This window comes from Coloeus monedula, assembly GCF_965178545.1.
Source record: "Coloeus monedula genome assembly, chromosome: 1".
NCBI classification, from domain to species: domain Eukaryota; kingdom Metazoa; phylum Chordata; class Aves; order Passeriformes; family Corvidae; genus Coloeus; species Coloeus monedula.
This window is the reverse complement of record NC_138781.1, coordinates 49,330,420-49,618,777: the sequence shown is the minus strand read 5'-3', so window position 1 is coordinate 49,618,777 and position 288,358 is coordinate 49,330,420. Positions and strand designations below refer to the sequence as shown.

At 39.9% G+C, this 288,358-nt stretch overlaps 1 protein-coding gene across 17 annotated transcripts; it reads left to right on the top strand.

Moving 5' to 3' along the window:
• Positions 1–57,761: 57,761 nt before the first annotated feature.
• On the top strand, positions 57,762–255,275 carry ARPP21 (cAMP regulated phosphoprotein 21). Of its 17 annotated transcripts, none has more exons than XR_014226886.1 (23): positions 57,762–57,909; positions 113,251–113,412; positions 150,846–151,014; positions 152,660–152,859; positions 153,257–153,298; positions 153,701–153,736; positions 154,641–154,730; positions 158,791–158,935; positions 160,184–160,262; positions 161,596–161,655; positions 162,556–162,696; positions 178,106–178,214; positions 180,019–180,120; positions 186,478–186,515; positions 188,583–188,642; positions 191,153–191,385; positions 202,134–202,364; positions 206,680–206,849; positions 208,360–208,464; positions 210,866–211,129; positions 218,699–218,825; positions 253,522–254,198; positions 254,831–254,966. XR_014226886.1 is itself a non-coding variant. In XM_082292467.1 (23 exons), exons 4-23 carry the CDS (start codon positions 152,698–152,700, stop codon positions 255,086–255,088), a joined length of 2,604 nt encoding a protein of 867 aa, XP_082148593.1. In that variant the 5' UTR covers positions 57,762–57,909; positions 113,251–113,412; positions 150,846–151,014; position 152,697; the 3' UTR covers positions 255,089–255,275. The 17 variants fall into 17 exon arrangements, 16 of the variants coding, with proteins under 16 accessions (XP_082148593.1, XP_082148598.1, XP_082148597.1 ...); XM_082292467.1 differs by having other exon boundaries at positions 152,697–152,859; positions 253,522–253,673; positions 254,831–255,275; XM_082292472.1 differs by having other exon boundaries at positions 188,586–188,642; positions 191,153–191,382; positions 253,522–253,673; positions 254,831–255,275.
• Positions 255,276–288,358: the final 33,083 nt, after the last annotated feature.

Genomic DNA, 288,358 nt, shown 5'->3' with positions numbered 1-288,358 from the left:
GGAAATAATACCATCTTCGGTGATGGAAACAAGAAATGTAACAGGTGCAGGGTCCTGTATGTTGACTGATGTCCAAATTTCTTTATCAATCATCATTCAAAAGAATACATCTACTCAGGTTGTGCTGCTGAAAGTATTTGTTACCCAAGGATACCCAATATAATTTATCCCTTTATGAGTAAGTGCTGCCTTCTTTTCTCTACTTGTTTCAAACTATTTATTTGAAAAAAATTATTTCAGGCTTTTATTATAGGAAGATGGTGTACAGCAAAGGAGAGAGACATGAGCTAGGATGCAGGAGAACTGGTGTTTATGTTAAGATCTCCCACTGATCTGGTGACCTCTGCCAAGTCAGGTGTCCTTTTTTCATCTTTTTTTACTGTTTCCAAGTTGGTGATAATGATACTGGACTCCTTCAATAAAGTGCCTTGAAATTTACTTGCTGAAGATATGAGTTATGTGAAAGTCATGCATTTCAGCAATGAATTCAAGGCGGAGGGTTTGCTCCTGCTGTATTCAATCCCTACTCCCTCTCACTTACAAAGTTAGATAAAAATAAGTGACAGTAGCAGATAACCAGTTGCCTTCTTCATGCATAGATACATATGCATGAGATGTGAACAAGGAACCAGATGGGAACAAGGAACAGATGTTCTCTAAACATATGTGCAAACAAAAAATTACAAGTTTGAATGTTCATGAGCAATGAATAAAAGAGGAGAAAGGAACAAAGTATGATTTCAGGACTCAAACAAGTATTTGTGAGGCCCGATCTGGGAATTTTCAGCTAGCTCTAGAAACAGCACATTTAAGAAAATGAAGGATTTAGGGATATTTATTCTTTTTGACTCTGAGACATGAAGACATTCATCTAAGTGTCTTCAGTCTTTTCTGAACAAGAACATGATGGCTAACTGGATGTTGTGCCAGGACATACATCTGTTTGCATTTAGGCTTCTCTCCACATGGTTGGATTTGTAATGTAGACAAAGAATTACCTTTCCATTCCAGATTCTTTCTGTGCTTAAGCTAATTTTCTCGTGATTCTGTTTCAGTCACCTTACAACGTCCCAGGACTTCTGTTTTTGTCAAAGTGAACATTAAAATGACTTACTGAAAACTGAATTGTTCTACTACTGCTGTAGACGTATTACATATTACATCTACAACATATTACAGAAGAAAGTTAAGTTGAAGTCAAGCCTCTAATTGTAAAGATATTTTTCCACTACCTGACAGGCAACTCATTAGAAATATTACAAATACGAGATAAGTTGTTAAGTCTAGATTAAATATCTTAAATCACTACATGCTACCTCCCTTTGTCATTGAGGGGGATGAAAAAAAACCTGTGAGCTTCCCTAAGATGCAAAGAAGATACGATGCAAAATACACAATAAAGTTAATTTTTTTTTTTTTTTCCTGTAAGCATAGTTATATTTTCAGTGTTAGGATGTTGATCTTGTTCAAGCTTTTGGAATTTTAGAGATATTATTGTGGGTTTTTTTTCTAGAAATGCAAAAGTAAATATGAAATATGTTGTTTTTTCTCAGTATATACACTTATAAAATGTCATGCAAATATGACTCTTCTTGAAAGCTTTTGGGGGTATGGGTGAGAAGTGTGTTAAAATACATGTAGTTCTTCAAACCTTTTCACACAATTATATATTTTTCCATTTGGTTGTAGAAGTCCCAGATTCCATGCCAAACGGGAAGATTTACATGTGTTTTTCTTTGATGTACGCTGTTTTAAAATATATTTCACCCTTGAGGAAATACCCATATGATGAATTTTTTACACCATTGGCAGCAAATTCATTTTAGTGAAGATTATTGTCTCTGCTTAGGAATCTTCACATTTACAGATGAAAGCTACTTCATAAGGTCAAAGACATGAGTTCTCTTTTTCACACTAACTTGAGCAAAGCAAAGGTGAAAGCTATAAAATATCTTCAAGCTCGCTTGGCACCTGATCAGCTCTGATTTACAAGGATGTTCTTATTGCTGTTATTGAATTAATATATTTGCACCAGCCTGCTTTAATTTAGATGTGTTCCAGACCAGTTAACTGGAAGAAGTAAATAGGTGTTTAGCCTTTAATAGATATGATTATCATTTTTATTTAACTTATTAGTAAAGCTGGGTAGAAAATGGTTGCCTCAGCCTCTGAAGTTTTTGGAATTTAAGAAGAGTGTTCCTGTGCCACACAAGGAAAATATTATATATTCCCTTGGAGTTGTTGTGTCTGTGTGTGTGTCTGTGCACACATACAGATCTTGTAAGAAAAGATGGTGGCAAAATTCTTGCTGTGTAGCCTGCTGGTGAGGGTATTTAATGAGAAATATAAGCCTAGAGCAAATGAGCTGAGCTTAAAGTAATTTTTATGTCTGCAGTACTAAGCTGTGTGCAATGTGAGTCTTTCTCCTGTCTGCTCAGGAGGTCTGCACTGTGCCTGTGGGCCTCTACCTGAGAAATGATTAGAGACAGTCTGCTGTGAAAGGTTTCATTTCTGTGAATCAGTGAATCACAGAGAATGCATTTAGTTGAAAAATTCCCTGTCTTTCTGTTTGGTCATTTTGGTGTTTTCTTCTTCTGTCTTCCATTCTTTATCCCCTCTCTTTTCAGAGCATATTTTTCAAAAACGGTTCCTTTCCGATAAATCTGTTGAAATTTTAACAACAGCGATTCTTCAGACATCTGTTTTTTCTGCTAGCTCTGTTAGTACGTAACATATGAGAAAACTGGAAAGGAGACCTCTTAGAGAAGGTGAGTACACAGCTCTCAAAGATGTAAAGTGTGGTGGGCAAGCAGGGCCTGGGCTATTGGATCCTGCCTCTGCCTCTTCAGCAGCACAGTTTTCTGCCCTTGCTTGGCTTTCCTCCTGCTGTCTTGTTCCAGCTGCTTTTTCCTGTCTCCACAACTGCAGCTGGCTCTTGTGCATATATTCAGATGCTTCTTCAACACTGAGTTGCCTCTGATTCCTTAAAGTGGCTTCAGGCTTCTGTTTCTCTGTGTTTTCTTCCAGCTTCTCATGCTGTGCAGCTACAGGATACAGGCAGGAAGGTCCAGGTTGCCAGATGTGCCCAAAGCAGATTTTGTCCCAACAGACATTTTTTTTTCTGGTCAAGCTGAACTAGCTATACTTTTTCTTCCAGCCACATCAGCTCTTCTGGCTAGGCTGGGTTTTGCATGGTGTTCTTTAATGAACTCACTGAAAGCTTCAGACTGGTTCATGATATCTAATTTAGCTAACTTTGCAGTCATTACTCTGCAGTAGACAGTGCTATGCTGTCCTAAACTGATGATGGCTGCTTTTCTAATCTAAACAGTCAAAACTACATGGATAGACCAAGCAAAATTAATTTCTAAATATCGTTGTTCTGATTTTGTCTTCCAAATAAGGCACATGATTAGCTGAAAGAATACTGTTCATAATTTCTGCAACTTGGTTTCTTTGTCTGAAATAATCACAAGAATTTCCAATATGTTTTCAAAGTTTTTGTGGGTAAATTCAGAAATGGAGTATGAGTTTGGTGAGGAGGCAAAGAACAGCACAAATAGAGCAAACTGCATCTCTCTCACAAACCTGAGTGTTGGCCCTTCAGGTCCCATGCACACTCTTCTTCCTAACTTAACCAAGCCCTGAACCTTACATAGCCAACAAATGTTACCCAGAGACACTGGCATACAGCTTGTGCATTAGCAGCTTGTGCATCTTAATGGAGGAACACACTTTTGTGTGTTCATTTTTTGCACTAATGTACACTGGTTATATCTTGAGAGAGGTATTTGGATGCTGAGCACCAAGTTTTATCTTAGTTTTACAGACCACGCTACTGTAGAAGCCAAAGTCCATTCTGTCAACTAGCTACCTTGAAACCACTCCTAAATCACATTACGGCAAAGCTGGTACAAGTTTGTACTTAGTGGGTAAAATAGGCCCCAAAGTTACTGAGGTTTATAAAGTTACAAGATGTTCAAGTAGTTAGGTTTTTTGTTAGTTTTTGTTTGTTTGTTTTTGCCTTTTTTTTAAGAGCTCTAACATTTCATTCCACACTAACTGACAAAACATTAGATGTTTACAAGCTCCCCATCAAGGTTTTATTCTTAAGAACCTTTACTACCTTCATGAGAGAGGTATTTGAGCTGGGGACACAGTCGCTTGTTTCTGATCTTCTTAATTGTTACCCTCTCTCCTTTATTTGGAAAGCTAAAGGTAAAACAAGGACAATCATGTTGTGCACTTAGTTAAACTATTAATGAGCAGTACCTTAGGGATAAAGCAGCCTTGTCCACCTGGTGAAGCAAGGAGCAAGTCCCAGTGAGGAGCCTCTCCATACCCTGGATTTTATATTTCACATGAGGGAACTGATAGTCAGCTTCTGCACATATGTACAAGGCTAACCCATGGTACTGTGACATTTGCCATTTGACAAATTTGTTGAAAAACAGAGTCACGCATCCTCCATTACACATCAGAAGGGCAAAATTATGAAGTTTTCTGTGCAGATCTTTATAAAAATATATTTTTGACAACATCTCAACTGTGGTGCCCACAAAAAACTTTGTTAGTTGTTCGGCACTGGTGTCTTTTGGCCTCTGATTATTCCTATATCCATTGCTCCCTTGTGTTTTCCCTATCTGGTTGCCTGTGAACTGTTAGGCTTAATGCTGGTATTGAGGAGATGGCAACATTTTCACTGCTCTTTTTGGAATAGTTCATAGCCATATCAGGATTCTAGGTGCTAACCCAGAAGTATGTAGGGACATATGACACTGCAAATCTGGACAAAGATCCCATGTGTTCTGTTATGTTCCAGCTCTCTCCTGGATGCCATCTACACTGGAATCGGTGATTTAAAGTTTTAAGATTGCAATGCTTTTTAGACACCCCACCCACCCACCCCCAACAGCCCCATGTCCCATATTTTTTTTTAAGCCATTTGGTCTCAGCAACTCTGTCATCACTCAGTGGAGTTACAGTGTGTAGATTAAACACATTAACACAGATTAACATAACATTTTCTGCCTGTAGCTGACACATCTTGCTGCCCTGGGATGGATTGCAGTGTGTGTGACTGGTATTTATCACTGAATGGATAGGAGGAGAGAAGGGGATGAATGGAGAGAAAATCATGAGCTGCCCAGATCTCAAAACCAGAGATTTTTAAATCAGTAGTTCTGTTGCCTTCTTCTGTCTTCTAAAATGCTTACAGACAACAGCAGTGGAAAGAGTATATAGAGACTTGCCGTTGTTAATAAAATTACACTACTGCATGTTTTATGAAGGTAAAGGAGCTGCCTTAGTTAACATAGCAAAAGTGTGATTAAATGCAGCTCTCTCTTGACCTCTTGTAGTTCCTTTACCTCTGTGTTTTAAATACCTGAGGACCTATCTGTATTGCACATTGTACTTTACAAAGAAGTTAGTTTTGTGTTGGGCTGTCAAGCCAACTGCTGGTGCCAAGTCCTCTTTGTTAGGCCTCACAAGGCTTGTCTTTCCCCTCCTTGGAAAGATCAGAGATGATCTGCAGTATCTCTTTTGGGAGCAATGCCTTGCCCACCCGCTCTACCACCACTCTTTGGCGTCACCCCCAGCTGCAGTGTGCTAGCTTTGCCCTGGGGCTTAGGAGAAGGCTGGAACCATCTTCAACCGAACACTGCCTGGGGCTGGGCCCTTCTCCTGCCTTGTGGCTCCTGTGTTTGGTGCTGTCAGTGGTATCAGCATGTGCACCTCACATGTGCACCCCTTGGTCATGGGTGTAACCTCCTCCTCCATGATCTGCCTCACTGATGCAAGCCCCCTTGCTTCATGCCTCAGAGCCTGCAATCCCCATACCTGATACTCATTCCTAAGTAGTATTGACTAGGAAAAATCACGGACTCCACAGCTGACCCTCCATGCACTGTTTTCAGGGTCTTTCAGAAAAAAATAACAGGCAGAATGTTGCCTGTTGCTACTGTTGCTCTTTTAGCCATGTATTCCTTTAGTGCCCTCTAATAGTAATCAATAAGTGCTAGCTATTCCTAAGAGAGAAGCAGCATGAAGAAAGGGGTGAAAATACCATTGTTTGCTAGCACAGAATTGCTCATCACTGGAACTGTAAACATAGATTGATTATTTCTCTTTTTGTTGAATGTGAGGCTACTTCAGGTTTTTTAGAAAATAGGTTGCATTTCCTTTCCTCTTGGCTGCATACAGTGTGTGCTGGTCTTAAGCATCCTTAAGAAAAACTTACTTTTGTTTAGCTTATTGCATCTATCTCATGAGGATATAGTCACCATGCATGTATTGCCAGTTAAAAGGGATACCCAGAGAAATCCCCGAAAGCTTAGGTATCTCATATCTTTACCCATTTCCACGAATGTTCTTCTCAGATCATTTGTGTGATAAGTTTTCTAAAAATAGAATAATAATTTAAAAAATTAAATATTTTATGGAGAAAATCCAGTATATGACAACTTCTGTTGTAGAGGGACCTGGTCCTAATGATGAATTCATCAGAATCAGTAGAAATGACTAATGGATTTGGTCACATTTTTCTCTTGTCTGGCAAAGTCACCTTAGGACTAAAGTTGTGCTGAAACACTCTCCCAGACTGGAGCTGCAATCAGTGACCCTGCAATTAACCTGTGCTTTGGCCACTCACTGCCATCCTGTTGGAGGTTCCGCAAGTCTGAAGAGGAGAAGCTGAGGTGACTGTAAAGGATAAACAGCAGCAAAGAGCAGAATGAGGTGAGGAGAGAAAGTGACGTGTCAGATCAAGATGTTGGAGGTAGACACTTTCACACCCAGCTCTAGAGGGATCTTCAGGCAACTAAACTTCAGCCAGTGTCTAAAAGCTCTGCCAAAATGTTTTCAAATCAGGTTAAGCCAGACTGAAGCACTTCCATACATGTTAATTAGAACTGTGGTGAAGAGTCCTCTTGTAATGACTCCAATTCACATGACACACAAAGAGGCAAGTCAGTTTCCATATTATGATTATATATTTTTAAAGCCCATTTATTGAGTCCCACATTTGCAGCCGTAAGGACTGCCCATGCTGAATTAGAGACTTTCTGCCTTAAAAGCCCATGTATTGAACAAATCAGGTAGGAAACAGTATGCACATGCTGTGTTCTGTGCTCCTGACAGAAACCAGAGAGTATGTCTTCAAAGTGTAATTAGTACAACATGTACACTCTGCCTCTTGTGGACCATTAAATATTGTGCCAGACCAAACTTATATGCATGCATATATACACTATTGTTTTCACAGTAAAGCTGCTATTTGTATGGATGTGCTGAAGAAATTCAAATGTTAGGCATTATTAGTGCTGGGTTTATCCATTTTTTCCTTTTAGTAGGATTGTCCTTTGCTGCTCATATGGCATTTTCTATTCAAATCTGTGGAGAACATCAGACCAGATAGTCCCCTAAATTGTGCTTCCCTGGAGTATTTCAACTTCTGCCTAATGTTGCATTTCATTTCTCACTGACAGCATAACATATATTAACAAAGCATAGCACTATATGTGTGAAAAATTGGTTCTTATTTTAATTAGGAATTCCTCTGGACATGTAGAAGGGCTCTTAACAGAGGCTGTGTCTTCTGGGGCCTTTGATATCAAGTCCATTCTTTCATGCTATTTTCACCTATGGAGAGGAAATCATCCTGGTTCAAACATTGCCAGTATGTCAGAGGTATTTCCAGGGAAACATTTTGAGAAAGTCAGATCTGTTGGAAAGAAATCTAAAGAAAATGGGTAACAAAACAGAAGAAAATAAGTTGAAAGGAACAGAGTCTAAAAATGAACTAGGAGTAGGATAAAAGGCCATTTGGAAGATGGCTGAAATACTTTGAAAGATTGAAGAAAAAAATGAACGAAAATGTTGTGGGGAAACAATGCAAAGCATTCAGCAATAAAGAAAAATGAGCAAAATTTAAAAGAAAATAAAAGCATTAAAAGTAGAAAAGAGCAAAGAATTAAAGGTATGAGAGAAAGCATATGATTGGATTGACAGCAAAGGAAAAGATGAAAACAAGAAGTGCATAGATATGTAAATTTATTTGGAGAGAGATTATGTCCTTTAACATTATCATGTGGGCATTATGTGAGTTTTACTGACACCTTCAAAGTGAGAAAGGGGGAAAAAATGGAAGACAGGTTCTATACTTTGGACATCAAAGATGTATGAATATTCATGAACCATAAACAATAGGTAAACCTGGGTGGTTCAGAACTGACAACGTCAGGTTTTGGAAATGGGCTTGTGAGATACTGTTTGTATCAAGTGGAAAACATATATTGTGACCAGTGCCAGAGCCTGGTTTTTTGTTTTGGTGGAGAGAATCCATATTTTCTGCTGCTCTAGTGAATCAATGGTTACAGTTATAGTCTGGCCTTTCTTGAATAAATTCTATAAAGGGAATGAGGTTCAAAATCAGTATTGTTTTTGAGTTTTAGAAGACTTATATTTCTTCAAAGGTGTACTTCAAGTAATCCTGGCCCTACCCAGATTCATTGAACCCTAAAAACTAAGCTGGAAAAATTCTTTGAAGGCTGAGATCACTTAGTATAAAATGCCCTGGGCAATATTAGGGTAGCAAATCTGATATGCAAGATCAGTATTACGCAATATCTCATGGTGCTTGCATCTTCCATACCATTCCTCAGCTGATCTGAACGCCAGTTTGAATTGGCCTTATGTGTGAACTTCTTTTCACCACAGGACCGTCATTTTTTTATCCAGAAAGTTCTGGCACAGCTCTAACAGTGAGTGTAACAAAGATATGCTGCTACTTGGAAAAGGATGTTCTTTCTTGAGGAAGGAAACACTGATATTTTAGACATCAGAGCTCAGTGTTAAACTTTGGAAGGTGTCTTAAATTAGAAGTGCTTAGTTACTCCTACATGACTCAGCTTATTTTACCTGTTTTAATATATGTCTAATATCTGAATTTTGGTCTTCTGCAGTTAAAAATTTAGGCCAAAATTTATCTCAGGTCTCCATACTTCTAAAAGTCTATATAAAATCATGTGAAAAACTTAGCATTTCTTGTTTTTACACAGTGTATGATATAAACAAACCATGCTTGTCTAGTGAACAGGAACCATTATGCCCTTTTAGAAAAGTCAGATTTGAGGTTCTTCTGGTTGCTGGAGAACAAAAGATGCAAAAAATCCTATTTTCCTAAACCCACAAGGAATGGAATAGGGCATATTTCATTTCCAACACCTTTTAGATTTAGATATAATTCTGTCCAGATGGTTCTCTTTCTAGGCTATTCTTCAGAGCTGCACTCCTTTTTCAGTCCATTACCTTCACTTTATCTCTAGTTTGTGTTTGCCTGTGGCTTCTGCTGCTCACATAAGCTTCTCTTCTAAAAATATTTGTTCTAGAACCTTTTTGTATATGTGCCTGGTATGCACTTTGTTGTGGGCCAGAACCTCATGTTTTAGAAGCTGCAAATTTTTCCCATCCTTTTGCACCATAAAAGAATTTCTTATGTTTGTTCCTTTCCAAATGAAGAACACTTGCTCTTTCAATAGGATTTTACCAAACTGTGCCAGTACAGGGAAGATCGCTGTTATGGGTTTCTTGGTCATTTTGAAATGAGTTCTCTACAAACATTTGTTGCCAGTTTTCCAATAGCTTCTCTCAACTCTTTCTAGTGAAAGAATGAGAAAGAAAAGACTGAGCTTTACATGGAAGTTGTGAGTTAGCACTGGATAAAGCACTGGTCTGATGGCAAGTAGCATCAGATCAACAATCAGGTCTCTAAGCAAGTTGCTGAATTCTTTCATGCTTTATCTCACAAGATAAAAATGCAATCGTTTTCTCCTGTTATTTACATTGGCCTTTTAAAGAGTTTGCTCTGTCCCATAAATATTTGGGCAAGGTAAACCCTGGTATATCTTTGGTTATCTTTTGCCCATATCTGAAAGCAAACTTATCACACACATTTCAAGGCCATTCTCCTTGTGCTGCAGTGTAACAATGCAGTATAAAGTTTGGAAGCTACTGAAGTAGAGTGAAGCACAGAGAAGTTCAGGAACACAGATGAGTCTCCTAAGAATATCTTACCTACCTGCAGTTTACTTAGGAACAGGCTCCCTCATGAGGTAATCTCTCCTGCTAGAGACCTAGGTGGAAATGCCCCAAAACCAGTCTCTGATGTGTGAAGATTTCAGTTATTCATGCAGGTTGGGATTCACTGGGAATGTTTAAATGCAATATACCAGTAAAAGAAAGAAATCATTTGTGTAACTCAATTCAGTGTTCTACTCTCTGCCTACCTTAGAATAGGGTTAATATTTTTACAGTCAATACATTGCAATTAATATTGGGAATATTTGTGCAGTGAATGTGTGCTCCATGGCCACCTAAGCTTTAATGCTTTTATGCTTTTATTTCTATTACAGAGTCACTGTTCTCGTTGAGAAGTGGAAAAGAGCTCTGTAATGTATCTGTGCAAAGTACTTAGCTCATAAGGACTTCAAAATTGTTTTCTCTAAATTTCTACAGCTTTTTGAAGGCTTCTACATGCTGCTCTAGAGGCAAAGTACATTTTTTTTCTTTAAACAGACCTTAACATTTCATCATGCTTTTGAATAACAAGTGGCTGATCATGTACCTTAATTACAAGAGCAAATTGAAGGCACTTGTCCTATTCATCAAAATAAATCACATATTAGTTAACTAATGAAAAAGTCAACAGACAGAAGAACAATACCCCAGCAATGTTAGCAAACATGAGGGCAAAATCCTTAGCTGGTATAAATCAGCATGGCCCTAATCTCTTCAACTGGGTTGTGCCAGAAACTACCAGGTAATGATCTGACCTTTTTTGGGTAAACGTGTGAAGAATTATGTGCACTTATTTTCCTTTGAGAAATTAGGGGGCAATATTAATTGGTGTCAGATCTTTAGATGTTGCTTGGTATCTGTCCTTTTAGATAACACAATCATGTTGCTCCTATAATGGGAAACTTTGACTACTCTACCAGAGAATGTGATTTGCAATTCTCATTTTCCAAGCCAGCTTGGTATGCTTACACACAGAGATTAAATATCTGGGATCAGGAAGTTCAATCATTAAGTGAAGTAAAGAGCTGTGATGCCACAGATATAGCATTTTGAGATCTAGATTAAAGACTAAAGTTACTCACTGTGTAAGAGGAAACACATTTCACACATGATGGTAAAGATTTTCTTTTAGAGAAGGAGTGAAATAGCTGTTGAAGATGCAGTGCTGGCTCACAGAAACCAGAATGTTTTCTCTAAACATTACTAAGGTCTCTTGTTTTAATTGTGGAGATTTTGTTGCTGAGAATCTCTCCTCAGCTGTAGGTGATTTCCAGATGTACAAAGTTCCCATCCCTCCAAATACCATCAATAAAGAGGGGTAAGAGGGAGGAAGTAACAACATGGATTTTCTATTTGAATCAATACATTTTCTTATAAAGGCAGCAGGGCAGAAAAATTATTTTGAAACAGGGAAAAAGAACAGGGGAAGCTTCGAGACAGATTAGTAAGGGCCACCTGATGCAAAGAGGGACTGCAGAAGGGTGTGACAAGGTGACTTTTTGGGTTTGTGACGAAAGGGCAGGAAGAGTTCAAAAACGGGGCAGAACAGGGGTAATAGGAAGGGCAAGCCTCGTGCTGAAGGGCAGTAGCCACATGTCTTTAAGAAGACCTTCAATGCATTTGACTATAAGAATATTATACCAGCACTTGCTATGAGACCATTACTTGGAGGGGGAAAAAAAGGCTAAGTGATGATTGGGAAATGCCAGATTTCTGGGAGCTGTTTTGCTTTGAGTTTTCTGTGCTGCCATGCTGGCCATAGTATAATGTAAAGGCCCTGTAAAAAGGGGTGGGGGGGAATAATGTGTGGTACTAAAGTAAAGGAAGTGAAAGAGAAATACCCTAAATCACCATTATAGAGAGAACACAGAGTGAACAAAAAGAATTACTTTATAGGTCATGCTAAGGGTTTGTCTGACCCAGAACTTTATGCATACTAATGTACAGAATACTCCCTTCCCCTGCATATTCTTTCATTTTCTATAAATCTGCTTGATAAAATGGGCTTTAGATGATTTTCCTTTTTTTACAGAAGACCTACACAAGTGTAGCAACTTTTTAAGGGTTAAGAAGAGGGAAGACTGAGGAAGAACAGGCTGAAGTACCTTCCATTTAGCATTCAGATCCCCTATGCAAGATCTTGAGTTTAAGCAATGGACTTCACAAAAGATATACTTGGCTGCTCTGACCACTTTTTCTCAAGAGCTTCTGGTTTCAATGCATGCTGCTGTCAGTGACTAGCTGTCAGTACCTGGTGAACAATACCAGTATCAACTTGTTTATAAAGGAAATTACCTACAAAAGGACATGAATTTAAGGTAGCTTAGCTTATCAGCTCTGCAAAACCACTGACCAAGTCTTAAAGACATTTCCTCTGAAGACTTCCTACATGACAAATTATTTTTATGTATTTGCAAATGACTGTCAAATAATTTCACAGATTCTTCCTGGGTGAGTGCCACATAATTGTGAAAATTTGTATAGGGTAGAAGTAGCAGGCTTTTTTAATTATCCTTTTCCCTTTGCTTTGTATGTCAGAAGCCTTGGCTTTGTTTATATATCACTTTTTCTTTTGCAGAAAGGGGAAATATTTTAGATGCTGGTAAAAACTGATGTTTGTGTGAAGAACAGCCTTTACGGTGTTTGGCTATCTTGAAATCTCCTTTTGGTTGTAGAACTTCTCCACTCCTGGAGTAGAAACAATACCCTGAGACTCAGACAATCAATCACACAGCATGAATAATGAGCAATCTCTCAAAGCAACAGTCCCATTTGCATAAACCATTCATTCAGTTTATTTGAATAGCCACCAAATTAATGAAAATCAAAAGGAATCCATGGATCATTTACAACCAGGAAGGAGGGCTGAAACCATTGAATAGATGACTTGCTGAAATAAATGTTCATGGCTCTGTCTTTCTAGAACAAAAAAGAGGAGGCAGGTTGGAGCAAAACTACCAGGAAATGAACTGCTTCTTGCCCGCCCCAACAGGGTTTCTTTCCATATAGGTCCTCTGCATCACTCTATTTCTTTCTCTGGTTGTTGTTTTCAAGAAGGTTTGGAGGGGGAGAGAGGAAATCTGGGAACCCCAGTTTGCAACAATGTGGGTAAAAGTAATTGAAAACTTGGGTTTAATTGATTTTTTGCAAGAGGAGAACCAGAGGTAAACATTTTCAATAACTATTAGTTGCCAGAGATGCCTGCACTAATAATTTTTGTTTATAGTACACTATATGCCTGGGAAAATCAGTTACAGGAGGGTCTCTTTATATCCATTCAAAACAGGACACTTTTGAAAGAAACTCAGAAAAATGTGTACTTGAATTCTGTTTGTTCCATTTCTCTTATATTTCTCCTCCTAGTTGTAGAAGGTGCCGACAATCCTCTGCTGCGAATCTGTGCTCAATTTCAAGAGAATAAACTTTTCCAGCTGTTGTACCTAAGGATGAAACCTAAAATCAACAAATAGCTTACCAGGCGGCGCTTTTCACTTCTCCGCTCCTGCCACTGGTCGGCATTCCCGTATCTTGGGAACCTGTTTTTCAGAAAAGATTAAAAAAACCCCAAAACATATGCATCATTCAAATGTGGATGCAATTAATTTCATTAGGAAATTCTGTAATCCTGATGTAAGAACAATTCCATATTGGATAGAAGATTAAATAATGTGTGTCTTTCAATATTTAAATTAAAGAAGCATGTCTCTGTCTAGTTACTGATTATTGTGCTCTATTTTACAACAAAAAGCTTCCACCTGTTCTTCATACTTTGGCAATATGATATCAACAGAGATTTCATGCATGCTAAAATAATTACCTAAATTAAAATGTACATATTTATTGCTTTGGTAACTCCCATGGGTAAGGAGAGCGCACAGTGTACTTCAGATAAGTCAATCCCTATCAGACATGGCTCTACCAGACAGGCTGGTGGTCTATGTCTCTGTGCAGTTCTTCAGCCTGGGCTCTTTCGAAATGTCAGTATTTGACACTCACCATTGCTTAAACCACATGCTGATACTCCTGCCAGATGATTCCCTTCTTGCAGGACAGGAATGATCAGTGGGCTGTTCAGAGTCTCTGAGAGAGACCTTTTAACTTAAGGCCTGTGTCAGCAGGTTAAACAGATGGTTCTGTTTAACAGCCAACATCCTGCACAACAGTCCCTGTGAAGACACTAAGCCTAACAGCTGAGAAAATCTGGGGAGCTGCCAGTTCCACTGGGAATCCCATTTTGGGGGAGACAGGAAGGAAGAACCTCATTCAGGAAGCAGCTCACTCACTCCTAGAGCAATCCAACCTTTTTAGGTCTTCTTCAGAGCCTTTAGAGTTCTTCTGGAAGCTGTTTTGTTGGGTGGATTTTTTAAGGATTATGGATGGAAATACAACATACCTGCTTCTCACAGAGCTTATCCTACAGGGTTTGGAATAGGGGTGCAGTGTCAGTTGAATGAAATGAGTCTGTCCCGTTGCATACTCACAGAAGGGACCTTGTTGAGAGCTGTCATTACTCTCCCTGACTTGTTTGCTTACTATTCTTTCTATACCTAAATCCTGGCAGAGTAAGCCCCTGAAATCATGAACTCCTCTTTCCAGGAAAAAAACCCCAAACCAACACCTTTACATATCTATTTTGTATATTATTTTAACAATAACCATCTGATGCAATGTCCAGTTCCAGGAACTCAGAAAGGAAATAGCATAAAATGTACAGATTTCTGATTTTCAACTTGAAGAGCACAGACCACTTTTCCTTTCTCTGAAGGCAAATCAAAGGCCCAATGATCTAACTGTAATTTTTCTTGTCTTATTTCATTATATTTGGAGAGGAAAAACTGTGCCATCCAAATACCAAATACTTACAATTACTTTTTCGGGAAAAGTGTGTGTAAAATTAGTCCCCATGAAAATCAATTGAATAATATTTTAAAAGTAACACAGTCGTATAAAACAAACTGTTCATAGATAGAAAGCAGGTGAGTTTCCTGACTTAAGTTGCTAGAGACATAGTTACTGGCATCTGGAAACTTCATTGTTATTATGCTTTCTATTTGTTAAACTAGATCACAAATGAGCTATTTATTTATATTTCTTTGCTGTTTATTCTGCAAAAAACCTGCTGAGATACATACCAGATGTCTGTCTCTGTTCTGTACGACTTTATTTCTCATACCTGCATTTGTCATGGCCTATTGCGTGCCTGACTGCTACTTCCTGTTGATTTATTGTGTAGTTTTACACAATAAATTTTTGTCATATTCTTTGTTCTCCCAGCTGTTTCTCAGTCATCTCAAAGGATATGACTTCTAAGTGGTTTCTCTCTTAATGTTCGTGCCTCCTATAGCAGAAAGACAGAGAGGCTTTGCCCACCATTTGCAGATATGCATGCATGTCCAAAGCTGTAAGTCACCATAAGCGAACTTTCATTTTCATGTGTATTTCTTCTTCTGAAGTAGGGGTCTCATCAGTGCATCTTCTTTTGTCCTCCCAGAACTCACAAGTGTTTAAATCAGCAAAGCACAAACGAGAACATTATGGTTGAAATCAACAGGAGATCAAGGAGTACCAGTAAAACAAAGAAATGTAAATGAGTCTCCAGGGGAATGGCAGCTCCGGGGAAGATTCAGGTTACCTGGGGCCATACCCACTTTGTCCTCACAAAGCCTCCCTGCTGCAGAAGACTGGATTCACAGCTTTGCTCTGTCTTCTCTCCGCCAGCTCAGTATAGGTGTTCATGGCCTCCTGACCTCTCTCCTCGTATTTCTGATGGCTATTCAATAGACCTTAATTAATGCTGCCTTTCTCGCCTGCTTTTTAAACTGCAAGCCCCCTGCTGTCTTTACCTTTTAGGAGCCAGAACTTTACTGTCAAAATTTGTTTTCTTTTCCTAATATATCCATCCTCTGTGCTTTTTGTTTTGCCAGCGTATTATGCCCTGACACCCTAGTGCTTGTGAGCAGATCAGTTGGCTTTGGTGGAGATGCCCCACCCATTTCTCAGTGTTTTTAGCTGCTTCTGAAGGTCAGGCAAACTCAGCCTCCAATTTCCATATCAAACCTATCAGTCAGCTTTTAGTGGGAATCCTTCAACACTGATAACTTGCCTGATTTAACCTTATCAGATTCAATATTCATGCTAAAAGAAATAAAATGCTTCTGGTTTTAAAGCTAAAGCATTACAGAGTAATGTACATAGTAAAAGGCATTGCTACATCAACTATAGTCTTCAACTTTTAGCTTCCCAGGTGCTTGCCACATTTTAAATGAAGTCTTAAAGCTATATGTTGCTCTGAGAAAGTTAGGTGTCTGCATGAAAATTCAAAGAACCCATACTGGTGATAAAGCTCTGAATAGCATATAGAACCAAAGCCCTTAGGGGTATCACCAGTATCTAGAAAATAAGTCAGAATTATGTGAAGAATTTTTCAGAAATCCAGAATAATGTGAGGAATTTCAACTGATCTTGAGGTTGCTTTCACACAGACCTGCTCCACACCATGCCTGCCCTTATTCCAACCTTCCAGCTACTTTTTTTAACCACTTCAGTGCATTTCTCTGTATTCTTGGAAGCTGTATAGATGATAAAATCACCCAGCTGTATTTGCTCTCTCCCTAGCTAGGTACTTATCTGAATCTTTTACAACCATCTGCTACTTTCTCAGACAGGTAATGGAGCAGAACATCAGCAAAAAACCAAAACAAAACACTCCCACCAACAACTAAAAACCCCAAAACACCACAAAAACAAATAAACAAACAAACAAAAACCAACCAAATAAAAAAAGTGCCTAACTTAGAGATTTTAGTTTTATCCTAAGCTTAATGAATAGTTTTATAATCCATTATTTTTTAGGTTTAGCACCATGAGAGCTGAAGGGCATGCTATCATGGAGATTTCTCTCCCCTGCTGAAAGTGGTAGTACTTCTAAATATTCATGACATCATTCTACAGTTTATCAAATCCAAAGCTTTTAATTTAGAGCACATCTCAGTCATGTATCACTTGTAGCCAGAAGTGGTTTTTATTTCTTTTAACATTTGAATCCAAAGTATGCAGAATGGATAGACTGTGAATTTTAAGCTCTTCTCTCCTCAGATTCTTTCATTTGCACTATTTTGTTTTGATTTCTTAAACAGGTTTTGCTTTTGAGCAACCAATCAATGCAATTCAACAGGATATAATAGGAAAGCAGTTCCTGACTGTTACTTTCCATTTTTCACATCTGTAGTGTAATTCATCAGAATAAAATCTCCAGGCCTAAATAATAGTCTCTTTAGGGCATGAGATAGGTACTCACCAATGAAAACTCAACCTAGTTTAATCAAGAAAAGCAGTTGTTTGCTTCAGCTAGACTACCGCAAGGAGAAAGTGAAACTTAGCCAAAACCAAAGAGAAAAATACCTTAGAGTTTACTGGCATCCAAATTATTACCTGTTCTTGCCACTTGCCATCAGTCCAGATTCAGAGATGGGATCTATGGCTGCTTCTCTTCTTGAATGCATTTCTTTTTTATTTCCAAGATGGTATGGTTACATTGGGTGTTTGGTATAGGTGGGCAGCAGCTGCTGAATGTTATTATATGAATATAGGCAACCATAGGAACCCCATGACTGTTTTTCCTGGAACCACAACAGCAAAGCTGTTATAAGAATCTAAGGGATAGGAATACATTTTTTGTGTCCTGTGGACTCTATCTATCTTTGTCTCAGTTTATTTTGGGCTGAATAACCTGGGAATGTGAAAAGTAAGGACTTTCTAAGAAGAAGAAATTGATGCAGCAAGTTGAAGGAGAGTATAATGATCTTGAAAGGTGTAATAATCTTGAGGTTTATTCTCTATTTCACTTTGGGGCATAACAGGAACTCCACTTGGCAGCTGTGCTTTGGTAAGAGAGAATGATTAAGAGCAGTGTTTAGAGGACATGTATGGTTATGCTGTTATTTGTCTGCTTGCCTAATTTTACATCGTTATCACTTGAATGCCTTCATCTGAAATCAGATGCATAAATAAAGGGATGTCCACTGTCCATTTGTCTAAATGGCATTAGAAAAGATACATCCATATTACAGATAAAGAATTAAAGCACAGAAGTTGTTGAATTGTGTTGACAAAAGGCCAGACATGGCTTCCAACTACTGAGAAGCAGAAGCCAAGACAGACATTGTGTGTCAAACAAAAAAGGGGGTAGCAGCTTATAACAGAATTGCTGACAAAGACTAAAATTCCTGTAACACTACCATGTCACAAACATCAAATAAGAGTGTAAAATCAGCCAAACTGGGCCCATTGGAAAGAGCAAAAGACACCGACTGTTTATTAGGAAGGGGATGAAGGTGGCAAGGGAGAAGAGCTTGGGAGGGAACAAAGGTGTAAAAAGAGAATATAAGGGGTAGCAAATCATATGATCAGGTCTGACTGGGAGACAATTTTAAGAATTTTAGTGCTATGGGTATTAGATGTTTGTGATTAGATTAGAGTTTGATGCAATTGGTCACTAACCCTTTGTTTCTGTGACAACTGTGTCTGTTCTGCAAATACAGACAAGTCTGCATTGCATCAGATCACCAGCATCATGTCAGGTCATCAGCACTGCCTCAGTCTGCTTTTTTTGCCTGGAGAAAGTTTATTTCTGAATCCTCTAGGATCTTCTTAAAAAATGTTAAGTTGTAGCATATGGATCTCCATATTATTGTTGAGGGCTGTTACTTTCTGTAGGTCTGACTTTAGGAATTGCAATGCTTTTTGTACGGCAGAGTAGTGACAAATATTCTTCCAGATGCCTTGTCCAGTTAGAGAGAGAATGATCTGTCCTAATACCTCATGTATTCTTGCTGTTGAGTGTGACCTTTCTTTGGCACAGACACTTTGTCTCCACTCTTTAAAGACGATTGCCTGCTCTTTTGGAAGTGGCTGCCATGCAGCACAAAGACCTCTGAAGTCCCTTTGCAATCCATTAAGAGATTGGTTTATCTACTGTCTGCTATTGATTATTACTTAATCTTAGACTTCTTCCCTCAAGGAAAAGAAAATAATCTTTGTGCAGTTTCTGGTTTGTTCTGTGGCTAGAGAGAAGAAAAAGCTCTGATGCAGCTGACTGAAGAGGCTGCTCAGCTTTGGATCAGAGTGCATTTGTTTTCATTTTCTAGCCAAGTTTCTAGCCAAAAGATTTATTGTGAGCTTAAGTGTAGTGAAAATTGCCAGGTTGTTGATGTCCCTAGAGAAAAATTTCTCTGTTTACTTGTAGGGCAGATGCAACCAAGGCAGCTCTGGCACATGATGTTCCCTAGATCTGTTTCCCTGCTTGTAAAGAAGACTTGAGCCCCCAACAGGGAATTAGGACTAACCACGTTGTTGAGTGCCCTCCACTAAAGCCATCTCTGTGACTCCCAGACTGCTATTTTTTGAACACTTTGGGTTGGTGCCTGTGGTAGGGTTGGTGTAAGCAACATGAAAGCAACGTGCAGAAGCAAACATTTTATTTTGTCCCACTGTGCTGAACAGCCAGTGAGTGGCACAGATGTACACCAGCCCCACAGCGGGCTAAACCTGCACCACTGACTTAGAAAGGAATGAGAACCCTCAGACAGGACAGAAGATTCTTTTTAAGCAGCAGGAGAAACCTCCTGAACAACAGTCAGGTTAGTTCCTGAGGAGCAAAATTGGGAATGCCAACTTTTCTGTGCTTTTACACACTAATCCCAGTGCTCCTACCCACCGCACAGGTTCCTCACAGGCTTCTCATGGCTCTGCTCTCTTTTGGCTCATTCTCATGTCCCCTGACCACCCACTGAGCAAGAAAAGCTGTAGGTACAGGGATCAGAGCTGAGAGGTGCATATGCTGACAAGTCACTTAGTAAATAAACTGCTGCATGGATATTGGCAGGTCACACGCAACAGATGATGGTTCAGCTCATGCTGAAGCCCTTTTCCTCCTGGGAAGAACTCGCTTGGCTCTCTTCTCAATCCATCCAGACATCAATTTGTATGAAATTTTCAGGAACATAATTATTGTTATGGTTTCTACTGCTTTGTCAAATTTGCATCTAGTTAGCAAAGAGGTCCAAAGTTTCAGAAGAAGAAAATGGACTGATGAGCAGACGGAGATTGGTGAAGTTTTTGTTTCTTTACAAACAGGCTTTCAAAAAGAAAAAAAAAGATTAGAGGGGAAACTGGGAAACTAAAAGTACCGGTTTAATTAACAATCATTTTTTTTACCAAAATTAATTTTTAGCTGTGCTTTGTAATTAATTATGACAAAGAATCTGAGAAAAGAATTTTCAATATTTCCTGCAGATTTTGTGCAAAGTTTGTGATCAAACCATATATTCTGTGTCCTGAGAAAGACAAAAGCTTGATGCAGTATTTTAATCTCATAAATATGAAAACCAAATCATTACCCATAATAATGAAGTACAATAAAGAATAACAAATATTTCTATTTCTATAGTTGGGGTTTTGTTTTTCATTATTTTGTGTGTTGTGGTGGTTTTTTTTTTGGTTTGTTTTTTTTTGGGGTTTTTTTTTTTTTTTTTTTTTTTTTTTAGATAAATGATGGTTCTAAAGGGCTTTTAATTACGTACTTTTAATGTACACTAAAAAAGAGCTCCCTTGCGTCTCGCATCCTGCCACATATAACTGCAGTTTTAAAGGAGCTTTTCTTTCCTTCCCTGGTCTTTAAGAGCCAAAGACCCTCTGTCTGACATTTCTGGAGCCCAAAATTCTTTATTTCCTGACAGAGGGGTCAATCCTCTCATCCCTTCCTGTCTCCATGCCCTCTCCTGGGCAGTTGAGAATAGCAGAAGTGCTTAGCACTGTCCCAGCCCTGCTCCCTCCAACAGCTAAGAAGAGTTGCTGATGCCAAAGGCTGTAGCTGAACTGGACCATCTAAAACCCATCCCTTATCGTCAGCCCTGTATTACCTGTATGTGTATAGAAGGAAGCAGTGAAATTCTTCTGGCCAGAAGCTCTAAGAATATACTATAGCATGTGGATAGAGTTCCGAATATTTCCCTAATCCTGACTAAGACTTTAACCTTTCCTAGTTTTATTTCAGTTTTAAATCCTTGAGGTCATAGGATTTCTTCCAGTGGAAATTAGAAGGAACTGGCCCTGTAGCTCTCACTGTGGGAGTGATTTGTTGATCAAGACATATGAGCAGCAAATATACCCATTTCCCCTTTAAACCACTTACTTATTAATACTTGATTCTCTTTCAGTATTGAATATTAATAAGCAAAAAGCTGCAAGACATTTGCCTAGGAAAATTCCTCCAACCCCCCAAATCCACTTTTCTCTGCAAGTTATTAAACATAACTTTCAGCAAAAGATTGATAGTGATTCTTTTGGGCAGAATCTACAATCCCTCTCTATTATCCTGGTGCATTGCCTTTAGAGGGGTGCTGTGCCTGCCTGGAACCAGCAGGGCTCTTCTGACATAGCCAGTGAAACCTTCTGCAACATCATGAATTAAGTGCACATCTGTGAGTTAGGAGTGTATTTACTACAGTGGAACAAGGACCTGAAGACAACTCTTTCCAGTCAGTGTTTTCTGCTGGAGTACATGAACTCCAGATGATGTGCTAGAAAAGGAACCACCTGGCTGCTCAACCCACTTCCATCTCCCCCTTTTCTCTCACTACCCACAGCACCTGTGCTTCCAGCTGTGCAAGTGAGAAATTGTGCCAGCCAGTCCAGCGAGGATTCTGGTCAGCATTTCATGTGTTGGTATTGCATTGCTCTCTCCTTTTTTCCTTTCCCTCCTTTTTTTTTTTGTGGGCGAGGGGGTAGAAGGACTATTTCTTGTGTACTTGCTTTACAAGTCCTCACCTTCCTTGCAGCAGAGACGTTTCCAAGCAGATCTTTCTAACCCAAATAATTTCACTCATTAGTTTTGCAAGACATTTTCACAGCCATCTCTTCAGCTATGGTACCATTTAATTTTGAATGTGTCTGAACTCTCCAAGCCCCTCATGTTTAATGTGAACATTCCCAGGCTGTGGCTGTGACCAAGCACTGATTTGGGATGTCCTGCCAGGTTGCAGAATCATAGGGAGCTTGATGTGGGAGGCAGCCCCTGAGTGAATAACAAGTTAAAGCTGGTCCCACAACACAGCTGGAACTATGTGTGCACAGGCGATCTTCTACAAGAAAGGGAGAGCTGGAGGACAACTTTCCTTGACTTAAAGCCAGGAAACCCTGCAGGATTGTGAACACCTCCTCTCTGAACCTGGCAGCCAGGTAAATCCCAGGCAAAGATGATGTACTGTAGCTTATTAATACATGAATATAGAGCTTAAAGCCTGATTAAGCTATTTGTTTCTGTTCTTCCTTGTACTTACTCACCTTTTTTTTTTGGGGGGGGGGGGGGTGGGGGATGGTACTACTTAACATATGCAGTTTATGTGGTTTGAATATTATTCTTAGATATCTAATTCACTATGTGTAGTGAGCAAGGAGGTGGGAGAGAATGAAAATCAAGAGTGTAAATGTAGGTGGCCTCATGGACTATCTTAAGCTACTTTAAGTAATAGCATTATTTTAGGTATCTTGCCTAGTACAGGTCACCTTTTATATATACTAACTACATATGGATGCCTCTCAAGCTTAGGGATGTCTAAAATGATGGTAGATTCTTAAATATAGACATATGGATGCCACTGTGGAAGTTTGTATCTCTGTTCTAGATTTTGCTTTAGTGGTCTAAAGTCTAACTTCCTGTGGGATTGGTGAGCAACTCTGCATGCCTTTCTTGGATAGAGCCTTTAGTGGTAAGTATTACTGCTGCTAATAAGGATAGAATATCCCTCAAGTTCATCTGGTATACTCTAGAGAAGCCCTTGTTGCTAGGAGTGATGATGTTTCTCATTTAATAAAAATATCCAACTAACAGCCAAGAAAAAAAATCTGATTTAAATGTCCTGCACTAGTGCCTCCAGCAGCTACTTGTTTTATGATCTCATTTACATATCTAACCAACTCTCCCTATTAGAACTATTTTTGTCATGAGTTCCTTGGAGAAGAAAGGTGGTTTGGGTTTTCCCCCACCCCATGGGAATCCCTGACCCAAGAGGGCCTGCTGAGTTAGGAAGAAGAATTTCTAAAAACCACCCTGAGAAGCACAATGACTAAGGAAGTAAAAATGCTCAACATGCTAGAGAAAGCAAATAGAGTTCAGGCAAACTTCAAACTCAATAAAAAATTGGGGGATGTGATTAACTTTTATGGGTTTTTTTACTCTCCTATGTGACAGTGTGATTTATTCAAAATTCATTTCCTCAAAAAGTTTTTTTTAAGGGTGTGTGAATAACAAGTGAATTAGTGATGTTCAAGGAAATGTTTGTAAAGCTGCTTTATTGTGTAAATACTGCTGCATCTAAGCATTACTTTCCAATTTTATTTTAGTATAAATTAACTAATCTGCTTTCATCTGCCTTTAAAACTAATAATCCTAAAGAATTAAGATTAGAAAGTAATGCTATCAGTGACAAAGCTCATTAATGGCTTTTTATCACTGCAAACTGGTGAACTATATCCAAGATAATTGGAGTAAATGGAATATACCTATTCTTCAGCCAGGTATCCTTTACTCTACTTTACATTAATTAATTCAAGGCTTTGTTCTGGTCAAATAAAATTTGAGTGGCTTGTCTGCTTCTTTTCTGAAAGGCTGAGCAAATATCAGGTGTACTGCTTTGAGAAGTCAGAAAGGGTAAATCTGCAGCAGTACAGATAAGGACAGGCAGAGAAGGTAAATACAGAGATCCAACAGCTGGCACTGATGATCATTTTCAGGTGTTTCTAGGGAGATTCAGGCAGGATATTCCCAAAGAAAGGGGGACTTTGCTTTCTGGAAGGAAAAGATGCTTATTTTGAAAATTATGCTCGTTTTTTACTAGTGGATAGCTCAGGTTTGCTGAGGGAGTATAGAGTTGTTTTTATTTATTTATTTTTTAATTTTTGTAGGAAGTCTGTTACGATTTTAAAGTTGTTTTAAAGTCCAGTGAGGGCTGGTCTGCCCCAGGCTTCTCTGAGAACACACCTGCACAAATGCTATTTTGATTATGGACCTTAATAGTCCTTTCTAGAGAGACAGCCTTCCTTAGTAATTCCACCTTCAGAAATTAAAGTGTAACATGTATCAACATGTACTCTTATAATAGTACCCTTATTAAAGCCCTTAAGAGCCTCTCTAGTGCTGTAAGCACTAGATAAAGTCCCCTGGCCTAGAGAAAAAGGAGTATTCATTCAAGTAGGAAATCTGTCTGTCTCTGCTGGGAAATACTGGTTTGCAGCCCAAAGATAGAAGCAGATTTCTGGACTGCACCCCCTGTTTTCCTGCCAGCTTTTGCTCCGTTATAGCTCAGAGTGCAGCAAACTTGCATCCTGTAACAGCTGCTGCAATGTCTTTCCTTATATTATGCATCTTCATGAGGTACAAAGAGCTCATCCCTTTTCTCCAATTAGTTGAAATGTTTGTTGTTATCTGGAAAACAGGATTGCATTCAGAAGAGAGCAAATCAAAGTGTTAGGGCAACCTGTTGTTCTCTCTTCTGCCTCTCCAGTCTGGATTAGTTTAGGTAAGGAAAACTATTCCTACATGATTTTGTGCCAGACAGGACAAGCAGGAAGAGTGCTGCGGGGTTTAGGTTTTGAAGGCATCAGAATAAATGTACTACTGCTCTATGGTAAAAAGTAGGAGAAAGGAAATTTAAACAGTTTGAGAGACTGGTACAATACACGTTGGTTTTTTTCCTTCCTTTTGATCCAATCAAAATAAAAGAAAAAAATAAGCTGTGTGAGACAGATGGGGAAGTTCTGACAAAAGTCTTCTGGAACTGAGCACAAACTTTTACTCTCTTCTTCTTTTCTTCCACAGTTTATTTAGGAAAACAAAATGTTTGCAGTGGTCGTGGCATAGTACATTGATCCAAGTTCAGCCAGCTTTTACTTTGCATTCTTACGGCATTTCTGGTGGGAAGTAACTCAAAGGGTCTATTTCTTCCCTGTCCCACACCTCATTTACTGAGCAGATCCTGCATCTGGCAGACAAATCAGTTGTAAACCAACAGATTTTAGGGAGGTTTTGTGCCGTGATCTATGCATTTTTCAGAAATTCAAATGGAATTAGTTCTTTTACCCATCCTAAAAGTTTGCTGCGTTAGTGCAGAACCTCAGCCAGTACTCAGGACCTGTGCAACTAAATGGAGTGAAACAGGTACTTGAAGATTCACATAATGTATTAACCATTTTTGTAACTTAATTCAGGGCATGATATATACAGGTGACATCAAAAGCCTTTCATAGCTGTTCTTTAATTTCAGTTTCAGTAATGAATATAGATCCAATTAGAAGGGAGCTGATACATGTTGAAAAGAATTAACAATACCCCTAATTTCCATGTTGAAGTAATGACTGCTATTATAGACTTCTTGATTTTAATCAGATATTCTCAAAAATGACAGTGGGTTTGGATTCATAATGCTCAGCTGATGCTACAAGTCACACTCTCTCATGTTCTCTCTCTTTCTCTGTATTTAAAGAAAAATAAATTAAATCTTAGAAGTATAGAACAAAAGCTGATTTGATGTGCTATGTATCTTTTTTGGCACATTAATGCTTACCCAAGGCAGATCACAAACAGCATGTCAGTGGTTGTGGAGGTTTAGAGTAGCTGACCCTGAGCACCAGCTATGTGAGACAAAAGTTAAAGCAGGCTTATTGTGAGTTTAATATGGTTTTGAGGGCTGTGTGGCACTATCTTCAGATCAGAGCAGGGGCTCTTGGTTCAAAACATTTTGTCTTCATGGTATAGAAAGGAATGTTGGAGCAGCTGTCACAACTTAATGTCATGATGATTTATCCAGTTTTATGTCACAATCTACACAGACTGAGGGAAAAATGCCCCTGTGAGTGGTCTCTTTCAGAAATACATTGTGAGCTAAACTGGATGAGAGCCTGCCAGTGATACAAGCACACTTTGTGTACTCTGTGTGAAGCTTTGTGTTAGAAACAGCTCTGTCTTCAGGATTGCTCTAATTTCTATGGCTTGGGCCATTTTAAGAGGGAAGAAAGAAATTTGTGTACATGCAATACACAGGGAATGAATCTATTTATGCAGATTTTAATCTCATCCATCTACCCTCATGGTAAGGTCTGAGTATGCTTCTGATAATGCCTGTACTGACTGTGCTTTGCCTGTGCCTTTCTATAACCATTAGGATTTGGTACTGCAGGGAAGCCACACGAGCAGTTGCACGTGCACCTTTTTCATATGGGCAACTTGTCAGGCAATGATGTGAGGTCTCTTCAGTTTGACTTGCTTTCCTGATGTTTTTCAGTTGGTCTGTGCATCAGGCTTCAGTACACGTGGGAGCAGGTGGGTTATGCAGTACCTTGTGCAGAGGCACTGGAGAATAGTATATTTTCTGAAGCAATAAAGTCACAGAGTTTAACCGGGCAAATAAACCTATTTAGAGAAATTGAAAGTGCACTGGTTTGTTGTCACTGAAGAAAAATTCCCCAAACAGTCTCACCTTTTAATAAGAACTTGAATGACGCACAAGCTCAAAATGGGAGCTATTGCTAGTGTCTGGCAACAACATCTATAATATAGGATACATCTATCCAAATCTGCTTTGAGGGATACCTTGCATGCAGCTGAGCTGCTAATCTAAGCATGTATTAGTCACAGAATTTTAATCAAGTAGCTTGAATTGGAAAATTTCATCATCAGGGATGCAATCCCTAAATTGAAAGAGAAATTGCATGCTGCTGAATGGATGTATTTTTTGTGTTCAGATTTGGCTCCATTTGCAAATAGCTTTAGGATATGCTGTGTTTATTCCAGTTATGAAGCATATTGGGGTTCTTTCTGGAATGTGCCTCCTTCCTCTCAGCAGGTGTTGTACCTTATAATTAATGCTGCCTAGCCTAGTGTTAGTATTCTTGCTTCCTTCTGTTTCTATGTTGTTGCTGGAGAAACTAAGATAAAGGAGCCTGTGTTTATTATCTGAGGTGGTGGAGAGATGTGGCATGTGTCTTTGTCCAGAGCCAACCCTGAAACTATATCACATGTAGAACAGAGGGTAGTGGAGGCATGTGGATGTAGTGTCAGAAAACAAAATTGGGAAGTGGCAGCTACGTTCTGAGGGAGTGTTAGGAGAGGAAGTATTGAAACTATATTTTTGTTTAATAATACTAATGCATGATCCTACATCTCAGGTATTTAGCAGCAATGACACTTCTCTGTGTAATATATTTGCTGTGCTAGACTTACGTAACTTGATCATAGCTACTGTTGCCCGAGATACATATGGGAGAGAAAATATTGAGATAAGTATTTTTGAAGCAGGGTTTGGTTGGTTTTTTTTGTTGTTGGTTTTTTTTTTTTTCCATGCCAAGCAGTGTGAATATGCTTGAAAGCAAAATTTCTGAAGGAAGATAAATCCTTGATATGTGCCTGTAATGGAAACACTTAATTCCTTAATATGCTTCCTTCCTCTCAGTCCCTTATTTCATGCTGCATTGTGCACAGCATCAATTCAACTGTGTGTCAGTAAATTTCTACTTAACCACTTCTCAGTTGTTATGAATTCTAAACTTTTTCTGTGTTTCCCGCTGTTCTCCAGTTCAAAACTGCTTTGTTGTTACTTAAAACATCTGCCTAGAATATATTAAAATTAAATCTAGGTTGTTGGGGTTTTTTTGTCCCCAAATTCTTTGAAGAAAGAATGTTTGAGTATTAATATCTTTGAGGGGTTTATTTGGCTTGCCTGAAAATTCTTTTAATTTGTTTTTGCTACTTATTTAAAAATGTAAAAATCAGCACCGGCTTGAAGATGATAAACAAATATTTGGAAACAGTTAATAAATATGAATTCATGTTTAGATGCATGAAAATTTAATTAATTGTTGCTGTTAAAGGTTTGCATCTCAGGTCTTGTTTTATAACATGATTTATAAATGTATGTTTACATTGTGTGTTGGTGATCTGTCCCTCCTGATATTGAGGCTGTAACGTGTGGGCAGGTCACCTATTACAACTTTACCAACTATTTAAAAACTTGTCTTCTGTATAAGGAGAAAACTCCTTAGCCATCAAGTTTTAGTAATTGTTCCTGTTCAGTACTGGTCCTTCCTTATCCTCACCATAATAATTTATTCAGTAACCCAAGACTGCAGGAGAAAAAAATGGGTGGTGGATGAAAACTCCAAGATTACAGATAGAAAAGCAACATTAAATCTTAGCTTAGCCAGGAAGGCTGGGAGGACTGAGAAGCCTGGCTATGGAACTACCAAACTGGTTTATGCATAGAACTTAAAAACATTAATATCTGTTGCTGCTCCATTTTATACCTAAACCTCTGGCCATTCCTTTCTCAGGCACCTCTGATAGTGTTGGGCTATGATAGGCATTTCCTGTGCATTCCTTTTCATAGTCACTGTATCTCTTGAAATGATAGCACATCCAAAGTGAGGGGCAGAGCTTGTGGCCATTTCCATAATTCCCCCTGTAGATGCTGTCTCTGAGATAGTGGCTGGGTCACAGACCACTACAAGCAGACTTGCCAAGACCCCAGTCCAAGACCCAGGCTTCCCAGCTGAGCCCAAGTGTCATATCACCTGAAGCACCAGCAAGTGCACAGGGTGCATGGACAGAAGGATTATATACAGCCTGCTCTATAAGTTCATGTGGGGCAAATCCTTACTTGAAAAAATATGCAGAAGGAAACTTCTCTCAAAAAAACTGCCAAAAACTCAAAAAACCCCAAACCCAGATTTGGAGTAGATCTAAGCAATAAGAAATGTAAATGCGGACTTAAATATTTCTACTGGAAACCAGGCTTTAGAAGCTGCAAGTAGCCATTGTATGCACACAAATGCTGTGGTTCAGGTTAATTTGAGCGGTTCACCTTCAGGACTCATGTAGGAAGGCTCATTGTCCTGTCTCCCTCAAAAGAAAGTGAACTGAGACAAAACAGGATGAGTCTGGACCTCTCAGTTCTATTAGGTCAATCTATCCTGATCTTTTCAGCTTGAAAATGTTGTGATCACTGGACTGTTAATATTTGTGCATTTTTTGTGGTGATAATGTCTTCTTTTCTCCTCAGCAGAGAGGAAAAACAAGACCTTTGTCAGAGTTTTCTGCATTTTTTTTTTCTTCTTTTCTCTCCTTTGCTCAGAAAATAGAGTGGAGACTGTAGATGGTATTTGTTTCAGATGTGTGCTTTCAAAATGATGATACATAGTTTAATTTTACTATTATGCAGCCTCATGGAATCCTGAAGAAATTACTCATGGTAGGGAAATGCAGGCCAATAAATGCTTGCAGGATCAGAGGCCTGTCTCTGTTCTTTAGTCTGAAGTGTCGTCATTACATTGTGTGCTGCTGATAACTGGTCTGCCTCAAAAGTATTTTTATTTTGCTTTTAATATATCAAACTTTTATACAAGATCTATTGCTGTGCTTTTCTGTCCTAATGCATGGGAGTCCAGAACATTAAGCTGTGCTGTATTAAACGCTCTAACCAAGCAAGTCTTCATTCTGATGGTGCTGCACAACAAACAATTGAGCTTTGCTGCTGGGCCCAAGCAGGCAGTTCAATTCAAACTTAGCAGGTTTTGTGGTTTCCTGGATCAAGGGCTCCCTGCGAATGCTCTGGTGCAATCTCTCCTCTACCTGCTGGACTAACTATATTATATTATTTATTAACCACTCTCAGCAGCTTCCTTGGTATTTGGCATGTATGGTTTATCTACACATCCTGTCTCTCTCAGGCAGCATCACACAAAGTGTCTTTCAGATGGAAGGAGAATGTTTTTCCCAAGTGGAAACCTCTCTGCTCCCTTCTCAATGAAGAGAAAGGAGGGTTGGCTTAAAAGATGAGTATTAAAATGTACTTTCTCTGACTTAGTGCTGTCTCTAAAGGCAATGAAGAAAGATACGATTGGATGGTTTCTAAAGAGGGGAAATGCTGAAACTGCCAGCAGGCAAATGATGTCAAATGATGATAAGCAGCAGGCTGGGAGGTAAAAAGACCGATTTCTTTTAGCCATAGTAATATTAGCTACTATGGCAGCAATAAGATTTTAATTTTTTTTCATCAAGTAATCTTAGTCTGAAATTCATCCCCTCTCTAAATCAGCTGTGTCTAGCTGCAGATTTACTGCTTCAACACAGATTATAATAATGAGAATGTAGATATACTGTTCTTTGTTTATTTCGGTGTACTTCTAAGGGGTAAAATAATTCAGGCAAAAACCAGTTGAGAGCTCTTGGATTTGGATGACCTCATGGTTGGTTGGTTTGGGGTTTTTTGAGTAGACTAGCTTTGGAATACGCTTCCCTTACTATTAGTGGTACTGTAAGTAACAGATATATGGTACAATTATTGAAGTGTCCTATAGATAAAACAGAATAATTTCACAGAGCCTGGAAAGCAGTAATTGTTTATGCAGACAAATTGCCAGCTAAGAATTTCTTATGAGTATTTTCAATTTTTAATGTCATGTAAATTATTCCTACACTAACATAAACAGGAAAGCAAGCTATGATTTTCAGAGCCTTTTGAGTAACATTTGTTCACATTTCTTTCATTCATTCTGCATTTTTATTGTACCACCCAATAACGGCTTCCCTCCCTTTCCCACCCTATTCATCCTTTAATGTTCAGATAATGACCTCACTGTGTTTCTGAGAAATACACTTATCCCTGGGATTCATTATTCTGTCATGACAAGGCTATTTTTAGCCCAGACTCCAGCTGGCAACTGAGAAGAAACATAGGAAGGGAAATTGCCTCAGGTGCTATTAGTATTATCTAGTTGCCTGTAGTGTCTACAGTTTAATGTGAAGTGTCCTGGAGTGCATGGTTCAAAAATTAATTTTTTGTTATTTCTTTTGCCTGAGAAGCAATATTCCAGTCTGTGGGCAAAGAAAGAAAGAAAAAAAAAAAAAAGATAAAATATAAAAATCTAAATGAATACATTTCAGTTGAGGGGGAGTACTTAAAAAGTAGTACTTCTACCTGATCAATAAGGTCAGTTAGAAAAATACAGAGCAGCCAGAGTTAAGATGAAATTTGTTCCTTTTGCATCATTCACCTAGAGCCTTAGCTGTGCTGGGCAGAAGCTCACGTCATGTTGGCATGTCTAGAAAGCTGGGGATATTAATCTAGAAACTTGTGCTTGGGAGTAGCAGATAATTAACATATTTTTGCTTTTGCACAGCACAAAATTTTTTGGGGTTTAAGGACTTACCTGAAGAACACCAGACTTCTGGAGGTTTTCCTGATGTTTTCACTGAGTTGCCAGTAATTTTAATGTGCTGTCCCATCTGTGGAAAAGAATTAGTGGAAAATTTCCAACTTGTCCTCCCCGTCTCTCTAGATGTAAGGTTTCAAATGGGCCCATTGAATGTACTATTTCCCTAGCATTTCAAGAGGTACTAACTCTTGGAGTAGAAAACTTGAGAAGAGAGTGAAACTTGCAGTTCTATGCCTGGCAGCCTTGCCTTGGGGAATGGAAGTTTAAGGCAACAGTCCAGCTCACAGTGCATAAATTTATGCATCAAAATTTACCAGTTTTGATAGAGAAGCTAAAGGAGTGTGAAACATGAGCTACACTGGAGAGATCTCCCTTGGATTTAAGCAGATATTTTGGAGTGCGGACAGTCTTTCATTGCTCCAGCATCTAACCTGGCTCACCATTATCCAGGACACCTTCTCCTGTGGGAACAGACTTGTGTATTTAAGGTTTTTATTCTGATTCTATACATTGTTAAAAAGATTGATAAAATTGATTTTGAGACAAATTCAAGTCTCCATTAGAATAAGTACCTTATTTTCCACACGTTATTCTGTGGTGCATAGTGTCTCTGTAAATACTAATGAAAAATCATTATTTTACTACAGTCCAAATACCCTTTATGAAAGCATGCTTTAAGTGGAAAATATATGTGTTGGGAACCTTTATGGAAAGACTGTGCATATAAAAATAATTCCCCTTTTAGCCTCACTAGAGCTTGAGGTGTAACAACCCCACCCTGATCTTCCTTGAAACCAGAGTGAGATGGTGAGAGCGCCTCTTGAAAACCCATAAAACTGCAGTAAGTCTTCATGGAAATTAGCTGTTTGATTCCAGATGAAATTCACCTCTAGATCTTTTTATTTAGCATAAACAGCTATCGTGCCTCTGTGATCCACATGACTAACTCGATAGATGCAGCTACAGCCTGTGATGGGAGTTACATGCCTCTGGGAACTTTGTGCTAACATGAAATGATTTCAAGGCATGCTGTTTAATAAAGGAGGAAGATAAGCTCTTACAAAGTGCAACTTTATGCTGCTGAGAGGCATGGCACCCAAGAAATTAAAAAGTGTAGCTACTGGGGGAAAGGGCAGGAGAAGGGACCAGCAAGTTATTTCTGAAAACTGGGATAGCAGTGGCGTCCAACTTTAATGGCCATTGCCAACACTTTTACGTTTAGCTGAGGTAAACAGAACTCCATGCTTGGCCTCAGGCATCATTACTTCCAAATGACTCTAAAATGACTGTAATATTCTCCATTATATCCTTAATTAAGCATCACAGGACAAAGAAGCTTTGCAAACAAAGCGAATTGTTGTGAGGAGGGAATTGTGCATGGCATTTCCTCATTGTTCTGGTAAAGCACGACGGAAAAAACCCTTTTGTTATTTTTGTAATATGTTTAATCAAATTATGTGTTATGAACCTGTGACTGGATAATGGCTTTACAGTGACTGTTGAATGCTAAGGCGGTAATGAAAATAAGTTTGAGGAGATAAATATAAAGCAAGTAATGTATGTATAAATCTATAATCTTTGTTCCAGGAATACTAAATAATTGGATTTAAACAATAGACAGTAAAGTCTTGCTGAAACAACAGCCCTTTTCTGGATTTTAAAGCTACTAGAAATCTCATTTAGCAGCAGTTGAAGTGGGGGACAAGTGAGTTTTAAAATTTAGAAACATTTAGGAATCACAAGATATTAACTCAGCAAAGAAAACATGAATTAATGTGATGAATAGAAATATTCTGACTGGCTTGGAAAATAATCCTTTTCTTACAGACTCTTGGAAACTAGCATTTTCATTTAACAAAAAATTCCAATTAAATTAAGCTAAAAATATGTTGGTTTCCAAGTAGCTGAAATGCCACCGTATTCTCTGTGCCCTTAAAAAGCTCTCCTCCAAATGATAGTGCCTGCACTTCTGCATCCATGTGCCTTTGGGTGGTGTCCATGCCAGTAACACCTAGAAATGCCAGCTGAGTTGATTCCTTGGTATCAGGCAGGAGGCTCATGCCCAAAATGTGAGGCAGCCTGTGCTGAAGGGCTTGTGGAGTAATGGGGCAGGAGAGGCAAAGGACTGAGAAACGTTTATGAATGTATGAGAAAGCACAAAGGAAAAGAGGAAATAACAGCACTTCCTGAGCCTGGAATGGATGAAACTCCTCTGAAAAAGGAAAAAAAAAAAAATCTAACTATGCAGCTGTGATCAGGTTGTCCAAAGGACTCCTGACATGGGATGTTTCTGGAGTGACTCAGGAGCTAGCTAAAGAAATAGAGGCAGCTAAAAACCAGTGGAAATTTGGCAAACCCCACAGCAATTCCCCCTTCATTTAGAGTTCAAATATTTTTTTAAGACTTAAATAGGAGGGAGAAAAACAGCTGCACAGTGCTTCAGGGATTAAATGCTAGTCATTAAGAAAAAATTCAGTGGCCTTTGCTAATTCAGAGCTGAGTTTTATTATTGAAAAAATGTGACAACCACCCCCACAGTTGCAGCTAATAAACAGTTACATCTAACTAGTAGATTTCTACTAGATGAGTGCATTATTACTGATGAAAACCCAACACTTCCAAGTGGTTTGTTTTTCTCAAAGAGGGTTAGAGCTGCTTTACACTATTTCTTTGGTTTAAAGCAGGTGAATGGAGGTATTTGAAGACTGTATGCATGTAAACACTTGAGGTGAAGACTATGTGGCCTTGGGGAACAGCTGGTGAGAGAGCTGTGGTGCAGGGTACTTGTATTCATCCCAGGCTGCAGAACAAAGTCCAGGCTCTTCTAAGACCTTGTATGGAAGGAAAAAAAAGCCAGTTTAATTAATGAAAACTGTGGAACAGCTTAAGCTATATGTATGTATGTCTGTCCAGCCTTGTTGCAGATACTGAGATGAAATTAATGATACAAGATCAATTTTCACTGATTATATCTTCCTGTTTTGATCCAAGAATTAGACTAGAAATGGCTGTAGGTCACTGACAGTTTTCTAGCTCATTTTTGCATGGTTTTCCAATTAAGTCCATTTTTTTTCCTGAAATTCTTTTTAACTTCCACTATCTTTTAATAAACATAAGGGTGTCTCAAAAACATAGTTTCCTATGTATTGAGTGAAACTTGATGCCAAGAAAACAGAAAAGGTTTTATTAGTGCCTAATAAAAGGGAAAAAAACCCAAAACCATTATGCCTGCCACATACAAGCCAAGTCTGAATCTGGTCATAACATTATATATTGAAGCATAATCATCAGCTGAGTGATGTAGGATGGATCTGGGGAACAACACAGGGTTTAGAGGACACAGAGGAGGGAAAGGAGGAATGTATAGCTATGGAGCAGGAGACATGGAAGACAGGCTTCAAGTGTTAAGGCAAGTATGGAACAGCATATCAAATGTATGGCACAAACCTGTAAGAAGATGAGCATCCTTAATTCTGAGGTGTGTGGAACAGCTTGTTCTGCATCACATTTCCAGTGTTAGCAGCCGGTGTCTTTATGGCAGAGGAGGTCTTTCACACTGCAATGATCTGCAATTTATGTTATGTTGGTTGCCTCTGACTGGACTTATGCGTCATGTGTTGTTTTTTCTGTCTCAAAACAGATGAAAATAACTCAGTTTGTGAGCTTGTCCCAGAATGAGCTTCCTGTGGTGCCTGCTTAAATGCATCCCAATCGAGTTTTCTCCAGTGTTGGCTTAAAATGATTAGCAAGCAGGTTTTAAGAATTAATATATTTTCTGGCATCACTGAGAAAAATGAATGCAACATGCAGCTTGAATAAACTGCCTCTCTTACATCAGTGACTGCTCTGTGCATACATGTTTTTTCCAAATATTCAGGGTGCATAATGTAGCTATTGTGGTTGTTTAATTTCATCATCTAGCAGTTTATACAATATGGTAATATTTCAGGAAACCAGTAACTCGTGTCACAAAGAATAAATGTATTTCTTTTTCCCCCCTCCATTTTTAATTTTCCTCCAGTTGATTGAAAACATCCTGTCTGTGAATCTCCCTGGTTCTTCCTCATCACAGTAAACATCAAATGGGCAAATAATTGTCTGCTTTTCTTTCCTGGCATTTCTAGCATTTCCTTTCTTTTCTCTGTTCTGAATGATATTTCAAGGTGTTATAACTGAATTTTTAATATCTAATAATTTCCTTCGGAAAGCTCTCCACAGCAACCTATATTGATTTTTGGAATATATTTAGGCCCTTATATTTGAGGGCAGGCTAGGATTCAGGGGTCAGAGTGGAGCAAAAGTCATTCTGCAGACAGATCTGCTAATTTCAAATAATTTCCAGTATACTTTGGTGTGGTTTAGAAGTCTTCTCCCCTTAATAAACCTTAGGCTTTTTTTTTTTTTTTTTCATTCTACCATTGCATTTCAAATTTGCCTGAATTGAAATGCTGATGCAACATTTACTGAAGGGGTGGGACTTTTTTTTGCTTTGGGCTTGTGTTTTTTTGGTTTTCTTTAATCAGGGTTATAATATTTGAAAGTTTGGCTTTTTCTTTAATGCGAAAAATAAAATAATTTTAAAAGGAAAGAAAGAAAATGCATATACTTGTAATATTAAATTTTGCAAATTTTAGTGATAAGTAAGGTGACTTATTGTTGTATGTGACTGTGGGATGAGGAGAACTGTCATATCAGTGCCTAATGTACTGAATAATGGGCCTTCTGCATAAAGTGCATTTGCTTTGTTCCTATAGTGACAGATGCAAGGAATTAATTGCTCTTAGCAAGAAATGTTCATTGAAGATAAGGCCTGAAATGAACACTGACACACAACTGTGAAACGCCCTGAAACTGTTTCCTGGTGACAAATTACTGCTGAGGTATATAGACCCTTCCACAAAAGTGACACCTATTGAATTTATTAGACAGATTATATAGAGAAGACTGAATCATTTTTTGTCCTGTTTATAGGGCTGACATTTACCAGCTTCTTCTAATGAATTGGATATAGGCTACTGAAAACAAAAGTCGGATGGTTATGAAATCTCTTGCACTCACTGCCATGGATCATGCAGCCACAGACAGTGTCCATGCAGTAGCATTTTTTGTGTGGAGGTGGACAGACCCTGACTTTCAGGCTTAGGTAATTCTTCTTTTCCTGGAAAATTGTGTAAGAGTTGCAGTTGGAGCTGTGAAGGCTCAGTGAACACAGCGAGGCATGCAAACAATTTGTACATTGCACAAGCTAAGATTGGATGTGATGACCAGCTTGCAATAAAGGAGGAACCCGAAGGGGTTGTATGCAGCAGACCTAGTGTCAAAAATCAAATTTCCTAAGTGAAGGAGCTAGTGCAGTCAGTGAGGTGTAAGCAAGCATTTAAAAGTCAGCTTTTTGTAGGGGAATATAAGCTGCAGTAAATTTATTTTGTGGATGTTTATCTTTGGAGACTTTTGTTAAAATACTGTATGTGGTCACCAGTCAGCCTGACTGTGGGCTAATCTTAAATTCTGTCTCTTATTTACATGTAGCCAGAGAAGATTTTACAGGGCATTTCTTATCAGTATTTTGCAAAACAAATTAATATCATGAACTCCATTTTACAGAGAGTGAAGCAGAGATGCAGGAAAGTGACTGAGTTGGTAATTGCCCTCACTCCCCAACCTGTTGACAGAATCTGCAACAAAAGCAAATCTGTTAATCACAATCCTGTGTTGCTTTCTACAGTCCAGTTTATATAGCTACAAGTCATTTTAGTCCCCTAATTTTGTTATTTTGGGTTTTGAGTCCAGTTTGCTGTAACATGGGGAACAAAGGCTTTATCTCCTGTATTGGCAGGTCACCAGTCACTCAAGAATCCAGGAGTGTGGTAGTCCATGGAGCTCAGTGTGCAAAGGCACCAGTTCACTGAGTTGGTGTGCACTTAATCCTGTACTTAAAATTCAAGTGAGCAAGCTTGTAATTAAAGGCTCCTTTATAATTTGTAAGAGCAGAACCATAAAGAATTTCCCTGTTGCACCTCCATCTAAATTATTATCAATGATCTCCTAAGAGCTAAACAGAGAAGAAATCCTTCCTCAAGGTATTTTGAAGGAGAGGAGAATAAAGTATTCTTCAGCAGCTTAGGATCAAAGCATCCGTGAGACACCTTCTCAAAAATAGGCTGTGCTACTGAACATTTACAACAGGTGAGCACCACGTGACATGGCTCATGGTGGTTGTTTCACAAGGGTTAGATCTACCCTTGCCCAAAATGCTGTATAAACCCAATGCTCTGCTTTGATCCTGCTCTGCTCCCTGGTTTGCTGGATGCCGATACATGGTTGACTTTGCCCTAACACAACAGACAAAAATACAGTGAAGAAAACATTACAAAGAAGTATAAACCAGCACTTTCTTTTCTTTTACTCACTACAGGGGTAAAAGAACACCTCTGCAAATAAATAATCTGCTGACTTTAGTTCAGCTTTCAAGCATAGCAAGTTTTACCTCACTTTCAGGCTTCTTAATGAGTTCTCCACAAATATGTAAGTGGAGCAAATATATCTGAACAGCACTTCCCGGCTCTGTTTGGCCTGACGTGAGGACAACTCCAGGCTATCCTGTTTCTGTAGTGAAATGTTAAAATAAATTCTCCACTGTATTATCTGGAAAAAAAAAAAAAAAAAGACAAAAAGCAAAACAGCTCTTATCCTTGTTTTATTCCCTTCAATCCTCCCTTCTCTAGTATCAGGGCTCAGCTAGACATTTGACTCTCTGCCAGTCCTTCTTTCTTTTTGCCTGCTCCAAAATATCACCTGCATCAGGGAGTGGCAGAAATCTTTCTCTGTACAACTTTAAAGCTTTCTGAACCCCAGACCTCTCTGTCTCAGAGGAGCTATAGGCCTGCTCTAGTCAATGAATTCTGCACCATTGCGCTTGAGCAAGATTGTGCACGTACAGTGTGATGTGAAAAAGGAAATTTCAGCCTAGCAATGACAGCCCATAAGTGCTTTGGATCTTGGGAAAGATTGTTTTGATATTCTGCTCTATGTGTAATTTTAGTATTTTTTTTTTCTCCCCAGTGATTTAAATTAATTTGAATCAAATCATTAGGCCCCAGACTGGTATTGAACATAATGACTCATCCCTAAATTAATATTGTCTATCCTGAACAACTCCTGTCTAAATGACTGGAAGATTCATGCTCCTCACAAAGTCAGCTACATTCAAATGAGTTCTGCAACAGTTCATTAGATAATGGAGTAATTTATAGGTCTGGGTCAGCAAGTGTTTTTCTGCTTTGACTTAAAATGGACGAAGTGCAAGTAACTAAACAGGTGTTCTGCAAATTCTTTTATTTCTCTGAGTAGGGAAAAAGAGGGGTAAAAAAAAAAGAATAGCAGGAAGTGCCTGAATCAGGACAAAATGCAGCGTACAGTACTGCAGGTATTTCCAGTTCCAGCCTCACTTCTTCCTGGTACAGAGTAGCATTATAAAATAAACCTGCCTGCCTTTCAGCAAATTCTGTCTTAAATGATGTGCTTGACACCAATACTTGAAAGGTTCAATGCTAAAGGGATCTGTTAGTATGAAGAATAAATGCACATAATTAGTCTGAGTTCAGTGGTAGGTGAAACCTCTGTATGGCTGAAGTCAGTCATTCCAGATGCTTGCTGTATGTTGGGCCTCCTGCCTCCCTGCATCTCTGTGCCAAGTGCTGTATTTCAATCACAGGAGGAGAGACTAGCAACAGCACAGCAAGAGCCTCCTACAAATGCTTTTCTGTGGCTATAGAGCCAGCACCCTAAATGGTCTGCAAGCTATGCATAAGGTAATTTATCTTCTGAAGGACTTAAATAGCATAGCCTCAATGAAACAAACGGAGAATTATCATTAACTTTTTATCAGCTGAGCACCAAACCTTGGTTGTTGGTTTTGGGGGCTTTTTTTAAACTGATTATCAACTTTAGACAGTGACTATTTTTACGTATTACCCAGCCTGCCAGTAAATGAGCTTCTCTCCTGTACACCTGTGTTGACAGGGTATGGCACTTCAGATTTAAGTAATCCTGGCCTCCTTAGGAGAAGAATCTGTCAGTTGTTCTCTGTAATGAGTGATGGGTTTATGGCATGAGGCACTGCCTGTAGTATTAGCAGCAAAGAGAGCATGGCTGTCCTAAATTGTACAGTGCTGGTTTCTGGTTATGGTAGCTGCAGTAATGAATGACTAAATGGTATAAGTTGACAACTGCTCTGCTTTATAAAACATAACGCTATTTTTGCTTAATTTCTGTGCTACTGTGAACAGCAAGAAATTCCTATCTTTCTCCCACAAATAAGGGAGAAGAAGTGGTGATAGAAAATGAAATAATTATTTCATTCTCTCTTCCCTTGGCCAGCACAAGGTGATTATCTAGCTATTGAATCCTTTAGCAAGAGTCTCTTTCAAAGCAATCTTGTGGTGAATTTATATGACTGACCTTGCTGGCGTCAGTTACTTTTGTAACCTGAATACACTGGATGCAGCACATTTATTTCATTGTGTTGTTGGGCTCAGAGGAAGTGAAGGAATAATGGTAAAAATGAGTGACCAAGCTGACGGAAATGACATTTGAGACGGCAGTTTGAAGGGGCTCGGAATAATTCAAGTATAATGGGTGTGAATCATACCCATATCAGCAGATTTGATATCTGGAAGCCAGTTTTCCAAACTCTTTATTGAGTTGTGTCTCTGTAGCTTCTGGGTTGTTGGTGATTGCTCAGTCCCCAGGGTGTCTGGGGACGGGCTTACAGACCACTTTTCATCTGGCTGCTCTCCTCTAACTGTTCACCATCAGTCCTATCTTGCTGACATCCTTTTCAGGGAACTGAAGCATAGAAATTTCTCACCATACCATGGTACAGTCCAGGGGCTATTAGTAACAGTCATTTTTATAATAGATGGAATCTGTAAGGATCCCAAATCCTTCACAACTATTCAAAGTAGTAGTATTCAAATTTACACTTTTGGTTCTACTTTTTGCTCAGGTTCCTCGATTTCCTCCTTGTGTTTGATCTTGTGTTGGTTTTGGTTTTTTTTTTCCCAGAATAAACGTATTATAAATATGCAGCAAAATGATCAGGAAAAAATTTAAAAAACATATTAAAATATGCAGTAAAATGTTGCTTTGTGTACTAGGCCTAGAAAGGGAACAGTTACTTTTTTTGATTTGTTTTTAACAGGAATTGCTAGACTATGTGTGGTTGGACAAATTGTTGGGTATATCACAATAAAGTCAACAATTAAATTTTTAAACAAGACACTGAACAAATTAATTAGTGAAATATTTAACTTTGATTCTATAAAAGCTGTTCTTCAATCGTGTAATTTTCTCCTTTGGCAGATTTTCAAAGTTTTCAAAATATCGATTGTTCTGTAATTTTAGTCCCCACAGCTGTGGCATAGAGTTAATTTCCTTACTAGAGAAGCCAATCTGCATAATCATGATCTGAAACAATGGTATGTTTTCTGCTTTTCCTGCTGAGTGTTTGCCTAAAGTAATTCTTGTCCTATCATAAACTGCTTTCAGGAGTATAGAGCATAATGTGTAACACAGAAGTTTCACATAAAAATAATGTAGTGAATGATTTAAAGTTCCTGAAAACTGATTGTATGCATAAATGTATGTACTTCTAGTGCTACTGGAAGAGTAGTTTCTGGCCTTCCCACTTCCTGGAGCACTGTTCTTTACATGTACATTTCTCTTCTTGCAAACCCATGCACCCTTCATTTCCCACAGATGGCCCAAGGAAGACTCCCATTTTCCCAGAGGTGTGGAAAGAATTATATTTATCCAGATGCCCACATAAAGTCTCTCCTAGAATATGTCAAAACAATGACAGGTTAGAGAGCTGACAGGTGCATGCTGCAGTGAGCCTCTGAGAGGTCTCACACACTTCAGCTGATGAAAGCAAAGTAGTAACCGAGCAAGAAAAAGCAGGGACAATAAAAAAACTTGGATAACAAATATTCCTGCACATGTGAGTTGCTGTGCAACATCAATGAGGACTAGAAAGATAAAGGGCTGAAAAATGAGACTGAGTCTCTGCAGTGCTGCTGATTGCTGGGCAGTCTCTTGCAACATAGGTCCAGGCTACTCCTGGTTAAATCAGTGAGTTTTGCCAATTTAAACATTTCATGCTGAACCTGTCGTTCTGTTGCAGGGACCCACTCAGCTCCATCCAAGGAGATCACCACCAGTTCAGTGTAGGTCCCTTCCCAGGGTAAAGAGAGAGGATACTGTGCAGATGGACCTTTTGTCCACCACTTACCTCGTGGCTGAAATTGAGATCTGTGCCTGTGAGAGGCATGGAGCTTAGGAACATTTTAAGACATCTCTCATGCCTTAATAAATAGACGACTAGGCTTTGCCTGGTCTACATGTCTGTCTAGCATCGCACACCCAATGACATCTGCAAGGGTGACAGGAGGGACTCAGCTCTGTTCTCAACCACCACTTTAAACAACTTCCTTCTTCTGTCTTTAAATACCAGAGAGCATTACAAGTTGTGATAAGGCATGCTGCAGATCTGCATTTTGATTCCTCAACAAGTTACAGCAGTCAAAGCACTGTCTTAAGGGCAGTTTGCTCCTCTAGACCACAGCTTTGAATTCGCACCACATTTGGAAAGCTAAATCTTCAGAGCAGAAGAGGACCAAAGTGCTGGTACTTACAAGGAAAAGTCACTGGCTCTTTCAGTGAGAAGAAAAAAATTACTTGAAAAATAATAATGATCTCTGTTCATGAAATAGGAGTTGGAGGGAGCTTGTACACTGGTTATCAGAGCAGGGGATACTTGAAAACTGAATGGGATCTCGCACTGGTCTTTCAGAGCCCAGTGCTGTACTTTTCCACATGCCAAAGCTTCCACTTTGGATAGCAGAAGCTATTTGAGTTTAGAAAGTGCTGAGCTTAACTTTAAAATACACACTCATAAGCCTGAACACTTTACAGAATGAAACCTCTATCTTTCCTACTGTTCAGCTGGGGAAACTGAGTCACAGTGAATATGTCCTATTTAAGGTCTGATGGAGAGTCTGTGATAGAACCAAGAGCAGAATTCAGTTCCTGCCTTATCATGATGTAGGGTCTGTAGCACAAGTCTGATGAGACACAGGTGAGTGAGCTGGGGTTGATTATCTGGGAAAAAAGGAAGCTGAAGGGGGACCTTATTGATCTCTGCAGCTTCCTAAAAGGAGGTTGTAGTGAGGTGGGGGTTGATCTCTTCTCCCAGGTAACAAGTGACAGGATGAGAGGAAACAGTCTCACGTTGTTTCAGGGAAGGTTTAGATTAGATATTAGGAAAAATTTCCCTGCTGAAAGAGTGGTCAAGCATTGGAACAAGCTGCCCAGGGAAGTAGTGGAATAGCAATTCCAAGTTTGAAGTGTTCAAAAGGTGTGTGAATGTAGCACTGGGGATATGGTTTAGTGGTGAACACGGTGCTGCTGGGTGAAGGGTTGGACTCAGTGATCTTGGAGGTCTTTTCCAATGTTCACGATTCTGTTTCTGTGATGCTTCACACTGGATTATTGCTTCTTCCCAAAATGCATCTGGTTCACAGTCACCCTGACACACAAGCCAAGGGTTTTTATTGTGAATTGTTAAATTATTTTAACTAGAGGACAGCTGCATTTTAATTTGGCTTTTCTTTCACAAAGACATGTTTATTTAATTTAAGAAACCAAGCAAAACAGCCTTCTAGCTATAGTTACCTTTTAAAATAGGTGTTAAATCCAAGGATCTCTTTTCAGATTTTAATTGTTTGTTTCCCTTAGTTTAACTTTACTACTGAATGTTCTATTTACTTTTATCAAAGTTTAGGCTTTTGCTTGATGAAGGTATGAAGCTGTGCTACTTGCCTTTCAAGTTATTTTAATCTATTATTTTAATTTTCCTAAACAATTGAACTCTTTTGCACACAGAAATACCATTTAATTGGTTAATTTCTGTGCAGATTTTGGGAAAAATTTCTATGATAACTAAGATGCAGATAAAACAGTGTTAGTTACAGACAATAAAAGTCTGTCTCTTCTTTCCAAGCCTAATGTGGCTGAAGCATTACTCATTGATTTCAGATTTCTGATGAATTTAAATATTGAGTGTCATGATTTTATCCATGTCTCTTGCTGCTCTCTGCTGTCTCACTTCTTAAGCAACAGGGATCAGATAGTGCCACTATCTTCAGGGACAAAATGTGTTTCACTCAGTGAGACACCTTAGCTGTTCCTGTGAACAAACAAGAAAACTAATGTAGCTAAAGGACTTGGGAATGACTTTGCCCTCCAGGAGAACATTCTCTATCCTGCTTACACTATTTTTTCCAAGGCTGTAACTCTAAATGGTCTTTCAAGGTTCTTTTATCACTGCTTTGTGATTATATGGACTGTACTTGTCATTCACAGGCAACTCTAAATTTGCTTTAGCCTCTTAGCATCTCCTGAGGGCCAGCAAACCTTCTGGAGGCTTTTCTCCTCACGGAGAGTTGATGTCAAAAAAAAAAAAAAAAATACAGTGCTTGGAAAAGAAAGCAGGTCACATTTTGTTGTAAGACCACTGCTGTCCACACTTTTTTGGTAAGGAATGCTATTTGATGAGTTCAGGTCAGGATTCCTGCCTGCTGTGCCAACCCTCTGACACAGGCACTAAGTCACATGACACTGTCTTTACCTCATCCTCAGACTATGCCTTCACTGAATGTCTGTATATCTCCTTGTCTTTAGATGTGGTTTCTCAGCTTGGGCGTGCATGAGGGAAGGCTAATGATATATACAGGCATATTACATTAATACTTAAGGGTGGATTTTTTGAAGCCTGAGTGTGTGTGTAAGTGTGTAAGACTGTGAGGATGGGGGTTGATGTCGCTGGGAAGTTTTGGCATTGGAAAAGGGCACGAGGAAAGGAGGTGAACAGTGGTGGGACGCATTGAGTCAACCCCAAAAACTGAGCTGAGCTGTGATTCTTAAACTGATATCCATGAGTTTTAGATGCTAAACATATTTGCTGCTGCACAGGGCATCGCTGATTTAAAAGAAGAGTATGACAAAGCTTCAGATGTATCCAGCTAGAAGTTGAGATGAAGCATTGCTTCTTGGCTTTTTGGAAGTGAGGGGCTCCAGATATCACTGGTGATTTTGCACATCTAAGAAGGAGAGTGCACCTGAGTTGGACATCTGCCCTGTCAGCCCTGCAGCAGGGTTTAACCTTTGAGTATAATGTCAGAAACTGTGAAGGATCTGGGGCTACAGAAATGGGTACAAAAACCTGTTAAATGGGCATTGTACTTGGTTGTGGTGCCGTGTTCAGATCTCTAAACTTGAGTCCCTGCATGCAGTTTCACAGCTCAGGAGCTTGTGTTCTTGTTCCTTGTGGAAGAGCCTGCCTTTGGGCTCGTGAAGTCACAGAACCTCCTCCTGCAGCTCCTCCTGGCCCTGCCCACACTGGCCATCCAGGCACCAGGAGGAGGCAGCCTGGGAGAGAGACACCAAGCACGACGAGCCCTGCTTTCACTTCCTCCTCATTCCCTGTCCCAGGCACAGCGCTGCTGGTCAGGGTCCACCAGCTCCCTGAAGATGAGCACGGGACATACCAGGGTGCTCTCCCCACCATCATCCAGATGGGTCCTTTCCATTTTTCAACACAAGATTCTTTCTCTTTCCTCATTAGTTCTTTAGTTGCTATTTTTGTTGTACCTTTTCTTGTTCCATGAGGGCTTAGGGGTTGGTTAGAAGGGATTAAGACCCTTGAAGGGACGTGGTAAAGAATCTGTGCAGTTTGCCAGTATAAAGCATTTGGTCTCATTAAAATCACAGCTAAATCACAGGTATGCTTTTCGTGAGAGAATGAATTTTCTTTCTTTTCCCTTTCCCTGCCTGTGACAAAGGATGCACTACTCCTGCTTTTCAGTGCCACTTTAGGACTTTTTTCTGATTCATAACATTCCCCCTACCTCATTCCACACATCCCAGGGAGCGTCAGACCACTGCCACACCACTGCAGCTTCGAGTCATGCTGTTTCCTTCATCCTCCGCTGCCTGCCTGGCTGTGAAGGCATCCTAACAACTCCCACAGCCTCCGAGTGCAGCAGGACGGGCAGAGCTACTGGCAGAGTGTGCTTTCAGCTCTCAGTGCTGAAGCAGTTGACAGATGTTCGGAGGATTTCTTGTCTCTGGACCAGCACTTCATCTGTTCCAAGTTGTTCAAAACACAAACAGTGGGTTGGCAGGAGTGAAATATGTTCAGAACCAGGATGTCAAAACAGAAATATATTTTTAAAAGACAAGTGTCAAAAAAAAAAAAGAAAAAAAGGAAGGTGTTCATGCAGTTTATAGGAAGATGTACTTAAATAGTTGAGATTTTCTTCTTTTAACCCCTGGGGCTCCCATCTGACATACTCTTCCGCTATGTCTATAGTGGTTTTCTTGCTTAAATGTTCACAAGGGCATTTTGGGTCCTGGGTCCCTGATCTGCTGCTGGATGGATTTGCCACATTTACAAGGTGTTTGGACTACTAGCTAGCAACATAATTTGGGACTATCCTGTCAAGTGTACTGTTGTAAAATTGTAGTGAGGTCCTGTGAATGCATTGAGTGGTACTGTTGAACAGAGTGGTGGAGGAGACATTTAGTGAGAAAGAAAATTATTCTAAAAAGTAGAGAGGAGTAAGGCAGACATAGGGAGGAAAGCATGGCAGAAGTAAAAGATGGCTCAAGTTTAGAGGAGAAGAGAGGCAGCTCTGCTTATTTTCATTTGTAGTCAGTATAGAAAGAGTTTCAGGGTCCTGTAGCAGATACAGCTTTCCTGCAGCCTCCTTTGGCTGCATGTGCATAGCAAGGTAAGGGCGGTAGCTGACAGCAAAATGAATCAGCACCAGAGCCCTTTGAAAAGGGCTGTGCTGCTCTGGCAGTGTTACTGCCAACAGTGTTAGTAACTCCAGTTGCAGGTAGAAAAGGATTCCTCTGCAAAGCAATTCTAATAAAATTTGAGAGAAAGATAGGAAGCAAGTGGTTAAATAGGCAATGGAAACAAAGTCCAAAAACAGAAGGCAAAAGTGGAATTATTTCAATTATGCTTTCTCTTATTTAGTGTGATGATTACTTCAGCAATAGAGAGAGAGAAAAAAAAAAAGTAATATAAAAAACCAACAGTCCAAGAATGTTGAAAGTTGTCATGTCCTATCAAAATGCTTTTTTGTCAGCATAAGAGCTGTCATGATTACAATAAGGGTGTCATAGGATAAGGATATAATCCCATTATTGCTCTGCACTAATAAATCAGCAAATGCTGCTTTACTGGCTTTCCCCAGTTGCAGAAATAATTATTTCTTCAGATGATGCTGTTCATGTGGGTATCATCCACACAATTTTCTGTTCTGGTTATAACCCTTGTCATCAGGACAGAGTCACATAGTAACATTACCCAATCTAATGATAATCTTTGACCTGCAAATTAATCTGTTGCTATGCTTTATTTTGAGAACACTTTTGATGACGGTGGATTCTTGCTGTCTTATTGCTGCTTATTGTTGTGACAATGTGCTTGGTAGGAATACTTCAGGGTTTTTAGAATTCTGCTCTCATGGGAAATAATACTGATGCTCTGGCATTCTCCATTTTTGTTGAGATTTGATGTGAAACTGAAAGCTCCAAATGTACATGCATGGTGGATTTATGAATTCTAGTTTTGAGCTTGCAGCACTTTTATTACCTTTATAACAGTCTGGACTGTGACTTAGTGCCCATTCCTTTTTCTTTCCAGTAGATAGATGGCTGTGTGACCAGCTAAAAGTGAAGGGACTGCTTTTATTTTTATATTTGTGTAATTCTGCTCACTTCAGCCCAGCTGAACCTGACTGATATTAATGCTAATGAAGAATTGAGCAAAATCTGCCTGATTTCAGTGGAGGTTTTACACATTTTTTCTACGTCCTCTTTTTTTTGTTTTATGTTAATGTAAGCAGATTTTGTGAGTTCTTATTTATGAAGACAGCACGTAGCCAGGGAAGGTACTGCATTTGTGTCTGAAATGAAAATGATGATATTTACCCATGTTAGATTCATAATGAATGTTAGTTTTGATCTGCTTCTGTGCATTTGTGGGTGGACGATACTTAAACATCCACACTTAAAGCATTAAAACACTTTGCAAACTATTGTAGCCAAGGGCAATGCTACACCTACCTATCTTGTGGAAGAATCATTGAGTGGGTGTGGAGAGGAAAGGACAGAAAAAGATAAAAAAGCCATCCTGGGAGATCTATATTTCACATAATTGAATCCAAACAATGATATGCCTTTATGCTCTCTAACCCCTGTGCTTAAGGTGTAATTGCTTTCTGTCATTGGAGGCATTTTGGCTTGGTGTGTTGTAAATCTGAGGGAGAGATGATCTGTGGCTAGCTATGCTGCCTGTCTGCTGGGTGATCCTAGAAGCACCCTGCTGCCTCCAGCTGTTCCTGCTTGTGTTGCTGGACAATTTTTGAGGCAGACCCAGCAGGCTGAAGCCTTGATCTGAGTCCAAGTATGGAATATGAACCCATAATGCTGGGCACGGACTTTTGATGTGGGAAGTTAGAAGACATGTTTACTGTGCAAGGACTCTTAGGAGAGCCCAGATACAAAACCCCTGCTCTGCCATAGACTGGAAACTGGGGGTGTTTTTAATTTGTCTTGATGGCCAGTAGAAAACAGCTGAAATGTCACAGCCTACACTTTAAAAGCATTCTGATTTGGGGTTTTTTTTTTGTTCCCTCTTCATTCATCTTTGTTTTAGGAAGACTTTATTTTAAATTGATTTTGTTATTAGTGGATCTGCTCAGAGGCAGTGCACCTGTTACATATATTGAGAACCTGACTCCTGACTTTAGCTGGTGCAAGTGACAATGTTTTAAATTAAGCTGTCCTCCCTGCAACTATCTTTCTTTTCTTTATCTCCCCACCCAGACATAAATAACTAGGAAGCAGAAGGCAGGTAGTGTTATAAATTGTCAGGCTACACAATTGCCTCATGTTTTGCATTCTGTTCTCTTCCCCCATTATCATCCATTTTGAACTAAAAGTTAATCCATTTGTGGTTCTGCCATGAGAGGATGTCAAATAAATTGATATTGTAGTGTTTAAAAATTATTAAAGAATACAAATATATATCAATACATTGATAATATGCAGCAACCAAAACTGTAGTGCTTTATTACTGACATTTAAAGACTAAGGGGAGTAAAGTCTAATATAGGGAAGAGTGATTATCACTCACAGTGTCTAATTTAAAAGTTGAGTGCTGGTTTTGCTCTCCAGTAGGCCCATGATCTATTAGTCCTCTATTTCCCTTATACAGTAGGTGTTCCTCTAATAAAGAGTTTGCTATTTGCTCCTAAAATGTCAGCATATCATCCAGCCCAGGTCTTCACGGTGGTTCTGCTAAACAGTTGCTGTCAGGAATTGTAATGAGATATGGCCCTCTTGCTTTCCTAAATGCTCAGCCAGGAACACAAGGCACAGTGTTGGCCAGGCAGTCGAGGCATTTGGCAGGGGCAGCATCCTCAGAGAGCCTGGCTTACCCCTCTGGTTTTCTTTTGTTCATGGCATTTCAGGCTGCCTCACTCTATTCCACTCCCCTCTGGCTGGTGCTTTGCTGTATTTCTAAGGCAGTGTAACAAGTGTAACCTGGTTTGTGTTGCAGTTACCTTCTTAAACACGGCTCCACTCCTGTGCAGTGCATGTGGATGGGTTTGAGTTGCAGAAACGCGTTTACATCGTACCTAGAGCTTGTTCCCTCCACTGGGGCTATGAGGCAGGTGTGGTCTCTCAGGGGCACTACCCCCACACTGCTCCAGGCTGCCACGTGCATGCAAAAAAGACTATTCCAATTCCTCAGGTCAGCCCTAAGTTTTGTTTTTATTTATTAAAACATGTGAGGGCATGCTTCAGTTTAGCTCACAGAATTCTTGAAAGAAAGAGGCAGAGCAATATCTATTCCTGTCCAGACTATGACTGGCACGTTTCATTCGTCAGACAAAAAGGGGGGGTCAGGACATGCTGTTGGCCTTAAAGGGCCCCTTTCCCTGACACATCAAACACACCCGTGTTCCAGTTTGTAGGGGAAGGAGACTCTGGGGGAGATGGTGGGTAGAGTATTTTGTTTTGTTTTTATTGGGGTTTTTTGCTGTTTTGGGGTGGGTTTTTTTGTTTTGGGGTTTTTTTTTTTCTTTTCTTTAATCACTGGCAGTTTCTGAAATTTCTAGTCATTCAGTAGGAAATAAAACCTTATCTGTGCTGCCAGTTTCCTCACAGATTTGTCTGTATATTTCCCATTTCGTATAACCTTCAGATACAGAGGACCCCACAGGCTGTGTCCTGCTGTCACTCTTAGAGCTGAACTCCCCTCCCATTGCCACTGAAATTTAGATGGGGGATTGGGGGTGTTGCATAAAAATCTATGACACAATATGGTCCACAATTTTGTTTTAACAAATCAGGCTGACTTGCCAGATGGGTTTCTACTTTTGAGAGCAGACAATGCAACACTTGTGTCTGGTTTTTGGAATTCTGGGGATAGAGACCAAAAGTGCTGTGATTGAAAGTACTTTGGCACTGGTCAACCTTCCTTCCCTTTTCACTCTTCTGAAAATCTTTAGAACTGTGTTTTTGACAGTCAGTATAAAAAAATAAATTTAAAAAATTGGCATCTACATACTTGAGCTAATATTTTGGGATATTCTTTTGTGCAGTGCCAATCTCAAAAAATGATACAGAGCTGTTGAGAAACCTCAGAAGGTCTAGAAACTAATAACATCTGAGAGAGAGCATGGACGGTTGTATAGTAAGACACTTCATGTTTCTCCTTATCCTTGTGATTTCAGTGGTTAAATCATCAGATGGAATTTTCACAGAAATAGTCACTAAGAAAACCAGCTTCAGCAGGAGGATGACAATAAACTTTATAATATTTGTGCTGTCAGCTTCCAGGAGAATACAGGACTATTAAAATAGATGCTCTGATTCCATGTAAGGAATCACTAGCTGTGAGATATGAATACCAAAGTGACAGCAGTGATGTATTCCAGGCTGGAGACTAATCAGGAGAATAGTATGTGTTTGTCCAGTTTAGTGTTAGTCTTGCAAGTTAAGCTGATTAGTGACAGATATAGATAGGGATAGGGCAATGATTTGTTATCCACTATAACAAATCAATCTAAAAATAAACATATGACAGAATAAACACCATGAATTGAGGAAACTGATTTTTTCAGAGAGATAAGGATGCCTTATTTTATCTGAAACTGGAGGCAGTCATGATAATGAGTGGGAGATGATTGTGATATATCAGAAACAGCAATTGGAGTTAGTACTAATCTTTCTTTGCTCTGGTTTTTGCTTGCAAGTAGGAAGCTTTCTAAGAGGGGAACTCAGTGGTAAAATGTGAGTTGGCCTCGGTAAGTGATACTAAGGATGGAATTGGCAACAAAATGGGATGAGCCTCACATAATTTGGGGGTGGAAGGGGGATCTTGAGTGAGTGAAATATAATTATGGCTTTCCTGGCTGGTAATGCTGCCTTGAAGTTGCTCTCCTCCCTGTATTGTGAAGACATTTTCGGTGCAGCTGGAAATGTGTTGCTAATCAACACACAAATGTGAACACTACAAATATAAAACCACTGACATTTTTAAAGAGAAAATATAAAGGCTTTTCATCTGGAGGATATTTGTACTTGCTAATAGCTTTTGACAGTGAAAAACTTGTGGGCAATGTCATTTCACAAATGAGAGGTTAAAATACTGAAGGATTTCTCCGAACATGAACCCAGGGTCTTTTTAAGGTTCCTGGCAGTGAAAAAGTCTAGCCCAGTCTGCCTTGCCATCCAAAGATGAACTTGTTTGTTTCATTGCAGATCTTCCTTTTCTGTTGGTTAAGAATGAGGATTAAAAAAAAAAAAAAAAGAAAAGCAGACTATTTCAGGAAAATACCTGTTTCTTATAAAGAGAGGAATTGCTGTACTAGCCATAATGATGCATCTAGTCAAGCATCTTTAATAAGCTCCTGATGCTCTGCTTCATTTGTTCCAGCCAGCAGTTCAAGGCAGGCATTGGAAATTAAAGTTGTCTTTCAGACCTGTACCTCTGAGCCAGAGATGGATGCCATCTCACCTGCATGTTCTGCCAAATGATCCATGATGTGCAGGGGCACCATCTCTGCAGTGGAACCATCTTTTTTGCTACCCTGCTAGTCTTCAGTGTCACCGCGCCCCTCATGAGTTACAGAAACTCATGCTGTGATACCAAAACTGGAGGCTATTGCAGTATGTGGATGCCTGAAGAGAAATTGGAGATATATGTATTCATTTTTTGGGGGTTGTTTTCCAGTCCATGTTCTTTTAAAGTGAGACAGAAAAGTCTCAACATTCCCAAATCACCTTTGAAACCACCCAAACATGTTTTTCCAAGAGATGGAGAATTAACTAGGATTTAACTAGGCTTGGCTTGAAGTATTTTTTAGCTCAGTCAGAATAGCTCTTTTTGCATGTTCCCTTGTGTCAAGAATACATATAAGTAAAAGCAAAAAAGAAAAAGACAGATAAGCATACTCAGATAATGATGACACAATCTTGTTTCCTACCAGGCATGTTTCAGATGTACCTTTTCTAGTTAATCTCTAATCATTAGTGTCCATTTGACAATCTGGCTTTGCTAGCAGCTTGTATCGGTCAAGTGTTGAGGCCAGCAGCTTGCACTGAACTTGTTCTCTCTGCTCCCTCTGCTCATCGCTGCTTCCTCTTCTCTTCAGATGGTGCAACTCAGCACACTTCTTCCTCCTTCTGGTAGGGCTGCAGCACTCACTAAATCCAGGTCCAAATGGCAATCTGGGATAGCCTCCCAGTGCCTGTAGTGAGTTAAACCAAGTGGTCTTTCCCAAAACCTCTGCCACAGCAGCCTGCCTGCCTGTTTGCTGGGTGAGCTGCTTTGTGAATGGGTTGGTGCAGAGCAGGCAGGCTGGATGCGGGCGGGGTGTGTGTGTGTGCACGGGAACATCCACTTAGGCACCTGCAAGGGGGCTTGTGTATCCTGATCTCTGCTCATTAGGAATTTTTAATTCTGCTTCTTGCTTCAGCTAGGCTCTTGCATCATCCAGGGGCATTTTTGGGTACCTGTTTAATGCCAAGCTGCCATCTGATTTTTTTTAAACAATTTTTAATCTTTTCTGTTTGGGGGAAAAACAAGCTGTGTTCGAGCACTACTTCACATCTCTAAAAATAAAAGTTGCCTTTCTAAGTGCAGAGCATACTCCCTCTCTTTCTGCCTCTCCATCTCCCCCCTTTTCCCTTGCCCTGCTTCTTTCTGCTAGAGAGACTGGGAGGGGGTCATTCTTGGCAGCCACTGAAGATGGATTCTAAGTGGTGCACAAGCGCACACATAGCAATTTGGCACACAGCAGGGGCTGGGGGCGGGAGGCATTTTGGATTTGTCAGCTCATCGGCACAGCTAGGTTCTTGTCAAACAGCAGAAGTTGCACAAGTCCCTGGTGGCTGAGATGCAATTGGTGAAGCTGTGTTGGTCTGGAAAAGCAAAGATGTGAGGTCACAGGATCATTTTCCCCCTCATGTTGCAGCACAGTTGACAAATCAGCTCATAATCCAGCATTACCTCCTCGACTCCCATTCCCTTTCCTGTCTTGTGTGGCCCAAATTTTATGTCAGTTCTGAAATCTATTCTTTGCCTGTGTGTCTTCATTTCCCTGTTTTTATGTATCAGCAATTTTGTTAATTTGGATTCTGTGGTATGAATAGCTAGGAAATTTTAGAGACTTTATTGTAGTCAGCACAAGCTCGTGCCCAGGAAAGATTTTGTCAAACACAGGGATTTCTAAAAGGTGATACACGTACCGAGGGAGTTACACAAGCTGCTGCAAAGCAGTACCCAATTCAGGGCTGAACCAGGGGTTGGCTTTGCCAATATTGCTGCTGCCACTGATGTGCTATTGATGACCTGTCAAGAAGTATATAAAAATTGAAAGAGTATTATGTTCCTGGTCTAGGAGCTGAATATAGTCTGCATAGCATGACACAGATTTCCTTTGATGAGATGCCTCACACTTTCCCAAACTCATTTTCTGAGTTAAATTATTTTTTTCCACTGTATTTTTGCATGACTCAGAGATGCCTTTTCTATTTGTGCTTGCAAGCAAAAAGCATTGGAGCTTTTTACATCTATGCTGTTTGGGAGACATACTTTCATCTGCAGGTGAATATACAGTGTAGTTTTGGATATGCTTGACTTCCTTCCATGACTCCCACGACTTCCATTGACTTCCATGTCAGTTGCTTCAATTCACGGTATCAGAATTTCTTTAAGATATCTCAGTGGCAGGTTGTGTAACTGTGTGGATTAGATTCCTGCCTTGACCTCTACTTCTGTAGAAGATGTTGAGTCCTAACAAAGGGAGTAGGAGGATGCTGACATATCCCTGCTTTTGTGTGTTCACAGTCCTACTACCCCTGGTGCAGCACTGCACCCTGATATGGTGAGGCACTGCTTCTCTGTGAGTAGGTGCAACAAAGTCCTCAGAAGTTATTTTAGAAAACATTAAGCCAATCTGTCACATAAGGTTTGGCCTGGAATTAATCTTGGACTAACCTGATGATCAATCCACCCTTCCCCAGTGTGGTAGAGACTGCATAATTACAGACTTCTGTAGGAATGGAGCTAGGATTTCTGGAAATCTTACTTCAGGAACAGTTCAGAGGAGCTTCTGCTCAGCCTTATCTCCCACAACAGAGCCCTGCACATCACACACACTGTTCTGCACACTGGATGTGCATTGCTATTTTTCAGATGAACTGATATATTTAAAAAACTGAAACGGAACGAAAATTTAAAGATTATTAGTAACCAAAGATAAGAGTAGATCCAGATCCATGTGCATCAAAACATTCAAATTTTTGTTTGGGTAATTAAAGGGTTGACAAAGTTCAAAAATAAGCCTCTAGTCTAGTAATCAAGGCATTCTGCCAAGTTAAAAGTCCTGTTGCAAAAATATGTGAATATTCCCTTGTATATACAGACTAGCTGGAAACTTGCAAATTGCTTTTGCCTTATAAGAATTTATTATACCTATTCTACTGAAATAGCAACAGTTTTAAATTGCAGACGTCTCACTCAGAGTGCTTTGTAGCTTTAGCTGGGTGGGTAGGGCCTTTTCTTGGGTTCAGTTTCTTGTAGACAGGGAAAGGGACATAACTTATTTTTTTTTCATATACCCTGTCACAGCTCTAACCACCAAGTGTTTTGGAAAAGAAAAAAAAGCTCTGACTTAGGCCTAATCTCAATATAAGCTACAGACTCAGCTCTTTAGTTCTGCTGTGACTAAGTACAAATGAGTAAACTCAATAGCAGATATTTGGAACAGTTGTATTGAGAACTAGAGGCATCTCCACAACAAGGCAGAAGCCAAGTGTTTCTTTTGAGCATCCAGCTCTTGTGGATCTGATAGTATCTATTTTTGTCCTCTCATATCTTTGGGAGTACATTTAAAATTACAGGGGTTGGAGGGGCTGGACTAAAAAAATGCTTTTCTTCTCATTGTTGTAATTTTGATTCTTCTGATAATGCAAGCAAAGCTACATCAACAACATCATGGGAGACCATACACTCACTAGAAGTGCTATGATACCATAAAAACCAAAATCAATGTATACTCGATAGTAGGGTAAAATCTCTGGTGGGAATTGCATGCAGGCACATCCAGGTCCAACACTGGCCTCCTGCCAGCACCTGAGCAGCTTGTTTTGTGTTGTAAGGGCTTTCGCAATATTGAGTGATGACACCAGCTGTGCTCAGGTTCTCGAATTACAGCTTGAAGGATGGTGGCCATCAGGGGACACACCAGGCCTGCAGGAATGGCTGGCTTGTTGCTGGACTGAAAAGCAGAGGGTTGGGAGCTGAGGCTGAGAAAGAAATAAGTAGTTTCCTGAGTCTCTCTGGTTTTTGTTATAACTCTCTTGGAGAATATGGCTTTGCATGTCGAATTTTTGTTCTGATATGCTTACCCTCTAGTGGCATGTGCTGGCTTGGTTGTCCCATATGTAACAGAAGCTTGAAGGAGACAGTTACATCCCAATACATTCAGAGCTGAGACAGTCTGCTACCTGCACTTAAGCTTTGCAGCTAGATTTGGTTTTCATTTAGCTTGAATTATTTGTGATGAGAATTCTAGCTGAGGACACACATTTCCTGAAATGGATATACAACACATGCCTCAGCCACAAAATCCCTCACTAAACCGATGTCTGGTGCCTTCCTCTTTTAAGGAAAGCTGTAATTTTCTTCCATAGTAAGCCTAATGCCTTTGACAGAGACTGAACAAAGAAAAGACTGATTTAAGTAATTTGTTTATATAGGTGGCTGCACATAGTCACTTAACAGATTGTGTCAGATAAAGACAAAGCAGACTTCCCATGTTCCAGTTTGGCATGCATTATAAGGACTGGAAGAAGTGGATCTGAACCCACATTCCTTAAGAGAAATGTTCCTTTCTCTAGCAGGCTGGATTATGTAGCTTTCATCACCTGACATCTTTTCTCTGAAAGGCTGTAAAATACCAAGAAAAATTTCCAAACCTAGTAATAATGCTATTTGAAAGATGTAAATGTAAATTTTATTTTATTTTTTTAAGATTTAGTTTAAAGATAGATTTTCTGCTTAAATTGAAATATTTTTAAACTGAACAACTTGAATAATTAGTCAGGGAATGAGTAGACATTATTTGGCTACTGCAGTCTGGCAAGCTCATCTTGATTTGGTCAGATAGCAAGGAACAATACAGCTAGCAGGGAAGGAGGAACCTGCCCAGATATTAGCCAGGTTTATATATTACTATCAAAAGAGAGACTTGGCTGTGGAAATTAATCAAGTTTCTTTTCTCCAGGGATCAAAGAGGTTACTCAGAGGATGCAGGGGAAATGTAGGGATTCAGCTGTGTCACATTTTCTCTCTAATTGAGCTGTCTAGGGAACCTCCCACGTTTTGCAGAAGTGGAAACATGGAGTTTCATTTTATCTTTCTCAGACTGCAGCAGCTCTCTTCTTTGGAAGCCAAGGTCACACTACGTTTACTTTTGGTGTTTGTCCCTTTAATTCTCCTACAGTTTAACAAACGCTTCTGATGTATTTTTAAATTTTAGCTTATAATCACTTTTTTTTTTTCTTAAAGGATCCATCTGGTCCCTGACATGGTTTAAAATAACAATCTAGCAGGCTCACAAACCAGCAGCAAGACTTTACACCTTTCACAACCCAGTAGGAGAGCTTCCCCACCCATATTTCTCCATCACTGTCGCCATCAGGTCCCGTTCCCTCCAGACAGGTCCTGCAGAAAGCAGGGTCTTGCATCTCTTGTTTTCCATCCATTTCATCTCAAACACAGTCATTTTATGGAAAAAAAATGGATGCACTAGAAAAGCTTACAGCTAGGAATGTGGGAGGTCTGCTGTAAACAGCTCAGTCAGAGAATTTGTAGTTGGAGCTCACGTTTGCATTTAAGCTGCCCTCTGGTGCTTACCACTTCTGCAGTGCATGCCTTCATCATGTCCCCTGGTGCCTGGAGACATCTGCAATATCCAGGGAGAAGAGGGAATCAAGCATTGCAAAAATTCCTCTAAAAAAAAGTGGCCCCATTCTGTGGGTGTTTTATTTGCAGCAGAACAGTAACATGCTCTGTTATCATTGCAGGTTATGCTGGGCAGGAAGGTTTTCTTGATTTTGATTTTTATGAGTCACTTACAGCATAGTTTATTTTATCTTTAGCTGCATGCAAGGGCACTGTCTGTCATGGTGCCTTCCCAGTAGCCACAAATTAAAGCATGCCACTGAGCAGAGTGATTGTGTGGCTGTCGCCCTCAGCACAGCTGGGGCTCAGCCTGGTGCTTCTCTTCTGGCTGTTGGAGAACCTGGGGTTATCAGTGCCAAGGTAGCAGAGACAAGAAATACAAACGTACCCTTTCCTACCTACAGCCAGAAATTTTGAAAGGACCTAAACCACAGACAAAAACAGGCTAATGTGATGAATGGGAAAGGACTGTGAACGGCTCTGGGACTTCTTCGTAGGTTATCTGTCTGGCGGGATAGCCACTGGTCTTTTTGGTTTGTTTTCCTATTAACCAAAGGCAAAGCTGAATAATTATTTCCCTACAAGTTTCTCTGTGCCTGAATCATGCTGCTGTCCCCGCTGCACTGCCCTGGTGCTGGCAGCGTGGGTGGTTAATATTAGCCACACAGCTGATTGTCCCGGCTGGTGCCCTGCGACAGGTGGGGGCCGGCCGCTGTGCTGGAATCCCGCCCGGACCGATGCCGGTGCTGGCACAAGCCTTCCCATTATATCAAGAAGGGCCACGTCCCGTCGCCAAGATGCCCCGGCACCCCAGGCTGGCCCCAGCTGTCTGCGGGACGTGGAGCAGGGTGACAAGCAGCCAGGGAGCCTGCTGTGGGGAGAAGCGAACCGTGACTCCTCTGGAGCAGGAAGCCGGGAGGTTCCTGGATGGGACTTACAGCTGTGTGCATGGGGTAAGGAGAAGGTCTCGGCAGAGCCCCAGGCCCGTGGTTTTGCAGCATTGCTCTTAGAGGAGGGAAACACACACAAACAAGTACTAAAAATCGAGTATCAGCACTCTGAAATGAGCAAATATGGGTTGCATTTGCTCATCATGTTGGCCGTAGTTTCTTTACAGCGCAGTACTTTGGGTTTGCATTAATTTTAATTGGCACTCTCTAATTTTAGAATGCTCCTGTGAAAAGTTACTTTCAATTCCAGTGGTGATTAGATGGTGATGACGTGTTTTAATAATAAACATGGGAGAGATACTGAAAAAGAAATCAAATGTGCTGGCTGCACTTCTGGGGAGGGGAAGAAGTGCTATTGCTCTGCTCTAAAATTATCTGATCTGTCTGCTCTGGTGTGATATCTTAAGGTCTCCCATCTCTTTTTTGTATACATTTTTTTCTTTCTTTCTTACCCCCGCTGCCCCCCCTTTTTTTTATTTTATTTTCTTAAACCATAAAAGCATCTGTTGGTAAGAACAACAAAATATCTAGGTGGTGTTTACGTAGCCTAAATGTTGGAGAGAGGAAGGGCGAGCCGAAAGACTGGTAAGGTTTCACAGGATCCCTTCTAGTGTCCTGTTCCCTTAATACAACCCCTCTCCACTGACTGTGAAGAAAGGCAGGGCTGTCAGGCAGGTCAGAAGGGATCTGTGTGCCACAGTGTGACTCTTGTGTGTGCTGGTGCTGTGCATGCTCAGGGACAGAGCCAGGCAGGCTCGCATGGGGACTCAAGCAGGCTCTGGCTGCAGTGTGGCAGTCTGCTGTGTGCTGGAAAACAGATACTGCTGCTGCTGCTGCTTCTAAATTAAGGAAAAAAGCAAAAATAAAAGAGAGGCTCATATCTAAATTCAGTGATTTCTGCTATGAATTGGTCCACAACCGATGGCAGTAGGTCAGGCTGAAGTAATGCTCCTGGAGAGTTAGATTGATGCAAGGGACTGAAATCAGTGGGAATCTCTCCCTTGACTATGGTAGATTTTGGTCAGCACAGTCCTCGCTATTTCTATTTTTATCTATGTGTAGCTGTGAAACAACTTTTTTGGGAGTTGTGGAATAAATAAGCGCTATCTGGGCCAAATAAGTACAATAGCAAACTCATGAGAAAGGTCCAACTTTGTAAGTGTCAGGTGTCTCTATACATAGTCGAGGTTAAAGCTCCTTCCAGGAGAGGTTTTTGATTAAAGCCATTAAAATTTTGACATGTTTTTGACACGAAAGAGAGAAAATGCCTTTTCTCACTACTACTTGTGACTAATGCATGTGGGATGGTGCCTCAAAGCAGAGGTTCTTTGCTGTGGGAACTGTAATGTCTTAGGGGATTGCGAGATCCTTCCTGAGCCAGTGCCTCTGGCTAAGGACACTGCTACTGTAACACTACTACTGCCCTGCTGCTCCTGACCTCTCCACAGGCAGCACTGCACTGGGGGTTTGACGTGGCTGTTTGGCAATGGGGACACTATGTAAACTATGACAATCCTGTACATCTCACAGTGCCTTGACTCATGCTTCCAGTGAAACCTTTCTCCAGCTCCCTGTTTCCCACCGTCCACCCACACTGGTTTCTATTCCTCCTATTTTGATACGTGAAGCAGAATTGCTGCACCTCCAACTAGTGCTTCAGCCATGCCTGAGCAGGAGCTCCCACACGGGCATGGGCCAGTGCTGAGGGTTGGTGTTTTGCTGAAGGGACACGTGCCAAGGCACAGGGAAGATACATGACTATCTCTCTTTGAAAGTCATTGATTTGTGACTTTGAAAGTGCCTCCATAACCTGCTCACAGAGAAGCCATTTGCAAATTTGATGCCAGTTTTTAAATGCAAGATGAAAGTGGTTTTGCTGCCACTAAAATCGGCAGATCTGAGTCCCTCAGGAGAGGTGCAGCAGTCCGTGTCACTGGAGAGCCAGATCTGTCGCCTCACAAAAGATCTTCTATCCAGGTAGGAAAGCATAAACAAGCATCTGGCTCTCCAGCAGTGCTGGGTACAGACCAGCATATTACTAAAAATGATATTTGTTTTTTAACTATTATGATAAAATGCTCAGAGTTACAGAAGTTTGGGAAGAACAAAATGTTTATCCCACTTTGTACACAAATTGGTGAGAGAGAAGTTAGAGGGCATATCCAAATAAGTTTTACAATTAACCTTTTATAACCAAGCAGGTCATGCAGTCATTACTGTATCTAGAAAATTTTAATGTATTTTTTATTAAAATTATGTATAATTTTCATAGGAAACTGACATTATGTGTTTATGGGCTCCTGTGTTACATTATTAGTGCATCATTATCATAACTTACTCTCCCATCATTCTAGTAATTTCTTGGACATTTAGCTTGTAATTTCACTACAATATATGACAAATACAGTTACATTTAGAAGCATCATGGGAACCCTCTCTGTCACTGTAAACACATTACCTGGCCAGATTTATTTTAATTTGCTGTTAAGGAAATAGAAGAATATACTCTAATAACATACACTTCTAGGTAGTGAGAAAAATAATCCCTTTTACTTTTTCAACTATTACAAACATCTGACTTTTCTTATGCCATAGGAGTATGTACACATGTATGCATTTGAGAATATAATTTCTAGAATATAAAAAACATGGGCTAACTACTCAAAATTGACCCTGTTAGGATCCTTACAGCACTCCTGGTGAACCTGATGATAGCCAAGCATGCAAGCAAGGTATCCCTTGGTCGTACACTGGCAATCTTGTACTTCCGTGAATTTATAAAGGAACCCTTCCTTCTTCTGGCACAGAAAATGTGATGATGGCCTGCTTCCTCCTCACCAAGGTCTAGAGACAAAGAGTGAGGGAGAAAGGCTGTTTGGCAGAAAGACTTGGAAGAGAAGACTGGCACATTTTCTACCAGATGCTCTCCAGAGCAAAGGCAATATGCAGATAGGTCTACAGCTATGATTGTGTATTATTGAGAAAATTTCACCTCCTAAAAATTAAAAGAGAGAAGGGAAATTACTGGAAATACAGAAAAAGGATGCATGAACAATCTTACTGGAGGCTGCAGAGGTACATCAGTGGAACTACATGACCATTCCCTTGGCAAGGTCTGAGGAGGACATACCCCCGTGGAGCTGAGTCTGTTGCTGTCCTGTTCTTGCCTCACTTGTTATTGACAAACTTCACTAGAAAACTAGGGTAATGTTAACATGTTCTCACTACACATTATTACATTTAGATGTCTTTGTCTTGAATCTAAATCTCTCTCAGATCTATCTAATTATGGTTTTCCCTTGTTAATTTCCTGGCAAGTTCAGCCACTTCTCTCTTGCTGCTATGATGGCAACTGCACCCTTATTTACACCTTCATCTCTTCCCTGCAGCAATTAAGAAAGGTTAGGTAAAAATCTGTGTATCCCTAGGCTAAAGACATCCATATGTGTGCATGCAGGAGAGAGCAGGCAGGCACCACAATTATTCACAGGGAATGAAACCCCCATCCATTTCTCCTTCAAAGAAGGAGGAGGTGAGTTGTTCATGCAGCGTGCAGCCAGGTTGGCTTCTCCTATATTAAGAGGATGTTATAGGAAAGGCTCATAAAGAAGGTGCCCACTCAATCTTTAGAAACATGCTGGCTGCTCCAGGCAGGTCAAGTGTTAATGGAAGAATGACGAAATGGAAAACAGCAGCAGCCCAGGCTCCTGGCCCCTACAATGGTGGATCCCTGTGCAGTGCAAAGGCCCAGAGTGGGAGCAGGGTAGGTGACTACCAGTGATGAATGATGTTGAGACCTCATAGAGAAATGATATAATAAATGGTTGGTCTGACACAGTAGGAAATGTTTGCATAGTGAAGTGACGGGTAATAAATAAGATTATGTTGCTATGGGTCCTTCAGGCAATGCTGGAGCGAAAACACGTTCTGATTTTCTTTCTCTAAGGAAAAAAGGTACAGAGACAAGGACTCCTATTTGTAATAGCCAGGCATGAATAAAACTGTGCTTGCTGCATACAGTCAGTGTAATCTAAGGCTGAGGCAGATCCAAGCCAAGTATTGCTGTAGCTGTTGGTTCTCAGTTGTCATAGCTAAGGTTACAAAACAATTTCCCTCGCAGCTTGTCTAATGTCACTGTCTGGAGTTGAGGCCCCACCACTGTATCCATGGTTAAAAGATTGTCTTTTCTTGCACTTGTTATCAGGGCTGCCACTAAGATTGGGACAATCTGACAATTTGCCCTAGGCATTGACTCATTATATGTGATATACGATAATACATAGGGGGATGCAGACCCATCTTCTCCCCTGAAATTTCCAGGTGTTCCATTTAATCATCTGCAACAGGTTTTTTTTGGGGGAAGGTTGTTGTTTGGCTTTGTTTGCTTGGTTGGCATGTTTTTTTGGTATGAATTTTCCTCTCTTGTTCATTTTTATTGGAATAACAAAAATAGAGCTCTATTGCTGCTGCTGCAGTCGTCAGTTAGGTAAGCTCTCCAAGCTAGTTTTTGCTAGGTAGATAAATACTATGTTGGTGCAGCATTGCCAATTAATAAAGACTTTGATTATGAAATCTATTAATTGCTTTAGCTGTCTGGAAGGGATTATTCAAGAAACATCTCTTATTTAAAAAAAAAAAAAAGGAGGGGGGAGTACACTGGGTATATTTTTAACATTTTGAGCTAGCTTCAAAAGTCTTGCCCTCAATTCCCTGAAACCAGTGAAACATAATCCACTCTCTTTTATTTTTCTTACAAACACCTAAGGAATGCATGAGAAATTTAATGTTGTATTTTTTTTTTAGTATGTATCTGAGGGTTAGTGAGGAGCAAGGGAAAGAGAGTACTTAAATTATCTGCCTAGCTTCAAGGTTTAAGGTCTTGTATAATGCATTTCAGAATACTTTCTGTGGGGAATTTTTAGTGGCTTTCTCCCCCTCAAGAATCCTACTTCATGCAATGGCAGCTATCGTGCTATCCATGTTTAAAGGACAACCATCCTGTAGGAAAAAATAAACTCACTAAAAATTCCATTTTACACCACTGAGTTCTAGTTTCCAAAGATTACCCTGCTGAAAATATGAGGTTTTGTGGGCCACTAGTAATTAGGATGAGGGGGTGTTAGTGAATAAGGACCAGAAGAGCATTTGAGGTCCCTCCCAGATGTGGTGCTGGCATCTACAGTGGGACTTCTAGGACTGTTCAAGAGGGTAAGCATTTATAAAATCAGCACTGAAGTTAAATTACATAGTATGTGTGGTTTTTTCATACATTTGTAATTTTAGAAGCTTTGTCATTTCAATGACTTCCTGTGCACCTGACTGCATATCTCCTGTTTTTCTCATCCATGATAAGGGTTTCTGGGACTTAGGACTTGGCAGGGAGGGAGGACTATTTTGGAATAGGCACGTAGTGACCTATGATTTGACTTACAGTATTAGGCAAAGACCCAACAGTTGCTGTATCGACCTAGTGAGCACCAGCATTTGGAAAGTGAGATCTGCAAAACAAAACAAAGCATTTTTTCCTGAATCTATCCCTTAGCTATGGTAACTCAAAGTGACTGGATAGATTCTTGCTCTTTCCTGTGCTTCTGCAGTACACTAAGCCAGAGCTAACTGGATTTTAGGATTACTTGCTGTTCAGTACAGCATTGACACCACAGGATTATAAGGTAGGACTTTCCAGCCCCTGTAGTATATAATATTAAATCCTGCAATATAGTTTCCATAGTATCGCATTACATTCTCTTCTCATTAATCCAGTGTTCCCTAAACCCTGTATTTTTAATGAACAAATAATTGTTCTATTACAGATAACTCTAATAGGGTTAAACCTATTTGATAAAAAAGACTACACAGTTTTACAAAGGTGAAAAATAGGGGTGGAGGAAATACGCATGTGGGGAGTTGGTAATTATATACAACACAGATTGGTTCCAACATCATATTTATCTTAATTATAAAAATATGTTTGAGAGATAAAGTTTCCCTAGAAGACAGCCAACTAACAACAGTGGTTTTATCTGGTTTGCTACTGCTCATTTTATCTGTAGATTTCATATGCTTTACAGAATAGTTGTCAATAGGGTTATCCCCACTTTATAGACGAGGTATCCAGTTTCTTGAAAATGAGAAAAAGTTGGAGAGCAGCACCAGCAGCCAGCCTTGCTATGTCCTCTTTGACTTTCCAAAGAACGTTTTTACTGCCACCCATAACACCGCTGCCCATTGCAGGCTCCAAACAGCACATACATGTCTGGGGGTTGGATTTCAGACCCACTGCTCTCCTTTTGCTGACAATGCAGTAACAAGCTGAAACAATTATTCCCAGGGCTGTGTGGACATTGCTAATGCCAATGATTAAATAAAACTTATTTTTTGTGACAAGGTGATACTTGTGTATTATGCCAGATCTTAGGCTGTTAAACAAGAAAATCTCTACTGATTCTCATTTCACATAGGAAATGAATACTGAAGAGGAAAAAAAGAATCAATATTTTCAAACTGGGAATGTATGTTTATCAGGTTTCCGAGAGGGACTCTGGAAAAAATACAAAGCCTCACATAATAATTAAGTTTGAGGAATATTTCCTTGAAATTAGAATCCATTTCCCTTTTCACACTTCCAGACATTGGGAATATAAAAGCAATGCCACGTCAGTTTCAGAAGGGCAGAGAGCTGAGCTGGTCATTGCCTTCCCAACTGTTTTTCAAGCCCTCAACAACGCCCTGAGTTTTAAGCCCCAGTGATTGTGTGAGAAGACAACATGGAGGGGCAAGAAGCTTTGCTTTGGTTGGTGTTGGTTGGTTGTGATGGTGGTGTTGGCAGGAGACAAAGACAAGAGTTTCAGGCCCCCATCTTGCTGAGATGAGCAACCAGACATGAACACCATCACTGGCTTCAATGTGACCCAGGCAAATATAACCATAGTCCTGGTAAGCCAGACTGCCAAAAGGTGAGAAGCCTAGCTGAAATGACATTTTTAGAGAAGGCTGTGTCTCAGTAAGCTTACACGAGAAGTCTGTTAGGAAAGCTCAGGAGTCTTCTGTGGAGATTTGAGCTGTGTTTGATTACAGGAGAGAGAGGAGGTCTTGACGTGGACCCTTCTTTCCCTCTGTAAGCCCAGGAGATGAGGAAGGGCCCTGAGAAACTGCAATATCTCAACCATATGCTGTTAGAGCTGAACTGAAATCCCAGGATCCCACAGTATATTTGGATTATTATATATTATATATTTCTATTACTATTTTTACTATTATAACTACTATTATATATATATATATATATATTATACTTCGATTACTATTTTTACTTTTGTAGCAGTATTTTTACTTTTTGTAGCATTATTTACACCATATTCTTGGCAAATTGCAGAAGAGATTGGTTTGCCTGTTTTACAGGATGGGTAAACAGCTGCCTTAGGCAGGCTGACCACAGAGGCTTTAATCTGACTCTTCCTCATAAAACCTTCTGCATTGCAAGGAGGCTTCAGTGAACATCTGAGCTGAGACAAGGATGGTTTCGAGTAGCAGATTATGGGGCAAAATCTTCGAGCCAGAGCTTTCATGAACAGCATGAGCCAAAGTAGACATCTCCAGATCCTAGCCCCCGGAAAGGGTGATAAAGAAGTCTTAAATGAGCAGTTTTATTGACAAATACCTCAGTCTGTGATGTGTGAAAGGATTTGGTGCTTTTCACTGAGTGAAAACTGATCTGTGCCATAGTAGCTAGATGACTCGCCACACAGGAATCAAAAAATGCCTTGTGACAAATGGTCAAATGCAGCACAGGGTTGATTCCATTGGTGTCCTGGGTATTCTTCTCAAGATGAATAACTGAGGTCAGAGGCATCTCTGCACTGCTCAGACTCTGAACCACCAGCTCCACAGCTCATCTCAATTTTTCTGTTTGTTATGCAGAGGAGGTGGGAGACTATATGTTCATCTATCTTGGGATCCTTTGGAACAGCAGGGACCAAACCCTCCTTTTCCCTTCTACAGCTCTTTGCCTTCAGGCGTTGAGAAGCTTAGGAGGGACTTCCTGAATGGTGTGGCATCCCAACCATCCTGTTTTCTAGACATGTCCCTTATGAATTTGTCTAGTCCCCGCACAGGCTTCTTTTATACTTTATGGCCTCTGCAGTATCCTGTGGCAGTGAGTCACAACTTAATTACACCTTGTGTGAATAGGTTCAATGCCGCACTGGAACCAGCAATTAGTACTTGCAAAGAGACATTTTCTGTGTGAAATGTACTTTTCATCAGTGCTACCCCATGAGAGGAGCTGCCTGTTGAAGCTCGCAGGAGATAACAGTTTCAGGGGGAGAAGGGGCCAGTGCCAGCCATCACATCATGGATGAGCCAGAGGAGATAGTCAGGTACTGTCAGCGTGGTGTCACACACCTCACACTACCCAGCACTGGAACAATTAAAAAACCCGCATTACTCGCTGAACCCCAACTGCTTATTTGTTTCACCGTGGCCATGGAAACATCTGACCTATTTACACCTTCAGCAGAGTGAGTGCTGGCTGATGGAAGAGAGGTGAGAAAAGCAGAATGCTTTGAATTTGGATTTCAGAGACTGTTAATTAAGATAGTGTACGTGAATGCATGTGTGCTCACAAGGGAGAGTCAGAGGAACGTGGCCTGAGCAGGCCAGCGGTTCCTGTTCCAGTGCCGCTGTGGCATCGGGCCCTCCTTGAGCAAACATGATTTACCCAGAGCCTCTGCTTTGCATACGTAAAATAACACGCACCGTTTCCAAAGGTCTCATGGAAATTCCTTCTTCTGTCACTTTGCCAGCAAAGTACTTCACATTGTCTCTGCAGCATTCTTTCCTGAAAAGGCCCCAGTAGATGGGAAGCAGCTTGTTCTACCAAGGAAGGAAGGGAGATGAGTCTCATTCTGCAGAAGGCTTGCCCATGCACCTCAAAACACTGGTCTGCTCTTTGCCCGTCTCCCAGTACGGATGGGAAGATGGGGAAGAGCATCGGAAAGTCATTTGGGCACATCGAACAGAGCAGGAGATTTCACTTAATTGCAGCTGGGGCATTTACCTAGACTGCACATTTCCATGACAGGGTAATGCCATGTAAGTTACCAGACCAAGGACACAGCACTGAGCTTCCAAATCCTATTCTTCTGAGGGCATGTATTAATATAAATGGGCACATTAGGTTTTAGCAGTTACCTGAAATGGACCCTAGGTAAAAGGAGATCTGCTGGAGAGGGGAAAATACTAAACTCTAGGTGTAAAGAAGACTTCTGCAGATACAACATAATCACAGTGAGTATTAAGAATGAAAGGCATTTCAAGTTTTTAAAGATCTGTTGGGAAATCTTGAGGAAGAAAGGACGTTCACTTTTGATATTAGTGAGAGAGAATGTCTTTAATATCCCCAAAGCATCCGATTGATAACCATAGCAAATTTGGTAGCTCTTTAAGATAAAAGCTCCCCCTCCACATGCTTTTTATTTTTTTATTTCACATTTCAAAACCATTCATATTCTGGCAGGTAACAGTTTTTTATCCTGAAAGTAAGGGTTGACTGAGGAACAAACTGTGCAAATTCTGTTCTTAAACACCAAAATTAGAGAGAAAATACCATCTGTTTCCTCTACAGCCTACTTTACCCGGTTCCAGCAATATCTTCTAGTGGAAAAACAGTCATGAAGCTACCAACAGGACACACAGCAATGCAACATAATGCAATGGTTTGTGTGTGTGGGGACACCATTGTTCCTCCCTAGAGGAGGCAGCTGGAAGCCCTGTTCCCAGCTGGATGGGGAAGATGTTCATATTGCCCTGTGCTGCTGGGCCCCTGCCTGGGCTTGGTGGGATTCCTCTTCCACAGCAAAGGCTTTCAGGTGGCATTCCTAAGAGTTTTCTCCTCGACCTGCTACAGCAAATTGATGGAGCTTTGACAGCAGCTGTGACTCATTTCAGGAAGAAATCCACTTGAGTGCTCATTATCACTTCAGCATCATTTACATTTTTCCCAGTTGGGGTGAATATTTTGTAGTGACAGGGCACAGGCTGTTTCCTTTGCCCTGGGAAGCCCACACAAACAGACTTTCTATGTGTAAGTTCCTGCCAGAAGCTTTGCAGCTGGATGTCTTTTGTTTCTGACTTCATTTTTTTTCCCCCTCCTCCTTGTCCTTTGTAGACGAGTTACACAACACTGTTTTTTCCTCCTCTAGAATCGCTGAGCAAATTGCAAGGCCGTGGAGGAGGGGGAGGAGAGACTGATGCACCGAGCCACCTTTGCCCATCCACTTGTGACTGGGGTATAATAGGTGCAGTTGATTTGAGACTGCCAAGAGTTTGCTGCCAAATTGAATTTTTCATAAACTGATTACTGTAAAGTGCTCTTGGCAGAGGAAAGTTAACACCTTTCTAACAAGCTCAGCTCAGCACAGCTCATAAGAGGGATACTGTAATAATAATCCTCTTCTGGATCCTTGGCCAGGATTTTGGATTTTCCGAGAAACTGTTTCCACCCCCATTCCCTCACCCATGAATAAATCCACTTAAGGCTTTTTTTCATAGCTGTTGGTGAAGGCATAGGAAGACTTCTCTGCTGGTGTAAAGCAGCCAATCTCCATTGATGGCAGTGCTCTGAGTTACTTTAGTACTGTGGGGGTGATAGTATGATTCAGACATGGTTGATAAAGTTAATGGTAATCTACCCTTAATAACTTAATCTTAGCATTTTTCTCTAAAGAGGGCTATGTAGCCAGGGAAAGGCACTGCCTGAACTACTCAAACAATTTATCTGACAATTTCTGCCTTGCATTTTCTGCTTGCAAAACACTCACCCAGAAAGTTTTTGGTTCATAAGGGATTTTATTCTTCATTTTGTGTCAGTGGGTTATAAAATAGGGAGGTAAATTTAATTCTTCAAGTTGCAATGTTGTCCTTGTTGCCTGTCACCCTACAAGCGGAGAGAGGCAACGTGCAAGGAGGAAGGACAACCTCCTACCTGTAGGCAAGAGTACCTTTGCTCATTCAGAGACATGAGCTAAGTGGACAGAGTTCCCCAGAATTTATTTAACTTTCATGAGCATTCACGAAAAGAAAAACAGGAAACAGATTGTAGGTGAATCAAAGCTGCTATTTGCAGTTAGCCCAAATCACAGTCAGAGATCAAAAAATACACAACAAGAGTATTATTTTGGACAGACTTGCATCCCTTTAGTTTAGCTATTGGAGGCTGTGCCCACTCAGTCACCTGGTTTGTGGTGGTGCCTTGATGTGAACTCCAGTCAGATATTCCAGTGGGTGGGCAGGGATCCCACAGTGTGAAACATCTGCTTGGCAAAACAGATGCTGGGTGTAAGCAATGCTTTAAAATAATATTAAAAATCATCATTTCAAATCTCCCACCCCTCAGATGACCTAACTTAAAATAAAAAGTGCTTTAGCAATGGCAACAGGGATAGAGCATGTCCTTATTTATTATCCTTTTTGCTACGCTGTTCCTCCATATTTACACCATTAGCACATGGCAGGGTTTCACACGTGCCACTGACATAGATGAAACAGAAAGCTTTTACTACTCCAAAGGGGGCACATTCGTGGAAGCGCTAAGGACAAGACAACAAAGGCCCAATGTGCTGCTAGGTCCATCACCAGCAAGAGCTTCTGTGGAATAATCCGTGCGGTGTATGGGACACACATGGAACATGTGCTTACGATTTAAAACCATGCCATCTGTTTAGGAGATCTGAATGGTTTTGATCTGCTTTGAAACAAACAAACAAACAAAAGAAGTAGGGGTACTGGGACTTTGATTCTCTTTGGTGGTGCAAACAGGCAAGATATTTCCAAGCATCCCAGCATATCCTCTTCTGCTTGGCAAGAGGGGTGGCTGTGCTGGCCCACAGAGCAGGCAGGGGAAATGGGGTCATGTTTATAAAAATTACATACTCTCAATTTACAAAAATTGAGAGTTAATTAAGGTACTGTAGATATGTTAATGTTTATAATTAAAATTTTTTCCACCATAGTTTTTTTTTTCAAATATTGCATCACTGGCATAATTTTGTGGACCAAAAATCTACAAAAGCTAGACGTGGGAGGGGGAAGAACCCTGTGTGAAGTCAAATAAGGGATTCTTGTTTTCATTTTTCTCCAGGAAAATTTCTTTTTGCTCCCTGTTAGCATCCCTTTTTAAATTAGAAGTCATTTTAATTTGAAAAATGAACCTTTGAAATTAAAAGTGAATTTCAGTTAGACATTTTAAATTATGTTGAATGTTCACTGAAAATTGCCTAAACCAATGCCAAATCCTCTCAGAAAATGCTTCATTGTGTGGCTTGAGCCAGTGTGTGCCAGCTCTTCTCAGCACAGACACATTATCTATAGCAGTAGGAGTTCTGGTGTTAAAACAGAAAGGGCATATCATGAAAAACTGCCATTTCAGCCATATAATTCATAAAAATTAAAGAAAATTGTTTGACATGATAAATGATACTGAAAATCACTATGTGATAGGAGAGAAAAAAATGGCAGCTGTGATTGTGCTATAGTTAAGTGTCAAAAGAGTTTGGTGATAAAAAATCATGTATTTGTTGTTTTTAATAAGAAAACCTATGTTTTATTGTGGTTTCAACATTTCAGAATTGAATAGCATGCCAGTAAGGAAGAGTTTTAAATAAACAAGAAAGTCAAAATTTTTTTTTTCTGATTTTTCTCTTTTAATCAACCAAGGAGTTGAGGGAAAGACAAGCTGCAGTTTCAGAGTTCAGTAGCTTCGTTAAAAAAATAATGTGAAAAATTCTTTCGTTTCTTCAAAAAACATAAACTACTCCTAAAGAGGAGTATATGAAGCTGACCCACAAAGACCAACCCTTCTCTTTCTTCTTGGCAAAACCACTTGTATCTACAACATAGCTTAGTGAGATGTGTCTGTCCATCTGCCTCTGAGTCAGGAGTCTGTTTCTTTTGGTGAGTGCTGAGCCAGGAAGATTATGGCATGTTTTTCTCATTGTCACAGCTCCTTCCTAACTCTTGCATGATTATAAATATACTAAATACATTTTGATTCAGCCTCCAGAAGGAGGGTGGCTTTTAATACGGCAGTGTCAGGATCTGCCCCGCCTGGTATGTACATGTCATTCAGTTCTTGCATTGAGGGAGAGACTGATGCCAAAGACTCAGATACTCCTTTTCTTCATCCACAAACCTCCATGCAGTGGGGGCATTGCCAGAGCAGGGGATACCAGCTTTGTGAAAGGGAGAGCACCTGCAGTGATTTCTGTGTAAACTGTTACTCATCCTCACTGCTGTCTCCCAGTAAGCCTGTTCCCTCACCATGCCCTGCAGGACTGGGGATGCAGTGCCTCTCAATGCCCAAGTACAGGTCAGGTGGAGCAAGGACCATAACCTTTTGGGTTTTCCCACTCTGCCTCCACTAGGCAGAAGAGAAGACAGTGATTTGTTTATTCGGGTTCATTCTAGTCCTTTCTCCTTTGTTAACACAGATACCAGATTTGGGAGGGGAAACAGTTCTACATTTATTTTAGAGAAAAAGCTGAAGTGTTGTTTTGATTCTGAACTGGGAGCTAAAATGCTCTTGACTTTCTCAAGGCACAGAATTCTAAAAATTCACTTAACGTCCTATTTTACTGGCTTTTCAGTTCTGAATTTATTTTCTGTCTTTTCCTGTGGTATGTCAATAGCGCACAGTGCTGGTTTTCATCTTTCATTTGGTTTTTTTGCAATAGCTGAAATACTTATTTTAATTGATTCTTTTTTTAAACGTTAAGAGCAGCTGCTACTCGGTGTTGACTAGCACATCTTAACATTACTTGTAGATCACAGGGTTTCTTTTTCAAATTGTAGTTGAAAGTGTTTTTCACTTGGCTTAATCTTTTTTATAGGTATCTAGATGCCATACTTTTGATTTATTTTTAAAAAAAATAAAACAGACTTTTTTTTTTTAATTTGCATGGCACTGTTACGTTAGACCATATAATACAGCATCAAACATTTATTTAGACACATGCCTTGCCTAGTTTCATTCAACTTGGAGGCATCAGGCAGAACCCTTGAGCATTTCGTTTCCAGTCGAGAGATATTAATGTTTCTGTGTGATAAAGTGTTGTTTTCTTCAGTTTCATCTTTCTGTGGCATTAACACTGTTAAGGCAACAAGTGTTGGTAAACAAGGTGCTCAAAGAGCCAAACAGCAGACCTACACCAGTGAAAGCAGCGTGACACGAATTAGAGGCAAGAGCCATCTTTTGATCCACTAATATGTACTTTGTGTGCACATCTAGGTTGCTGTACAGTGCTGTCATTTACTACTGGCTACATGACAAATGAGGTACCCTTGTCATCTCTGACCTGTGCCTAAGGAAAATGAGTTTTTAAAGCTATGTGTAAATATCCGGCCCAGTTTGCTGCCAGAGAATGTTGCATATATGTATGGTATCATCATCTGGTAAACAAATTGTATTTACAGTTTGGTCAGCATCATTACTTAATTAGACCTTGTCTGTTTAGGCACCTGGAACAAGCAGTGGGAATTTAAATTCTTCTGATAAAAGGATTTATTTATAATGAGTCTCACCCCATAATGAGTTCCAGCCAGGGGAGACTGACCATTAGCAGATGACTCACAGCATTACCATAAAGATCAGAGTCACACATTCAATTTTATACGGCTTACATACACTCATCTAGAGCACAGATTCTAAAAACAAGTCTTTTGGCTCCAGTTTTTCAGTCACGTTAAATTTGATACAGTCCTGCTATGCCTGAGAGTAAACAGGCAGGATACAGCAGAGTATTTATTTTATTTCATTTTTTTTTTATTGCTCTTCCTCTCTACAGTTTCAAGTGGAAAAGAAGCTGAGTTTTTAATATTGTGAGAATGCTCAGCCCTTTTCAGCTGGGAGATGTCAGAAGCAGCTGCAGACCTAAATGAAGGGAGCTCATCTCTGAAAATTTGCTATGCTGTAATAAATGCAGGGTTCTGCTGGTGAGCTGATGGCCCTTTAATGTCTTTAGCAGTACTCCAAGGCACTGCTGTTCCTCCCGCTCCCTTCTCCTCCCTCTTTGCCCACCCAGGCTCAGGATTTCATCCTGTGAAGGCAAAGATTTCACTGCAACACTCAAGGGCTATGCTGAGTTTGAAGAAAGGGGTCGTGCCTGGTTTTATCATTCAGCCAGCAGCTTCCCTTCAACCCAGACTGATATTTTTTACTGGCATATTAGCTTTAAACATTTGGCTCCCTGAGTCATGTTCATATAATGGGAGTTGTTGGTATGCAGCAATATGGGGGCTGTTATCTATTTATTTTATCTAAGTAACATATGCTATGCAAGGAAAAATGTGTTTTTCCAGCATCCTTGTGACATATTTTCATGATTAGTTACAAAGCACAGTCAAATGAAATCCAAGAACTACCTTCCAGCCTCCAGGTCTCTGCTCCTCTCTCATTAATCTGTGATCATGGGCATCTGCCAGTCTGGAGACTGGAAAAGTGTTAAGAACATGACAGATTCCCAAAAAACGCTTTTACAGCTGGGAAGTGAGCATAGCATATGTGGATCTTGGTAAAAGGATCTCAGAGTTTGAAGAAGACTCTGGGAAACCATTTGGACGCAGTGTAACATGCAGTTTAGAAAACTTAGAAAGCCTTTTCTCCCTGAAGTTTGAGAGATGCTGAGTCTAGTCATGATGTCCTTGATTATGGGGTGTGTGAGGCACAGTATTTTAGGCTGGCGGGTGCAATCCCGGGGAAAGGGGGAAAGCGTGACTGATGGGCAAACCAAACACTGCCTGGAGCAGCTCTGGGTAATGTGGAAGAGCTACTAGATACTTGTAATGGTCAAGAGAATCACTTTGAGGCAAATGGGCATATGCAGACAGATGATAAAACCACAGGATAGTTTGGATTATTTGGATATTATCACATCTGAAGGGCAAGAGTACTTTCACTGCTGGGTAGAAATAGGACTAAACTCTGCATAAAACCCAAAACCTCTCTGACAGAGAAGGAAAGAGGCCAACAGTTGGGATCTTTCTCAGCCTGACAGGGACATTTCTAGGCATTGATAAACACATGGTTTGAAAAAGAGCCGTATGGGGTTTATGAGACTGTAGCGAATGTGGTGCTTGGAGCCCTGCTGGAGGCACTGAAGCTGGCAGGACTGCGGTCATGAGCTCTCACCATAGTCACTAAAGCTCCATGGCTAAAGGCAGCAGTCCCCACTGCAGCAGGAGGCTGGATGTTTGAAAAAGCCATGGTTTCCAGAACAGCAAAGGATATGCTGGCAAAAGCAATTGACGGTTTATAGCAGTCTCCATCATGTATCCTGACTCAAGAGGGCATGAGTGAGAACATGCATGGTGAGAGAGTCCCACATGAAAGAATGCCAGCTACAGTAAAAAGGAAGCATCAGATGACCCAATGGTGATAAACCCCATTTCCTTCAGGCAGGTAATGCTCTGGGTAACCCCCTCACCCTGCAATTCAGCCCATGCCAGTATGTCAGACCACGCAACAACCACTGAAGTCAGAAGTGATCTCTGGAGGAAAGGACATCAGTGGTGAGAAGACCACCCATGTCCCCATGGCCAAGTGTAAAGTTGTCTCTACCTTATGGAAAAAGATCCGCTGGTAAAAAGCTCATTTTGTTTTATAAGCTTAGAGTCCTAACCTGAGCTTACCAAGCACTCAGCTGGCAGGTGTAGTGCTATAAAGAAAAGAATCAGCAATCATCATTATAATGAAACATCAGTTTTCCCATGGCTTGGGATATTGCAGTAAAATACCACTAGAAAGCAAGTTGCTCTGAGTGACATAAGTATTAACATCGGGAAATAATTTTTTTTGTCTTAAATTTCCCTCGCATTTTTTATTTCAGATGATGCTTTTACATTAGTTGGAATTTTTTTCAGACATAAATAGTCCATTATACAAGACTTTAGCCATCCCTTTTCTTCTAAAATTGCTCATTTGTTCTTCTATTGTTCTTGGCTAGGATATGCCAAGAAAATGAAATGGTCCTTTTGCTCCTTTTTCCCAGCATGCTACCCAGCTGTCCCAAAGTCTCTCTGCTCTGTAATACTGAATACTTCAAGGGGGAGGGAGATAAATAGAAAGAAACCAAAAGTACCTTTTCATGGGGCAGTTTGCCATTTGGCAAGAGCCTGCCTGAGTCAGAGTTTAATTGCATTTGCTGATCATAGTTTTGGACTGTATACTTTAAACTAGATCTTATCTACTGAAAAAAAAAAAAAAAGGAGAGGGTGAAAGAGAGGAAAATTCACACTTTAAGGTGTCTGTATGCTTTTAATTTTTTTTTTTTCCTTTTTAAAACAGCCTAGGAAGCTGAGAACATGCACATTATATTAAATGGAAGTAGAGACTTTGGAGTTCCAGTTTACAAAATATGTGCAAAATCCAGTATAATTAATCTCTGATGTTGCAGCCAGGATGAATTTATTCCGAGATCTATATAGAAACCTTTAATTCCCTGGTTTGACAAAGACCAACCATGTTATATTAGATATTCGAAGCATTGAGGCTGTGGTTACTTTTTTGCCTGAAGTGGCCCCAGTGTCCTCATTGTTGTCAAGTGCTTTAAATGGCATTGCATGCATGAGCAGCCAACATAGTTTGTTCAGCCTAAAATACCACAGCCATTAGCTAATGGTGACAAGTTTGAGGGGTGTTTTTCAGTTTGTTCTGGGGGAGGGGGGATTGTACTCCCTTATCTGGCGAACCTACAATTTAAAATTCCTCTGCTAAGCATATTGTGGGAATAAGTCTGTACATTGGAAGATGAGCTATTGAAAAAAAGAAATGTTTCAGGGGTGTCCCTTTCTCTATATAGTTTCTTAAAGGAGGAAAGCAGCATTAGTCAATCTGTATAGGAAGCATCCTGTGAACCGCAGTGGAGTGAAGGAAGGGCAGGTGTGGAGGCTGATGCTCCCACCTCCACACTGCCTGGGGAGCAGGTACAACTCTCTCAAAAGTTTGGCAGGTGGAGTGGGACTCCCAGAAGCCTAAAGCTTCTTACTGGCATAGTTCTTCTCTTCCGTCAGGGGTCCCATGCAGGTGTATCACACTTGATCAGAACAAGAATTCAGCTCTCTGCAGCTAAGCTGTTTCCAGGTGCAGGCAACAAACTTCACATTTGGCTCCTCATGTTCCACCTTCACCAGAGCAGCCTGTAGCAGCTGTCAAAAAATATCAGCTAAAAAAAATACTGCCCATTTTCACAGCTCATTTTCTTTTAGAATTAATGACCATTGGAAAAAAAAAAACTTAGAAAATGCCCCCCAAAAAACCAACTGTGACCACCACTGGGAATTTGGGGTGGAGTTTGCCATGGTTGTGGACTGGGATGGGGGCAGAACATCAAGACCTATGTGTTGTGTGTGTATTTACCATGATAGCTTTTCCCTCTGAAAGTGATTCTTATTTTCAAACTTAGCTTCCAAAGAAAGTGCGAGAAATGGAATAGAGCATGTATAAAGTGCCGAGGTGGTGTGTTGCTGATTTAGGTCTTTCATCCTTAAAGTGTGAAGAACGTTGTGAGTTTCATAAAACCTGAAGGATACATCTGTGTTCCTCCGGCAGTGCAATAATAAAATCAGTGAAGGCTGATGCTCCTGCGCAGCTCCATCACTCACAATAAATATTTGAAAGGCATTACAGCTCTACAGCAAATGAGGCTGTCAAAGAAGGCCACTTCCAACAGATCATACTAAATTATGGCATGTGAAAAGTACTGCAGATTAGCAGCTCTTCATTCATTCAGCGCTTAATGGCCAGGCTTGAATGGCAAGCAAGAAGAGGGAAGCTGGTGGTATTATCTATGTAAATACAGGGGCAATGTCTTGAACCCAGTTCTGCTGCCTGCCCTGAACCTTTCAAATGCCAGGGAGCTTCAGCATCTCCAAGGAGGTTGGCACCCAGTGCTTGGAGCAGACTCCTGTGGCAGCTGCATGTTGTGCTACCCACTGCACTCCCTGTTTGTGGAGCATTTTCCTCTTCCCTGATGTCACTGAAGCCATTCAGCCTGAAAATGTGTTTTGCTCTCTGTGTATCTGCAGTACAACCATCATCAATGTGTCCTTACTCTTAATGACTAGGAATAACCCCTCCTTGCCTGCCCTGCCTGCCTCTGCCCCCTCCCCACTTTGCCACCAGCTCTCCTTGCAGTCTTGGTTAAATCAGCTCCCTCTCTCTGCTTGCAGCAAGTACCAAATGGTACTCCCAATGCTTGTTTCCGTTTTTGTGTGGATTAGATGGATGAAAAGCTCAATACAAGGGAATTATTAGTAATTGTAGAGTGAGTATTTTATTTTTATTAGTATTTATTGTGCCTCTGGCAAAATCTGCCTTTTTAAAGGAAGTGCCAATAATTAGTTGTGGTGTTTTAATTAAAGAGAACAATCTATAATTAAAGAAAGGGATGCTGTAGTTTATATCTGACTTTTATTATTTTTATTAATAAGCAGTACTTCACAGATGTTATATTTTGAATTGTTTGTACTGCTCTTTTGCATATTTTTTTCCCACTTCAAGGTGGACTAATTGAGTCAGATATTTTCCTCAGGCTTTAAGACACAGTCACCCTGACAGGGAGACTGTTAATGTCATACTGCTGCTTGTGTCAGTGTTGTACTAGTTACTCCAGACACTCTTCAGAAAACGTAAATTCACATTCTTGTGCCTTAAGTTTCGATGCTTTGCTTCTTCTGTGGTATAAGTCACCTGCTGAACTTAAAGCATACAGGTTATTTAGAAACTTAGTTTATTACCCAGCTTCTTCTCTTCACATTAGTAGTCATTTCTATTAACTGAGTGGTTAGGCATCACTCTGCAGTATTTAGATAAAAATAACTTGTATCATTGCCCATAGAAAAAAATACTTTTTAGTTCTTCTTTTTATTTCTAAAATTTAGCTATGTGGTGAACTCACATATTCTTCATGTCAGCAAGCAGTACATCCCAAATGGCCAGTTTGACTGTGAAATATATTTTGTTCTAGTAAATGGTTGTTCTTCATGTGGTTTTATCTTAGTCTGGATAGCTGAAATTGGTATTAAAACCTGGTAAAGACCCAGGGATGATATCTGAGCAACTTCCAAAGAGCTCGTATTTTTCTATATTTTGCTTTGGAGACGTATGCATTCAGTTGAAAGAGTCTAGCTGAGAATGACCATGGATAATCATTTTCTAAAAAATGTGTATGACCATTCATCAGTTTGGGTGTTCTTTAGAGACATCAAGAGGCTCAGTCTCCAGGATTGTATGCTCCTTAGATAGGTTGTTGTGCCGCAAAAGCTGGCAGAAAAATTCCTGAACAGCTTCTCACTACTGGCATTAGCAGTTAACACCTTTCTTGTGTATGACAGGCCATGTGAAAGAGGTGTATGGTCACCTAAGCTCACTGTGAAAAGCAAAGTAAAATGGTTCAGAGCTGTCAGTACTACAAGATTTATATTCATTCCTTGCTGTTGTATCCTGCATGCACTGTGCAACCTCTAAGCTGATAGCTCCTGGATTTTAATTTTCAGGTTAAGTCCCTTGACACTTTTGTGGTCCTCACAGCTTTGGTGGCAGAGCCATTCCTGCAAGGTGTAGCCTGATCGAGGGATTGTAACTGCAGATTTAGTCTGAATGTTAATGGATGTAGAACTGAAGTAGGTGGGGAGGGGGAGGAAGGCATTTTTTTTTCCAAACAGAGATGCCTGTAGCCAGGTGAAATTGTCTGATCCCACCAGTCTTCTGCTTAAAAGGCTCCTGCTGGGGCTGGCAGAAACAGTGACATGACCTTGGAGCGAGGGACATGTGTACATGTGTGTATTCAGCCAGGCTTTGCAGTGGGGGCAAAAAGACTTTAGCTTTTCTCCTCCGGTCTCTCCCTCCTCTTGCATCTTTCCTCCCTCCTGCAACTCTAGATCTAGAGGTAATTGCTATTGTTTGTTTTGAAATCATTTGGGAAACTTAAGGAGAAAAAGAAACTTAGCATACTGCTATCTTGTATCAGACTTATGTTTCTTATTTATCCTTAAAGATATCTTTCAGAAAGAGTAGCCAGGATTTAGGATGCCCAAATGGACTATACACTGAATCTTCTCAGATATCCTAGTCACCTTTCCTCCTAGCTTCTCTCTTAACTAGTGATTCAAAATAAGAGAGACCTTCCTTGAGGGGAGAGCTTACCTGTGCTTAATTAGAGATTTAACTGTAGCCTTAAATGCTTTTCCAAACAGGAATCATCAAGTGAATCACAGACTTGTAAAAATCCCTGGCAGGGAAACCTTACTTCTGAGGCTTCCAGATGGTTAACCATGCCCTTGTTTTCAACTCCACTGAATAGTGCACGAAAAGACTCACAGCTAGAAATACTAGGGCTTACATTTATTTATTTATTTTATTTTGGTTATATTCCCATGAACACAAGTTCACGATCTTCTTGAAAGGAAAGTTAGCAAATGTTGGCATTTACTAAAAAGGAAATGTTTTCTTGTGCCAATGTGTGCATGAGCTAATGCAGTTTTCTATCATAGTAGAGAGAATGTCCTGAAAGTCCCTCTTCCTTATGTTGCTGAAGGAAAGAATGGAAAAGATGAGGGAAGAGAGCAAAAGATGGGGAAAAAAAAAAAAAAGAACGAAAGTATTAAGAAGCTAATGACAGTGAAAGCTCACTGCCCAGGATATGTCTCTTTTTGTATTTGAATGATTTTTCTTTGTAGACAGCTTTGCATAACGCTATTTTTAGAATCTCTTTAATAATTGAGCTCTAGTGATTGTGCTCAGCAGTTAGAACAGTCAGGGAAAATAGCATCTCAAAGAAAGTGTGTGCCAGGGTAATAATTTAAATCAAATCACATTAGACTGTGCTCCCCTTTCTCCCCTTCCCCAGAAAGGTGAAACTGCTGAACACTGAGCACAGGGGAAAAATGAAAACTGGTCAAGTTTACAACATGTAATAAAATCCATCAAGAGAGTTTATGTTTTAGAGGTGGAGCACAGGAAAAGGTGATCTGGTCAGCTGTTAATGAATTGCTGTGACTAGGTGGTTTACGAGGGGAGTGCCTTAAGTTCCCACCGTCAGCAGTGAATTAGGAGAGAACAGCATGCCTCTAAGTTGCAAGGAAAGGATTGTCACAGAGGAAAAACATTTGTTAAACCACGCTGAAACAGAGGCAGAGCAGCAGTCCAGCGAGATGCAGGAAGCTCCAGTGGCACTGTCGCTGTTTGGTATGTTTGGCTTTTGCCTGGCTGCACAGCCAGGTCCATGGCAGTCCTGGCGCAGAGCTGGGTGCCCACTCTGCTCCTACCAGCTGCCTCATACAGGCAGGTTTGCCAATCCTGACTGCAAAGTATTGTCCCTAACACCTCTTCTTACGAGCAGCAAACTTGGGGCTCCCACAGGAAAATGGCTGAGGTGTGGACAGTAAATCCACGATCAATGAACCACTGTCTAACTTCTCTTGAAAATACAGGGATGGCAGCAACTATGGCAATCTGTAGATTAATACCACAGCCTTTGATTTTTTTGTGAACTCTATCCATCCTAATACTGCTATTTCAAATACCATTTTATAGTAGTTTTGTTTGTCATTATATTGTGATAATGTTTTTTAATGACATGTCCTGGCCTTATGGCATGGTTAAGTCCTCCTTAAGAATTTCAGAAATTTACCTTGCAGTTCCATGCTGGTTGCCTTGCCTTAGATTAACATGTTTCATTACTATACAGACAGAAAACATTTTGAAACAGAAAAAGTATATAAAGTGTTATGATTAGCACTAAGTAGTGACTGGCTTTAAAGATCCAAAAATAGGAAAAAAAATCTGTTAGTGTCTTACAGTGTAATATTACAATACAGTAATAATTAGAATCGATTTTTGTATAAACCCATGGGAACTGGTAACAAATTCAGAATTTCAAAAACGAAAGTACAGGATTCAAGCTTCTATTCTCTAGAATTTTTCTTTTAACACAAAAACTCTCTTAAGAAGACTGAAAAAAAGACATTGAGAATTTCTTACCAACCAAAGAGTCTGAGTGTTGACCTGTTCTGCTCTGCTTGTCTGAAAACTGTGTGTAAACTTGAATATACACAATAATCCACTGGGAGTGGGTATAAGGCCATTATAGTTTATGACTATAAAGAAGCTGTATTTGCCTCTTAGGAAGTTCGATTTTCCTCTCAGCACGTGGAAGATTCCCCTCAGCATTTTTTTATTCAAACCTTTTACAGCTACTGGAGTTTATTCTTTAATATTTCAACTCATATTCTTCTCTCATTTGACCTTCTTCTTCCACTTCTGTGACAGTTTGTATAAAATAATAATATTGACAGTGTGATATGAGAGATATCCCTATGATAAGCTGGTGTCAAAGTTATTGGCTTCCCTTCAAGTTTTAACTTGTCTGTCAGAGTGAAAAGATGCTTTTCAAAAGCAATTATAATAGTCTTAAGTCATAAAGATCCACTAAAAAGATCAGAAGTATCATGCAAGGCATTGGCCTTCTCTCCTGTTCTGACTTAATTTGGAAAGGATTCTCTTTGAAATTCAAAAAGAGTATTACAATTAATTGACTTCTCTCTGTTGTCTTTGTTAGTTGGGCTTTTATTTCCTTAAAAAAAATTGCTTTTTTTGCTTTACTTGTAATAAGACTGATTTTTAAAGATATTTACGTGCAGCTAAATTTTAAGCTCCTGAGTTTTGACCAAATTTGAGTTGTTGTATCCTAGTTCATGAATTGTAAGCTAACCAGAATATGTAGCTTAATCTGGGAGCTGCCAAGCAAAACAAAAAGTACAGAAGTTTATTTCTCAGGATAAATTAATCTTCAATAAACTTGTAGATAAATAGATCCAAACTGTTAGCACTGAAGTGTGTATTGCCTGTCTGCAGGCAAACTGATTTTAAAATTAAAATAAGAATATCACATAATAAATAATAAAGAAATCCTTGCATGCTTGTAGAAGGTGTTGTGTCAAAAACTGATAGTTTGAAGACTAGGCTGAAACTGTGATTGCTGGAGCAACTACAGCAGGCTTGCCTGGGCTATGACAAAACAGGAAGAGGCACAGAAGTAAGGCCAACGTGTACCTGAAGACAGGTTATGTATTTTCCAGGTGTCTATAACTGGTGGCTTTGGAACTATGTGACTGAGGGACTCTTTGTTAAGCCTATGATCCATACTTTTCTGACCTGTCACCATGGGAAGATTAGCCTGAGAAACTCCGATTCCTGCACCCTGGTGGTGTCTGGAGACAGGGTGTGAGCAAGATGAGGTGTGGAAGATGCCTGGGACAGGTCTGCTGCAGCCTAAAGGACCCACACAGAGAAAGCCCAGGAGGGGTGTGGGCTGTCGATGACAGATGTCCAAGGGGTCTAGTCCCAGGGCTGAGCCCCATGACTGGTGACTGCAGCCATGGTGGGACAGCAGGAGGGAAAAGGGCAGAAGTGCCAGTACTCTGATCTCCCTCTCCAGAAGGACAGATTGGGGTTGATGCCTTGAGAGGCCTCCTAGAAACAGAGACTAGACAGGACTAAGGGAATAAAGGTAGGTATTTATTTGAAAGGCCTTTAAAGGTACCTCTGGGGAGCCAGAGGCTACTGCCAAGATGGACCCCAAGATGTACGACAGGTCACAAGTTCTTCACACTTTCATAGGTTTGGTTCATTTGCATATCAGGGTTAATTCTCCAATTAAAGCTTCAGTTAATGATGTGATTCCCCTCCACTGGCCCCCCTTAGAAGCTCTTTGGTTTATACTTTTTGGGCCTGGGACGGTCTGGGTGTCCTTGAACAGCAGGCCCGGAGAGGCTTTGTTATGTCTGCCTAGCACGAGAGAGCAGAAGTTACCAGGCTACAAGAAACTTCAGAGTTACACACTAAGCAGTACAGGATTTGAAAAATATAAAAGTTAAAACCTAAGGCATCATTTCCCCCCTAGACTCTAGCACACCCCACCCTTAGAAAACATGGACTAATTTCTTTCCAACAGCACCTGTACTAATCCAAAATAGAAAGACTGGGCCTAAAGTGTTCAGTATCACAGTAAATCCCTTAGTCCCTGAAGAGCAGAATGGCTTTGCTCTGGATTTCTTGTTTGTGCTTGCCCTGTTCCCAAAGTCCCTGCTCTGTCCTCCCTGATGCTCCCAACACAGAAGAAAGATGTGTTTGGGGCTAGCTGAGAGCTTCCACACACAGCTTGGCTGCTTGGTCACTACCCAGAAGAATGGTCAACAGACAACTTTTACCTGTGTTTTCCTCAATAAAAGCAGTGTCTTGGGGTCTGCCTACCTGCCCTTGGCTATAAAATTTCTAGGACCCTAAAAGTTCTCATGAGAGCTTTGTCCCAGTGGCCAGGAGGAATTTTTCAGTTCTGTGGGGAGTAAAGAGAAGAAAGGGAATGTCACTAGGCAGTGTGCAGGCAATACAATCACTTTATCAAATTGGTCTCACAAGTACACTGAAATAGAAGTTTGGCCTTCAGTTTGAAAATAAACTATTTTAAATTTGTTAATGTCATATATAACAGAATGTTTATAGCACTATCTAAATGCTAAACAGAGGGAAATACCATTGCCGGTCAGTGAGCTTTTATATGAATAAAAGAAGAATTAAACTTTTATTTGGAGACTTATCAACTGATAAGAAAATGTTACTGATGGTATAACGGAGGAATAGAGAGATACAAATAGGCAATAAAAAATTAATTATGTTGTTTTCTTTTCAGCCTCATATTTGATTATATGCTTACTGAATGTTGGCTTCTATTTATTGGGGGACTTAATGTTGGAGTTATATCTAAATATAAAATAGAAAATTTGAAAAAAAACAACTCAGAGGCATGAATTCCTTGGAACAAAAAATTCATTGTTTATGGTTTACAGGTTGGCTGATATGCAAAGAATATGTGTGAGTAACATCTCTCTGCAGAATGGTAGGAATATACATATATTATACTTGCAGGCATTCAGCAGAATGGTAATTTTCAACTTCACAGACTTTCCTAAAGCTCAGCTGCATGAGCCAATTGGACCCATGAAATTGAAAATGAGCTCAGATTGGTTTGAAGGGATTAGAGCTACAAAGAGCATCCACAGAATGGTGAACTTGGCCTCTCTGAATTATCTGAATCCAACCTCAGAAATTCTAGTTGGAAACTTCATTTGATGGAATTTACAGTGTGCTGGAGAGCATCAAGTGGACCTGTGGTCCCAGAGATGGCTTTGTGGCTTAAATGTTGTGAGCTCTCAGCTCAAGCCTGACTCCTCTGAAGCTGCTTAGTATTTGAGGGTATTTAGGTGGATTATATGTCAGCTGGAAAGCCCATGAGTCCTAAATGTTCATGTAAGCTTGTAACTCTACTTCTGTTCCTCTTAACCTTCTTTATTTCTGAATTATGAGTGATGGGAATTAGTGGTTAATTTAATAATTGTGCTTTCAGTGGTGGGAGAAAAAGAGGAATTTAAAATTTAATTTCTCCTAACTCTTTTTTATGAAAGAAAGAGACAGAGCTAATAGTCAAATATCTGGAAAATTCTTCCTGCTTCACCTTGTTAGCATCTCCAGTGTTCTCTGTATAAATACAAAGACATTTTCCACCATAGATTACTGAGATAATAGTAATGATAGTTCCTGCTTTTGCTACCTCCCAGTGTCCCAGCATTATGGAGATTGAAGTGAGGTCATGTCTTCAGTAAGAACTGTGGTGGCTGAAATACCTGTATTGGTAACAGAAATAAAAGCTACTGATGGGAATGCACCCGTTTCCTTTTACTGCATGTGACATTCCCATCTCCTCAGTGCTCAGCCATTAAGGTATAATGAACTTCTTAATGTGCATTTGTTTACAGAGACAACTGACAGAGGGATCATTTAATTTGGTCTTCAGTGTCTTTTCTCGAAAGTGAAAGCCTACCACTCCTCCTACTGAGAACTTTTCTTTGTGCAGGTAGCAAAGAATGCTGTTCTAGAGAGAAAAAGAGCTTTTACAGATTTTAGGATCCCTTGATGCACTGTAGGTTTCTAAATTGTGACTGCCAGCAATTGTATCAAAGCAGAACTCTAGTCACAGACTCATTGCATCATCTGTGCATTTGATAAAAGACATGTTCATTTAAGGATATGCGGAAAAGGAGATAAATGAAGAAATTAAAGATTCCTATATTCATGGACACTAGGCTGCAGTACAGTGCACGGGTGTCTTTCTACATAATAATAAAATTACAAAATTATAAAGTCTTGTCATCAGCAGTTTTATTTTTATAACAAAGATTAGGAATTAACAATAAAATGTATAAAAATCTTTTTCACATGTAGCTAAATATGTATCTTCCTGCAGAGACTGATGCTTTGTTATTTGCTTGGGTTTTTCTCCCCTCTGGAAGGTTGAGAGAAGCTCCTGTTTACATAATAGCATATTCCTGCCATTGTTCTTAATCAGATGGTCCCTAGCTAACATGCTATCATTATCCTTTATTAAGATACCCATTACAAAATGGCCATTACTTTCTGTGTCAATCTGGAGAGACTGAAATTACTGTTAGTATGCTTTTTTGTAGTCTTATGGTGAAAAACCCTTAGAAATGGAGAGTAATGGAAAGAAAATGACCATTTCATACTAGTCAGGCAGACACAGCAGAAGGCATCTGAGTATTAATTATGTAGGAAATACAAAGTCTGTCCATTGTTATGTTATCAAAATCACTTGGGATGGGGTAGCAGGCAATTGTGAGATGCTAAGTTGACTGAAGGATCCATTTCAAATGATATATTAATTTAGAAACTAATTAACAATTTTACTTGTAAACACATGGAAATAGCGATTATGTTCTGAAAGTATAAGTGCATCAACACTAAGAGGTGGAGCACGGTCCTTCCTACATAGCAATGTAGTTGAATCTGACTGGAAGAGAAAAAGTCAGTTGAAACTTATCAAGGGGAGATACACATAATCTATACATATAAATATATATTTGCAGAATATATACTAGTGGTCTTTTCTGGTATTTTATGCATTCATTCCTCTATTCTAAAACATTTCTTTGAATTGAGAGTGTTTTATTAGACTAGTAAGTAATTTAAGGCTTTACATTACATTTGGGCAAGTATGTATTTCTTACTAATTTATTTTCATTAGATACTCAGATGTATAAATGCACTTACAGCAAACTTACAAAGCCCTCAGGAAGCAAAAATTGCCTCGTGCTGAAGAAATTTTATGGTACCATTAAGGCCAACCCTAGACAACTGGTTAGGAAAGTTTTATGTTATCACTGCACCATTCAAGGTAAAGTGCTAACCTGGCATTGTTACAACTTCTAAAGTTAAATGGAGTTTCCTGATAGGTCTGAGCAGCTATTTTACAATATTTATGCATTAATATGTACAGATCTTGTATGCTTTACTATCATTTCTTCAAACAGGAACAAAAATAAGGGTTTTAAGAGCACTGTAAATATCCAGTGTTGGCATATTACAGCGCTAATACCCTGTGAGCCAAATTTTCAAAAATATTTGATGTTCTGGCTGACTTCTCAAATGAACCTAGATTACAGTTCTGTACTTCAGTCAGACAGAAAAGCTGCAGGGGAAAATCTTGCTCCAGTAACTATTCTGAGGAGAAAACCTGTTAGTGGGTCTGGACCCAGCATGCCATCCTGGCACACTGACCAGCAACATCATCTTCCGGCCTGGGTAGGAGAGAGGAGTGTGCAATCGTGGACAACAAGGGCTACTGATGTTTCTTCATTCTGTTAAGATTTAAAGCACCTGTTTCCAACCCTCAAGGCTGAAGAACAAGGGTGGATTATTAAGTTTCAAATATCATATTAAGTATTAAGGTGCAATTGCTTTCCAATTAAGCAAATTCTGGGAGTTTGCAGAATATGAGGCTTAGGATTTCAGTGCCTGAAAAATTTTCACTGAAAAAAAATATCTTTAGACAGTGCTTGAGATAGATCAAGAATATGGCAGGATGGAAGCAAGGCTGGTAGAAAGACTTCTACATGCCTGCACTAGATCGTTGTCTACACACAAATTCATGGAATATAAAGGGTGAACGTGCTTATGTTTGCATCATCTTCATCTGACAACAATCAGAAAAAGATAGCAGAAATCAAACTTAATATTTGCAACACCTTCTCTAGTACAGCCCTCAAACCACCAGCCTAAAATGGTCACAGCATTCCTTGCATCTACATTCCTTGCAGCACGAGGAAGACAATCCCTAAAGCTGATGCATGGCCACTGGAATCTAGTCAGATACTGCTGTAGGTGGAACAGGTAGCACAGCCAGACACTACCCTTTAAAAAACAGCAGCACCTAAATAAAACCCTCACTTATTTCTGTTATTTATAGATCTGCCTAATCCTCTGCCATTGTCTGGATAGAGACTTTCCAAAGTGTATGCTTTGGGCTAAATTTCATTGAAATTTCATTCAATGCCATCCAAATGTTTCTAAGAACAAACCTAGGCAAAAGTAATGTCTGCCTTTCCCTTACTAAAACCGAGCAAGTAGAAGAACCATTCTGACAGACCTTGGAAAGCCTCATTTCCCTGAAGACCTGAATCAGATCTTTGAAAATGGCCATTATTTTGGAGATGTGCATTTTTTTTCTTCCCATGAGCCTCCACTAAAATTACATATTTTGTAACTACTGCTCAGACATGTGCAGAAGAGATTTCTTTTAATTTTAGTAGAGTTTTTTTTCTAATTTTTCTCATGTTTTCACAATATTTTTTAAATCCTCTAAAAAATTTAGTTGTCTGAAGCTGCAGCTGTACAGTGAACTTAAGCAGCCAGTCTGGCAGTGCTCTGGATCTCTTTAGGAAATACCAATGGACTATTGATTTTCTGCCCCTTGCAGTCTTTTTTTTTTTCTTTCTTTCTTTTTTTTTTTTTTTTTTAATGTCATAATATGCTGCACAGAGGTTTTGGCTCACAATGTTAATATCTGAAATTATCTGACATGCACAGATCATATGTGCCTCATTTCTCATGAGGACCTTTTACAGTTCACAGCTTTCTCAAGAATATTATATCTGTATTTTATCAGCCCTTTAGCATGTGGTGCTGCCTATAGCATATTAAATTATCTGCAGAGATTTGCAGTTGGTCTTCATTTCATTGAAATGGTTGAACAGTCAAGTCACTGACAAGAAAATAGCTGTGTTTGCTTCCGTTGGTACTTTGTTTGACCAATTTACTTTGATCCCTCTAACAAAGAAAAAGCCATTTATTCTGTTTTTCGCTCAGTAGAAAATGAGTTTGATATATATACAGGCCTCTATCCTAACTAGAGTTCTGCTTCTGCAGGCAAAGATGAGGAAGGTGGGTTTCAGTCCCCATCCTACTAAAGGTGTGAGGGGAGCTGAGTGGGATTCTCTGAATCACTAGCAGTGACAAAAGGGGAGACAGTGGGGGAGCAGTCTGGATGACGAGAAATCAGTTTGCAGGCAAAGATGAGAAGTAGATCTAGAGAAAAAGGGAAAAGGCCAGGAATAACTATACAAATTGTATTTGTCTGAGTACTTTAAGGGGTGTCAGGATAAGCTTGCTACACGTGGGATTTGAGAACATTAGAGTACAAAGGAAGAGCAATGGATCTGTGTTAAGTCTCAGGTTTGGAGACTGTGATTAGCTGTGCAGGAAGAATGATCATGGAGCAAGGAGTCCAGCTGGATGAGAAGGAAGTCAAGGTCACAACCAGGGGCTTTCAACAAAGCATGATACTTGAATCCATGCAAATACACAATTTCCAGAACCTGAAGAGGCTCTTCAAGGACCTTGGATACAAGCCTTGCTTTTCTGAAACTTCTGTGACGTTCCTCCCATCCCAGAAAAGTTATGTGTTTAATCCCTTTTAGTGTTGCACCTTAACAACAGCAACCTACTAGACCTCCACTAGGAAGTGACAGAATTAGTTTTGCCTGTGTCACTTTAATTAGCCTGTCCCTGCTCTGCACATAAATAATTTACTCTTTGCAAAATAGACTTTAACTGCATGATGAAATTTTTCCCTCTGGACTCATGCTTCTTTCATTGCAAAGAACAGTTCTGATACAGCAACAAATACAAACTGTGCAGTTGAGGATGCTGCATATCTACAGATGCCCTGCCTCACCAGTTGTGAAGTTAGGGATTGTATAGAGGAACTGAAAATGGAGGTAGAAAATTATCATAGTGAAACGTTTTCCATCATAGTGAAAGGTTTTTTTTCCTTGCTCCTGCCATGTTATTTTGATGCAATATTAAAACCAGAGAAAGGCAGTGGAGTTTTACAAGTCCGACTTGAACAGTTCCACAAAATGTTGCACTAAATGTCCCCTTATCAGAGGTTCAGTCACTGACCATGTGAAAGTTGCAGTACTGTGACACTGGTTCCTTCTGTAATGGATCGGAAGAGCCTTTTCTACCTCGCACTGAACAGGAGCCGTGAAACTTGTGGTCATTTACTCCCTCTCAGCTGAAGGTATAGTAACTTCCATGTAAGCTGCAGTAACTGGGAGGGGAGAGGCAGGAAGACTGTCAAATTCAACTGCAGCAGCACCTGAAACTATTCTTTCAACTGGGAGTGAAAGGTTCATTTCAACAGAAATTTGAGGGTCTGATCTCTGTGAGCATTTTATTTCATTAAATGAAATCTGGGAGAGGTGTGCTTTGGACATAAATGATGCCATTGAATGCTAGGTACATTTAAACTCTCCAAGCAAATAGAATGTCTCTTTAGCATATGCTTTTTTTCAAATCTGAGCCTCAATTCCTGTGATCTAAAATGGAGTTAGTATCTCTTTTTAATCCCACAGATGTTTGAAAAGAAAAAGTAGTATTTCCAAAACTGCTTGAATACTTTAGTGATATGTGCCAAAATGTCTGTAAGTAAATTGTTATCTTCAGAGCAAGGTGTAAAGTGCGAAGCTGAACCATTAGCACTGATGAGAAATGAAATACTGAACAGGTTCTCATAGCGTGGGTGCCACCCATCCCTGGTGTTGTATGGTTCAAGGAATCTGCAAAGCAGTAGTATGTGACCTTGTGCTTAAAAACTCCTTTCTAATGCATCCTCATCAAGGGAGTACATTGCAGTTGCAGAGGCCAAGAAAGCAGGAGCTTAGGAGTAGCCTTGAGAGTGAAGTGAGCAATTAGGTGGAATAGAGCATGGTATATACAACACTCTGAAGTCTATGGCATGGCCGTCAGATTCATGCAGAATTTTCCGTAATCGCAGAAGAGTTTTCCATAAGAACAAGTTTCCTCTCTTATAAGAATGACCACGATTTGTCTTGTTTATTGGTTTTTGTTAATTGGGACTCTTCATGGAGAGTTTTTAATATGTGGTTCTTCTCAGCATCACTCATTTTTTCTAAATGAAATTTACTGCTATATTTGGAAGAGAAATAGTATAAATTTACCTTTCTTCTAAACATGAGGACTAGAACCTGTTCCATCTCTGCTGGAGGCAGTTTTGTAATAAAGTGTTTTAATTACAAGTAGTCTTGCTGTCCATGATAAAAGTGCATAATCATGCTGCACTGTGAGCTGAGATTGATACCTCTGCCTCTTTCTTCCCTGACTTTGTCTTTCCCTGAACCACACTTTTGGCAGAAACACCATATATACTTGCATTTAGTCACTTGGATGCGCTGATCAGCTGGTACTCATTAGAAATAGTTAATTAATTTATCTAGGGTATGGGTTTGTTCATCTGTTTGTGGGACAACACAAAGGAACATTGGGATGTGGGGGAAAGAAAAATTCATGACGTAAAATAAAAGGCATAAAATGGATCAGATGTGCAAAGGGGACGTGTTCCCTTACCTCCTGTGTCAAGTCAGAGCTAAGGAGACAGTCTCGGAGGGTCTGTTACTGGCTGAGGTAGAACTAATTTTCTTCACAGTGGCTGGTGTGGGGCTGTGTTTTGGATTTGTGCTGAACACAGGGTTGATAACACAGAGAGGTTTTGTTATTGCTGAGCAGGGCTCACACAGAGCCAAGGCCTTTTCTGCTTTTCCTACTGCCATGCTGGCCAGGAAGTTCAGGGTGTGTGGGAGGCTGGGAGGAGACACAGCCAGGACAGGTGACCCAAACTGACCAAAGGGACATTCCAGACCATGGGACATCATGGTCAGTATATAAAGTGGGGGGAAGAAGGAGGAATAGGGGGATGTTTGGAGGGATGTTTGTCTTACCAAGTCACTCTTAGATGTGATGAGGCCCTGCTCTCCTGGGGATGGCTGAACACCTGCCTGCCCATGGGAAGCACTGAATTAATCCCTTGTTTTGCTTTACTTGTGTGCATGGCTTTTCCTTTCCCTACTACACTTTCTTTATTTCAATTCATGAGTTTTCTGGCTTTTACACTTCTTATTCTCTTTCTGATCCTGCAGGTGGGTGGGGGAGTGAGTGAGTGAGGGGCTGGGTTGCTGGCTGGGGTGAAACCATGACAGCTTGTCTCCCAGTATAAGCTCAAAATCTTGTTTAGCCCCTTTATTAAACAACTGAAAGCATATTGGTACTCAGAATGTTGGGTTCTTATAACCAGATGTGTCCAGATTATTCCAGTTATTGAGTAATCTAAAGTTTTTGTTTTTCCTAGCAAACAGTAAATCCAAGCACAATATAAATCAGCAAACAAAGTTATTCTGCATTTTTACGTGTAGTTTCTGAATCCTCTCCGATTTCTTTTGTGCAAATGTGTCCGAACTAAATAAAAAGGCTAGTAACATTCCAAGTTTGTTCATCATCTGGGGAGACAAGCAAGGCAGGGGTTGATGTGTCAGCCTGTCCTTTTTAGTGAAAGAGTCTTGAGGGATATTGTCCTGCAAGTGAGACATAAGTTTGATTTAATTCCCAGCCAAGATCACTTGAGTATTTTCTGCCACTGGGTCTAGTGATAACAGGGAAAAGCAAACCAGCCAACAAGAAACAGCAGGAGCTATATGGGTATCACTGGTAAGCCAAAGCTGCCTCTAGGTGGTTTTTCCCCCGCAACAACTGTCTTTTCTCATGATACAGAAAGCCATCTTTGGTCATAGGAGGAACGTTTGAGAAGCAGAGCCAGGGATTTGCAACAAATTTTTCTGACAACTGAAAACACTTAAGATAAAAAAGGGTTTCACAAGGAGTATATATAAAAAAAGTACTTTTAAAAATGAAGTTGTTTTATTTTCAGTTAGCACCACTTCTGAGAAACTATTTCTTCCCATAAGACCTGGTAGTGTAGAAGGTTCATGTGTCTTACATGCTCTCTGATGGTCTGGTATTGCCCACACTACAATTTTTCATTAATATGGTTGCATTTTAATTATGTTTAGAAGTTTATTGTAATCACATTGTGATCATAGACTGTCTCAAGTTGGAAAGGACCCATAGGGATCGAGTCCAATTCCTTTCTCCTCAAAAGACTACCTAAAACTAAGCCATATGACAAAGAGCAACATCCAGAAGCTCCTTGAACTCTGTAGTACTCATTTATCTTGGAACTAAGGGAGAATGCATGCAAAAGATTTAAAGTGATGAGATTATAAGATACACCTCTTGATTTCTTTCTGGCATATTTTTATATCTTAATGATACTAATACGAGTAAAGTAAAAACAAGAAAACAAAAAACCAGTTACTTTTCCATTCTAGTTAAATCTCTGAGTAATTTGGACAACACGTCCTAGTTGCAGTTGACCTGAATTGTTTACCATCATAACAGGATCCAGCATTTCTCACCAGCAGAATACTTTCACAACCAAGCCTGGTTTGAAATATGGTCTTCTAGCACTTCTATGAGAGACTCTACATGTGATTGGAAGCAGTGCTTTTTAACAGCAGGAATCCCATACTGCAAAGGATGTAACAGGATTTAGATTTTCTGTTAAATATCTTTAAAATCTGGCCTTTAGCAACGAGTCCTTATCACAACCTCAGGATAGTCTAGGATCTGTCATTTCTCTGACTTCACAGGCACAGACGTTGCTATCAATAGCAGACCACAAAATTTGCCTCCTTCCCACTCCTTTTGAGTTGGCTCACCCTTCTCAGTCAGCCCCAGATTAAGTTTCTGTATGGCACTACTTCCGAACTCCACTGGAAAATCTAGCCTTCTTAGAAGACAGCTTTGGCTTCCCAAAGTAGTAGTAGTGTGAGACAGAGTGAGCAATTATGATCTATCTCTTAGTTTTTGTAGGCCTTGCTTGTAAACTGCAGATTGTATTTAGACAGTCAATGGTGTTCTGCAGTGTACAAGCCAGTTTAGAGCAACAATTTATGTGAAATCACCTTTTACCCTTTATTTTGTCATCATTCAGATAATTTGTAACTTTCTTGGACACCCTCTGACACTTGGCAGTGAAATTCATGTGTAGCAATTTTTTTTCCCCTTTTTTTTTCTGCTGGGACAGCATTCAGGGAGGCTGTTCTGTTCCAGAGCATCTTTAATGCTTTCTGTCCACTGGTATCAATACTCCTTTCCCCTGAGGCATACTTTTCTTGGCAAGCCTGGTGAGTTACATCAAGTAACCTTTAGATCACCACTCAAGGCACATTTCTTGCTGTTTCTGTCTTTTTCATTGGGATTTTGAAACCAGCATACATAATTCATGTAGGAAGTCCAATTTCTCATTGTCATTGTGCTACAATATGGCATGTAGTACTGATCAGTAAATTAAAAAAAAAAAAAACATTACACTGGGAATTGAGAGGCCATGACAAGAAGTAAAAATTTATGGATATACTTAGTTTGCAAGCTGGAAATCAAGTGCTGCAGTTGTACAGTGCTACTGCCATTCACAGTGTTTTCTCTGCTTCATTTTTCCTGTGCATGATGCTTTGAGGGCCACCTCCATCAAATAGGAGTTTAACTGGAACTGGAAAGATCATGTAATGGAGTTGCAAGCTTACATTAGTCACAAATGAAAATACATGCTTAAAAGTAAGAACAAGAAAGTAAGAAAAAGAGCATATCGCAGCTTAAGATGCTTTTCAGTTGCTCAGGGAATCAAACCAGTTTTGCAGTATTAATTAACATTTTAGGGCATGCTATATCTAAAGCAAGAGACTGTGTGTATGTGTGTGTGGGAGGTGTCATTTCACCACAAAAAGATAGAAATAAATAAAAAGCAGATATTTTCTGAAAAGTAATATTTTCCTTATGTGGTACAATAGAAAGGTGAAAAACATGTTTTTACTATCAAGTGAAGAATTTAGGTGTTTTGGCAAATGACATTAGAAAAGCCTGGCACTTAAAAAGTTGAGCAAAAATTTGAGGTGTACGTGCATCTTGCTCTCTCCTTCTGTTGTTAATTGCTTCTCTGTGTCTCTGGCAACCAAGCTGTCCCTCCTCCACTTCAAATGCATGGAAGATGCCAAGAAAAGTTGCCTGGCCCTTTCCCCCTCACTCCACAGACACAAACAGAGTGAGGCTTCTCCTTCAGCACAGGGAGTTTAGGATTCTCAGTGAAGCCTCCCTCAGACAGATCTTTATAGCTTTGTTCATTGCTGTATCTTTCACGCGTTGCTCCACCGTATCCCAGCTGCACAGCTGTGGGTGACAACCTCAGCCCCTCTGAGCTGCGATTCCTCTTTCCAGTGCCTCCCCCCAGCATGTGGCACCTACATAACAGCTGGGTTCATACAGCTGCTCCCTTCTTCCTGGAGTCTTGCTTCATAGGTCTCTTCTAGATGCAACATCTATTTCTGAAAATGTTGTAGATAGATGAAGAGGCATGTGTGATTTAAAATACTTGATTACCATTCAATGTACAGTTACCATCTCACCACATTCATTTGTATGCATCCCTTTCTGTGCATCGTGTGGTTTTGAGCCGTAAACGTGCTTTTCACTGTGCCAGGATAGCAATTGCCAACATTAAAAAAATAATATTTTGTAGCTGTTCCTAATTGAAGGTGTTGATATTTTAGCATCTGGCTATTGTAATAAGCCCATTTAGGCAAATAAAAGGAATTTGGCACGAACTGAAAGCTGAGACTAAGAAAATATCAGTAACAATGAGAAATTGAGAGAAGTCGATAGTAAAGAGTTGGAAAGAAATTTGTTCTGCTGGAAAAAGAAAAAAAAAAAAAAAAAGAAAAAGGAAGCTAACTTTCCAGGGAGACTTGGGTAAATAATAAAACTAAATGGGGGGAATAATAAGTACTAAATAAAATGCCTGAGGAGAAATCGTGGTATTAGCAGCAATTACAAATTTTAATACATTATCTGTAAGGTAATGGAGATTATTAGGGCAGGTGTCCAGTTTTATATTCTCTTTTAAATTAAGCCTTTATTTGATATAATTTTTAAGCCAGACAACAGCAGGAATTGAAGAACACTGCCGCATTTTTTTTGCAGAAGTCTATTTGTGTATCTCTGTGGCCAACTGTGTATTGATGTCTACAGTTTTGTTGTTAAAGAAATCATCAATCAGTCATTATGATACAGTGCTGGATGTACTTCAGCCTTACCTACTGACTACTGCAGGCCAAAATATTGATAGATTTATTTTCTAAGATTATGTGTTATAGAAGTTAACTGAAAGTTCAATAACTCAGCTGCATCCTTGAATATAGGTTCTTTATATTGTCCTGCTCTCACAAAGCAAAATGGAACGGGGGAAAAACCCAGCTGAGATGCACAGTTTCAGAGAGCTTTTCTGCATTTTTCAGGAAATATCCCAGACAAGTATGTTACAAAGTTAAAATACAGAATGTCTCATCATCTTATCAATTCTTGGCTCTGCCATTTTTTGTGGCAGATTTGGGTATAAAGTAAATTTTCCAGCTTTTCACAATTCTTAAAAAAAAATGGTAGTTGGAATTTAACTGAAAATGTATGCATACGGCTATCTATTATAGCTTCATTGGACATATGAAAAAATCAATGTTTCAAGTCAGATTGCATATTTTTAATTCAGAAATCTGAAGACATTTTAATTCTGGAAAGTACAGGAAATGTTTTTTGACTTAAGATTGTTTAAAGACAGAGAAGCTAATTTAAAAGATATGAAAAACTGTTGTCATTATTTATAGCATTTCTGATGTGTTGGACTTAAAAATGATGAAAGCTAAAGCTCTTGTAATGTTTCACAAACAGCGAATTTTTTCTTTGGAAGATAAATAATGAAAGAGGAGGCTATCAAAAAGCAGGCCCAGAAATACTTCCCATCAGCATGACTCATGCTCCTAAATCTCATTCTGTGTCTGATACATCAACGTGTGCTACCCTACATAAGCTTGTGGCTTACTTTCTATTGAAAGAGGAAATAAGATGTTTCAGGCGGGAGATAGAAGAGCAGATTTTGCGACATGTATGACAAGATCTCCGGCTGATGGTGTTAGCAGAGATTTACAGAGACTCTAGGAGCACTGCTGCCTGCCTGCTAGCACCACTCAGTACAGTGTGTTTTGTGTCTCAGACACAATGCACAGCTGTGTGTTGGAAGCACCAGCCATGAACAGGAGTCCTGGTTCTGCGCTTACGGTACTCAGGGATCTACAGAGCCAGGGCTCCCTTCTGGATGGAAAAGATAACATCACTCCTGTATTAGGTGCTGTGCTGCTGTGCCAGAAGGTTTGAGTGATGCCAGCAATTATATGATTAAGCAAGAAAAGGAGGGGGAGCTTTTTGTGCCTGTGTGTGTGGGTACGTATGCACACATACATGCATTTATAAGCCTTTCAATGTGCTCCTGTGCCAAAAAGCATGAAAATCAGGAAGTAAACCAAGAGGCATTCCTTTATCTAAAACATGCTGAGGTTGTTTGAAATGCTCTCATTCTGGTGCTCTGAGCATCCTTTTAGGATGTGTCAACCTTTAGACATATCTATAAGAGCTCCCTTGAGTTGCTACTTGTATTTCCAACTGTCTTTGGTGAAGAATATGTTACAGCAAATCATAAAATAGAAAATATAAATGAGGAGAGATCCATGCCAAGTTTTTCTCCTACACTGTTTCACATGTTCCTCCAGCCTTAAGTGAAGGCTACCTAATACATACACCATGATTGCGCATGCAAGATTTTAAAGTGTCATTTAGCAGTGATAAACAATTGAAAGCTAGTAGACTTTTCTCACTAACACTCTCCAGAGACAATCAACTGCTTCACTAGAGCTCAGTCTTTGCCATGAGTTCATTGTCCTTCCATCTTTTGCTTTACAGAATGAAACAAAAAATTGAAAAATACATAAAACTGTAATGGGAAAAAGTTACAAAGTGAAGAACAGATCATACAGCCAGATTATAGGAAAGGAGATTAAATTCATGTTAAGAATGTCACTGATTTCTAAATATTTGAAACAAACTGTTTTAAGAAAAGGCCATTTTGACTTTTTCACTTAAAATTGTGTTTTGCATGAAGGTTAAACTCAAATCTTACTGCATTATTACTTTCCCATGTTTGATATTAATGTATATACATGGTTATAGAGACAAAGAAAACACTTGTTCCAAATGCTTGTGTTGAAATTACATGATATATGCCTCATAATAAAATAGTAGAAGGTCTGCAAAAGGAGTTAAACAACTGTTCTTGAAAAAGAAAATTGCTTCTTGATCATCTGCTAGTCTCTATCACAGAAGAGAGAGGGAGAGGAAATCAGAGGGATTTGCAAGATTCAGGCTATGATCCTCCACAAGTCAACTACTGGTCACTGGGAGAGCATTCAAGCTTTTTTGTGGTTTGTGCACACTTTCTCTCATGCCTGTTTTTTCTCTTTCTTGAAATATTTGAGAACCTTGTTTTGAAGTGGAATGTTGAAATCTTGGCATTCTTTCAAAAAAAAGTCTCTTGTTTACCAGACAGACCTTACAAGATTTTTGCATTAATAGTAGTAAGATGGTAAAAGGGACATCAGCACGCAGGTTTATTATTATTATGCAGACAAGGTGCATTTGTGGCTAAAAATGTTAATTAGGAATGTCACAAATTAGGAATCATTAGGTGCTTGTGAACAGTAAAGACAAGTGTTGACATGCTGTTATGTGACTTAAAAATTCATTTTCACCTGGAGTGACCTGTATAGAACTGCAGGTCACTTTATTTTAGAGAGGATTCTATGGGTTTAGAGGGTATTTCAGAAATGAATGATGACAATGAATAATAACATAGGAAACCTCTCATATGAAGTGAAAAGTGATTACCTTAGAAATAAGAAGACTCAGAGTTGACATAAAAGTAAAAAAAAAGTATTGAGTGGTGGCAAACAGGTGAGTCTCTATTGCAATGCTGGTGGAATTTAAATGGGGATGTTTAACACTAGAAAATGAATACTCCTCACCATATCAAAATTCTATGGGATACTGTTAGCAAAATTCATACACTTGAATCTTGGTAATTTGTATGGATAAAGAAAAATATCTAAAGTTTAGTGCTAGGAAAGAGCTTATAAAGAATTATTTCACTATTTCTTTTAGTACACTGCAGGATCGGAAGGGGGATTCTGGTAGGATCAGATCCATTACACTGCCTTCCACACATGCATATGTGTGCACATTTCACAAATGGCCCTGCCTTTACAGGAAATTTAAGTGCAGTAAAATGAAAAAAATTCCATCACCTCACCCTTCAACCCTAGCACAGCAAGCCCCAGGAGACACCTTACTTTTGTAGGCTTTTATCTAGTGGGAGAAGAAATTTCTCAGGAAACACAGAGCTGAGCTTTGTCCTGAAAGGAAGCAGTTAATTTCACTCCAGGATTAAGCCATCCTTCTTTCCAGCCCAGCAGAAAAGGGCTTCCTGGTTTTAGTGATGGAAGTGGAGTATGATTCCTTCTATTTCCCAGTCCCTTTGGACAGATAAAAAAAAAGGAGATGAAAGTTTATGGCTGGGCCGTTACAAAAACGAACTGATGGGGGAAAGCTTTCTTATGGCAACTGATATCAAACAATAACAACAAACACTTTCAAGAAGGCCTGAGATGCATGAGGAAAATGACCTGTATTTCTTCTTAACGAAAATGTATATTATTATATCACATTATTATTGTGACCCTCTTAGAACATTAGAAAGGAGAATGTGAGACAGGTACATTTCTTTTTTCTGCAGAATTACATGGAAAATGCTAGGATTTTCCACAAGTTGCAGCAACAAAAAGTATCATTTTCTTAACTTTGGTACATTAATTGCATGGAGTGCTTATAGGGTATACATGAAGTTCCAAAACATGGTTCTTTTTTCTTCTTGAATTGGTCTATTTTCTCAGCACAGAGTGGATTGACAACAGTAACCTGTCATTCACCTGAAAGTCCTTTCTAATTTCATGACTGATTTTTTTTTTGTCTTTGATTAAATTATATTATTGATTAAATTATATTTTAAAATACTTTCATTTGGACTTCCTTAATTTTTCCAGCTGCCATTTCTAGTCTCACCAGCCAGCTGAAGCTATTTTTTATTGGAAATTAATTCTCTCAACACCTATCACATAGTTAAAAAGCAAAACAAAAGAGAATCTAATTCAGCTGAGTGAATAATCCTGGAAGAACACCTACTACTGAGTACTGAATAATATAGTAGTACTTCAGAAAAAATGAAATAAATTAATTCCTCCATTCCTGGACCCCTATTTGCAGGACATCACTGGCACAGCTGGGACTGAAAGTTTCTGACTTTATCAAAAACTGGGTGTGCAAAACAGACAGTTCCTCTATTGCAAAAATGATATTACCTCCTATTCTAGCTGTTGGGCACTGATCTGAAAAAAACCAAACATTTTGTTTTCCTCCCAGTCCACCTCCATGGACATAGTGTTTTATTGTTGGAACTGAGTAATTGTTTTGGCCTGTGATCCATTGCTTCTCTTTCTTTTATTTTCCCTTCTGGCCCTGAGAGAGACCAGCAGTAACATCTGTTAGAGTTAAGATACACCGCAATGACGCTGCTGATACGGGAGCCCTGTAGCACATTGGCTGTGCAGGAGCAAGGAGATGGGCTTTTCTGTCTGCATGATCTATAACACCATGCAGCTAATTCAAGAAGAGTGAACTATTTTTGGAGGTTACCAAATGACTCAGAATAAAGAAGCAATTCTGTAACAGATGCAAAACTGAACATTCAGATTATCTGTCTGTTAAAAAACTGAAAGAAAGCAACCTAATTTCAGTTCAGCTGCAGGGAGTAGGCTTCTCTAACAGCACCCCAAGTTAACTTAAAGCATGTTCCTGAATAGAGAACCTTTGCCATCATGAGCCACAGATGCTTTAAAAATGAAAAAACCCCTTTACCCCCTTCTGATGACAAATACGAATTCTAGTGCAAGAGATTTAAGCCAGTGTTTGATGTTGACTGCATTGCACCTAGAGTTTTAAATCCTATTATAAAATGATTATCTTATTAAATGAGGAGTTTAATAGTTTGCTTGTATAGTTGACAGTCAAAACAAGATCAGTACTGTTTTCACAGAATAGGAAAAATGATAAAAATGATGAAGACTGAGTATGTACTAAGTGTCAGCTCTGTCAGGATCATGGGCTTGAGATGTAAGTTTTAATATAAACATTTCTCAAACCTTATTGATCATCCCTACTTAAAATTCACAGGTTCTCCTCATAATGCTTCAGGACCGTTGCAAATGTCACTAAAATTCAACACCTGGAAAGTTTTGCACTTGATTAAAAGTAAAAAAAAACCGAACTGCAGTATTTACTCTCAAAAACTGAGACAACCGAATAGCCTTAATATTTCATCAGTTTTCTAAGACACTATATTAGGTGCATTGCATGAGGTTAAAATAGTACATAATAAGAAATAAGTAATTTTAAAACTTAGCCACTGTTGTATAACCCTCATATAAAGATGAGTTGTAAAAATTAGGCTCAGGTGAAATCAGTGGCATGAATTCAACAGACCATTGTTTTCACCCCTGCTGTCAAAATTCTACTTTCTTTGACCAGATCTTGGGCTTAGAGGAAATAGTAGTAGTGAAGTGACTCTTATTGTACTGTAAGATAGGGTAACCTGACGTGAACATGCTAAAGTGGAACCACGGGATGGAGCCAGCAGTGGTTTACCTTTGCATATTGAGCTTTGAGGGGAAAAAAGCCACATACACTGAATGAATTAGAAACATGGGCAGACTGATGGAGAACATACTCTGTTTTGGCTGAGATGAGGGCTGTCAGCAAATTAGCACTGGTTGAGTAGATTGGTGGAATTTTTCCTGCTGTGCTGGATTTTTCAGGTTAATATGGTGGAATTCCTTACTGTTTCTGTGCTGGAGGCTGGGTGTTAGAGAAAGCAAAGCTTGCAGGGCTGTGGGGAAGGGACAGAGCTGTGACAATCACTAGAGACAATCTCAGCCTGTGCTTCTCATACTTGTGACACCTACGCGCAGAGAAAACTCTGCTTGTGAAGGGGAAACAAATTCAGTTCCACTGTGTTTTTTTATACTTGGCTCTCCAACTCTTAATGAATGAAAATTCATCTGGAGAAACACTAATTGGGTTTGACACCACAAACACGCAAGTAATGGAAGCAGGTTTCTCATCTAGGCAATCTGATAATCTAACAAGCTGTCTCAATGAGAATAGCTAGTTTAGGGTCTTGTGACGTTATTCATTAGTTTTCTAACACCAATCTTTACAGTACTCTTCCCAATTTGATGTATCTCCTTCTCTAGTTATAGGCTCTGTTCCTTTATACCCAAGATAATGCTTCTTGCTAATTCATTGACAATCACCAGCAAAGAACTATCACTCCCCAGCACTTCACCCTTCTCACAGTATCTCTGAGGATGTTTGTTTCACATCGATGTCATTTTACCATCAGTGGCAAGGTGACCAGATGAGTTGATCAAGAAGGTGCCAGTAAGTATTTATAAATGGATATCTGGGAAATTAGTCAATGCTGAAATTAGTTTTGTGCAAGAGAGATGGTCAAACACTATTGTATTTTTAGGAACTGTCAAACTGCAGGAGTGTAATAGTTGATTGCCCAGAGGAAATATCAAAATCCTGTGATTAGCTAGTTCTTTGTTCATGCCAGTGCAGGAATTTGAAAAGGGAAAATGGGTGAGAATGTTTGTAGTTCTGTGACCATGGCAAGAAAAGAATAATAGAACTAACATACGTGTCTGTAAATAATAATGGACTGGCATTATTAGGATTGCAGTATCTTGTCAGAATTTAAAATCATCTACAATTCTCCTTGTACATCCTACATTCTTACTGCTTTTTCTGGTAATTGTTATCACTGTGAGAAGGTCTTCTTATTGAAAATAAGTGTGTTGTTTTCATGTCAATCTAAAATAAAACTAATTTGCTGTTATAGAATAACTGCATTTAACTGAAAGGGCAAATATCAGCTTCATTTTCAGGGACACAGGATTTGCAGAGAGAAAATGCGCTGTTCCATTCCTTAGCTCATCACAAAATTGCAATGTGAAGGGAAAAGTGTTATGTATGCATAAATAAAAATCAACAAACACAGTGCATCTAACTATTTGTCTTGGAAGTTTCACACATTTCTTCTTTTATAATGAATCATAACATGAATGTAAATATCAGTTGCAATCTTCCAAAAAGTAGAAAGTTTCAGCTACTATTTTTGGTCACTCACTGTGCAAATAAACACTTTGAATATCATAGGAAAAGCTGCTCATAAATGGAACATTTTTCAGTTTAGAAATACTTTGTCCTATACTGTTTTATTTAGGCTATACCTATAAATAGAAATCAGCTGCTGAGAAATGAGTTTACTATGCTAAATCATACTGTTTTATTTTGCTACACAGCTAATCATGGCAAGGCTAAAAAATAGTTAATAGGCAGTCTGTAAGATCTTGTAAGATGACATTTGGAAATCCTGCAGTCATATTAGTCATTAGCCACGGCAATATTCTGCCATAAGGCAATGAGTCAGACGATTGGTTAGAGAACCTCATCATGATATACCCTCTGGCATGAATATGGAGAGAGGGAAAGGAAAATGAGAGAGTGCATGGGACACAGGACAGTGCCATGGAGGAATAGAAGGGCAAAGAAAGTCTGAAACAGTTTATTTTTTAGAGGTAAAGGGTAATGGAGAAGAGGGAAACAGCATAAATCATGGATCTTGGGGACCCACAAGGTGTGCTACCATCATACTTTGTGAGCGAAGTCCTGTATCGCTGGAAAATCTTAATTTCTCTTACACGCCTGGCATGGCATCTTGCTCTAGAGATGAGGCAGCTGTTGGCCACCTTCCTTACAGGTGTTCACTAAAAGTTGTGGAAAGACTGGCATTGAAACGCTGTCTGCTTTTAATTCTGCCCATTTTCTCAAATGGATGTGTAGATATGTATGGCTTTACCAGCTATCAACGTGTGTGCTGAGGAGCATCAGCAAAACAAACAGTGCACAAAAGCTGACAAAAGGCCTACAGGGAACACTGGACAAATGCTCACCTTTGAAAAAATTGCTAGGCACTGCAATTAAAAGGAAAGATCTCTGCTATTTAGGAGTTTGTGATGCTTTTACTGGTGGTCCTACTATGACTCCCCTGCTGCTGTTTTGGAAATTAGCACACCACTTTTGGCTGTGATACTCAGATATGCAAGGCTGGGTACCTGCCCCATCTTTGCAGTCAAGCTTAAAAGCTGCCAGCTCCTGGTAGGAGGAAGTCAGTACATAGAAAATACCGTTTACTGTACAAAGTATTGTACAAATAACAAGAATGAGAGACACAGCTAAGTGCAGCTAAGATTTTACTGCAGCACTTTTTTTTTTATAAATTCATGTCCCTAATGTGTGCTATTCTCCATAGCAGGGCATGATGACTTAAGGACCTTACTGGCAGTATTTCCAAATGACCGGTCTGTCTTGGTTTTGTCCTGTATCAAATAATCAAATTCATCTAGGTCCTCAAGTGATCTGCAATTCTATCAAAAATTGGTGAGCTTTGTAATTTTACTCCTGCAGATTTAGTACCATTTGTTCAATATACTAGTATGATGAACAGTCAGAAGTGCTTGTGCCTTCAATGCAGGGGAGCTGACCGTAACATGCTCTCCATAAAGGCATTGTCTTTTACAGTGTTCACTGGCTTTCCTGGCTTGCTGGGCTCATCTCTTTTCTGAGGCATTTCAGGAAAGAGCTTCCGAGTTTTGTTTGTGTTTATAGAAAAGATATTACATTTATAATACAAGGAAAAGCTGATTTATTGGGGTTTTTTTTGGCTTATTTTCTAAGTATTCTGATTTGTATGAAAATAGTTTCCCTGTGATAAACACTTACTATAACTACTTTATAAATCAAAATGAATAATTTATTGTCTGTGCTTTTAAAAACTGTGTTAATCAATATGAAACATTTCAAAAGAATACATACAGATGATATTATTGGCAAACAAGATTGCTGCCAAGATCAATGTAAAACTCCCATCGTCTTCAATGAGACTGTTTTCAGACTGGGATGTAGGAGGTTACATTTCTGCAGACTGCCATGACAGAAGTTCATAATGACAGATAGTACTTTCCCCAGAATTACAATAGCCAGAAGAAAGATCAGAAGAAGCAGCTGTGAAGAACAAAGGCACCAGGAAACTGGTTGAATTTCTCAAAATTATCAATTCAATAAAAGGTAGAATCAGGATCAGAGCTCTGATATTTGAAGTCAAGACCTGGTTTCTGCCTAATGATGTTGTTTCACATGCAGCTTTCTCGCGTGATGCACGGCTCATCTTTTGTGGGCTCATACAGATGGAGGTCTTACATAGCGTGCAACAGAAAAATCAATTGTAAGAACAAGCTTCAGCAGATTACTCCCCACAACCACTAATTAGTTTTCATAGCGGCATCTTGCCTTTCTCTCTGCCCTATCCCCACTCTTCTGAAGCACTTCCCTCTGGGTCACTTCTGTAAGCCTTGAAGCTCTCCTGACTTAGACCAAAAAGGCCAATGGGAAGAAGGCTTCATGCCTCACATGCTCACATAAGCAATGGATCACAGGACCAGGTAACAGAGCTACAGATTTGAAAAAAGATTTCTGTTTGCCATGTCTGTCTCATTTTCAAATCATTTAATAAATCTTTTCTTCTTCATAAGAAATCTGGAGGGCCTATGTCTAATTCATCTTTGGGGGAATATGGTGATCTTAAACGACTAGAATTTCATGACACAAATATTACAATAAACAAAAATACGTGGAAAGCTACACAGCATAAAGATAATGCCATATGCCATTAAAATATATTTATTTTAATTGTCATATTAATCGGTTGATCCTGCGGGCTGTAAATTTATCTCAAGTCTGGTCTGCATTAAGAATGGATCATAAGATTGTAACTGCAAATCCTCGTGCCATTTAATAGGTAAAATTAGGTGTCCCATTAGTCACAGTTGTGACTAATTTCACCTATTCTGACATTATTATGAGCATTATGCAGTTTTTTTAATATCTTTGTATAAAGATTAGCTTAGCTGTTTTATTATGTTTGTGTCTTATTCTGTGATGCCTCATGTCTTTTGTGTAACTGCTATTACTAATAGTCAGTACATGAAGGAGTCCAAGGACTACTCTGTTATTTAGAGTACAATTATTCCCAGATAACATTGGAAAACTATGAAGGTATCTAACATAGAAACTACTTTACATGGAAATCAAGATTAGCAGATAATGTGGTTCATTAATCACTACATTTTAAGGAAAATTATCTGCAATATAAACCACCAGCAAATAAAACAGAAGTTAAGGTCATGGTCCAATTTTTCAAGAGCATATAGGACATCTCTTATGCCAATCAAAGATTTTTTGAGAGCATTCTGAAATTTCTTTATGGGCATGTAAAGGCGACTGGGGATCATAATCTGGCCCTTTGTGATAGCCTCACATTCTCTGCCCAAAATATCAGGAGGCTTTGAATATAAAATAACTTGTCCTATAGATATCTTAGTCCAGGGCTCTTGACCCCAGAGTCAGCAAAAGAAGATGAACTGCAATAGCCACAGAAAGCAGATGAATCCTGAGAATAACGGATTTCAGGAAGACTCTATCTATTTACATAGAGCAGCTGTACAATATCTGAGGAAAAATGGTGAATCCCTGAATCACATGTTGATTAAAGCTGGAATAGATGCCTTTTTTTCTGACTGCTAAACAAAGTAACTTTATTAGAATCAGAAAACTAATTTTATTCTGAGACCTACTCTCTTTCTGCATGTGTGTCTCTTTCTTCTATGTCTGCTCCTTGTTAAATTTCTGCCAGGAGCCTGCCTGCCCTCTAAAGCTCGGCTTCTAGATATCGATTTAAAGAAATAATAGGAGTGTTTTATACTTTTTGCTTCATAATGCACTCCTAATAACTTTTTGTAACATACATAGCATGCAAAACAACATTAAAGAGAATGGGAGGACTGATTTTCGATTAATCTGAGTTTGGTTTTAGTTTTTAACTTCAGAACATTCTCTGATATTAAGGAGTTTCATAATTCAAACTGCTGATGAGTAGGAGCCTTGGAATGAGATCTTAAATGAAGATGATGCAGCTTACTCTGTGGACCTTGGATCAGACCCTGAGAAAATTTCAGGTTATTTGCTGTGTAGGACCACACAGACCAAAGCATAGCTACCATCCCTTAGAGTTTTCACAAGGTTGAAGCTACATTGTGTGGTTGTGCTATACTGAACTTCCAGGGAATTATTTAATGCAATATGCTTCCTGGGTTTTCCATGACACTGGAAACTGATTAGACATTTAAAGTATATGGCATTAAAAAGAAAACAAACCAAATTTGGGAAAGAAAAAGCTTTTCTCACAACAAAGCAAATTTTCTTATCTGCAGCAGATGAGCAGTAGGAGTTAATATAAAGACAAAACATAGGTAAATGGCTCTGACAAATTAATCTTCATCATTCTAGGTGTCCCATGCTTGCTCTAAATGAATATGTCATTCATAGCTGGATATCCATCAACTCATTCATGACAGGATGGGATTTTGTCCCATTTGGGACTATATGCCTTGTATGTATTTGCATAGATACTGACTCCTGCTTTAGTAAGTTGGAGAGGCATACAAGGGCACTTCCTTTGAATGACAAGAAATAAATTTTTTGCATGTACAGGTTCCCCCAATCTTAAGGTCAGGTTTACTAGCCAGCAAATGTGGTAAGAGTTGCCACACTTTTTAACTAACCCATTCTTTCTCCCGTGACTGTCAGTAAATTTACCTTTGGCTGCCAGAATCCAATTTCTGTTGGCAGCATAGGCATTGAGACATGTACAGCTTGTGCAGATTGCAGCCTGTATCAGTACTTAGTGAGCTCTGAATTTCATTGCTAGGCTGTTCAGTGCCCCCACAATGTCTTTCAAAGTCTTCTAGGCTCTAGTTTATTGTATTACCTTTGGCAGTCTGAAATGCAGTAATTTATATTTGTCACAACTGCCCTTCAACTGGTGTGGTGCTGGTACAACCTTGGGCTTTTTTGTCTTGTCTTTTTTTATCAGTGAGGGAGTCCAGTATTCTGAATAATTAAAACCACATAAATAGTTGATCTTGGTGATACACCATGCCACACTAAATGTCTTATGTAAAAACCATGTATTTTTATTTCTACTCTCTCATTTGCTTGAGCTATATTAAAAAATTCTCGTCATGAAAAATTAAAGATGATAAGAATAGCCATTATTATCCTGTTTACTACATGCAGCTGAGGTAGAGATATTTAGCTTTCTCCTGAGGAATGGTTTGATGTATATTTGTTTTCAATTAAATTTGCATATGCCACTTTAAAGAGAAAGATACTTTATTTATCTCTCTATTTGCTTTCACTAAGGAGGGAATAAAAGTTCCACACTTCCCCCCCCCCCCCTTCCTGCATCACTGCAGGAGAGCTCTGTATTGTGCATCATAAAGAGATTGGGAAGCTGGGTAATTAATCATGGGCTTTTATGTAATAGAAAGTTTAAAATTCATTAGCTTTATATCAGAGCGAGTGTTATGAGGGAGAACATGTTGTGAATGAGAGGGAGAGCCGTATAATTAAGGAAGTGTGTAAATAATAATGAAAGTCATTAGTGCCATTCAGTTTCTAAGAATGTCATAATGTAATTGGAGCATTAAAGTGAAATTTGCGATGACAAACATTAACGATACAAAAGAGAGAAAATGTGGTTATCTTTAGTTTGACAGATAATGTCAGCTTTCTTGCAAGGCCCAGATGGTGCACAGGAAAATGTTATGAACAGTTTTGTTTTAATATTTTTATGATGTGATATTTGGGGATACAATGTCACAAACACACAAGGAGGTTTACATTTGTGAACCAATAGTGCCTCTGAGTACAGAGCCCAATGCTGAGAGACCGAAGCAGTATATAGGGCAAGTCTTGTCCCTGATGCAAGACTGTTGTTGCAATAAAGGTGAGTCACAGTGAAGCACATTATTATGTGGCAGTGAAGTTTTCTGTCTATCTCTCTCTCTGGATATGCACTTTGAATCTTCCTTTCCTTTATTAAAGAAAAAAAAAAGAAAAAAAAAAAGAGGGGGAGGGAGAAAAGGAAGAAAATGATTTAACAATTATGCAGGAAATTATATGATGCTAAAATTGTACCATGTTCTGCTCTTTCAATGAAGGGACTTTCTACAGTTATTGCACATTGCAAAGGCTATAATTTTAGGGCGTGAAAAAATGTAGATTCCAAACAAAGGAAAATTTAAATATGTCTAGTGGATAAGGCAAGGCGAAACAAAAAGAAGGCATCTGGAGAAAATTTGAGGGAACAGTATTATTTTAAGGGCAGTGACTTAGAAATAACTATGCTTAAGACTCCAAGACCTGAAAGGCCGAAGACCTCAAAATGCTGGAAGCTTAAGCATCTGTCTTTGTGTTCTGTCCATGAAGTACAGTGTTGTGGGATTTCCTACTGCCCCCATCACTTGGTGCCAAATGTACCTAATTTCTACATAAGCAGTCATTCATTCTTTACTGTCTCTTTTCTGCAGCTCAGTACCCAACACAAAAGTTGATTCCAAGTGTTGAAGATGAAATGTTGCAAATAGCTAAATTAATGCTAATTGATCTCACATTTGGTTGACAGTTTTAAGAAAAGGAACACTGGTCCAAATGAATGAAAGTGGAGAAGTGAGGGTGCTTACCTCAGTAGGATTTTAACCCATAGCCCCTTGTAAAACCTCTAAGATCTCCAACTGTATGACAAAGGCCACATTTTTTCACCACTGACAGAACTTCAGAGGCTTTTTACATGACATAGCAAGAATTATTCTCTGTTTACTGTAGGGCTGCTGCCACTTTTGGGATCTTTGAGTGGGATGGTTCAAAGTCGAGTCACACTGACTGTGCCAAATTTTGATTACATATCTGCCTTTTCTGGTCATTTTTACTGAGGATGAACAAAACCAGTGTGATGATACATAAGCTGTGAAAAGAGGTTGCCTCCAGTAGTTTGTAAAGGGTTGTTTTTGGAAAGTGTGATTTAGCACTGGTTGGGATTTTGTGTTCGGTTTGATTTGGTTTATTTAGTCGTTTTTTCAGGTTGCTCCTATTCTTTGGCACATCTGCAAACAATTTTGCATGTAAAGCACAACATGGCCTCAAAGGGGGCAAGTACTTAATTTCACATGGATTATGAGGGGAGCTGATCTGCCAGAAAATTCTGTTACTCTCATGACTCTCTCTATTGTGGGGGGCATCGTCACCTCCTCTGGAACAAGTTTCATGGCCAATGTTTTATTTTTCTGCTGCTTCCCTAACTGGATGAGTTAATAAGGCTGGTCATTGTGAGCCTCAGAGCATACACTGCAGTGAGGTAGGGTAGGCAGCAGGAAACCAACCCATCCAGGTTACACAGATGCTGTGGCAGCAGGAAAGAAACACATCCAGGTTACACAGATGCTGTGGCCAGGATTCTTTCTAGAGATTCCAGTGTGAGAAGTCAAACACTCTTCTTAAAAATTTTAAAGGAAAATTGAAAAATGGTATCTGTTTGAAGAGTGTCAACATAGTACTGTAGTATCAAGTGACTTGTGAAAAATACCTGCAGGGTAGGCCTAGGCCTCATGTAAATTGGGAGCCTTCTCTTACATTTAAAACATGAATTTCAGAGAAGACTAGACCTTCTAGAAGAAAAAGTTAAGAGGGTACCACGTTCAGGGGAATTTCAAATGGAGGAGTTGGTAGGTAGTGAGTACTCAGAGTTACATGGGCTGATTGGCACAGCAAATCTTCTTTTTTTCACCTCCAAATCATTTGCCAACTTCATTCTCTAGGTTTTCATATGGTGCCCAATCTACAGCTAGGCTTATGATCTTCTCAAAAATATACTTGGTTTTGAGTGTTAAACCAAGCCTACAAGCATGTTTTACTGCTATTCTTAATACTGCTCTGGCAGGATTTCTATCAGGTAAGTGGGGATTCCTCTTGAGATTCTTTTTTTCCTTCTTCCCCCCTCTCTGTCACTTCCTGGATCCACTTACTTACCCATGAAGTTCCCTGGTCCCTCAGCTTCCCTTCTTCCAGGACACCCTACAGGCAGATGTACGTCTCTGATGCTTTAGCAGTGAGAGAGACACTATATACCTGTGTAGAAAGCCTGTATTATCCACATCTTATTGTGGTAGCTAAAAATTGCCACCAAAGCTTGTCTGCTGGCCAGATGTGCTGGGAGGTAACCTATGCTTTATACTTTGCTTCAGACAAAGGGCTGCAATAAAGACTTTTCTTGGTAAGATCTTGATGGGAAACTGCTTTGTGCCAGTGAAGTTGTTTGTGACTCTTATGGCTCCTATGTCAAGGGCTGTAACTACTCTCCGGCAGATGCTGTGTTTGTCATGTGTCCTTAGAGCCACTTCTATTTGTGAGCCAAGCAGTTCCTGGGCTCTTAGGTGACCCTGAGCCATTGGATTATTAAAGCTCATAAATCCTATTGAGAGAGTTTGGAATTTCCTCAGCTGGATTTCTTCCCTACAGTACTCTAATATGGGCAGGTAGTGCACACTCTACAATGAATTACAGATCTCAAGATAACCAACTCACTGCATTCCCTGCCTGGGACTGTCCCTCCTCCTCTTTTTCTCACCGTTTTCTCTCGTGCCCATTCTAACACCACAGTTCACAACACTCTAGCTGACTCTCCTCTTACTCACCACTGCGTGTTTTGTAGCTTTGTCCTATTGCGCATGCGACACATATATATTATAAAAAGTACCACTATGCTAAGTTTCTACATCAGAGATATGTTTCTGTCCAGTGCAACCGAGAGCTGCCCACCGCTTGAGTATCTCACGCTGTCACAGCTCTTCCAATGCTGTCGGCAGTGTGACTGAGTCAGAAGGATACCAGGCTGAGCCCTTTCTGTGGTTTCTGGATTACTTTGGAACATCCTTTTTGGAGCTGCCAGCCACCCGTCAGCCCATGAAACAGTCCACTGCCCCACCTACACTGTGACCTGCAAGTCCCCCAGTCCTCCTGCCTGTAAATGTAAATTGAGGAAAAGGCTACAACATGAGAAACCATTTGCACAAATGCTAGCTGTCAAAGCCAGAGTTCAAATTCCTGCTCATCTTCATCTGAAAGTCACAGTCCGTCAGTGCTGCAGAACCTACAGTTTCCAGTCTTAGGGGGGATCAGGCAACTTTTTTTTGTGGGATGAGGAACTCCACACTGTAATATCCTTTTCAAGATACACAGATATGGCACATCAAACACTTTGGGATTTCTAAAAGAAACTAAGAGGGGATTTGAATTGTCAAATACAAAGAAATGATTCTTTGCTTTTAGTGGGGAAAAAAAAGCTGTTTCAGCCCCTCTAGCAACAGATTATATTTTTAAAGGGTTGTTCATTGATCTTTCTCCAAAGAAAGAATCTGAGATTTTAGTACCTGATCTTAATCCTAATGAAATCCATTGCAAAATTCTTACTGAGTTCATTGGAAAGAGCATAAAGCTTCATTTTTATTTTGTCAAATCTGAGATACCAGGACATGCTTTACACAAATTGCTTGGGTAATTTTCCTTTACTTGAGATATTGTAGCTGCAAAAATATTTCAGCTCTTCCTGAGAAGTATTTAAAATGGGAGCAATTTGGCTATATTTACATATTGTAAAGTGCCATTTTAAACATAAGCATGGTATTTTTAAGTCCATCTGCAAATTATGCATGATTAATTTGTTTGTAACGTGTAGGACATAAAAATGGAATGAAGTTTAAAAATAAATAAAACCCCCTAAAACTGATCTTTTTCACATAAGATTATGATAAAATATATCAAAAGTTAGCTTATCATATTGTTGTGCGTCAAACTGAATCATTCCATAGCTCCAAAACACAACAGACTTTGTGTTAGGGTTTTTTTTCACTGAGAAATGACTAGAAGCAGCAGCAATGTGCAACCACTTGTGCATGCTTTTATTAATGTATTTAGTAACACTACATGCCTTCTGTCCCAGGAATCTGTGATTGCAGAACTGCAAGAAGCTCTGTATGTTTGTCTGTATCTCATACTTCCAGTCTGATACTAGGTTTTGAGAGTCCAGTAAGGTTTTCTTGATGTCTAAGTGAAATTGAGATATCATAGCTAGAAAGTGTGCTCGCAGTGAACAGGTAATATAATCTGTTGTCATGCTTTGGAAATACCTTGAACTGAAGCACTTGGTGTTGTCTGTAGGAATTTTGTTTACATGTAGTTCACATATGCTTCACCTCTGTATGGTGGTCCTATTGCACAAGGGCACTTGGCAATACCAGAATTCTAAACCACATGTGCTGCTGGTTAATTAATTACATGCTTTATTCAAGAAAGTATTTGGTGAAATAGGTCTTGTGTCTTTTCTTTTTTCCCCCAATTACCCTTGAAATTTGGCCAGGTAACAGACAGAAAAAGTGTCAGAGGTCTGAATAGTTGATCAAGCTCTGTTTCTGCTTAAACACACAGCTTCTGCTGACTTTCATGAAGCTTAAATGGATAGTTATCCCTGTCCATCTTTACAAATCAGGACAGGCAGGAGCAAGTCATTACTGTGGTTTGCCACCTCTTCAATATTATGATTGTGCAATGATTGTGATTTTTCTTTCTACAAAGAAAAGTACCTCACGAAAGGGATGTAGGCTGCATATTCTGTCAGATTAGTATCTGACTGAGAAGGTCTGAGGTGACTTCTTAACAAAGGAAGGCAATTTCACTTATTTGCACATGCTGTGTTTGATGCTGCTCAACCTTCTGAGTTGAAAAACTACATTACATGATACTGGAGTGATACTGGTTGTTTTTTTTTTTCCCCCGATTATTTCCATTGGTGTTGCTGTAGCTGGCATCTTTTAGCATTTGGTAACTTGCTCCAGGCACATCCAGCCACATAGGAGAGGGTGGAATGAACTGCCAGACTACAGCTTGGATTAATTTTTATCTCCTTACAGATCTGACGTATAGTTTTGGCTCTTCCCACTCTGAAGGCACGGCAGTATCTCAACGGTAGGAGACAAGCTGTGGACACGTGGCTGTTTTAAATCTTCATTGTGTCTAGGGACTGGAGCAAGGTTCTGAAACATTCACTACTCTCATCCCATTCCCTTCTGGAGGTGAGTTGCAAGGAATTTAGTGAAGGCATGAGTGAGTACTGCTTTTATGTCCTGGTGCAGTGTGCATTCTCTCCCTTCTCTGGGTACCCTGCTTGGGAGTGAAGGAATGATTGGCAGCAGCCAGGTGAAGTCCTCTCCATTTCACTGTGTGTTCAGAATAGTTTTGATAACCAGCTTGGAAAATTAACTTTGGTCCATTGTTGAGATGGCTGAAACATCAAATGGCAAAAAGCAAAGAAGTGGTCCTTGCCCTGTCACCAGGTGTAGCGCACTAGTGCCATTTATAGCCTCTCTGCTGCTCTTTTTGCTTTCAGATGGAACCTGTAGCACAGTGTGGGACTATGTTAAAGAATGAAATTAAAAGTAGATGGAGCCACACGCGACCATCCTAGGAGGGAGCCACATCAGGAGGTGCATTAGCAGAACAGGTTTTGGTGTGCCTGGCTGAATGCCTCTGATCACTTGAAGTGTGCACCAAGAGCCGGCTAATGCACACCCTGTTGTGGTTCATCACTCACTGCATTCTTCCAGTCTGATTCCATTCAGCAGTCCCCAGTAAAAGCAGGTGTTTGCTTCTGAGGGGAAAGAGGTATTCCAGGGGTGCAAGGATAATACATACTAAAGCAAACATTTCCCCGCAGCTCTCCCCCGGCCGTCTGTATATTTGTCCATATTTACTGGTACACGAGTTCTACTACATTCATTAATCATGGCAAACTGTCTTCTCTAACTAGGGCTTTCTGAAAGCACATCATGAAAGGAGTGCATTTTTAACTGTGTATTTTAAATAAGAATTGTCTGTCTGTGGGAGTTGGATTATTTGTATCACTGCAGACAGAAATGATCTCTATATTTCATAGGACCTTGCTGCTTTGTACTTATTGACTGTTTATTTTTCATCCATAGGATTACTAATTGCAGCTAGTACCAGACTCTTCTGTCTCCTTTCAGGTTATTGTAGTAGAGGGCATTGTACCAGATGCATGGTTATTCACAGACATGCATTTCCAGCAGCTGAATTGCTGGATCTGCTCTAAATGATCTATGGCAATTACATTTGGCGTTGTACAGCTATAATTTTACTGCATATTAATAGCCACCTAGCAAAGAGGTAAATGTCCTTTTCTCGGCTGGGTGCAGAATGAATGCCTGGATGTATTCAATTGGGTAAAACGAGGCCCGGGTTTTAAATGCATAGCAGCGGTTTTATGTATCGGAAACGCGTGTGCTGGTGAATTGCCTGTTTCCCTCTGCCTTGATGGTGTGCAGCAAGGCTCCGAGGGAAATATCATCAAGCCAGATCCTAGATAGAGACATGCTGGGCAGGGGAGGGGGAAGGGGATCATGTGCCCCATTTTTAGTGGCTCATCTGCTACCACCCAAAATCTGCTGCAGTCTTTTTTTTTTTTTTTTTTACCCCTTTCAGCAGCTCGGCTGCCTAAAGGCTGTCAGGTTTCACCAGCAAAAATAATAATTAAAACCACCCTCCCTAGACCTTTCACTAAAGATGTCCTTTGGAGTCAAGGCCCATTTCCTTCCTTCTTTTTCTTGGGGGGCGTGTGTCGGGGGCGACAAGGAGTGGGTGGGAGCAAATAACAAGGAATCGGAGGGGATTAACGAGCTTTCTCCTTATTAGCCCCGCTCGGGTGCTTTGTCTCTGCTCCTGGCTGCGGATGGGCTGACGGGGTGGGCTTGGGGGAAGGCGGGGGGGGAAACAGTGTGACTGGAGGGGCCGGCGTGAGGGAAGCCACACGCACGCGGGCGGACGGACAGACAGATAGACAGACAGAGCCACCCCACACACACAGACAAACACCGGCCCGGCCGGGCATCTCCGGGCCCTGCGCGGGGTTGGGCGGGGTGAGGGCGCGCAGCGCAATGGCGCCAGGGCCAGCGGGTCCTGTGCGGCAGCCGGGGGAGCGGCAGCCGGAGCGGCGGCGCTGAGCGCAGCGAGCGCGGAGCCGGCGAGCGGCGGAGCCGGAGCGCGGCGCTGCCTGCGGTCCGGGGCGCACCACGCTGCGTGGGCGGGGAGAGAGAGAAAGGCAGAGGGAGAGACTCGCAGACAGACAGTACAGCCCGGGAGCGCGGCAGATAAAGGACGGAGGACAGGGAGAGAGGAGCGAGCCAGAAGGGGATCCAGGCAGGCGCCGGGAGCGGACAGGCAGAGGCGGGCGGAGCGGCGAACCGGGCCGGGACAGGAGGCGGCCGGCGGGTCGGGCGGTGCCGCCGCGGCCACCGCGCCCGGCCAGCACCGCGGCGCGGCGGCGGATCTCCTCCCGCGGCGGAGGCGGAGGAAGAGACCATGTCTTTCAGGAAGACAGTCACTGTACTGTAACAGCAGCGTATCCGCAGCAAAATAAACAAACCGGCCAACCAAAAATACCAAACAAACAAAAATAGCCCGAGCCGCCAAGACGCTGGGGGCAGATCCCGTTTTCAGGCAAGGTAAAAAAAAAAAAAAAAAAGGAAAAAAAAAAGAACGAAAAAAACCAAAAACAAAACCCAAGGAAACCAAAGCAGAATCTGTCGACATTTGTGTGGCGTGATGTTCTTTGTTGTCGCGATTTTTTTTCTTGTCTATTTTTTTTTTCTTCCAGCATGTGTTTTCTGTCATTTCGTTGGAGTCATTCGCCCCATCCCCCCCACCCCTCCCCGTGATCTTTTAATTTTTGAGGTCAGGGCGGCTGGAGCATGTGGAGCGGAGAGAGGGAAACAGGAGCTGTCTGTGCAACCGGCACTTGCCTTTATTGCGTGCGATGGGCAATTATTAATAGCGGCTACAGGATTCCGGCTCTAAGATGTGGTTTTTACTAGAGGGGGAGGGAAAAGAAAAGGAAAAAAGGGTGTCGCTCGTAGTACGGCGGGGCAGGATGCTATCGGTGCTGGAGCGGGCGCCTCGCATGGGACTGCGGAGCGGCAGCGTAGCGGTGGTGACAGCCAGGTAGGGCGGGAAGGGCTCGCCGCGGGTCTCGGCGCGGTCGCGGGGCCGCCTGCCCCGCGGAGGGCGGCGGCTTCCCAAAGTTTCGGCCGCCCGCCGGTCATCGCCAGAGGCGCTGCTGGCGGGAGCAGAGGCGGGTCGGGGTCGGGCGCGGAGGTGAGGTGGCCGGGAACCGGGTTGGGGCGGGGGAGACGAGCGCCAGGGAGGGGGTCTGCGGGGGGAGATCGCCCTCCGCCTAGTCGTCATTTTAGCTAAAATGGATCAAACTCTTAAGAAAATTCCAACTTTTACTCGCTGATTTGTGAACAGCATCGCGGGATCCGCTTTCAAAGCCGTGTTTGCTGGAGGGCAAGCCTGGGCTGCTTGGACTGGCATTGTTCTTAAGGGTGGCGATGTGAGTGCAACAGATTTACTTGATGCTTCCTTAGCATCTCTGTTTGCATGCAGTGGAGGAGGCTCACAGTCCGGGAGTTACAGCCGTATTGTTAGGTGTCCTGTTTTCACAAAAAGCAGTTCATGTTAGTCCGCTTGGTGTATTCTGCTAACTTGTCTGTGCGTCTCGAACGATATCGCTTGTAAATCTAACCCCGACGTGCTCATCCAGCGCAGCCATTGCGCAGCCTTGTTTAATTGCTGTTATTTATTTTGCCTTCATTTACCGTGTCAGCCAGCGGGGGGAACACGCTCAGATTCCGGATGCATTTTTACGTGCTAGGTGTGTCTCTGCGCTTCCAGGTGTGTGCGGTTTGGCTTAAAACTCATCCTGCCGCCGTGTGACATCGCTGTAAATGTGCCGGGAGGGGAAACAAAAGCATTAGAGAGAGACACGAGCGTCTGTGCATCACCTGTTTGACTTCTCTGCCATTGCAATGCTGAGCCAGATGCATGCCCGGTGCGCATTCTTCTAAATGGCATATGTGTATTTTAGGCAAGTACAAAGCAATTGAAGCTGAGGGTGATGGGGAGGGGGTAGAAAAACCAACAAAACAAACCAAAACCGTACTGTAAACTGACCTGCAACTTTTCAGTCGTATAATTTAACTGCACGCTGATTTTGTTTTAGCAGTCTTCGTCACGGATCGAGGCAAGTTTATGTGCACAATTGGGCTTGCAAATTGCTAATCTCGCACTGACTTTGCCTCTCAGTTCCCAGCTGGGCATGGTTACCTTGAGAGCTGTGGTATCAGCACTGTCAGAGCATGCTCCGGTGGGGAGATCGGGTGTGTTCTATTTTTAATACTATTTAATGAAGATGCTTCTCACTCTGAAATATACGAAGCATAATGGAAGAGCAGAGTGATGATTGGTTATGGATACTGGAAAAGGAAAAATGCAAAGGTAAAAACGGAAATCCCTCAAATATTTCTATTGCATTAATGAAAGAAAATGCAGCTGTGCAGAAAGGTGATTGATTAACTGATTTTAAGTTGAAGAGTTTTGTGGTGTCTAGGATGATTTTTTTTTTAAATGTTCTTTTCAAAAGTTGCATGAAGCAAGCTAGACAGATTATTTTGTGCCGTTGGTAAATCCGATTGTGTGTGGGCATGCTTAAGTTGAAGAATATGCCATTTTAATTATTTTTTTTTAATAGTAAAGTATCTCATATGGAGTAGCGCTAAGGAATATCCTAAAAATTACTTACTTTTTTCTTGTGATTACCAATTTTTATTACTAACTCTATTTACATGCCTATTGGTAGCTTCCTGAAGCAGGAGTTTTGAGTTTCTATTCCTTGCAATTAAAAGTTAATTCAGTTGATACTAAAAATCGTTGTTGTGTGCAACGCTCACAGAATGCAAGCGGCTGTAAATCTCTTGGGAAGTGTAAAGGAAAATACCTGTCGATAACTACAGTGGATGCCACTTGGTGAGATGCATGGAGGTACTTTAGAAACCTGCCCTGTTTAGTTCAGTGTAGTCAGAAATGTGTTTGTTAGCTATTTGTGAGAATCCACGCACTTAGAATTGTGTAGAGAAACTTGCCTTGATTAAAGATGTCCTCTGTAAAACAACTGTATTTTCTCTCTGTCGTCTGCAGTTTTACAGGATGGTGGTCTAAGAAACAGCTGAGTACCCCTCCTGCAAAATCCTTTTTCGAGCAGTTGTTTCTTTCTGCTATGTGCTAGTCCTTTTGACTGCCCCAGGGCTAAGTGTGCAAGTGAGGATTGCTCAGGCGAGTGTTGCACCACATCGTACCCGTGAAGGAAAAATTACATAAGGTTGATGAGGAAATGCAAAGAGATTTTTAACACAGATGTATTTATAGTTCTTAGAGAGGGAGAAAACAATGCAAAAGTAACTTTGCAACTTCATCCTGTTGGAGTAAAACTGTGGGCCAAATCATGTTTTCCTGATGGTGTTGCTTTTCCTGTGGGCTTTACTGGGGTTATTTGCATGATTACAGTAACTGGACTTGGCCTGATAAATCACTGTTATTAAACAGAATTTCTGGGAGTACATAAAAGAAACCTAAAAAGTTTTATTAAAATCCGCTGCGCTCTTGACTTTCTCCCAGGTTATGATTTTGAATAACTAACTTTAAACTTGGAATGAGTAGGGGGGAAGAGAAGTGTACTAATTCTAGGATGGTTTACTTACAGTCTGTCTTGCCTCCTGTAGGCATTGGTTTCAGTGCAGTCAGTGGGAGCTTCAAAATTGGCTCCATGGTTTTATCAGTGCCTAAGACAGACACAGGGACAAATTTTCAGCAGTTGTAAATTGGTGCAGTTTCATGGATCTTAAGAACAGTGTAGACTTATACCAGCTAATGATAACAGCTCTCTGCTTATGACATACATATCTGTAACTTGCATTGAATGGTGCTACCAGTTTCGATGGTGTCAATTTCAGAGTACGGGAATTAGACTGGCAGATCCTTGTTTATAGGGACTACTCACAAATGAGCGACTTGGTCTAGTGAGTGCTCCCAGCTTAATTTCCTTGATAAATTTTAAAGACCGTTTGTAAGGTACATGATTATTTAAAGGAAATGCTATTCATGTTATGTAATCTCTTCAAAAATTTCATTAAAGATTGGCCAGTTGAGAAGTAATGTAACTACCATGCAATAAACTTGCAAAATCCATTTGTCCCCTGCTTATTCATTTATTAGATTTGAAGTTCTGTATTAATGTTCTTAGCAGGTAGTAAGTCAAGCAAATGGGTCCCTTTTTCTTCTAGAAGATTGAAACATTCATCAAACAAGTAATGCGTGACAAAGACTCTGTATGTTCCAATGGAGAGCACTTGATTCTGAAGATTTAAAATACGGTGTATGAATGTCTGTGTATCTGTGTGGTAACATGCATTTCTAGGACACGTTCTATTTTGATGACAAACTGCAATCCAGGTAAGTTAGATTTTTCCCTAGTTAAGGCTGGGTGAATTGAATTGCAGATCAGTTATGCAAACCCTGTGAGGTCATGCAGCTAGTTTTTGACAGTCACCAAGTGAGACCTATTCTGGTCTCCAGGCTTATAACTGTGTCACCCCTGGATGCTAAGTCTCCCTGATTGATTGCTGGTGTTTGTTTTGTTTTCTAATTTTTCCACTTGATACATGAAATGCTCACTTTCAGAAACATGTAGATATAAATAAATTTACGTGTCTGTTTGTAACTATCAAAGTTATTTTTACATAGTGATGTAATGGTAAGCCCTTCTAGCAAGGAATTAACTTCAGAACGAGTGCAAATAATGACTCATATCTGGGGGTTTTTTTGTTGTGGGGTTTTTTTTAATAAATTAAACCTGCCTGTAAATTAATGTAGACATACTGCTTACTGTTTGTGGGCAGGATAAGTTTTTCTTGGGGTCTTTCTTAAGAAGGAGGCTTAAGCCCAAATCAGAATAGCAGCCACCATGGCTTGCATGAGTATGCTGGTGTACGCACACACAGAGTTTATTAGAGAAATAAAAAAGACATTACACTATAAAACTGCAATACTTTCCATTTGAATTAAAATTGTATTTTTTTAGTTAATAACATCTATGATGGGTTCTTGCCAAGTAAGTCCTCATTTGTCACTGAAGGTCCAGACTGCTTAGTTGTAGGACTTTATAGCTGCTTAGATGTTTGAAGTAACTCTAGTTTTAGACTTCATGTTTTCTCATATGGTGGTTTTACAGTAGGCAAGCTGGATGATGCATTGCCAATGATCCTATGTAAGAGTGCTCCCTGTATGCGTTTATGTTTTTCCTTAGCTCATCGTAGTTTATGAGAGCACATAATGTAATCTGTATTAACACTTACTGTGTGACATAGGCAGTCCAAAGATACGAATTGGATTAATTCCAGGGGAGGGGCACTGGAGCTCTCTGTCAGCTTTAGGGAAAATGCCCCAAGCAAACACTTCCATAATGTCCTGCCACAGCTGCCCTGTTCTGCCTGGTCATAATGTTGCTGGTATTTACTTCTTCCTTTTTCACTGTTGTAGTTTTCTGGCTTTCAGGTAATCCACCATCAGTACACTTCTTTTTGGTTCTTTGGAGTGGTTGCGGAAAAGGTCTCCTTTCATTCAGGTGGACAATTTTTTAGTCACATGGTGGGATCCTTATACTGAGATCTTTATTCTAGAGTCCTACATAGATAATGAGCTGTTATATGAAATGATACATCGCTTTTTTTTGTCCTTTTTTCCCCGGCTATTACACGTAAATTTGCTGTTAATGAGAGGAAAAAGCAGACTAAATACAGAGAAAAATACATAAACAAGGAGTAAACAAAATTGCTTTTTACAGGAGTAAGTTCATTATGACTGTTTAGATGGATGAACTAATTACAGCTTTGGTAAAAAGAAATACTAAATAGGTTGTTTGGTTAGTGCTGAAGGAAGATACGAAGTGTGAGAGTGATAATGTCATATATCATGACTAAGCTGAAATGCAGAAGGCATAGTTAGGCAGTGACAGCTGGGAATTTGAAATTTGTGATTTGGGTATCCAATGACTTTATGAAGCAGGGGGTTTAGACTACTTTCTAGTTACTGGCAATGTAGGGAGGCAGTAACCATGTAAGGCTGTTTTTGGGACAGACATTCACATAGCATATGCTGAAGTATGTAAGGTGAGAAGTGCATTTTTATAAGTGGAAGAAAATTTTCACAGGGAAATTGGGACATAAATCAGATGTCTGATCTTGATCTTCTAAGGCCAAGAGTCACAGATAACAAAGAGTAGTACCATGAGAAAGCAAAGTCCTATAAAAGTGTTTTTGTAATTTAATGCTTTTTGCTATATTCATAATTTAGTCTTGGACAATACCATGATTTATTTATGAGCTGTTTATACAGCGCTTGTGTTAAAATTCTAGAAGCTTTGTAACAACTTCCAACTGATAAAACTGTCTTTTTCCAAAATTGGATGCCTTCAACTCAAAGGAAAGCTTAAATGGTCAGCAGGATGGTGTGACGAAAAAATAGCAATTAAGAAAAACCCCAGAAAATACTCCCACACCCCCTCCCCCACAAGTAAATGCTCTGGTTTTTAATTTCTCAAAGGTTTTGTCTTCTGTTCGCAATCTATGCTAAAACATAAAAATCAAATATATACAAATCACTGACTTTCAAGCTTCTGTTTATCCCAGTTTTTACAGCCATGCAGCAGTGATTTTTACTGGATTCATAAAATCATCAGATCCAGTTTTATGTTCTAGGATTTGAACTCTGTCATCAAAAGCATGCCTAAACAGCTAATAATTTTGTCAGTAATTAATCCTCCTGCAGTATTTGTATTTTTATTGCCTCATGAGCTGAAGTCTTCCTGTGCCTTCAATACAGAAAGCATTTTGGAAGTTTTCACCATTAAATACCAGAGTCAGATTGTGCTGCTTTTCTTCACAGGGAGTGCACACATCTTGGGTTTAGTGACCTGCAGAGCTTCTCGTGGTGTAATGCTTTTTTTACTGTGAAGAAAGTTATCACAATTAGTTCCTGTGGAAAGAGGGATGGCAGGGCTTCTCAGTAGAATGAAGCTGATGAAGATAAAATGCAGTAATTAGAAGCATTTTATAAATACAATTAAATTATTATTAATTAACATGAAGTATTCAACTATATATTTGATTCAAGGGGAAGTTTTACTGGGGAGCAAACTTCAGTGGTGTTGATGGTCTCATGTGAAATAGGTACAGCATGAAGTTCTTGTGAAGAATATGCCTACTTCATGCTTTTTGGCTGTTTGTGCCATTGAACTTTATTTGAAGTGCATGAAGGTAAATCATAAATTGTGGTGGTTCAAACTATACCTTGAGGTTTTTCCATTTTGAAGTGACTGTTCCATTTCTAAATACCTTGTCATTGGCATAACTTTTAGAACAGTTTAAATGAGGCTGCTTAATGCATTATAAAGTATTTGTCGTGGAGTCAGAAATGTTTATGGTGTCATAAAAACTTTAAGAGAAGCACATCAAATAAATTGGTCCACTCTAAAGGCTCACTACAGATTTTAATGTAAGCCTGGGAAACATCTGATAGCTTTATAATTTATGTACTTTGTAAACCATGAAATCTGAAGTGAGAAGGTGTGACACTCATGCTTTCAGGTTTTGTTCCTTTAGGAGAAATTCAGAGCTTCTACAAAACGAAAAAAAAAGGGAAATTCTGAACATTGATCTAAAAGGAAAGCCTAAAGAGTGACTTAGGGCATCTTAAGTGCTGTATTTCATAACACGTACTACTGTTAGCATCAGGAAACGCTAACAAAACTGTTTGATCCAGGTAGGATTTTTGGGGAAGCTTTAACTCATCAAAAATGAGCATAAGTTGGAAAACATAATGTATTTACCAGCTTAGTGTCTCAATATGCTTCTCCATTACAGTGTAGCAGTCTGTTCTGCAGCTGAGCAGCAAAATGGAGTGAACTCTAGTGACAAGAACTGTGGCAAGCAGCATAAGAATCCTGTTAGAGATGGAAGACAATGAATTATTACTGAGGGATAATGCAATTTTTGTTTAATCTACGCACTGTTGAAAATGACTGCATTTGAGAAGTCCTTGAATGACCTGCTTCTTAAAGTAGCCCTCTTAAAATCGGTGGCAGTGGGGTCAGGGTGTAGTGGAGGATTAGTGCCAGTAGTACTACTTGTGATGTGAAATCAGGTTAAGGGGCATCAGAAGTAGGAGGACAGCAAAGGGAGGTAGGACTTTCAGGAGATATTCCCTGAAGATTAAGTAATTAAGTAGATTCTGAATAATGCAGATAAAATATATAGATGTGTAGCCTCTTTTCAGTATCATTTGTTTTCTGATTAAAAAAAAATAAAAATCCTTATGCATGTGTAGTGATGCCTGTGTTTGCATGACTACTGCTCTGCAATCACACCTAGTCTCACCAAATCTGAGGTTACAGGGCTTGTAAATGATCCACGTCTTCTGATTTTTGCTGTTGCAGAATTGCTCCTCTCTGCCACCTATCTGGCAGGAGAGAAAGGAAGATAACAAAATTGTTGCCAAGGTCTGAGGGCATCTCCACAGCAGTGTGGGCTAAGATGGGACTTCTTAGCCTGACGATGTCAGTGTAAGAGGCTGATGGGTGAGTCTTGGGGAGACATGCAAGATCCTGGACTCTGGTATGTAGCCAGTTCTTCTATGAGACTGAATTGGTTTCTATCCTTGGTTGCTCTTCTCTTGGCATGGCAGTACCTCATAAGTTAGTCAAGTATTTACTGGAATAGCGTAATGTGCCCTGTGATGACTTAAATCCCCACCTTTCCGTAAGGAGCTTTCTATTAATGGAGAAGGATTAGCAGGAAAGAGCAATTTGAGACACAGGTCTTGATGCAGCATTTTAGCTGCCTGTGGTTCTGCTGCTCATAATCCTGTCGGCGTGGTCGTGGGGCTGTGGTTCCACAGACACCCTGTCCACTCATTCTTTTGTCGTGATGGTTTCCGCAATGCGGGAGGAAGATGCGGCAAGCACCTACCTCTTTCAAAGCCCACGTATTTCTTTGATGTGTTTGTTACTCCTTAGGTTTTTTTTTTCAGGAAGTAGAACAGAAAACATAATTCGTACTCACGAAGGCTAATTACAATTTTTCCTCTACAAATAATTTCTTAGAGAGCTGGGTGTTCAAAGAACTGCTGCTAACTATTTCCTGCGCTACAGTTATGCTCAGTGTCCAGGCAATGAGTGTCGAAATGTAGATTCTTTTGGCACCCATTCCTGTTTGTGTTTGTTTGGTAACATACACTCGTGTCACGTCTTTATTAATGTTGTCAGGCATGTCAAAACCATCTGTAATAGAACTGCATCAATAGAAGAGCATGTCAGAAAATGTGACGGTAAAATATTGGCACTTCTTAACAAAATTTTTATCGATTAAACAGCACAATTTCAATATATGGAAAAATGAAATCAGTTCTAGTTGTTTCAGGACTTTGAGAGCAGCTCCAGTAACCCCTGAGTCTTTGACTTGCCTATAAAATGACAGCAGACGGAGCAATTTAGTGGTATATTATGAGAAAATTCTGTGGCATGGGAATGTGTTTGCTAGGTTTGCATTGACTGAGATCACAACAAAAGAGGAGCGTAAGTGACTCACGTATTTCTGGTGCATAGTTGAATGTTCTCCTGGAATCTGTCATTTATTACCTATACTCAGTAGTTGGAATGAGGCTGGCATATGATATTGTAACATACCAGTGGTCCTCAGAACATCAGCTGCATGTACAAGCAATTTCAATGTCTATTCACTGCCAGACAGATGATTTTAATAAAAGGAATTCAGGGGCTGTGTTCTTGACCTAAGATAGTTTATTTTGGGACCAGTAACTTGAGGTAATATTGTATTATAAAATTGGAAAAACTGAGATAATTTCAAGTAACTTTGCAACCTCAGCAGAGAAAATATAAAATATGGAGGGGAGCTGATGTTATATTATTTTGTCAAAGCTGAGTATGTGAAGTGGAGCTTACTGAAGTTAGGAGATTTACTACATCCTTACGTGTAACATAAACAAGGGATTTTTCCTAACAATCGGTCCATAGCCCTGACTTGTAGCTTGCTGAAAGTGCAGGAAGATAAATACTGGAGGAATTCACTGCAGTCCCAGTGTAAACTCTGTTCTTGTTCTGCTTCTTAATACGCATATTTCAAGTAGTCATTGGCGTGGATGTCTCTGCCTCTTTTTTGGCTGTTTTGACACTTGCATCAGTTGTCTCTGTTCTACTCCATATATTGTCTGGCCATTCTTCATACTGAGCTTTTGCTTTTTTCTAAGTTGTGCCCCTTATGCAAACTTCACTTTGTTAAACTGGCCCTTCTGGCTTTTCTTGAGTTTTCATCATTTGCTCACATTTTCCAGCTTTTTTTTTTCTTGCCTTTTTCTATGTCAGTTACCTGCCCCTGTTTGAGAGAGTTGAAACCTTTGATTTAATCGTCATATAGTACTGCAATTTTAAAAATAGCCTATCTTGGTAGATTTTTGGACAGTCAGTTTATAGTAAACATTACATAAGGCATACTCATTATTCAGAATATGCCAGTTCCCAGATCTCTTGGACTTTGTTTTGGTATCTCTTAAGGAGGGAGTGCCAATAGGTCTGATTGCATCTGTGAAACAAAAAGTTTTGTGGTGAAATCCAGAAGATCCTGTGCTTTTGAACTTCATGTATGCAGCTCATATTGGTGTATCTGGGTCTCTTTGGGGCCTCCATCCAAATTCAGTAAGCTCCATAGAATTGTGTGTATGGTTGGTGCTCCTGGAAAATGTTGTGTCATGTACTCTCCATCTGTTTATTTAGATTATTTTGGTTTTCTGGGACTAGCAGTATTTTCAATAAATTTTTGTCAGTTGCCTAGAAAATAAAGTGTAATGGGAATGACCCAAACGAAATACCTTTGACAAATGTGTTTGTTGTCAAAGATTTACGTGTTGGCTCTCTGACCTTTCAGATGGACTTCTCTCTATGTTTGAGCATCATAGCACCTAAAACGTTATGTTGGATGCAGTTCACTGTGTTACTGGGTTGTACAATGAAAAGAGGGGAAAATGACTGGAGTTCTTACATACGGAGAATTATTTTGTATTTCATGTCTGTACACTTGTTGAATAAGCTTGGAAACTGCACCAAAAGCTGAAGGTTATATATTCTTGCATCTCTGATTATCAGGATGGCATGGCCACAGATCCTGGTCAAAACTGGGGGAAACTGATGGATTATAAAGAATGTTACCAACTGAGACAACTAGCTGTCCACGTTTGGGGACCTCTACTAAACACATAATCCATATATATTTTTATGAAATACATATATAGTAGCTCCTTCTAAAGACAGAAGTAAAGGAACTGTTGACTGAGATTTCTCACTGTTCTGTTTGAAGAAACATGGTTTGCTGCCATCATCTGAAAGCTGAAATCTATTTTCTCCTGTATTTTGTTTCTTTTTTTTTCTTTTTGCTGAGATACAGCAGGAGAATTGCCTGTATTCAGCTGCCAGTTATGGATTTAATTCACTTATTTGTTTTTCAGTAATCTGATTGCCATTAGAGCCTAGTTCACTAATTGTTCGCTGTACTCTGTCAGTTTATTATGAAAGTAACAGTCTGAAATGAAACCTAATAAAGAAATGATGGCAGCAGTCTGAACAGATGATGTATAGTAGTTATGAACTGATCTTTTGTTTCTTTTAATGGGTTAATTTCTGGACTGGTGGACAGTCAGCTCTGTTGTCTCTCAAGTAGCATGAATTGAAGAAATCTCTTACCATTTAAAACGCAGAATTCTGTTGTGTGGAGTCATTCCATGTTTGAGAAGGATGTCATCTTAACAGGCTGTTTATTCCACAAATAACAGTGCCTATGCTTTTTCAATGTCCTTGGTGGTAATTTAATTCTTGAATTCAATTGTTTGCCAAGGAGATGATTTGTGATTTTTAAAAGTATGGGTGTAAATGTCTGTACTACCACAGACTTGGAATGCAGTGAAAGGGACTATTTTTTTCACATAGCCTAGGTTTCAGTTGACTGACTCTCATTTTTATTGACTTAATTCTCTAATCTTAATCCTTGCAAATAAAGGCATGAAAATAATTAGCCCATATAACCCTATTGCTGCAACTCAGAGAAATATGCAGCAGGGTCCTGCTTCTGTAGTGGGAGGCTGGTATGGCAGAAGATCCTTCCACAATGTGCATCCACATATTTTGTAGACTCATAAGTTCAAGATCTAGCATTTGTATTTCTGAGCTTGGAATTTTCCCCAAATGACTGCATTATCAGTCTGCTGCTCAACTGCCTTTCCAGTGCAGTGGATAGGAAAGAACTGGATTGCATTTGGAAGACAGAGAGGCATAAAGCTTATTTTCATCTTTCAGCTAAATTCAGGCATTGAAATGGGTGAACTCCTGGTATATGGTAGGGGAAGTTGATGTAAAAGTAATGTTAATTGTGTTACAAAGTTACATTCTTCAGCCCAGTAGAATGACTGTAGATGCAGAATGCAATCTTGACCATTCCCACTCTTGTGCTCCCTAGTGTCAGCTAAATGAAGCAGAAATTTATTGTTGAAAACTTTTTTTTTTTTTGCTGGCATTTCTGTAAAAGCAAGAAATGGGAAATACCAACAAGTAAATTCCCAAGCTTAGGATGAGGAGGATGACACTGGGATATTGCTGGTGCCTGGCAGTGAAGTGTGTGCACGAGGAAATGGGCTGGGAGTGGTCATGGGCCACTGGAGACCTGTTCTTGTCAGCCCTGCATGGGCTATAAGTGACAAGTGTGATGGTCATAAAATGCCTGTTTACTTAAAGAAGCAAAAGGAGACCCTTTTATAAACTGGTTCACTAGTCTGCCAAGAGAGGATGTGTTCACTGAGTCCCGAGTGGAAAAACAGGGCTGCTGCCTTTTACAGTGTTTTGTGGTGGTGTCAGTGAAATACTGTGACATGTTTGGTGGGTTTTGTTGGGTTTTATGTCAGGAAGGGACAGATTTTCAGTACTTCCAAATGCCTGTCTGAGGTTATTTAGATAATTTGGGGTTACTCTTTTTCAGTGAAGGCTTTTAATAATCTTTAAGTCTTTAAAAAGAGTCTTTCTGATGGTGGGAATAGCTACAAATTCAAGTGCTACAGATAGTGTAAGTTGACGAGTTGTATGGCATACTGATGTCCTCACAAAAAACACCAGCTTTCCCCAAAAATACCTTTTCCAATAGGAAAAGCAGATAAATGGGGGTATTGTGAGTGAGTAGCATGAAGCTTTTTCAAGAGGAGAATGGTCTGCCATAAGACAGTTGGAGAAAGATATGAGAACAATAAAAATTCCCATTGTTCATGGGGGGTTTTTTGGTTTTTTTTGGTTTTTTTTTTTTTTTTTTTTGTTTTTTTTTTTTTTTTTGGTTTTCTTCCAAACTTAATCCAGCACTGAATTTCCCTTCCTCACGTTCAGCTTTGAAAAGCATGGACGTCCCTCTGGAAGGAGAATAGGAATAGGCAGCCAGCCATCTCTCATCGCTGTGAAACTTTGTAAGAAAGATTAATTTGGGGAGTGAACAGAGGAAGAAAATAATACAAAAGGAATTGCTTTTAAACAAAAGATACACTTTTGTCATCATTTGCACTGCTCAATGAAAAGTAAGCTGTCCAGCCTTTAACTGTGGTGACCCAAAATATGTCTGTACAGTATGCTGGCAGTTGTATAATGTGGTAGGCAGTGAGGATAAAACCCATGGTATAAATGAATAGTCCCAGCAAGGCTTTGGAAAACACTGGGAGCGAGTTCTAAGTTGGGTAATGAAAGGAGATTTGAAGTGAAATTGAACTGATTGCCCTTCCTGATTACCGTGGTCAGCTTGCATTGATGCCCTGTAACGTCCTGCAGTCTCAAAGTACCCCAGAGAAAAGCTTCTCCTTGTAAGATATGAAGAGGTGGTTTGAGGGGTGTAGTCAATGGTAATCAGGCAAGTAAAAGAAATGTGGAGAATAGCAGTCCACTTTCAGTACTGCATTTGTTGTAAATAACTAAAATGCCATCACTTTACTGTTTAGATGCTGATGTGGTTACCTGTTTTTCCCCATCTTTATTGTCAGTTTTATGATGCAGGCTTGCGTGCTCCATATTTCTTAGTTCATTTCTTTTAGGACATAGTCAATCTGAGCCATTATAAATGACTTGTCAGTGCTATTTCAGTCTAGTTAGATTTATAACAAAATGGATCCTATAGAGAGAGTTTTGCATAAATAAAAGCATTTGTCTTGCTCTTTCACTTTCCTGCCTGCTATCTTGTAGTAATAGTTTCTGAAACAATTTGATGTAGAGGCTGCAGTTAATTGTAATATGCTTCAGGAGGTCATATGAAAGAAGCACAGAAAGTTTTTCCTGGTTGTTATTACTATTTTTAAAAATGCTGATGCTCTATGTTTGTTATTACGTGCCCTGCATCTTTATGTATCTAGGCAAAATAATGTTTTTAAATACCCTTCAGTTTTCTTAGTGGCTCATGTTCATACACAAGCATTCACTGCCTGCCACAGAAGTGTCTGTCATAGAGGGGGGCACTGGAGAATGGAAGGTGCTGGAGAACGATGGCCATGTATCTGGGAATGGGGGTGCTGGTTACCCACCTAGCTCTTGTTTTGACCAACTTCATTGCTTATTTAACCTCTGTATTCCTCCGTGTCCTCACCTGGAAGCAAATACTGACTTGTCCATTCCCTTGAATGTGTTTTTGTCCCCCCCATTAGTTAGAGATGAAGGCATTTTAGAGCCTTTTATTATAAAGAGGCACAATAGGAGTATTAACTTCGCCTCTGTTGGGCTTATATTGGCATACACAATCAAGTTATGATAACTTCACAAGTTAGATCAGTCACAGTTACTTGTGTGCAATCCTGCAGTCTGCAGCAAAATTGAAGATCCTCACTTTCCTTTTACTGTAGTTACTCTCTGCTGTCACTGTTGGGTATTACAGACTTTATTTACTTGTTGTTTTCCAGACAAATAATGTGACAACATGTTTCTGTTTCAGCAGGTGACAATGTTGAAGAATTTGAACAGGTACAAATAAATATAATTTGAAAAATAAAGTCTCAACCATATGAAAATTTAAGAAATTTAGTACTTGAGACAGAGCTTGAAAGAATTGATAGATTTCTTTCAGCTGGTTTATTTTGTAAGTCTAGAAACATACGCTTATATATGGCATATAGTTAGGGTTAGCTCTAGCTGGGATAGAGTTAAAATAAAACCAAAAAAGCCCCCTCACCATTGTTTGAACCTGATGATAAGTACAAGTAATTAGAGCACATCCAAAACTGCCAGATTTAAGTGTTGCAGACAGCTGTCACTTATGTGGGGAGCCTTTTATTTTGCAGGTCAAAGTTTAATAGACAAAACATTTTGAGGGGGAACATTTTGAAAAAGTTAGAGAGTAGACATGAGCTGTTTTGTTCTATGCATATGAATCCCCCCTTGTGCCTTTATTTTGTGTAGAATATTTATAAAAGGTCATCCCCTTTTAGTAAGCAATAATAATTTATAATTCCCCTCTGCTAAGTTCCATGCAATCTTTAAAAACCACTAGTTGTGATACAGCTGTGATTCTAAAATAACCAGTATTGAAATCGGAATCTTTATTTATCTGTTTTATTTTTGGAATGTAAATATTTTTCGCAACAGCTTTTTCAGAATATCATGAAAATGTATATTGTAATGATTGTGTAGGCATGTATAAGACTTTAATTGCCTTCTGCATCTGTGTGTGGACTTTATAACTTTTATTTTGAAACTATTACTTTGCATTAGAAGCTATTATTTTTCACTTGACAGGGTTTTTCAGGAGGCTGGAATACAGAAGTAACTTAAAACCAGGTGTTGTCTGGTTTGCTGGGCTCTGTATGTGTGAGAGGTCCTGGCTTTTACCTTTAAACCTTCCACTGGCTTCCACTATGGCATCACAGTTTCACTCTTGGATGTGCCTGGACATCACTGAAGTTTGTGACTGAGTCAACCAGTTTTTCATGTCGCTGACTTGTACATGTAGCTTTTGCTTAAATCGGTGACTTTTAGATAAAAAATTAATTTTGCTTCCTCTTTACTATTTTTTTTATAACTGCTCCATGCTGTAGGTTTCAGGCTTTTTTATAATCTTTCTCAGTGCTGCTCTAGGCTCATTTTGAGGAGTAACTGTACAACAGGTACCCTCCATTGTGCCAGAGTTTGCATCCCGTTTCCCTGCCTATCCAAGGAGGTACCAGCCATGGATGAATGGCTGGGACAAGTGTGTTAATTGTTTTTCTCTTTTTTGTGCTCAGCATAAAAGAAGGGTTTAATTTAAAACAGCAGTTATCCTTTTCTTTTCCAAATGCCCTGGAGCATTGTGCTTCTCTGATCTCCAGGTTTTCTCATACTACTGGAAACTTTACAATTTTCTTTTAGTTGCAGCTAGCTCCAGCCAGTCTCTTTTTTTTTTTTTTTTTTTTCCCAGTAATGTCCTGTTTCTCTGTTCTTGAGTCCCTTTGGATTTTCTGATACTTTCGATGTCATGAGATTACCCATTTCTCACACGTTTGTGAACAAGGGAACATCCCTATGCCTGTTCTGTCTTCCCTGTGTGGACAAGAACAGCTTTCTGGTTATACAGAGTTCTTTGTTCACATCTTTAGTAGTTTCTTATGTTGTTGAAAATGTGTAATGCATTTTGAATTTTGAAAAAACAGATTGGCTAGAGGCATAAATTTCAAAGCTAGGTCTGTTAATAAAATAAGCGTATGGCAGCAGTAAAACATTAATGTATTTAGCATTAATTTGCTCTTTAAGAGGCAAGAATGCCTGATAAAACCCATTACATCAGCCAGAAGAGCTGAAAGACAATTTTTTCCTGCTATGGTGAAGTATAGATTGAGCTACAGACTCTGTTGTGTTGGATTTCTGATTGTCTGACAAAAACATATATCCATTGTCTGAGTAAACGTTCATTCAGTAGATTTATACGTAGAGTGTGTCAGAAGCATAAACAGTCTTCCATGCGTGTCACTATCAGTCAGCACAAGTGTTTCTTTAGGACTTCATGCTGCAAAAATATTTTGGTCTGATCTGTTAAAACAGTTGTGAATGTTTAAGTGTTAAATTACATGTGTTTGTCAGTGCTTACAGGATGTCACTACCCATTTGCCCCAGCAGGATGATACTCAGCTGACCTTAGCTTCCACAAAACCATGTGAAAGTAGATGCAACTGCAGTCTAAGCAAAAATAAAAGTTGTTTTACCTTGTTTTACTCATACCCAGGTTTTTTGTATGGATATACAAGTATGTTTATACAAGTAAGCTTAGCTGTACTTTCCTGCAGTTAAATTTTTGCATTCACTGTGGTCAGGAGTAGTAAAATAGAGTGAAGAGAGAAGGAAACCGTAGAGATGATTAGGTTAAATTTAACCAAGTAAACTAATAGCATTTCTGTTTCTTAAAAATTATGTGTACACACCAGTTGCACACATATAATTGGTGTTTACAAAAAAAAAAAAAACCAAAAAAATGAGTATCGAAATACCACTTTTTATTTAAAAAGAAGGGCCCCATCAGGTTCTTTTGTTTCTTTGTTTTCTAAAGATAGTCAAAGCTCCAAACTATCAGGTAAACATTCAGTAGTTTCACAAAGCTGGGGCAGTAAGAAGTGTCCACATTTTGGGAGGGAAAGACATCTCTAAGTTTTATGGTATATCCTTGTGATCAGGCTTCCCCAAGAGACAGTCCGTAGAGTAAAAACAAATTGACTCCCTTCAGTTCCTATGGAATCCCCTAAAGGACCAAGAAAACAAAAATGTGGTGGTTGTAAGGCTGTTACCATCCCCAGTTCACATCTGGAACCAATAATCTTTAATTTTGGAAGCAAACCCAGAAACAATGAAAGAAAGCTCCAACCTGAGATACTCTCCTGGGAGGTAATTTTGAGTTTGGAACATGCTCAGAGAAGTGCTTGGCAGAAGAACTAAAGACCATTGAAAGAAGTTTTATGTTGTGTCTCTTGAAACAGAAATAAATTTAATGTACTTAAATTATCCCTTCAGACCTCAAGGTCTGTATTACTATGTAGTTCCGTTCTTTTCTCTCTTTTCTTTTTTTTTTTTTTTTTTTTTTTTTCCCCTCCCTGTTGTGAATTGCCAGAGATTCCAGCTAGGTATATGAAATTTGTTCTTGTACTGGTTCACATGCTTGGACTGGTACAGATATTTAGCATATGAAGTCAACAAGCCTTTTTTATAAGGGATTACAAAAACTGAAGAAGTGTATGTCAAGGACAATTATGCAGGTATTTCTACTTTGAGAGAATTTTAAAAAGTTGTTAAAATGCTTTGTCATATTTTGGTTAGTTTTATCAGGTCACTCAGCAAAATCTTCGATGTTTGTGTTAAAATGAGAAGAGCTTTGATTTCAGTAGAAGAAGGCAGAGCATTTTCAGAATAGAAGGAGGTAAGCTGATCTTGAGGCCCTTAATATGATGTGTGTAAATACATGGTTGGAATTACAATCCCCAGCCACACAGGACTGTTGAGTGGGAGGGTTGCATCAGTAGCTTTGCCAATCACAACTGCAGCTGGAATACTGTTAATTCTGCTGTGGCAAGGAGTCAGTGCAGTCTGATATGTGAATCAATTGTTACAAGATACTAAATGTTCGCATACTGAGAAAATTACTTCCACTGAAATTGAAGCAGGTTTCTCGTATTGCATTTGAACCCTTGGCAGTCCCCAAAAAAGTGGCTGTCCAGAAGTTAAACACTTGGGAATCTGTTTTACAGTTCAGAGGATAATAGTGAGGCATGTTCATAATGAATGGAAGGGAAAGAATATGCTCTAGAAGAGTTCTTCTAGCAGCGTGCTCTTTACCAACGGCATGCAAGTTATATTGCAGTGCTCCATGAACGATGCTTGGACAGCCAAGTGTATTGTCATTTTCCAGGGATTAGCCTATTAGTTGTTACGATGCTAGTGGTGGTACTCTCCAAAAACAGGCAAACTGACTCTCTTGATTATCCCTGCTCTTCGACTTCATACTTCAAAAGTTTTTATGCTGAAAAACCCCTTGAGGAGGGAAACAGGTGTTAAAAATTGTTTTAAAATACTGATTCTAGCCTCCCTTATGAAATATCCGTAAGAGTTGGATTTTTCAGTTGTGCTTAGTGTTTACACCAAGATCCCTTTTTAGTCCCACACACTGAAAAAAGGGACCTTTACACTGAACAGGCGTAGGTGGGAGGCAAATTGAGAAATAGTCAGAGATCCACATTCATGCAGCCAGAGCATGGGAGACATGCACTTGTATCATCAGGGTTTTATTTTTTCAAGAAGGTAAGTCACATTCTTCCTAACAATGAGTGAGAAAGCATTTCCCACTGAGTGCACGCCTTCAGTTTGAAACGGTTATTATGATATTGATACCTTTGTTACAATATTGATAAACCTAAACATAGTTCATTGATTTTTGGAAAGTTACAGGATTAAGAATACCTTTCAAATGCCTATTTTACTTTGTGTTTTCTTTCCTGGTTTGTGTTTTTAATACTGCCCAGTATTCTTGCCAATGCTCTTATTTCTCTATATCATAAGAGTGTTTTTAGGCAGCTATGTAAATAGCAAACTGATGTGTCCTGTTTATGCATGTGCAATGTACTGAAATGTCAAGATACTTCATTTCTTAGGCTGTCCTAAGTATGAAAATGTCTATATGCCAGAGCCTTTGAAACAGTAATATTCTTGTCATGCTCTGATTGTAGCCAGAACATGAGAGATGAAAGATTTTTAGATAGACAAGACAGCCAAGAATCAGGCAAGTCCTGATAACGTATGAAAAATTTCCATTGTGACCTTCTGGTCTCAGCAACTCAAAGGAGTGTAGATCAGAATTGCACACAACAGACAGAATATTTACAAGTGTTGGGCTTCTCCTTCACTGTTGGTTTTAAAGGCATCGTTGAAAAGATCCATCATTGCCTTTCTTCTGCTACAGCTATTCTTTCTTTGATTTTATAGAATTGGTGATAAGCCACTTGCAGTGAATGAAGCTTGATTCTGTAAATATTTTTGATTACATAGGTAAATATTTTGGGACATGTTGGTTTTGTAGAAGTTTTATTAGTCAAAGGAAGTATGTTTCAGGGAGATGGTGGTTTTGGTAGAGTAAGATGACGGGAACAGGTTTCACTCAGCTGGCACTCAAACAAATCCTGCCTCATTGTTCCATTCTGAGTTGTCAAGCCACGAGTATGAATGCTGGAGGCTGCTTGTCTATCTCAGTATTTTTCTATTCTGTCAGTGCCTTGGTATTTTGATTTTGTGAGGTCTTAATGTTTCCCAGAACAAAGATTTCCAAGAAGCAAGAAAGACCCTTTGTTGAACCTAGCAGTTGAAATTTGGGCAGTTCTATCAAATAGTATCATTTAGGAGACCATTAATCTTTTAAATTCTAACCTTTGGTTGAATAACAAAAAAAATGCAACATTAGGCATAAGGTAATATGTGAGCAATTACAGTTGGCAGCCTTTGCACCTGTCTTTGGCTACAGTAATATACAAACGTAAAGAGCCTCAGATTTTTTATTCCTATTTATCCTGTCAGACTAGAAGCAGGCTAAAATTTGCCTGACTTTAAGATGGTAATGGTTCAGATAATGATTGAAAAAGGTCAGATGAAGGAAGGAGCAGTGAACTCCTTCTCTATTCCTTGTTCTTCAAATACACTTCTAAAAGAAAATCAGGGATTTTTTTATCGATTTGTGGTTTTGAAATTTGAATTTTCAGAAGCAATAATGTGTTCGGATACTTTTATTGGAGAAAACAGACAAAGGAAGACTTGTCCAGTGGCAAGAATCTTTTGCTCTTTAAAAATTGCTTTGTGTCTAAATGGGTGGGGAACTCAGGGTTGGGGGATTAAATTTAAGATGAAAATACAAAGCTCTTTGAACAAGAAGTGTGTGGGGGGAGGTGGGTTTGGGGGGTTTGTTTGCCTTTTTTATGAGAATGATCTCCAAATCTAGAAGTTACAATGATTAGTATTCAGAGTTGTAGTAATACTTAAAGGGTTGGTTGAGTCCTACTGGTTTAGCTGTTGTGCAGTTTCACAGGCTTTGTCTGCATCGAGAAGATGAAATGGGGATGGGAAAGCAAACTGAAAAAATAACAGCAGCAAATGTCATAAAAGTTACAAGATAATGTTTTTTCATATGTCTTAGGAAGGTGGGTTAGGCCATAGGCCTCTTATCTCTCTCCTGGGGATAAAGAAAGAGGGAATATTGCTTCCCTTTGTATTGAATCACAGAATAAGCTGAGTTACAGGGGACCCACGAGGATCTTTGAGCCCAGCTCCTGGCCGTGCGCAGGACTTGTCCATCTTCAGAAGCCATTGTCACCTGGTATTTTTTTTGGTATCGTATTGTTGTAGACTGAAGAATCTCCTTGTGAATAGAGAAGATCTGGCTACTGTTAATAGAAAATGTAAGGTCTTTCCGTTGTCCAAGAGACGTAGGCCTTTCCTTGGCTGGCTGCATTCGTAACTGGGGACACAAAAAAGGGGATCTAATGGTGCTGATGTTAGTGCCCATAGCAGGGTAATACATTCCAGGGATAACAGATTTGCCTGCATGGTGTTTTAAAAGTGGATTAGGGTAAGTACTGGTTTTCCTAATACTCCATGCTCTCAGCTCTTTTTAAATACCAAATTCACTGCAGACTTAAACAATTAGAACACACAGAAATGACAATATTCTTCCACATTTTTCTTGCGCTGTTTCCTTGTATCTTTTCCTCCCTTCCTTATCCTCCCTCATTTTTGAAACAAACAGGAAAATTAAGTACCAAAACTCCATTAGTGCTGCATTGCAGTTGAGAATGAAATTGTCAGGATGGCTGCTTATGGTTCCCACAACCATAATAACTAGGCTAAATTGCATAAAACTTACAATATAGCAATAAGGAATATTCCTTATGACATGTTATGTATGCTGTGGGAGCCATCACTTTGAAAATCTTGACTTTTGTGTTTTTAAAATATCTTTTGAAATGTAACATTACTGTATTTCTTTTCCTTTTGCATGGGAATTTTTCTCATGCCCACTGGTGATAAAAATCAGGTCATGAATGCCATCCTGATATCCCTGTGAAAAATTCATAACAACCAGTCCTCCTCTTTTATTTAATGAAAACTGTTACAAGAAGAAATAAATTACAGTATGTGGTGAAATGAAAAGGCTAAACAGTGAGCTCCATTACAGTCACATTGCATCTCAGTACATTCTTCTAAATGATCTTGGATAAATGTTTTAGAAAAACAGGTTGAAATATTACCTCCTTGGCTTACAGACAACTAAAGGGATACTTAAATTGTGTTTGTATTCTGCTGACTCGTAAGTGTCATACCGTTTTGCAGCTACCAAGCCTTTGGTTTTCGTCCTGCCATACAATTAACAGTTCCTGTGCCAAGGCTATACCATGTAGACATCAGGAATGTTACTGAAGCCCTCACCTGAGCAGAGGTAAACTGAAAATCAGTGCTGAAGCTCACCTCTGCAAGCTGCTCTGGCAGCAGAGCAAGTCTTGCTCTGTTTGCTAGTCCAGTGGTGGGACTCCTGAGCTGTGGTCATCTCCTTTTTGTCTGCTTTCAGTCTCGCCCTTCTTTTAATCTGTTTGATTTGGTTCTAATGTTTGAATGTTTTAGGTGTCAGACAGTGGAGACTTCATATGTAACTTGCAGGATCAGGAAGATTGATCTGAGACTGGCCTTGTGAGAGTCTGATAATTTCTGTTTAGTTCAAGAAGATAGTTTCATTTTCAGTGTCATTCTTCAGGTTTTCCACCATCATCCTCCTCTTATGACTCTAATTTAAATCAAGAGGAATTTGTATGGAGCAGTAGGATAGTTTATAATCAACAGCAGGGTATTGCATTCACAATGATTTTGTTTAACTTGCTATAGTTGGAGTTCAAGTGCAGAAATTCTGTTTGGTTTTAATTCTATTCTGATAAGAAACTCGAATTTCATAAGGGTCTGTGATATTTTGGTGTCCAGCTGTCCTTGGAGGTTTATGAATGTTTAAGTGTCTTTATATTTGTTGTTGTCCTTTATTCTATATTCTAATTAACAGAATGATGATAGGTGTTTTACATTTTTAGTAGAAATTTGGCTTTCTCCCTAAACATATTTACTCCATTCTTGTCTCATTTTGGTGCACTTGCTTCCTATATTATGGTAGCTCCAAGCAGCTCTTGTCAAAATGTGGAGGATTCTGGACAAACACAGATTAAAAAGTATTTCCTTCATCAAACAGGATGCAATCCTTTTCATTTGTTAATTCTAGTAAAAATGGCAAATTAGACTTTAAAAGCACAGTGCTATCTGAAATGCTTTGGCTTCACAGGTGTTATCTTTGCAGTTGCTGACAATCTTGAATTGGTGTTGGAAGGTGTACTGTGAGAAAAGCTGACAGCCACAGCCTCAAGACTCCTTGTTTATAGGTCAAGATAAGGTTTACTATTAATAAACCCAACTATTTTATGGTCCTGTACTAACATGGAGGTACTAACTTGTACATTTGTTTTCCATGAGCTGGCTGTCTAACTCAGAAACTCTTTTAGGAGGACCAAGATTCAGAAGAGTGGTAGAAAGAAGAGAGAAATATTACTGCATGCAGGAGCTTCTAAGGATCAGGGCTTTTCTGGCCCAATTCTTAACTTGAATCAAATCTAGCTTTACTGGTGCTGTTGAACCTTTAGCATATTGGACTGCATGGTGCAATTGCAGGAGTTGCTGGTGCGCCTGTGCTTGGTCCCTCCTAAATAGTGGATATTTTCTGAAGATGTTACTTTGCTATTTAGAGGACAACCTATAGTGTGCCCATAAGTTCTCTGACTGGAGACAGCTATGTATCTAATTAAAGGTAAATTCCAGAGCTGAGCTTACTGCTAGATACCTTATTTTTTGAGGTATGCAACAGTTTTATTACCTTCTTTTCTGTTGGACTTCTAAGGGAAGAAAATGAAACTTGCCAGGTTATTATGTGTATATATAGTACATGCATTTAAAAGCCAGTGCTCTTCTGTAAGAGCAGTGAAGGATCACCTGTGCAATATAGAAGCCTAGGCAATAGCAGAAGGAAAAAAATTCAGCCCAGTTAATCCTGATCAGCATACAGGAAACCCAGCTGACAGTCTGGAAGTGTGAGGTTTTAAGGAGAAGAGAGAATGTTGCTCAGAGATACAGCTATTTGAATTATTTTTGAAAATAGCTAAAGTATCTAGCAGCTGAAGTTAATATCAAATATATTTTGTTGTAAAATTTGTTTTTCAAGTCCTCTCAAGTTTTTTTACAATATGGCCATAACTTATACTGTCAAGTGATTACTCATTTAATCACAAAGAGGTATTTCTTATGGTAATAAAAGTTTTGGTATTTTAGACTGGGATTTTTTTGTTTCCATAATGGAGTGAAAATTTTCACTCAATCATACGGATTTTTTTGAAAGTCATGCATGACTGGAAGTTCAGTGATTCTCTAGCAGAGTTGCTAGTGTGTGGTTATTTACACTTGCTTCTGATGGTATCTGCTAAAACTTGGAATAGTGGTAAGCTTGCTTATAGTCAGCACCTATACATAACAACCCCCTGGGTGTTTTAACCCCATTTTGAAACAGAATCTGTTTACTTGGGATTTGGGGCAGAGGGGGAAAGGGAGGGTGTGTTTGATTATTTATTTATTTATTGAAATGAATACTTATAAAATGAATGACACAACTGTGTGATTTTGAGGTATCGTAGCACTTACAATACTGTTTGTGGAATAGTTTGTTTGCTTGATTCTTCTGTATGAAACTGCAATTCTCTTTCCCTCTTCTCAGTGTCTCAAATTGTACAGCAGATAAAGGTTTTTAATCAGTATTTGATCAGAAGATTTGTTTTGCTGTAGAGTATGTCATACATGAAGCAAAGCATACAGTAAATTACTATATTTTCTTTTGCGTGAAGTTCTCAGGCACATACATTTTAACATCAGCAGAAAAAGGCATAAATTCTTGCCATTGCACTTTGACATGTTACAATAAAGGATGCCAAGGATAAGGTCTTTTCTTTTTAGGAAGGGTGATTTGGAAGAAGGGTCGCAGTTCTGAGGAGAACCAGGTTTACAGTGGCAGAAGTGGTTACTGACGTGCCCTTTCTCATAGTTGTGTCATGTTTCATCAGCCTTTGAAAATCTTGAAGGTATCAAAATAAATCCTGAGGCTCAAATAACATAGCATTACATACAAAGAGCTAATTAACCAAACAGACTTTCTGTTTTACACAACAGGATGGTTTCAGTTCTTGGAAGGGCAAGGTTGGCCTATACTCAAAATATGGTTAAATACGTGAAAAATACTTAATTCACAGGTGAACTTTTTAAAACACTTAGAGGGAGAAAAAAGAGAGTCACTGGATTATGTGGTTGAATACCACTAAAATATACATAAACAGCCAATACAAATTTTTAGTTAAATAATTTAGAGAAACTGAAGTTCCAAAGTACTGATTAAATTCTGAAATCTTAGAGATACCATCTTGAATTGTTAAAAAAGTCTTTCATTTTTCAAAAAACTTATAAAATTAAAGTCCTGTATAACAGTCTCATTTAAGGGCCAGACTGGAACTCAAGCCTGAAAATACATCTTTACTTTAAAGAACTTGTGGCATAGAGCTGTCTCTAATATATATCATAGGCCGTAAAGTCCTTCCACCTACATTTTTCTTTTTCAAATTTCAGGCAATATATTCTGCTCTGTGATTCTGGTGTTGTGCTTGATAATCATATTTTTGTTTTCCTTAATACTGAGCAATGAAAAAAATGTGATGATATGGCTATTCTGCAGTGGAAATCAAATGTATTGCAGGCTGTAGAGTTTTGGTCCCACACCTCTCTCCTGTAATTTAAATCTCAGTATTTTTAGATCATTGATGTAGTTAGTGGTTTCTAGTGCCAAGTAAGACAGATTGTTTCACCACAGGTAAATACAATTTTTGAGATTATAGGAGTTTTTAAAAATCATATTTGAACTTCTGGAGACTTCAATCTGTATAACAAGATTTAAAGTACTGAAAAAGCTCACTGTTTTTCTGATTGTTTTTTTGAATGTCCTTTTGGATTAGTTTTTTTTTTCTAGTTTAAATTTAATAGAACATATTCCTTGGAGTCATTGGCTTGAATATTTGATTTCTTCTGTGTATTCATTGCTCTTTATTAGTTTGTGTGTCATGAAGCTTTCTGGCTGGGTGTATGTGGGGTGGCCAATTACATTTTTAACAAAGCTGCTTATCTCTCTCATAAATATGTCATAATTTCTACCCTGAAAAACACAATCAGGCATTGAAATACTTTTTCTGCCATTTCTTCTGTTTGCAGTATCACAGGGAGCCTGGAGTTGCCTACTGGAAAAGGCAAACATAATGTTGAAACCACAGGGTTTCTGGCAAGATCTTTTCAGAAGCCAAAGCTGTAAATCTGTGAACTGGCATTGCCTGTTCTGTGAACCTGAGCTTCTGCCTTTTCTCTCTTGACTATTGTTACTGGTTCTGAAGAGGATTTCTTCCTCTTGCTGCCCATTAGGGTGACAGTGTAAATAGCTGATTGGTTTTTCGTAGTTGAATGTCTGTTTCTTCAGCAGTTGTTTGCAGTGTGTCACACATTGTACTGATGCTGCTAAGGAGCAAGTGTGATGTATATCAGTACACATCTCAGTAGGGGTTTTAATCTCTGGTTTTTCACATGACAAGGGAAGTGACAAAAGTTATAAAGCTTGATTTCTTTGTTATTTCTATGAGTGAGCATAAGTTGAGGTTATTTGGCACTCCAGTGCTTAGAGCATTGTGCAGAAATGTCTAATGGTTTAATTGACTTTTATAACAAGCATTCACTCATTAGGCCTTTTGACTTCTAATTTGTACTTACAATTAGCATTTTTCTTAATTTCCTTTTGAAACCATGATAACATAGAGTATTGAATACAATCCATAACATACTTAAGGCTTCTTTTTTTTTAATGTGTGGTATTTTTTACTTTACTGCATTGCCTGACACCAGACAAAATTGCAACCAACAAAATGGGATTAATGTACTTTCATAAAGTACAAAGATGCCTATATTAAAATGTAAATATATGTATAGATAAAATAAATAAAAAATATATTTTCATATAGATATTTATATCTATTATATGTGGGTTTAGTTTCTCTGTAGTATTAGGGCAGAAAGATAATGTCTCTGCCTTAATTTTCTTTTTCTTCAGATGGGCTTCCAACAATGAGAAAAAGGGTGTGTGGATCTGATGTGGAAAAATAGCCATTCTTTAGAGAGTCAAAGTTAAAACCAGGCCATCTCCAGCCTTGATTGAAAACTGTCAAAATCTTGTCCATATATCTTGCAAGATTTTACACAGAAAAGCAGTTTATAGCAGAATGAGTGTACTTGATAAGACTTTGTGTATGTAAATTGTTCTCACTGGATGTTGCTCTCCTAAGTCTACTAATGCACAAAAGAAGTCACCAACAAAGCATTTGTATTCCAGTCTTATTTGTCTTATTTGCCATTGTTGATAAAGAAAAATTAATAAAATTATGTATTAAAAAGCATAAAATCATCTGGTACTGGGAACTCTCAAAGGGTCTATCCAGCCTTTGTTGATTTTGATAGTGGATGCTTGGCTGGAATATGAGCTTGGAAAACTTACTTGGCATTAAAACAAGCATGATATGAATTGTGTTTGAATTTGGAAAGTATAAGTGCACTTTCTGAGCAGGAGTGTGGGGCAATGTCTCATAGTGTATGATGGTGCTTTTTTGATTTTGTTTTTTAATCTTTATTGGTTTTGGTTTCGTTTTTTTTTCTGGAATGTAGAATTTTACTTCAGCTGCAAGATGGGTTTGTTTCAGAAAATGGCTTTAGGAAAGAAGGAATAGCTGATATGTTTAATTCTGGTAATCAAAAGAGACTTTTGGAGGAAAATAAAGTTTTGGGTTTTTTTCTTTCCATTCTTATATGAAAGCTTTTTGCTGTTTTGCAGTCAGTGTTTGTCTGCTAAGGCAATTCTAGTTGTTAAGCTCAGGTCTGTTTCATCAGTGTAATGCTGCTTTGCTCTTAGCAATTATTTTCTTTCAGGATTTGCCAATTAAGCTAGTGCTAGTGAAAATGCACCTAATTTGTCAGGAAATGGCAGGATGAAATATAGGGGCTATTATAGAAATTGAGAAAGAAAAAAATCAGGAGAAGCACATGTGAGGCTCAGTGATACTTGGTCAGTTCCTGATGTATTTTCGTTCTGTTTATGCCTCCATCCCTGGTGATGTTGGAAGAAGTGTAAAGAAATTGCTCACAAGTTATGGGCCATCCATTATCTGAGTGTTATGTGCTTTAGTAAAATACTGTGCTAGTAGTGGATGAAATTGTTTTGTTCCTTTTGTTTAGGGATGTTGTGGGCTCTTTTCCCCCCCTTAGACTTGACTGCTTTATGTTTGGTTATTAGTGAATGATGAAAGATGGCTTAGCTGGCTGCTCGTTTTTTACCTGCAGTCTGCTTAGTCTGAGTTCTTCAAAGGCATATATGCTCCAAATACAGATGCACAGTGCTTGGCTTTTCTAGTCAAGTCCTTAAGCTTTAGGAGGAACTGAGTAAAGAAATAAGTTGATCTTGTAGTTGTATGTAAAGCAAAATGGACATAATCTGTGGCTACCTGAGAGAAATGGCAAAGAGAAGGCATTGAAGGAAGAAAGAGTGGGGATAGCTTGACTTAGCGAAGTAAAAAATGTTTCAAGAACTTCTGCATTAAACTCAATTATTGCGAAAGGTTCTGTGAAAATTAAAATTAATGTAAACTGTATTATTCTACCAGATTTCATTATGCATGGAAGTGGATCATGGCATCACACAAATAGCTTTAATTATCTCACCGAGCTTGTGCAGGGTATCTGTAGCCCCACCATTCAGTCTACAGTGGCTCCCACACTCTGACTCTGCCGTAGCTCTGATTTGCCCTCAGCACTGCTGAGACCCCTCTGTGGGGAGCCCGGGTTCATCTGTGCTGTGCTGTTGATCAGTGTTCATATTGAAATGATAGTATTCCTTCTGGGACGTCCTTGTGTTATTCATTGTCCTTAAACTGGTTTTAGAGTTCGTGGAAGTGGTGCTCCTCTAGTGCATTCACCACTACGTGTTGATGGGTAGGGGAACATCTGTGTCCAGAGTGTAGTCTTGGTGAGAAGTGAGGAAGTGAGGAAGCAGACTGTCGATTGACAAAAAAAATACAGACTAGAGGTAGGTAGTAATGGGAATAGTGCAGACCTGTTTAACTGGCAGCTGAAAGGAACAGGCTTCTTTAAACCTGATGGCAAATGATGAGGTAATGTACAGTTACTTCCCAGAGGAAGACAAAACTGTTGTGAAATCAAGAGCGCTAATTAAACTGGAGGGCAACTATTGGCACAGTAAGAAAAATGTACAAAGTATTTGATGTGTACAGTGGGGTAATGGAGATGATGTCCTGGCAATGCAGTGAGATTCTTGAACATCCTTAGAGCAAAATTACTAAAGCATCCTCCCTAGACATTCTCTAGTCATAAAATAAAGCTATTGGTCTCTAAAGAGGACTTTGTGATATAATTATCTTTGATAGCTGAGAAATAGACCTGATTATCTGGGAAAATGAGTTTCAGTCCCTCTTTCCATTTGAATTGTGTATTTGCCCATGCTGGCTATTGTTTTCATTACGGGATTTAAGGAAAATGACTTCTGTGTATTTCAAGGAGACGTGTGTGCCTTGAGGATGGCTAGGAACCTCACTCTCACTCTCTCTCTCTCTCTTTGGAGTCATGAGTGCTGTGCTGTTTTCTACCACCTAACAGTGAGACCAGTTAATTTAATGACTTTGATTTTAGGGAAATTTGTCAGGTTTTGTCGGGGAATGAGATAAAATTTGGCATATGTGTTTGAAATGCATGAGGCGGTGTTGAAGGCTGTTCTAAAGCAAACAGCTCATTCCAGGAGTGCTGATTTGTACATCTGATTAGCTTGTTAAAAGTTTGGGTTTTACTTAGTTCCTACTAAAGTTGTGTGAGTGACATTTATTAGCCAGATCACTCAGCCTCATATCTTTTCATGCTGATCCTGGAAGACTTCAAATGATCATTGTGACAGATAAAAGAGCTTTTTTTTTTTTCAAGCCTTTTCTTAAGTATTAAAACAAAACAGACTGTCCCTATAGGCCATCTATATTTATTTTTCTGGGTAAAGCTTCTAGCTTTGCAGAAATATAACAGGCTGGAGGGAACATCATTATTACTTGGCTGAAGATGATGACATTGACGTGAGGTCGTCTGACAGGGGATTAAAGTGGAAAAATATTGGTGGCAATCTGTTAGGAACAAGAGTATCCCTTTGAAAAAAGGAATCAGGTGTAAACCACAAAAAGTTGATTTGCTTCTGGGTTTTTTCTTTGGTTGTTAAAAGAATTTTTGGTTGTTCTCAAGAATCCTTGCTGTACTTGCTGTAATTTGTAAATACTGGGTTTCACATGCAGATTGGGATGAAAGCCAGTGCCTTTCCGAGATAGATGTTTCAGCTGAGAGGGTACTCTGTATCATCTAGTTGTCTCTTTTGAAAGAAAACTGGTTTTTGTATAGGATTTGGAATCTAGTTCAGTGCGTTTCAATCTGCCCTGTTTTTGTCAAATTTGTCTGCCACTGCCACTGATGGTTGATTTCTGGCCTGCTTGAGCTGGGTCAGGGGCCTCTGTACTGTTGCTTGTATGCAGATGCTCATGTTTCAGTAACTCCTGGGAAAAAATAGTGTCTGCTGACAATCTCTGGTGAAGTGCCATCAGTAAATGAGTCTAAATAACTTTTTATTTGCAAAGGTCTGTGACACGTCGGAGGAGGAAATGCAGGCAATCACACTGGTTTTTTAGTGATGATGAAGAGGGGACAATGTGAGGAGGAGGAGGTGGGAAATAAAATAAGACATCAAACACTTCCATTAAAAATATTTTTGCACCTGTTTTTTAAGGTTTAGTCTTCAGTCTTTTAACAACCAGTGAACTTGTAGGATTTCATGCATTTCACAGCCTTAAGGGTGTGGGGTTTTTTTCATACTAAAGCATTTTGATATGAGAGCTGGTATGGATTATTATCCTGCTATGCTAATACACTGCAGCAAGCTTGGCTTCCAAGTGTATTTGTGTATTTCTTTGGGAAATGTGGGAAAAACGGTGAAAAGGAGCACACAGTCTAATGATGTAAAGACTAGGACTAGTCCTAAAGAAAGGAGACTGATGGCTGAGTAGTAGTGTATTTGATCTAAAACTGTAGGATTTATTTTACTTGCCTTTTTTGTGTTTGGTGGTGGTGTTGTTTGGGATTTTTTGTTGGTTTCGTTGGGTGGGTTTTTTGGTTTTTTGGGTTTTTTTTTTGGTTTTTTGTTTTTTGTTTGTTTGTTTGTTTTTGTTGCCTTTTTTATTTTAACAATACGTTCTATATCATGAAAGTTTTCTTTGAAGCCACCAAGGAGTTGAAACTTTTGTTTTCATTATGAAACCTGAGATTTTCTTTGATTTGCTTTAATGGTAGAAACCAGAATATTTAAGTAAACATCGAATAACAGGAAGTTTATGGTTTAAGCCATAAGAATCTGGCAAAATTGAGACAATCAATCCTGATAATCTTAAAATAATGCTTATAATCTACTGATAATCTTAAAATAATGCTGTAGTTCATTTCCAGTGGCTTCCAGGAGTCTGATGAGTGAAATAGCAATAATAATTTAAACCTCTCTTGATATGTATGGGTGAGGTTTATATCACATAGGGGAAATCCCAGCTGGCAACTCTGCTTCCAGCTCATGGAAACCATTCATGAGAGTGGAGAATCATGATGGGATGAGAAGGATCCTGGCGTATAGATAAGGCCAGTATCAGCAAGTTTTCAGTAGCAGGATCTGTTTGGGCTTTGGAATGACTTTTACCTCTATGCTTGGCAGATTTGTCTGAAGAAAAGCCCTTGGATTTCACTCTGTCAGAGTTCTGTCCTGCCTGCTGCTGCTGCCTGCTCTCAGTTAAGGGTATGCTCTTTGGCCTTAAAGTCTGCTAATTTCCTCTCTGAGAGAGGGCATGTGTGATACTGGGAGCATAATGATCTTGAAATGCCTGCTTCAGCATGTGTACCTATGAGGCCATCAAAACATCTTATGCATAACATGGAAAGGGCTTGCTCAGCTCTAGTGGCCTCTAAGGGTTTTTTCAGATGTCTGTCTTGAATTTCAGTTGATGTTAAGCTCTCAGGTGCTCATTGCATAGGGCTTTCTAACATCTTTGCTTGCTTTTCTGTTCTTTGTTCTTTTGACAGTTCTTCTGGGTATGGTTTTTAAACTCTTGCATTAAATTAACTGTATTCCTTCCCACAGACTTTTCTTGGAATTTGCGTGGTATGTGTTGTATGAATGTATGTGACCATCCACGCCTTCTTCCATTCCTTTCTCTTCAAGCTCTGACTGTAGTTGTTCAAGCTCAGTAGTACCTTCAGCTTCTGAAATGAAAATCCTGTTAAAAAGAAAGGAATTTAAGAAAAACTCAGCATTTCCATCCCACATTGTATGCTGAGCAGCTGGTGCTTATAAATTCTATACAGATTATATTTCCATTAAAGTGGATCTACAAGTGACTTGGTGGGTTCCTGTATTTTCTGTTGTATTGCTGTGTGCAACACTCAAGTTGCTTTAAGGAGTTAGGGGCTGAAATTTTGCCGCAAGCTCCTGTGGACTGCTAAGATCCCAACACCCCATCAAGTTTTGCTCACTTGCATATCAAAAAGGTGGGTTTTGCCTAGCAACAAGCTTTGTGGTTTCTACCTGAGGATCAAAAACAGAAGTGCATTTGTTCAGCCTTTTGCGTCACTTTGGTACTGAAGGTTTTGACAGTCAAATCATCCCTGACATTTCTGTTGATGCGCAAGAAAGAGAATAATCCAGTATGTTTTTCCATAGCAGTGCTGTCACTGCAGCACTGACAATAGTAAAAAGTACATTCATCACTGAATAACGAGATATCCTGGAAACATACGAGAAACAGAGACGTATTTCCAACAAAAATGTCTCACTTTTAATGGCTATTTTCTGACTGATTCCTTTTTGCTATTTATACACTCCCTGAAATATTTTATGGAAACCTGAGTCCCTCTGAAAACCCACCCAAACAACCAGAAGTGTATTTTACGTATTGTAGTATGTAAATGATTAGTCATCACTTGTAAATTGTTTTATGAAGAAGGAGGAAATCTATATTAAGGGAAGGTGAAGAGCTCAATTTGATTGCTGTATGTCTCACTTATTCTTGCCTTCTTTTTGTTTCCCAGAAAATAATTATGAAGGATTTCTTTAAAAAATCATCTGAACAGGCATTGTTATTCTGGGTTTGAGGATGGTAGATGTATGTTGTAAGATTATTTTCCACTTGCTTATGTTTTCTTGGGGAAATTTATGGATAGCTTTTTTTTGTTTTAAGATTCTGTGGTCTTCTTGTACATTGCCAGTGAAAAATGATGTTGTCTTCAGAAATCTTAAGTGTAACAATATGGGGAACTCATTTTATAAAGAAATTTGTGTTGAGTAAAGCACGGTAAGATGATGTTGAACATCTGTGCACTGTTGAGCATCTGTGCACAAGACCAAGTCTTGGCAGATCTCTTCACTTTGTGCATATGGTACCCTTTGGTTGGTTGGTTTGTTGTCTGGTTTTTGTTTTGGTCTGTTTATTTGTCCTATGAATAGTTAATTCTCAACAAATGGACTCACTGGAGAATTCTGAAGTCAATTTTTTGTGTGTTCTGATTTTGGTACAGATATCGGTGTGTCTGTTAGTTTTGGAGGGTTTTGATTACAGCAGTCTGTTTCCTGGATGGCTGTTTTTGAGGCAAAACCTTAATGCACTGTACTTCATTGAGATTTTTGATTTGTGATTGATTTTGGTTGATTCCCTCCCCTTACCCCTTCTCCCCCTCTCTTTTGGAAGTGTGAGGGAAACAGTTTATGGAAGATGGTTATGAGGAAAGGATTTTGAGTCAGAGGTTTATTCACTCTTTGCTTGCTGAGTATTGGCTCCCTGAGATACTTTTGCATGTGCTTGAGTACTTGGACATAGTTTTCCATGGTGTTCTTCCACTCTCATTGTCAGCCTGTGTTTGTAATGAGCTAGAATTTCCAAAAATATCCTGCAAGAAACACCAAAAAGCTACTGGGAATACTTATTTTCTATTACTCCCTACAAATTATTAAATTGTTTGAGGAAAAGAAATAGTTACGTGTATAAATTTGCGGGATGGCAGTGATAGTTTACAGAGCTGCCTGCTGGTCTCCTCTGTGTGCCAGAGCTTGTGGATAGAGCAGGACTGGAGTATTGTGAAAGGCTAAACTCCACTTCTGATGCATCATATTCAGCTCTTTTCACATGGCAAGTTCCAGTGCGCTGACACGTGCTGTTTTGCAATTGCAGGCGTGCACAATGTAAAACACACTGCAGAAACTAGCAGTCTAATAACGGGAGATGATTTTCTGTTTCTTTGATTTTATTGTTGCTTGGCTTCCTCCCCCCTCCCCAGTAGAATATGTGCTTTCTATTTGCTGTTTTTATGTGTCTGCATTGACTGCTTCAACCCTGACTCACGTGCAAGTCTTGAGAAGAGCTGCCTGTTTTCTCAAGACAGTTCAGCACGTGGCCATGGCCTGTACATCAGTCTGACTCATCCTAAAATGCTCATTTTCTGTTAAATCAGCTATTCAGCTGGCAAACACAATCCTGATGAACAGCAAAAATTGCATTGCTGAGGCAACTCTTTCTTTAGGTTTATTTCTTGAACCATAACCTGGAAATCTCCTTTTTCCTCCTCACACAATGCTTCGGAAGAAATGTTTTTGGTGGCTGTTGTTCAGGGAATAGGATTTCTTCATTCTCCTCCTCTTTTTCCTCCCATCCTGGATAATTTCAACTTTATTCAGCTTATTAAATGAGCATCTCAACTCACTACCCTGGTAAAGCAGGTCACTTTCTAAAAGCACCCGCCTAGCTATTTTTTCAATAGTGTTTGACTGTTGAAATTTTAATTGGAGCAGAAGCCATAGTTAAAAAGCAGGCAGATCTTTTCTCCTCATACCCTCATTGATTTCTGTTGAAGCAAACAGATGAGCTTATATATAAATATGTATATATCCTTTTTTTTAATGAAAAGTGCTGGAATTCGCTAAAAAAGGTTAAAATTGAAATGAGTAATCTTCAGTGCATAATGGAATTGTTAATTTTAGCTCCTTGCGTAGGAGCTGTTATGACTTGAACAGCCAGCTCTAGCCTTCATTAGAGAAGAAGCAGGCAGTTTTGAGACAGGTGGAGCTGGATCAAGCTGTGCAAGTGACTTGCTTGAAACTGGTCATTAGTGTTAGAAACCTGGTCCTCTCCATTGCATCCTTCCCTTGCGCCGTGATCATTGCCGGTGTTACTTACTTCTCGTCTTTTCCAGGTTGACTAAGATGCGTCAAGCTCTCTGAAGGACCAGCATGGAGATTGGCACTCAGAACTGTTAATGGGGACATGGGACTCACGTCGCCGTTGATCATTTGTGTGGACTTAACCAGCAAAGCCCAACAGAAGACGCTAGAAAGGCAGTTGGAATTATAGCAGTTTTTCAGGTAAACGGCTTCTTTGGTGCAGCTGATCCCAGTGTAATTGTTGTTGTGAGCACTGTGTACGCATGTAGATGAGCTGCAGGTTCATCTCATGAGGAGCTTGTGCATGCATGTGCATTTCTTGGTGAAAATCCTTATCAAATTAAGGGTTATTTAACAGACCAGTTAAAGGTCTTGCCATTCATCATGTTTTGAATTTTCATCAAAGTGGTTCAAGTTTCAGTTGTAACTGCAGAATAGCCAAAATCATCGGCCTTCTTGGGGAGAGCGGTGGGAGGAAGGAGAATCACAAATTAGCTCACAGTAAGGCAAGTCAAGCTTCAGGTTAGTTTCATATTCCATTCAGTTTGTTTATGAACCATCTAGCTTGATTTCTTGTTAAATTCACAGTCCTTCTCAAACAGGAAGATTATATAGGAAATTTTACTTGCTTACAGTGTGAAAACAAAGGCAAAAACTGGAAGAAGTGTTTATAATTCAGTATGTCTTAGGTTTTTCACTTAAAATATGGCTTTAAAAAAAAAAAAGGTAAGTTATACTAGTCCTGTTGAACGTTTAATTTCAAACTGTAAGAAGAAAGATGGCAAAGTGTGGTTTTGCTTCCTAGCTTCTGTTTCACTGTTGAGAAGTGGCAATGTGTTGCAAAAGACCCTTCCTGAAATAATGTCTTATTTCAAATACAGTTGTTTTTCTTGAAGATGCTTCTTAAGCCAAATGGATGGGGAAAGAAAAGTTAAATTATTCATGAGTCTCATTTGACAAATGATCAGTGGGGGAGTCTTCAGGAGGGAGCTGGGGGCAGAGAAAGAGAGAGAAAATAATAGGCTTTAACTCTGAAAAGCCTTTAAAGCTTCTGTACAACAAGCCCATTGTAAGCTGATAGTAAATGCTGTTCAGTTCAGATTTCTTCATTAGAAGTACCTGCCAAGGGCTTTCTGTACAATTTTCCTAGTACTGAAGAGTGACATTGGTTTAGGGAAGAGGCTTAGGGTTTTAATAATGGAGCTGTTCGTTTGATCCCTGAAAATGTTGACTCTGAGAGCTTTATTGCCTTATTTAGAGTTCATACTTACCTTGAATTATTACCTCTTTAAAAAAAAGATAAATATATATTTATAGTGGTAGTGAGCACCATAGCTTCTGCTATGCATAAAACCCACAGCTGAATACAAAAAACCAGTGTTGTTTTTATTTGTTTGTTTGTCTATTATCTTCCATTAAAAGGAAAAAAAAAAAAAAGGAAAAAGAAAATTAGAAGAGGGGATCACCAAGATGCCAGAGACCTAGAATGGGTCTTTTTTGCCTGGTGCCACTGAGCTTTGTGGTAGAGTCCCTCACTGTCCCTGCCTGCACCTTGGCAGTCCTGGGGCTGAGCTGGGGAGTCACAGCACCTTACCTTAAATCTGCCCTCCACAAAGACTGTTTAGATTGGAGCTCTGCTTGTTTAACCTGGCATAATTCTGCTGTTACCCAATATTGTTGATTCTGTACATCTCTGCAGCTGGGACATGCATAGTTTTCCACTCCTGAGCTGCACATTTTGGTTTGTTTATCAAAGGAACTGAAACTGGGAATTAAAAGAAAAAATAAATTTCACCCCCAATGTTTTTTGTGTATGTGTTTGTGTCGTGGTATCTTGACCTTTCAGGTCACCAAATCTTGTTATTTTAATTTCTGTCTGGAAGAATGTCTGAGCAAGGTAAATTGAACCAGGAGACAGCAGAGGAAGCTGCAAAAGAGCAGGAGACTGCCATCTCTGAAGCCAACCCAGATAACTGTGTTCTTAATAAATCTGAAAGCTCCGAAGTAGAGGAAGAGAAGCTCAGTGATTCCAAGACAGATCCGCAGGTAAGACAGGAATAGTGAATGGGCATAAATATCGATGTGCTACCATTGCTCTTCCATTTCTGTGAGTTCTTTCATTGCCTACACTTCCCCTATTTTTTCTTATGAGTTTGAGACTGTTTGTATTTTTTCCTTTCTAAAATTTTGATTTATTACTGTATTTTGGGTTCTTTTATTTTGCTATAAAATAAATGCTGTTATTTGTTATACCTTTCAAGCTCTTTAGGCTGCTGTCCATGTTATTACTTTTTCTGAGAAGTTAATTTCTAGACATCTGTGTTAAAGCTTGGTGAGATATTTGACTGTTTTCCCTCTTTGGGGATTTAGAAAACTACCTTGATCTCATGAATTTACAGGTAATACTAATGAATAATTACTTAATGTGTGGTTTGGTTTGTAGGTGTTACTGCCAACAAAAAGTTGTTATGCAAAGCCTAAGAAGGTAATTTGATAAGAAGACTTTATCGGATGAGGGGTTTTTAATCCTTTTTGCTCAATCGAATATAAAAATAAAGGGGGAGACCACAATTTAAGAGGAATTTGGAGAGGGGGAGCATTTACTTAAGTATACCTTTTCTTACATTTTTATTATATGCGAAATTAGAGAACACTGTGTAGTGTTTTTTCTTGTTTATACCTGTTTGTAAAATGAATGAAAATGAGCAGAGATGATTCTTGGTTTTCCCTGCTTTCCAAACTGGGTTTGGGGAAGTTGCTTTTGCAGTCAGCAACTGATTTAAAGCATCAGCTAGAAGTGATTTAGTCTATTTATTGGTAATGCTCTTGTCATGCCCACTGTCCCCTGAAGTGAAAACTACTTCTCTTTCTTTTTTGCTATACCCAGAAACGAGGTGCAAATCAGCAGAAAAAGAGATCCAAGGTAGGGGTCTATCTCTGTCTGGAATTGCATGCCACAACAGTATGAAGAATTTCAGTTAAATGTCTGTCTACAACTGAAATGGCATTCTTTCATCACTTGTGTGGTTTGAGGTTTTTTGTTTGTGTTGTGGGTTTTTTCCTGCCCCCTACCCCATAGTCCTTTTACACAAAGGCAGAGAACTGCCTCCAGATAAAATGTGTCAGGCTTCCCTTTATCCATCATAATTTTATGCTGCTGGGCTTGCTGTGTCCTTGTGTTAGACAGCATGTGTGCTTCTATGCACCACTGGAGAAGGAAAAGGTTCACTCCTTTTGCTTTAGTAATTAATGTTTCTGTTGGAATTTTATTTTAATGGAATAATCTTGACATAAAGAAGCAGAAGTTGACTAGCTTCCTGAGGGGAAATGGGTGGGGGCAGGTGTGGGAAGGAGCTTCTAGAAACAAATAAAACCCTGAAAACCTTCTTTTAATTTTTCAAGTGCAGGTCCATAATACATGCACATTTTATTGTCCATGTTTCTTGGATATAATACTACTAGAAGAAGGGGAGGGACTCCCAAAACAAACAAAAAATCCCACAAACCAAATCAAAAGGAGCCTTGGAGTTTATGTTAAATTACTTTCAGTATTGGACTATCTGTTCTTTGCAGTTACAATTTTTGGTGGAAGTGAGTGAACTGTAGCTGAAATGATAAAAGCAAAAAGAAACCTACCACCTTCCCTGTGTGGCAAATGTCGTGCTGCTTAGAATACTTTTTTATCCATGTCCAAGGCAGATGCATTTTTGTGGACTGGGTGGGTGATAGTTATTTGGGATATTTAGCAACAGCTGATGTGGGCAGCTTATGTGACGTGGGGTCAGTAGCAGTGCTTCCTGTTTTGTTTTCTCTCTCTCTTAATTCAGTCAGGAGCTAAGGGAAAACTCGTGCGGAGTCTTGCTGTGTGTGAAGAGTCATCCCCTCGCCCGGGAGCAGAAAACCTTCATGACAACCAGGTACACTTGCAATCATTGCTGTTAGCTGCATGGTTGACCTCCATCTTCAGTTGCATGATTGTGTTACTTAATCGGGCATTTAACAATGTCTTTCTTGGGGGAAAAATTACATCCGACAATGAACGTGTTTTTATGGAGTTATCTGGTTTAGCGTGAACTTTAATTTGAAATACTACTTTTGTACTATATCACAGGGTGTTGTTTGCTTTTTTTTCCAGACCCCCTGAAAATTTCAGCAAATGGAAAAGAATTCAAAAGAATTCAGATTTTAAAATTTAAAAAAATAGTAACAATCAAAAAGAATATTAATATGTTCTTTTCTCTAAGGCTATCTCTTTCAAGGCTGCACCAAATACAGTTACGAACATGCTCTGATTTGTGGTTCCTCTTAAGACTTCAGTTCATATCAATGTCCCCCTTCACATAAAATTCAAAGGTCCTTCGCTCTCTAAAGTACCTTGGTAGAGCCAAGGATGCCTCCTACTGAGTGGCATTCATTTTTTAAACTCTTGGTGTAAATTATCCTATATCAAAATCGTGTATTTGAGTTTATCTGTACTAGTAGTGTTGTATTCCCATCAGCTGGTAGAGTTCTGTCCTCTGCACTCCTCACCTTGGACAATAACAGTGGTGGCAGTCTTTGCAGACTAACTTCAAAAAGTACTCCAAAAAGCAAAAGTTAAGCCTCAACTACTCCTCTTTGCTTGCCTAGTGAGAGCAAGGCTTAAAAAAGCCCAACTAACTAAAACCCAAAATATGATGAACACTGCCTATAATTTATGAGATGTTTATGTGCAGTTGAAATGAGCCATCGAGAGAGCTTGAGCAAGTGGCTTCTTGTGAGCTTAGCACAAAAATAAAAAATGACATTTAAGTGTACTTTCTAACTGTTTCCTCTGTTGACTTGAAATGAAACAAATCTGTCTCTCCTCTTAGCTCATAAGTAAGGAGAGGTTTTTCTATTTTTTTAATTTTATTGAAAGACCAAAAACCAAGTTGTTTAGCAGCAGGACATTTACATGTTCTACTGCTCTACAATGATGCTTATGCAGTAGATGGGCAGGTTATTTTATCAGTTCTGTTGTAGGTAGACGCTTTCTGCTTGACTTGCATTACTCAAAATGCGTGGCTTTTGTTCCAATTTTGTTTGTATTTTCTATTGTTTAATGGAGAATGAAAAGGAGAACAATATAAAGAGATTGTATGAAGCATCGCTGGTAGTTTATAATGTACTGCACAGGACCGGTACTAAACTACAGAGAGACTGGCAGGTGTTGAGGCAAAATCCCTATCCTTAATCCAGGCAGAGGAGGGGTTCCTGTTATACACAGCCTTTGGTCTTGCCTGACTGACCAGCCTCAGCAAAGATTTCTTTGACCATCTTAAATATTTATGGGAGATGAAATGTCTCCCTTGACCCCAGCATGTTTTCTAAAGGAACAATTGGCTTGGTGTAAATAATTAGATAGGAATTGCCCTTTTGCTCTTGCTGACCATTAACTAATGAATGTGGCTCAGCTTTGCCATGGAAAGCTGGACCTGCAGGCTCCTCCTTGGGCTGGCTGAAGGATACAGGAAGTTTTGTGCCAACCAAATTGTTTTGCTTTCACTTTAGAGAAGAAATGACTTATTTTTCATTTGGAATTATTTTTTCTTAATTTTTATTTTGTCTTAATGGTTTACAAACCACAGGGAATTAATTATCAGAGAATGTACGGTACCTTGCCAGAACTACTGAGTATGGATTGTACTGCAGACTTGATGTTTGTATTTATATTTGAATACTTGCCTTCATTTTCCTGTATAAGGAAAAAACTTGTTTACCTGTATTACTTGATCTTGAGTGCTTATCCAATGGTTCACTATGTCCTTACTTAAAAGAAATGTTGCCTTTAATGTTATACTATAGACCAAGAAGTGTACTATTGCAATTTGAAAATCTATTTTGTTGTTCACTCTACTTGTATCAATGTATTTATTAACATTGTATTTTATTATTGAGAAAAATCAATAAAAATCTAAGAAAATATACAGTAGCTTGCTTTCACGACTCTACAGCCCTTTTGTGTGTTTTTTCTAGTGCAAATACATCGGTATTATGTTACATGTAAAACAGTATTTACTATATGTTCATATATGTGCTTTTCTGTAAAGTCTGTCATTTTCATAAGAGCATTTTTAAGAACCACTGTTAAGTTTAGGATTAATATCCTGGGAACAACGTGGCCAGTTACATTTTTCTCCTGTTGAAAAGCTAGCAGCACAGTTGCTCTGCTCTGGACAGTGCAGGGAATCAAGTTATCCTTTGGGGTCATTTGGCAATGGTTGATCCAAAGTTTGTTGTTTGAATGAGAAATCAGACTGCCGTAAGAAGTGAAAGAAAGCAGGCACAGCATTAGTTCCCTGAGCACAACTGAGCAGGTTAGGAAACATCTTTCCATGTAAGGACCTGAGATGACCAGGAATTCTCACTCTCTCCCTCTGTAGGCTCAGATTTTGGGTAACACTGTCAGACAAAACTAACAGGAGTAGGGATTAAGGGTGGTAGGTCAGGTTAAATTTTGGGTCCAGGTCTTTGTTTTTCTTTTACAATGCTTTTCATCTCAAGTCTTTTGTGCCACATTCAAACTTCACAAAAAGTCAATAATGATTAAGCTGAGAAGTTACCAATTTCTGTCTTACTGTGGCATGTTTATGCTGATACCTTGTTTTGTTAGGACCTTGTCTTACATGTCTTGTGATGGCTGATTTGTAGTTCTTTAAAGAATTCAGAAACCTAAAATTTGTAGTAATTACTGGAAGCATCTTTTGAATTCCTAATGGTTACTTACACACCCCTTACTTTAAAGTTTTCTATTGATCTTTTGGTATGCTAGTATTCTTTGAAAAATAGTGAAGGAAGGGAATTTACTAGCATACAAGAAACTCCGGTTTTCTCCAGTATTGGTGAATTAGGTTTTCATTAACATGATGTCAAAAAATTACCAAGCATGCAGGACTCTGTTCTGTTAAAGAAAACTGCTTTACCCAGGGAGTTTTGTGACAGCTTTCTCCAAATGTGCTTTTTTTACACTACTTAAGCATATAGTATTTTCTGGGCCATTTTTTTTTTTTCTTTAAAAGAATAAAACACAGAAGTATGCTTATTCAATTTTGTCCAGCCAGACTAGGATTTCTTGAAATACGAAAATCCTGCCATGGTAGCTTAAAAAGAAAACTATTTGGGTTTTGTTAAAACAAAGCCAGTATAAAATAATGTTGTGAGCAGGGAAAAACAAGTTCTTTAAAGAAAATTAGAAAATGCAAACCAGCTTGAGTTCTCAGTTCTTGCTAACTTTTTGAAGCTGAAGCATGTTTCAAAGGGACTCACAGTCTCTGAAATACTGAATTCTTGAGGGTAAAAGTTGTGATGCTTTTTGGAAGTTCACTTACTACTGGATCCTTGGAAAATCACAGGGCACATTTCCCCCCTTTTGCATATGTCTTTAAATATGAATTACCTGATAAGTTAGTAAGCCCTCTTGTATACCATGGAGCATAAAATTTGCTGGCACTCTTCTACTATTAGAGCCAGAAAACTCCATTTAGCTGATACTACACTTACATATGCAAAACAGTTCATATCAACCTCCAGATTTTCTAGTGAAGAGAAATAAGTTTTATTTTTCAGATGTCTATCCATTGATCATCACTTAACAAATGTAATATTAAATTATAGAATTAATTAAGAAAGGCCATATGAAAAGTATTTAGTTGTTCTGAAAAGTCTTAAGGGAGAATTACTGAAGTGTAGAATGATACAGTCCCCTTAATATAGAGGTAGCCTAAATTTTATAACATTCAAAATATTAGAGAAGAAATACCTACTTACCACTAGAATTTGGCCTCTAAGATGTCATTATTCTCCTGGCTGCAAAGTACTGTTTTTCAAATAGGAAAGAAATGTATCTGGCTTCACCTTTTCTAGCTACACATAGTTTAATGCCAATATCTGCAGTTTGGAAGCCATGGGAAGCTTACTGAATCTGGCCCATAATTATCTATTTTTTTTCCTCAACAGGAATCAATCCAGCTACAGCTTTCAAGTTTTCCTAGCTTGCAAGAAGAAGATAAATCTAGTAAAGATGACTCCGAGAAAGAAAAAGAGAAGGATAAAAATAAAGATAAAAACAGTGAAAAAAGCAAGATCAGAATGTTATCAAAAGGTGAACTTAAAAATCTTTAAATTATTATAATTACCATTGTAGAAAGGATTCTGTGTTTTTACAAGGATTTATTTCTTTATTTGTGTATATATACACAGCAGAAGTGTTTTCATACACTGAGAAAATTCGGAACCTGAAATGTGTATGCGTAAAAGTTATTTCCATACAGACATCAGGCTTTAAAAGTGAAGAAACTTTTCAAACTTAGGTCTTTTATTAGATGTTACTAGTTTTCTTTAATGTAAGATAGATCTTTTGAATGCTTAACCATGTTGGTATAAAACACATAAATATATAAATACATGTGTGATTATATACTAAGTGCATATAGTGTATAAGACACTAATACACTTTTATCCAGATTAATGATAAAATATTGGCATGTAACTTGTGCAGTGTAGGCAGCAGAGAGTAATCCACTATTGCTCCTCTCTCATGGAGAATATATCCTAAATGCTGTAAGGAAATTAATCCTTGACATTTAACCTGCATTGCAGTCTACTATTATCACCTACCAAGACTTCTTCAGGAAAGATGTTTATCTAAATTTGGTATTGCTTTTTAAAATCTTTTTATTAATCCATGGTACAAAGTTGCAGTGTAATCACTCAAAAATAATCATTGCCTACCTGGGTGTGGGTCTGCAGCTGGTGTGAATTGTCATTTGGCTTCAATGGAGCTCTCAGAGTTCACGCCAACTTGAGGATCTGTGTGTGCATTTGAGTCAGGAGATTATGCTGAAAAATTAATTCTGGCTACTGTCACGCATCCCTATTACCTGCCTACTCCCAGGTGTCATTGGATTTCAGTCTTTTAATGCAAATAGAGTTCCCACTGGCATGATTCCTCATTTGCTGAGTGTACAGCATTTATTAAGTGACGCAAAGAGACATTGATGAATAAAACTTCTTTTTCCTAATTTTAATTTTTTTTTAATGGTTTAATGGAGGAACTTGGCAGGGTCTTGAATGGCCTTGAAGGTTTCCTGTGTTTTTCAAATGACCAGCAGTTTCTGTCAATGTTTAGTTTTGATGCTGTGTTCTCAGTGGAGTGGTACAGAGAAACCATGAATGTCCACCTGATGCTTCAGAAAATTGATCTTTCTTGGCTGAACTCCAAATGTACATTTTCTTTCAGAGCATATGTTTTCAGATTGTTGCTGGAGAATGGATTTTGATTTATAGCATAGTTAATGGGAACTGTTGAAATGAAGTAAATGAGTGGAGGCTGTTTGTTTTTATTTTTCAGATTGCAGTCAAGAATATACAGACTCAACAGGCATAGATTTGCATGAGTTTCTCATTAACACATTAAAGAATAACCCCAGGTAAGTATTTCCTGCATTAAAGCTGACATTCCTGAAATTGTAGCTGGCAGTCTTCGACTTCCCGTAACTGTACACTGTGTTTTATTTGTTCTGGAGATGGTTATGAGGGAAAATGTAAAGGAGGTAGGCTGTTAACTGAGAAAAATGCTATAAAAAGTCACCAACTTCTACTCCTCCATCCAGTCACCCATTGCTTAATTTCACTTTCGGTAACATCTGGTCTTTGTCCTTACCTTCTTGTATACAGCTCTCCATGGTGATTGCAATAATATATTATAACTATCGCAGTTGGAGATTTGTATATGAATATAAAGTAGCTTCCTTCTAGCAATGCTGCACACAATTAAAATCCTGTGCTCGTTGCCAGATTCTGCTCTCAGTATTCCCATAGTTTTCATTTGGAGCTACAAGCCCATCTCATCATTAAATTTGCCTCTAAACAGCCAAGGAGAGATCTGTAACATTTTTATACATTGTGATTTTCAATGTTCATTTCAGTTGGATCTGTTGAATAGGTACCATGTAATTCTGCAGTTATTCCTAGGAGAACTCTGAATAATTGGGTACTGAACAGCTTGCATATCCTCTTGTATAGATGATGGAAGGTCCTTCATCCTTTAGTTGCTTTATCTGTGCAAATTGAGAAAGTTCAAAAGAGCTAAGGGATGATGGGACTCTGTCAAGCTTAGAAATGTGTGGAAGTACGCTGCGGCAACTTCTGAATGTTTTTGACAAGGGAGGAGGGGAAAAAGGAACATCTGAGACCTTCCAATTAAAACCAGAGCATTTTTCCTGAGAAATACTCTGGCATTGCTTCCTGGGAGCCAAGGTTCAAAGGTGGTGTTCTCCATTGTGTTCTCTAACTAGATTAGATGTGTCCAGCTTTCTTGCAGCAAGTCAATGCCTTGTGGAAGATACGTCTCAGGAAAAATGTTGAAAATTTCTGTGGGTAGCATAAATTTCTTCTTGTGAAAGACCTAGCTTAGCTGGAAATCTTATTTTCCATCAAAAAAGAGTGAAAAAGGACCAAAGCTATCCATAGCAGTGAGAGTCTTTCTAGGCAACGCATTGATTGCAGCCTGTTGTGGCTGGAAGCGCTTTCAGACCATAGCTGAGCTCATAGAAGAGTAGAATCTGTATGTCAGTGAAGATGCAGAAAAGCAGGCTGTAGTCTTTTGCAGATGATCCAGGGTAAAAAAAGCATGTTTCATTTTTAATCAAGATGACTGACAATGCTTGCAAAATAGCCTTACAAACATTGATATATGAATATTTTCCTATAAAATGTCTATTCATAGTTGATGGTACAAATCCTTGCATTTCTTTTTGACAGGGACAGAATGATACTCTTGAAAATGGAACAGGAAATTATTGATTTTATTAGTGACAACAAGTAAGTTGAGTTCCACACTTGGTTTATCAAGTCACATGCATGTGTGGCAGTGTGAGTTGCGTGAGGGATACACTCATATGGACCACAGTGCTCCTGAGGGCTGTTACTGGCACGCTGCAAGAGCAGGCTTCTGTTTCCTGCCACGTGGTGGGACTGCTTAAAATACAGTAGATGTAAATGAAAACCTTTTGCTTTTCATTGTGTTGTAATTGCACTGGCTCTGCTCATTTAGATCTAAAAGTATAATTAAAGCTTTTAGCGTAGAGAATAATCAACTATGTTATCTCTTGGCTTTTCCCTTGTGCTATGTTATTCTAATGCATTGGAAAATAGAACTGAGGTGGAGAGATTCTTGCTACTATGTGGTCTTTATAATAAAATATGCCTGCAGCTTTAAAAATAGAGAGAATAGCAGCAGAGGAAAAATTTATGCTGACGGGAAATAAGCATTTTGTCAGAAATAGAGGAGAAAATGAGTGTTTGCCAAACTAGATCTTTCCAGAATTGCCCTGCATATGACCTTTGGGAGAAAGGCAGAAATCTGTTGCCAGTGTCTCAGCAAATCTGTAGGATTGGCTGTGCAGGGAGCATGAGTGCATGTGGGGGATTACAGCACGAGTTCTTCCCAACATACAGAATACTGACTAGGTACCGTGAAGCGTGAGCTTTGTTTGTCCCAATGTTGCACACAGAAATGTGCTTATTAGAAATTCTAAAATTAATTACTTTTTTTTTTTTCTTTCAGCCTTTCCATAGTAAACATTTATATGTGAACGTGTAACGGAGAAGTTTTCAGTGAGATTTCTGTCCACTGAATTATCAAATGTATTGTTGTTTTCATTTGTTTATAGCTTAGAGGGAAATGCAATTATCAGTGCTATTTGTCTCCTTTGTTTCTAGTAATCACTATAAAAAGTTCCCTCAGATGTCGTCATATCAGAGGATGCTAGTGCACAGAGTGGCAGCTTATTTTGGAATGGATCACAATGTGGATCAGACTGGAAAATCTGTAATTATCAACAAGACCAGCAATACAAGAATGTAAGTAACAACACTGTTGTGTTTTTCCTTGTTCCCTTTCTCAAGACAAGAGCTGGTTTGTACCATGACTGCACAGTGTAATTTTTTATGCATTTTTTTAAATTTGTTTTTGCAGCAGGAGTGAGTGCTCTTTATTGTTTTCTAGGTTGGGAAGAGAGGACAGGGCTCTCATGGTGCAGTTATCTAAGGCTATAACAATACATAAGGAGAAGCCAACCTAATTGGTCCCCTTGCAAGAAAATTAGCACAGTATCTTGCAATGTTACTTTTCCTGATTCCTTAGTACCACCACTTTGCTACAGAAATGAGCTTGTTGCTTTGCAAGTCACCTGATGCCACATGCAGCTATATCCTAAATAACCCAAACATCTTTAGAAGATTGCCTCTTTCCTTGTTCTGGCTCTGCCTGCTTCAAGAATCATTTTCTGCCCAGCCTGATTATTTAGGATTTGGTTCCCCTCCACCGCCTGCCACCATTCATTCCCTTTTCTTCTCCTCCCATCCTGGTTCCACTTTATTTTCCATTCAAATCTCACTGTTTGACAACAGTGTTTCTGTGAAACACAAATTCCTTCTGATGGTTCAAATGCATTGCAAAATTCCTGGCAGATTAAACCTGTGCTGGCATGAGTTCTGTGCTCCTCCATGAACCTGTGTAAAGCTAACCAAAACTTGATATGAGCTGCAGTAATGTGTCCATGGCTAAACACCATCACTTTTTCTGCCAAGTGCCACATGTGTATTAAACATAGCCTTCCTCTCCCTCTCTACCTATAAACTAATGAAGAGGAAGTAATTACAACTGGGTAATGAAATTTTGGTATCTGGTATTGCAACAGGAAAGCCCCATTTGAAAATTGTGTACTTCCTGTATTCAATTAGTAGGAGAAATACAAACATTTATTTCATTTATATATCCAGTAGTGAGGTGATTTATATATATCCAATTGCAGAGAGTATTTTTTTAATATTATTAGCTTCTCCTGTAGAAGGGTGGAAGGACTTGGGAATGGTGCTGTACAGGGCTGGGAGTTGAACTCAATGATCCTCGTGAGTCCCTTCCAACTCAGTTTATTCTGTGATTCTGTGACTACCTAATTTTGCAAGATCAATACACATTTGTATTTGCTATTCCACTGAGCCCTAAAAATCTTCCATGTGAATGTAGTAAATTTAAGATCATGGGCAATTTATTTTAGGTCCTTTTCCTGGGCTGTCCTTGAGATACTTGGACATCTGTGAAACAGCACTTGGGCACTAATGTTTTTAAAGGTTTGAATAAAGTGTGCACTAACAGTTTGATTTTCAGAAGTCAAGAGAATTACAGTAGCTCAATGAAACACTCAGGCTGCAAAGGCTTAGCCTCAGGGTCTGATAATACCTGCCCCCTGCTAGGGCTATCTTTGGTTATGAATAAGAAAAAGCTGAGTATGCAGCAATCTGGTGCTCAGTTTTGAGCTGAAAGCGAGTCCCCTCTAAATGAAACACAATCATGTTTGAATGCTCTTTAAGCATTCCTCTCTCTTATAGAGTCCTCCCTTTTCCCTTCACATCAGTATCACTGTTGTAGTGCACCGAGTGCTACGGACCTTTCCCTCACACCATTGCCTTCTCCTGGTTGACGTGATAATAGAATAATACTAGCGCATTAATATCTGTAAATGCCTTGCTCTGTTGTGTGGCTTTCATCTCAGAGATGGGTAGCATGGAAGTGCTGTGGGAAACACTTACACAGGGCTTCTGGAGAGGACACTGACGCCTTCTTCAACAGTCAAAGCTTTATCTGAGTGCTCTGGTGAAGCTGTGGCTTCATGCATGGTGGGAGTGAGCAAGAAAGGCTATTTGCTAGGTATGAACTGCCATCCTTGCAAGCTCAGCAGGCAGGATGTTGTAGGGATATAACAGATCTAATGGCCCTTTCAGCTGTGGTCTTGCAAACTGGAGGTGAGGCCATTAAAAATTCCTGCCTAAATATTCCAGAAATAAACACGGGGCTTTGCCCCTCTTTTGACTGTAAGTACAGCTATTTTGTAAGCACCACACAGGCTGCAGATTTCTTCCCTCTTCGGTGATTTGGTGGTAGGTAACTGGATTATACGAAGCTCATACTGCCTTGTGGTGCTTCCAGTGTTATTTACATTATTTTGGTATTACCATAAAATAAAGCTTTTGTGAAGTGGCTGTTTCTTTTCATAACTGGAGGATATGGCATGTTTTTTTAAAATGTCCCTGTCTCTGACAGAAAACATTTGTTATTATCTAGCGTGAATAAGGGCTGATGAGATTTTATTATCCGCAGCAAATATTGTGTAAGTTCCACATCTGAAAGTGTCCAATGTGATTTCATATGTTCTGCATTTCACTACTCTCAGAGGAGACAGTTTTGTGCAGTTCAAAATCAACACCAAATACTGGGAATGTGTTGACTCTATTAATTACTACTTGGACAGTATCCAGAATACCGGAGAATCTGAAGAGCATCTGAAACGCTGTTCACCGTGGTTATGATGTGCTGTAAGACTGAGCCTTGATAGCTTTATGTGAATTTATGGAGAGGTCCCACAGACAGATGTTCTGAAGATTTGCATTTTGGCAATAAATTATCTCTTTATAGCATGTGGTTTCCAAACTACTTTAGCTACTACTGTGGAGAGAGAATATTTTTACATACTCAAGAATTCATAAATTCAGCACTGGCTGTGACTTCTGTGTACGTGTGCCTGTTTGAGAAGAGCATATGACTCTGCAGTGTCGCCTTGTGGGCTTGAATAAGCACCTTGTGCTTATTTTTTGGCTGAGTGAGGGTTCGTGTCATATCTCTGCTCCCGCTTGCAGGCGATGAGTTCTTCCCAGGCTCCAGGCGGTGAGGTGCATTTATCCTGTTCAGCAGAGACCTCCTGTGCTCGCTGCCTGCTTGGAAGTACAAGTGTCAAAAGAGTTAATGGTTTTGAGATGAAAGAGCTGGCTGGAAAACTCTGGTATCAATGTTCCCATACAGGTGCCTCAGAAAGGACTAGTGTGTGCCAATCAGGGGATGAGAATATGGTCGGGGTGTTTCCGTGCTTTCATCAATTGGCTGTCTTTGGACAACATGTATCCACTTTTATGTACCTATGCCTGTAAAGTACCTACTTCACGGAGGTTTGGAATATGAGAAAGAAAGTGTTTATGGAAGAAGTTGTAGCTGGACGGAGGGCTGTGACTTCTCTGTTTGTCTGTGCTGCTTTACATAGAGGGAAAAATGATGGTAAAAAATTCATTAGGATTTGAATCTCTGGTAGTGCAATCCTGCAGCTTTCATGAACTCTCAGTGAAGTCTCTCTTAAAAAACACAGTCAGACAATAATGGCAATTTTTCAGTCTGAAGAGTATTTATAATGAAGAGCTTAATCTAAGAATCTAAGATGCCTTTTTTTTTCTTTAATTTCATTGGGATATGAATGAGTTATGCTGTTTTCAAAGCTTTTTTTTTAAGAAATGAAATTTTAAAAGATAGTGAGGACCTCGACTGCCTTAGTGTTTGTTGACTTTAATACAGTTAAGTCTCTAGCTCTCATTAAAGAATAGTGGATTTTAAAAACAAATTTTCTTTTCATATGATTTTTGAAATTTAAAGTAGGTAAAAAAAGGAGAACAACTTCAAAAAAAAAAAAAATTAATGATCTCATGTCTTACAAAAGTCCTGCCTAACTAAATCATCCAATTTTTGAAATCTTATTCTCAGCAGTATACATGAGAAAAATTGATTAGAGAATGAAGGAGGATTTTGCTGCTATTATTTTGTTTTTATAGTCAAAGAGCTCAAGTACTACTTAAAATGGGAAATCTGCCTTGCTCAGTATGAAACTGCTCTTGCGTCACCATTCTATTGTATATTTGTCTGTCATCTGTGTCTGCCTGTCATCTATCTAAAGATACACAGAAGTGTATGGGGAACTTAAGACAGTGAAATACGATATAAAAAGAAGTTTGGAATTGAGGCAATATGTTAGTCAGTGCACCCCTGTTTGGAGCCAAAAGATGTGTACGTGCCACCTTCTGTTCTGCGTATTCCTCACAATTCCTATCAAACAACTGGAAGTACTTCAGAGTTTTTTGCAGAACTGTTCATATGGTTAGATGGATCAGATTCATTCACTTGACTATCTGTAGATAGGTGGAGAAATGTAGGGGATACGTGTTTGGTGTGTTTGGTAAATTGAAAGGATTTTCATTTGGTTGAGATCATCAGCCATGTGACAGGCATGTCTGTATCACAGCCCACACATGCATTCATGTACTTTTTTTATGTAAGTGTGAGTGGCAGGGCTCATCAGAACCGAGAAGGTAGGATGCTTAGGATATATAATGCTGTGTTTAGACATTTTCATACATTCTGAGGGTGTAGCATAGCTATTATGAATTTCATACCAGTTCTCACATCCTTGGTTCTATTTTATTTTTCAAGAGCGTTGTGAGTTATGATCCTTGTGATGCATGGGTTTTTTCTTACTCTGTTAATGTTATACTGCCTCAGTTGGAAAGTGTTTTGGTGCCTTTGAGATGCCTCAAAAACTTGAGGCAATATTAAGCTGTTATGTGCGTTACAGGGGTTCCTTATAAGCTAGAAATGAACTGTATCAGCAGAAGGAGACACAATGTTCAAGTTGTACTTTGAATAACCTGCAAGGCTTTTGTAGTTTGGCATACAATCTGTGTTATTCTGCCTCCTCTGTGTAAGAGTGGTTTGAATCAAAAGCAAAGAAGAAAAGTTCTCTTTGGGTTTCTGTTGTGTATTCACTGAGCGATCTTGCTGTAGATAACATCTATGCTAGTCGAGGTGTGCTGTGACAATTTCACTATCTTCAGAGTCTGAACTTTTGTACAGGATCCTACAGGCATGTCAGTAAAATGGGATTCACTGAACATGGCAATTTCAATGAAGAATAGTTTCTAGAATTTTTTTTACCCTAGGCTGAAGTGCCAAGACTTTCTTGAGATATCAAATGTTACAGCCTTTGGAGCATGCAGAAAAGTATGCCTTTCCCCTTGACTGAATAAGGTATTCAGTGTAAATGACTTTAATTTCTTTAAGCAGTTGTTTGCTGATGGGAAAGATGGGACATTTTAGCGATAGGGGAGTAGTGACAAATGTATACCTGAATGTGAATACCTTTTTTTGTAAAATCTCAATCAAAGCAATTCAATGTTTGCCAGAGAATTTGAAGAACAGTTTTGTTACCCTCCCTGTTGTAAGCCAGAATAGTTATCTTGCAATTGGTTTGCTGCATGGTGTTAATCCATCTGCGTTCAAGCACCTTACGCTATTCTTAATTATCATAAATGTACAGAGAGCAATGATCTCATGAGAGCAGAATTGCTTTATGAGCCACATGATGCATGAAAATGCACACGAACACCCTTATTTCTGCTTTTATTATTTTCATTGGAGTCTGGCATTCTATTTTTTTCTTCAAGGGACTGTGGAGTCAGAGGGCCTCTGTTTTCTGTTGTAGTTACCTCTTTTCCATCTTCTCTACAGAACAGTTGCTCCTTGGCTACTAAGAAATAAACAGAAACTGGAGATATCCAGACTTTCCCTCTGATTTGCAATTGCTGTTGCTCAGTTGGTATTACAACATTTTCTGTTACAAACGTGTAGAGAAATAAAAGGGTGCATAGTGGATGTATGCAACTAAATGAAGAAACTGTATAACTGAGAAATAACATTGTAGTTGGCTGAGACATTTTGGTTTAAGATGAACTAATACATGATGCGACTAATAATTTAGTAAGAACATCAATAATAGAATAATGTATAATAAAAACTATGAGGTTTTGTAGCTACATTGTAACATGTGGCATTTAAGTAACAGGTTACCTTACATTTTCATAGCTTTTAAGGTTTTTTTCATACAAAATAGTCTGTTTATTTCAGTCTGGGATTAAATTAGGAACATGATTAGAAAAAAACGTAGTTTTTATTTTGTTAATGATGGTTGAATTAGGACAGCCTTTTATTTTCAGCAAGCATTCTGTCATTTTAGTCATATGCCTTTTTTACATGAAAGATACAGATGAAAAAACATAAATACTTAGTACACTTGAAGTTGAGTTTAATTTGACTCTTAAATACTGGCTTCATTCTTACTTCAGTGTAAGCTGTATACTGGACCCATAGAAATTACATATTCTGTAAATGAGATGTTAGGGTTAATGAACCAGTTCTAATAGCTCCCATATTAAATTTTCGTCTAATGTGATTTATTAAAACTAAATTGTTTATAATGAAGGTGGACATGTGCTCTTTACAGCTGTTCTATACTGTGATGAAATACTAGTTAAGTGTTATTTAGAGGATATCTATGGTATTTCTTCTTCTATTTTTTTTTCTTTTTAATCACACCGCTTAATAGTGTAAGTTTTATTCAACCTAGAAGGTTACTGTCACCTACTCTGTGTGGGTAGATGGAAGGTTGCCCAGGAAGAGAGTGCTGTGGAATAGCAAGTAGGTAATTTGGTTTAAGGAAGCTCTTTCTTGCATGAGTAATTAGTCCTTGTGCTCGTTCAAGCTGTAGTAAGAAAGTGCTCATTAATCAAGATGCTCTTTGGTCACTTACGCTTTCAAATCACTGGAGAGAGATCTGGAAATCTGAGATGGCCCCTGTGCTTTCCTCAGAGGTAACAGCGTATCTGTAGTAGGTGAAGTAATGCATTTATGTCTGAGCAATTCAGAAATAAGGTGTTGATATTTGAGCAAGTAAATGTTAGAGGTGGTTCAGAGTGGTTATATAATTGCCTTTTGCTCGTCTGTAGCCTGCCTCATTTTTAACGCAGGAAATAAGACTCAAAGAAATGTAAAAAGTATTGAATTTCAAGAAATCTTTGTCTATTGTTTCAGCTTGCTGCTTCCGGGTAGCCTTGTGAGGCTGTCTCTGACAGTTTATTAAAAACAGGCCCTCTTCTTCGGGCCAGTGATTGTTCAGAGTATGACTTCTGATCCATGAGTCTTCCTGCTAGAGATGGCAAAAATGTTCGTGGCATGAAGCAGAAGTCAGAACAAGAATTTGTTATGGTATTAATGTGTATACGTGAGGCATTTCAAGAGGACTGATAGTTTCTTTGTTAGCCTGCTGGTTTTTGGTGAACCATCTTCAAATCTTCAGTAGTCTTCAAATCTTGAATTTGCTTCCTTTTTCTCTCTTGCTTCCTTGTTAATTTTTGAACTTCTGAAATAGAAAAGTGTAATTTTAAATAGATCACAGTAGTTATGCAACACTGTAATTTTCAGCCACTTACAGAATATGCCACATCCTTAAAAATCAGATATTAATGAATTCCGTAATAAACTATGCTACCACTTTTGAGCCTCTATTAGCTGGAAATAAATTGGTACTGTGTAAGATGTTCAGTCTCAATAGACACCCTGAATATCAAGAATTAAATCCAGCTGGGGAGAGAGCAGCAGAGGCAGGTCCCTCAGTAAAGAAATAATCTTAGTTTGATCACAGGAGGACAGCAGAGCATTTTGAAGCTCCTAAAACAGTCCCTGCCTGAGAGAGGGCATTGTGCTTCTGTCCCATCTAACAGAAGAGCTGATGCTTGCATGTGCCCTTGGCCTGCAGGCTTCTCCTCTGTATTCAAAGCCCCTGTTCTGGCCAGAAAATACTGGGCAAAATATTGAAGTTTGTACTCAAGCAGGTGTTCAGGGAGCCAGGAGGTGCTGTTTTTGCATCCATATCTTAAAACAGGATGGTTTTCTGGAAATAAGTTTTAGGAAAGCTTGTGGGGGTCATGAGTTGTGCAATGATACCTCAACATTAGATTGGGGTTTTTAAGTATTGTATCTTTTGAAATCCCTCAGAATCTGGCCCTCTGTTTGGTCCACAAGATACTTTGGCACGAAAGAGATTCCTGCAGCACCCTGACGGATGGGTAAAGGTGTCATAATAAAGCCTCATAGTCACTGAAGGAGAAATGCTTCCATGAAGCATTCCTGCCTCTTATTTCCAGTCCTGCCAGACTTACTTGCAACCCCAAATAGAGGGGAAGAATGTCTGTGGAAATAACTTGTGACTTTCCACATCCCTGTTTAATAATAACTGCTGAACGTGTTTAGAGGCCAGCTGCTGTTCCGAAAAAAAAAAATAAAGATTATATAGCCTTATATCAGAGAAAAGGTACCATTTGGATTTTTGCAGATTTTTTCCCCCCTGTGCAACAGAGAAGGCAGCACTTTGAAGAACTGTCTTGTACATTATTTTTTTTTAATAGCTTTTAATGTGCTTTTACCATCATAACAGCAGTTCTTAGTGACTCATATGATAAAAGCAGCAATCTGTTAATGAGGCATTTACCTTCAAATGCTTGCAATGCTATCTTGAGTGGTTTTAAGTATTAAGATGTGATAATATAACTGCACTGTACTTTAACAATTATCTATATTTAAATTCCCATTCTGGCTTTTTGAAACCATGTTTTAGCATCCATCAGCCCCTAAATACATGAAACCTATTTTCAGGGTGTAATTTCAGGTCCTCCTTCTTGTAAAACGTTGTCCTGATAGAATTTAATCCACAAATTTAAACTGTTGGGCTGGAATTCTGCTTTTTTCATTAAGTTGGGTGATGAGCCTTTTGACAATGATGATATTTGCTTCCAACGTCTGTAAATTCTCTAACTCTCAGAATATGTTCCTGTGCCTCCACGATCAAAACAGGCATTTGTACTGCAGATAAAAGAGTTTTGCCCCTCAAGGTGTAAAGCAAAGAGGCAGCAATGCTTACATAATTTTGCTAGGGTAGTAATGCAGAACCCCAGGAGAGACTTCAGCCTAAAACCAAAAAAACACACAGCAGGCAGATACAGCTCACAAACTAGCACACTAGGAAAGGCCACCATACTGTGTCACAGCATGCCTTCAAAATAGAGGCCAACGTGATGATGGACTGAGCAATCAGTTTAATTAAAGACAAGTGTAAATAACAAGAAAACACTGTTAAACCATCAGAACACCTGCATAAGAGTGCCCCAAATCTTCACAACTTTTCTGAATCCTGTCAGCAGCAGCATTTCTCTCCAGCTCTTGCTACTCCATTGCTCTCCTCATGGCATCCTTGTATAAGATCCTTTTTGTCAGTTATTCATTTTGTTTGCCAGATGATGATTCTGAGTACCCCAGGTGGTGTTTTTCCCATTCCTAGCCCCACTAGCCTACCTACTTTTTGCTTCTTGTTGCCATTCATTCAGGAGAGGAATATTAACGCACTGTGCCATGTAATATGCATTAAATTAAGATTGCACTGCAAATGCAAAGTTCAATTTTTTGGGCTCCTGACCACCCCAGTGATCTCCCCTTTTGAACTTGCATTCCTGTGTGGGGTTCTTTCAGATAGCTGCTTGGCTGTTACCTGTGAGGCTTTTGCAGATGACTTACACTAAGTGCTTGCTAGATTTTTTAACTGCATCAGGCACTGTAGTGTCAAACTCATCTTCTCCACACATGGTGAGGCTGTTGCTTCTTTTGAAAGGCATCTTGGAACAGCCTGTGTGCTGCGGGGCTGTCAGATACATGTGCCTCATAATAAAGATTTATGTGCTGTATAGAAGTCAGCCCTGACAATACCAGACTGTTTGTGTGCCCTGCTAATGCAGTGACTAAGTCTTCAGAACTGTAACATTTAAAGCTCATGCTTGTCTCTTTCCATTTGTCCTTTTGGTGTGGAGTCTGTGCTTCCTGATTCTTAGACAGTTATTTCAGAGCTAATTAACTTATTTTAAATGAGTGCAGGCTTTTTTTCCCCCCTAGTACTTCATTTCTTATCTTCTGTGCAAATAGAGGTCTATGAAACTGCATTAGTTTGCTTGGCAGACTCAAGGAAATGCCCTGTTCCTTCCTTAGTCTGTGTATCCTAATAGCTATTACCATTCTGCAATATGTTTTTAAAATCTGTAATTTGATTAAATTGATTAAATAGTGAATACCTGGTTAAGGTAGTTAGGGGTTGGGGTTTTTTCATTGCCACTTACAAGGGTTGACTCAGAATCAAAAGCATTAAATGAGCATGTAATGGGGAATTCTCCTTAAAGAGTCCATGTAAAAAATATGCCTGAGGGATGAACTCTGTTTTCTGTCATCCAGAGATAAATTGAGAGGAACTCTACTGAAGGGAATGGAAGTAGCTTGCATTAAAGTCACCATAATGATAGAAGAAAAAAAATCATCTAATGCTATAAAAAAATCTTCTTTTTTTATTTTTCCTTCCTGATGCACAGAAATATTTTGCTGCTTACTCCAGCTTTACCATTTCCAAAATACAAGCTTCCTTGTAAGGAATGAGTCCAGAAAAGTGCCTTTGGGGCCTTGCTTAAGTAAGGACTGAAGATAGCTTTTAAGGAACTATAACATCAGAAAGGAAAATGGCCAACTTATATAAGAAAGAACAGACACAAAAACCATCTAAAAGGTAGTGATGGGGGGTTGATCCACTATGGATTTCTTACTATATAACTGACTCAGTGTTTCACAAAATGACAGCATGGTTAAGGATGGAAGGATTCTGGAAGTCATCTTGTCTAACTCTTGCTCAAGCAGCACCACCTGGACCCAGTTGCCCAAGACCATGTCCAGAACCATCCCTGTCTTTGCTAGTGCCTGGTCACCCTCACAATGAAATGATTCCAAGCACAGAAAGAAGAAACTTCACCCATATCTTGAAGTGACCATTACAGTACTCTGCCAACAAAAAAATGAGTCTGAAAGAGTTGAAATGATCATTGGCTGCCAGGGAAGGAGCACAGACACAAGAAATGGGGACACAGTATTGTCCTGAGATTTTACCTGGGTACTCTCCCCAAGTCTGGACCTGACATTGCACAGAAGTGTGCAGAAGTGCTCCTGAGCCAGGGAAAAACACTGCATAGTAGGGTTAATGATGCCTGTTACATATTGTGTCCACCTTTGGTTAAACTGATTCCTTGACAAGAAGTGGTATCTTTTCACTGTGGGGAATAAAACAGATTAGGAGACTGTTTAAAGTGATGCAAGCAGACTTCGCAGAAGTTTGCAGATGCTCAGAGTGTTTTGGGAAGCTTTTAATGGTGAAATGTTTGGATGCTGCAGGATACCTACTGAGGTTGGCTACCTGGAGGTATCCTGCTGGCATCTATCTGAATATCATGGTGCTACCTTTCTGGGTGGGATGGAGAGGAGAGGCTGCTGTGTCTGCTCAAAGGGCCTGTGCTTTCTGGCAGATCTGGGAGTGGGAAGGGGACTGTGCAGCTGCCTGAGGATGCACTGACTTACTCTCAGGTCTAATCTCCATTAAGCATTCATAGTGCCTGATCAAGAGTTTTACAGGGAAGGAGGAAATGTGCTCTGCATTTTCTTCAGAACCACATTGCCAGAAAGGTGACTAACTGAGCTACCTGACAAGTGTTAGGAAATACGAATTCATATGGAGTTGTGGTTTTGTGAAGTTGCATTTTCAGGACACAGATGTTTTGCTTTCATCAGTACTTTCAAGCAATAAAAATTTGAGTGATCAAAAGGTTATATTAGATAAAACCAAAACAAAGAAAAAACCATGCCAGACTTTACATCTTTTTAGCCTGTGTGCTTTCCCCCTCCCTTTGTGTTGGTTTCTGAGCCTTTAAGCTATAACTGGGTCATACTTTTCGGTTTTCTCAGTAGAGTCCTCAAATTTAAAAAATCCTATTGACTTAAAAGGTATTTCCTCCTTAAGCTTCTTTTTCTGGAATAGTAGGCTTTGAGATTCTCAAGTGATGCACTAATTCCATGGGGGGGTAAATGAAATACCAAATGGGCTAAATGAAATCCATCATACAAGTAGACAGCATGGCTTGTAGGCAAATATTTGCATATCTTTTTCCTTGCATGTGGCTCTTACCAAGTAGATGGGTGTACTGTCACACAGGGTCAACCCACCAATACAGTACAGGTACTGTAAGTTGTTTTGTTTGTGATTTGTAGTTTTTTTTGGAAGATCCCTAAATAGTGAAGAATACTTGAGTTAGTGATAAGGCCTTCAGAAGTTCTCAGAGCCTCTTCAAAAAGGCTCTGCAAGTCCCATTTTTAAAATTAAACTATTTTTAGGATTTGAAGACGTAATTTAAGTATCCAGTGTGGTAATAGTGAAGAAGTTCCTGATTTTTCTTATTTTTGTAGTAATAATAATAATAATAATTGTAAACCTTGCTTTGACTTCAGTAAGAACTTAATTCATGCCATACTAAAAATAATCTTGATAAATTCACTCCCTTACATGCATGAACAGAATCTTAATATATTGTGCTGACTACTAGTGGCAGTATCAGCTAAAAAAGCTTAGAAGAGTAAATGTGATTGTTATTAATTTAGGACTCACATGAGAATAATTCCCTGCATCTGCTGTATTACTGTAATTATATACTGTGTTAATATATTGACACCACACTGCATCTTGCACAAAATTGCGCATTATTTTCTTCTTTATAACCAGCTGATTCACCTGCAAATTCATAAACTAATGTAACAGATTTCCCCAGAATAACCACAGTGTGTCTGCTTCCTTACAGCAAATGCATTATATAGTTACAGGGAACTTTAAAGCTGGGAATGTGGAGTTTACACTGACTTCCATCAGTGGAACAAACCCAAACGTTTGCAGAGTCAACCTGTTCTCTACCCAAGTCATTCAGAACATTTGGTTTCACTTACTGGTTTTGAACATTGTTTGCCATCTGTATCCTACCAATAATTTATTTTTGCAATAGATGTTAAAAAAGAAAATGCAGGAGACAGTATTGAAGAGAAAAACACATGCGCATGTGTGAGTATCTTCTTTGAAATAGTCTGTTTCTTTCAACTGATGGTTTTCAGTGTTTGAGGGAAGCCTGCAGGTTGGTGTGCCTCAAGATCCTTGTTGCTGGGGTATCCTAAATCTCACTTGACAGTCTTCCTTCAGGCTTTGCATCCCTATTAACTGAGTTGGTCATACTCTTGGGCACCTTGCTAATGGCAGTGGCCCAGAGCTGCAGAGATGACTGAGAGAGGTGGACCTTCTCCTCACGGTGCTGAAGGTACCGTGGTGCTCTGGAGCGCTCTGCACATTTGCAGAGTCTCTCTGCCCAAGCAAATTTCTTTTCACAACTGAAGACTGATCACCTACTGGGCTTGTAGATTAATTTTATTAAGAGGCACATACTGAATCATTAATTTTGACTCGTGGCTTGGTCTATACTTCTCCTATTCTCTTACGAAAAATAGAAACATTTTATAAATAGTAAATGAAGTGAAAATGAGATTTAAAATTTAAAATAATGCTATGAAAGATGAGAATCATGTTAGTGTTTAAATAAGTTGGTAATTGGAGGAGACATTTTTTCAAATGTTTGTTTTTCAAGCTTTTTTTCTCTCCAATTTTTGATTACCTTTTTTCCCCTTCATTTTAAAATCTAATTAATTTGCTTTGTATATGGTTTCGTAGATGCTCAGCAGATAGTTTACAGCTCTAAATTTTACACTGATGGTACAACTGCAGAAATTTTGTTTGTGCTTTAGGATGTAAAAAAGAAAAATAGCACTTCTCAGACAGTCCTGTCAAAGCACAATATTTGAGTGATTGAATCTTCGTTTCTGGCTGTGCAAGCATAGTACTCATTAATGGGAGCAAAGGGAGAACAACCCACCTAGCAATCCATTAATGGGGCTTTGTAGCCCTTCTGTTTATGAGGAAACATAATGAATGACCCATTAGATGATGAAATTACTATGCAGAGAGCCATGGTCCTTTGGGTTTTCCTTAAAGAGGGCTAGTAGGGCATCCAGGGAATCTAGTGACTTGGGCTCTATATCTACAAGCAGTGCTATATCTGTTGGTGCCAGCAGCTGTGGATGGTGAACAGAGATTTCTTGAATTGTCAAAATCTGTGGAAATCAGGACAGTGTGTTTTGTCACTTAGTCACAAAAATGTAAATTGTGAGCAGAAGTGGAAGTCCTCAAAGTTCACACAGAAAGAGAGGCAGGATAGCTGGTGTGCCTTACTGTTTAATTTCTTACAGTTTATTACAAACGTTTCCTGTATATTTGGCAATGAATTGTTATGGACTGCAATTATGGCGTGAATATGTGCTGTATTTTGATTTGAAATCCATAATGCTGTAACAACAAGATGGTTGCTGATTTATGCATCTGGTTTAATTTTCTGTTGTGAAATAAGATGAAGCTGAAAGGTTTATTTAACGCTTGTAGAGGACTTTTATTTGCAAAAGCACTGACTTTAAATTCTGCCTTTTGATTTCTTCACCATTGCTTCTGTTGATGTCAGTGGAAGCTTTGTGTCTTGTTTGTGTAGGTATCTAGACATGAGCATCTCCTACCACCACTGCTGTTGGCAGCTCTTTCAGCACTGGGCACAAGGCTTGTGTTCCCTGACAGGAATCTCACTGTGTATTACTGCTTTTAAAACACAGTTTGTACAGTAATTATCACCCTCAGTCAGGTGATAGCAGCATATGAATGTGAGCCCAGTTCTTGAGGCCGTTGGTCACCCGTTGATGTGGTTGGGCTTAAGACACTTCAGGTTTAAACACTGCCGGCTTGAAACATTACCCCTCTGGGAATTGTGCAGGCTGGAACATTATTTATTGACAGCTATGAGGCAATGGCAGTGACCAACTTGGCCACAAAAGTTGCTTCTTAAAATTCTCTTTTTGCACAAGGTGAAGTGACATAAGATACTGCTTTTTGCACAAGGTGAGAACGTGGAACAGCGTCGTAACAGCTTATAAACCTGAAAATGCTGAGCCAGAACCAGTGTGATTTGGATTTTAAAATAAATAAATAAATGTGTGAGTTTAAAGTGGTGAACTAATTGGTACTCTATGATTGTTCTGGAGTATTTTTCCCACTAAATGGTGATGAGATCAACTTTTGTTTAAGCAAAACATCATCAGTCCCCCCCTTTACTGGTTTTGTGTACTGGGAATGAGAAAACTCTTGGGTGTCTCGTTTTGGTTTTGTTTTGTGTTGTGTTTTTTAAGATTTCTACCAGTTTTTCCTTTTCAAGATGGATAGGCTTCACTAAGTAGCAGTGTTGCTGGAGATCCCAGCTACTGAAGGAAGCGAATTAACATACAGTATGGTAATTTGTTTTCCCTGTCCTTCAGTCACAGTGAGGAGAGTCTAAATATTTCAGTGACTGAGACTTTGGATTCCCATTCCTTGCTACACAACAACAACAAAAGCTATTTATAGCAATAACAGTTAGCAGTGATACAGCAGCCTCAGACAGCTATAGGCAGCATCTCACAAATGTTAACTGCTTTTGCACTGAATGCCTCTGTGAAAACAAAGAGCACTGAGAAATAAAGATCAAGGCAAAACCAAAAGAAAGATTTTTTTATTGCTATGTTTTACTTTGCTGGCAGACCAGAGCAAAGGTTTTCTGAACATTTAAAAGATGAAAAAGGTGAAGAATCCCAGAAGCGATTTATCTTGAAGCGAGATAACTCTAGTATTGATAAAGAAGACAATCAGGTTGGTTCTCGGTTCGAGAGTTGCTGAAATTTGTTCTGTTTTTGAAGGTGGGCTGACTGATGTTATTGTTGTTCTTTTGTTGTTGCTCTCCTGCTCCCCTGCCCTCCTGCCCCTCCCCGCCTCCTCTGGCATACATACCACCGTGGGTGGCATCAAGCCCCAGCGTGGCCGCTTCAGCCGTGGCAGTGTGTGGGTTTGCATGGGTGGTTTGCTTGGCGCAGGACTTGCTGCATGCCCGTGGGAGGGGGAATGCCGGTGGCTCCGGGCTGCGTGGAAGGCTGTGTCAGTCGCATTCCTCAATGTCTTGCCTAACTACGGCAGTTGTTACGCTCCCTGTAGCTTCCTTCTTCCGTTGTACCCATTCAGAGTTGGAGTTCAGTATGGAGCAGTGATGAACTGATGTAGCCCAAAAAGGAGAGAGGGAAAAAAAAAAAAAAGTAAAAAAAAAAAAGTCCCAAATATGTGATGGTGAGGCCAGGTTGATTTTTTTTTTTTTTTTTTAAACCATCCTAAATGAAGTTTTGACCAAAAATAAATGAGGCTCATCTTTTAGTTCCCTTCCTCCTCCTGTGCCCTCACCACCTTCTACTGTCTGTGTAACTTACTTGCTTGTGCATGTACTGTGGCAGACGTTCCCCCCTGTGTTGCCTGTGCCATAACACTACCTTACCTTAGGTGAGCTTGATGAGTAGGGGAGCGCCAGGGAAATGTGTGTGTTTGTGCTGCCTTTAAAAGCAGGTGTTGTGCTGTTGCAATCCAGTGCAAGCTGTGTATGTGGAATAGATGAACAAAAAAAAAATTATCTGAAACGGTTCTGATGTGATTTGCTTTTATGAGAAAATTCTCACAGGTAAGAAGACAGCGTATGCTTTCTGTGCTAGGGTTATATTTGTGGAGGAACCAACCAGTGAGTCTCTTGTTGCCACTTCCTTTCATGTTTTCAGTAAAGGACTGATTTTTTCTTTCCTCTTTTCACCCTCTTTTTCTTTGACTTTCAGTTGTACAATGCAGCCTTGCCAGTTGTGCTGCATCGAAGTTGGCTTTGAAAAGAAACCCCAAGCAATTTCAGGGTGTGGTGACCATGGGGATCAGTCAAAGGAAAGCAGCATGACCTATCTCACCCGGTGCTGGGGTGCAGGGGGAGAAGGAGCAGTCCTTGAAACTCACTTGCCAATGAAGCGTTTCCCTGTGGGGGCTGTCTTCTCCACTCCTCCTTCCTATGGCACAGCCATTTCCCACGCTGTGGTTTACCAAGAGGCAAAAATAGCCCTTCTTTTCCCAGCAAAACTTCAGTGGAAGGTTCCTTATGGTGTGAAAATGGTTTAAACTGTTGTGCCGAATATCCGGGACTTCTCCTTGCACACACAGACTTTGTGGGTTTCTTCTAGGGTTTACAGTTTAGCTCTTGCAGCCTAGTTACCCTCTTTCTTCCTGAATTTCGTAGGTAGCACACCACTGCCTGCCCTCCTGCTCCTCACAGCTGATACAAGAACCGAGAAATGTTAGCAGTTGAGAACAGTGGCACTTAGACCTGGGGTGAGAACACCCAATTTTAGGATGGCAGGTCCACAAAAGCTGTGCAGAAAGCCTCCTTTTGGCTACCTGCTCTATGAACCCATGTGCAGTATCTAATTGGAAATCCTCAAGCACCCAGTCTTGCAGGGTGCTTTGTGCAGGAATGACAGCTATCATTTTTGTGCTTCATTTGTTTAAGTGAACATTTATTATTCTCAGCTGACAGTTACTTAATGGCAGTTTTTAACAGCTCAACTTATATAACCCTCCTGGTTTTCTTTCTGCTCAGCAAAACAGAATTCTTCCATTTAGAGATGACAGACGAAGTAAATCAATTGAAGAGAGAGAAGAGGAGTATCAGAGAGTGAGGGAGAGAATATTTGCACAAGATGTGAGTAGTTATTTTAATTGCCTCTTTAGTGCCATACCTTCGCCGGTAGTCAGACAGTATTGCCCCCTCCTACAACAACACTGCAGCTGGACTTGCCCTGTGGAGCTGGAGATGACAAGGGAAAGCAGAGGGTGCAGGAGGAGCTTTAGAGGTATGGAGATTTGGCTTCTGGAGAGTGAGGTGATGAGAGTTGCAGGGTGAAGAGTAGAGGAGAGATCAGGCCCAGGATGTTGTCTGGGGAGTGCTTATCCTGTTTCTTTGAATGTCCCATGTTCCCTTGGCCTAGGTTTACTTCTTTTTTCCTTCTCTTTTGCTAGCCAAAGAGCAGTGATTTAAGTGGACACTCTCAATAACTTCAAATAGCTGTGTTATTTTATATTTTTTTCAAGGTGGATCAAATCTTTATAAGTGTCCTTCTGCAGAGACTCCTCATGGCTTTTGTTTTTTGGGCCAGTGCTGTAGGATCAAGACAATGAGAATAAAGAAAGGGCAGAGGTTAAACATGGAGTTGCGTCATTTTTTTGAAATAACTGATTAAAGAACTGTACTTCTACCATCAGAAAGAGTCAGTCATGCTGTTGATGATTATATTGTAAAAGGAATACGATGAAGCAGACATTATAATTCTTGCCCTTACCAAAAATTCAGAACTTGTACAACAAGGTGTATTGCTAAGGAAAGCATTTAAGTCTGAAACATCTATGAGCAATGTCTGATGTTCCTGAAAAAAAGAAGAAAATCACAATTTGCTAAAATACTGATGAGGTAATAAAAGGAAAAAAAAGAAAAAAAATCAGCATTTTAATGTTCTATCTCACATCTCAGAGGGAGTTCTGCAATATAGAGGAATATGGTAATAAATCCAATTAAAACTATTTTTGAAAATCATATTGGGCAGTGTCCTTTTAAATTAAAACTGTTCATATGTTGCAGGGCTAATAGTATTATTATCTGGTTTTGGAGTTGCACACGTCCAGGTTGGATTTTTTTGGCAGAATACACTGTATAGTTTTAAGATGTGTGTTGTTTCACTTGCTTCTTAGTACATAGCTAGCTACATCTAAATGTTTTTAGTCTCAGTATTTCTTTCTTGGCTGAGATGATTCCAGTTGAAGGAGAGGCCCTTCAGTTTATGTTTTGGTTTCAGCATGTGGGTCTGCTGTAAATACTGTCACAATCTATACATGGTAGAGTTGCCAAGTTGTTCAAGAGCTCCAAAAGCCTCTTTACAACAAGTTTCTGATATGAAATATGCAGGTTTTGGCATATTACGAAAGAGCTTACGCAAAACCAAAAAATCTTTGGGTTTTGACGCAGGCTTCAGATGAGGCAAAATGCTAAAAATTACCAAACGGAAAGTCATTTCCAAAAAGTCCAGTTTCTATCACAAGCTGCACCTAGAAATGCCAGGCTGGGAAACAGAGGTGGCTGGAAAAGTGTGCTAAAGTGGCTCCATAGCGTACTGCCGCTGTTACCTTTAGATATTTCAGTTCTAAAAACAGGCAAGTGGTGAGCATTTGAATTGTCCACAGCAGGAGGTTGTTGTGGTCCATTGGGTTAGCATCTTCGAGTGGCAGGACCTAAGTAACAGTGTGCTTTGTGGCAGGCATTTTAAATGGAATCAGGAGGGAGCACTTTAAAGATCAGAAATATTAGATATCTCTCCCTCTCTCTCTCATATCCACTCCTTTGCTCTCTCTCTCTCTGCTATTGCAGGTGTTAGTGAGCATCGTAGTGCAGTGAATTTCAGCAAGCTGTATGTTTAATGTTAACAGCAATCTGTGTTTTAGCTGAGCTTTTTTGGGTGGAGCACTCCTTGCCAGATAAAAGGTATTTTTAGGATGATGCCAGTGGTTGTGGTGGTGGACAATGTATTTTTTCAATTTTAGGAAAGAGAAATGGGTTCCTATTATAGATAGTCACTTACTGCATGTAAGACTTTGAAGTTTTAAGGCCCTCTGCAACCATTAATTAATCCAGTTTTCCCCAGGTTTATGTGAGGTAGGTACCTAAGCCTTGTTACTCTGCAAATTACAGATGTAGAAAGAGAGTCACAAATGGATTAATCATGTGGTATTTTGTTACCTCTGTACTGTTTACACTGCTGTAGTCAAGCATTTATCAGTGTCTTGCTTATGAATCTTAGCAAATGTATCATAGATACATCACTTCTAATTAGAGTATGCATGGAGAGAGCTTGCATGAGAGGTCTTCAAAAGGCAGTCATGAAGGTCAAGAGTACTGCCGTAACTTGTTGCATCCCCCACTCTAAACATGTCTGAGGTACCCAAAGCCCTTTAGATAACAGCCCAAGAGTCAGAACTTTAAACAAAATTTATGAGGAAAAGGCAGTCTGGTTACAGGGGCAAAAAATTCCATGCATGTTTTGAGTGCTGTGAAAAATGTTTTAACCGGGACCCCATATACCAACAGAGAGCTCGGCCTGTCCTTCCTTTGGTCTTGCAGTACTCTAGTGCACCAGATCTCTTAATTTCCAAGTGGGAAGTTTTTAACAAAATAAGTATTTTCATGAGTAATGCCATCATTATGATAGTCCTTATGATGATTGGTCTGGTATTAGTCAGTTTAAATTATACTTTCTGGCAAGTTTTCCATCTGCTGTGTTGGCTATCACAAATTTTGACAAGGAGAGCTGGAAGTTTTAATGACTCCTGTCTCAGCAAGTGGCAGGGATTGAGAAGCATGTTAGTTTGATATCTTAATAAAAGGATTGGTGAAGAAATGAATAGTTAATAAACATGATCATTCCAGCTCACTGAAATAAGAACTGCCAAGTGCACCTCAAATTTTTCAGGCTGCTGACAGTAAAAAAGTGCGGACTGAGCTCTGTTATGCTCAAAACTATTTTCAAGGTTATTTTTTAATTGCAAAACTTACAGCCTTCCTTTTTAAAACATGTTTTTATTGGAAATGTAGTTTTAAATCAATTTGTGAATTTTACAACCAAGTGCACTGGAGCAGAGGACTGGACTGTCTGGGTCTTGCAGAGAAGTTCCTTGTCTGAACTGCTTTAGTTGCCTTTGGGAAGTTGAAAAGTAATTGTCCAAGAAAGACAAAGAACAACATACAGGAATAAAAAAAGTTGTTAATTCCCTGTGTGTAGATTTAACAGAGGATCCCAAATGCGTGCATAAATGATGCATGAGGTTTGGCTTTTAAGCATGCAGAAAAGTGATTCTAAAGACTAGCAATCAAATTACATGGGGGAAATTTCATTCTTCAAGGTTAGTGCAATGTATAACTTCATGAGCCAGAGTCATGCTAGGACCATTCAGGTTTCATGTTCTCTGGCAATCATTCTGTATTCAATGAAAAATGTAGATGTTCTGTTACTTACACAAATGCTAGAATTGCCTATGGTACACATGGAACTTATTAAAGGAAATACACCATGCTGTTTATTTTCTGTTGTCAACTGTAATGGCTGGTTTTGACTAAGGAGTGTATTCTGAAGAACTAGATCCTTTAGGTACAGTAAGTCACGATTCCTCTAGTTAAGAAAACTCAGAGAATCTTTATCACTCTCTGATTAAAGAGAGAAACAAGAAATATTTGTAGACGTGGCTTCAGCCTATTCTATTCCTCTAGTGGGAAGAGATTAGGAAGAAGAGTGCTTAATATTAATAAAAACAAATCAAAGGCATGCCTCATGCTGGCCACCATAAACCTGTAGATACTAAAACTTCTGTACTGGTGTACAGAGACTTTGTGGCTGCAGATCAAATAATAAGCGTTAGTTGGGAGCCTGAGATCTATCACATCTTGTTAACTGACAGGAAAATTACTACCTGATGGTATCCACTGCAGGATATTGCTGCATGTTAGTAGTTATTTGTGTTGGCTAATGTAATTAAAAACAAGAGCAGCATCTCCCAGTTTACCTACTGCATTGGCAGAACTGATGCACGTTTTCCAGTTGAGACTTTAAAAGGCTCTTGAAAATTGGAAAAGTGAATACAAGACATCATTTCTTAAAAAAAAATTAGTCATACAGAGCACCCTAATGGAAATCTTGCATGCAGAGATTTCCAAGAACACTAACTTGTAGGTAATCTTACACAATTTTTTGATCTGGTAGGTTTGTTGTCAGTATGTTCGAAGGTTATACAAGAGCCAGGTGTTTTAAGGATTTTTTTGACAACAGCTGTGCTGGGTGTTTCAGCTTTCCTGGTGCTTTAAATTGAGCACTGTTGATGCTATACATCAGGAAAGTGAGTCCTGACCTTGTAGAGCTAAATTTCTATCCAGAGCTGCTTAGCCATCTGATTTTTAACAATAACATAATAAAAAAAGTGCCTGTCTTCTCTGCCTCTCAGCCCCACACCTGTACTGAAGAAAAATTTCCAGGGATTGTGTGGCACTGTGCCAACATCATCAGCCAAGAAGACAAATGGAGTTGTTATGGGCTCCGTTTAAAGTCTATAATACACTTGATAGTGGTTCCCATCAAGACACTGAAAATGAAGCAAACCTTTCTGCTTGCTTGATAAAATATAAATCCTATATATTTATTCTGCTTTATGCCCCAGTCTGTTTTAAAACTTTAATAAAATAAATATTGACAGGTACATTACATGCCCCTTTGCTTTTGTAACTTTGTGGGTACACAGACCAGTACTCTGGTCTAAGCAAAGGTTTTTCTGTAAGAGTAGCTGTAATCCTGTGCTTTGGAATGGGACTGCACAGAAGTCAATGCACAGATGTCCATCATGAAACTCGAGAAGAAGACACAGCCCCACAGCTGAGGTTGGGTGATTTCCCTATGCTTTTTGGGGCTTTTTGCTTCAGCATAGTTAGACTATGCTGAAGTCTGTACAGCCACATTTGGGAATGAAACCTGGTGCCTGAGTAAGGTACGTAAAATGAGAGAAGACACAGTGTTGTAGTTGTACAAAGGATCCTGGTGATTTTAGGTGAAACGGTTTGTATCTGCTCTCAGCCTGGGGTGAAACCCTAGGTCTGCTGTAGCTGGTGGGAATTTGGTTCTTGGCAATGGAGAACTTGCTCATGATGTCCTGAGGCTTTGTGCTAAAGAGAAACGTACTTGCCCCTGATGCAGCCCAGAGCCTTTCAAATTTAGCAGGAGTGCAGGGTGGGAGCTTGCCTGGGAAGCCCACAGACCTGTCAGCTGTTCCCAATGTGGATTCTGAGTGGGTGAATTACACTCTAATGAGAAATTGCATTGTCATCTCAGGGATAAATTTCTTCCTTTTGTAAACTGATGGGATAGCACTGGCTGTGGTGCCAAGGGAGAACTTTGTCCAGGCATCAGCTGGAGCATTAGGAATGAGCAGGGTGTTTGGTCAGCACTCTTTCGAGTGGGTCATTAGCTCACCCTTTTCAAAACAGACGCATCCAAAATCTGGGCCTATCCCATACTGTTAAAATTTGACAGAGTTAATGATGGCATTTTATTATTCTTTGGGCTGAGTCCTGTTATTACAGAAGTAATGGGCATGATCTCTGGTGCCTTCCTCCCTTTGCCTGCCTTTTGTTTAAATTCAGTGCAAGTACTGACTATTCTTTCTTCTGTACCTCATCAAGATATAATCCAGTGACAGCTACGAGCCGCTTTGTGTAGCGAACATGAAATAGGAGGGAAATGAAAAAATCAAAGAGGGAGAATTATTCATGGGAAATTGAGCACAGCTTCATTTCTCTGCATAAAAAATTAAGTAATTCTGAAAGAATTATACGCTTGCCCATAGGATTTATTTCTTCTCAGCCCTTCACCTTTCTTGGGATCTAAGTCCTCCAGCAGAGAGCCTTCTTGCTGTGATTGTTGTTAATATTATTATTAAGAAGGTTATTATCATTTTATATCTCAGTGTTCCCTCTCCAACTGTAAAATATGAAGTCACACACTATTTCTAAGTACTGCAGTATCTTCTCTCCCTCTGAGGAACTTTGTCAATTCTGCATGCTTTCCTTCTGTTTGTCCTTCCTACCTACAGCTCTGTGCTATCTTGCAGTTTTATTTTGAGGTGGTAGGCCAGACCAGTGGAACCTTATGTTATGCAGGAAAAACATTTTTCCCCTTCAGATTGCCAGTATTTTGCACATACTGCCTTCTTCAGATCTCTTGACTGAGAAGTTTCAGTTTGTTCCCAAACTGAGACACCTCATTGGCAATGTGTTGTAATGCATGGAATTTATTTTACTGGCCTGACCTTATTCTTGCCCTTTTTTCCCCTCTTGTCCTCTGCAAATGCAAATGATGCATGAATTGAAATCCCCTTAAGCCTGAGCAGGGGAGGTAATTCTAAAATCAAGGAAGAAATTGGAACAGCAGAGCATATCTAGAACGTCTGATACAATGCCTTTTTTATTTTTCAGTCAGTTTGCTCCCAGGAAAACCTTTTTGTGGAAAACAGGTAAAAAATAGCTTTATTTTGTGTGTGTGTGTTAAACTTAGCTGTTTCTCTTATTTTTTGTCTATCTATAGTTCTGTAGTCATTTATCCTAATGTGAAGACTGTTGAGCAAATTTGTAATCCTTATTATCTGCAGAGGTTTTGTGCTTTAAGAGGGGGTAATAGAGCTTGCCTTGCAGTATGGTATCCAAGCAGATAAAGTATTGCTGCTGCTTTCCTGAGGCTTGCATTTTGGTTTTAAAAAAGCTGATTGTGGGAGAGAGGGGGAGCCACCTAAGCTTTCATTTTGAATGACCATTCTGTCTCTGGAGTGCCTTTAGAATTTAACTTATTGATCTTTAAAAAGCACTCTAGCAGTGGCTGGATGACGGTATTTATGAAACACCAGACTTGAGTTTCTGTTGTTTAAGCTGCTCTCCTGTGGGACTGAGCAGCAGCATTGACATCACTTGTTGCTTGTGAAGGCTCACAAGTTCCTGCTTTACTGCTGCAGTGTAGTAATGAGATGGTGATATTTTGGTAATATTTGAGCTCACTGTTACTTTGCATTACTGCGTGATAGTTCTCGTGAATGTTATTTTTGTCGTGTTAAATCCACTCAAAGCAAAGGGAAGAGGAAACTGTGTTTAAGATCTACAACATATGAAATGCTGGCTCCATAACAGCTGTAAATTAGCTTAACTGTGTTGAAAATCTTAAAAAGTGTGCACCTTTATGGCAGATAAGGATTTTAACCAAAAGTGAGAAATCCATTGGTGGGTGTTTGAGCAGTGCTGACCCAAGTCTGTCCTGCACAGGTTTTAAAACTGTTTATCACCCTCTTGAACAAGGGGAAGCTCTCTCTCACAGTATTTTGTTCTCTGTCCATCCTTACATATGTCAGATGCATTTATGGGTGAAGCTGTTCCCATAGAAAATGACTCCACAGTAATGGTACAAACCAGCTTTTCCGATGGACACTTCTGTAAGTGGAATGAGGGAAGGCCCTCGGGAGATCATGGCCACTGTCATCTAACCCCCTCATATTCTGAGGGCCAAGGATAATTCCTCAGCTGCTGCTTCTGTGTTGTGACTATGTTTTATCAAAATAAATCGAAATTGCAACAGAGGAGCCCATAAAGCAAAAAGCAGATGCTCCCATAAACCTGTTTCTCCCTCTCAGGAGAGATTGGGACGACAAACATGACGCAGTTGTTCACTTTTCCAAGTCAGCATGGACAGCACTCAGAGGCTGTGCTGCCACGGGTAGGGTGGGTACCTTTATGGGATAAACCATGAACGCCATATCCAGGCCTCCCCTGGTTTATGCATTCAATCCCACACCTGTGTGCAGGAGAATGTGGTCAGTTCTGGTATTGGCACATGGTTTGCTGTCCTTGAACCCGTGAGCTGACTGACCAGCCCAGTGTGAGGATGCATATCAAAGTGGAGACCAGTAGAAGTCCAGGTTGGAAATTGTACTGCCTGCATTGTTGCTGTCCTGAGGGAGACTTCAGCTGCGTTCTGCAGAACACTGCTTTTTCCTGCTGCATGCCCTACAGCCTTTGATCAGGTGAAGCACTTAAACTTGTACTTAGCTCCATGCACATGAGCAATCCTTTTGATTGGCTGTGTTGAAAGTTAGGTATGTGTTAAAGTGCTTTGCCTTTCTTTTGCGTCAGAGGATCTGAGCATTTCTCTGAGCTGCAAAGACTTCCAAGCGACTCAGCAAGTACTTAAAATTACATATGCAGTATTTTGCTGGCTTGCATTTTTTATGTTCTTATTAGGTGATATTCTTATGAGTTTTCCTTTGGATGTAGATGTATGGTTCCTTAGCGTCTGAGAATTACCTTGCTCGGTGACAGGAAATGCTAAATGGCCTTCAGCCTCCCTGGCTGATGTTTCTTATGTTCAGTTGGCTGTGTACAGCTATGGGAGAGGGAGGAGGGGGCAATTTTAGCATTGTTTATTTAAACTCAATCTAGCACGAATTAAAAGATGTATCTAGAAATTAAATACAGCTTTACAGATCAGATAAATCTGAATTACCGTGTTTGTTAGCATAATCTTTCTTTTCATTTTTCAGTAGGCTCTTGGAAGACAGTAGCGTATGCAATGATACGCATAAGAAGAGACAGCTGTTTAGGTTTGTATGAATTTTATTTAATATTTATTTCCCAGTGCATCTCATTTGTGATTCTATCTGTGTCCTTGCCAAGGGACACCTTGACACGTGTGGGAATGTCAGTTTGTTGGTTGGAAAGGAGCACGGAGAACAGAGTTCTATCCCACTCTTCTCATGTTCTCTGAATGCAGAGGTAACAACAGGACCCTTTTCTTCGGTTTTATGGATCGCTGCCTCAGAAACCATGGGAGATTTTCAGCTGCCTGGCTGCTCAGGCTATTTGGGAGAGACTAGTGGTAGCTCATTTTTGCTCAAGCATATATGACAGGCACGTTTCATAGACTTGTACCCAGACTGACCTTTTTTCCTTCTGTTGGTTTGTTAAAAGCTGAAGTACATTGAGGCAAAACTGATTGAAGTTCCCTTATCTGAAGTACCTATGTTTTGAAACTTTCTTCTGTGAACTTTGTCTTCCCAACTCCAATTCCTTCCGCAAAGAGAACATTCAGATGCATCTCATATCCCAAACAGCATCCCAAGCCAACGGGAGATGAGTAAGAGTCAGTCCCTATTTTCATGGAGAGCAGCTCTACCAGCTGATACACCAGATCAGAGGAAGACTGAATCTGGTGGTGCCAGTGTTCTTCTGAGAGTTTTAGAAAGGTTGTCTTCTCTCACCACGATCTCTCACAGGTTCAGTTCAGATCAACCAGGCTGCTCTAAAAGTCACTCAGCTGCCACAAGTCTTAAGCAGAGGAGGATGAAGGAATGGATGCTTTCAGAAGCATGTTTGTCATCTATTAAGGCACATGGACAGCCAGGCAGAAAGCACTAGATGTCTGTGTGCATTGGGGTTTGCATATGTCACTTCAAACCTATATCATTTATATTACGTAATTTTTCACTATGAGGAGAAAAGGATGTGTGAGGAAAAAATTTGGTGTGTGGTTGCTGAGTCTGCATGTCATCACAGCAGCCACAGAGGACATGGAGAGATTGCACCAGATAAGGAACAGTGCTGGAGTATCTGCATCTGCACCCCATGACCACAGGCAGCAGGCAAAAAACTCTCCTCCTTGCTTTGAGTTAGCCTTGATGATCTGAGAGTCTTAGACTGGGCATGTAGGATTTAGGAGGTGTCTACTAACACAATCTTAATAGCTAATACCTGTTTGAGTTTGGGGAACTAAAAGAAATTTTTTGTAAGCCAAAACCACAGAAAACAGGGGTACAATAGCATTCTGTTTCTCTCCCTCTTTTTCACTAGAATATAAATACAAGAGAATTGTTAGCATCTAAGCACAAGAGTACAAAAGAGTCTGTAAATAATATACATTGGGTTTTTTTCTTCCTGATTAAATCTTAAAGGAGGATTTCTTTTAAAAATCTTTTTACTTTTTTGTGTTGTTGCTTCTGTGCTGTTTCTCTTCATGCTTTCCCACTGTCTGGGTCTAGCAAAGGTCAGCAGGTTTATACTGCTGATCACATCTGAGAGAGGCTCTGTTACAGGCAAGGAATGCAACAGCCTGATCCCATCTTTAGCATGCTGCCTCCTTCATGTCCCAAGTGACACAGCTCAGCAGGTTCTCCAAATAAAAAGCAGGAACCAAGTCCATAAGGAAAAAGGGGACCAAAAAAAATTAAATACAGTCCAATCCTTTTGATTTGTAGAAAGAGCTTTGAGCCTGCAAGCTATTATACTGTAATATAAGACACAGGAGTGGAAAATGTCTTTTAAAATCCTTCCAAGTGCAGTGTTATGAGCATCACTTGGCGTAACAGTCAGGTTGCACAAAGCCGTGGTAGGCGTTTTGGTTTTGTCATTTTAGCAGTACTGTGTAAGTAGTTTCCCATGAATAAGCCAAATTCTGATCACAGTTTGCTGTGTTTTTGCTCACAGTACACTGGGTTCTCTGCAACTGTTCAAGGACAGTCTCTACCCAGAGAACTTCACGATTATTGTATGCAGTGGGGAAATAAACCAACTCCTGGGTCTCTAAGTGAAGCATCAGCAGTGAAGAGATTGGGGTCACACTGAGAGGACACATGTTTAGGGAAGGCTTTGGATGACCTCTCAAAGCTGATAATGACTGGGAGCAAGGTGCAATAGAAATAAGGATATGAAGATAAAGGTAGAGTGCAGGTGAAGCTGGTGAGAAAAACATCATAGGGGATGGACAGCAAAGTGAGAAGTAGTGAGGGGCTCGCTGAGGGAAGAAAACACTTGACAGGCAACAGAAATGCTATATCAGTGCTGTGTAATACTGCTGTGTCAGCCCCATCTGGTGAAGTGCTGTGAGGAGATACCCAAAAGGGGAGGGTGATAAGTGCTGTGCATATAAAAAGGGTATAGCAATGTTTATGTGCTGAAGGCAGATAAGTATGGGGGTGAAATCCCATTTCAGACATGCTTTTGTAAAGGCAGAGTATTTCCTTTTTCTTTATTAGGGTTGCTGCAGGGTACCCAAAGATAGACTCTGCCTTAACATGGTTTTATTTGTGTATAAATCTTTGTTTCATGATGTCTGTAGGGGTAACAGAGACAGCATCGGGAAGACATCTGGCAGTCGACAGAGCAGTACAGAGAACGAATTAAAGTGGACAGACCACCAGAGGCCATGGAGCAGCACAGACTCGGACAGCTCAAATCGGAATTTGAAGCCAGCCATAACAAAGACAGCCAGTTTTGGTGGGATAACCGTCCTAACAAGAGGAGATAGCTCATCAAGTAACAGAAGTACCGGCAAACTGTCTAAAACAGGTAGCTAGTACTGTATTGGGTTCACAGTGCTTCTTGTTGTGTGCTGATAAATGGCTGTGCTGGTGCTTGTCTGAGTATGGTCTGTCACAGAGTGGTTTGGGTTGGAAGGCACCTTCAGAGAACATGTAGTCTGACCCTCATGGTTGGACTAGATGGCAAGATACATCAGCAGTTTTGTTTTCTTTACACAGGAGATGTGTATGTCCCTCTATGGATGCTAGTATCTGGGTACCTGCTCCTGAGCTTTTAGGGATCAAGGAAAAAACACTGTGCCTGAGGTTTGAAAATCATAGGAGAGGTAGGCTTTCCCTGGAGTATAGCATGTGCACACCCTATTGAGCACCATCTGCACTTGTAGCCTGAAAAGGTGGTATTCCTTTCAGAGAAAGCACAGATTTTACCTTTTTATTAATCCTGATATTTTTGAGTTGTGAATAATTAAATGTCAGATATCTGAGGAGAAATACAAGAACATTTTGTTGTCATTGCTAAAATGCAGCCCATCTGCATTTTGGAGTACAGCCTCTGCCTTGTTGCTGGCAGTTGAGGCTGTGGTGGAAGCAAGCAGACATGGTAGATTCACAGAGGTCCTGCAATCTCTCCATTTTTTGGTTTAGTTCCCATTAAACGAAAGCATCATTTAAAGAGACTATGAATCTGGTGGGAATTCTGCATTTATTTGCATTAACTTCATGAGTACATTAACATATGAGTGAGCCACAGGGTCTGGATCTAAGTAATTTCAAGCTATGCTATTAAGCTGTTCTATTATACTTTAGGTTAAAAGTGCATAATAAGTAATGATGCCATCAGATGATTCCATCAGATTGGTTCAGTTGATACCTATAGTACAGGACAAATGGTAATCAATACTTAGCACTTAGTGCTCTTTCAGCTTGAGAGTGTTTTATGGATGGTTCTTAATTTACACCCAGTTTATCAAACGCGGGTTGGTCAGATTTCATTCCTATCCTGCAAATTTTACTGTAGCTTTTGTATGCTGGGGAATGGAGTTTCCAGAATAAATAAATAAAACCTTTGACATAGTAATTACATTTTGGATCTCTGGATGTTGAGCGTAGTTTAAAATTTTAAACAATCGTAAAGCCAGAGTTGAAAAGACCTTTAAGGTCATCAAGTCCAACCATTAACATAACATGGTCAAGTGCACCCCTAAACCATGCTCTCATGTGTCTTAAATACCTCCAGGGATGGTGACTCAGCCGCTTCCCTGGATATAGTCTGTTACAATGCTTGACAATTTTTTCAGTGAAGAAATTTTTTCCTAATATCCAACTTAAACCTCTCCTTGTGAAACTTGAGGCCATTACCTCTCATCCTGTCACTTGTTACGGAGAGGGGAGAGGAGAGAGGAGAGGAGAGGAGAGCCCCATCCTGACCTTCCTACAACCTCCTTTCAGGTAGTTGTAGGGAGTGAAAAGAACTCTGAGCCTGAGCCTAAACAACCCCAGTTCTCATCAGACTTGTGCTCCAGACCCATCACCAACTCTGTTGCCCTTCTCTGGACATGCTCCAGCACCTCAATGTCCTTCTTGCATTGAGGGATCCAGAACTGGACACAGGATTTGAGGTGTGGCCTCACCAGTGTGGAATGGAGGGGGATGATCACTGCCCTGGTCCTGCTGGTCACACTATTGCTGATACAGGCCAGGATGCCACTGGCCGCCTTGGCCACCTGGTAACACTGCTGGCTCATATCCAGCTGGCTGTTGACCAACACCCTTGGGTCTTTTTCCACTGAGCATTCTTTCCCAGGCCTGTGGTACTATATTGTTGTGACCCAAGGGTAGGATCTGGCACTTCGTCTCATTGAATGTAATAAAATTAGCCTCAACCCATTGCTCCAGCCTGTCCAGATCCCTCTGTAAAGCCTTTTAACCCTCCAGCAGATCAGCATACCCTCCCGGACTGGTATAATCTGCAAACTTCCTGAGGATGCATTTGATCCCCTTGTCCAGATCATGGATAAAGACATTAAACAGGACTTGGCCCTAGGAAGCACCATTTGTGATCAGCTTCCAACTGTGTGTAACTCCATTCACCCTCACTCTGGACCTGGCCATCAGCCAGGGTAAACTGTACACCATCCGGGCCATAAGTAGCCAGATCTTCAAGGAGAGTCCTGTGAAAAATAGTGTTGGAAAACAGCTTTCCTGAAGTCCAGGTAGACAACATCCGTAGCCTTTCCCTCATCCACTAAGTGGGTCACTTTGTCGTAGGAGATTGTGTTGGTTAAGTAGGACCTGCCTTTCCTAAACTCATGTTGACAGGGCTCTATTGCCTGGTTGTCCTGTATGTGCCGCTAATGGTACTGAAGATGATCTACTCCCTAAGTTTTCTCACACCAAGGTCACACTGACAGGCCTCTAGTTCCCCAGAACCTCCTCTCGGCTTTTCTTGTAGGTAGGCATCACATTTGCTGGCTTCCACTCAACTGGGACATCCCACTGGGACTGCTGATAGATGATGGAAAGTGACTCAGTGAACACTTCCACTCTCCCCCTCAGAACCCTTGGGTGGATCCCATCTGACCTCATAGACTTGTGTGTGTCTAGGTGGTGTAGCATATCACTAACTCTGCCCTTGGATTATGGGGGTTTCATTCTGCTCCCTGTCTCTGTCTTCCAGCTCTGGGGACTGGGTACCCAGAGAACAGGTCTGGATATTACAGACTGAGGCAAAGAAGGCATTAAGTACATCAGCCTTTTGCTCCACCTTTGTCACTGTGTTTCCCCCTGCAACCAATAAAGGATGGAGATCCTATTTAGCCTTCCTTTTGTTGCTAATGTATCAAAACATTTTTGTTGTCTTTTACAGCAGTAGCCAGATTAAGTGTTAGCTGAGCTTTGGACTTTCTAATTTTCTCCCTGCATAACCTTTTCTTTTCCCTGAGCCAAGCTGGCTGTGTTCCATGCTGGCCTGTCTTTTAGCACATGGTTACAACCTGCTCCTGTGCCTTAAGATTTCCTTCTTGCAGAACGTCCAGCCATCCTGGACTCCTTTGTCCTTCAGGACTGCTTCCCAAGGACTCTATCAGCCAGTTGCCTAAACAGGCCAAAATCTCCCTCTGGAAGTCCAGGGTAGCCAGTCTGCAGACCCGTCTCCTTACTTTTCTGAGAGTTGAAAACTGTCTTTTCTTGATCACTGTGCCCAATAAAGCCTCCAACCATCACATCACTCACAAGTTCTCTGTTCACAAAAAACAGGCCCAGTAGGGCACCTTCCCAAGCTGGGTCCCTCCCCAGATGTGACAGGAAGTTATCTTCCATGCACTTCAGACTGTTTCCTCACTGCTGTGTCGTATTTCCAGCAATTATCTGGTAAGTTGAAGTCATGTACGAGAACAAGGGCCAGTGATTATGAAACTTCTCCCAGCTGCTTATAGAATATTTCATCTGCTTCTTCATCCTGGTTGGGTGGTCTATAACAAACTCCCACCATGACATCTGCTTTGTTGGCCTTTTCTCTGGTTTCTACCCATAAACACTCAACCCTTTCATCACCATTGTCAAGCTCTAAATAGTCAAAACACTCTCTAACATACAAGGCATATCCCACCACCCCTCCTTCCTTGTGTATCCCTTCAGAGGCATTTCCAGCCATCCACTGCAGCGCTCCACTTGCGTGAGTCATCCCACCCATGTTTCCACCAGGTGATGGTAACTGTGTCACAGCTATCCTGCTGTGCGGTTCCTTCCAGCTCCTGCTGTTTGTTCTGTGTGCTATGTGCATGCAGGTGCAGATGCCCTTAAGCTGGGCTATTGATCCTGCCCCCTTTTTGTGGGAAGAAGCCATAATTCCGACTGATCATTCTCAGGCACTTCCATCATTTATGACACATCAGTAACCTTTTTGTCTTCACTACCACATGGATCTCCATCCCCTGCCTCCACTGGGATTTCAGACCAAAGAATCTCACTAGCACACCATCCCTTAAATACTGGTGTGCTGTATTACATCCCTTTCCCTTTTCAAATCTAGTTTAAAGACCTGATAATTCCTCTACAAAGATACTTTTCCAAACCCTTTGAGACAGGTCTACCCTGTCTGTCACCAGCAGGCCTGGTGTTCTATAAACCAACCCATGATAAAACCCCAAAAATTCTGTCAATGACACCAGGCTCAGAGTCTGTTCTTAATCTGCTGGCTCTTCTTTCATCAGTTCCTGCAACTGGAAGGACAGAGGAGAACACTCCTTTTCCTCTTGATCCCTTAACCAACCATCCCAAGGCTTTGAAGTCTCTTGATTGCCCATGGACTTTTTGTTGGGACTTCATTGCTGCCTACCTGAAAAATCAGTAATGGTTAATGATCCATAAAGCTGCATCATGGTAAAAAGTTTTCTTTTCACGTCTTTAACCCAGCCCAAGGAGGCAGCAGACGACCCCAAGAAATGAGTCAATCAGTGTATTGGGCCCTCTGTGCCCTTCAGAAGGGAATCTCCCGTGACTATGACCCATCCTTTTTCCTTTATGGAAGCAGTTTTGATGCAGGGTGTAGTCAGAATTAACCTCCAAACAAGTGAACCACCATCCTTGCTGTTGTTTGGTTCCACTTTCAGAGCTTCACATCTGTTATCTCAGGGCACCTGGGACAGTGAGATAATCACAGAGGAGACCTGCCTGCTGTGCTAGGCAGGAACTTGTCACCATTGCCCCCTGTCCCCTCATCACTGTGTTCAGCCAGGTGGAGAGATGACAGAATCCTCCCTATCATGTGTTCTGTATGCCTATGGGATCTGCCCTAGAGAAGGCAGGGGGCAATTTCAGTGGGTATGTAGTTTTGAAACTACACTCTCATATATTTTTTATTTGAATATAGACTGAATAGGCTATACAGTGGGGCTTGAAGTATAGAATACAATGGTTTCAATTCCAGATTTCTTTGCCTCCAATGACTATTTCAATAGCATCAGGACTGAATTTGATGTACAAGAATTAGGGAGGAGTCACGGGCTCCTGCTATACTTTTTTTTGTATCATTCTACCTTCAGTAGAGTGCAGGTAAATGTATTTTTTCTGCAGCATTGTGTTGCTGAGGTGCAAAGCATTTAAAATGGTGTCAGGGAAATCGAGTTTGGAGGAGACATCTAATTGCAAGGGCAATATTTTTAAGAAGCCATTTTAGTGTTAAAATCAAGCATAGTAAAAAGGATGCACTTAGGAAATGTATTAAAGGAGAGACTTGTGGAGTATGCCAATACTTGTAAATGCATCTGCACTCTGTAGGCACCAAACCCCAAATTGCTTTCAAATGAAAGCTCTTATAATACATTTTTAAAACATCAGTGTTATTAAAATTCCATGCTCTTTTTAAAGTGCTTTGACTTTTAGTAAGGAATGTGTTTAAACTGGAAAGCTAGCCGACGCACAGAAATAGTAGAAGAGAAACAAGATAAAAAGAAGAGGTGGGGAAAAAGAGCAAGACTGGATGTCAAAACAAATGTACACCTTCAAAGCCAGGACACGAAGTCAGTTAGCCTGAGAAAAGTCATAAGAACTGATGTCCTAATCACTATTTCTAACCTTCTCTCTAAAATGCTATTGAACGGCATTAAAGCAGAAAAAAAAAAACAGTTCAAAAACAATAGGGAAATTTGTCTGGATAAAGTGCTTTCCCTTTACCAAAAAATAGCTAAGTGCATTCATAGAATAGTCAAAGTCCGCATGTGCTACTTGCATTTTCTAAGGTGCATTAGGTACTAAGCGATACTTGATAGTATGCAAAACGTGCACAACCTTCATTACTATCTACTTGTGCCATAGGCAGCCCAGGTGTTCTGTAGCTCACTAGACATTTAAAGGTTGATAGTGTTTTTATTTTGGGTGATTTTGATTATTTTTGTTTTCTTGTCTTCACTACAGTAGTTGAAGTGGAATTGCAGAGGTGTTGTTACCCATGTTAGGCATGCTGCCCTGGTAATGTGGCAGAGCCTGCTAGGCACCGATTCTGTCCCAGTTCTCCTACAGAAAGTACTAGACTTTTCTCTGAAGAATTTTATGGTTCACAGTAATGAATTTAAAATATTTTTCTCTTGCATATAATTTGTATGAAAGCAGCATGAAGTCATTAGCTGGTCAAAATGTTCCTCATTGGCTGAATGATGGAAAATATTTATGGTCTCTTTAAATATGAAGATTATTCCATATATATATGGCCGTCATCCAGAAGCATTGTTAAGCACTCTTCTTGAGCACAGGAGTATTAAAATTTTCAGGATTTTCACAGAAGGCTCACAGCTGCCTTCGACAGGGTATACGGTGATGCAATATTAATGTTGTAGCCTTTCTAGATCACTTTTCATATTGTCACCAAAGTTAAATGTTCTGCCCCTAACCTGTGGTAAATCAGTAATTAATGGTACATAGCAAACAAGCAGAAACTGAGGCACAAAAAGATGTTAGGTTGCCCTTAGGCAAGAGATCCCAGAACGTGCTGTTCTCTGCAGTAGAGTCCAGTAGTGTCAATTAGTCTTAGACTTTATTGCATTCAGCTGCACAGGAATTGGAGCAAAGGAGTTCTGTTACATCATTTTTGCAAGCTTCACAAAAGGGGCTGTTTGAAACCCATTACATGGTTATCTTACTGGTTCTGATGGTTATTTTCATGCACCTGTTGATAGTTTAGAGTACCCTGTTCTACTGAAAAACACAGATTGTACACTGCAAATAAAATTTCCTTCACTGTTATTCTGTAGCTCAGTAGGTACAAAGAGACATGTTCTAAGCTGTAATTCAATATCGAGTGGGGAGTTAATAATTTAACAAATTTCAATCAGATTGCATTCCTTCTACTTAGGACATCATACAAAGTGTTGGTTTGTTTAGCTTTCTAGTAATATAGTAGACTTTCCAGGGCTGACTAAGAGTGGTAAGTGAAATAGTTGTCCCTGTAGGGGTACAATGATGTACCTGTTCAGTCTGTAACACCCAAAAAGAGAAAATCTAGCATATCAACTACCATGTTATTGTCACTGACACATTGCAACAGGTTTTAGCATCACGAGGGAAGACGTGTTTCAAAGAAATGTTCTATGTGTGTCTACATATCTAGTTAAATACTTGTTGGAAGGCTTAAAAGTTGTAACTATTGCACCTTTAGCTTCTCTTAATGCATTTGCCATTCAGTGGAACGCACATCTGTTGGAGCGTACTTCTTTCCCCCTTAGTTGCAGAAAGCTGGCTGCATTGGGGTATTAGCTGTGTTGATACAGATCTGTAGGGATCATTAGCTTCCTTGGCAGGGCTCCAAGTAATCGGAGACACAATCTAATCTCTCCTGTTAGGTGCTCATTGCTACTCCTGTTGGGAAAGGCATTTCAATACATTACTGCAGGCGTTTTAATACATTAACCTTCCTTTGCTGGTTTGTTTGTTTGTTTTGTTGTTCAGGTTTTGCAGTTTTTCTTAATAAAGTGTCCTGTATATTATATTTTTTCTCTGAGTTTTGTAACTGGATTTCTCTTTCTTTTTCCTTTCATTATTTTCTTGAAACAGGCATTAGCCTGATGAATCTTGTAAGTACAGTGAAAACTGTCAGAATATTGATGTATGGGCAGCAGGTCACGAGCCAGCTTCTTCCAGTCCTAATTTTCACACCAACTGACTGTGCTGAAACATCAGTTTTATTTTTAGAAGTTCAGCTTCGAGAGAAATAATCATGTTCACATGAGCACGTACCATTTTCATTTAAAAAACTGCTAAATATATTGTTATGTAGAGAAAGACAAGTGACTTACAGAAGTAGCAAATAGATATTTCTAATCCAAGAACTTAGATCCAAGACAAAAATGCTTCCAGTGCTCTGTTGTTCCTGAAAAATTGATGATCTAGAGTAAGCAGTGGTAGTGGCTAGATCTTGAGAGTATAGTTGGTAAGAAAGGAAACATTGCCTTGGACTTGGAGGGTGAGATGAGCAGAGATGTTCAAAGTCATCAGATACTGAATGCTGATCCAAGGAAAAGTAGAACAGGACATGTTGCATCACTCACTAGTGCTTAGAATATTGGAAAATAAATGGTACTTCCACACTCTCCCTCTGCAAACCCTCTAAGCTATTAAGCATTTGTGGTGGTTTTTCTGTCTCTTTTTCTTTACAACTCTTTGAACTTCTGTGTCTCTCAGAATACTTAAAAAATATATTAATGGAAAGTGATGAGAATGCGAAGGTTATTATTATCTCAACTGTGAAGCAGCAAGAAAATTACAGAATAATCTAGAAGAACTATCCATCATTACATATTGAAAAAAAGAGGTTAGGTTGTGTAATGGGGGCAAAAATCTCATTTAGTCCAAGTTCCTTTCAGAGGTCTTTAGGAAGACATCTCTTAATATGAATCTGAATAAAGTCAGATAGTTTATTTTTTTCCCTTTTCTACAGTACTGAATTCATTATACGGTGATTTCTTATTCCAAATTTAGACAGCGTGAAAACAGCTAATCAGAGCTACAAAGACAAGATTAATTGGTGTTAATTTCCAAACATTAGTGTTGGAATTTACTTGGCTTAATAGGTCTAGACTTAAAATGATACGAAATAAGTTAGAATAATGGAATAAAATAAAGTAGATCATTCTTATACAGTATAAATGGGGACAAAATTGGTAAAGTAGTAATTTCTGGATTTTCTTTTTCAATTCAGAAAATTCTTGATACAGTTTTGTGACTTATTTGCGTTATTTCAAAATCACTAACTTGATCTACTGACATGGGAGAGCAGATCTCGATCTTTTAAGGCAGACATTGCAAAGCTATCAGCTTGACCAATGTGAGGTGATAGCTTCAAAGTATTTTCCACTGCTTCCATGTGATGAGTACACCTGGATTCATTGCAGTCCTCTGGCTTGTATCACACAGAAGCTGGTGTAGATCAATACATGATTCTTCCATAAAAACAACAGAAAGGGGGAAAGAAAAAAAAAACACCGCACAGTTGAGTATCAGAGCTGCAATCTTCTTTTATGCCAATAGTATTTCATTGGGATAGCACAAAAAGTGGAGAGAGTCTGAATTCGGGCTTGATACTACTCACACGCTTCAAAATAATGGGAGGTTTAAGAAATCTCATCACCACTACCATCTCCAGGTAACTTTCTGACTCATTGAATTCAAAAGGTGGAGGAAAAGAGGAGAAAGTAAAGCGACAGCTCAAAAGAAGCAACATGAAGTGCATGTAGAAAGGCCAGAGAAATACAGCAGAGGACTTGAAACTGATCTGGAAGGAAAATTGAACTCCAGCAGTTGCATTTACAATTGCAAGGAAGATGCCAAATGCTACTTGCAGTTTGATGAGGATGACCTCCAAAAATAACTCTGCAATTTGTAGAAACACTGAAATCTGAAATGATCTAATAAATAGAATTATTTCTTCAGGAATAATATTTCTACATTTCTAACCTCAGTCTACAAGGAGGGGGAAAATACAGTAACTAATACAACTTTGAAGTGTATTTATAGAAATTAAAATTTTCCTTGGAAATCTCTTCTGCTTTCTTGATTAGATATTGAGACGCAGATTTAGTGTCCTGCTGATGGCAAATAGTGCACAGCTTATAGAGAGGACTGTGTCTGTAGTAGCTGCTGCACAAATACAAAGTTTGAAGAAGATGGATAAAAAATGTCTTACACAGTAAGACATTACCTGCAGTAATCTGTGGAAAGATCCTCTGCGAAGTAACAGGATGCTGGTGTGATTTCTTCAGAAGAAACCTATTCTGCTCTAATTTCTTCAAATATGAGAAAATAAATGAATTTCAAGTGCATTTGACTGAAAATGAATTTGAGGCTCTAAGCAGTCTACTACAGGGTCTACCTACAGTATCCCATATCTGAAAGGATATAATTTGCCTCAAAGTAGTTCTCCAAACAGAAGTCTGAATTCTGTCTTTTCTTTTAGTCTGTACCTGCAGGTGAACACTGTGGAGGTTAGGTGCACAAACAGCGCACTCAAGTAAAATGACATAAGTAGCAATTAAAACATACTTTGCACTGGGGAGGAAGCATCCATACCATCTGCTTTAAGGAAGCTGATCACCTGAGCCTTATGCTCCCAGAGATTCTTGTCTTTTTTATGTGAAGCAAATTAAAATCCAATCAAGTAGTATCTCCGAAGTTTGGAAATTATATTTGGGGTTTAAAGTAATGTGTCTTCCCATCCTTCCAGGAACTAATGTGGTTTAGCATAGTTGATTTATCTTGCATGATCCGTTTTATTAGGTTTGATGTTGAAAAACCAAAGTGGCAAAATTCTTAGGTAGCATCAGATAGCTTTAAGTTAATATGAATATTGCACAGCTACCTTGTGACTAGACTGATAACTCAGTTGCTGTTGCATTTTACTTACAGAGAATGTTGGTGATTTTTTGTGTTACATTTTTGTTTGTTTTCTGGGTTTTTTTTCATGTATAAACACTATGTTTAGTTTTTATATCTTATGAACTGGTACCTTGGCATAAATACATGCTGAGGATTTTGTGTTCCTCTTTGGTAAGTCTACTTACTGGCTGAGGGGGGAAGCAGATGTTGCATGAGGAAAGTGGGTTTTTGGGTTGTAAAAGTTACCACTGGGTGCTGGGTTCAGCAGGGAGTGAAAATCCTGCTCCCGCTAGGTGGGCATAGAGCGATGCATGCCTTTGCAGTCTGTGAGGGCTGTCCTTGTGTATGTGCCCTATCTGGTGGGGACTGTGGTCCCTTGTAACCCCGCTTCCTGCTCTGATTATGTCTCCCTGTTAGGCTCAGAGTCTTCCAGCAGTGCTGGCTCCTCAGGATCCCTGTCACGAATACATCAGCCTCTCCAAAGTGCATCTCTCGTCCCCGGGGTAGCGGCCAGTTCTTCAGGCAGCGTGTCCTACCCTGAGAACGGGATGAGTGGCCAGGTGGCCCCCAGCAACACCAGCTATATCATTCTTCCACTTGAAGCTGCAGGGATACCGCCTGGCAGTATCCTTCTCAACCCACACACAGGTCAGTACAGTTCTCTCCTACCTGATTCTGCCCTTCGGTGTTTCTGATGTCTGCTGGGGAATCAGCAAATTTCTTGTTTCTAGACATATTTTTCCGGAGACACTTTATGAGCAAATATACATTGAAACGATGTTTGGGAAGTGGTTGTTTTCAAATGTGCAGGCAAAGCTAGATTCGATTCTGAGGCTGTTGTGGCATAGCTGGTGGGAAGTGATTCAAAACACACTTGCTCCATCCCAGACAAGATACTCATCATTCAACAGTCCTGGCACTCCCTGGCTCTCAGTGAATCCTCTGAGATCCTGTTAGCATCAATAAAGACAGATGCTCTTCTATATCAAGCATGCTGAGATACGGTGCGACCAAAATATAACATCACATTCTTAGAGATTGTGCTTAACAGCAGAATTTCACAAGGCTTAAAGGCTGCATTTGAATTTGCACTTCAGAATTAATGTTATGTAAGCTGTATGATTAGTAATTATATTTCAGTCGTGAGGTTTGTGGTAAGAGCAAGATGTAACTCTTCGATTCATGATAGTTTTCATCACTGCAGTTCACAATCAACACTTGCAGGGCCCAAATGCTAGAGCTCCCAAGTGCTGTGAGAGCTTCAGAAACTCTTCAGTTTGAATTTGGGTGCTTGCTGAAAGTGTAAGGCAAATTGTTACCTCCTTGGTCTGGATGAAGTCTGGATCATGTTGTGCTGTTACTCCCCACTGTATTGTACTGTCAGTGTTAAAAAGGTTCAGAGAGTTTGAGGCTGCGGTGCTTCTTCAGTAGTTTGGAGTATTCCAGTGACCTTGACTAGCTGTGCTGTCAACCTTAGCTGAGTTATGCTGGGTTTAAAACAAGAAAGCCTGTAGTGAAATGTATCTCCCATTATGCTGAGAGCTGAGGGTTGAACTCCAGAATATTTTTTTCAAAGTCCTTAATAGAACATTCAGGAGTGTTTTCTATGAGGATTTTTGTTTATAACTTGTATTTTATTGGTATTAAATCCCTGTGTTCCACTATTTGGTGGAAATACTTAAAGCTTATTTGTGTGTCCACTACTAAGTATAATTTTTTTGGTCATAGTTCAGTCAAGAAAGTTGCAGCATTTAAGAAAAATACAGCCTTAGTAAACTATTAAGCCAGTCTTTCCACAGATATTTTTAGATATTTATATCTGGGGCTTATCAATATCTATCAGCATATTTAAAACCAAGGAGGAGTTCTTGTTTGTGTAGAGTTGAATGTGATAAGTTTGGTAAGTTCTTTCTGGAGAGGTGACTTGGTAACTTGCACAAACCTTTACTCTTCAAGTGTACTTTTTTCCAAGCTTCTGCATTATTGACATGAGAGCCTAATACTGTCAGCAAGGAAAAGATCCATCATTATATTAATCTGCTTATTTCTGTTTTGGTGGTTATCAGTTCTGTCTGAAACACTGAAATTTCTTGGTCAATACAGAAGACAGCATTTTGTGTTCCATCATATGGTCCATATCCATACAAAACTCAGCAGGCCTAGGCAGGAGTCATCTGTATTTTAGGTAACAGGACTGAAAAACAAATGAGTTGATGCTGCTTGGAGCCCACAAACAGCTGAGAGAGATGGCTTGTTCCTGGACAGGCAAGGACAGAGGCTGGAGCTCACCACACTTGAAAGCCAGAGTAGCTGTGTAAGACAAACATCTCCTACATCTGTCTCGTCAATTTAGCAAATTGCAGCAGCTAGTTTAGATTTTTGCCTGGTACCTAGGGAGTCTTATTTTTCTGCTATAGGTATAATGCCTTCCAGTATTGTCACTAGACCAGAGAACCTCATCATCCCTCTTCGTGTGCCTCATTGTCTGCAGATGCATCGTTGGGAAACCCTTGTATGTTTGTATGTTTAACATTCAGGGAGCAAGTATTTTGTGTATATATTATTTTGTGTTTGTTTCAAACCTTGTGTTTTGTTTCTGTGGCTCCCGTGTAAATATATACATAATAAAGTAAATGGAGGGAGCAGATTCTTTAAAAGCCTAAAATTCTTGTCTCAAACTTCTAGCTTCATGCTGCTACCTCGTGCTGGAAGTCAGACTGTACTTCGGCATCTGCTGTGTTTTTCACATGCAGTAAAATACATGCTGCAAAATAGTCACTCTTTGGGCTCAGAATCTTTGCATCTTATTAGGGAAACATTACAAAAGAAGCTCCACGGGGAGGAGATTTAGATTGCTAGATGCTGTGATCAACTATCAAAGTGATGGATGCTGTCAGAAGCAGAGGTGAAGAGAAGACAGTTGAAAGAAAAGGAAAAAGGATCTTTGTTTCCTGTAATGAATAGATTTTCTTATCCTATGTAACCCCATTCTTTAGTTTTTTCTTCTCTTGGAGAGTGGCTACTTCCAGTCTTTTTTCTCTTTTGATCATAACACCATGTCCTTTAAAGATCTTTCCTTCCTTTCACACTGCATAGTCACTGACTGTGCAAGCCTCTAATGGCATCTAGAGATGCTGTCAATATCTTCCTGCTCTGATTATAACACTCTGCTCCTTCCCAGGTGTTGGGAATCCGCACTTTCTTTTCCATATCTGCGGTTTCCTTTATTTTCTCTCCTCTGCTTTACCCTTCTCCTTCCCAGATAGTCAAGCTTCTTACTTGCTTTGGCAAAGAACCATTTATGTGGCTGTGCTCTCCATTTCACTTACTTCATCAGCCTGCTTCATCCTTTAAAGGATTCCTCTTGACATGTTCTTCCTTAACCGCTCTGACAATTTAAGAGCATTTACTTTTCATTTGTACTCCTTGAAATGACATTGCAATCTTTGCCCTTCTATCAGGGGCACAGTTCATAACTTACAAATGTCTTCCCTGTTACCTTCTGATCTCTCCTTTTCATTTCTGATTTCAAGACTTCTTCATGAGAAGTCTTTTTTTATCTTTAAAAGTGTTGCTGGGACTTTACACTTTCAGTTCTGTCATCTTTCATTGAGCCACAGGAAATACTCTTTATTGGCTTCCCTTGAGCATCTGACACAGGCTTTGGGAGCGTGTTATCTTACTCACTCAGTCTTTTAAAGTACTTCTGGGGCTTGAGATTCCCAAAGCTTGGGAGTCCATGCCATAGTCACCCAGTGGGTTCACAGCAAGAATCAGGAAATCAATAGACAGAACTGCGCCGTGCTTCTTTTCCACTCACTCATGACCTTTCTCAGCGTGAATGTGGTGTTGAGTTCATCTAGAAACTTGATGCTTTAGAGAGGGAAGGCAAGGTTCTTTAGCCAGTGTTCCTCATGCATTTCTGACCATGATTCATTGGAGGGAGAAGCTGAAAGGCTGAGGAGTAGATAAAACAGGTAGAGATTCTGTGTAGGGTACAAATCAGAAGTTCATTATTTCACTGTTGCTCTAAGTCACTGAACTCCTCCAGATCTCCCTTTTTATTTCAGATATTCATACTTTAGTTACCTGCTTTAAAGGTTATCACATCATTGCTAAAACTGCTTCTATTTTCTCATGGAACCATTTATAATTCCTTTGATTTACAGATTTATGATGGAAATGAAAAGAGAACTGAGGTAATGGAAAACATTTTTCATACAGAGAAATACAATTTCTTTTTTGTTCTCAAGACAATGACTTAGGTAAACTTTTTTATTTTAAAGAAATATTAGTTTTACAAGGTTATTTCCCCCAGCTTGATTATCTGAAGCAAAATGAGTTCAACAATTTACCAGAACTCTGAACAGAATTTTTCTTGTATATAAGAGATTTTTAAATACACCTTAAGAGTTGATTCCTTGAAAACTGGAGTTCTAGCTCCTCTAAGTACATAGGGCACAGCTCTCAAAAGTACAGCACTGTGTTATTAGAATGTGTAAATAAATTAGTAACAAGTGTGGGTTTGTTTTTTTTCCCCTTTCCTACAAACTGTATTGTTTTAGAAGTAGCTGTGTACATTTGACTGCTCTTGTGTGAGAGGAAAATGTAAGGGAACATTCTCTACCTTCAGTGTTTGCTCCAAAGTTCAATTTTAATGTTAATTGATTCATCGTTGAATGATTTTAAGTAACCATAGCATCTGAATCATCTTATAGCCATGGTAACTTTCCACCCATTCCTTGGAAAATCATACTGCCTAAACAAATATCTGCTGTCTTCCCTGAAAAAAAAGAGATGTCTGATACTGTAATTACTGTAATGAGATATTGAGAGTGATGAACACTTTACTCTTGTAGCAGGTCAGCTAAAGAGTGATCAGTTAAAGCAAAATTGTTTGCTTTCACACAGGAAACAGTATGTTCTTAAAAGTGTTCAGCAAGGGCTGGGTGTTTTGTTTCAGGTCAACCATTTGTAAATCCTGATGGGACGCCGGCAATATACAATCCTCCTAGTGGCCAGCAGACAATGAGGAGTCAGATGGTGGGACAGTCTCAGCAGCAGCCTTCACCCCAGCAGCCTCAACAGGTTCAACAGCCACAGCAGCAAATGGCAAGTCACCTTGTCACACAGGTAGGTGTGGTATCATTGGAAAAAAAGAAGGAGCTCTTGGGGATATCAAGAATGACTTAGAGGGTAGAAGGGAAGAATGCATCTAGACTGAATATCAGGATGTTATTTTCAACATGAATAAAGCAGAGAGGGAAAATTACATCTTCAATTTTATCTCAAGGATGATTTCATTTTCAAAAGTACTGTTAAGTGAGTTGGTGTATGTCTACATAAAATTAGTTTGCAAAATTCACCCATTAGTGGAAACTAAAGCATTCATTTTCAAACCAGTGCAGTCTGTAATTCTCTCCAAAGAGCCAGGGACATTTCTCTTTTGACAACAGTGTGCCTGAGTCAAAGAATAAAAGTACAGCAAGAGCTCTACAAACCCTTTCATGTCCAGTTGTATTGGGCCCAATCTATGGGTGGTCTCCAAGCACCTCTGCCCCAGATCGGTGGTTTTCCGCCTGCGCCCGTGTTCTGGCCATGATCCTGCTCTGAGCTAGAAGTTCTGGAGCTACAGCAGGAAGAGCGACGTTGTTTGAGCACATGGTATGTTGGCTCTCTGGTCCCTGAGCTGGCTGTGGCATATGGCCAGGTGTGGCTGAGCATGGGCAGCAGGGTCTGGGTGTTGTTCAAACTTAATTTTGTGGACTGCATGCCTGTTCTCCCAGAGCAGAGCAGGTGGAGGGAACTACCCAAGCAAGAATCCTACATCCTGCTTAGTAATGGAGCAGCCAAGATCTGCTGTGGTTCTTGTGCAGCTTTATAATTTGGCACATTTTCATCCCAGTTTACGCAGAAATGGAGCATTTAAATTCAGTAAAGTTGCTTTGATTTTACTGGGTTTGGACTTACATGATTATGACTCCTATTACTTGATCGAGTCTTCACTGTTTTAGAAGATAGTACCAAACCTATGCAAGAAGTTACATGAGAGGTTAAAATGAAAGGAATACTAAAGCTATTCCAAGGTAATAGTGCTGTGGAATATTGTTTCTTTCACTTAGATAAACATCTGCTCCAAGCTGATGGCCTGTCTGTTGGTAATTCACAGCCTGTTCCTTGTCATTTTTTGAAACTCTTGTGTTCTCCCAAAGCAGCTTTACAATCATTATTCTTTTGCCTGTGACACACTCAGAGTTAAATCAGTCACTAACAGCAAAATTCAAATGTACACTTATGCTGTGCTGCTTTCCATTTTTATCTCGGTAAATTAAATGTAGAATCATAATTTGGCTTTGCCTCACATTACGAGTAAGAAGGTATAGCTGTGGCTATATTTAATCTAACAGCCATCAAATCCATGAAAAGAGGCAGAATTATCAGTAATAATTGTTTGGTATAAGACTAAAACGAAGACTAAAATCACAATACCTGACCTCTTGTACTCAGGCTGGTGATGAGTCACCTGTATTTTCAGAGCTGTGTTTGAGATCTTTGTTCTCAATAACAAAGGTGGTGGTGGTGGTGGTTGTTATTTTTCTCTAAATGGTGGAATTTATTGTCTTTCCCTGTGCTTGTTTTGCAGCCTGTTCAGACAATGCAGCCATCTTCTCAGTCAGTTCAATATCCAGCAGTTTCTTATCCTCCCCAGCATCTCCTGCCAGTCTCTCCAACACAGCAGTTTTCTGTGGTACTAAAGATTTTTTATTTCTTTTTGTTTCCTTGAAGTTGGAGGTGTGAATATGTGTGTCCAAGAGCCTCAGGGGAGCCCTGCAGCAGGTGTCCCACATGAGAACCCTGTCTAAATACCTGTTTTCCTTTATGCTTTTGGTACTGACAGGCATTTTCTAAGAGCATTCCCACTGATTCTGGTTACCTAACCTGAAGGGTGATGTTACACCAGGGCTCTCTACCTGCTTAGCAGAGCCTCCAGAAAAATGTTTCGTTGTGCCTGCTGGTAGGAGCTTATGTCTTCTCACTTAACACCAAGGGATTTTAAATTAATAACTTGAATAGGTTATCCCTATTTGGGAGATTTGGGTTATTCCTCTTTCATGTCTGCAAAGGCAGGAGAAGAGACCTCCAGAAATCATTATTTTTTATTTTATATTCTTTTATCCATATACTAAACCCACTGCCTGGATTTATTCCGTGGTGATATCAGAGCACTTGGGAAGGAGAGTAGCAGTGAACCAGCTGCAGAAGATGTGGTGTGCTGTACATCATGACAGTGCACCAATGGACGTGTATAATGAAAATAAATAGAGTGTGTTCTTCTGGAGCCTGATTCTGGTTTGCTGCTTGCAGGACTAAGATTATACTGTTCTAAAATGAAGCTGACATTTTAAAGAGGCACTGTGAGATTTTTTTCTGTTGTTTTTCTCTCTTGCTCTAGTAATCTTGTTTATGACTGAATTTTTTTTTCCCCCCATGTCACATAGTTACAGTAAGATATGGAAACAAAGCTGAATGGATCCCTGCAGATAAAATAATGTTATTAATGGCTAGTAGATGAGTGATAACCATTTTAAGGAAAATAAATTTTCCGTCCTGAACAAAAGTTGCATGTCTCAATGCTAATTCTCTAGAAAAGTGTGTTGCAGGAATATCAGGTTGCCTTAGTGACAGTCACAAGAAGGGTAATATTTTTATTGGCTAATTCAGTAGTGAAACTTCATCTGAATTAATACCTTCAATATACATTCCATTATACAAACACTGTATAGATTATAGGTGTTTAAAGACTTTTTTCTCTTTTCTGAAAATCTAGAGGCATTTCTGGCTCAGTGAAGTTTCTTGTAGAATCTGTTAGCAGTCATTTGCCATTCTGGTAATGAATATCCTAGCTTTTTAAAGGAACAACTTCACAGAGACAACTCATGTGTCTGAATATGAATGTAGGATGATGGTGAAGTTAATAGCATTACTTCCATAAACCACCTGATCATCTGTCAGTAGTGTTTAAAACATTAATCCATGACATCTGTTCTCAGTTGTGAGGGGGAGTCTCTGTAGAGTCCCCAGCAGTGCTTTCCACAAGCAAACTTTTTGGGTTTTGTAGTTTTGTTTTGTTTCATTTTTAACACGTTTTGAAGTTTCCTGCCATTAAATACGTTGTGCAGGATGGTTTTGGAGAATGAATACCACAGGGCTGTTAACAATATTAAGAGGCTTCTTTTAAAAAATAATATGGATGTTCTGAGCAAAAAGCATTTTTATAGTGCTTATTTCCTGTCTGTAATCAGCACATTACATGATGGAGTTTTGAGTATTTAAAAGTCTTATGATATGGGCCCAAATGAAGATGCCTAGAATTGTATTTGTAAATCTTTGACTTCCATAAAATAAACTTGACAGCATTGAACAATATGAATCTTTTTGCAAGAATGAACAGATACAGTTCAGAATGCCTGTATTATTACTAGCATGTAATGAGGTCCATTGACTTTATGTGGTACGTTTATCGTACCACATATTTATTTTTTTCTTTCCCCCTTCAATCAAATACAGAACTTGTTTCTTTCCAACACAGAATAAAAAGCCTTGAAATAGCAACATTAGGCTTAGCTTTTTTTCACTTTCTCTATGTTTACAATCTTGGATTTTCAAAGCAGTCCAAAAAGAGAAAGATCTGCACCTGAATCCTGCTGAATTCTTCTTGGGATCAATTTGAAACATGGCTGAAATTACCAGCATGTGTTTGGCTGACATATTCTGTGTTTGGGGATAGAGGTATTCATAATGTTATTTTCATGCCCTTTACATTTAAAATGTCTTCTTTTGAACACTGTAAAGTTCACTTGTCATTTTGGAATTAAAGGTGAGTGTGGCAGGCTAAGAGCCAAAATAATTGGCTTTTTTGCCAAATGATCCCATTCACCTTACAGTATGGAAGTCTTTGTCAAGGTATTTATAGTGATTTTCACTTTAATTGCCTCCATTTTTGTAGATACCCATGCAAAGTTTGGCATGGATTGGAGCTGAGTGATTCCTTTCCCCCCTCGTGCTCTGAACCTATTTTGCTTTGCTAATTCCTGTGCCTGCTGCAGCCATCATGTCTCCATCCTTCTCTCCTGCCTTCTGCCCCGCAGCGAGATGACATGACAGCGCAGTTTAACCAGATGAGCTTAAGCCGTCAGTCATCAGGAGACAACCCCGAGTCGCCTTCTGGCCCCGTGTACCCCTCGCCAATCCTGCAGCAGCCTGCCCAGCAAACAGGTTACATCATGGCCTCCCCGAGCCAGCAGCTTCCCCCAGGAGGCTTTACGGGTTCAGGACCACCGGTGTCCCAGCAAGTGCTGCAGCCGCCGCCGCCGCCGCAGGGCTTTGTGCAACAGCCACCGCCACCTGCTCAGGTAGGCAAAACCTCTGCTGCCACTTCGGCACGGTGCTCTTTGTAACATCAGGAAGGGAATATAAGCATTCCAGATATTTTTTGGTTTTTCCCCAGTAAAAGTTTAGCAGGTCTTTAGGTGGTAGGAAACTTGCAAAGGCTCTGTTGTTTCCTGGGTTTCATCAATGCCTTGCCTCTCCTCAAAACATTTTCTGAACATATGTTCGTACTCCATGACACATCTGCACATGAATATGAAGGAGGAGGGTGAGTAAATGCCCATACTCCTTTTTCTCTGTACATATACCAAAAGAGCAATGTGCACATCAGCCCAGGTAGTCGTTAATCATATTTAATTGACTTGAACATGTGAGGTGTCACAGATCAGTAATTTTAACTGTCTTCCTGAAGACTGATTATGTTTTACTGTTCACTGCCAAACATCTCTGCTTGTCTCCTGGGTACCTTTACAGAATATTGAAAGTGATTACTGTCAAGAAGTAAAATGCACAGATGACTTTCTGGCCAATTTTCAAGGCATACACATTAAAAAGACAAATTTCTTTTATCCAATTATAAATAACTTCATTTAAATTCTACTTTAAATGTTATTAATAGCATTTTTATTGTTTTCATTTTATCCCTTGGAATTAAAAATACAAGAATAAGGTAAAAAACTTCACCATTTCTTTTAATGTAAATGTATTGTAAACCCTACTGGTTGGGGGTTGTTTTTTGGTGGTTTTTTTTGTTTATTGCTTCTTACTTAAAATCTCCAGTTGTGCTTATTAATGAAATTCTGCATTGCCATAGGAATGAAAAATTTTCGCTGTTACAGTGTTTTAAGTGGGCTAAGGATCTACTTAATTAGATCACTAAATAACAACAAAAGAAATCTGAGGACTCCTGGATTCTGACATCCCATAGAGGGCTTTGCAATCCATAATTTCTGTTAAAAAATGTGCAGCTATTTTTTCCAGGAGAAGGCTTGCCAAAAACAAGTTTGAAGGAGCTGAAGTTCAAGATAATGTGATTTCTTTTACAAAAAATTGGAAATATTGCTAGAAAAATATTGCTAGAAAAATATTTCACAGTTTGCCAAATGTAGCAGGTTTTGTGTTTTTTTAAAATTTGGGAGGAAAAAAAAATGACCTAAAGAGCAAAATTCCCTGATGAGTCCATCTTCCCATCTAGATTGTGTCTCCAAAGTAGAGGCTCTCCAGGCATTGGTCCTCATGTACAACCCCCAGGTGCCCTCAGTGTTTTCCAGCATCCTTTAGTCAAACCTCATGACACTTCTAGTGAACTAGGTAAATGTGAGCATCTCCATTTTCCAGGCTGCCACCACAGCAGGCACTGATGTGTTTCCCAGCTCTGCTGGCCAGGGTTTGCTGTGGGAGTTGAGGGGGCTGCAGGGTGGTGCTGCCTGTCCTGACAGAGACCCCACGCCACCTCCTCACCCCCTCGGGTGAGACCAGATGTGCAGCTCGCCCTGGGGTCTCTGCTAGACCCACCTCGGTTGACGTGGCATAGGCTGCTTTGGGCGGGTTTGGCCACAGCTCCTGCCCCTGGCTGAGCCTTGCAGTGGGAGTGTTGGATTTCACCCTTGCATGCGCAGCAGGGTGCAGGGTTTTCACTCAGCACGGTGTAGTGTTGCTTGGTGGAGCTGTTTTCCAAGTTAATCCTTGCTCTGATGCTACTGGGAGGCGGATTAACTTCTTCAGAGGACAAGTAATGAGGAGGTGCCTTTTCATGTACAGTCTGCTGTAGCACCAGTACAGTACTGGTGCATTTAGTGGTCACTGTGTCTCTGTCCATACCCCAGCTGCTTTCCTCCTGCGTTTTAACAAAGTGGAAAGTTACTGACAGCGGAAAAATATCTTTTGGCTTTGCAACAACTTCAGTTGTTTCACTGGGGAATGGTTTGTCCTCGGGGGTGTGTAGAAAGGTGAGAAATGCAGTGCTGACAGTTTCCTCTGCTTCTGCAGACATCATCCATCTCCAGCTTGTTGCTGTTCCAAAAAATCCTTGTCAGATACCTGTGGAAGAGGGCCTGGCAGGGTTTAGTGGCTGCTGCCCATGCCCCTATCCCTTGAAAGCACAGTGGCCTTGGTCTGCTAGAAAGGAGGGAGGGCAGCCCCTCTCTGCATCTGCACACACAGACGGGAGCTTCTGATTGACATTTCAAGTTTTAATTCTTTCACTTCAGTCCTAGATTGTGGCACAGTGGTTTGGATACTACATGCAGCACATGTACGGCAAATAGGGGATCCCTCCTATAAAAAGATAAGTGATTCCTTGGAAAATAGTAGTTCTTCTAGCCTTAGAGCACTGTTTTCTGTACATGGCATGTAGATCCCACAGCTTCACTGTGGCAGTGGCTATTGTCTGAGTCAGCTGTTGTTACTCTTTGGGGCTCAGATGCAGTAGTAAGGCTGCTCTCAGACACCAAAGCAGGTGGCCTGAGGCAGGCTCTGGGAAAAAAAGAAAGCAATAAGGATGCTAATGGAAGGAAAACATTATGTGATGCATTAATCAATGCAATGCAATCAATGTAAAAGCACTCTTATATCTTAAATGTTGCTATTGAATTTATACCAGTATAAAAGAGGCATGACATTAATGGCTAATTAGTTCCTGTAAATGCATTGCTGATAAGGTTGGCTGTGGTACCCTGTATGCTGTTGGAAAATAGCAGTGAAAACCTGGGTGGAGATCCTGTGAGTATGATAATTTCCTTCGGGAGGTGAAAGGGGGAGAAGGAAACTCTCCTACACACCCGATGGTACTGCATTTAAATTACTAGCTTTTCTATTAAAGTTCAGTTAAATGTGGCTCTACAGCTGCTCTCCAAGATTCTTTCTCCCAGTCTGTATTAAAGCAGAAGCAGACTGAGTTTGACATGACATGCCTAAGTGGTGAGAGAACCCTTTACATTTCTTTTTGCTTCTTCTTTCATCACAGGTGTTCTGCAGCTTAAGAGAGTCATGATTTAATAAATCAAAAATAAGGATTTCTCTTTGTTCAGCCAATTGGGAAAAGAAAAAAACCAGCCCAAGACCCAACCAATTACTCTGAAAGGGACCTCTAGCAGCAAACGCTTGTTTGCTTTCTGTCATGAATGTCAAACATATGCTTGCTTTCTTTATTTTCAATTTTCTTCTCTTTCTGATGGTTTTTCTGTAGCGCTTATGGGCCCAATACTTTAACAAGGGTCCACATTCTACTTTGTAGTACTTTATCAGTGGTGCCTGTCTTTGCCTCTGCAAATGAAGAAGTGGAAAAAATGCAAGTATTATGTTAGTGGGAAAGGATATCCTCCCTTAAAAGTTATTTTCATCTCTGACTCATTCTTTCTGGAAAAGTGATATCCAAAAGTGAGATGGCATGAATTCTTGGAGAGGCCTGGAGATGTAATTAACATGTTGAGGGATTTTTCACCTGAATTAATTTTGTGTCATCATTAATTTTAGCTGTCTCTTTGCAGAAGCCTGCTCCTTGAGAGTCTGTAGTTACCCTAAGACAAAATCTTTATTCACAGCATGTCTCCTCTAGGAAACTTGTTATGAAGAAGGCTGGGGAGTCACTGCAAATGAGCGGGGCTTTCTTTGATGATCTTTGAAAATTATATTGGACGGCATCTTACAAGTCATTAGTTTTTGTTACCTGTTACTGTAATTATTACAGAGGGGGCAGGGAGGTAGAGAAAAAGCCTTGAAGAATGACTGATCCCTGTCAGTTAGATATTGGGAAGAAATGGTACCTTCATGTGTCCATGCATCACTGGGGTTTCTCTTGTCTTCTTCACTCCCATTTATGCAACTGTAACAGTTGCATTAGCAATGGTGTCAGCATCTGGATGAAGGTGCCAGTCCAAACCTTACTGGATATCAGCAGTGTTAAGAGAAGGTAGAATACCAATCCAATGGCTGAATCAAGATATAAGCCAGTAGGGAGGCAGTTTATGAAAGTAAAATCATCCTAAAAATGTGAAATAAACTATGAATACCATTGAATTTCATGGGTGCTGCTAGAGAGCAGCCAGAGAGACACCCAGCCTCATCATGGGTTCCAGACTGTATGTGGACAGAACAAAGCAGAAAGCCAATACTGCACTGAGTCTCTACATATCATCTGGGGACAAAGCACATTAGGAAGAGAAAAAAAGTCATGTCTCTCTGTGCCATTTCATGAGTGTCTCTGAAGTGATTTGCCCAGTCCTGTTACAATTTAAATTAAAGCATTGTATATGAGAGAAAAAGTAGAACATGGTGGAATGGTCAGCCTACAAACAAGGTAATGATTAAAAATCTTACTAAAAATTATTTTTCACAGTGTCGACGATTAAGATCAAAAAACTATGCTTTTAGACTAAAGAAGGTGGCAGTTATTTAGGTTATGGTCTTAGAAGCACATTTTTTTGGTAAATTTATTTTATTTTTAGGGTAACCATATAGCTGCATTGGCATGCTTGTTAATGCTGTGGAAACTTCGTGGTTCTGTAAATAAAATGTTATAAAAGCAAAAGGCTGAAGGTTTGATTGTGCATTTCGCATGGGAATGCAATTTAAGTATAATTTGGCGCGTTGGTAGGCTGCTACAGAAATGTAATGTTTTTTGTTGAAGAGCACAGAAGTAAAGGTGTTAGTAACACTGATGTGATGAGAAACTAAAAAATTCAAGAGGATCAGAGTAGATGATGTAAGTGATACTTGTTATCTTTGATCCCTCTAATTCCGCTGTTCACCACAGTAGAATCAGAAAGGAAAAATAACGTTTCAGCTGCTGACACAGAGATGTATTCAAGATAAATGAGAATGGATCCTTCTAAGCCCGTCAAGCATAAAAGACCTATTTTAGACCATGTCTATATTTTAAACTAAGCCCTTCTTTTAATGTCTGAGCTTTAAAAAAAACCAACAGAACCCCTCCCACCAAACCAAAAACAAACAAACAAACCCCAAAACAGCAACAACAAAACACACACACACAAAAAACCAAAACAACAAAACCTACCAAAATCCAAACCTCTTCTTTTTGTGTCATGTGTTCATTACTACTGGCTAATTCATGCATTAATCTTTATAAGTAAAATAATTTTTTTTACTCTTCTACTACTAGCATTTTTTTCATGCTGATAGATTGCACTCTCATAAACTTTTAAGTGTGTTGCATAACAAATGCACTCCAATGAATTGAGAAAATGAAAGAAAGGGAGACAACCCTTTGACTAACACCGAGATTTTATGTGTGTGGTAAAAATAAATAAGTGTATGCTTCAGTGTACATATTTGTTTTTGTGCTCAGCATGTTCAACTATAAACCTGACTTCAAAACATAGATTCTTGAGGTTATGTTTTAAGGTTAATACCTATACAATCATTCCCCAAGAAATAATTCTCATTGTTGTCAAGTGCTTATGTATTTTTAAATATCTAGGGGCTTGTCTGCACCAGGAAAATGAAGAAGTTGGGTTAAATCAAATAAATCCTTTAAGTGAGATTAAGCTGTTGGGAGGAGAAGTGAGTGTTTCCACAGGGGTTTAATATTCTTTAGTTTGTAGAATATAGTAATAGAAAATAAAGAATATTTGAAATGTCTATTCTGTTCCCTGCTCCAGGGCTGGATCAGCTATTTGCATTGACTTGACTTAGAGTGAATCTCATTTCTTTCAAGTCTCCTGTAGTAGAGTGTCGCTGAGAACAATCAGCTGTCCATGAGATGAGTTCATCACACTAAACTCTCCTGATCCACAATTTACACTGCTATGATGCTTAAAGAATAATTTTGCACCTTAAATGTTTGGGTCCACTTTCCTATTCCTTATGGCTTTTCTTTGCAGAGAAACAAATTCATAATGGTGGTATCCATTCTACAAAGGCATTTTGTTTTTGTTACATTAGTCACTAACAAAACAAATGGCTTGAGGGTCAGCAGCAGCCATTAGGTGTCACTTGGTATTGTCTGGAGGGAGGATACCTTGCAACATTTTCCACTCAAAACCTTGTTTTTCTCATACTTGTTTGAATCAGGCTGATATTAGCAGAGGGAGGGGAAAAAATTAAATTAAAAAGAAAATCAGTAGACCTTGAAGAATGAATGGATATTTGGCCTCTTGATTGACATATGCTACTGACTGACAGTTGGTCTGTGGGGTTAACTTCAACAACACCACCACTCTGTTAATCCTAAATCCTTCTCCCACCACCGTTACTCATTCAGTAGGCTTATACTTGCCCAAGTAGCCATCCATAGCCTATTCTCACCTAGTCTTTTGTGTCTATGCCATTTTTTCCTCATCTAACATGGACAATTTCCAAGAAAAATTTCTGATCTCTCTTACAATGTCCTACCAGTAGTTACCTTTAGGATGTGGTTACCTTTACTCTGCCAACTGTATGGGTGATCAGGTTGAGTGATCTGTATCAGGCAAATAAAAGTCACAAAAATAGTTCTTGTTTTTGCATGAAAAATATAAAAGCATTTGGCCTGACTCCATGCATATGTCTGTGTAGTATAAATGCTACACACAAAGTGAGAAAAAAATAGTATGATTTATTAAGAAATGCTGACAGCTGTGGCAGAAATTGTGAGAGAAGCAATGTTCTTCCAAGCCTTTGTCCCTCTGCAGTCTGTTCATACCATACACTGCCAAACTCTATCAGATGCCTACAGCATCCCTGACAGCTGAAAATGAAAAATTTTGAGCGCTTTGAACTTGTGAAGGGTCAGTTGAAAGCTGTTTAGCTCAAATGTCTCAGTAACAGTGGTGTGACATGTATAGGAAAAGTCTTTTGCTCCAGTCACCCTCAAACTTTCATGTTCACCTGTGTGATGATGAGATGTAGTACACATTGCTCTGTAACAACAATAATAATAGCAAAAAATAAGCCCATCTAGCAGAACTTGCTGACTTGATGCCTGCCGTCAGCTCCTGCAAGAAAACAGCTATGATTGTGTTTTGAACTATAAATGTTTTCACCCCAAGTGCGAGAAGGGCTTTAGAGGGAAATGTTTGTGTACGGAGGGATGTAGCTGTTAATCAGAAGCATCAATTTGGTAATTGTTTCTTACAAGTGTTAAGGGTGCACACACTCCATTTTGCTCTCCATCTTGTTTCTACGTATTTGTACTCCGGGCCATTCCTTGCTTTGACTGGACCATTTCCTCCCGAGTTCATTTAGTGGTTCAACATGCTGTCTGTATGTGTTATGTTGATATGGAAGGTGGTGTTTGCATCCATTTTTCTGCAGCTTTTGACATTTTACTGTGATAAAGCATTACGGTGATATTTTTTCTGTGGTATACACATGTAGCTTTTTATGAATCCTTTCTGGTTTTTTCTCTTTCAATTAAAATTCTTTTTTTTTTCCTCCTTTTCTTAAAGTATCTGAAATGAAATGTGGGCACTGATAGCCCTTTTCCTGGCCAAAAGCAAGCAGCAATTCTTGAACAGACAGGAGGCAAACCTCTTCTCTTGATTACTGTTACCCCACTAATATGCTTGACTTGAACTCTTGCTCCCCCTCCCTGTTTTGTTCTATTTTATGAATCTTTGATCTCTAGAGTTTACTGTTCTCTTTCTTTGCAGATGCCAGTGTATTATTACCCATCTGGTCAGTACCCTACCTCAACAACTCAGCAGTACAGACCCATTGCCTCAGTTCAGTACAACGCACAGCGGAGTCAACAGATCGCCCAGACTGCCCAGCAAGCAGGTATGTACATCTGGTACTCATTTCCTCAGCTGCTCACAGTGCCTTTGCAGATGAAACCTGTTGGTTGTGCTTTAACTGAACAGCAGTGGGGAAAGCTGGTTGCTGTTCTGTTTGAAAATACACTGAAAATTGCAAATTGAGAAACCTTTTGCTTGGACATCCCAAGCAGTGGAAGAGCGGATGTTGCATCCTCCATCCGTGCTGTCCTGCATGCTGTTTCCTCAGTGTCCATGCTGCATGTGGCTGGGCACAGAGAGAGCTGAGAGGAAGCTGGTGTGAGCAGTCACAGCGCACGTTCAAGCCAACCATTGTGGTTGCCCTTCGTCATGGCAACTCCTCACATGTTTGTATCACCCCACGTAGCAGACAGGTGCGCGATGATGCAGAAGGGGCCACTTCTGGGTGTGCTCCACCACATTGTGCTGTCCCTGGGCCCGAGGAGCAGCAAGGCTGTGTGTGGTTGGTGGCTGTGGGGACAGCTGCCTGCAGCGCCGTGCGGCTGGAAGGGGGGCCGTTACACTGTAAGAGAGTGAGTAGCAGGTCTCACAGTGAACCGGTCTCTTTTCCTGCTGTGTCATGCCACCCTGGATGACTCCAGAGTAAGAGGGACAGAGGGAGAGCTGGGCTGGTGTGTGTTGGGGGAGAGTAGGAATTGTGGTTGTGAAGGAGTCGTCGCATTTCAAGGGAATAAACGATTCTGGTGTTTGAGATTTGTTTATTTAAGTTGCTGTCTGTTTCTTTAGTGCATACCTTCCCTCATAGGGTGTCTCAAACAGTAACTCCAGGTGTAGAGGGACGAGGTGGAGGGGTGGATTTTGTTTTTTGAGATGTGCTAGGTAGGACAAAGTTTTCATCGTTCAATCTCGGTTTGGCAAAAACCCTTTAGAATGGCAAAGCAGATTCCCTGCAAAAGCCTTGATATGAAAGTCATTTAAGATGCAAGTCAAGAGCCCAGACATGAGATGTGAACAAGACTTATGGGGTCATCCAGCTTGTCAACCTATCTCCGTAATGTGACTGCTGGCAATTTTGTTCCACTCTCTCAGGCGCTCAGGGAGACGAAGACACAGCAAACACAGCTATAACTAAGCAATTCATTACTTCTTTTTTTTATGCTGCTCTGTGTTCTAATAAAATTGGTGACATTTTGGTCGGTGTCAGTGGTGACTGACTGTGTCTGCTTTCATACCTTCGTATTATACATTCCTGAGAGAGAGGAGGGTGAAGTATTGCACAAAGGTCATCTGTCTCTTCTAGCTTCTCCTGCCTGACAGTCTGGTACCATATTTATTATCTCTGTATAGTGGATCTTTGAAACAAAGTGCAAATCAACTTAGATGACATTATCTGTATCTACTGTGTTATAAAACCATATTTATCAGTTTAATGCTACAGCCATAGCCTAGTGGAGATTATGGTAGGTGATATGCACAAGAGATGGTCTGAAGTACATGAGCGATGTTCTGGAGAAGATCCAGCTGTGTGATCATCAGAAAATCCTAGTTTTAAAGATACATTGTGGCACAGGAGCTGTTATGTGTGAGTACGGACAATGCAGAGATGCAAATGCTAAATTTGTTTCAGTGTTTACTGCATCATTTTCCTTACGTGTTTGGAAAACATGAGTCAAGGAGTTTGTGTAAAATATGTAGCACATCAATCTTTTCCTGCAATTCGCTCGTTCAGCTGCCTGCTCAGTTGGAAGCATTATTTTTATCTCTTGTTTAAAAATGAAAACACTGTGTCTACAGTTTAGGCTCCCTGCTGTGGCGATGATTTTAAGTGTGTAGCTATTCACAGATCTTAAGACATGGCTGAGAACAATTTTGCAAGCTGGTTCATCCCTTTGGCCTCTGATACATCCTTTCCCCTAGCCACAGTCCCAGCATGTGCTAAGTGTGGCAGGAAGCAGCTTGCAGTTGCCTACAGATCTTTTCTTGGAGGTGGTGTAAGGATCGTTCAGATTTACTGCATCTCTTGGTATTTGGAAAACAAAGAGCTGGGTATGACCAGAAAAGAGCAATCCACAAGTGTTTCAGACTTCAGTTTTCCTTCCCACACAGCCTTAGCTTCAGATCAGCATGTGAGGAGCCAGGGATAACAAGGGGCCAGAAAAAGAAGATATGAAGGAAAATGGTGTTGGTGAAACAGAGTGTAGTACAGGACTACTGAGGGTGGGAAGGGTGAACAGATGGGAAGGAGGCAGATGAAAAGATGATTTCTGAAATGGTTTCCCCAAAGACCTCGCATCACTTGCTGCTGCTTTGGAGAGAGGACGGCTGCGCTGCAGGCAGGCCCACAGGAGCCCAGCTGGCTGCTGGACCTGCCGGCTGGCTCCTACGGCAGTGGGAGCAAGGAGGCAGCCTCAGCCTGGCAGCTCAGGAAATATTTTATTAAAATAAAAAGTTTGCCTGCTTGGAGGAGCTTTTGGAAGCTCTCAAAGCAACAGCTAGGAGTTCAGATCTTACTTTCGCCGCTTTGGGATGCAGAGGTCAAAGTTTGATCTAATGCCAGCAATTTGTTTTCATTTTTGTTAGAAAAGGTCTCTTCAGGAGTGAAGCGATATTGATGACTTTTACAGCAAACAGCTAAAGTAAAATGTCAGCACAGCATCTGTAGTGGCTGAGGGAGCCTGTACTCTCTCGTGGCTCTGGAAGGAGAGCAATATTGAGTTAAAATGGCTCCAGGGCAGAAAAAAAGATGAGCTCACCTAAAATTAGATTAGAGCTCTGGCAGCAATAAATCATTTGGAGAGAAGGCTGAAAATATTTTGTGTTTATTTACCTTTTTTTTTTTTTTATTTGCCTAAGTGCTGGCTTATGTGAGAACCTAAGTGACCTATTTCTGGCAGAAGCCTAGTACAATCAGTGTCATCCATCAAGATTTTGTACAAACCTCTGCCATTTGAATTATGTTCATTTCTGTTCAAGCCAAAATGTGGTATCACTGTTAACAGGAATATTTTTGTTTCACTCATGCCATTGTTGCTCTTCTTCATTATGCTGCTTCTGCACTGTTTTTGTGTTCAGAGCTGCTCAGTGCAAAGTTTTTCAACGTGTTGCCATTGGGTGGGGCCAGGGTTGAGCTGGTGTCTGTCACACCATGGCTGTGATGTAGGACATCATAGGTGGATTCTTAAGGTGTGTTCAGGCAGGTATTCTCAAAACCAGTATGCTCACTTTTCAAACCATTTGGGTATGTTGCTGTTACTAATTTCTGCGCTCCATAACAGGTGACACTGTGAAGTGCCCAGTTTTGTAAGCACATGGAAGAAAATACTATTTCTGTATTCACATCTCGCAGTACTCTGTAAATTGCATGTCTGGCATCATCAGTATTTAATTCTTCAGTAATTATCTCTATTTTGATAGACTGATCCTAGTTGCTGTCTGAGTAGAAAAATAGAGACATATTGATGATAAATCAGTAATTATTTCTATTTTCTCATGATAGAAGAAATCAGCAATATGTTATTTTATATCTGTGTCTCTATTTTCTTCCATTTTAGCAAATGCTGAGCACTTTGAGGATTTTTCATCTCTGAAGTGTTTCATAAATACGAGCTGGATAAATATATGAGTATTATCTTCGGGTATGGAACTGTTCTTATTGCTGTTCACAAATGAACAAGCTGCAACAAATTGCATTTTTTTTTTCCTTCTCTGGTTCATTGTTGTATGTTTTCCTCATGTTCCAGATAATTTCAGAGTACAACAGAAATTTTATGGATAAAATAATATTTATCTTCTTGCTTGGGCCTAGTTCTAAGAGTTAGCTTGATTTATCACACAGTTGTAAGGTAAAAGTCTGTGAAGTGTGTTTTGCATCAGCAATGAGATAATCTTTTGAGGAGATTAAAGCTAAGATATATAATACTCTGATAGTAAGTTTTCCTGCCAAAAGTTTACACTATAATATATCCAGACAAAATTAAGATGCTATTTGACATAATTTGTTGTTCTGTAATTCTGGCAATGAATGTAATGATTTTAGGATTTCTCCTACATTCAGGAATCAACAAATATTGCCGTTATAACCTTTCAGGGCTCAGATATCATGAGAAGACTCAGAGAGCACAGGAAATCTCTCTATTTTTTTTCCTAAAAGCAATATATTTGTTTGTGTGCAGTAGGCAAAGAGAAAGTCCTTACGTGAGGAAAGTATATATCTGAGCACTGTCTGGAGGTACAATCCTTTCTTAATCAGTATGCATGGATCTTCTGTAAACAGCAAGGGTTGTCTTGAAGAAAAGGTTCCTGATGGAGTACAGTATTATAAGCATTTACAGATTCCAGTAAGGTAGAAGAGGTAATTGTCTCTTTAATGCATCTCTCAAGCAAATTCAAAGTGAAGACAAAATATACTTCAACAGAGTCCATAAATTTGTTTAGGTAGGAATCAGAGACAAATAGACAATGAAATACTGAATTTTTGCTTAATTTAATCATTTCAGTGTCAGCATAATTGAAGAGTGTTAACTTCAAGTCTCTTTCATCCTCTTTGTCATCTGAAAGCATTTGTCACTATAAACTGATACTTAGTGGGAAAAAAATGGGGGAAGGGAAATGTGCAGCACTAAAAAAAAAATTGGTTTGTTATCATGGTCATTAGAGAACCTTATGAAGAAAGATTGCTGCTTTCTACCTTCATTAGCAACCTGACAGGAGCTCATGGTCCATGATGGATTTGTTTGCATAATTCTGTCTATAATTTCTCTGCTTATATAAACATAAACAACTTCAATTTTTAAGTATGTAATTATCTGAAGAAACTATTTCTCTAACAGTAATTGCTTGCTGTGCTATTGAAACAGATTTGTATGGAAGGTGTCCATTGGTGTTCAATGCTATTTTTTCAGCAGATACTACTGCTCCTGAAAAGCATTGCAAGGGGGGGTGTGTCTCATTTTTACAGAGGCTTGACAGGAATGGGAGGGACAGAGCCCTACTGTACAGATACTCAAGTGTGGTGCTATGCTCATTAATATTGATGGAAGGCCTTGAAATTTAAAAGAATTTTGTGAAATAGTATGACCAGATCAAGAAGGAGTTTGAAGCAGTTTAGGTTGGACTAAGTTCAAACTCATGAACTTGAAGTGATCCACACTGATATTAGTACCTTCTGTTCAAGTATTTTATGTTTAAATTGCCCAGAAACTTAGAGCTTTACCTACAAGCTTACCTACAATTTAAACAGGGTGTCTCAGCCCATGCTAGCTGAGGTTTTGTGCTCTGGATTTCATTCCTCCTAGTGCTGGAGGAGGATTCTGTGACTGAATATTTCATTCAAGATTTTTTGAGAAGCTTCCTAAAAGAATAAGGACTAGGGCTTAAAATTTTTTCAATTTCTAGTCTTAAAAACACTAAATCCGTTTGTCTTTCTGACATTATACAATAATGCTGCACCAGTACTGAACCAGCATTCAGCTTTACAGAATATCTGTAATTTAAATTAATAGCAGCATTCATACTATCACACTTCCTACAGCATATCTGATTCTGAAAATTAAAAGGTGAAATCACTTTGTCAAAAAGCTTTTTTCTTCCTCAGATGACTTGTTTAATTATTCAGCATTCACACCAGGAGAGAGCAAATATTGAGGGAAGAGAACACTGGTAGGTTCAGCATCTAGAAAAGTCTTAAGACAGGTGCTTATTTCTGGTTTTCTGTCAAGGCTTCACAAATTGTGTTCAACTTCTCTAATACTAATTAAAATTTAAGCCATTTCCGACAGCATTTCTAGCGTTTCACTGTAAAATACAGCTTTTTTAATTTAAGTTTTGTTTTAGAGACTGTGTTAGTCTCATGTCAGTTAATGTACAGGAACAACAGAGAGAGAAAAGATTTCTAACAGTGTTGTACAGCAGATAGAACTTCAAAATAGCCTCTGTAAAAACTGCAGAGGCCACACGAAAATGTAGGTAACACTCTAAGGTATTCAACAATGTCTACAAAGAATCTTTGTATTTCTGCCTTTTCTTTGCCAAAAAGAGCCATACATCATCTCTGTTGCTAATTCTGTGTTGGATCAATGTGCAGCGCTCCCACTTCTTGCGGTGGAATTTTCCAGCACTGAATAATTGAGAGCTTTATATTGTAGTCCTTGAGAGCAACGGCAGATTTCATCTTTTTTTCTTTTTCTTTTTCTGATACCATCCTGCCATTGGTAGAACTAGTGGAGCTCCACCACTGGCAGAAATGCTAGAAGGCCCCTCTGGAAGGGCAGAGGCCATCTCCAGCTCTGCTTCAGGCATGCTGCTCACAGTAGGTCTGTAGGCTTTGGGGCTCAGTTTTGTGTAACTATTCTGCAGATGAAAGCATGGAACAGGATGCAGAAGTGGAGGGCTTTTGGGTCTCAGCTAATAATGGAAAAAATATTCTGAACGTACACCAGAGATCTGCACTGCGGGAAGGAGGAGTGGGGAGAGCTTTTGCCTCACAGTTGCTATTGATTGAGGATTTAAGAATCGAAGCACATTTTGCAGTTGTAAAACTCAATAGAACAGGACACTTACTTAGACTGGGATGCAGTAGAAGAATTGTGAGTATGCCAGAGGAAGGGCCCACAGCATGTGTTCAGTGTTAGGGCAGAGGAATTCAAGAATAATGTGGCAGTAACTGAAGCTGTTCTGCTGACCAGTGGTGGTATGTTAAAAAGTCCCAGCGCCTTTACCTGAATTTTGTTCAGCCTTTGTCACCGGCTCTTATTGTTTGCCTAAACTACCCACATGAACAGCATCCCTCCTCAATTGCAAGGATATTTTTATTTTGACTTACTGATGGTAGTTACATAGAATGTATGAATTTATATAGCAAGTGAGCAATTGTTTAAAGTTCTCCTCGGTTTGTTTGCAAGTTGAAATAATGCTGATAGTATGGGTGTGTGAAGGAGGCAGCCCTTGAGTCTTCCCAAAGAAAGCAGCTGGTTTCCTTAGCAACAGGCAAGGATATGTGATACCTCTCCAAATAGTTTTTCACCTCTTCCCAGGTCCTGCTCTCTGTTGTGGCTCACTCGTTATGCACCAGAGCAGAAAGCATTCCTGCAGCATGAGCTAATTGTAATGCGTGATGGCTGGTAGCTGTCATTGTATTGAACAGAAAATAAAAAAGATTGAATTTGCTGTCTGAATGTCTGGTTCTAACAACAGCTTGATTATTTCTGTTATTACTAGTGATACATAGTCCCTCCTGAGGTTTCACTTCCAGTGGGTATCTCTGGCATTTGTCATGAATGATAAGGATAAACACAGGTTTTCTTGCTGCAGATTCTGGTGAGGGTTCTTTCATGCCTGATGGGATGTAGATTGAGAAAGGTAAGAGGTATTTCTTTACTTGCCCTTGGTTGCCAATCCAAAAGCTTAGCTGTAAATGCGAGTCATTTTATGTTAATTCACTCCAGAACTGACAAATAGAGCTGCTGTTGCTGCTTCTGTTTATGTGTTGGTGGCAAGACATGGCTATGTCCCGATCAGGAATGTTATTTTCAGGATGAAGAAACAAGCAAGCAACACTACTCAATATGTTGAACTGCAGTTCCTTGTTACACAGTGCCTTTTTTAGAAGTTTGAATCCCTAGTGCAACGAGTAATGGGAAATCAGATAAGCTTTTACTCCGGTACGTCTGGAAAGAGCTGAGATTAGAAGTACTTTAACACAGATTTTCATTCTGAATTTTCACATATTTAATTTAACCTTTATTTTCAGTGCAGTTCCCAGGATCCTAGTGTCTTGGTTACAAATGTGGTCTTTTGATTACAGTCTTTTGACTACTGTCATGTAAATGCATAAGGACAAGAAAAGGAAAAGAAGCCAACCCGTGCAGTAATGATTTTTGTGCTATAGTCATATGAAGGAGCTACAGCTAGACTTAAGGCACCTCTTTGCTAAGAACTAGGTATATATATGAAGAAATTTTCTTTTTTACTCTTGGGACCAAGGAGAGATCTTGCAGGGCTAAAAGAATGTTAAGGCAGGTACCATGGTGGCCATCCAGTTCAGGGCTATTGTTCACCTCCAGAGAAGTTCCTCAGCTTAGGTAAATCAGAAAAAAGAAAGAAAAAGCTTTTGCTGTGGCAGCTGTTTATTCATTCACACCTGTAAAAAGTTGGGCATCCAAAGCTCCCACTGAGTGCTGAAAACAGGAAGCACATTTTTGGGATTGTAGGTGTAGGATCTCTAAGTGTGTTTTCCTAAATGTTACTGTTTGGAATAATTTGTGGATTTGCAACTGTTTTAATTTCTCGTTGTCTTCAGTCTCAGTGTTCCTTAGATTTGCTTATACAGTGAAAACCCACAGCCATCATGAGAAGTGAGTAGTGGACTTCACCTGTGAATAACAGTAGTCTTTTTCTTGTAGCAAATAATCTCTTTCTGAAGGACCTTAGCCCTGTGGCACTGCATAAGGAAAAAAAATTTTAAAAAAAGAAAAAGCAGCCATTTCTGAGCAAGCAAATATTTAGGCTATATATATATTTGTATCCTTGCTCTTTTTGTCAGTCTGTGTTATCAAAACAATTTGTTATGTGCTTCGGCACTGTCCTCAGGGCTTCCAAGTAGCATGCAGGACATCTTCAATAGCATCTGCTCAACAGTGCTGCATTTCCAGTTTTCTCTTTGTTGAGAGCTACCTTTCGTAAGGTACCGAGTCTGCAGGAGTGCAAAAGACTGGATTTTTACAGGTCCTACAAAGGAACCCCCACAAACTGAATTTTTAAGGCTCCCAAGTACTACTTTATAGAATAAGAAAAAGAGGGGAAATGTATTAAACTGTAAGAAGCAGTGTGCTACTTCAAAATGATTGCTGGATTAATAGTTTGTATCAAATGGCAATTTTAATTCTCTCTCTATTGGAGAAATAGAAAGCAATTAATCTTCCGTAGCTCATCGGGAAAAATAGGGGCTTACACAAGATCTCAGTGAAGCTGTTCCTTCACTTAACCTTGAGCTGGGCAATAAATAATTATAAATGCAGCTACATCGCAAGGCAAAAGTAATTTGGTGAAATAGAATTATCATCTAATGCAGGAATTAGAAATTTGAATTAGGTTTCCTGATGTTCTTTGTTCCAGAAAAGTATGAATTTGATTGTGATCTGTGCATAAAAGAGTGGAGTTGGGTTTTACAAAGCGGATTTTATATCCAAACTATCACTAGATGATTTATATTGCAATGTTGACATAGGCAAATGCTCTTGTGCTCTCTCAGCTACAACTCACAGAGCCTCTATTGAGAAGACTTGTTTTACAGAGGAACAAGGTGATGTCCAAGGTGCATGGTTACATTAGCATCTGTCAAATAATTTCCTGTTCTTCACTAAGGGCACCATATCGTCAGTACTGCCTTCCACAAGATTTTCAGTGTATCCATCATATAAAGTTTCTGTTCCACTGTGGTGTGCTGCTGAGGAGAGTAAGGATACAACTGAGTGTTGCTTCATCCTGAGCTTCTCTCCCCTGCCCACACAGCTTCACAGGACTTCAGCCTTCCCCCTCAGTGCCACACTGCCATTCCTTACAGCTCCCATGCATTCCTTGCAGATCCCAAAGCAGTGTTGTTAACCTCTCTTCACCTTGGGACTTTTCAGCCAACTCAGTGGAAACTGGTCAGTGAAAGGATCAATGAAGCATGTATGATACGGGTCATCAGTTCATATCATGGAGCAGTGCACAGGGTACTCTGATAAGGAGAGGTAAAGGATGTGAGGAAAAAAAATAAATGCAGGAGTGGAAAGAGCTGTATTTTTTTACTGCAGTACCATGCCTCAGCATACTGCTCCACGAGAGCAATAGGCAGGAGTTGTTCAAGCCCCAGGCTAACTCCATAAAAGTGGGAAGCCACAAGTTTATGTCAGTTTCTGTTCAGGAGGAAAACATTCCTAAACATAATAAAGCAAATATTATTCTGCTTTTCTTTGTACTGCTCATCTCTGTTTCCCAGAATCCATCCTTGCAATATAAGGAACAAGAAATGTGTTCCTAGGAAACACAGCTAGCAATGGCAGTGGGTTTACAGGACATTGTTGAGTCTGCACACTAATTTCAAGGAGACAGCGTATGTCTGTAGTGAGCCATATTTATACTTCCAAGGTGGAAACTTCACAGTGGTAAACACTCATCTGTATTTATCCATCCTGTCTAGGTGTTGATAGTGTGCTGTGGAGCATTTACAAACTAAACTGAAGATAAAATGTCGATAAATGTAATGTGCAATTGCCCATACACTCTTCGTTTCCTATATGCAAATTTGAGACTAACCAAATGGCTACAAAGGCTGACATGGTATGTCAAAAGTTATGGAACTAAAGAAGTTATGGAACTAAAGTTTGTACATTTTCCCCCCTTTTCCCCCCCTTGGATGTATTTATTTGTTCCATTATAAGGAAGAATGTGGAAGTGCAGAGCTAATAATTTTTTATTAAGGTTTTTACTCAGGCTACATGTAGTCTTTTTAGTCTTCAAAAAAATCAGTTAGCTGACCAATTTGAAACCTGGAGGAGGGCACAGTTAGTTCAATTTCTGTCTGCTCAATTCTACTTGGTCCTGATTACTACATTGCATAAGTTTACAGTGGTGTTTGGAATGCATTAGACTGCCATTTTTGCTATAATGTGGCCCATTGTGTATCTAGAAAGAGATGATTTATTGGAGAAACGGGTGTGGGTGCATGGAAAAACAATTTGCCTTAGAGAGTTGTTTCTAGATGACTAGTAAAATGTTGATTCCAAGTAGGCCATAATTAATCAACAAGAACTCTTTTCCTGAGTTTCTTCCTGTAGGTAAACAGACTCAGGACATCCATCAAATAGAAACTTAAGAATGAGGGGGGAGCAGCCTGAGTCTCCAGTTAGCAAAGCAGTTGTATTTCTTAAGCAATACCAGCAGGGTGCTTTGCTGAGTGATTGCAACATTGGCTTTGACAACAAATCCTGAATTTCTTATTTCTCGTAGGTTTGTTAAACTTTTAATGTACTTCTAGTGGCTGCTGCATGCCAAGAAGGTGACCAGTGGCACAAAAAATGGGCTGGTAAACCAAAATCTTTGTCTGGTATCCCCTCAAATGGCCTTACACCTTTTCTTTCAGCTTCTTTTCATTATGTTGTGGTGTGCAAGTACATCAGTCGTTACTTAGTGAGCTCTAATCACACTGAGCTCACTAAGCACAAAAGTAAATGTCAAAAACTTATGTTGATAATCTGGTTTAGAGCAGCTTTGTCACAGTGCTTTCAAAAGCTTTAGGTCTGGAGATTGATCTGGAGATGAAACAAGTGGTAGCCCAGTTTTGATACTATACTGTAGTAATCTGGAAATCTCGGTAAGTTTTGTTAACTAGAAATGTGATTTCACTTAATTTATGTCTGTTTTGTGTTGTGAGAGATCGGTGATGCTGAGAGGTAGGACTTTACTGAGCACACTGTGCTAGCAATGGATATTGGGGTGGATATTGGTGGATCTGCCATGCAGGTGGTTGATTCCCAATTTTGTTTAGTAGCTGCAAGAGTATGTCATTCGTCTTCTTTTTCAGCAGTTTGGGAATTAGATTTACTTTTTAATACCTAGAAGTCAAAGAACTTCCAGCCATCCTTTGTTTAGGGCAAGGTCCATAGAGCTTAGTGATAGAGAAAGATATCTGCAAGGAAGGTGGGCTTTCTGGATGTAGAAAAGGGGGGAAAGTTTGAGTGTCCGTGACAGGAATCAGCCCTCAGGAAACCACCTGCTTAATCTGCAAGAGTTGACTTCTTTTCAAAAATCTGAAGAACTAGCTTGCTTGAATGAATCTCAGAAGTCCAACAGTTAGGTGAGGTCATGCATGTAGTTTCATAATTGGGTTGTGCTGTAAATGAGGAAAAGCCATAATGTTCAAAATTGTTGTTCAATTCCTTAGGTAAAGGTCATATCATTTCAGTGGGTTTTGAAACAAGGGATACCTTTAGATTAATTTTGCAAAGGTGCCCATGAATTGCTTAAGAAACTCCCTAAATCTTGATGCACAATGAAGATAGTAAAAGTACTGTTTCAGGATTTGGTATATCAGCTGAATTTTTACCTTTGCTCAGAAATTGGCTATCCAAGCATTTTCTATTGTTTTCTAGTGTCTAAAGAAGGACAGAACTAAGATGCCAAATCTGTCCTTTTAAAACCTAGTTTATCTAAACACCTGTAGTTTCTACAACTCACTCTATCTGTCCTGCTAGAAACACAGCCTGTGGACTGCTGGTGTCCTTGAGAAGGATTGTGTTGGGCCCAAGAGCTGTCCTTTTGTTGCATGAATGTTGGGGTCTTCCAAGGCAGAGTTGAGTGATTTGCTTCCTTAGGAACAGTAAATTCTGTTTGGATCCCAACTGGCTGGCAGCTGATTTTTTAACACCTTTAATATGAATGCTTTGGAGTAACCCCAAGAAAAGTCTGTGTGGAGGGGGTTTTTTCCAATTTTTTTTCCGTATGCCTTGTGTCCATCTGTTTCTTTCCAAAGATGAACCTCTTTTTATGATTCACAAAAGCCCTACACGTGTGCCTTCTGAGTATGAGGAGAATGTGCTTAGGTACGTCTATTCTTCCCCATGTGATAAAACTAGGAGGAAAGAAAACTTGTGGCTTCAAGCACCAGTTCTCCCCAGGGCAGGAGGTTAACATTTGACAAGATGACTGCCCTTTTGAAGACTCCCAGCAAAAGCAGATGCAGATTTCATCGAGGCTTGATCTTTTGAAATTCACTTTGCCTGCTCAGCCTGCTTGTCACAGGATTTTTCCAACAGCTCACAAAGGATCCATCTGGAGAAAATTGCCAAGCAATGTTTACCAATCCATCTGTGCTCTTGAATGTCTAGACCTGTGTAAGGGCTGAGGTAAAGTCTTTATAAGTTGTCATGCTGAAAACCATTTTGAAGTTCTCCCGTGGTTTGCAATGTAAGAAATGTAAAGATTAGAAAATCTGCTGAGGCATTTTTCAGATTCATTCCAATTCTTCAGCAATTTGTAGGGCAAATTCTCTTGTAGTATATATGATTATTACATAATTAAATACTACATCTCATTCATATGTGCCTAAGTCACTGGAATTAAGGTTGTAGGGACTACTTTGATAGCCTTTTTTCTGATTTCTGAATATTTAACTTTGCTCCCTGGTGCTCACTGAGGCTGTACAAACAAAAGTGCATCGACCTGTATTCCCATTTTTGAAAGCTGGAAATATGACCCCTAAAGAGAATGCAGCTGTAGCCAAGCAATGACAAATTTCTCTCAGTTTTCAGTGCTTGATTTTCATTTCAGGAATCCGCTTGTCTCTGTACAGTTGTCAATGTGTGTGGTTTGCTGCGGATTTATTTATCAAGCTTTTTCTTACAGTTCATGCATCCCTAGCTTTAGGAATAATGCAGTTCCCTGCAGAAGCGTCCTTCAGGAGTGAAACTGCTGTGATCACACTGCAGAAGAGCAGGGCTGGCATGAAGGGAATCTTGGGGAGTATGAGATTTCTCTTTACTTTACTTCTCTTAACCTTCTGCTGGTGTGAACTGACATTTGGACAGGTGCATCTACAAAGACCATCCTGCACCATCAGAATTCTTATTTGCTTGCAGGGCTTGGGAAAGAATGGTGCTGCATACCAAAATGTATGTAGGTTTTTCATCCTGGCTATTTCAACCTTTGGTCTTGAAAAGCAGATTATTATCTATTGAGTTAGAATTGTATTTATATTTTGGCAGTATGTTAAAATAGAGCCTTAGCAAAGAGACACCAGTTGCCCTTGCCTGAGAAGTAATATTGATTCCAAGAAGATGAAGAAGCTTTTGTTGTCTTGTTACAAAAGATTGTAATATTGACATAACAGAAACTGAAAAATTGAACATAATATAGGGGGAATTTTCTTTCCATTTGAAGGACAGCACTGCAAAGAGATGCTTTACAGTTACTAAGCTGTAAAAGCATGTGGCAAAGTGCTCTCAGCTTTTATACTGTATTAACCTTTATGACAGCTTTCCAGAACCACTGTCTTAGGCCTGGGAATCCTGCTACTATTTTCCTTGGAGACCTACGGAACATGACATGTATAGAGCATTTCTAGTTTTTGTATTAACTAGTTTGTGTTGCTGAGCCCATGAGTAAAACCATGGCTAGATATTATTGAATACCTAGTAAAAAAGAAGCAGGTAGTGGGGACAATATACCTCAGCAAGTTTCAGAGACCACATTCTCTCCTTTCCTTTTGATGGTGATTTCTGTGGAATCTTTCCTTGCAAAGAGAACAATGAAATCATAAGTCCATCACACTGTTAAAAGATGCTGGGTTTTGTTCTGTAATGAGATCTCAGAGGCCCAAGATGCCATTCCTGTTCTCCCTTTGGAAGAAAAATGAAGTGCAGCTGCAGCAGCTAGGCTGGCTGCTGTGGCCAGAGAGGCTGGGGAAGCTGTAAGAGGAGTTGGAGATGGAGCAGTAGCTTTCCAGTAGATTTGGCTCTTTAGACAAAATAACATCTGTGCCCATACAGAGAAGTTATCCTTCCAGGGAATTGTCCTGAAAGACATTTCAAAGACTGCAACATAGAAATGGGTTTTTGGGAAGAAGGTAGATTTGGAACCTATTTAAGAGTGAAATCTTCTGGGGAACAGGGGATAAAGTGAGTGTTTTCTGGGTTGGAGTATGTGGGAGCATTATAAATAAACATTTTCTGGGCACTTCTCCTGTGGCTACTGGAATGCTGTGAGGGTTATTTCATTGCTTGAGGACAAGTCACAAGCAGGTGATGGGACAGAGAAGGGTATTCCTGTTTCTTGTGTCTTTGAAATAAAGACAAGGGGCTATGGCAATGACTGCTACCTCCTACCCAATTTGCAGTAGAGGGGGAGGATCCCTCCCCTGCTCAGAGGTAAAGTTTAGCAGAATATTTCTAGTCTTTTGGTAAGGTAGAATTTGAGGAATGTTGCCAACATTCCTTTATTTAAAGTGAAAAACATTAATCTGAAAGGAATAGACAAAAAAAAAGAAAGGGGAGGAGTGAATTCCTTGTTACATTTTTGATATCCAAGTTGTTGTTACTGAAGAAACAAAAATGCTCTCAATCTTCTCCCTTGCTTGAAGTAATCTATTTATGCCCTGTATTTCTATGAAGTGCTGTAGAAAAAAATCATAATTACAGTGTATGAAACTAATTCTTCTACACTGCATTAAGTTTAAAATAATGTTGAATCCATATTTCCATTAGCTAGCAGTGAAAAAGCTATTAAGACTAAGACTTAACACACAATCAGTTCAATTCCTGAAAACGTTTCTACAGAAGCATGGTGCTGCAGAGCTGTAAATAAATGGAAGTCATAGCCTGAAATGTGCTGTAGTATCTGTACTACCCAAAATTTCAATTCAAGAAAAAATGTACTCTCTTCTAACTATTAGATTAGAACTACAAAGGGGGCAGGTTCTAATAGGTACTGAGCTCTTCTTTCCTATATGCTTCAGGGAAATTAGGAAAATTAGTTTTATCACTTTGGCATTTTCTCCAAGCCCCCATCTGTAGAGAAATCATTTATCTCGCTTATTTTTAAAGTATCAATCTGTGTATAGGTGTTTTACACCATTTCAGTTACGGTGTCACTGGGCCATTTTTCATCCAGAGCATGTAAATACAGAAACACAACTCACAGGCATTTACTGGCATAAACTCCAGAAGTGGCCAACTTCTTCTAAAAAGTTACATGGACTCATTCTGTCAGTATGCCATATGCCTGAGGTCCTCAGGTTATACAGTAATGGGTATCACAGAAATAGGATAGATATTCATTATCACTTCCCAAGGGAGTGTTTTGGATTAAATAAATTAAAAATTCCCACTAGACAGAAAGTCTTCGTTAAATGTGCTTTATTTTTTGCTGATGAGCTCATTACAGTATAACTGCTGACAAACCTCTTCTGATCCACGGCAAGATATGTAACTGCTTTGGCCCAGTCATTAATTTAGGACACAAAGATGTGCTAACTAGTGTGTCACAATGGGAGGACTGTAATAATTGGAGGCAGATACAATCTATTAAACTTTCCCTAGTAATATGAGAAAAGCCTTGCACATGGCTCTCCATAGCAGTGTCCAGGGATATGTTCTCTTCAAATGACACCCCCTGAAGAACGAGTTGACTCTGAAGTCAGTCTTTATCTATGCTAGTACGTCAGAGGGTAGATTTTAGCTCAAAGTGTCTTAAAATAATTTTTCAATGGTTTACATTAGTTAAATCCTGCTGGGGGTTAAGACTTTGTCATCATGCATTTTCTGTGCTCCTTTTTCAGTGCTGCTCAGAGCCATGGGAAGAGCATGGCTTTTTCTCTGAGATTGAACTCATGTGATCAGTGAACAAGTGTGCCCAGCGACTTGATTCCCTTGTAGAAAGGGTGTTGCAGGTGGTGACTGCAATGTGGCCAAGTCCCCATCCCATTCTGGGTGTTAGCAGAGCTAAACCACAGCAGCCCTTGGGTCACTTTGCCCACCGTGCTGAAGCCATGCAGCAGGGGTGCTGTAGGTCCACAGCCTGCAGCTTGCTTCTGTGCCTACAACCTAGAAGCAGGAGACAGTTATTTTCCAGCTTCCACTTAAGAGGTAGCATCTCAACTGCGACCTTCTGTGCCAAACTTTGTTCCAGAGCCAATCTGTAAATGCTTTGTATGTCAGCTTTAGCTGGGAAGTCCCAACCTCTCTCACCATCGTAACATTATCTTCCAAAAAGCCAATGAAAATATAGCTTTGATGTGTTTCTTTTGGTGCTCAGATGCCATTGCATGTGAGGTATTATCATGAAAACCACATTATCACAGTAACTCAGGGCCTTCGGGCATCTGATGTTGCCAATTGCCTTCACTTCTTGCTGGTATGTAATTTATCACCGGCGTGGCCTACCCTGCTAATATGCGCCCTTTGTGGGCAGAGGCGAAGCTAATGTACTTTCAAAGTGTATTTGAATTGCTTCCATAAATCACAGCTGTCACTGTGAGCAGTTTTATCACTTGCCAGAACAATATGTTACGCTTATGCTTTATAGTCTTGGAACTCTTCTGAACTTTTATTTGTGTAAATTGTAATGCATCATAACTTATTTTATCAAACAAATTTGAGCAGCCCATGTTTTTTTTTAATTACTATTATTATTTTATTTTTACATGGAAACTTTGCCTAGCTCTGTAAAGAAGAGCATTTTTATGGGATATGCTTTATAGTTGTAGTTACTATTTTTTATTAGTAATTAGCTCTAAGAACACTTGCAGTTTGATTTCTGTTTGTTAATTTTCATTCTCCTAAGAAGTTCATGCAGCTGAGGTAGCTTTGTTTTTGTAGCCCATTTCCTCTCCTACTCTGCTGTGTAGCGAAAAGAGCAGCTACATGGCAATCATGGGCCATGGAGTTGGAGATAGGGAGGAAGAGCCTCCTTGCCTCATAGATTTTATTTGCTAAGTGTGCAGAATATCCACCAAATTAATCAGTTGTGTGGGTTTAAAATAAAAAGCCTTGTGAAATCCAGAAAGCACTTGCAGGAGAGCCATCCTACCTGGGAACTGAAGGATAGTGTAACAGGGAAGTCACGAGTACTTATTTGTGCCTAAGGCGTAATTAATGCCTTCGTCTGGGAGTGCTTCCCCTGAATCATAGGAAGCAGCTGGGAGCATGAGCAGCATGAGTACTCAGAGCTGTGCTGTGGTGCCCTGGCTCAGGCATGGGCTGGGGAGTGGGACAGCTGTGCCTCAGCAGCCAGAGCCACTCACCTGGGCAAGGACCAGCTGTGCCCACACTGCCTGCCCACCCTGTCCCTGTCATGGGCGTGCAGAGTGGGGCTGTTCCCATCTGCCAGCTCAGCCTCCCCACCAGGCAGGGTCCTGGTAACATCACTGAAAACTCTGCACAGACACAAGCTCATCCATCATTATTTTTCTTCTCCTTCTTTAGTCGTAGATCTGGTTATGAGTGTGACCTGTGACTGGTTTAGGACTTCACTGCAAGAAGAGACTCTCCTCAGCTCTTCTTTCTCAGGGGTGCTCTGACATTAAATGCACTGTTTCCAGAACAATCAGTAAAATATCTCCTTTTTTACAGCCATGCTTAAAATACCAGTGAATATTTATGAACCAATTTGCCATGGCTTCTCTGTGATGGGAAAAAAAAAGTGTTGTTTTTTTTTGAATTGATGCAATAGCTCATTCCAGAATATGAAGACAAGGTCTATAAAGTAGTCAGTTTTATAATTAGAAAATTATTTATTTGCAGTGGATATATTTGCTAAAATGTGAAGATTGTAGTTCTCTGTTTTTTAACATGAAGAAGATAGGCTAATTGTTTAAAGCTGAGCAGCATCTCTAATGAGAATTTTTAGGTGTAGATCAAGTTCCTTGTGATGAGGAGTAGTGTAAAGGTATGACTTAGGTTTGTCCTTTTACAGAAATTAGTGTTTATTCTCAAGGTTTGCGCTCAGAATGAGCACTAGTTGCTAAAGAATGTTCTGCAGATGTGTTTGCAGATCCTGTGATTTTCTCTTTTCAAAAATTTTAGCTACACAGACATTTTCAGCAGATTGGCTAGGCACATCAGCTACCACTTCAGAAATGCATGTCGTAAATTTTACATGAAGAGACATTTTTGGCAGCTGCTTTGTGGTTTGACTTTGAGCAGCCCCAGAAAGGGTATGTGAAATCGGTTACCACATCCAGACCACGTAAGCAAGAAGCAAGTGTTTTAGCCTGAGGATGACTTGGAGGATGGTACTGCATTAAATTCAATGATTGCACATAGAGGAATTCATATGTACTTCTGCCCATGTACATAGATCATTTCATAGGATCAGAGAACCTAAGGATGGAGGATACTCCTGATTCTGTGGGAAAAGAAACCAAAACACTAATAAACCTGGTTTTCCCACAGAAGACATCTCTCCCACCTTAGCTGAGCTTGGGGAGCTGGCAGATGCCTTTTAGCAAGCATTGTAAAGCCTTTGCAAACCCTTCCAATTTAACTTGAAAATGTCTGTTCATATTGCTTTGTTGACAAATCTCTGATTTGCAGAGACCTGTAGCTAAGATTTTGCTCTGGCAAACAACTCTTACTATGCCCTCTTCCTCACCTTCCTGCCAGTATTGACAGACTTAGAGCTCTGGGAATGTTGCCCTACCCTTGCAGGCACTGCCAGAAAAAAAACCCCAGACATCTTTTTTCAGGTCAAAGAAGCATTCTTCATCTAACTGAAAATTTTGCAAAGCTATGTGTGTAACTCTTAGCTAATTCAGCACTTAAAGGTCTCGTTACAGATTATATTGAAGATCAGATGTTTTTCCATTGACTTACTGAATATATAGCACTTCTCAGCACTGCTGGATTTCAAAATGATTTATGAAGATGCCACCCCTCAAAACGTTATTTTACACATGACAAAACAAATAAGCAGAAAGAAGAAGTAATGCACTCAGAGTGTACTAGGTCCCAGGCAAGCAAAAAGCTATCAAAATTTACAATGTATGCAAGGAAAAAGTTCCACTGCTGGCTCTCAAATCTACCTTGACAGCACACTCAGGTTGATCTTCAGTATTTATGCTGAGTTGAAGACTCCATATGTTTATGGTCTTTTTTGTGCATTTTCCATCGCACAATTTTTCTCTGATTGCTTAGCTGGCATCTATCAGGAATTCAGACTTCGCAAATACTTTTGGCCATGAAGACTGTAAACACAGCCTTGCTGGGGTTGCAAAATATTAAGTGCTGTGTGACAGCAAATGCTCTGTGGCAGCTCTGCCCCAGTGATTTCTGAGAGCAGACATCGCCCTGGAGAGACCCACATCAGACAAAGCACAAATATTCAGAAGACTTTCCTACATTTAAATTTATGCTATGCTTTGGGGTTTTTTGCTATTGAAAGTAAATTTTACATCATTTACAGTTGCAGATACTTTGAGGGGAGGTAAGGGGATCAGGACTTATCCTGTGGGTTTTGCAGAACAAGTCTGCATAAAATGCTCTTGCTTGGCAGTTCAGCCTTCTCAGGCTGTTGAACTGAATGAGTTAACCAACATCCTCTTCTGCAGTGGTAACACTGGACTAGCTACAGTGGGAGTTTTCCAGCTAACGTGCTGTGCAGTGAAAGCTGGGAATGAGTAAGAGCATAGGGATGTTTTCTTTCATGTAGCTGAATTAAACCATGTTCTGGCTGGACATTTTGACATCTGTTGACCACAGGCTTGATTCCAGGCTTTCTCAAGCCTGCAGAAAGATTGCCCCTAGCATGAGTGAGGCAGGGAATGGGGGACTGGTGCCTGCCCATTTCCCAAGCACTGCTGTCAGCCTGTTGTCCAGCTTGGTAGTCACTTGGGAATCAGTGCAGAAAGTAAGTGGTGTCTTCTGAAGTCAGCTTCATCGTCCCTCTCCTTTTCTCTTTCTTCAGCTCTCTTTGGGCCAAGATTTCTTGGCACAGCTGTTCAGGAAAGCTTGCTGCTTGCAGCTGAGTGTCATTTCTGTTAATTTCTTTCGAGAAAACATAGGGAATGTGTGAGTCCAGTCCAGGTGTTAATCCTCTTGTTTTCAAATGTGACACTAAACCCTTGTTGGAAAAGGCAAAGGTGAAAGCTTACATCCACAATGCATTTCTTTTTTTTTTTTTTTAATGTTCATTTTATTCTGTAAGGGTTGAAAATGCATTTGCCTGTGATGTGGAGATAGGCAAGCTTTGTAGATTTAGCTGCCCAGTTCATCAGAAGAATTTGTAAAACTGTATGAACAAGTTACTTTGCACATTCCTTGGCCAGTTGAAACCAAAACTCAAATTCCTGTGAAATGAGACTCATATACCCAAGGCAAACTAAGATATAAAACAAAATTGCCTATAGATACTAAATTAAAAAAAAAAAATTAAAAAATGAGTTTTGGAAATTGGTAATGTTCTATTTGGGATGTCAAAGGGGAATGTTCTTAATTTTTCAGACATTTTTTGCTTTTACTCATTTATTCCCTTCTTTGTGAGATGCACAGTTTGGCCACAGGGGAAGCTAACTGGGCACTGGGATGACCACACCTGTAGATTCCACCCTTCACCTCTTTCCAAGAAAAAGCTTTAGCTGGAAGATACAGCCCAGCTGTAGTGCAGCAGTCGAATGTATTGCTTTTGTACCTATGTCAGAATTAGCAATTAGCATTTACATTTCTGCAGGGATATGGAATGGAGTGGATGCCCAGAACTGAGGCTGATACAAAGTACTTACAGGCACTTTACAGGTCTTTTGCCTTGTAGTTCAAGGGCTAAAGGGAAGGGAGGGTCTCAGTGATAACAACTGGTTTAGCGAAGGCTTAACCCAATTTCATTAAGGCATTTTAAGTAAGAAAGACAGGAAATGTAAACTAGGGACTACAGTAAACTAGAATGGTTGGTAATTACAATGCAGACATGAATGGGAGCTCCCTGTGTCTGTGCCACAGAAGTGGAGAAAGGTAGATTCATCCCTGATTGCCATTTGGTTTATTATTTGCCAGTATCTCTTGGTACATAGCCACTGCTTAGTCTAATGGCTCTTTCATATAGGCACATACAAGTGCAAGGGCCATGCAGGAATGCAGGCTCAGTCCCACCTTGCTCCATTTTTCCTCTTGGGGGTTAAGCAGTGGTTGTGCAGAGGGATATGAGAAATTAATTTGTTTCATATATTGTAGAAACTGAATTTTATTGGAATGGGACCTCTCTTTCCTTAATTTGATTGCTACCTGCCTGGTCAAGTTTCTCAGAAGCCTTTTAAAGCGATGCTAAGAATATAGTGTGAATAAATGTGCTTGTGTCTTTCCCCACTGGAGATGCTCTCTTTCAAGGGGTTGAGTTCCCTGGCCTCAGTCCAGAAGTTTATTCAAGCCTGTAAATCATTGCTCTGAAATCAAGAAATTAACTTATATGCTTAAAAGTTAAGCAAATTCTCAAGGGCTCTGCCGTATAGGGACCGGAGTAATCACTGTGTTGCAGGCGAGTGCTTCTAATATGCTACAGAGCCGGTTAAGGTCGATTGCTAACCCCAGCAGTCTTTGGATTGCATTCTGCATGGGTGCACTTGGAAAAGATGAGATTTTTGCAGTTGGACCCATATGGGTAGACATATGCTCCATCAAAGTCCTGTTGGCTTCAGTATTGTCCCTGTGCCTGTTTGCATCGGGCTGGGGGCTGTAGCCCATAACTTGCTGTGTCCTTATGTTATAGGTAAACAAACAAACTCAAGGCTTTTTGCTCAGTGATTTGGTACCTGTAGGTGTATGTAGAAGCTGTGGGGAGGAAGAGTGCCATGAGGCAGTGGCTGTGTCTTTGTTGCAGGCAGTATTTACAGCTGATGTTGTGTTTATGAAAACTCTTCCTGAGGCTGAGACACAAAACAAAGCCCAGCTTGTGAAGGTGAAAAAGCAGGGTTTGGTTGTGATAGCAGTCATTTACCCCAATCTCCCCACAGTAAAATGGAACACAGTTTCATTTTACTGCACTGTATCACCAGAACCAGATCCTGTCTTCTCCCAATAGAAAGGATGTGAGCAGAGCAGGAGCCTGTACCTGGAGTTGTGTGGAAAAAACCAGCCTGGCAGAATCAGTGAGAGCCCCAGGATCATCCACATCCACAACTGTGCTCGGAACAGCAGTCCCTGCTCAGAATAGGGGTCTGAGTACTCAGCACACATATTTTGGCATACTTTCCAGAAAAGTATTCTGCACTTTTCTCTGTGCAAATGATTTCCCTTGGGTGCTTATTTTCATACCTCCAGCTGTCTTGTCTATTCAGGAATGCATCATCTTCACTATAGGGACTGCAGCTATTCCTTGAAGTTTGCACAGTATCTAGCATATAGGTTCACTTTGAGCTTGTGCTTGTAGGTATTTCATCAGTATCAAGAGCTGATGCCAAGACAACAAGCTGATATCAAGAGCAAAGTTACAGATAGATCAATACACAGGGGCTCAACAATATGTTTGCTCATACCTGCCATTATTTATTAGGGGTCAATCCAGAAAATCAGACCAGAAGAAATGAATCCGATGAAATTCAGTGAATCTGTGTTTTGCAGCTTGCATGGAAAATTTGATCCTGTTAGTTTTGTATTTGTACTTTATTTGAGTCACACTGAAATTTGTTTTTGTGGTTAGCTGTCCCATTGCTCAGTTCCTTAGGGATTTACTAACAAAATCAATAGATATTGCATATAATAGTTATGCTATGGCCATGAACTGTTTTATATAAAACAATGCAAACATAGACACAGGTACGTATAGGGAATATTGCAGCTGCTGTTCCTCTGATGAGCACATTATATGCCAAAGGAGTCTTACTGTCAACACTAACGGGTTCTTACATCTGTGTTTTAGTTGCATATTAGCTATTCAAAAACCTCCTAAAGAGGAATTGCAGCAGACATCACCAATGTAACAGTCTGTGGCTACAGCAAAGGCTGCTACCAGATCTGGATCTGTTTTGGTCTTTAATCAGTAAATCTCCCTTCAGAGCATCTAGTTTCTCCAGAATTATCTATTGGCCTGCCAATGGGTCTGTGTTGGCTCTCCTTAACATTGTCAGGATTGGTGGGCAGGGTCTGAGAGCAGGATTATTCCTGGATGTTCCTTAGCACTATTTTGGACCTCCCTGGTTTTGTGAGAACTGTGCACGAGCTTGCAATACATGTCTTCAGTGACTTAGCTCTGTTGGGATGAGAAGGCTTCACCCCTTTCAGAATAATGTTTCCCATGTCCTGTAGTACCCTCCCTGCAGGCACCTCAGCTGGCTTTGGGCATCAGCAACACTCCAGTGTACACCCTTGTTCATGGTATTGCCCAAAGGGACATGCTGTCTGAAGCTCATTTCTCCAAAGCTGTTGAGCCTGTTCATGTGGCTCCATGGATTAACTTATTTCAAAAGCACAAAATACTTTCCTTCCCTCTCTTTATTTCACCTGTGTCATTTGCTGGCTGGGTGACTTTTTTTTTTCTTTTTTCTTCTTGGTCTCCAATAAAATGCAGAAGCCTCAGATTACAAAAACAGCTGCACATGCCTTGGGTTAATTCGTTTAAGTCAGGCTCCAGGGTCTGGGCAAGTGCCAAGATCCTGGATCAGCTGCTTTACCAGAATTAGGCTGCTGTAATGGAGCCCTGCATTATTGTGTTGCAATTATTTTGGATTGCAGCTGGCTGTTCCCTCTATTTTTCTTACTGAAGTGGGATAAAAGGATTTTGTCTTAAAAATAGAATTTTCTTTTCAGAATCTTACAGAAGCTTTGAGTTATATACCATGTCTGTAAGAGATGCCCCTCCGTTTATCTTCAGATTTATATTCCAGGATCAGAGCAATAAATATTTGTCTTAGTTTTTGAAGAGCAGGAAGAGTGCTTAAAGGTCTCAAAATAAAATAAATGTGTATTGGAAAGGAAATAAAAGAAGTTATTAAAGTGTCATATAATAACATGGTTTTAGGTTCTCAGCAAGGACCAGGGTTTATTTTCAGTATTGTGCTACTTACTAGTAGCAAGTTCTTCTTAAAGCTGTCCCTATAATTTTGAAATCCTTTGTGTAGAGAAGTAAAGGAATGGATCCAGATTTTAAACGGAATAAAAACATTTCCCCAGCCTTGAGTCTCCTGCATTTGTATCCATTCAAGCTCTTTTTGTTGCCTATTTATATACATTTCTTGTCAAATAACAGCTCTCTCTGGTTCTCCGATTGATAGCAAAAAGTAAACTGAATGCAATCATTTATCTTTGAACTGTTCAACTGTGCCCTTCTTCATGTTCTTGTTAATAATGCCAGGTCTCCCAGGAGTACTCTCAGGCAATTTTATCACATAAGCTTTTTGTTTGACCTTACCTGCTGTTCCCCTGGAACATAAGGGGGGCAAAAAAAGCCAAAATGCCAGCCTGCCTTAATTAAAATTTTAGTCTCAGAAGATGTTACAGTAGGTGATTTCATTAGATATATAATGAAAGTATTTAATCATACCTCCTACTTGTCTGGGCCTTTTTACTTGGTAGTGAAGTCACTGAGTTTTAAACCAACTCTGTTCAGGTGTGGAAAAGTAACTGAGGGGTGGATACACATCTTTAAGTGATTCATAAATTCATTTTACCCAGAATTTTGCATGTTTGCCCTCAAGGTGGTTGCTTGGATGATGAAGTAGAAGGCACTAAATAAATGTTCAGCACTCTTTGCAAAAACATTCTTCCCCCGTGGGGTATCAAGCATGCATGTAAATGTTTTTTAAAAGATAATGCTATTCCTCATTTCCAGGTTGGAACTTGGCATCATAGAAAAAGGGTAAAAGAATGGGTAGAGGGGTAAAAGGTAATGGATATTTCTTTGACATGTAAGAAGTGCTGAATTTCACCTTGTGATATGTGGTGTTACTTTCCTCATTTCTCATTGCCATAATCTAAATCACCCCAGCAGGAGGCTTTCTATCTCCCAGGTGAACCCATTTGTTCTACGCAGTGACTATTCTCAAGGAAGAGTCTGTGCACAAAGCACTCTATCTTGGCTTTTGTAAAAATGTATCTTATTTTAGGTTATATAGCAGAGTTAAAAAATACATTTTTGAGGCTCTGATCCTGCACATCTTTTGAACCAGGAGGGTTTGTTTTGCTAGGGAAGTTGTGTTACTCCCCTAACTTTTTTTTTTTCATTTAGCAGTGGAGAAGTGCCCCCAATTGGCAGCATTGTCTCGAGTAGCACATGAAAACATCCATGCTTCAGATGCTCTGTGCTTTGGGCTTCTTCCAGCCCCAGGGGTTGCGAAGCAGTAAAACCAGGATTTCATATAGCTTTTTGAGGAAGAATAAAGCAAGAGAACAAGGAGGGGCAGTTCACCTGGGGTAAGATAGATCCTGTTCTAGCACTCTAGAAGAACTCACCACATGGGCGATTTCAGAACTGTTATCTACACCAAAAAAAAAAAACCCAAACCAAATAAAACCAAAAAAAAATCTAGTGTAGCAGAGTATTTTCATCAGCAATTTTTACTAAATCCAACAAATAGGTTGCTCTGGAATAATTCAAAATTGCAGGATATTTCCCAATTTTATTTCTTCGTCTTCTGAAGCTGGATGAAGGTGTTTTTACACTACTGCTTTTGTGGGATTTGTGGCTTTGTAAACCGGGGATAGAAAGAGGGGTGGGGAAGACAGGCCACCTTCTGTTATCCAGTATTTTTGTTCTTTCTTTTGTGATAATAAATCTTACTGGCTCATATCTCTGATGCATATACATCTTGTTAGGTTTCTTAATGCAGCTGTATATGGCTGTTTGTGAGTCTGACAACAAATGTGGCTGTTGGTCTGTTACCAGGTTTGCGAAGCATGTATGTGTTTTTTGCAGAGCTATGGCCAATTTAGGGACTGGGAGCTATGATTCTGGCAGCAATTATGTTTCAAGACTCAAAGTTCAACATCCTGCAGTTTTATAACCCCAGCTCTGCAGAGAATTATTCAAGTTGCTGTCATTGTAATCACTTTAGGAATACATTTGCTGCGTTATGTTTCCAGTGAATGTAGCTGGAGTGCCATTAGCTAAAAATTGTTTTGATCTCGCACAACTTGAAAGAATTGATGCCATTAGTTTAAAATTTTGAAAACAAAACTAACATAATAACCCATGGTTTCCCCTGCAAGCTGTGCTGCTGGAGTGGGATGTGCTTTTACCTGAAATGAAGGAAGCCAAACTGTGAGTCCCTTGTGTTAAAAGGCTTCTCCTGTTTCTTGAGGGTCTGAACTTGCAGAGTGCTGTGGGGGAAATGAGTCTGTGTGCTGTTACGGGTTTTGACACATGCTGTTTGACATGCTACCTCATACCTCTGTACCTTTTCCGTTGCTTCTTAAGACTCCCTTGTTTCAGGCATAGGTATTCTTGTTTGTTTTTTTCCCTTTGTATGTGCATGAAAACTAAATAAAATAACTGCATGGTCTTGTGTTTTGAGGGGAAAGGGATGGAATTTTAGCATCAGCTATTATGTATTTGTCCTTCTAGCACACATGGTGTCCACTTCACACCCATAAATTATCTGTGATATCTTTAAGTAGAATATAAAGCTCAAATGTCTTACTAGGTCAAGACATTTTTATGTGTATTGCAGAGAGAAAGCAGACATAGTAGGAATGGATAGATCAACTGCAGCAGATTTGCTTTGCAGCGTGCTTTGGATTTTAGATCCAAGCTTAAACTACAAAATTGTTTACAAAGAGGTTTGGATTCCAGCTGCACAAGATGCAGCTTAAATCTTCAGACTCACACAGAAAATAACACCAGGATGGAGACACTAATTAATGTGTCTTCTGTGGGAGTCTTCCGAACTGCAGACACTTTGGGGTGAGGCTAAAATCAAGATTAGCTTAAATTTATAGATTAATTTTACATTTTCCATGGGAGTTTAGTCCATCATTTGCAGTGAAACTTGCCAGATAATGGTCAACTGCATAATGAAAAAAAACCCAAATATTTTCCTCAGGCAATTGGGCACCCAATTCTAACACATAACACCTGGACATGAGAAGCCAGTGAGAACCCAGTGCCTTGGAGAAGCACTCCTCTAGAGAAAGCAGTGCACAGGGATGGTGTTACAATGTCCATCCACATGGGAGGTGGAACACCTGGTGCAGTCCAGTACTTGAACATCTCATGCAAAGTCAGGAGGTTCTGATGGACCTCTAGAACAAGAAGGGCTTTGTTCTGGCTGCCAGAAAACCCTTGCCTCAAACTCCTGCTCTCACTTTTGCTGGGAATGGATCTCATTGTTTGGCTCACACAACTTGGCCAACTGTCCTATGCAGGGTTCTCCAAATAGGCTGGCTTTCCTCCTGTTTTACAGATAATATTTAGGGTGTTTGAGAATCAAAAGGTTCTTTGGGATGCTTAGGATCATGGCTTAGTGGTGGACTTGGCAGTGCTAAGAGCAGTGGGTGGACTTGATGAATTTAGAGGTCTTTTCCACCCTGAGAAATTCTGTGATTCTAAGACAGCGTTTGGTCTTGCTGGATGGCTTGTTTCAGTATTTTTCTTCCTTCCCATTTTGCAAGTACTTTGGGATGGACCAGCTGAGAGCTTTTGGTAAAAAAGGAAGCTGTCAAAAACTTTACAGAATGTACTGATGTGTCTATGAGTGAATTGTAGTTCTACAATAACATTTTTTCTTCTCTGGTTATAACTTGATCATGGGCATTGTAAATTTACATTATTGTAAAAGCTACATCCATACACTGTAATACTTTGTCCGTAGCTTATTTTAAAAAGTAAAGGAGAACGTAGCCTAGTAAAATTGGGGGAATAGAGACCAACCATATTCTTTAGTCTACAAAGTCTACTGAGCAGTACTCCAGCCAGGGAAAAGTGAACTAAAATAGGCCAGAAATATCCCTTAGAATACCCACTGTACACAGGTGAACTCTGCTTGTGGAGTGAAATGGATGGCATTGCCAGCACGTGATCAAAGAGACTGGGGAGAGGATCCTGTCTCATATGCAAAAAATTAGTGCTTTTCCTTGGGAGACAGGAAAAGTGTTAAGAGCTAACTGGCTAACATTTTCCTAAGTATTTCAAATCTGGAATATGTAATTTAATGGTCTGACTAATACTGGACAATGAGCACATTCTAATCATATCTTTATTACCAGAAGTTCTTATTAACCTGATGAATATCTTCTAGCAAGATGTCCATCCTCATTTTAGAGAATTTAAGTAATACAAATGTCCTTCCACTTGGTAAATTGCCTCCTTGTTAATTATAAGGGGTCTGTTGAAACTTTGAATTTTACTTCTAATCTGAAAAGTTCTAGGTTTATCTTCCAGCCATGTAATTTTATTATACCATTTTCTGGTCTGTTCAAGAACTATTGTTGTAGTTTAACCCCAACCAACAAGTCAGTCCCATGCAGCTGCTTACTCACTCTCCCCGGTGGCACAGAGAAGAGAATCAGAAAATTAAAAATGAGAAAAATCACGGGTTGAGGTAAAGACAGTTTAACAGGGAAAGCAAAAGCCACATGTTCAAGCAAAGCAAAACAAAGGATCCATTCACCAATTCCCATGGGCAGGCAGGTGTTCAGCCATCCCCAGGAAAACAGGGCTCCTTCACACCTAAGAGCTGCTTAGGAAGATAAATGCCCACTCTGAACACTCCCCACTCCTCCTTCCCTCAGCTTTATATGCTGAACATGTCATGTTGTCATATGGTCTGGGTTATCCCTTTGTTCAGCTGAAGTCACCTGTCCCAGATGTGTCTCCTCCCAAATTCTTTGTTCACTTCCAGCCTCCTTGCTGGTGGGATGGTATGGGAAGCAGAAAGTCTGAGTAAGCACTGCTCAGCAGTAACAAAAACATCCCTGAATTAACAGCACTGTTTTCAGCACAAATCCAAAACTTAATCCCATACTAGCTACTAAAAAGGAAATTAATTCTACCCTGGCCAAAACCAGCACAACTATCTATTTGCAGATACCTCTTCATCTTTTGAATAAGTTGAGCAGAGTGAGCTCATTAAGTCTTTCAGAAAGAGGTGCACTTCCTGACTTTGGATCGTGTTTTAAGCTTGCTTCTCAGCTCTTATCAGTTTTGGGGAGTCTTCTGCAAATGTAAGCACCTTCTGTGTGCAGAATTTGCTGTTAGAATGTTTTCAAGAACTTCGCAGGCTATTCCTTTGTGTCTGCACCAAGAGTTGGTGCTTGTTCCTCTTGGCTTTTCCATGAGAGCTCAAATTCAATTTCTTTCCAGTGCTCCTGGCAGTTGCAGCAGAGGCTGAGCTGCTCTATACTGGGGGAGGTAGGGGGAAGGAAAGGGAGGGCGGCATAAAGCACCAGAAAGGCACTAGTTGCAGAGCAGGCAGGAGCATGACCAGATCTGTATAGCATTCCACCCAGCCCAGTTACTTCTGCTTGAGATTTCCCTTTTGACTTTCTTTTGGACTTTGCTTGCCTAAGCCACTGAAGTGTGTTGCCAAGGTACCCAAATTTTATGTGGCACTACACTGAATAAAGCAGAGAGGGAGCAGGTGAGCTCTCAAATCGTGTTACAGCAAAAGCACTGAGTGTATGTGTTTGCATTGGATGGGCTTGGATGCAAGGACTCTGTTCAAGTGGTAAGGGTACAATAAGATTTGCAGTTCAGGGAGTCTCACCTGCACTTGTCAGACACTCTTTACCCACAGAGCTGATACACATGTTCCGAAGGTGTGCTGCTAACATGTGCTTCAAATCTAAAATGAGCAATGAAACAGTCCCTCCCAACATGGATGTGCCATCCATGAAAGATGCATGCTGAGGCCAGGAGAGCACCAAACATGCTTTAATTGCAGCTCTGTGTGACACTGCTGGCAGAGGTGTAAACCCACTGTGTTTTGTCTTTTGAGCTGTGTAGGCTCATTAGGAAATTGAAACATTTGTGGGTCTTTCATGCAGTCTTCCTCCTCTGGGATGTTTAAGTTAGATGACTTTCAGCATGGCGATGCAGGCTGTAAAGCTTCAGAGAATTACCTTGATGGTATGATGGCCTCTTCCATTTCAGCTGGAATCCAAGGCTCATCTTTCCTCTGAGGCATTCATTGAAATTCTGTGCACAATTTGTTCCTCTGGTTGTTTAACAATGTCTCTCATGTTTGCCCTGAATTAAAAAATCCTTCTTTGTAGCAGAGATAACATAGAGCAGGATGGTATAATTGCAGTAAAGAGGCCCTGGAGCTTGCAGTAATAGGATGGTTCATCTGATGTGTATTGCCATTAGAAAATAACCCACGTATGTATGTTCTCAGGGGACAGTAAAGAGTCTTTTAAGGATTGCTCTTTATGTAGTATGAAAGCTAATGAGCAAAAGAGCAAGTGCAAAGAAAACTATTGCTGCATAAGCATGTTGCCACTTCCTGTTCTCGTTTTCTTACACCTGCGTAGCTCCAAAATCCACCTCTGCCCAGTAATGCCTGGTTTTTCATGCACTGCAGTCAGTTTTCAAAACTTTTGAGAATGCAGTATTATTTCCATGTCACTGAAAAGTAAATAGCACGTGAAAAGCATGGCATAGTTGGGGGATTGTGCTGTGCGCGTACAAATTAAGTAATTCTGGATTTTGGTGAAGTGGCACTCTCTGATAGTCTGTGCCTGAGAAAAAAAAAAAAAAGGAGATACAGTTTCACAAACAGTGCTAAAAGGTTGATATTAATCTCAATTCTCCCACCTCTTTTTCCTGGCCAGAGTGCAGAAACATACAAAGATATCAACACACAGTAAGCACTGGAGGACCTGTTTCAAATATTACATGGAGAATTTGGGCTGCAGTGATAGGAAATTCAGAGCAGCTGGTTTTTGATACTAACAACTTCTTGTCCAAATGGATTGCCACTTAGAGTGCCAATTGTTCTACTTGCATTTGTGCTGAAACAGAAGCCATTTAGCAGAACAGATATTGGCTTTTTTGTTTTGACACAGCATTTTTTTTCTTGCTTATGGAGCTTGTTGTAGATAAAAAAATTAATGCTCTTTTTAATATGCTGCACTCCCTCTGTACTGTTGGAATATACGTTTGTACCTTGTGATGTTTGTGTTCAACAGAGTGGATGAACCTGCGTCTTTCTTCATGTATTTAGCATAATAAAGGGTCAGGCTTTGCTATCAGGTAAAATGAAGTGCCTTTACTTGAGATGCAGAACCTTGAAGAAGATGCTGTATTTTGACTAAATGCTGTATTGGGTTCTATAGCAAAGTCTGACAACCATAGCTTCATTTAGTTCCAAAGAGTACCGATCATAAAAAAAGAAGTCTATGAATATTAAGTAAGGAAGAGATGACAGGCAGACAGCATCTTTGCAAAGATACTCACAGGCCAGTAAACTTCTTAAACATCCCTGTTTCTACTCACAAGTCAGGGGAGTCAATATTCAAGAGTACTTCCTTCTGGACCAAAGAAGCGACTTATTTTCCCTTAAAATCTAAGAGGGTTCAGGATACAACCTCTTTGCTCCCATCTAATCAAATTGGAAGTATGTTAGTGTGCACATGAAGTACTTATCTGCTTGTACTGAGGCTTTTCTGTGTGGTCAGAGCATTGCAAAGGGCTTACATAAGGGAGTAGGAAAAAAGTCTTATTCTCATTTTCAGGGATGTACGCAGTACTCTGCAGGTTGGGACGGGGGTGAGGGGTGCACATGTCCTATGAGCAGGAGAAATTGCTAAAGTCCTTGAAGAATGTTAAAATAAAGATTGTTAAAATAATAGTGCATAGCCTAGTGGACCTCAGCTCTTCAGCCCATCTCCTTTTTATATTTGTGCACCTAAAACCTGGAGTGGTTTTGTCACGTACTAATCAGTGCTTGCTAGTAGAGGAGATTTTCAGGGCTGGGTGTTTGTGTGTGTATGTCATTGGAACTCGATGGTCTTTAAGGTCCCTTCCAACCAAAGCCATTCTATGACTCTGTGTTTTTGTAATACCCCCAGGAGATCATGCCTATATGTTCATCATAAGGGTATCTACTTCAACTTTTCCATAATTTTTTGTTTCATTTTGATAGTCATGTCTGCACTGGGTAATAAATCTGTCATATTTGGAGAATATGGAACACAAAGCTGAGGTGAAGAGAGAGCTGTATATTCAAACACGCAGCAGACTTTTAGCAGTAGTCTGACTAAAGTAATGTTAATGCCATTGTTATTTACTGGAGATAACATAAGGGCTGCTTTCTACCTGAACCCAGTGGTGTCTGTCTCTGCAGAGCACCAGTCTGCTGCCCTGTGCCAGTGCATCACAAGCCAAATCTGTGAGCCCAAATCCAGTGTTCGATTACATTCCCCAAAAGTGTCACTTGATCCCTAGTCTGCCATCCATCTATCATTCTTTACACATCTGGGACTTACTTTAACAACTGCAGGTGACAGGAGATGAATTTCATGGGTCTGCTTCTGCTGTCAGTTGACACCCCTGTACTTAAACTTCAGTCCTGCAAATACCAGAATAGTAATGCTAAATTTTTATTTCCATCCTTTATCCCCTCCCCCCCCCCCCATAATTGGTGTACTGGAGCAGAAGAGGACTTGCAATTTTATTATTGCTGTATAAGCCTTCTGCAAACTCAGTTACAGCAGTTCTGATGTTGGTAATTTTTATGACTAAAAAATATGCTGACACAGTGCTTGGGCATAGGAAAAGAGCAAATCTGAATGTATAATAATCTGGTGAGTTTGGGAGATGTTTAATGCTACATCCCAGCCAAGTTAATCACTCAAAGAATTCATTTTTTTTTATTTTGCTTAGTTGACTGGAGACATTAATCTCAGAAATGGCATCTTTAATGCCAAATACTTGACCAGAAATCCTAACATTTCCCTGGCATCAGAACAGGTTTTGAAGGAAAGCTATCAATTGACAATAGACCAGCAGAAACAGAGACATTTGTCACTTTATTTTTCTTACATAATGAAGAAATATCCAGATGATGGTTTTCACTTTGTGAAGTATATTGAACCATGTACTGTATTCATGAATATAAATTGAGCAGACATGACACAAATTTTTCATAGAAAGATGACACAGAGTTGCTCCTTTTGGTAGTTTTTCTTTGTCTGAAATACGGTTATTGTAAGAACATCACTACAGAGTTAATAGTGCACTGCATAACTGCATGTTAAAAATACAAGTGCTAAAGAACACAGAATGTGTTAAGGAGAAATTATTCATAGATTTATAATACCTATATCTGGCCACATTGTGCAAGGACAGGATCTTTCTGCATCTTCCTTTCCTACTTTTTCTGCAAAGTCCTTAATTGCTAAATATTAGCATCACCCAGCCAGCCCAGTTCCATCTGTCTAGGCTCATTCCCAGGCGAAACCGCGTTGCTGCTGAGCAGTGCACCATTTGTGCTTGCCTTCCCATCCACAGTGCTGCCTCATTAGCAGCTTGGCTCTCTAGATCATGCAGTCTTTGCCCATTTCTCCACTAGTCCTAGAGAATCTGTCCGAGCAGAAAACCTGCAATATTGTGGTGACTTTGAACACAAAGTTAGTGACAGGTTAAAACAGAAGAGTAAGCTTCTCATCCTTGTGCAGGTGCTGGTATGTTAGCAGTGTTCCTACTGAGCAATGAAGAGGGCACAAATTTAATCACTCAAAATTTATGATTTTCCTGCTTTGATAAACGTGGAACTAGTGGGATGGAATGTGACCCTTAATATGCTCTAATTACATAAAAAACCTTGCAAGTGAGAACCAGTCTGTATGGAGATGTTCTTCTTGGTTAAATAAAGGCTTCTCTGTTTACATCATGCTAAGGAACTGCATTAGAAGGAAGGTAAGAGGGTGAGGTAAGAAATGTGACCTGAAAGAAACTGTCAGGTTAGACCACAAAGGCAAAATGCTGATGTCCTTGAAGTTGTTGGGAGTTTTGCCTCTCAGGAAATAGCCAAAGGACAGTAGCACCCTGTGTCTCTTTAGGGCTTTACAGCCCTGTGCTGCAGTCAGCCATTCCTCCAGGTGGTCTCTGCCACGGTGTTAAAAAGCATAACGAAAGTGTGCTGCCCCACTCAGCCTGCCAGGGCTGCTGCAGGCTCATGGCACTTGTTTATTGCACTGCAGTTTCTGTTTCCAGTAACACTTCTGTAGGAATGAGTAACTTTTTGACTAAGGCGGGATAAATGATGGGATCATTTGCTGTGCCTTAGAACAGTTATAATTTTGCCCCTACAAGCAGCAGGGTATTTGAAGACTTCTTTCTTCTTCCAGGTTACCAGCCTGTCCTGCCGAACCAGCAGCAGGGGTTCCAGGGTCTCATGGGAATGCAGCAGCCGCCCCAAAGCCAGAACCTGATGAATAATCAACAGGGAAATCAGGTGCAAGGCATGATGGTGCAGTATCCAGCCATGTCGTCTTATCAGGTATTTAGGAACTGTAAGGAAAGACTGCTTTTCTTGGAGAATGCTTAATTGAATTAAGTTTTTGCATCACACAGTGCTCTTATAACTTCATTTGGACAGTGTGTGGCAGGAAGCCTTCTGATGAATACACTCCTAAGTCAGATCAGTTTCTTTGTTTCTTGTTTACATGGTCTTAGTACTCCTGATTTTCATTCTGATTTCAGAATGTTTCAAATGAATTATTTATTACAGCCTGCAGTGAGGGTAAAATGTCACAAAGATCGAAGGAATTAGACTTCTTCCTGTGAAGAAAATTAATTTTAAAAAATATAAGAACATTGTTCATTTCTTCTCTTTTTTGCCAGTGCAGTACTGTTTCCTGTAATGAAGTTGAGGGCTTTGCCTGATCCAGTTAAAAATTACTCATCTGTGGAGACTCCTGCCAAGGATCTCACCATGTCTTCTATAACAAGCTGTAGCCAGATGGATTATTGTTTATTGGGTTCTGGGGAGAGGGAAGGCAGTGGCTTGATTTTTACCAAGTCCGTAAGTTACCCAGACTTATTTCCCCACCTTTATACCTAGTTTCTGTGAGTTATGCCAAGAGCATGTGAGAGGTGGCCTGGGCTTACGCTTCCTACTGGTCCCTCTGGAAAGTTAAGAAACTAAGTGACATCTAATTCATTTTAATAGATTGCACTGATTGAGCAGCCATTCCCCTTTTCCCTTAGCTTCTTTGAAAACACTGCACCGACACAGATGGAAATGGGGGAATTGCTTGTGGGTAAAATTTTCCCCTTACATCTTCAGAATTACTATAGTGAAAAAGTGTTTTAAAGGTTAATAATCAAGTTACAGGTTTAGACTTTTCAGATGGCCTAGATATACCAGGGTCAAGTCTTTTGTTTGCACTTATCCCAATAATTCATGTTCTAGTAGGTCACGACAGAGACACTTTCTAGGCCTAAAAGCAGAGGGAATTCTCTTTAAAACCTTCTCTAACAAAAAAAATCCTCAGAGATGAGAACAATTCTGAGCAGCAAAAAATAGCCCATTTTGGCAGAACATGCAGTATATTCAAATTCAGCTAGAAGGAACATAGGGGTACTGGAACCTACTTTAACTTGCTTAGTAATTGCTATCTTTTTTTCCCTGCATCTTTCCATATTCCTACCTAGGTGCCAATGACCCAGGGTTCTCAAGGATTGCCGCAACAATCATATCAACAACCAATCATGCTACCTAATCAATCAGGTCAAGGAACACTTACAGCCACTGGAATGCCTGTCTACTGTAATGTCATACCTCCTGCCCCACAGAACAACCTCCGGTTGATTGCCCCACACTGCCCCTCCAATAACGTTCCAGTTATTTCTGCCAGCTGCAGGACAAACTGTGCAAGCATCAACAATGCAGGGTGGCAGGTCAAGTACTGACACTGTGGCTTAGATATATGAGGATAGCGGTGCATTATTTGACAAAAAAATCATGGCCTTCAAATGAAGAGGAACACAACAGAATAATCAGTTGAGGACACAAGTACTGACTATGCTCAAGTGATTTGCTGCTGGAAAAATCTGTAAAAAAAAAAAAAGAAGTAAAATAAATTTTGAAAAAAAAAAATGTTTGCTGGTTAATGGTGCATATTTTTGTCATGTCTGCTAGGTATGCCTTTATAGCTTAGCTAGTGACATGAATTCATTGAGGTAAGATTTTTTCCTACCACTGAACACCACTGTGTAGATTGTAATATCCCCGATTCGGATTAGTTTTGTACTTTGTGTTGAGTTTGTGAAGCTAAAAGTATTTAAAAATATAATAAAATCACATTGTACCAAAGCTGTAATGGAAATGAAAAAAAAATTGAAAACAAAAAGAGAATTAATTACTGGATGGAAGGAATAATTTATATACACTATAGAGTTTTTTTATGGATATATACTGTATTGTAGTGCTTAATCACAATAAAGCTATTTGACCTCATGAAGGAAGGTCATGTTTCTACCACCTGCTTGGTCTCCTCTGTTTCTGAGTGAGTGAATTTCCTTTTGTTTCTTCATTGTCTTGTTTCCAGTGAAACTAGTGGGGAGATGGTGCCTAATGGGCTTAGAGGAGTTTGATGAGAAGGCAACATAGCTGTGTGTCAGCATGCAATACCATAACAGCTAAGACCACTTTGGAATTGTAGCATAGCCACCCAGGAGGTATCCAGTGAATGACACCAGTTCACCTTAAACTGAGTTTGCACTTTTCCAATCCCTAGGGCCAGGAATGTCACAAACACAATTCATCATTGCTGCAAGCCTCTACTAAGTCCCACCTCTTCAAGAGAACATACAACAATTGTGCATGATTGCTGTCCCATGATATTCCATCCACTGGATGGAAGATAGTTAGTACTGATGTAGCAACCACAGTACCCAGCAATGCTGCTACAAAGAGATGCTCTACCCAATTATTGGTGCTCCAGCTATAAAGCCATCTTGACTAAAGAAGATGACCCAAGAATAAGGTCTGTCATTTTCAAGTAAGTGGGGATGAGCAATATATTTGGGGGGTTTGGCTTTTAAAACACAGTGGTTTGCCAGAAAGGTTTAGAACTTTTTTCAGTTCCTGTGGTGGTTTTTATTATTATGTCTATCTTCACTCAAATTCCCATCTTGTTCTGATAAATGGTTCTTGATTCATTAATACTGCATGGAGTTTCTCATGTTGCTTCAATGATGATGGCATTTGAGACAAACGTCTGAGTAATTTTTCACTTAAACTTCATTTTTGATCAATTTTGAGCATCTTTACAATAGTTAAAGTTGGGCACTCCAGAATTATGGATACACATTATGAAAAAAACCGAGATCCTTCTTTCTGTGATCCTTCTTTCTGTGATCCTGTCTTTATGTGACATAATCTGATTTTAGGTACCCAAGATTACAGCAGCCTGCATGGCCCATGACCAGTGTTAATCTGAATGTGAAACAGCCTTAATTTTACCTTTAGCATATGTGGCCTTTCCTTTACTTTCCACTTCAGCTGTGGAAACAGGAACTGGAGGGGCTACAATCTGTATTTGAAAGAAACATTTTTCTTTTCTATACAATGAAGAGATATCTTTCACAGTTCAGTCCTTTTTTTACATATGTCTTAAAGTGTGGAATCCAGTCCTGTGGGATCATAAGAAAGCCAAACACTGAATTTTATGTAGTGTAATCACGATTCATTTGCTGAGAGACAGTCAAGAGCATGAGCAGTTAAGTAAACAGAATTCACTCTTCAATTAGAGGTGAAATGCCTTGGGAGAGCCTGCTGATTGATTTTTTTTTTCTTTTTTCAAATCAAGATACTGCATTTGAATTTTGCCTTTGACCCTGAGCTCTCATGTCAGATTCCCTGCATTGTATGCCTTATTTCCTTTATGTGTTTCGTATACAACAGAGATTTCTGTCCTAGCGTGGCTACAATTACATGTAATTGCTGCTGTGGCATCACTGACAGCTGAATGAATGGGTGTCCTTCTCTGTCAAGGCTCAACAGTTCCAGCAGGAAGGACCTACCTCTAGGTAACCTTGTACAGGATGTGGGAACCCAGAGTGCAGAGAGTTATTTCTCTGCCTGTTTTGAAGGGTTCTACCCTCCTGGACAGCACTGTTTTTGACCTTCATCCATGGAGAAAATTGCCTACCCTCTGGGAAGAATTAGAATGTACAATGGTGTGAATTAGGTGATAGAATACTATGTAAGATTGTCACGGTGAAAAATTTAGAGGTTTTGGGTTTATTAATATAGTAAGTAGATAAAAGCAAAAAACATCAAAATGGAGGATCCTTGTAGTTTTCAGGTTTCTTCCTCCTTCTTTGCCTACTCCATTTTCTGCAGTATTGGTAGAAGAGAATGATTGGTCACAAAATGCTGCAGTACAGGGCTACATGAAAGAATAGTTCATTGGGCATTGGTAGCAAAGTAAAAATATTGTATGCTTTTAGTGACCATTGGTTAGTTTACCTTTAAAAAACCTTGAGCTTTCCTGCATTTTGCCTTTTGGTATTTGCTCTGCTTCGTGCTATGTTGCCGGCATGTAAATTACTGATAAAATACAGTAAACAATCTGAAGACCGAGAAGTTCCAAAAGATCTGTTCATCTCTGACTCCTAGCAAAGACTCTAAAAAGTCCCCCCCATCAGGGGAGACACAATTAAGACGTGGCCTGCATCACAGGACAAGTTGTGTGTGCTCAGGAGCTGAAGGAGAGGGGAGGGAGGGGGAATCTCTATGCACCCAGTGTCTGGAATGAAGACACCCTTTGGTTATTACTATATTTAAGTCCCATTACTTCTCTGAAGCACTACTGTTACCTTACTAACGTTCCCTCTTGTCAGGGAACAATGAATGAATTGCCTTGTAAAAAAATCTGCTCTCAGCATCATAGATCGATGGCAAGCTGGGCTGTAGATGCTCTCAGTAGAGGTGGGGAAGGGAGTCAAAAAGGAAAGCCTAGGCATCTTGCTTCTGTAGACAGAATTTCCTCATGTCCTTAGGCTGCTCCAGATCATGTCCCCGTGGCAAACAGCATATCCCATGCCTGACCATGGCCATGCTTTCCCATGGTTTGCCTGTCTGCTAGCACAATGACCAGCTGGTAGAAGACACCTACTTAGCTGTGGGAGCAGGGGTCCTGTTGACTGACTTCTGTCAGCCTTGTGGCAGCAGCACCTACCTACACATTAATGTGCCTTCCTGCTGGTATGAGAGTTGAACTTTTTATATAAAATTCAGCAGTTTTGGTAGGGAGTCACAGCCATCCACCCCAAAATGGCCTACATCCTCTGACTGTCTCACTCTCCAAAGAGTTCAAATCTCCTTAGGCATATGAGGAAACTGATCATGTTTCCCCTCAGCTATGGAGAATGCCCTAATTATTACAGTATCATATACATGGGGGAGCCATCTCATGTGGTGGTGCATGTACTTGCTTTATGCTGGAAGAATTTGTATTTGAAGACAATTAAGTAATTTTTCTATATCAAGTGAAGCACAAAAAACACTTTCTAATTTTTAATCATACTATATTATCAAGTCTTTATCCTATTTTTTTCATTTGTGAAAATAATCTGGGATGGATTGCTTAGCACCTTTCTGCTATTAAAACAGAGATGTTTCAGCATTATGAGCAGAGGAGGGAATGAGGAGGAAAAAAGAAGTGATGCAAATACATATAGGAAAAATGGGTAGGTGAAGCTCAGTGCTTTTTCCTCAGTCCTTTGAAATATTTGTAGGTAATCTCCATAAGAGGAGTTCTGTTGGATTCACATGGCCAGACTTAGCAACTCAGTAATTGGTCACCATGAGTTCAGAGTCCTGCTTATAGTAGTGAAACATACATATATGTATATATGCATATATATATATATATATATATATACACACATAGAGAGAGAGACAGAGAGCATATAAATATATAAGCATATACAGGACATGTGCTTCTCCTGTGGGGATGCTTTGCCTCTGTGGGCTTGTTTTTCTCTAGTCTTCCCTTGGAATTTGGCAGGCTCAGGCAGCTGCTCTGTGGCAGCCCTATTGTGGTGCTAAGGACTGTTTGTTGCATTTTCCCTTTGCCTACTGCATACTTGCCCTGTTAATTGTATTATTTTGCTTTCTCCTCCTTTTTTATATTCTATAGCTGTTGGAAAGTTCTGCCAAGGCCCCATACATATTTAATTTTCCACTTTTTTTTCTAATTTGTATTGCACTGAGAAACCAAAGAGGCATATCCTGAATTAAGCTGACTCCATAAGATGACACTGGTCAGCCTTTTGGATAGCTCTAATTCTTTTGGGCTGTAATTTGCAGAGGCTGTGCATTCTAACAGAAGCCAGATGCCATTTGCTATTGTTTTGCTATTTGTGCTGCCCAAGAAGTCAATGATTTCCTTCTAAAACTGTATTCCCTTATGTTTCTGTTTAACTCTGTGTGGAAAGCTTCCTGTACTGAAGGAAGACTGCATGAATTTTCCCAGCAGCAAGGAATGGGAATGTGCAGGGGGGCTGTAGAATAGCCAGAGCATCTTGTTCTCTGCCTTCTTAGCTGCTCCATGGTATGAGGCCCTTCCCTGACATGGCCACTGAATGCTTCAGTATGATTGTTTCACTTGGTGTCCCTGAAATGTGTGTGGGTCAGTGTCCTTTCAGTCCCTCTATTCACTAGACCATTGATTCGTCGTCTGTGTTGCCCCTTTGGGCCAACTGCAGAGAAACCAGTTTCCTCCCTTAATACTCAGTGGAGAGGCTCTGATGGAGGGTGATGCCCAGTCCAGGCTTGGAATTTTGGCATGTTGTCCCTCAGAGCTCCTCTTGACTGGTAAGGGAGAGGGAGACTAGTCTTTAGTCCTCACAAGTGTACCACTCATGCTTAACCCAGAGATCGTGCTTCAGAAATCCTCACACCTTCAACACCTGCTTAGCTCATGTTGTCTAAAACCACATTTCTGGTGCAGGGCATCGCCATCACTTTGGGCAGTGGCCAGCTTAGGGAAAACTTTGAGGGACACTCAGACTGGTGCTTCAACAGCAATCCCACAAGCTTCAAGGAGGTTGTAGCGAGGCGGGGGTCAATCTCTTTTCCAAGATAACAATCTATAGCACAAGAGGAAATGGCCTCAAATTGCACCAAAGTTTAGTCTGGATATAAGGAAAAACTTCTTCACTGAAAGGGTAGTCAGGCCTTAGAATAGGCTGCCCAGGAAAGTGGGGGAATCACCATCATCTGAAAATTCAGAAGGCATATGGATGTGGCAGCTAGGAATATGCTTTCATGGTGAATACAGTGCTGCTAGATTAATGGTTGGACTCAATGATATTGAAGGTCTTTTCCAACCTTGATGATCCTATGATTCATATCTGTATAGCAGGATATAGAAATGCCTTGGGTGTTTTGGAGGAGGAAAAGCCTCTCTAAATGCACGTTGCCTGCACCTACCGCAGTACGGGTGATGCAGCAGTTTGGGGGATGCCTGCTGCCAAATCAGGGAAAAAGGAGAACATTTCCAGTTGGATTTCTGCCCCTGGTTTGCTTTAGGAATTTTCTGTCTTCTCTGCTGGTTCCTTTCATTCTTTAGAAAAGTGCTTATAATGAGCCTTTGAGACAGTGGATTGATGTTTAAATATTTAATGCCACAGAGTGTTTCTGAGGACAGCTGGCCCTGCAGTCAGTGAGGGGCATGAACTATTGCTGTATTGCTGTATGTTTTGCAGACCCTGGCTTACACACTCCTGAAAATACAGCTGTCCAGTGCACATCAGAAGAGGGAACTGACCCCCAGTCTTCCGGCTTTTTTTACAACATCCCTCCAGCTGTGGAAGGGGATGACTCCTCATTATCTCTCCTGATAGAAGGACAGGGGGACATAAGAGAAATTCTGCCTATTAAACCAGCACTCTCCAAACAAAGGAAACATGAGAAGAGCTCTTTTTTTCCTCATAGGGTATATAGGCAGCCTGTTGCATTTGATGTAGCAGGTGCTATTTCAGAGATGGGTGGACATCGTCAGAGCAGAATGTAGTACTGAAGGCTGCTAAATACAGCCAGCCAGTGTTTAGTCCACAGAGGCAGAGAACAACCTGAAGAAATGTCTCCATGTCATTGCCCCATCCATAAAGCCTTTCCCCAGACACTATCAGAGATGAGTATTGGACTGGGAATGAACCTTTGACCTGATGGAATGTGCAGTTCCATAAAGCATGGGTTTTTTACATAGTAACAACAACTATAATAATAATAGTTGGTATCACTCGACAGAGTCCATCCTGCAACAAAACTGAGGATCAGAAGGAGGGGGTAAGGCTAATCTTGGGTTAATTTTCTTCAGTTTGTTTAGTATCATGTGGCCCTGACTGCATGAGTGATTATGACCTTACACAGCTGCTTGTTCTGCTATTCAGAGCAGGATGTATTACCACACAAAGAATGAAATAAAGCTTACAGGGGAAGCACCTCATGATCTTTTCCTCATCTTTCATTTCTTCTTTGTAGCATATACTTGTTTGTTATTGTTGTAAATGTTAATTATTCACAAGCAATTCCTTTGTGCTAAGCGTGGTTTGCTTCACTTGATAATAATTGATTTTTTTTTTTTTTTAGGTGGCTTTTGGTAGAAAATCTCTTATTTCATGTCAAAAGTCCTGTTTTTTTCTGAGCATCAGGTGTAATTGCTACTAAGAATGGGTTTTACAGTATTTTTTCATTGACTTGAGAGGGGTTAATTGATGTACGAATTACAGGAAAAAAAACTGGAAGAGAGGAACTGTGATTAGCTTTCAAGCTGAAGAGTAACAGGTGTTCAGGGTAAACTTATGGACGGCTTGTTGAAAAGAGATATTAAATTCCTCCCTGGTTTTCGTTTGGGGAGATCAGTTGCAAACCTACTCTTATGGAAGCACTACATTCCAGTTCATCCTTGTGTTTTTAAGAAATAGTTTTTGAAAATAAGTCCAAAAAATTTCGCCTTTTATGCTATGGGTACAGTTTTACAAAAGGCATTTGTGAAATATAAATGTTAGACAATTGTATACCCATTGAACTCTACTAAATATCCCTAAAGAAATGTCTTAAAAAGATCCCCTCAAAGAGTGCTCTCTATCTTCAGATAAAAAGCAGGCTTCACAGATCCCAAGGCTACATGATTTTTTTTTAACCCTAAGGATAAATCATACATGTGTGAATCAGGGCACTTGCCATAGACAGGCTTTGTTTGAAAAGTTGTGCCAGATCATCTCTGCCACCAGGAAAAATTGCTTTTATCTGCATGGAAAACAGATGTATGTGAACCCCTTTGGTATTTTTTTTTTTCTTAGGCAGCGTCTTCTTAGTGTGATAGGAAGAACAAGTGAATTGATAGGAAACAAGACAAAATTTTCTACTTAGTTCCCATTAACTTTGATCTCACCAGGATCAAATCCTATGCCAGGTGGAGCCTGTGGGGAAAAAGGGATTCTGTGCATGTGGGTGCATGTGAGTAAAAATTTTTGTGATTAAGAAGAATGAATTGTTTGGATTTTTCCAAAGCCTTTAAATTGAAACAAGATTTTACAAGAATTTCTCATGAACTGTGCTCCTGTCTTCCAAGCCAAGTGTTATTGATTCTTTGAGGACATGATTTAGACATGGGGCACAATGTCAGGAGGTGAGTGGTTACAGCACAGTCCTTTGATATGTGACATTTCATGCAGCTACTTGCAGGAAAAATGATCTTACCTAGGAATGAAGCAGGAAACAAATTGACATTGAGATCAAACCTTAATTGGAAAATCTGGACAAATTCTGCCTTTGAGATAAAAACTTCTAAGATACCTTGGAGACTACTTCCACAGGGAAAAAAATAAAATTACTTTCAACATCTCGATGCCTATTGTAAAGGCCAGGAGGTCAGACCTTAAAACAAAGTGCTGGATATTTGTAAGCTTCCTATAAATAACAGTTTAGAGCAATTCATACATACATTCTCAGCTAATCTCATTAACAGTAAGTAAAATGGAGGCCAGCAAGCATCCAGAATCTCCCTGCCCAAGTATTCAGTGAGGGTCAAGTTTTGTCTACACTTAAGCTTGAGGCAAGGTTTCTTTCATGGGATGCAAGCAGAGTTGCATTTGCATGAAGCTCACATGTGGCACTTGAACAGAGCTCCTGTGTGGTTAATGGCCACCCTTTCATTTTGTTTCATCTCTACAGATGAAACACAGAGACAGACAGCATGCTGTAATTCAGAGCTGCTTCAGGCATCCACACTCCTGCTTCCTACTGAGTGCATGAGCCTGTTGGGCAACTTGCTCCCATGACTATGGGCTATGCACAGCTTGCTGCTTCTTTTATCGGCATGGATATCAGAAAACCACATGTCATGGGGTTTGCTGTCATCTTCCACTAGGCTGAAATTATCAGGGTGTTTTTCAGAAACTACAAAGGGATCCAAATTATATGGAAGAACGCTTGGATAAATCTGGATCCTTCCTTCTGTCCCAGAGATAGAGAGGAGGATAAAAAAAGACTGGTTTAAGTATTTCTTGAACATATTATATCTTCCCAGTCCACTGGGACTTGAAGATTGTATGTAGTTGGCATGTGGTGGAAGGAGTTACTGCTGATGTGTGAATAAAGATGTTGCAGACATCAGAGCTGTCACACAGCAGTGGAATGAGCTCTGGACATGAAGCACTCATCCAGCACAGAAAAAATTTTGATTGGAGTGTTGTTCTATTATTTATTTATATGCTTCTATGCTCCCCTGGACTGGGGCTGTATTTTTTAGAAAGCTGCCTTGCATACAGCAGATGTTCTACGGTTCAGTGCTAGAGGCACTGCCCCTCTTTACTTAGGAAAAAATTGGTGTTTGGATCAATTTTTTGATTGGTTGGTTTTTGTGGGGGTTTTTTTTGTTGTTGTTTTCGTTTTTGTTTTGGTTTTTAGTGGAAAGAATTTTCTGAACAGATGTAAGTATCTCTTTAGCAAAAAATGTGTGTTAGAGTAACTAGCATTGTCCAAGTACAAGTGTGTAAAGGGAAGCTGCAATTTTTTGAACCACTCATCCAATATAGGACCCTGCTGGTATAACATTCTTTCATCTATAAAGCATGGGGTGTTTATAAAACAGGGGGTGGTTTTTAACTACAACATTACCACTGGTTTTTAAAAACATTTTAATGCAAATAAATGTCTCTTTTTTTGTTGTTTTTTGAGAACGATAATTTCTTCTGCATTCAAAAGCATCAGAAATTGCTGATAGCAAGCTGCAGTGGCAGCGCCATTTCACTCAGCTCTGCGTGATGAGCTCTTTGGATGCTGTGAGACAGGTACCACTGCCTAAAACAGAATTTTTACTGCATTTTTTCTCCTTTTTTCTTTTTTTTGCTGCCCATTTTTATTCTGGCTAAATAAGCTCATACTTCTGGGAGCTGGGTATAGTCTCTGAAACATCTTACGCAGGAAACAAATGGCTTGCAGATTCGGTGAGAGAGGTGTGATGGCAGCTCTTTTTTGGGAGCACATGGGGAGGTTCAGAGCAGATAAAATGTTGCTGTGTGCTTGAGGAATATGAGCTGAGGCCCTGGAGCTTAGCATGGTGAAGTCTCTGAAGCTGCTGGCAAAAATGAGGAGCCTGCACTTGGGATGGTTTGTGAGGATGCACAGCACCAGCGTGAGAGACGTGACCTGATGCCACTCTGGCTTGAAAATGAAGTCATACCATGGCTGCCTGTTCCCTGTGCATATTATGGACAGTGTGATAGTGGTCTTTGAACAGCAGAAGCATGAAAGAGCCAGCTGTGGCCACACACAAGGTGCCAGGGAAGGCAATTCAAACATCAGCAATATGTATAATATCAGTAGGAGAAGGATGCCTAATGCTCTGGCACCCTTGAGAACTGGAGGGGAGATGAAACAGATGCTAATAATCACACTACAGGACTGGTTCTGTGTGAGAAGACTGATCTTTTGAGCTCACAAACACAGGCAGAAAGGGCACCAGCTGAGATTCTCAACCTGTGCTAGCAACAAAGAATATTCCTTTTGCTGATGCTGCTTTAATTTAAAAGAAGAGCTATTATCCTCAGTTTTTTGTGATAAAGACATATCCTTTACAGAGATCTGTGAGGATGCAATATTCTAGGGTGGTGTGAATCGCTCTGTGCAGTCCCCATTCCTCTCTCTAGGGGGACCAAGGTAATTAGTGCTTGACATCTAACTTCTAGACAGCGAGATGTGGGACAAATGATAGCCAGGGCACAGAAAGCATTCCAGGTACACCAATGGCAACTCCTGGATTGCCAATGCCCTGTGATGACTGTCATTAGAACACACACTTCCACCACCAACTGGAGGGCAGCCTTTCATAAATGAATCAGTGAAATGTGTGTCATGGGTAGTAGCTGGAGAAAAGGCCTGAAGGCATGGGATACTCTCTCACAGAATTACTTACTTCTTCAGAAGTAGTAACATCTTGAGCTGAGGGAAGACCAAGGGGAAGTGCTGGGTGTGATCTTTGCTGCTGACAGATAATGGAGCAAGGGCTTTCAATTCAGTGCTATGTATCTGTGAGCTCCATAAAAGCAAGGGTCACAACTGCTCTGTCTCTCAGCCTGTTACCCACTGTATTTCTTCATAAGAGTCATTTATCTGTGTCTGGCTTCTCAGCTGGTGCATTTGAGATTGAAATGGTGGCTGTCAGCTTGTAAGAAAAACTGGGTCCTGCAGGAGTTAAAGCCCTGACAGCAGAGATCGACATTGTTGGTGGCTTTCAGATAACAACGATTACCATCTGCTGGCCCAACTGCCTCAACAGATGCACATTCCTGTCAGTCATCTTTGGTGCACATCCACATTTAGCTTGCGAATAGTGCCTAATGCCAATGGCCCCAGACATGCAGCTATGTGACCTTCTGGTCACTTGTGTGGACCAAGTCATCCTGGTATCTGTGAAGCTCAGAGTCACGATAAAACAGGCATCCCGCTCAGTAATCTGCTGCCACACTTAATCCTGCATTTGTTTCTTGCTTACTTACAGCAGCCAAAGTGGCATTAAGAGCCCCGTGTTGGTGGCACTGGAATCTGGAGCTGGGCTCAGGCAGGCAGCAGTGCTGCCTCCTCCCAGCCAGCACTCAAAACTGCTGGGCAAAGTCCAGTGCTGAAGTGAGCAGATATGACCAGTATAAATATTGCACATGCTCAGCTTTTAGGAGAAGGCAGAGCACTCCAGGGAACGGACAGAACAAGTTTGCCAGTGTTATTTTTCCAATCTCAGTCAGGGTAGATGCATTCTCCCCAAAAAAGCATGCATTCCTGGAAACTGGAGCAGTGTCCTGATGTGTAGGTGGTGGGGCAGGCCTGATAACCTCCCGCACAGGCACGCTGCTGGAGTCCAGTCATGCCTCTCTTTGCTCTTATACATAATCTCAGTCCACCTTTCAGGGAACACTAACTTTAGCTCCCCTCAGAAATGTTAGACTGCGAGTTAGGAGGGTAAGAGTGGTGCTGGTACACACTTGAATTTAATGTGCTGGATGCTACTCTATAAGGTAGCAGAGTTTTTTATCCTTGTCATTTCCATCATGTGTCTATAGAAAGAGGTAGCACACATATGGAACTTGTTTTATACTGACATTAAGTACTTCTGAAAACCTAGCTAATTAAAACTGTGTTGTGTTCCGGTTTTGTTGTGTCTCTGCTACCACATGAGATAGTGGCAAACACCAAAAGCAACATGGACAAGTGTAATTAATTAGCTAATTTAGTGGTGTACTTGAATTCTTTTTATTTATTCACTCATTTTTATTTGCTCCTTCTGAGTGCTTTCACAGTTGTTTATTTTTCTTAAAATGCCATTCACCATTGCACATCAATTAGAAGAGAAGGGAGGAGTTATTTTTTAAGGCGTTGACACCATCTCTGAACTTCTTCTTGAATTTTGTGTATTTTTGATTCATGATCTCCTATACTTAATTTATTCATTTTTTTCCTTAAAACAGTCTTCATAGCTACAAAATGCTCCTGGAGACAGAATGTGGTATTAAGAGTATAGAAACAGCCAATACACTGGAAAATATATTTTCCTGTAAAATAGCTTATCTTACCTCCTGTTGGCACTCAGGCTAGCTTTTAGCTAAAATACACAAGATACCAAACGTGACTTTAACTAGCACATCTCTTTGAAAGAATATTCTGGTTGAATGCGTGCAGTGGAGCTGTCCATTGTGTCCCAAAACACAGGTGGGCAGGAAAATGTCCATCTCGGGGACTAGATTGGCAAAGTCCTTGCAGTTCCCTCTTTTACCCAAGGTAGTTCTAGTGTAAGCCAGAGCCATGAACTTGCACAAAGTGTAGCTGGTTTGCACTTCTGTCACCATCCACGTGCACAGATTCAACTTCTAGTGCATGCTGGTATCTAGAAATAGCAGTAGTGGCAATGATATACAGGAAAAGGAGGATAGTTTCAGATGTTGATAGTGTGAAGCTTCTTGACTGAAATATGCTTTTTCCTGTTCTCTTTCATTAAAAGTCTTAACATTTCTACCCTCTTTTAAGGGAAGTGCTGATCCTATGGGAAACCCTCTCCAACAGTACCAAACTCTTGATAATAATTTTCCCCAGATATTTCATTGTATATTCACAGTGTAAGGAGACTAGCCTCATCATTTCTTAGCAGATGGAGCCACTTGGGTGAAGGGGTTTGACCAAGATCATGCAGAAAGTTAGCAGACAGCAAAAGAAAAACAACCAGAAAACAAAAAGAGTATGTGAGTTCAAGAGGAACACAAAGTTCCTCCATGTAGCTGATGTTAAAACTAGGAGACATCAGCATGGTAATGCTCAAGGCTGTAATGAATTCCTTATCCCCAGTGTTGCAAAGGAAGGTGCAGGATGAATCCCAGAGGTAGGATTCATGCCTTGCTCATTCAGAGCAGCTTAACTTCAAAGGCAAGGCGAAAAACCTCTGTGGTTCCACCCCTGCCTTCTAGTACGGTATTTTCTCGCTCAATTCATTTTTTCTGCTAAGAGGTGCATAACAAGAGGTTGATATACTGGCAACAGGAGAAATCCAACTCGAGCAGATTATAGAATTATAGAATCTGACTTCTCAAGGTGTCAGAGGCTTATATATATATATATTCTTTTTGTTATCACTGAAATAAAGTTGTCCAAAGTTGGGAGTGTAAAGGGCCTGAGAGAGCTGGCAAATCTCAAAAAGAGATGGACAGATCTGTTTTTTCTTTAACTACTACAGCTCTAGTGAAACAAATCAAATACAGCTTTAAAACTTCACTGCTTGAACTTCTCCTCTTCCCCTTCCCTCTCCCTGGGGTTTCTGTTTTAGAGATCTTGAACTGATTTGTTGAGACAGATCAAAGTATAAAGTATTTCTCAGCTGGTCTTACTTCTCTCACTGGATTGTTGTGGCAGGAGACAGGCAGCTCATTACAACTGGGAGAGTGCTCCTATGAAACCAACTTCATTACAGCTGGTAAGAAAAATAAGATTCTGCTGAAGCTAGTTCACTCTCACAGAAATAAATTATTTTAGAATGAATAAATAATGTCACACTGCATCTCATTAGAGTATAAGGCTGAGTAGCAACATGATGTTAAATACATCTGAACTGTACTGCTTCTGTCTGGCATTGTGAAGTCTTTGAAGTACGTCTTGGGTTTGTCCAATTTTAAGCATGTTTGCCCTATGCCTGTAATGCCTTTTCCTGGTCTGAAAATTAAGAATCAAACATGGTTAGAAGAGAAAAAGGGATTTTACCTTTGTATTTATTTTAAGGATCCTTAGGTGCACCACGTCCAGGTGGAATGCACCGAAACACACACCACAATGCACACCCATGATAGGTAGGGTATAACATTATAGGTCTTACTAATTAGCATATCTATCAAAGATTCTCCAATGAGAGGCTCGAGTGAGCCCCCCTCCCCGAGGAACCTTCCTCCTGGATGGTTCTATCTCAGTTTACAAAATGTGTTCTGGAGAGGACCTTGGTGTCTGGGGCTTTCTGATCCCTAATTATGAAGCTTGTAAAATGTTTCGTCTCCTAGCTTGACAAATAAGTCTAAGAATGTAGGCAAGAAACCGCTAAGAATACAAAAGCTATAAAAAGGTATATAAAAGGGGTATAAAAGAAAAGGCAAAAAGTCATCGTGGCATCACTTGTTCAATATCCTCTCTCTTCAGCAGTGCTTCAGTGAACAGAGAGGATGGAAGGGGGTTATGTACCTCAACAGCCTGTCGGCCTCCTCCAGCTGCTGAGTCTATGTAGTAAGGCACCAGAAAGTATTGGGTCAGGGTATGTTTCCAGGGTGAATGAATATGGTTATCTGAACCCAAATGTGGCTCCTTAATTTTTCCAAGAGTGCATCATGTATAAATCATGTAGCGCAGGTCTGTTGCCAGTTTGAGACCAGCTCAGAATAGGCAGATTAGGAGGCTGCTTCTTTCTGCAGACCATGTATGTGAGCTGTCTTTCCACAAGCTCCTGTCAGTCAAGGGGCAGGACAAGCTTTCTGCCTTTTTCCCTCTGCTCTTGTTGCTGTTGTTCCTCCCACCACTCCCTCTTGCTTGCTCCCAGCACTATTCCTTAGCAGTCCAAAAACCAAAAAAAAAGCCTCACGTACTTTTAACCAGGGTCAATGCCATGGTTTGCTCACAGCTATGCAGATTTTTTGGGTAAAGCAAGGAAGAATCATGGCTCCATTCAGCAGCAGAGTGGGTTTGTGAAATTATTCCTGAAGAGGATTTTAATCTTAGAAAGAAGTGGAAAGAGGAGAAGAGAAAAGAAATGACCCACCTAAGGTTCAGTGGCAGGGATAGGAACAGATTTCAGGTCTCCTGACTCGCATGAAATCACAGGAATTCTGAAGTCATGAAATGCTGAAATACATTTGAGCTGCACAGGGTTTTATGGGTATGTTGAGACACAATGTGCAGAAAGCAGAATGGAAGTGCCTTTCATTGGAAAGGGGATCTCCTCCTGCGGGTTTGTGCTTATGTTTCTGCTTAAATGCAGCATAAAAGAGCCACACATTGTGGGCTCTTTTGCCTTCCCTTCCTTTCATATAAGACAAAAGAGAGCCAAAGAAAGAGATGTTCCTGTAGGGAAATGTAACTGTATTACATGTCAGCTGGCAATAATTTTTAGAGCAGCAGAACTGGTATTTTGGACAGGTATAGCTAGGGCATGGGAGCACATCCGGGACAGTGAGGTAAGAGGTACTAATCCTGACACAGGAGCAAATCTGGCCTAGGTGGGCATTTGGCTGCATTTAAAACCAGTGTAGCTGTTCCATCTACACAAATGTTAAACTTTGCTCAGGCTCTGCAGCAAGTCGCTTGCAGAGTAAAGCAAGATACGGGATGGAAGTGAGGTCAGGTCCAGAGTCTGCCTGCTAAAGGAAAAGGCTGAGTGTGGACAAGAGACAGTATAGCACTAAGACAAACTTCCAGTGCAGGACTTGCTGCCCCTTGTATGGCTGCTGGTGAATGGGACAAGAACAGCTGGTGGATCCAAGTCCATGACTCAATAACTTTTTCTTGGTATGCCCCAATGTTCATCTCAGCAGCAGCCACTGCCTGGTTTCCTAGATTTGCAGTGTGGAAAGAGCAGACAGTCACTTGACAGGACTGAAAATGAAACACGGCTTCCTGCTTACCTGTACCGTGTGTGGAGATTTTAATAGGTGTACCATAAATGGGACAATTTTTGACCAGGTTCTTGCAAGACATAGTAAAATAAGTCTGTGTTTTGTGAGCCCAGATGTAGTGCACTCCACTCTGGAAAAAAAGGACCAGCCATGACTAAAGATGTGACATGAACGTACACTCCTGAGGAAGGGATGAAAAACCTCATGTCTCCTCCCCACCCCTGTCTCAGGAGGCCTACCGTGAAATTAAATTTCCTCAACAAGGCAAGGTTTGAAGAACATAAAGCACATGAAGTCTCCTGGCGAGGCTGTATTTGAAAATTGTGTCCTCAGTTTGCTGTAGTTTAACAGTATGAGAGTAGCCTCATTGGGATTTCCTGTATGCTAGTGCCCGTCTTTGATAGCTCATTCATCTCACCTTTCCATGGTGCTCCCGCATGGACACACACGCTTAGTGTCTCTGTGAGGCCTGTGACCAAATTCAGTGTCCTTGTGGGACATTTTAAGCAGGTGGAATAGCTAAGCATCATGATGTCTCAGTGTTTTCTTGTGTAAAAACAAGCCTAAGCATGAAAACAGAAGAAATAAAGCCCAAAAGGGACCTTCCATGTCAAGGAACCATGTCCAAAGCACTGTGTCAGCCTGTGTTGCTTTCATTCATGGATGACTATAAAACTGTATAGAAATATTGTTCCCCTGTCCCTGTGTGCATGGTCTGGAGCCATGCCCATCAAGGGCTTTGAGACCTGTTCTCCAAATATCTGGCACGATTTCTGAGGTGACTGCAGCATAGAGAGATTTGGGCTGGTATTAAACACAGGTGGAGGGGTCCCTGTACCAACAGGCATTGATCCATACCTCTGTTCCTGTTCCATAGTTGGTGTTTCAGCTACTTAGAGGACACCATTTTATGTGATTGAGCTGGCAAGTTTGAGGATTGAAAAAGTGTCAGGAACCTGTACCTATTTCATGTGGCTTTGTCCAAACCCACTTTTTTTGATCTTTCCACGAGTCACAACCCCTTACCCAGCTGAAAGCTGACCTCTGTGCAGCACCCTGTTGCTTTCTGAATGGTTTCTGCTCCACAAACACTTCTACAGGATTCTAAGGAAAGGAACAAAGATTTAGCTGGCATCAAATGTGCCAGTCTGCCTACACACGGTCAGTCCAGTTACAGGAATGCTGCAAAATAAGAAAGAGATGGCAAACATCCTATTCTATTGTCATGCTTTTGGTCATTAACTAGAACTTTGATCAGATATACCTCACAGATAAAGTCTAACAAAGAAAAATTCTGTATTCCACAAACATCCTTAATGGTTTTGCTATTAATTCAAAGGGGGCTGGGGATTGATACACTCTGACTGTCTTGGCTTTGTTAAAAAACAGCTGTGAATTACTTACAGTCATTGGTGGTGGTGCTGGGTCAGCTGAGTATAATTGATCTTCCTGATGGCTTGCATTCCTTCCTTGGGAAGGAGGAAAAAGGGTGGGCAGAGAAGAGTGCTGGGAGTCAATAGCAGTGAGTACAGTTGTTACTACATTATGTAGTTCTAGTATCTGAGAAGATGTGATTGTTTTGGATTGGATTCCATGTTGGTAAGCAGAGATAAGCATTTCCTACTGTAATGAAGAGGGCAAATGCATAAATCAATTCATTAATATTGTGAAATGCTTTGAAGGGCATAACGTGTGCTGAGGAGACCAAAATATGAGCAGTAGGGGTACAAATATTGCAGAGCTCCTCTGTGCATCTCCCCAAAGTCGTGCCCCTATCTTTTTCTCCTAGGTCCCCAGTCCTCCTATTACACGTTTTTGATGCCTCAGTACAAAGGTTCTAACCCTACTGGCTCTCAGATTAGCCCCTTTCCTAAGGCCTTGGGCTGTGACATACTGAAGTTCTTGCCTCATACACACCCTATGTGCTTGCTCCTGTTTATGTTGCCTCAGTCCATCTGCTCGGCAGAGGAACCCACTGCAGAAGGTTGATGGTATCTGCACAGAGGGTAAATACACTGCAGCTGTGAGGGTCTTGGCAATGTGGAAGTTATTAATACTTCTTTCACATTGTTTCTTCAACAAGATCACTTAAAAGTAATATTAGCTTAGGGAAGTATTGCTTCCCTTAAGAACAGCATGGGAAAGTGTCCTGGGTTGCAGTGTATTCCATTACCATCCCCATCAGCCGTTGAAATCAGGTGGGGCAGTGTTTCCTTGCCTCCTCCCCCCAGACTATCTTGCTGTTAATGGCCCATCATTGTCCTGCCGCCTGACTCATAGATAACTCCCTCCGGACTATCATCTGTTAATGAGCCCAATCAACACCTGGCCTCATGACTCATTACCCCATTGTGAGATGCTCCACCCAGAGGGAGGAACCAAGCATCCCAGCGTGGATATAAGCTGAGGTTGAAAACCAGAGAGGAGACCTTTCCACTGGATTTCCAGAGGACAGGAGCTACACAGCCACCACTGGACCTTCTGAGGAAGAGCAGACCCTCTTTTCTACAGGATCACCGCTTCAGAGGACTGCAGCCACCATTCTAGCAGACTGCTACCACCACCCTGCCTAACAGGGACTCAGGTTGTATCTTGACTCTGTCAGTTTGAACCAGTGTTTTCTTTTAGTTTTTTTTCTTTCCTTTTCTTTAACTTCCCCATTAAATTGTTATTCTGACTTGGTGCCTCCCACTGGTTTGTTTTCAAACTAGTACAGAAAGCAGCAATAGTTTCCTTGAAGTGTAGGAAAGTTCTGCTTGTTGTGCTTTCACCCTGTTGCTAGAGATAGCTTAGTGAATGCCACAGTGGCTGTATGCCAGCTGCACAACCTGCCCATGACAGTCTGATAGGAGAACATTGGAAAGATTATCTGGGTTAAATAAACCTTGTGGGTTTGCTTCCTATCATGTTGTTTCTATCATTTCTATTTCATGTGTTGTCCATGAAAAAGAGTTTGCTTCCGCTGGAAAGTAGGATGCTCTTCATCAACCCCCTGCCCCTGCTTCTGTTACTGGTAAGGACCTCACAGTAACTGTGCTCTTTGGCATGCCAAGTGCCATCCTGTCACCTATGCCTTGCTAGCTCAGGCCTTTGCTGTTGGAGAATCTCAGCTTTTCTGCTGGGTACAAACTTCTGTAGTGAAGCAGTGCAAAGCTAATGTGAGAGATGACATCTCGCCCAGGAACAGCAGAAACAATCTTGCTTGAGATAGCTGGCTGCTTCCTGTGTGCATTAGATTGCATGAAGGGTCACGGGGTTGAGCCTGCAAATCTATATTCACATTATTTGTTATATTATTTCTTGCACATGTGCTGTTGTGGCATGGGCTGGCATGTTCTGCTGCCATCTATCTGTGGATTAATTATGCAAGTCCTGCATGTTTCACTGTGTCTTACAGGCAAGTACCTGTAAAAGGTATCAAGTACCCATAAATAAGAGGTACTTTGGCAATGTTTTGGTTAATATTGTCTTTTCTTTCTAATATTTCAATTAGTAACTTCTTAACACAGCAGAAAATTCTATGGCTCTATTATGTAGCGGGAGGTTGATGGTATAAAGCTTCCTGTCTACAAAAGATTTTTGGAGGTTCCTTCCTTGGTTTATTTCTGGTTTGGTCCAGAATGATTTTTTTTTAAAAAAAACTTTTTTTTTTTAATCATGCGAATTGACGCTCTGGGCTTCTTTGCCACATGCTGCCATCGATGAGCCCAATTTATAGGCAAAATTCTGGAAGAAAAATATGATATTTAGCTAAAGGCATTGTCTCTGGTTTGAAAAGTCCCCTGAGCCTTAGATCCTGAGAGGCTTGAAGAATATAATGGGGAAGGAACAGGATAACTTTTCCCTTTCTCAGACTCATCCTAAAATATTTCTTTTTGGGCTCAGTCAGAGACAGAACTAAGTGCTGAACTGATCACTAGAGCTCTGATTCACTAGAGCCTATTTTCTCCTTTGGACTCTGCGGATTATTGCTTAACTGTCAGTAAGATCTTTATTCTAGGTATGATGATATGAATCTTGATATGTTCCTATTTTTGATAATGTATAATTTTATGACTTTATTAGTGTTTTCTTCTGTGCCTGTAGGACACCTAGTAAAAAGATATGAAACCCCATTTCTGACTAGGTCCTTTCAAAAGTGTTTATTTACAAGTCCATGAAACTGAAAATTATTTTCCCCATAATACAGAATATTTAGTTTAGATAAAATAACCATAGGGATGGTTAATAACTTTACACATCCAGACTGATTAAGGCAGCAGCTGATAAAACAGGACTTGACTTATTTCAGACCTCATTGTGTTTTTGCCCTGGGTAGCAAGCAAATGTAACTTAGCTTAAATTCATATTGCCTTTTTTATAACTTCAATTGTAGCCCTTATGTTCTACCTAAATCAGTAAGAGGCAGAGTCACTAAACAAGTTCCCGTTAAAACAGTGACCTTGCACCTCAGTGCTATTCAGGTGGGTTTAATAAGTCAAGCAATTGTTTCTCTGAGGTGTTTTGGCCCTGTGCTTGCAACAGGCAGAGGGAGTACATACCAGGAGCAATCTGAAGAGACACCTTTATACAAGTTTGTACTGGGTGAAAATAATATATAGGATCTTTGTAATTTTTTTGGACTTGTTTTAAAGCACTCAGCCTGTCATAAACCACTGCCCTAAAGTAATATTGAACTTCAGCTGTGCAAAGGCCTCAAGCAAAAGGTGCCTAGATGTGGCACTTAGGGACGTGGTTTGGTGGTGGACTTGGTAATGTTAGGTTAATGCTTGAACCTGATGACCTCTAAAGGCCTTTTCCAACCGAAACAATTGTATGAAGTATATCCAGCCAGAAATTTCTCAACAGACTGTTCTCTCATTCAAAAATACCAATTAGTTGGAGGTTGAACTAAGCCCTAGTTTGAGTTGGATCAATGAAACTCCCAGAAGAAACACCACAACCATCTTTCCAAAGTCAGAACATAGCCCTGTGAAAACTGGAATAAAGAACACACTTAGAATTTTGTCTTCAGATACATGTGGCCTGAAACTTTCAAATTGTGGGTTATGGTTGAGGAAGTTGAAATCACAATGCTGTGCTTAGCTATTTTGAACTGAACAGTTTGGTCTGGACCTTTTATGATGAGATGGTTGGGTTCTTTTGGTCATTACTAATTTTATTACTTTTTAAATTTTGCTGCATGTATAGACACTTTTGGAGTGTTTTTTTCCTAGTTTAAATCAGAGGGGGTTTGTGAAGGAGAGACAAAATGTAGATCCTGGGAGCTGAGTAAAGCAGACCTGTGTTTCTGCCCAAGTGAGGGGAATTGCTATCTAGGACATCAAAGAGAGGATGACACCAAAATGAGGGGCATTCTGCTGGCTCTCCTACAGCAATAAGTTTTCCTTGTGCAAGCAAAGCAGTGAAGGTGAAGCAGGGACAGATACAGTTGACATGGGTGGGAAGAAAGAGTAGAAAAGGTGGAGTTTGTAGCTCTGCAGGACGTGATTATATCCTAACCTTCTTTCTTAACCAGGAAATCTGTATCTGGGTGGTGCAATTCAAGGACAAACTCCTCTGGTTTTGATGATTTTTAAAAAAGTAGATTCATCTTTTTTCTTTCACAAGGCTAGCCCGGGGTTCTCCTGGTTGTACCTTTGCATGCCAGCTGAGAACTGGAGCTCCCTGTCACACATCTGTCCTATAAGAACTATTGTATTCTGCAAATCATCCATATTGTGACCTTAGGTATTCTATATAGCAGTCATAAAGCAGAAAATTATAGTCTATTTCTTATCCAACTGTCTGCCTTATGGAAAATGAGTGTGTCTGTAATTGGGCATGAAGTATTTTAAATTGGGCCATCAACCAGACTGCATCTGTTGTTCTCTTTATTATTATTCATCACACATCACAGACACTGATGTTGTGTTTTCATTAATTTTTCTATTAACTTTTCCCCATCAATGTGATTAAAGATTCATTATTCTGAAGCAGAGTAAAACAACCTGCCACCACCTCCCAAACCTGAGATCAAATCAAAACCATCCTGCATATGACATTAGACAAAAACTGATTCAGCCTTATAAAAATGAGTTCATAGCTCTGAGAACAGATATGTTAGCAAAGGATTAGCTGTTCAAATGGTCAAGTCAAACAAGGTGTAATCAGAGCTAACTTTACAGATCCTCCTCATTTCACTTCTCCCATCTGCGATTTCACAATCCTTTAGATGGGAGTTTAACTTAGTACCAATTATCTATGTATTTAATTTGGCCATGTAATTGGCAGACATTTCCAGCTTAGCTAGTTTTTTATATGCTATGTATTTAATGGAGCTGAAGGATTTTTTTATTCCCTCTTATTATGATCTTTCAAGAAATATGTAAGCTCTCCTGCCTCCTCTCTCTTTCTGAGCAATATTGCCTTTAAGTCTGAAAAGTACCCTTTCTAGAAGATTAAAGAATATTCTATAAAGAATGGGAAAATGATGGAAACAGAAGTTAGATTGTCCTTAGATATGGTTCTAAGACCATGTGGACTAGTAAATATAAAGTTTAGAAACCCATTGATGACTGTGTTTCCATGAGTGTTATTCTGTTGTATAAAAAATGCAGGCATCAGGGTTTCCTCAATATAAGCTCTTCTCCCCTTAATGATGTCCACATTTTGGAAAAACACATAAAGCATGTTGAATAAATGTCTTGTTTCAACCTGTATGGAACTGGGGGAGGGGGGTGGGATGTGTGTGTACAGGTTGTCCTTCATTTTGAGACCCATGAGAGTACAATGCTTCTTACTGTTCTCTTCTACCAGGAAGCAGGTGAGAAATAAGGCCATAAACTTAAAGCATTAATCTTAAATGGAAATGTGGTGGGGACAAGAAAGCTTTTGTTTGGGCCATGGCTGTGTAAGAAAGCCAAAAGGAAGAAGTTGTCCCAGGGTTGCATTGAATTAGGGAATTAGTCCATCTAGGTGTTATGTAGCACCTGTGCCCCAGCTTAGAGCTTTACTCCACCCAAATACTTTACATGTGTGTAGTGGTAACTGACATGCTTTTAGGAAAAAAGCAAACTCTTGCCAGGTCTTAGTGCAGATGTGCTTCTCTTAGAGCTCCCTGTCTTTGCTGAGTCAGCTTCTGAAGCCAGGATTTTCAAAGGGTCCTGAACTCAAAGGAGTAGCTTAAAGAACTCTAATGATAACCTGCTGCTCTGAATAATGGCTGCCCAATAACATTGTCCCATACCAATTTTCAGACATCTCAGTGCACAAACTGGTCAGCAACTGCTCAGTGAAAGACCTATGGTGTGTCCTTGGTGGCTCTGAAACATGTGTGAATGGTGACTTCAGTCTCTGTGTGGATTGCCCTTCCTGGGAACAGGAACCTCCATCCAGGTCCTGTGGTTGGTACCAGCTCTTTTGTAACAAAATGTTAATGGATCAACATCATAGCTCTACAGAATAATAAATTTAATTTACCCTAAGGCAAAATTGACAAAACTTAGGTCTACAGGCAGAGACCAATGAGAAAAAAGCAGGCTTGATAGCAAAATGGTTCTGCAAGTTGTGTTTAGTTTCACCCATCTCTCTGGTTGGGATCCATGTTACTTGCAAAACTTCATATATTGTTTTAGATAATGTTTTCAATGACCATGACTGGGGAGAATTGTCTGCTGTTTTCTCCTTGGAGAGGCCTTCAGCTTTCAGAGTTTGTAATTCATGAAGGCAATATTTAATTAAGGCATCAGGAGGAGGTAAGTGAGGAAACTTGTTTCTTGCACTTTTTTGTCCCCAGGTGTACTTCTTGTCCCTGCTTAATTTTGAAAGAAGAAAAAAAATGCTCTTGTCCTCCAGACACGGCTGTATAGGGCCATCTTCTGGTCAGGCAATAAATAAAACTCTACTGAGTGTTAATGCAGCCCAATGACTGGCTAGGCAGTAGCTTGGCAGTAAACACCTTTTTTTACAGATAAATAAATGAGACCAGTTGCATGCTCCATGTTCCTCTCTTAAGATGGCATACAGTTGTAGTCCACAGGTTTGAGGAGAAAAATTCTGCATGGGAAAATTCTTTAGGGGGATCTTAGGTCATGTTCATATGTACTTCAAGTGAGGTGCAGCATTGCACAAGAATTTTTCATTCCAATATTTTGAGACAAGCGTGAAATTAATGTACTGGAAGTATTCAACTGAAATTTTTTTTCAGTCTACTTGAGAGGCTCAAAAACAGTAGACCTGGAGGAAAGACGGATCTGAGGGAATGGCCTAAAATTGTGGCAGGGGAGGTTTAAGTTGGCTATGAGAAAAGTTTTTTTCAGTCAGAGGGTGGTTGGACACTGGAACAGGCTCCCCAGGGAAGTGGCCACAGCACCGAGCCTGACAGAGTTCAGGAAGTGTTTGGACAATGTTCTTGGGCACTGAGTGTGACCTCGGGATGTCCTGTGGAGGGCCAGGGGTCAGACTCGATGATCCTTGTGGGTCCCTTCCAACTCAGCATATTCTGCGAGTCTGTGATAGTTTTATCTGAATTTACACTGTATTGCTAATGATGAAGGAAGAGAATTTTCTGGAGACTTCTCAATTTCATCATAGTTGAGTACTGGAGAAAAGGCTGTGTGGACTAGCTCTGGTCAAGGGGAAAGGACAGAGAAGACGATTTATATATATATATATATATATACACATATTTAAGGTTTTAGTTGATCTGATGCCTCTGGGTACATCTGGCACACAAATAGAACACTTAAAAGTGATATGCTATTAAACTGGAAAGAATTACAGTTTAAGACAGAATTGAGGAGATGAGATGCAAGCAAAATTGTTTACCACTCTAAGAAAATATCTAGCACTTGGATGATGAAAAGTTAAATCACAATTATAGGAGTAAACATTGCAGTCAAGAGAGGTATTGTTTCCCCTGGAGACAAGCCAGTAGGAGTTACCTGTATTGCTCTTCAGAGATGATGTCTTTTTATTCTCTTTTCTTCTTGGCGAGGAAAATGCACTGCCTGAAAATGACATGTCCAACTGTGACCCTTTTAATGTGCCTAATTGCCAGAAATTATGTGCTCTCTAAACCCTGACTGTACCATTTGCATCAAAGTGCTATGTGGTACAAGATCACTGCATCAGAGTTTGATACACAGGGATGCAGGGAAGGAGCCCATCTCCTGGAGCAAGGAGACAGGGAGGGCAGAGCAGTCGGCTGCAAGAGGTATGTTGATGAAGGGTGTGGTGTGTGGTGAAGCCTGGAAGTTCACATTGGCTAGGAATGGTGTTATCTTCAAGTTAAAGGGGTTTGAATCCAGTATCCAACTGTTGGTGTGTATGACTTTGCTTGGATTCATTGTTTTTTTTATGTGGAGCCATGAATGTAAAAAAATGTTGGTACCTGACTTATTGCAGTGTTTTAACAGACAGTAAAAGGCAACCTGGAAAATTCTGCATCTTTCATGTCCATAAACTCACCTCCACTCCTCCATGCTTATTACACCTCCCTTCTTAGCACTTTAGCAATCCAGTACCGAAACAATTCTGTAACTTGTAAGTGCATCATAAATTATCTATTTTACAGCTTACCAAGAGGAACACAGAAGGACTCATGAATTCACACAGATTATTTTTGTATTTACATCAATTGAAAGCAACTTGATGAAACAGTTTATCCAACTCATTAAATGAACTGACCCCTGAAGGTTAATGTAGAGTTTCGGAAAGTGCCCAAGCAATTAAGCCAGAGCAGTATCAGAATGACTCTGGCACATGCAACAATTTATTGCCTCTGTGCAGAGAGCTCTGTGGGGTGGGATTCAGTGGAATGACTTCTTTGTTTTTACCTCACTTCCTGAACAGTAGAACAGCTTGCTCTCCAAAATATGCCCCAGGTGGTAGTACGTACATGGGTAGCTTCTCCCATGTACTGTCCAAACAGCCGTAAGTCTGAAACCTGATGAGTTACACTCACCGCAGGGAAATGCATCATTTGTTGTGTTGCCTTTTCTTGGTCTTAAAACCAAGAGCCAGACTCAGTTAAGGGAAAAAGGGGGTTTTACCTTGATATTTATTTAAGGATCCTTAAGGTGTACCACTTCGCCAAGGTGGAGTGCACTGAAATGCACCCACGCAATAGATCGTGTATACAATTTGTAGACTTTGCAAATTAGCATATCTACCAAAGATTTCCCAATGAGAAGTTTAAATGGATAGTGTGATATCCCCCCAGCCTGAGGAATTCCCCCCTGGATGGGCCTATCTTAGTTTACAGGATGTGTTCTAGAGAGGACCTTTGTTTCTCAGGATAGCGTAGGACTTTATGGCCCCAACTGTGAGGTCTCCTGGCTTAATGGAATATTAGGACTATGCTAAGTTATCAGGCTTAAGGAATTACAAGTATGCATGCTAAAAGCACTGAGGATACATAAAAGCTATATAAAAGGGTATATAAAGGGCATATAAAAGAAAAGGCAAAAAATCATCATGGCATCAGTTGAACATGGAAGAAAAAAAGCACATCACGTGAAATAACCATGGAATCATAGAATGGTTTGGGTTGGAAGGGACCTTAAAGATCATCTAGTTCCAACCCCCTGCCTTGAGCAGGAACACCTTCCACTAGACCAGATTGCTCAAAGTCCTGTCCAGCCTGGCCTTGAATGCTTCCAGGGATGGGACATACACAACTTCTCTGGGCAGCCTGTTCCAGTGCCTTACCACCCTTACAGCAAAGAATTTCTTCCTAATATCTAACCCAAACCCACTCTCAGTTTGAATCCAGTCCCCCTTGTCCTGGCACTACATGCTATTGTAAGAAGTTTCTCTCTGCCTTTCTTGCAGGCTCACTTCTGGGAAGCTGCAATTAGGTCATCCCAAAATAATAGTGATAATAGCTGTTAACTACATGTGGTTAACAGGTCAATGGCAGCATAAAATGGGTGTTTCTCCTCCCAGATATAAGTTTTACAGTGGTGCAATTTTACTATATGCCTAAACATAACTGACTAAAAGAAACAACTCGATATTTCATGATATATAGGCCAACAAAACAGCTTCCTACTCAGTAGACATAATGTGAAGTTGTCTGACTTACCTGGCATACGAAAACAATAATCATCTCCCATTCACCTGGGATGTCTCGTGGTAGAGATGTCCACTACCCCCTTATTCTTCTAGCCATGGTATCTCTAAAAAGAATTCTGGATTGTCCATATATCAGAAAGAAAGAGGTAAAGAAAGTGTTAATGGTTCAGATGCAGCACCTGCTTAAAATGTTGCTGCCTCAATTCAGTTTGCAGAAAGCAGGGGGTGGTGTGGGAGCAGGAAGGATGGGATGTCTCCAGCTCTTTGAAGAATTTCTGCCATTAGGCATATACCTGAGGTCTGAAGATAAACTTTTTAAAGTGCACTTCATGTTGATCTCTATTTCACTTAGGCTGATGTTCAACACTGACAGCAAGCTGTTCTGTAGTAGCTCTTGTTATTTTCTCAGACAGCACCCTTAGGACTGTATAAATGGCAGCCACAGGAAAAACATATTGAGAACATCATTATTCTCTAAGTGAGTTTCTATTGTTGTTACAGAACTTGGAGAGTCAGGAGCACTGAGACTCATAAAAGTGTCTTTGATTATTAGTTCTTATGATTTCATCTTTTTTTTTTCCTGTGTTGGAAATGAGCTGAGATCTTGAATGAAACAGGCATTTAAGATGATGGTGTTTCCTGGAATTTATGGAACATATACTACAGCATGATGAATTGTTATAATATGTTTATCTTGAGTGTTCATAAGATAGAAATATTTATTTCACACCTACATAAAGAAAATTAGAGGTAGTTTAGAACTAAATCTAATGCCTAAAAACAAAACCAAACCAAAATCTTACAGGGCTCAAAGAAAGGAAAAATGTTGAAGAAAGGCTTCCTTTTTTTTTTTTTTCCCTTAAAGCCACTGAAAAATCATGGTACTCTCTTTTGGTTTTTTTCCTCACAGATTTAGAAATATATTAACATTCCTTTGAGCAAAATCCAAATGTAAGGAGTACTTGGTAATGCATCTGCCTTCTTATGTTTCCAAGTGTCACAGCTATGGTTTAAGCTAGCTTGTGGTGATGCACACATTGGCCAGTGTTATTGATGGCATCAGCATAACTGGCTTGAGAATTAACCTTTCTGCTTACAAAGGATTTAGGTAAGGCTTATAATGCTGAGCAAGCCAACAAATCTCTTCCTGAAGACAGACAGGGGTTTTTGGGGGGGGTTTTGTTTGGTTGTTTTTCTTTTAAACTTAACTGCCTGGAGATGGAGCGAGTTCTAAGGAGTGAAGGAGCTGCCCTTTATGACAAGGGACTTGCAATGCTCTTGGGCACCTCACACTGTCCATTACACCTCAAGATACCAGATGAATTATAACTGGGCTGCAACTCTGTGCACGTGCACTCCTGGTCACCAGGAACTGTGAGGTAATTTACTATTGCCTAACTTGCAAAGGAAGAGTGTACAGTTGAGCTGTATTTATATTGCTTCTCCTGTGGGCCAATAGCACACATGTAACTTATCAAATCCTGGTAAGAAAAAGGCTTTTACCTTCTTAAGAATTATCTAGGCCCTTTTTAATGCAAAACAGGAAAAAGGTGTCTGGAGATTTTCCTGTCCTCATCACAGGTCTTAGAGCACCTTATTATCTGATCAAGCTTTTACAGCTTCATTGATGTCATACTTAGGGATGTAGTTAAATAATTATACAAATTCTTCCTGAGGAAAATTTAGAGGCTTATCAGGTTTGACAGAGGTTCTTAGGCTCTTTCTCCACAGGGAGTTTTGGGCAGGCAAATCTTTTGCTCCATGTTATTTCCATATGAAATGCATCTCTGTATGTACTGCTGTCCTTCATTTGCACAGAAAAACAGCTAGTTCCAGAGCATGCTATTGCAGTCCAGTCATAGGAACTGCCAGCTCATTTCTGTCATATGGACAAGTGACTGGGCTGACTGTGTGAAGCCTCTATTACTCTGTTATAAACAACCTGATACTTCACTGGTCTCAATCTCTTCTTGCATGTTAAATTTCTTCAGAAAAAGTGTTGGTTTATCTGCATAATTATTTCCAGCCTCATTTTGCCAATCATTCAGGCTTTGTCTTTAAAATACTGTCTGTAACTGGGAAAAAGTCCTGAGGACAAATCTCTTCAGGGCTTGCTTATGCAATGGAAAGCAGTTCAGAGATTGTTGCCTTTGTACCAAAAGGGATGGATTTGAAACCAAAACTGGCACAAGTACACTCGTAAAAGACAGTTAATTTTCTAGGGTACAGAAATAGTCTGCTGTGCTTCTGAGATGCATATGGTTGTCTGCAGAGCAGTGGTCAGGCTTCTGAGAGGGTTTGGAGAGCTTTTGCAACATGTCACAGACACATCTGTATGGGTAGTTCCAACACCTTATCAGAGGAACAAATTGCTGGACAAATGTTGATCCTGAAGAAACAGGATCACTGAAATTTGGGGTTGTACTGGAACTTATTTCCCCATAAGTTTGGTGTAAAGTTGCAAAACTTAGTTACTATCCGTCACCATAGATTGCTGAACTGGTTCTTTTCCTTTAGGATGACTGCATAAAGGCACTGATTGAGCGAGACCTTCTCGATCTGTGTGCTTTCTTGAGGTCTGTCTGTCTTAAGCTCCTGTAGTCCTTGCAATATTTCCTCTCAAACAAGCTCTAAATGGCCAGCAGTCAGTTATTGCAGGAGGGATTCAGAGCCAAGGCACACGAACCTTAGCTCCATGCTGTAAGTGTAATGGATGTTGCAGTGAGTCCCCTGTTGCAGCAAGGTATCTAGCAGAAGGAAAGGCCTTGACATGTAGTACTGGGGATTGTGTTAGTCATGATGACATAGGAAAAGTAGCCAGCTGTTATCAAATATCATCGCAAAGCAAGGTGATTGCTGTTTCTGTAGATGTATAGAAAGTGTCCTGTGGCACTGTGAGTGACTAGAGCACGTGTTGTTAGGTACTCCATGCTTAAATGGACATCCAGGAGTGAGAAATTGTTTTTTTATTATTTCCCTTGGTCAAAACCATAATTTTGTCGTCTAGTGCAAAGGAAATAGGTGGATAAGCTATTGTAAAGGCTGTGCAGGAGCTGCTTGCTTGTTGATGAGGTTTCAGCTGAAGGTCAAGGCAATACATCTACAGGAGTTCATTTGATGAAGTGGTTAGTAAGATGATGCTTCTTGAAGAAATTCCTCTAACTGAGAAAGACCAGTTGACAGAGGAGTGATACTGTGGATACATCTGGTTGTGTATGTTCAGGAGGAGAAATTACACAACTGGAATTTGTCAGGAAAGGGAAACTAGAACTACAGGGTTAAAGAAATGAGTGAGCCAGACTTTGGCATCTGCTACAAGTTTGTTCCTAGAGGAAGTCTCAAGGGTGCTAAGATAATAACTGTTAAGCAAAACTAAAGTTTTTAAAGCAAACTGTCTTGACAGACGTGTCGCAGCGGGGATTACTGCAACAAGCATATTTCAAACCAGGAGTCCCGTGGAAAACGAAGTACATATGGACAGATTCGTGGTAGATGTTTCAGAGATGTTTATTTCTCCAGCCGCATGGCCGGGGCTCCGCTCAGGAACTCCGCAGTCACAGGACCCGAGGGACCTTGGCATTATCAGGGAACACAAACCAACCAATGGGAAATGAAGCTGAGCAGGGGCAGGGAAACCCCGTGTCTCCTCCCCAGGGCCCATCTCCCAGGGCTCCATGGCAGGGGGAAGGGACCCCAACAACATGTACAAATCTGAATTTGGCAAATGTTGCTATAGAACAACATATGTTCCTGACTATAGGAAATGTTGCTGTAGAACCCCAGGCAATTCTCCAACTTGGCTTAGGATAACAAGGTGGCTGCTGCGGGAATGTCCATTTGAGTGGCTGCCCTCTTGACCCAGTGTTCTTGAAGCTGCAGTATAAAAATTAAATCGTGTCATCAATGAGGGCAGGATGAGGTGCTGCCAGGTGGGCTACAGGCTCAGAGTGGAGAAGCACTGTGGTGGCATTTTCACCTGGAAAACTCTGGGAGGATGTGATGTGCTAGACCAGACAAAATACAGCTGAGCCAGCTCCCTACCTTGCAGGGAATTTAGTGTGACTGGCAATGCTTGGTGAGCCTGGATCAAATCTTAGGTGTCATAGGTTAGCAAGCATAGTCCCGGAAGGGATGTCCTTGCTAACGGGTGCTTACAGTTTCCTCTGGGAACTGATAGAACCTATCAGCTGGCCAGTTTGAATATGGACAATTCTCTAAGCCACTTAAAGTTGTGACCACCTCTGTGATCCACATTTAAGAATAGGCAAACTCCCCCCCCCAAGCTCTCTCTCGTTTCCGGCGCTGGCACAGGTGGCTGCGGGCCCCGTGTGGGGGCCAGCGGGCCTGGCCAGGCCCTGCTTGGGCCAGGCTGGGCCGGGCCACGGCCATCCTGGAGCCATGGACCTGTTCCAGCCATGGAACCCCCCCCACTGCCTTGCCGTGGGCAGCCGGAGCGGCTCGGCTCTCCCCCCTCTCCACTGCAATAAGGAAAATTCAACATTCCAGCTGCAAAGCTGCAAGGCCGAGGTGAGATTAACCCTTTTATTGCTGTGAAGAGCTGAAAACCTGAGGGAAGAGATGCTTAAAGCTGAAATTCTGTTGTGAAGCTATGATATATCAGAGTATCCTGTTGTAATTCCATGAAGATATGGGGGGTGGAGTGTTCAACTCGTAAGCAAAAGCACCTGCGCCGAGATAGGCAGATGCTGATGCAGCTGTAATTTCATGAGAAGTTTGGACAGGGAGAGAGGAACCAGATGAGGACTTTTGCTCCAAACGGGAAAGGAGAAAACCTCAGTCCCTAGAGATGCTCCCAGAGATAGTCTTAACGATGAAGATGATGAAGACCCTTTGCTCCCAGGGAAGGAGAAGGGCCTCTGTTTTTGTTTCTGAACAGTTCAACCTTAAAATTGTACCCCAAAAAACTTCAAGAGTGGACCCTCGAAAGCAGTTGCGGGAAAAGCTGCAAGTCGGGGGAAGGGACTCACACGCAGGCAGAGACTCCTCTTCCTAAATGGACTGAACGATATTTGGAAGTGGGCAGCTGTCTCATTGTGATACTGTTTTCATGCTCATAGCATGAGCAAGAAGAGACTTCTCTTTCTAAATGGACTGAACAAGGTTATTATGGAAGTGGTAAACAGACTGAACATCTTAAGGGTTGTCTTTTTACATTGTCAGTGGGAGAAGGGAGGAAGGTGGGGGGAGGAGGAGAGTTCTGGAGGTGTGGTATAATTTTTTTCCCCTTCTTTTAGGTCTGTTAATAAACTTCTTTATATTCTTTCAAGTTTGGTGCCTGCTTTGCATTTCTCCTAATTCTTATCTCACAGAAGATAAACAGTAATGAGTATTTTGGACCAAACCACTACACTAAATTGGTGTTTCCGCCCGGTTACAAACCGAACCTGCGACAGTAGGCCATCACAAAAAGTCACTCAGGTGGTGACAGAAGGCTTTGTATAGTCTTTTTGCTGCCATCTTTGAGTTTCCAGCTTCTGCTTGACCTTGTTTGCTTTAAGTGCTCTGCTGCAATGCTGGTGGTGGAAATCGGGCTGTGCTGGGGGGCCAAATAAGTTCTTTGGAGTAGCTCTGCATGGAAAGCCTTTATACAAACAATATACTTAATATTTGCTAAATTGAAAGCTGCAACTTTCCATTTGAAGAGAAACTGAATAAGAACTGTGTTCTCTGTTCTTTTCCTTGTCTTAATTTTTTTGACCTTGCTTTTCCTTCAAGCTACAAAGAAGCATGTGGACAGGGTAGATGACTCATGTCTGTGCCCTTCATTTTCTCATTAGAAGATGTAAGATCAGAGATCTGATCATTAATTCTTCTTTGTCCTCTTATCAACACTTCTTTTGCATAGACTATGATTACAATATTAGGATTTCCCATTACACTCCAGAAAAAAATGAGCAGTTTGCTGCAAGTTTGGAAATCTGAGTTCTTTCTCTCAATACTGGCCTAAAGTCCAAGCTCTTCTTATAACTCTGTACTATGAAAAAAGTCTGGAGTTGTGTGGCTACTTCATTGTTCTGCTGTGCAATGGCAGATAGCTAACCATTTGCTGATTAAAGGGGCAACATCCTTCACACACATTTTCTTTGCTTTCAAAAACTGGGTTTCATCCATCTTCACCATGATACATCAAGATAGTAACTGCAGCTCAGCAAGCCAGCAGGCTACTAACACAGGGGGGGAAGGGCTGCCCCTTTCCTGGCTGTAATAGTCTGCAAATTGGTGTATGTCACTTCCAATTTTACACCGGCTGAAAATCTTTGGTGTTTTTTGTCTTGCAGTTGTTCCCAGGGTGGGAATACTTCTTCCAATGTATTTGTGTCTTGATTGGTAGTGGGACAGGTTGGCTTGCTCCATTACTGGTGAGCAAATGAGGGTAAGAATGCAATCATTACTAAACAAGGCTCAACACTTTACCTTCCAGGCCTTTTGATGTGCTTCTTTGCTTCCGATATT

Excerpts from the sequence above, each read along its gene's own strand:
- ARPP21 (XM_082292468.1), top strand. The coding sequence starts at position 152,698 with ATGTCTGAGCAAGGTAAATTGAACCAGGAGACAGCAGAGGAAGCTGCA. Across the intron at positions 152,860-153,256 it reads ATTCCAAGACAGATCCGCAG|GTGTTACTGCCAACAAAAAG; the intron begins GTAAGACAGGAA and ends TTTGGTTTGTAG. Across the intron at positions 162,697-178,105 it reads AAGACCAGCAATACAAGAAT|ACCAGAGCAAAGGTTTTCTG; the intron begins GTAAGTAACAAC and ends CTTTGCTGGCAG.